Source organism: Callorhinus ursinus, unplaced genomic scaffold (genome assembly GCF_003265705.2).
Source record: "Callorhinus ursinus isolate GAN/ISIS: 27379988/994484 unplaced genomic scaffold, GSC_fseal_2.0 scaffold4, whole genome shotgun sequence".
NCBI lineage: Eukaryota > Metazoa > Chordata > Mammalia > Carnivora > Otariidae > Callorhinus > Callorhinus ursinus.
In genome coordinates, this window is record NW_027397066.1 from 66,315,728 (window position 1) to 66,521,671 (window position 205,944).

At 41.7% G+C, this 205,944-nt stretch overlaps 4 protein-coding genes and 1 pseudogene across 25 annotated transcripts in view; 1 reads left to right on the forward strand and 4 right to left on the reverse strand.

Annotated features, from left to right (window-relative positions):
* HNRNPD (heterogeneous nuclear ribonucleoprotein D) overlaps nt 1-14,488 on the reverse strand; it is a 17,648-nt gene extending 3,160 nt beyond the window's left edge. For 3 of the 6 annotated variants that reach the window (XR_003211247.2, XR_003211246.1, XM_025887003.1), the window contains exons 1-5: nt 13,939-14,488; nt 12,090-12,146; nt 2,456-2,624; nt 1,729-1,890; nt 335-466 (exon numbers count right to left, since the gene is read on the reverse strand). Coding sequence is in view for 4 of the 6 variants with exons in the window: in XM_025887003.1 (XP_025742788.1) it covers nt 335-466; nt 1,729-1,890; nt 2,456-2,624; nt 12,090-12,146; nt 13,939-14,174 (756 nt within the window). In the remaining 2 variants the exon portion in view is untranslated. The remainder of the gene's footprint in view (nt 1-334; nt 467-1,728; nt 1,891-2,455; nt 2,625-12,089; nt 12,147-13,938) is intronic. The other 3 variants (XM_025887006.1, XM_025887004.2, XM_025887005.1) reach the window with 2 other exon arrangements.
* Nucleotides 14,489-54,223: 39,735 nt separating this feature from the next.
* Nucleotides 54,224-54,832, reverse strand: LOC112835526 (mediator of RNA polymerase II transcription subunit 20 pseudogene; annotated as a pseudogene).
* Nucleotides 54,833-60,187: 5,355 nt separating this feature from the next.
* HNRNPDL (heterogeneous nuclear ribonucleoprotein D like) lies at nt 60,188-67,222 on the reverse strand. Of its 5 annotated transcripts, XR_003211268.2 has the most exons (9): nt 66,325-67,222; nt 65,358-65,526; nt 65,097-65,258; nt 64,484-64,615; nt 64,231-64,345; nt 63,523-63,693; nt 63,077-63,169; nt 62,601-62,705; nt 60,188-61,917 (listed from the first exon to the last, which is right to left on the reverse strand). XR_003211268.2 is itself a non-coding variant. In XM_025887122.2 (8 exons), the coding sequence occupies exons 1-7, from the start codon at nt 66,765-66,767 to the stop codon at nt 63,099-63,101; spliced, it is 1,263 nt and encodes a 420-aa protein (XP_025742907.1). In that variant the 5' UTR covers nt 66,768-67,222; the 3' UTR covers nt 60,188-61,917; nt 63,077-63,098. The 5 variants fall into 5 exon arrangements, 3 of the variants coding, with proteins under 3 accessions (XP_025742907.1, XP_025742906.1, XP_073747959.1); XR_003211267.2 differs by having other exon boundaries at nt 62,601-63,169; XM_025887122.2 differs by lacking the exon at nt 62,601-62,705.
* A 117-nt stretch (nt 67,223-67,339) lies between these two features.
* ENOPH1 (enolase-phosphatase 1) lies at nt 67,340-107,294 on the forward strand. Of its 6 annotated transcripts, none has more exons than XM_073891863.1 (6): nt 67,340-67,358; nt 94,153-94,254; nt 95,897-96,099; nt 98,631-98,763; nt 100,706-100,829; nt 106,192-107,294. In XM_073891863.1, the coding sequence occupies exons 3-6, from the start codon at nt 95,975-95,977 to the stop codon at nt 106,329-106,331; spliced, it is 522 nt and encodes a 173-aa protein (XP_073747964.1). In that variant the 5' UTR covers nt 67,340-67,358; nt 94,153-94,254; nt 95,897-95,974; the 3' UTR covers nt 106,332-107,294. The 6 variants fall into 6 exon arrangements, with proteins under 6 accessions (XP_073747964.1, XP_073747962.1, XP_073747963.1 ...); XM_073891861.1 differs by having other exon boundaries at nt 67,341-67,358; nt 94,153-94,366; XM_073891862.1 differs by having other exon boundaries at nt 67,346-67,364.
* Nucleotides 107,295-119,267: 11,973 nt separating this feature from the next.
* On the reverse strand, nt 119,268-187,710 carry TMEM150C (transmembrane protein 150C). 8 transcript variants are annotated; one of them, XM_073891836.1, is made up of 10 exons: nt 187,079-187,177; nt 141,517-141,910; nt 135,388-135,477; nt 134,521-134,574; nt 134,369-134,401; nt 133,868-133,935; nt 127,390-127,517; nt 123,974-124,151; nt 121,476-121,710; nt 119,268-121,222 (listed from the first exon to the last, which is right to left on the reverse strand). In XM_073891836.1, exons 2-9 carry the CDS (start codon nt 141,576-141,578, stop codon nt 121,502-121,504), a joined length of 822 nt encoding a protein of 273 aa, XP_073747937.1. In that variant the 5' UTR covers nt 141,579-141,910; nt 187,079-187,177; the 3' UTR covers nt 119,268-121,222; nt 121,476-121,501. The 8 variants fall into 8 exon arrangements, with proteins under 8 accessions (XP_073747937.1, XP_073747938.1, XP_073747935.1 ...); XM_073891837.1 differs by adding an exon at nt 138,877-138,935 and having other exon boundaries at nt 119,268-121,710; XM_073891834.1 differs by adding an exon at nt 142,307-142,450 and having other exon boundaries at nt 119,268-121,710; nt 187,079-187,121.
* Between the last annotated feature and the right edge of the window lie 18,234 nt (nt 187,711-205,944).

The window sequence follows — 205,944 nt, forward strand, 5'->3', positions numbered from 1 at the left end:
ACTTTCCTCAAAGTGAGTTTATCAATTAAACCAATCATCAGTACTTAAATAATCTTCAAGAATGAATTGCTTAAGATAGGCTGCGACATCCTACTCATCAGGCCCTCAAACAATATCTTCTGGTAAAACCTAGACAAAAATTCACTTAACTACAATGTTTTCCTCCTGCTCCCCAGTAAAAGCCGAAACTAGTAATCGGTGACTTTGATAAATAAGAAGCCAATGAGGTGTCTTAAAGCACAAGCATGCAAACTGAAACCTTTACAGAAAGCTAGATGATACAACTCTCTACAAAAGCTAGTTTTCCCTACGAGTAAATGGATACTTAACTTACTTTACTAAGACCAACATTGTGGTATTTCTTTTCCATTATCTTCTTCACTGGTTCCTCTTCCTTAAAGGTAATAAAGCAGAATCCACGCCTCTTATTGGTCTTGTTGTCCATAGGGAGCTCTATGGATTCCACCTGATATAAAAAAAAAAGTTTTAATGCCTTAATTTGCATGTGATTGATAATAAAAGCACAAGTTTAGTGGGAAAAACGAACAAAGAAAACATATTTGGCCCCCAAATCCTATTCTGCTCTATTTATTCTAATCTTTTGAAAGAATTCTTCAAATTAGAACATCCATTCCAGACGAACCATGAGATGATGGACTCACAAACTGCAGGTTCTAGAGGGGAGGTGGGGGTAGGGGGATAGGTTAGCCTGGTGATGGGTATTAAAGAGGGCACGTTCTGCGTGGAGCACTGGGTGTTATGAACAATGAATCATGGAACACTACATCAAAAACTAATGATGGAATGTATGGTGATTAACATAACAATAAAAATTTAAAGAAAAAAAAATCCATTCCATCTAAAAAGTCTTCAAACCTATTTATAAAAGCAAGCTTTACAGGGTACTGACATTTGCTACCTAATTGAAGGGTCACAAACTCAAATGCCGACCAAGAACAGAAGGCAACAATTTTAAGGAAAAAAAAAAGGATAAAGATGACTGCATTTGGGAAAAAACTGGGAGTGGTGAGGACCACTGAAAACTGGAGAACATATAACTAATCAAAGGTAGAGGCTGCTACTCCCGTCTTAGATGGCTACTGAGCCATGCAAGAAGGCAGTTCCAATGTTGCTTACTCTTGCAACTATTTAAGAAAAAGCTAGATATCCAGATACCTATGGGAAATAACCTAAATACAAACAAAACATGCTCTGCTTAAATCAAGCAAAAGAGATCTACAGGCTGTATCTGGCATGCAAAGCCACAAATTTCTCATCTTAGTTTTAAATCATTAAATCACAAAAGGAACTTTGGTTTCACTAAATCTATAATTAGACTCATAAAATTTGCACATACACATTATTTTTTTCTGAGAAGGCACTACATCCTATTCTTAATTCATTCTTTTCCTATTCTCAACTGAATGATTTCCTTCTATATCTCAGGTAATCCAATCTGTGTTTCTTCCTCACGTATCTCTTTTTATTTCTTCTACTAATCTGGTAAATCCCTCAAGGTAACAATGTCTATTTCATCTTTGTGTACCTGTACCTTCAATAAATGAGAAAAATGCAATCATCAAACCTTCAAAGATCTGCCAATGATTTACAATATTCGTCTTTCAAAACAAATCACATAATTAGTCCAAACTTCACAAGTTTGAAAATATAATGTGACAATTATATTCACACTAATTTTGACAAAAACTGGGTCAAAACATCACATACCTCACCAAAACCACCAAAGTACTCCCTTATTTTCTCTTCAGGTGTATCTGGAGAAAGGCCACCAACAAAAATTTTTTTAACAGGCTCTTTTGTTTTCATGGCTTTGGCCCTCTTAGGATCAATCACCTTCCCATTCAATTTATGTTCTTTCTGATCCATGACCTAAAGAAATTGAAGTTTTTCATTTTAAGTATGTATCTTAATTAAGTTCAGATTATTAACTTACTTAATAATTGTAAATATAGCTAATGCCAGGTATATGCTGACTTGCTTATAACTAAACTGTCAAACTGTGGTGATGTGACATCAGCTAATAAAAAACAGTGTTGAAACCTAAGTGTCAATGAGAATGGGAATGGGAGACACAAATCTAATTACTAAAAAACCATCTCACCTTTAACTGTCACCAACATAAACATAACTGCTACTTCCCCTTAGCCCAAGAAATTCCAAAATCTATACTTCTGTGAACTTGTTACAGATCATCCTTTTAATAAGGTGTCTTTAAGTCTCAGTATTTTTAAAGTTAATTTTTTTTTCAAGTACAGCCTGGCATAAAGAAGATATTCAGTAAACAATTAAAGAAGACTCCTCATAAAATGTACTGGTTAAGAACTATAGCTCTTCCTTTGTTTATTGCAAAAGGGGGAACCATGAGCAGGCAAATTAGTGTATCAAACTATCCACATCTTATATTATTAACTGATCAGAACACGTAACACACTACCTTATCTACACTCTCCGACTCTTTAAATAGCACAAAGCCAAAACCCCTTGATCGCCCTGTGATAGGATCTAACTTCAGAGTGCAGTCTACAACTTCACCAAATTTGGAGAAGTAGTCCTTCAGATCTTTCTTTGTAGTGTCCCAGCTAAGGCCTCCTATAAACATTTTCCTGTAAAGACAAAAAGTAGTATTAAAATGCTAAAAACAAATAAATAAACTTTGCCTTAAGTATCCATAACAATAATACCTTTTCCAAACTGCACCAATTTACTGGGCAGTTTAATAATGTCACTCTTCCTATATTACCATGTATCAAGAACACCCCATTCCAGTTTTGTCAAGTTTTGCTTATTACTGCTGCATCTGCGTAACTATAAAATAGTGAGGAAGCAGCAAATTCTTTTTGACTTGCCAAAATGATAAAGTAACCCTAAAGTAAAAATACTACATGTGTAAGTCTTAAGTCACAAGTTATCAGTAACAGCGAAACACAAATTTTAGCTTCATCTGTTCCAAATCTTCATTAAACTTGTAAAAGAGCTATGCAGTCCCCACTGATCACAGCAACCAGCATGTCTATGCTGAAGCTTTCTATTTAACGGTTCTCATTAACAAAACTCTTAGCACATAAAATGGGAAACTCTAAGTCTCACAATTAAGTTGTAAGCTAAGTTTTTTGATGTGCTAAGAGTCCTTAATAAAGACAAAATTAAACAACTTAGCAAAAATTAGCCATTGAAGCATAATCCACTAATTAACTTCTATGATTTATTTACAGTAGAACCTCAGTTAACCAGCAATAAAATATTTAAACCTTGAAGATGCTAAAAGTGACAGGTGGTAAGTGGAAACCACCAGAACACTTTAAGACCAAATATATATACTCAAAAAAAAAAAAAAAAAATCTCAGGTTAAGTATTATTTTTACTACAGCAAAATGCTATAAAGCTCAGACTTGGCAGCTCTGAATGCTTTTACATCTGCCCCCTTTGCTATCCCTTAGCCCGCCCCGAAGAGCTTACACACCCCTCCTACCCTTTAAAGAGACAGGACTGGAGATTTTTATTTTAAGGGTAAACTGTCAGAATTTGTTATGTGAAGGCTAACAATTTTACGGGAATAAAATCACACTTGCTCAATGATTTCTCATCTTTGTAACTGGGGTAGGGATAGGGATGTGGTACTAATTTTCAGCTCCAGATAAATTAAAGCAAGAAACATCTCCATCTTGTGGGCTTTTAGGATAGTGCCACTAAATCCAATTCTTCAAACAAGAGGCCAATTGTGTTCCTAGAATGAGATCTCATTCTGCTTCTCCCCTAAAGATGCCAGATTAACTGAGGTGTTACTGATCTTACTATTTTACCACAGACTTGTTTTCAGTTCTAACGACAAAATTAACTTACAATGCCAAAGAAGTCTTACTTTCAGTATATACTGTGCTTCCCGTTTCAGGTTAAGTTTTCAATTTGTACATGTATTGTAACGTAAAGCTGGGTTATTTATATGCTTAACTTTCAGGACTTCTTCTAATAAAATCTCCATGCTTGAAGTAACCCTTATTAACCCTTTTGTATTTTATAATCAAATGAACAGAAAACACCCATAAAGTTGTATAGCTGGTTTTTAATGTTTATTGCCAATTTCATGGAAAAATGTTCTTCTCAATTACCTTTTTTCATTCAAATAATGCACCTTCTAAAATCCAATCCTTGACACTTAAATATATGCCTTAAAAACACTTTACTTTTATAACCTAAAAATCCAGAGCACTTCCTTCATAGATGAAAGTTCATTAGCAACATTTACCCTTTCAAGGTAAGAAGGACACTGCTATATTTTTAAAGATGAGAAAGAACAAACTATAAAGCAATGACCTCTTACTAAGGTATGGCAATTCTAGAACAGAAACAACTTCAAGTTGAAATTTAACTACTGAATTACCACCTTCTGTGATTACAAAAATTTTCCATCAGTAATTTAACAGTCGGAAATTATTTCAGCCTGAAGAGAATACAGTAACAAAAGCCTTGTTTTAAAAAGCTAAAGTTGAAAGGCAAGAATATTCTGCCTGATCAGTTCCCTCAGATATTAAGAATTAGTTTTGATTTTATTTAACCAAGGCGAAGTTTATACTGCATTAAGTGTCCTTGATTTAAAATTATTTAAAAAACGATTACAAAAAAATAAATTATAAGCCACGAATGAGGCATGTCCTATTATTAGTCACAAGCCCCAAATGTTTTTCACGGCATCGGAAGTCAGTTTTCTTAAATACTGGATAAGCATACTAACACTTCAACTGGCCCAATAAAGAACTCTCTATAAGAAACTTCCCACCTTTAATACAGTCGTTAGTACAGAAGTTGTTAAATGTGCCTACTACCTTAAAGCTAAAAGGTCATCTTTGCTGCTTTTCCTAACAATCAAATCCCCTTTGGACAGAATATTAAAAAGTCTGGTGAACTATAATTTATACGTTATTTCACAGAATGATTACTGTTTCTCAAAAAACTAGAGCAAATACATAGTAAAACTTCAGCTATCCAGCACCTTTAGAGAATGAGCCAAATATTCCACCTTTTTTAAAAACACTGCCTGCCTTCCAATCTCTCCCCAGTTGCTTTTTAACATTCAATTATTTGGGATGAATTTTGTTTTCTGCATCACACACTTCTGCCTTCTTAAATACAGTAATCATGATTTAAACACTGTATGGGTCATTCACCACTAATTTCTATTAAGCTACTGTGGCATGCCCAAAGGCTCTTCTGAAATGAGATAACTATTAATAATACACTAAGTGCATCTCATTTCTTAGTTCTTTTAACAAGTTTTATTTTTCATTTTTGCCAGGTTAATCACTGGTTGCTGTTAAATCCACCCCACCCCTTCCATTCTGTACGGTGGGTAGCCAGCACTTGAACTTGAGCAAATTTTGTGTAAAGTAAGAAGGGTAAAACAACGTCTGAGCAAAGCCTAAGTGGCTCTTTGAGACAAATGCCACTGCCATTGTGGCAGCCCAAGAGTGCTATATAGCTTTAGCTGCTCTAACAAGGAAGACTGCTGCACAACTGAAAGCCAGACAGGTAAATCCTACGATGAACACAAACTGTTCCAAATCATTCCATCCTTAACAAAAAGGAACACGTTAAATCCATCAAATCTTTATTCAGTAGACACACCAAGATATAATGGTAGAGAGTACAGTAAGAAAAGGCCTCTTATCTTAATTTTTGGATAAATGCAATTATCTTAGCCTCACTAGCATTCTGACATGCTCTTTCTCAAATTATGAGATGGCATAGACACACTTAACTCTCTTTTATTACTGTATTTTGCTTAAAGTACAGTACCTATTGTCCATCCATATTACCTCTGCTGCCTTGAATACCAAAAGTGAATTTCAAGTTGCTGTCACTCCTGTAGAGATGGGCTAACACTTACAATGAGGTAGAAACAGAACTTCAGAAAATCCTAAGCAGCCAAGTTAAAACTATGTCACAAGACTTGTTCAAGTAGCAACAGAATTGGGCCCCTAATCCTGCAATGCAAGTTTAAAATTTCATCTTTAGTTGTAAGTGAATCAACAATCCTAATGAAAACACAGGACTTAATGGTTAGCACTCTGGACTCTGATAGTTTAACTTCTTAATCCTACTAAGCTTTTTAGCACCCCAGAGGCAATATGGTATTCAATTTAAAACACCTACTCAACAACTGAAATCTCCTTGCTTTTACAGATATTAATATTACACTATATTATAGTATTAAACGATACGCATAAAATTATACAACTCGGTGCAGATGACTTTCCAAATGCTATGCAATGTCATTTAGGAATTTAGACTGTTTAGTGGGACATTCTCTTCACAAGTAAGTAAATTTAGAGGCAGTAAGCCAAACCACCTGAGTGTAAATCCTACCTCCACCACGTATTAACTCTATGACCCTCAGAAAAACAAAAACCCAAGATCGTCACCATATCTGTAAATGAGAGGACGAAGAGCCTATTTCATGAATCTTCAGTAAGGATTAAATGAGCAAACCCAGGGATGCCTGGGGGCTCAGTCCATAGAGCATGAGACTCCTGAAATCAGAATTGAGTTCAAGCCCCACGTTGGGCATAGACCTTACTTTAAAAAAATAATAAAAAAATAAATAAAGGAGCAAATACACTTAAAAAGGCACAGAACATACTCTGAAGTATCCCAAGTGCTCAATAAAAAATTATTTAGAAGGAGTAGAGCACAATTTAAATATAATTTAATCGAGCAATGTTTTCATTTCCCTATCACCTTACTTTTTTAAAATCTGCATGGGCTATATGAAGTCCTCAACATTAAGAGGAAAAACCCAGAATGAGGCCTTATATAAATAGATCCAAAGATTATTTTCAATACTACAGACTTACCCAAAATGTTTAAATATCCCATGTAAAAAATACAGACTAGAAATTAGGCTGCCTAAAGAACTCTTAAATAAAATGTAGTTAAAAAACTATCTCGGTGACTTGTCTGTACTCCACATAAACGCCAGTATTTAGTAAAGAATTTCAAAATATAAAAAGTAATACATATGGAGCAGTGCTGATGAAAGTATTTATTTAATACTGTTTTTCACACCCAAAAAAACTTAATTCTCTTTATCATTGGGATCACTAGGTTTAACACTCCAGAAGTCAATAGTTTGGTTTTTTTTTTTTTAAGATTTATTTGACAGATAAACAAACATAGCGACAGAGGGAACACAAGCAGGGGGGAGGGGGAGAGGGAGAAGGCGGCTCCCCGCTGAGCAGGGAGCCCGATGTGGAGCTCAATCCCAGGACCCTGGGATCATGACCTGAGCTGAAGGCAGACGTTTAACTGACTGAGCTACCCAGGCGCCCCAATAGTATTTTATTTAAAGATACTTCTAAGGCTTTACTGTTTACCTTATTCAAGGTAAAATGATAAATAAACACCATTTACACTCCCTTCCAATTTTGAAATAGGGCCAAAAAAATATCCTGTAACTTTCAAACACTTCCTGACAACTCATGATTTTCCGTATGTGGTTTCATAACAAGTTCTGACAGTTTAAAAAACAGAACAGAAGTCAATCTGATATATATTTCAGTATATAACATGACTGGCCAATCACTGTCACCTTTCAGAGTAACAGTCAAGCATACCACTAATTTGTTTTAAATTTTCAGTATTTTATCGTTAAAATTATTCCTCTAAAATCCTATGACAGAATGTAAGGAAAATCCCACCAACATATATAAAATCAACATTTTTCCTTAGAAAGTATTGATTATTGGGATTTTTTTTTGGTACAAAAAGGTGGTTTTATTAAAGCACGGGACAGGACCTGCGGGCAGAAAGAGCTGCCAGAAAGTATAGAATCTGTTTAAAGTTAACTACCAATAATAGGGGGCAGGGGTTACTTTTTCCAACTGGACAGTATCACATGGTAGGGTAATCATTTTAGAATCTGTATAAAAAAATACCTCTGGAAATAGACTGACAAACTTTTAACAAGTCAATAAAGATTAACTCCTCTAGCCTAGCTTATTAAATCTCATTACTACTTCATACTTTAGAATGAACCTAAATGACTAAAAACAATAATTAGGTTAAAAACATAACTAATAAAGATGACAGGTTTTAAGTAAACTTTACATGTTTAACCCAAAAATCTTTTCCTTTCATTCCAAGGAAAGAATGACTTCCTGTATTTTCACTTTTTAAAATAAACTCTCAATCAGCTTTACAAGGTTAACTCCCATCTACCTGAAGGTTAAGGAATGGGGTTTCCTTAACCTAGAGGTTAAGATTCTGGTTAACTGAGATTACTACACACTCACAATTCTGTAGTTTTCTATTGGAAATCAATTTAGATATGAACACTCAACTCAGAAAATGATTTTTACCTTTCTTGATGAACTTTTAGATTCTTGCAATGCTTTAAAATCACACTGCTTTTTAACAATAAAAAGGAAAAATTATGGAAGATTGATTCCATGACACTGCCTATTGGTTGCTTTCTCAGTATATTTGCTGATAGTTTTTCATCTTTCTTTCTTACAAAACTAAAGGGAGAGAGGGAAAACTTCCTAGTAGTTTGAACTGTGTGGCAGTTTCAAGTCTAGAATAAGCAGGAGTTTACAGGACATGACCCAATACTTATCACTCTGATTACTGGCCAAACACTACCAGCAATACGAGTCTCCCCACCCCCAAATAATCTTAAATGTCTAAAGCTCCAATATACAATTTAATACTCCAGAAACTAAAACATGCTTACCTTTACTCCACAGGAGTAAATCACTGGCAGTATCAACTATTAAGGCACTGGATAAACACACACAAGCTATGAAAGCAGGCTATGTAGTCAATCTTCCTGTGGTGAGCACTGTTTCCAACACATAGATCAGCAAACCAAGTAACAAACGTGTTGTATTACCTGAGACCACACTGTTGGAAGTGAAGTAACAGAAACAGATCCCACGCTTCCAGCATCCAGTTCAGTGCCCTATCTACTAAAACGTTGAAGCAGAACTAAAGTCAAATAAATCTTGGACTAACAGAAGTTATGTTTCACTCCATTTGTCAATCTGCACACACACTTGAGGTGCACAGCTTTAAGTGGAACAGGAAAAAGGTTATTATTCTATTCCTTTTTAAATGCTTTCAAGCATAGCATGTATCACTTGAAGACTACAACTAACCATCCTCCATACTGGCCACAAATCACATACCCCAATAGAAGATTCAAAACTTTCTTAAATTAGAGCAGCCTTACAAAGGACAGAATACCCAGGCAATATTAAAAATACACATTAAATATACTTAGTTTATAGAAGTCACAGGACTTGGGAGAAAAAAACCCAGGCTAAGGCCAAGTAGATTTATCTCAAAAGGCAGCACTGAAAAAAACCACAATGAATTTCTCCAATTACAAACCCTAAAGGTCAGGTGATTTAGTGTCTTCCATAATTTGAAATGAAAAGAATTTAATACTCCTCCCTCCCTTATAGGTTCATCATCTTGAGACTTTAGAGCATCAGTTTCTGCAATTTTAACACTAGAAACTTGTTAAAGGTTCCAAAGAACACTAAAATTCAGACCATCTACTCAGGGTCTCAACTTTACAGTAAACCCAACTTTACTGAATTAAAAACCAGTAAATTAGGTATGAGGCTGCTCTAGAAGTAACTGTTTTATAAAGCAACGTTCAGAATGCCCCAAAAGCACTAGGGTATAGATTATAATCTCAAATATTTAAAACAAAAACATGTGTATGCCCATTTCTTAAAAATTAGAGAGCAGTCAACCCACAGCAAAATTCACAAAATTCCCAAACAGGAAGAAATCACACGAGATTATACACTAACGGTTACAGGTCTAGATCTACTGCCCTGTTATTAGACAAGTAGCCCTGTACTTTGGCTGATAAGTGAACTGAATTATTTTGCATCCTGCCCAATCCAATGCAGGCAAGTCAATGTACCTACCTTATAAAACTATCTGAAAGCTAACACAGTATTATAGTTTTCCACTCATCTTGATATTTAAAAAACTCTCCTCCAGGTAGCTCTGCTACATGGCATGTATATTTTGCCCCACATGAAGTAACTTTAAATTACCTACCCTAAAAGAACTGCAGCCCTGTAAAGAACATGAACCCATACAAAAAAAATGGGAAATTCCAGTGCAGTTGCTTATAAGTAAAAACCAGGGATATTAAAGTTGAAAGGATTAAAATGAGATGATCTCAGGAAAGTATTTTATTATGGAAATGAACAAATTATTCCAAAAGTCTGACTTGTGGAAACATCCACAGAGATATATAACAGGCATGCCCTCCTAAGAATAGCTGTTTATTCTTATATTCAACATAAAAAAAAAACTGAGTGCACAACAAACTCATTTTTAAAATTTTAAGGAACATGTTGTAATAACTTTATTCTCAAGTTAAAATTGTAGAAAGGAATGCACACAGAAATGTTTAAGAAACTCAATTTGGATGATTTTATATCTAGTAAAGCCAGTCTTCTCCTCATTCCTGAGACTATTATGAAACTGCTGCACAATCTTTCTCAAACTGGGAGTCAGGGAAAGGAACAGATAGAGTGACAAGTGCACACAACAAAAAGAAAAACAAGAGTATCTGTAACAGGACGAGGCTGGGTGATTAAGCAGTAATTTTATAAAATCAAATATTACGCCTTAAAAACAAAAACATTATTTGTTTTAACGTAAACCTGCTTAACTTAAAATGAACCTCAGTTAAATCTTATTTTCAGAAAATGAAAATAGGTCATAGTCTAAAATGTTCACTATATATATTTAATTGTCCACTTTTCCTAAGAGGTCATTCAAAAAACTTGTAAGCTTACATTATTGGGTAGCAGGGCAAAAATAATTCTTACAAGAATCATTAATAGTGATCTCAAACATAAGTTTATGGTCCTTTCTAATCACTGAAAATGACTGGTTACATAAGATTTGAAACATGTAATAGAGCAAAAAAGTCAGGTATAGTGACGGTTTAATCTTAGTTTGCCGCGATTGGCTGGCAGTGAAAATGAACTATCACAGTGCCAGATGGACTAATTTTCATCAAAAACATTTTATTCCATATGTCAAACTCTGACCCCAGTCTTCTTTTTACTTTCCCCTTTTGCCTATTTCCAGTCTGCTTTATCTGCAATATAAAACCGGACAGATTTCAATGGATGAGAATACAGTATTAAATAAAGCTCGTGTAAAATTTAAATGCTACCCCACTGGGCTCTTAAAATAGAATGTACTTTGTATAGCTAAGTCAACTTTCTACAAATTACTGGCCCTCTAAACTCCAGTGGTGGTGGACAAACTCCTGGAAAACTCAAAATAAAATCAATCCTAAAAGCAGAAAGATTGACATTTACGGGAAGGGGAAGGATAAAAAGAATAATCTACCATCCATCCATGGAGAAGTCATGCAATTTCAGAGACATGTGAACCAACCGTAATTAACATTCCAAGCAAATCACACTGAAAATAAAAAATCTGGTAAGAGCTGTAGCGAAAAGCCCCATCAGCCCACCTCTGAATAGTACATATCCAATTGTTAATAAAGTTCTACTTACAAATATGGCTGGAGATAAAATACATTTTTGCATAATACACATACGTGACACTACTTTAAAAATTGTTTTACTTTTCACATATCCAGAATATTTCGGTATAGCATGCAAGACATTTCAAACACACAAGATTTTATATCAAGTAACCTTCACACTTAACATTAAACTTAGAATTCCAACAAAAATATTTGTCTTAACAAAACGAAATCAAATATGAAATTATGGTAATATTTTATCTTGTTCAAACGTATCAATACTGCTAATTATACTGTTATTTTGATTAACCAAACCACAATTACATGCATTAGCACAAACCAAAAAACATGTAATGGCATTAATTCTGCCCAAAGATCACACACGATGCCTAAAAAGATTTTATATCCCAGGCACAAGATATCCTATTGTACTATGTCTAGAATTTCCTGGGGATCAATGGGCAACTAATCAATACACAGCCTCTGCATGTTATGACTATTGAAACCTTTATAATACAGAAATAAAATTTAAAAGTTTTACCATTCTTCCCGCTGTGCCGTCGCTGCTTCAGAGTGTCGTGGGGAGGAGTTTGAATGGCTAGGGAATTAACAACCGGTACAGCAACCAATCAAAATTCTAGTTTTAGTTTTTGACATTGTTAGGGCTAAAAACTTTAATTCATTTACACTTCAGTTCAACAGTAGGTAACTATAAGGGTAGCAGCTTTGTGATTTGAAAAATCAGGGCTAAAGCCTGCCCCAAACAGCAAGTTATACAATTAATCATTTTGGTGCCTCTGTCCAAAGAACAGAATTCAGGAAATAAAAACCAAAATGTTAAAGGCTTAAGTTTCCAAATATTTAACTTACTCCTTTTTTAAACTATATGTTAAAAATTAAGTAAATTTAGTTTCCCATCCCACCTCCATTCTCCCAAAACCAGCACAATCAGCCTGACATGTCTGCCTGGGCTAAGATTAAACTCGACATTCTGAAGTGCTTCTCTTTCCCACCCTCCAAATCTTGTGCTTTTTCCCAATAAAGGAAATCATGTTTTCAAATACTGGATTAAAGTGACATTTTATTGCTTTCATTTTCCACACCTTTCTCCTTGTTATAGTGAAATAAAAATCACACACACATCACCCCATAACAAAAGGGAATAGATGCGTTAACCCACGATCAGCGGTCAATAACGGGAGTAAGAAAACCTAACCAAGAGCCCCGATTTAGTCCCTCCTGGTAACTCCTGTATTATGCTCCCGCTCCCAAATACTGCATTCTAATATATCAAATGCAGCTTAATAATATATACAACTTATTCTGACTGGAGGGAACAAGTCAGTACTTTAAAACCTGCAAAAAACAAAAATCATGCCACAGCACAATAAAGGATTTGTTCATTTTATAAAAGAAGGCTGGTAGGCCTCCTTTAACAGTGGGTAAGAGAGCGGGAAGAAATCAAGAGAGACCAAAAAAGGATACTGCGCATGGGGGTGGTGTGTAAAAAAAATGAAAACTGCACATAAAAAGTAAGGTTACAATCTGTATGAACAGTTGAGGAACCCAATAGCTGAGGGCGCGAAAAGGGTGCGCGGTTAGAATAACTCCGCGAGTGGGGGAAGGGCAGCCAACAAGCTGGAGGTAGACACAGCTCCACAGTCAAGTGCAGGCCCCGCCGACAAGGAACTTAACGAAAGCCCATGGAGCAAAACGAACGTACCAACAAGAGATTCAAGGAATTTCACCAGGCCCAGTATGTTCCGTAGGCTGAAAAGTAGGGCCTAAGTACGCAAACCGTTGTTCGATAAGGTATTATGGAAAAAAGAGATTGAGACCAAACTTATCCGAAATACAAAACACAGTCGGCCTGAAGCCGAGGGGGGAGGAGCAGAGTGGGGAGCTTACAGGTTCCCCAAAGCATGTGCTTATAAAGAATCGCATCGTATCGGGATGCTAAAGTGGACGCACCAAGTAAACCTTAGCTGTCCCAGCATAAAACCTTCTGTGTCTATCTTTATGCCTGGAACTTTTAATAAAACGAGGAAGGGAGTGGACAGCGGAACAAGAAAAAAGTACCCCTAGACAGGCGGGAAAAAATCCTGGCGGCTAAGTCGGTGGGAGGAGACCCAAGGCGAGGGAGGGAAGGAGGGCGGGCCAGGGAGCAGCATGGTGACGGCTAAAGGTGGAAACGTGTGTGATGGGGGAGGGGGCGATAAGCAGACAGGGGGAGAAGGAAATGAAAGCCCAGCATAGAAAAGGGGAGAACTGTGCAAGGAGACTGCATGGGGGCCTGGAGGGCGGGCAGAGAGCGGGAACGAGGCCTAATGGCGGGGGAGGGGGAGGGGGAACTAGTTGGGCCTGACTATCCCGGGTCGCCCCTTACTCACCCTTCATCCTCCTCGTTCTTACTGGCATCGATCTTCGCCCCTTCCGACTCGGCGGTGCCCCCTTCGGTGCCTCCAGCCGCGGTTCCGCCCCCGGTCCCGGCTCCACTTCCCGCCGCCGCCGCTGCCCCCTGCGCCGCCGCCACCATGGCTCCCTCCTGCTCGCCCGCCGAGCCGCCTACCGCCGCCGTTGTCGCCGCCGCCGCCGCCCCGTCCCCGCCGAACTGCTCCTCCGACATAGTGCTACTGCCTCCGCCGCCGCCGAGACTACACCCGCCGCTGCCGCGAAACGAAACTAGCAGCAAAGTAATCCCCGCCGCTGCCGCGCGCCCACTCTACCGCGCGAAGCACACAAGACAGAGAAGGCGCGCGCGGCTGCAAAGGCTTCTGTGCCTCTCCCTGGCCTGCCCCCCTCGCCTCCCACAGTCGCGTAGCGCGCACTCCCGCTCTCCCCAGCTGCACTAAAAAAGAATAAGCAGCAGCGGCGGCCGCTCTTGCCTCCTCCTCGCTTTAATGGCGCCGCCGCGGACCACCTAAAATGGCCGACGGAAGAACGGCGCGTCCCGGTCACGTGACGCGAGAGCGCGCCCTTTGCGCCTCCCCGCCCCCTCTACCGCTAGCTTTTTTCCTCTTCCTCCTTGGTCCCGCCCTCTCGTTCCTTTTCATACCTTCCTCTCACGCGCCGCGGCGTACAGCTTGGGGCCTTTAAAAGGAACCGGAAATTGCGTTCGATAAGACGGCCGCGCGGGGACCATCGAGAACAAGGAACGCTGTTCCGAAGACACAGCTAGAGGGGCCCCTTCCTTCGCCCCCGCCCTTCCGAGGATTCCTGGAGTCGGCCCGCCCACCCGCCAGCCGCCGGCGGGAGCCCAGGCGTCGGGCTGGGGTGTGGTAGCACCTCCCAGAGGGCGACTGTGCCCGGTGCGCCGGCGGCGTAGGGGTGGGGAAGGGGAGGTGCACAGCCAGCGGCTCCTTCGGTCTAGTAGTGCCCAACCTGGGAAAGGAGGCTACCCTGGGGTGGTAGCCGCGTGACACTGGCTCTGTCCAGCGCGGCACCTGGAGACGCCAGGCTCGCGGTCAGCCGAGCGGTGCGCGTGCACGGAGTGCCGCAACTCCTTCGAGCGCGGTAGTCGCCGCGACCGGGTGACATTGAGGTTTTCCCCGCTGCCGTCGCCAGACTTCCCGACCCCAGGCCGGCAGGCTGAGGCTACTGACGATGAGGGCTTTTTTTTTTTTTTTAATTTGCTCTCCAAGTAAGAGTTTTGCTTGTCTGCTTTTTTCCTGAAAATTTTCGTCAAAAGCAGCAGGTAATTGGCGTATTTTAAAGATCAGGGATTGTTTTGCTTTGCCTGATTCCTTTGAAGAGCCTAAAACCTACCACAGTTCTTTGAAAATACTGAATTGGGAAATGTGTTAGGTCAACAAGAGGTTCATTTAATTTCATGTTTTTTAGTCTGGATATTAAGTAGAATATATACATGCTGTGAATCATCTTTACAAAGTTTCTGAGCTTGTTGTGTTACGGGTTTGGTTTTTTAAAAGAACCGCTAAGCGTTTCATGCAGGGTAACAGTAAACTTCTTTAATAGACCTATTAAAAATCCCGAATGTCGTGGCTGAGAACTGGCTTATTCCGGCTTTGAGATTTGCAGCTTCCTGCAGTACATCTCGAAGAAAGTGAAGGTATTTCACTTTAGGTACTTCCTTAGTCAAGAAGTAATTATTTGCTGGTTTAGTACGTACAGGCACCGGGGAAACAAAGACTAGTGCAAAATATAGCAAAGAACTCTGAGGAATAAATATTTTTTCACTATGTAATTAAATAAATGTATTAATTGGACGTTATCAAAAAATCTCGATGATTAAAAATACCTAATTTTTTATTAAGCTAGCAGAATTTGCATTAGAGAATAATTAAAATTCAAGAATACTGATCAGATTCTGAAAATGTTTTAAAATCTTAACCGAGCTCTGGGGCGCATGGGTGGCTCGGTTGGTTAAGCGTCTGTCTTCCGCTCAGGTCAAGATCCCAGAGTCCTGGGATCAAGCCCTGCATAGGACTCTGCTCAGCGGGGAGCCTGCTTCTCCCTCTCCCTCTCCCTCTCCCTCTGCCTGCTGCTCCCCCTGCTTGTGCTCTCTTGTTCTTTCTGTCGAATAAATCTTTAAAAAAAAAAAAAATCTTAGCCGGGCTCTTAACACAGGCAATGCCAAGAACATATCTTAGATCAAGCGGTAGTGACTTAGGTATGTGTCCACCTGTCAAAACAGTAGCCTAGGAGAAAGTGTGTATTGGGATCAAACCAGTATTCCAATTTAGAGGCAACTAGGAGGTCTCAAATATTTTATGTCTTCAAGAGAGCATTCTTGGGGCACCTGGTGGCTCAGTCCCTTGAGTGTGGGACTCTTGGTTTCTGCTCAGGTCACAATCTCAGGGTCTTGAGATCTACCCCAGCATGAGGCTCTGGGCTCAGCGGGGAGCCTGCTTAAGATTCACTTTCTCTCCCTCTGCCCGTCCCCTGACGCCCCCCGCCAAACAAATCTTAAAGAGAGTGAGCATTATTTTGCTTTTAAGATGGCTTTAGGGACGCCTGGGTGGCTCAGTTAAGCGTCTGCCTTCAGCTCAGGTCATGCTCTCAGGGTCCTGGGATCAAGTCCCACATCTAACTCTCTGCTCAGCGGGGAGCCTGCTTCTCCCTCTCTGTCTACCCCTCTGCCTACTCATGCTCACTCGCTCTCTGTCAAAGAAGTAAATAAAATCTTTAAAAAAAAAAAGACAGCTTTAGACATGCCCACCTTTGGGTATTGGGCTTTCCCCAAAGGTTCATTTTAATTCACATGTAGCCCAGTAACTTCTGGATTTCTTGGAATTTATATTGAAAATTCCAGAAAACCTAGGAATGATTTTAAAGCTAGCACCGTTACGATATGCTATGTGAGCATGTATAATACCTATCACTTATATCCTTACTTATGGTCCTAATGTCTGCATTCTATGCTCCTACATTGACCCAGCATTCCTCTTAGAACTCACTTAACTTCAACCTTAATTCTTTTCACATTGCTCATCTACCTAGTAAACTTCTATTCATCGTTCGAAAACCCAATCAAATGTTACTACTTCTGTGAAGCCTTCCCAGACTCTCTGAGGCAGATTTAATTAGCCAGTCTCATAGCCTTTTATGCATGCTTCTGTTATTTTTTTTAATTTTTATTTATTTGGGGGGGGAGCACCAGCAGGAGGAGGGGAAGAGGGAGAGAGAGAAGCAGACTCCCTGGTGAGCGGGGAGGCTGACACAGGGCTCTGTCCCAGGATCCCGAGATCATGACCTGAGCTTAAGTCAGACACTTAACTGACTGGTCCACCCAGGTGCCCCCTTACTTCTGTTATCCTAAATAGCAGTTGTGGGACGCCTGGGTGGCTCAGTCGGTTAAGCATCTGCCTATGGCTCAGGTCATGATCCCAGGGTCCTGGGATCAAGTCCCGCATCGGGCTCCTTGCTCTGTAGGGAGCCTGCTTCTCCCGCTCCCACTCCCCCTGCTTGTGGTCCCTCTCTCGCTGTGTCTCTCTACGTCAAATAAATAAATAAATAAAATCTTAAAAAAAAAAAAAACACTTGCCAATGCATGAAATTCCTTTAAAAGGAAAAAAACTTACTGCACGTTCCTAAGAATGTAGTGTTTAGGGCGCCTGGGTGGCTCAGTTTGTTAGGCGTCTGCCTTCGGCTCAGGTCATGATCTCAGAGTCCTGGGATCGAGTCAGGCATACGGCTCCTGGCTCAGCAGGGAGTCTGCTTCTCCCTCTGCCCCTCACCCTACTCTCATGCTCGCTCTCTCACTCTCTCAAATAAATAAATCTTTTTAAAAAAATGTAGTGTTTAAGTGGCTGAAGACTATATTGAAGCCTGGCTCCAACCATTGTAAGGAATCAGTATTTCCTCTCACTGTCCGTGACATCAAATATTCCATTGCCTCAGGTTCCCAGTGCATTTCAGATAACACACTGAAATACTGGATCCTCCTTGAATTCCACCTTTGTGAAGCAATAACTGCAGAAAAAAAAAGTACTTGTAAAAGGGCAAACGAGTTTGTTTGAATTTTAAACTGGAATCACTTTTACCCAGAACAAGATGTACGCAAATAAGACTCACAGTTTTAATCTGCTAAATACACCCTATAGATGGGGCAAGCATATCCTATGCTCACATTTTTATGGAACATGCATTCCATTCAGCAACCTAGAATAAACTATCCAGAAGAAACAGGAAGAACCCATTTCCTATCCAACGTACGCATACTTGTGCTTCTTCTACACTATGTTAAACAGCCATTTACTCGCAAAACACCCTCAGTAAGATTCAAGCATTTTGTTGAAGAATTAGCTTGTGATTTTAGGTGAAGTAACCAGTTCTGAAAATCCTCTATCGCCAGTCGTGGTTGTCAGGAAGCTCTCCCTTCACCTAGAGAAAACAGAGGCCCCACCACTGTGAACTTTCAGATTTTACTTCAGCAAATCTATTGTAGACTCTTGAGTTATGCTTATCCACAAGAGATGTCAACAGGGTGCCTTTAGACTCAGTTAAAGGAAACCTAGCTCAAGGATTTCAACAATAAGTAAATTTAGTCATCTCACTCCAGACATACATATCCAACTGCTACATAATGTCTCCACTTGGATAACCCACAAGTATCTCAACCTTTAAATGTCCAAAACTGAACTCCACCTTCCCTACATACCAACTTCTTTAGTCTTCCTCTTCTCAGTAAATGACATCTCCACTCACCCATGTGCTCCTGGCAAAAGTCAGGGAGTCCTTTGTATCACCCCCTCCCAAACCCCTCACATCCAATAAATTACCAACTCCTACTTCCAAAATACGTCTTGACTCATCTAAATGCTTCGGAGAACATAAATAGTGGTGTTATTCCTAGTTAGATATATTCACATTCAACCATGCAACACATGGCACAGGTACATTTCTGGTGCTGGGAATATAACTGACCAAAACAGTAAGGTCTTTAATCTCAAGGAGCTGACATTCTAGTAGGAGAAACAATAGACTAAATGTGTGATAGATCGTGATTGTAATAAAAATAATGAGTAAGGTGCTAGAGCTAGAATATGTGCTATTTTAGGTAGCGTAGTCTGAGAAGCTCTTCAAGGAGGTAAGTTTTGGAGTAGAACCCTCAAGGCGTTCTACACATAGCTTAGGGAAGACTACACAAAATACAAGGGTGTCTTGACACTTTTATGAATGATGGAGGCCAGTGTAGCTGAATAGAGTGAAGGGGAGAAAATGTAATAGGTAATACCTGTGAGGTATCCAGTAACGAGTTCACCCAGGGCCTTGTAAGCTGCTGTTAGCATTTTGCTTTTATCTTCTTTTTTAAGATTTTATTTATTTATTTGTCAGAGAAAATAAGCAGGGGGAGTGGCAGGCAGAGGGAGAAGCAGACTCTCCAACTGAGCAGGAATCCCAATACGGGGCTCGATTCCAGGACCCTGGGATCATACCCGAGCTGAAGGGAGATGCTTAATGGACTGAGCCACCCTGGCGTCCCGCATTTTGCTTTTATTTTAAATGTGAGGAGAAACTATTGGAGGTTTTGAGCCAGGGGAAAACATGACCTGATTTAAATGTTAAGTGGCCAGAATAATCCACATCATTCTGGATGTTGTATAGACAGTGGACTGAGGGAGGGTATCAGGGAGATGAATTAGAAGGCTTCTGTCATGAGGTCTCTCATGGTTGATTTCTTCTGGCAAGAGGCAAATCTACAAACGGTGTTATTTACATGTGATCATATGACTTTTTTTGGGGGGGAATGATGTTTTCAAAAAAGAAAAACATGCTCTAAAAGTGTTCAACATCACTTATTGGCAGGGAAATGCAAATCAAAACCACGATGAGGTATCACCTCATACCTATCAGAAGGGCTAAAATAAAAAACACAAGCAACAAGTGTTGGTGAGGATGTGGAGAAAAAGTAGTCCTTGTGCACTGTTGGTGGGAATGCAAACTGGTGCAGCCCTTGTAGGAAACATTATGGAGTTCCTTAAAAAGTTAAAAATAGAACTACCATGGGATTTGGTAATTCCACTACTGAGTATTTACCCAAAGAATATGAAAACACTAATTTGAAAAGATAAATACACCCCTATGTTTATAGCAGCATTATTTTCATTACTTACAATAGCCAAAATATGGAAGCAGCCCAAGTGTCTATCAACTGACAGATGAATGGATAAAGAATATGTGATATATATATATTTTTATAAATATATTTTTAATATATGTGGAATATTAGCCATAAAAAAGTGTGAAAGCTTGTCATTTCTAACAACATGGATGGAGCTAGAGAGTATAATGCTAAGCAAAATAAGTCAGAGAAAGACCCATACCATATGATTTTCACTCATGTGCAATTTAAGAAACAAATGAACAAAGGGGAAAAAAAGAGACAAACCAAGAAACAGACTCGTAACTATAGAGAACAAAGTGATGGTTACCAGAAGGGAGGTGGCGGGGGGGAATTGGTGACATAGATGAAGGGGATTAAGAGTACATTTATTGTGATGAGCACTGAGTAATGTATAGAATTGTTGAATCACTGTATTGTACACCTGAAACTAATAAAACACTGTGTGTTAACTCTACTAGATTTAAAATAAAGTTTAAAAAACAAAAGAAAGAAAAACATGCTCTAACAATAAGAGATCATTAAAAATAAGAATTGGATTATTACTGATAACATTCACAATAAAGAATAAGACCAGCATTTTCATTAAATTCAGTATTTTTTTCTTCTTTTTCTCCCCCTTTCTGCAGCTCTGGGATGAAATTCTGGTTAGTTGCTGCCGTTAGGTTTTATCCAGAGCCTTTTCATAATCCTGCATCAGGCACTGCAATAAGTACAATATTCTTTTCAGGTTTTTTTTGTTTTTTTGTTTTTTGTTTTTTGTTTTTGGTAATCGCTACACCCAACATGGGGCCTGAACTCACAACCCTGGGAGGAAGAGTCACATGCTCTTCCAACTGAGCCTACCAGATGCCCCAATAAGTAACAATATTTTGACTTGAACTGAGTTCTGGCATTTTGGATACTCCAGACTTCTCTCTTTTCCCAGGCACCAAGGCTGAAGCTTGAAGGTTGTTTTAGCTGCTAATTTTATAATTGCCCTACTTAGTTTGTAGAAGTTACAGTTCAAGAGAATACTGAAAAAGAACATAATTGGAAAAATTCAAGTTTTCAGATTAAGGTTCAACTAAGAACTATTGAAAACCTCAAAAAAAGAAAAAGTTGAACATATCTCTTGTTTGGGGGCTATTTGGGGCCTTATCCTTTGTTGCAGTGGCTCTGAGTTATTTGATATTCCTCATCCCATACAAGCTGCATGAGACTAATTGCTTCTTTACACCAGGGCTGAGAGTTCTCAGGTGCTCAGGTTCAGTACAATTGCTCAAAAGTCCCACTTTTTAAAAGTAGTAACACATAGGGCACCTGGGTGGCTCAGTTGTTAAGCGTCTGCCTTCAGCTCAGGTCATGATCCCAGAGTCCTGGGATCGAGCCCCGCATCAGGCTCCCTGCTTAGCAGGAAGCCTGCTTCTCCCCCTTCCGCTTTCCTTGCTTGTGCTCTCTCTCTCAAATAAATAAATAAATAAATAAAATCTTAAAAAAAAAAAGTAGTGACACATAATCAAAAGTCCCTCTGGCCATAAGAGGAGGGGTTTATTCTATTTCACTGGTTCATGTCCTTGATGTTTTGGCTACTGTAGTAGACATTTGGGGTTGGAGCTCCCTAACATCGGTTTTCCCTTCTCAAGTCAGCTAATCAGAATGAATCCATCATCCCCATTATCCTTGGTCACATCACTGGTTTGGGAAGGGCATAGAGCCTAAGTCATCCAATTATTTTTAAGAACTTCCTTTTGACATTTGAGGGAAGAAATACTCTCCTCCCCACTACTCATTCATAATCGGAAAAGTATGTAGCTGAGGTAATAACCACTGACCTCCATTCTCCAACAAAAAGATGCCTGTAAAGATAGGTATCAAAGAGCAATGAAGAGTTGACAAGGATCGGGGGACTGGATACCAGGTCCTGCTCATGTGCTTTGTGCTGCCAGATCAATTTCTACTGACAGCTATCCCTACCTCTAGACTTAGTTACCTGACTCAATAAATTCACGTTATCATTTAAGTCAGTTTAACTTGCCAGTTTATTTCTCAAAATCAAAAGTATTCTAACTATGCTGGATTGTTTGTTGTCAACTTTGCCTTACTACCACCCCCTTGTACTATCTGCATTGCAAAAGAGAAGCTAGGCACATCTCCCAGAATCCCCTGTCCTTTATGGTTCTGAGTTAGAGTTGGCCAAAGAGAGGTACTCACAGTAGATGGGAAAGGCAGAGAAAAGAAGCTTTCACTCTCAGAAGGTTGTGGCAGCTTCACAGACTTCTCTTCTCCCAGGACACTGGCAGTTTCCACCCTCTCATATCTCACCACAAGCTCTTGCTTTGCACTGATGGCGGCAAAACACAATGGCTTCTCAGACTTCTGTGCAAGCTCCTCCCTTGTAGTCAAGGGGGCCATAAATGGCAGCTTCTCCAAGTCCTCTACAAGTTCTGGCATCTTGTATTTCTCCATGGATTCTGGTTTCTTCATCTGCTCCAACGCTTCAATCGATCAGTGAATGTTCTCTAATCCTTCACCTGCAGCGCCCAGCCCTTCACGCCTCCAGCTTCTGCTACAGTCAACTAACCCTCGGTTCCTACATTAAATCTCTTTGTTCCAGAATACTTGCACTGGCTTTGCTCTCCTCACTACAGTCAGTGATTAGTAATAGAAAGGGTTTCCAAGACTTGCAGAACTTTAGGGCTCAGAATTGCTTCTCTGATCCCATTAGATTTAAAGGACTCCATTGCCAATGATAATAGCATTGGTAGCTTACAGCATACAGTGGCAAATGGCTAATTTATTATCACCTTGGATGACCAAGAAATTGCTGCAATAAGATAACGTAGAAGAAATAAAGGGTACAAGGACTGTGGAGTGGTTTGGCTATATCAAATTATACTGGAGAACTTACAGAAAGAAAATGATAAGCTCAAGGTTTGGAATTCCCACTTCAAAGTCTGGGTAAGAAACAGAAAGTTTCTTACCTGCCTGGGGAAAAAAATAATCCTTACTTGATATAGCCACAGGGTCAACATTTCTGAAACAAACAAAATCTGATCATGAAAGTGGATGAATTACAAAGCAAATTGAATTAAATTGCATGTTCTCTTATGTTCGAGTTAAGGTATTGGTGGAAAGAGTGGAACTGAAAATTAGGTGGGGAACATCTACTGTTTGGAGAGTAGCCTCTCCTCTTGCCTGAAGACCTTGTAATGACCTATCCTGAAATGGTTGCTTTGCAGAGGAATACTGATTCTCCTCAAGACTCATTTCATTGCTTGTAGACTAACAACTAGACTCAAATCTTGGAAGACCCCAATGGACAAGTACATTACATAACATTCTTTTGTGTTGACCATAGTTTAACAAATTTGGAAAGCTATTTGTAAGGTTACTAAAACATTTCTCAAAGTAGATAACAGTATTTGCTCAAGAGGACTAAAACAAGAGTTTTTTGATCTGCTGATAGTTTATGGCCACCTGGCAGACTAAGTGACATATAGCTCTATGTGTGAGGGCTGATTTTTTTCTTTAGTATCACACCATGGTTGTATGATGATGGTAATGATCCAGTAGAAAGATAAAAACTGGTGATGTAGGTGGAAGGGGGGAGATAATTGCAGAAAATAAGTTCTTTTTCTATATTATTCCAATATAGATAACATACAGTGTTATGTTAGTGTCAGGATGCAGTATAGTGATTCAACATTTTCATGCAGTACCCAGTGTTCATCACAACAAGTGCACTCCTTAACCCCCATCACCTATTTTACCCATCTCCCCACCACTCTCCCCTCTGGTAATCATCACTTTGTTCTCTATCGTTAAGAGTCTGTTTCTTGGTTTGTCTCCCTCTTTTTTTTCCTTTGCTCATTTGTTTTGTTTCTTCAATTGCATATATAAGTGAAATCATATGGTATTTGTCTTTCTCTGAATGATTTATTTTACTTAGAATTTATACTCTCTAGCTCCATCCGTGTTGTTGTGAATGGCAAGAGTTCATTCTTTTTTCTGGCTGAATAATATCCATTGGGTATATATATATATATATATATATATATATATATATATATCACATTTTCTTTATCCATTCATCTATCGATGGACACTTGGGCTACTTCCATACTTTGGCTCTTGTAATTAATGCTGCTATAAACACAGTGGTGCATTTATCCCTTTTAATTAGTGCTTTTGTATTTTGGGGGTAAATACCCAGGAGTGTGATTACTGGATCATAGGGTTGTTCTATTTTTAATTTTTTGAGGACCCTCCATACTGTTTCCCACAGGGCTATACCAATTTGCATTCCCACCAACAGTGCACAAAGATTCCTTTTTCTCCACATGCTCACCAGCACTTGTTGTTTCTTGTGTTTTTTATTTTAGCCCTCCTACAGTAGCTTACTGTAGTCTTGATTTGCATTTCCCTGATGATGAGTGCTATTGAGCATCTTTTCATGTGTCTGTTGACCATGTGGGTGTCTTTGGAGAAATGTCTGCGTATTTCTTCTGCCCACTTTAAACTGGATTATTTGGTTTTGGGGTGTTGAGTAGTATCAGTTCTTTATATATTTTGGACACTAACCTTTTATCAGGTATGTCATTTGCAAATATCTTCTCCCATTCAGTAGGTTGTCTTTTGGTTTTGTTGACTCTTTCCTTCACTGTGCAAAAGCTTTTTATTTTGCTGGGGTCCCAGTGGGTTATTTTTGCTTTTATTCCCCTCACCTCAGGAGACGTATCTAGAAAAACTTTGCTACAGCCAATGTCAGGGACATTACTAGCTGTGCTCTTTTCTAGGGTTTTTATGGTCTCAGGTCTCCCATTTAGGTCTTTAATCCATTTTGAATTTATTTTTGTGTATGGTGTAAGAAAGTGGGCCAGTTTCATTTGTTTGAATGTAGCTGACCAGTTTTTCCAACACTATTTCTTGAAGAGACTGTCTTTTTCCCATTGGTTTTTCTTTCCTGCTCTGTCAAAGATTAATTGACCATATAATTGTGGGTTTATTTCTGAGTTTTCTATTCTGTTCCATTGATCTATATGTGTCTATTTTTGTGCCAGTTCCATATGGTTTTGATGACTACAGCTTTGTAATATAACTTGAAGTCAGGAATTGTGGAACCTCCAGCTTTGCTTTTCTTTTTCAAGATTACTTTGGCTATTTGAGGTCTTTTAGGGTTCCATACACATTTTAGGATTGTTTGTTCTAGTTCTGTGAAAAATGCTTTGGTATTTTCATAAGGATTGCATTAAATCTGTAGAATGGTTTGGGTAGTATAGACATTTTGACAATATTTGTTCTCCCAATCCATGAGCATGGAATGTCTTTCCATTTCTTTGTGTCATCAGAAGGCAAGTTCTTAAGTAAATGAGAAGAAATGGGATCCAATGCACAATATCAAGTAGAGACAGTTCATCTGCTATATAAGAGGGAAAGAAGAGGGATGTCTGGGTGGCTCAGTTGGTTGAGTGTTTGCCTTCTGCTCGGGTCATGATCTCAGGATCCTGGGATCAAGCCCTGCACTGGGCTCCCTGCTCAGCGGCGAGTTTGCTTCTCCCTCTCCCACTCCCCCACCATGTTCTCTCTCTCTAATAAATAAGTAGAATCTTAAAAAAAAAAAAAAAAAGAGGGAAAGAAGATTATAAGAGTCAGATATAGGCCAGTAGATAGGTTTGGTGATAAACAGATAATTAGTTCTAAATCCTTTTTTTCTCAGCCAGTTAAGATGTCTGTCATCAGCTGACAGCGTGGACGGGGTGGAGATAGAGAAGACTTAGGATATTAGGGAAAGTGGAAGCACAGATTCACTAGGCCCAGAGAAACCAAGACTTTGATAAAAAGTGTTGATCAGGACAGAGCCGCCACAGAGACTTACTGGATGCTAATGGAGATCCACTTGTGAGATCTGAAAGCCACTCCCTCCAGAAACTTCTGGCAGGATGTCACTGATTTATCATTTGTGGGTCATTTAACCAGTTGCGATCTATCTTCTTCCAACCAACTCCTGTTGGTTAGAAATCTATCTATTCAACCAACTTCTGTTTTTCTACCTTGACTCTGAGGACTTACGAGAAACCTAGGTAATAAATACCTTTTGAATTGTTTGCCAAGCCACAACCCCCTTCTCTGAACTCTCCCCACTATCAAGGGTGGCCCCTTTGCAGCCAAATTTACATTACATGACCCCACCTCCATTGCCATGACCAAGTCCAGGGTGGACACGTGACCCAAGCTGATCAATTGGACTTTTTCTCCTGGGAACGGAAATTGGAACACTGGGTCTGTAAGAGGTTGGCCAGAGGGCTGGAGCTATGGGGAAATTTGGTTATAGGATGGAGCAGCCTTTTTGCACCATGTAGATCAGAGAAGATGAGAACATGGGCTTGAGTGTGAAGGGGGAGACAGAGAAGGAAGCAGATGTATAGAAAGAACCAGGGACCAGAGACCACATGGTCTTGACAAGCTGCAGATGGTATCTGCCTCGGTTCTTGATGATAAAGCAGTAAGGACTTCTGTCCTCAGCTGAACTTCCTCCCTTGGGTTATACACAATGCTCTTGGTTCCCCTAGATGCACATTTTATGTGAGCAAATCTGAGAAGACTTCTGTTACTGTATAATCCAAACAATCATGATCAAGAGCAAAGATATATCAAATGCTGTGCTGAAATCAGGATATACTGTGTCTATATCATTTTGCTAATCTAGTATAATAACCAGATCTATCAGAAGAAAAAAAAAGTGCCATGAGCCTGGATGATTATTTACTGACTCCAAGCAGATTCTTGGGAGACTTGGAAAGAGAAAAGCAGTAGTCACTATATACAATCCAGCTATATTTTTTTAAATAATTATAAAAACGTATTCAATTTGAAAAGCAATGAAAATAAAGACAAATTATTCATTAAGACAACCTTCTAATACAACCACTGTGAGTATTTTGATATGTTTCATTTATATCAGTTTTACCCCTTATGTTGTTTGTTTTTAAACAATGAAATTAGAGTATAAAATATAATTGCATTTCCTACTTTTTTCATCAGATACTATGCCATAACATTTCCTGTGTTGCATAATCTTCACAGCTAAACTTGTAATGGCTGCCTAATAATCTACTGATTAGATATACCATGAAAATAACAAGGCAGTGATTCTCTAGCATCCTCCAGTCTGAAATTCCAGAAAGAAATTCTTAACTTAGTGAATATAGTTATAGAAATTCTTTTTTGTAGGGTCACAAATTGTTAATCAGACTTTATGATTTCCTGCATCCCTCAAGATTAATGTTTACCTTTTTCTTGGACCTATTCTAGGTCGATCACCCTTTGATTAATAATTCAGCCTCCTACTTACCAAGGATAGTTATATGAGGAAGGTGTTATCTTTTATGGCACTTATAAATGTTCAGGCCACTGGAAAGGAAAATTTCCCCTGTTCCCCAAATTTTGCATTAGTAAATTAATAAATTGGTGTTTGGGGTTTTGCAGTGGCATCTTATGTGTTTGATTGTACCAGTGGCATAATCTATACCTAGAACCTGAGAACAGGTTTCTGTGGCGGTCATACTTAAGTACTGCCACCCTCTGGGCCCTTTTTGGGAAGCTTGCCAGCCGCCTTCATTCCCAGCTCTGACTTCTGAGCTTTGCCTCATTGACTATGGAAGACCTCAAGCCTGAAGCCACAAAAATCAGCTAAGCAATTGCAGAGTGATTTGCAAGAAGTAGCCAAGAAGAGGATAGAGTGATGTCATCTACGTTCATATACCATCTTGTTTTGATAACTTGAAGACTTTGGATTTCTGTTTTGTTATTCAGTGTTAATTTAGGTGCCTTTCATCATAGACAGATTTAACGTTATCTGGGTTTTCACCCCCGTCCTTCAGTATTTCACTTACAGCCCTCTTGATCAATTTGGCATATTTCTGGGAAAATTTGTGTTCCTCTAGTCCTTTAGAGATATGCTCTACCCCTAGCCTACATACCAATTTGCATTATCCAAAGATATGATTAATTCTGTGCACCAAAGCATCTTCATACCATATCATTCTTCTTCCTTCCCATTGACAACCTTATACTGAAAACACTGGTGAGAATGCTGTTTTTATTCCTAAGTACTTCATCTTTTGGCCTAACACTTCAAAACATATATCCTAAGTCTCTTCTGCAAGGGATAGATGATCTTCTCCACAAATCAGAAAAGCAGACAGTGACTGTCAAGTTTGGTGAGACTGTAGACCATATATCATTTTTCAGCAAGATACTCCAGGAAGACAGACTCCACGTGGGCCACAGAAGGGACCAAGGTTGCCTCCGCCCTTTTAGGAAGTTGCCAAACACCATTCAGTTAACAAACAGTTCATTGTGGGCTCTTGGGTGGCAAGCAGCCTGACAGGCTTAGCACAGAGTCATCTCACAGTTTAACAACCTCTCAGGGTCTAGTAACCATATCCTTACATTCTCTACAACTTGTGAAGTTTCATTATTTCATTTTGTCCTATATTCTCATTTTTACCTTAAAGTAATATTAAAGTACACAAATAATATATAGATGCAGTTTTACTAAACATCTGGACAAACAGAAATTTATAAAGAAAAAAGTCCTCGGGGCACCTGGCTGGCTCAGTCGGTAAAGCATACAACTCTTGATCTCTCAAGATCTTAAGTTGGAGTCCCATGTTGGGAGTGGAGACTACTTAAAAAAAAAAGGAAGTCCTCTTCTCTCCTAACCCACTACCACGCTCCAAAAATAGACACATAATCTTTTTTTTTAATTTTATTTAGTTATTTGAGAGAGAGAGAGAGCACACGGGTAGGGGGGGTGCATGGACAGAGGGAGAAGCAGACTCCCCACTGAGCAGGGAGCCTGACGCAGGGACCCTGAGATCACGACCTGAGCCAAAGGCAGTCACTTAAATGACTGAGCCACCCAGGCACCACAGAAACATAAACTTTAGAGTGATACCACCATTCTTGAATTCTACCATTAAGATCTTTTGATCTGGGGCATCTGGGTGGCTCAGTTGGTTAAGCGTTGGATTCTTGATTTCGGCTCAGGTCATGATCTCAGGGTTTTGAGATTCAGCCCTTTGTCAGGCTCTGAGCTAAGTGTGGCGCCTGCCTGAGATTCTCTCTCTCCTCTCCCTCGGCCCTTCCTCCGACTCTCTAGAAATAAAAAAAAAAAAAGATTTTCTGATCTACCCTCTGCTTAAACTGTATTATTCTCCAAGATTTTGTCCTTGGTCCTCTTCTTACTACAAACTCTTTCTGAGTGACTTCCTCTATAGATGAAGTATACTCATAACTTTAAACACTATCTCATTTTGATAAATTTAAAAAAAATCAACATGGTTTATAATCATCTTAGTACAGTATATAATCAGAATTTCACAGTGGTCTACTAACTGCCAGACTGTTAGCCTCTAGAAGCAAACATCTAAATTGATCGGTAAAGAAATACTGGTTTTAATTTCTAAAAATTATATCCTTACACGTTTTTCAGTTTTCAGTCTTCTTATACAGGGAAAGTTTCTTCAGTGACTTCTTAATCTCTCTGACAGATAATGTTCTAGGATATTTTGTAAATTTTCCCATAATTACAGCTCTGAGCTCAGATGATTGAATGTCTAATATCACATAAAGAATTAAAAGCTGAGAGGCTGATTGTATAACATAAATGTATCTATTTGCCACATAAGAGTACTAGATTTATTAAAGATTTTTTATTGGTTTTCAACAACACAACTAGGAAGGTTGAAGTCAAAGTGGAGGCCCCCATCTAAATTATTTTAGGCAGCTAAAGGAGAGGTAAAAAGATCTTCCTGTCTACAGGGCCTTGTTTGTCCTCAGCTCAAAATAATCCATGTGCCAAAGTGGCATATTTTGGGGTGGGCAGCCCTGAACCCCACCATACTGTTCTTTTTTTATCTTCTAAACTCTACTCTTCAGATATTAACATGGTTAACTCAGCTTAATGAAGAAGAAAATTGAACACCAAAAATATATGATATTTATTGATAAAGTTCGTGTTTCCAATTATTGAATCAGCTGTTTCTTTTAAGGAATGTGTATCACAACTGCTAATTGACTGGAGTTACATCTGTGCTAGAGGAGAGAAATGCACATATATATCTGTGCTAATGTTTTTTATGCATGCTTCTGTCCCTTTTTCTCTACATTATACCACTATCTGAGATCAAAGGTCCTCCTTAAGAGTAAAACGTTGCACATTAAGAAGCCCCAGAGGCTTAGGTGATATTAAGCACATCACTCTTCTAAAACTCAAAATAATAGTAGAAATTTGAGGGGCTCCTGGTTCACTCAGTCGGTGGAGCATGCGACTCTTGATCTTGGGGTTGTGAATTCAAGCCCCACATTGGGCATAGAGCCTACTTAAAAAAAAAAAAAAAAGTGGAAATTTGATTTCTGAAAGGTAAAATGATCTGCTGGCATTTCCAGCCCAGATTCTCACTCTTCACTTCATGAAGAAAGACCTAGCCAGCCCTGGTGAGCACTCCCAGAAAAACTGCTGGGTAAGTTATCTTAGGCACCAACCCCCAGACATTCTTCTTTTCTTCCCTTGCATCCCAGAAATGCTGTATTGTTCACTTGCTCTGCGCTGTATCCGGAGCATTTTTTCCCGATTCACTTGCCTATGAAAATTTGAGTGTCCCATCTTTTATTTTCCTAACATCCTCTACCTTCCACAGCCTAGAGTCCCCTTTACAAAAACAGATTCCCACACCCCCACCTTGCACCAGCCATTTCTCCACAATCCAAATATTATCCCTACCAACTGACTCTCATTTTCTTATCGGGTGTCTCCCAACTGTTGGCTTAGCAAGACAGACTTAGACAAAGCAATTTAAATTAAATATGTGTTTGACTCATATTCTTTTTAACTTTCTAATTGAAAAGGTAATACCTCTTTTAAGATTACTTCTTTTTAAAATAAAAATAATATGTATACATTATAGAAAATTGAGAGTATGTGGAATATATATACAATGGAATATTACTCACCCATAAAAAGAATGAAACCTTGTCATTGGCAATGACCTGGATGGAACTAGAGAGTATCATACTAAGTGAAATATATCAGTCAGAGAAAAACAAATACCATATGATTTCACCCATATGTGGAATTTAAGAAACAAAGCAAACAAACAAATGGGGTAAAAAAAGAGAGAGAGGGAGAGACAAGCCAAGAAACAGACTCTTAACTATGAGAAAACAAACTGATGGTTATCAAGGAGGAGGTGGGTGGGGGAATGGGTGATGTAGGTAATGGGATTAAGGAGTGTACTTGTGATGAGCACAGGGTGATGTATGGAAATGCTGAATTACTATACTGTACATCTGAAACTAATATAAGACTATATGTTAACTAACTGGAATTTAAATAAAAACTTTAAAAAAAGGAGCACCTGGGTGGCTCTCTCTCTCTTGCTCTCTCTCTCTCTCTCTCTCTCAGGTAAATAAATAAAATCTTAAAAAAAAAAGGCAGAAACAGCCTATAAATACAGAGATCAAACTGATGGTTGCCAGAAAGACGGGCAAAATTGGTGAAGAGGAGTAGGGGGATACAGGCTTCTGGTTGTGGACTGAGTAAGTCATGGGGATGAAAGACACAGCATAGGGAATATAGTCAATAGTATTGTAACAGTGTTGTATGTGACAGGTGGTAGCTCCACTTGTGAGCATAGTAGAGTGTAGACTTGTCCAATCACTATGTTGTACACCTAAAACTAATGTTTTAACATTGTGTGTCAACTATAATTTTTTTAAAAAAAGAAATATCATCCATGTAACAATTTGTAGTAAAGAAATTGTAGCAAGATGACATCACAAGAAGTTCTTGAACTCCCTTCCTCTTGTGGACACACCAAATCTATAGCTACATATGAAATAATTCCCTCTGAAAAAGACCTGAAAACTAGCTAAATAGCTTATTTACAGCAAACAGTAAAAAGGCCACATTGAGAAGGGTAGGAGAGGCAAGAATGCAGTTTTGCCGAAATCCCCACCTCCACAATCAGAACAGATCTCACAAACCTGGAGCTTCTCCCTGAGACACACGGGGTTTATGTCCCACATCAGGCACCCCAACCCTTGAGGCTTGCAACAGAGAGACAAATTCCCAAGATGTCTGGCTTTGAAAATCAATGCAGTTTAGGTCCAGAAGACTCAAAGGCCTATAGGGAACTGAGATACTTCTCTTAAAGGGCTTGTGCTCAAGGACAAGCACAAAAACAGCAGTTTGAAAAGCACTTAGACTATGTGTGAAGGAGATTGATTTGTTAATCTTAAAGCATCTGCCAGAGGAGCAGAGTTCGGTTGGGACTCTCTCTGGGGCCTTACATGCTGACAGGCACCATTTTTGTACTCTCCCTGTCTTGATAATGCTTGTGGTCATGCCCCAACCATATGCTCTCCCAGTTCCCTCTGAAAACTGGCAGGCACATGCAGTCCACACTGGGGATGCTCCTTATCATCTGGCTCTGGTGGCTGTGGTGGTGGGGGCACATGCATTCCTGGATCCCATGGGACTATAACAGTCAAAGAGACAATTCTTGGGGCACCTGGGTGGTGCAGTTAGTTAAGTGTTTGACTCTTGGTTTCAGCTCAGGTCATGATCTCAGGGTCGTGAGATAGGGCCCCATATCAGGCTCCATGCTCAGCACGGAGTCTACTTCAGATTCTCTCTCCCTCTCCCTCTGCCCCTCCTGCTCATGCTCTCCCTCAATCTCTCTCTCTCTCTAAAATAAATAAATCAATCTTTTAAAAAAAAAGAGAGAGAGAGAGAGACAATTCTTGACATGATGCCACCCCTTGGGTACTACACATAGCAGACTGAAACACATCCCCAGTCTTTCTGTTAAAAAGGCCTATTTACAGGGTGCCTGGCTGGCTCAATTGGTGGAGCAAGTGACTCTTGATCTCAGGGTTGTGACTTCAAGCCCCACACCGGGTGTAGAAATTACTTAAAAAATAAAATGTTTTTTTTTTTAAAGGCCTAGTTACTTGATTGGAGCTTTAGCTTGGGGGGTAGAATTCAGGTTTGCCACATATCTAGATGCTAGGGAGGAGCTCTCAGGAAAGATAGGCCAGGGAACGCCATATGTGTGTTCTCCTCAGCCCTGCTATAGTTTGCTGGTACCTCCCAGAAAGGAACTTATAAACTTGTCTGAAGCCCCAATTCTTGCAACTCTCAACTCCAGATCCCTGGTCTGGAGGCCGGCAGGCTTTATGATTGGGGTCCCACAGGACTGTACATATTTGCATGGTTTAAACCTGCTGCCTAAGGCTCCGGTTTCCAATCAACCTGAAACTAGATGTTGACTGAAATCCCTTCTTTTAGAACACCCTCAACAACTGGGACCGATTGAGAATAAATCAGGTTCAAGAGACAACCAAGAGCTAAGGTGAGGTTGAACAATAAGGTTCACCTGCTATATAAGGCCATCCTTCAAAATTGGGGGCGGTAGCTGTTTTGCCTAATACATTGAAACAAACACAGAGTGGGGGCTCCTGGATGGCTCAGTTGGTTGAGCATCCAACTCTTGATTTCGGCTCAGGTTGTGGTCTCAGGGTCATGGGATTGAGCCCTGCATCAGGCTCCACGCTCAGCACACAGAGTCTGCTTGTCCCTCTCCCTCTTCTCCTCCCCCTGCTTGAACTTGCTCTCTCTCTCATATAGAATAGTCAAATAAATAAAATCTTTAAAAAAAAAAGAGAGAGAGTCAAACAAAATGAGGAAACAAAGGAATATGTTCCAAACAAAAGAACAAGATGAAACCTCAGGGAAAAAAAAAAAAAAAAACCTTAATGAAATGGAGACAAGAAATTTACCTGATAGGGATACCTGGGCGGCTCAGTCAGTTAAGTGTCTGCCTTTGGCTCAGGTCATGATCTCAGAGCCTTGGGATTGGGTCCCACACTGGGCTCCTTGCTCAGTGGGGAGCCTGCTTCTCCATCTGCCTGCCACTCCCCCTGTTTGTGCTCACTCTCTCTCCAACAAATAAATACATAAATAAATAAAATCTTAAAAAAAAAGAAATTTACCTGATAAAGAGTTCAAAGTAATTGTCATAAAGATGCTACTGAACTTATGAGAAGAATGGATGAAATAGAGATAACTTCAACAAAGAGATAGAACACATAAGAAAGTATCAAACAGAAATCACAGAGCTGAAGAATACAATAACTGACCTGAAAAATACACTAGAGGAGTTCTACAGCAGACTAGATGAAGCAGAAAGTGATCAGGGCAGTGGAAATTCAGGACAGTGGAACAGGGCAGTGGAACTCACCTAAACAGAGCAGAAAAAAAAAATTTTTTTTAAGTGACGATAGCTTAAGGGACCTATGGGACAACATCAAGCAAAATAACATTCACATTATGGGATTCCCAGAAGGAGAAGAGAAACAGACATACAGATCCAAGAAGTCCAGAGAGTTTCGAAGAAGATGAACCCAAAAAGATCCACACCCAGACACATTATAATGAAAATATCAAAAGTTAAAGAGAGAATCATAAAAGCAGCAAGAGAAAAATAAATTGTTACATATAAGGGAACCCCTATAAGTCTACCAGCAAATTTTTCAGCAGAAACTTTGCAGGTCAGAAGGGAATGCCACAATAAATTCAAAGTTCTGAAAGGAAAAAAATGCCCAACCAAGAACACTTTCCTGGCAAGGTAATCATTCAGAATTGAAGGAGCAATGAAAAGTTTTCTAACAAGCAATAGCTAAAGGTGTTTATCACCACCAAACCAGCCTTACAAGAAATATTAAAGGGACTTCATTAAGCTGAAAAAGAAGGGCGTTAATTATTAACAAGAAAACTTAGGAAGGTATAAATCTCACTGGCAAAAGAAAAGATATAGTAAAGGTAGTGGATTAATCACTTATGAAGCTAGTATGAAGGTTAAAAGAAAAAAAGTAGTAAAAATACTATAACTGCAATAATCAATTAAGGAATACACAAAATAAAAAGATGTAAAATGTGACATCAGAAACATAAAATTAAGGGAGTGGTAGTAAAAGTGCAGAGTTTTAGTATGCATTCAAACTTAGTTATCAACTTAAAATAGACTGACATATATAAGCTGTTATATGTGAGCCCCTTGGTAACCACAAAGCAAAAACCTATAGTAGATACACAGAAGATAATAAGAAAGAAATGTAAGCATCACAGTAAAGAAAACCATCAAAACACAAGGGAAGAGAGCAAAAAAAGAAGAAAGAAAGAAAGAAAGAAAGAGGAACTACAAATGAGCCAGAAAACAATTAACAAAATGGTAATAAGTACTTAACTATCAATAATTACTTTAAATGTTAAATGGTCTAAATTCCCAATCAAAAAAACATAAGAGTGCCTGAATGGATAAAAAACAAGAACGACCTATATGCTGCCTACCAGAGACTCACTTCGGGTGTAAGGACACACACAGACTGAAAGTGAAGAGATGGGTGGAAACAAAAAGAAAGTTGGGGGACTTATATCAAATAAAATAGACTTTAAAATAAAGACTGTAATAAAAGACAAAGATAGGCATTACATAATGATAAGTGGGTCAATCCAACAAGAGGACATAACATTTGCAAATATGCACCCAACATAGTAGCACCTAAATATATAAAGCAAATGTGAACAGACCTAAAGGAAGAAATTATCAGCAATAAAATAGTAGCAGGGGACTTTAATACCCCACTTACATCAGTAGATATATCATCCAGATAGAAAAATCAATAAGGAAGTGTGAACCTTAAAAGACACATTAAACTTGGGGCACCTGGGTGGCTTAGTTGGTTAAGTTTCCAACTCTTGATTTTGGCTTGGATCATGATCTCAGGGTGGTGGGACCGGGCCCCAGATCGTTCTCTGCTTTCAGCAGGGAGTCTGCTAGAGATTTTCTCTCCCTCTACTCCTACCCACACTTGCATGTGTGCTCTCTCCCTCAAATAAATAAGTAAATCTTAAAAAAAAAAAGACACGTTAAACCAGACAGACTTAATAGAGACATACAGAACATTCCATCCGAAAGCAGTATAATACACATTCTTCTCAAGTGCACAGGAAACATTCTTCAGGATAGATAATATGTTAACTCACAAAACAAGTCTCAATGAATTGAAGAAGTTTGAAATCATATCAAACATCTTTTCCAACCACAGTGGTACAAAACTTGAAATCAACTACAAGAGAAAAACTGGAAAAATCACGAATAGGTAGAGATTAAACAACATGCTACTGAACAACCAATGGGTCAATGAAGAAATCAAAGGAGAAATCAAAAACTATTTGAAACAGATGAAAATGGAAACACAACAAATACAAAGGCTCATAAGAAACTACTATGAACGGGACGCCTGGGTGGCTCAGTTGGTTGAGTGTCTGCTTTCGGTTGGGGCTGTGATCTCAGGGTCCTGGGATTGAGCCCCAACATTGGGCTCCTTGCTCAGCGGGGAGCCCGCTTCTCCCCCTGCCTGCTGCTCCCCCTGCTTGTGCTCTCTCTCCCTCTGAAAAATAAATAAAATATTTTAAAAAAAGAAACTACTATGAACAATTATACTAGACTACACAAAAATTAACTCAAATTGGATTAAATGCATGAACATAAGACCTAAAGCCATAAAATTTCTAGAAAAAAAGAAAACATAGATAGTAAACTCTTTGGCATTGGTCTTGGCAATAATTTTTGGATCTCACACCAAAATCAAAGGCAACAAAGAAAAAATAAACAAGTGAAACTACATCAAACTTAAAAGCTTCTGCACAGCAAAGGAAACCATTAACAAAACGAAAAGGTGGCCTACTGAATAGAAGAAAACATTTGCAAATCATGTATCTGATAAAGGGTTAATATACAAAATATAGAAGTCATACAATTCAATAGCAAAAATCCCCCTCACAATCTGATTTAAAAATGTGCAGAAGAGGGGCGCCGGGGTGGCTCAGTCATTAAACGACTGCCTTCGGCTCAGGTCATGATCCCAAGGTCCTGGGATCGAGTCCTGCATTGGGCTCCCTGCTCAGTGAGGAGCCTGCTTCTCCCTCTCCCACTCCCCCTGCTTGTGTTCCCTCTCTCGCTGTCTCTCTCTGTCAAATAAATAAATAAAATCTTTTAAAAAAATGTGCAGAAGATCTGAATAAGCATTTTGCCAAAGAAGATACATAGATGGCCAATAGGCATATGAAAAGATACTCAGCATCACTTAAAAAAAAAAAAAGACAAAACAGTGTGCCTGGTTGACTCAGTATGTAGAGCACGAGACTCTAGGCCTCAGGGTCGTGAGTTTAAGCCCCACACTGGGTGTGGAGCCTAGGAAAAGAAAAGAAAAGAGAAAAGAAGGGAAGGGTAGGGAAAGGAAGGGAGGAGAGAAAAGAGAGGAGAGGAGAGAAGAGAAGAGAAGAGCAAATCAAAATCACCATAAGATATCACCTCACACCTGTTAGAATGACGATTATCAAAAAGACAAGAGGGCACCTGGCTGCTTCAGTCAGTAAAGCATAAGACTCTTGATCTCCGGGTCATGAGTTCAAGCCCCATGTTAGGTGTAGAGATTTCTTTAAAAACAAACAAACAAACAAACAAAAACAAAATTTAAGAAATGTGGGGCACCTGGGTGGCTCAGGTCATGATCCCAGAGTCCTGAGATCGAGCCCTGCATTGGGTTACCTGCTCACTGGGGAGTCTGCTTCTCTTTCTCTCTGCCCTTCCCCCCACTTGTGCTCTCTCTGTCTCTCTCTCTCTCAAATAAATAAATAAAATCTTTAAAAAAAATTAAAAGGAGCGCCTGTGTGGCTCAGTCAATTAATTGTCTGACTTCAGTTGGGTCATGATCTCAGGGTCCTGGGATCAAGCCCCATGTCTTGCTCTCCACTCAGCGGGGAGTCTGCTTCTCCCTCTGCCCCTCGCCCTGCCTGTGCTCTCTCTCTCTCTCTAATAAATAAATAAAATCTTTTAAAAAATTTAAAAAATTAAAAAAAAAGTCCCCCAAGGGGCCCCTGGGTGACTCAGTCTGTTACACATCTGTCTTCTGCTCAGGTCATGATCCCAGGGTCCTGGGATGGAACCCAATGAGCACGTAGCCTGATTCTCCCTCTCCTCCTCCTCCCCACTAGCTCTCTCTCTCTCTCTCTCTCTCTCTCTGTCAAATAAATAAATAAATAAATAAAATCTTTAAAAAAAGTCCCTCAAAAAAAATAAAATTTAAGAAGCATTGCTAGTGAAGCCTAATTAAAAAAAAAAAAAAATTGGGGCACCTGACTGGCTGAGTCAACTGAGCAGGCAACTCTTGATCTCCAGGTGGTGAGTTCAAGCCCCACATTGGGCGTAGAGCTTACTTAAAAATTAAAAAAAAGAGAGAGAGAGAGAGAAGACAAAAAGTAACAAGTGTTGGTGAGAATGTAGAGAAAAGGGAACTCTTGTGCACTGTGATGGGACTGTAAATTGCTGCAGCTACTATGGAAAACAATGTGGAGGTTTGGCAAAAAATTAAAAAACAGAACTACCATATGCTCCAGCAATTCTACTTCTGGGTATTTATCCAAAGAAAATGAAAGCATGGATTTGAAATGCTATATGCACCCCTACGTTCACTGCAGCATTATTTATGATGGCCAAGATTTAGAAACAATCTAAGTGTTCATCAATGGATGTGTGGATAAAGAAATTGTGGTACACACATACACACACACACAACGGAGTCCTACTCAGCCATAAAAAAGAATGAAATCTTGCAATGTGGGACAACATGGATGGCGCTTGAGGGTTGTATGCTTAGTGAAATAAGTCAGACAGAGAAAGAGAAGTAATATATGATCTCATTCATATGTGGAATCTAAAAAGCCAATCAAACAAACAAAACTCATGGATACTGAGAACAGAACAGTGGTTGCCAAAGGGGAGGATAGTTAAGAGGTGTGGGAAATAGGTGAAAGGTGTCAAAAGGTAGAAATTTTTAGTTATAAAATCAATAAGTCATGGGGCTATAATGTACAGCATGTGACTACGGTCAATAAATTTATAGTGCATATTTGAAAGTTGCCGAGAGAGTAAATCTTAAAAGTTTTCATCACGAGAAAAAAAACTGTAACTATGGTGATGGATAGTAACTAGACTTATTGTGGTGAACATTTCATAGTGCATACAAATATCAAATCATTATGTTGTACACCTGAAGCTAATATAATGTTATATATCAATTTTACCTCAATTTAAAAATCTCATATTTATTTTCCTTTTTTTTTTTGGATAGTTTTTCAGGATAAAATTCTAATCCAGCCTTCTTTCCACTAATTACCCTGAAGTGTTGGTTACCTTTTAAGTTCTCTTCATGTGACTTTTTCCTAAAAAGAATTTTAAAAGATTTATAATTAAGTGTACTGACATTGATTGCAACTTTAATTTGTTTTTTACCACTTAGATGATTCTTATATTAATCTTTTTTTTTCTAAAGATTCCATCTATTTATTCATGAAAGACAGAGAGAGAGAGAGAGAGAGAGGCAGAGGGAGAAGCAGGCTCCCAAGGAGGCAGGGAGCCCGACGTGGGACTCGATCCCAGGACCCTGGGATCATGACCTGAGCCGAAGGCAGACGCTTAACCATCTGAGCCACCCAGGCGCCCCTCTTATATTAATCCTAAGAATTCATTCATATATATGTACTCAGACAAATAAGTACATGAGTATATAAATATAAAATTGAAGCTTTTAAATTTAGTTTAAGATAAAATTAATCTGATCAGCATAGTAAATCAATGTGCTTATTACTTGAAATTACATTTAAATAAACCAACAATTTAAAAAATAGACAAGGTATATCTATTATCTTCTATACATATTCATACTTCTCTGTAATTATTATAAGTAAAAAAACTATTATTTTATTTATTACTACCTTTAACCAAGTAACCAACTTTTCTGTTGTCCAGATATAAAGAAGCCTAGAAGACAGTAAACTAAGAAATGTCTATCTAATTTTTGAGTATACATTCAGGATAATCTTTACAAATATTTTTAAGATTTTTTTTAAGATTTTATTTATTTATTTGAGACCAAGAGTGAGCACAAGTGGGGAGAAGGATCAGAGGGAGAGGGAGATACAGGCTGCCCCAATCTTTACAAATTTTAAGCTGATAAAACAAACTGGGCGGGAGGGGATGGCACCTGGGTGACTCAGTCAGTTGACATCCAACTCCTGGTTTCCGCTCAGGTCATGATCTCATGGGTCATGAGATGGAGCCTTGAATTGGCTCCACCCTCAGCGGGGAGTACACTTGAAGATTCTCTTCCTCTGCACCTCCCCCCACTTTTTCTCTCTCTCAAAATAAATAAATAAACCTTAAAAAAAAAAACCCACGAAACAATCCAAGGGGTGCCTAACTGGTTCAGTTGGTGTGACTCTTGATCTGTGAGTTTGAGCCCCATGTTGGGTGTAAAGATTACTTTAAAAAAATTTTTTTAGGGGCGCCTAGGTGGCACAGTCATTGAGTGTCTGCCTTTGGCTCGGGTCATGATCCCAGGGTCCTGGGATCGAGCCCCGCATCTGGCTCCCTGCTCGGCGGGAAGCCTGCTTCTCCGTCACCCACTCCCCCTGCTTGTGTTCCCTCTCTCACTATCTCTCTCTGTCAAATAAATAAATTAAAAAAAAATTTTTTTAGTCTTTAAAATATAAAAAAATAAGCACCATTTTATATTTTTAACCTTAAACAATTTTTGAGAAGGATCATTTATTTGACTCATAACACCAAGAGAAAAAATTTAGATAGTTTAAAGCATGAGAATTTTAATTTTAGTCCTATAAAAATTAAAATGTAGTGTTAGCATTAATTTTGTACAATAAAACACAGTTTACTTTTTCTTTCTTTTTATTTCTTTTAGAAATGTTTGATTGTTTTTGTGGACTAGGTATTCCTAGAGTGCACAGATGGCAACAGAACGATTTTTTCCTTATCAATTCACCTTTAAAATCTCTCAAGTGAGGGGAAGAGGGAGAGGACAGAAGAGAATAAGAGATTAGTGGGACCCAGCTTTAGACAAATACAAAATTATCATTGGAGAAAGGCTAATAATCTTTCTGCTGCAAGGCGAGAAAAAAGTTTAGATTTAGAAAAACCCATTTCGGGCGCCTGGGTGGCTCAGTTGGTTAAGCATCTGCCTTCGGCTCAGGTCACGATCCCGGGGTCCTGGGATCGAGCCCCGCATCGGGCTCCCCGCTTCGCGGGAAGCCTGCTTCTCCCTCTCCCACTCCCTCTGCTTGTGTTTCTGCTCTCCCTGTCTCTCTCTCTGTCAAGTAAATAAATTAAATATTTTAAAAAAGAAAAAGAAAAACCCATTTCAACACACACACACACACACACACACACACACCCACACAGTGGATACACTGGTTTAAAGAGTAACTCGGGCTCTTGGCAATTTTATCAAGTCAAAGAATGAAACAGCCAATATTCATTATTCTCCTTAGAATGGAAATGAAGGATGCTTGAGGAGGGAGGGAGTCTTCCATTAAACCAAATGAAATACCTTGTAGACAGGTAAGACAGACAATCCCCTCAAGAGAGGTTCCCCCCACCCCCCTTTTTTCATTCTAAGGCCTCTCCAAAATGGACAATCTTATTCAGGTCAAAATTCTTCTGAGGAGCCCCTACAATTCCAAACCATCCTCTGTGAAGTTATGTCAGCAGCCGTGCAAATTCATTAGCAGGCAACCCATTAGAAGTTGGCTGACAGTTGGTCAAAAATAAAAATATCACCGTTTGGGTCCCTAACCCCAAGGATAAGTTGCCTTCAAGAAATCAGCATGACTCTGAAGAACCAAAGAGATAATAAAAGTGCAGATATAGTACAAAATCATGCAATCAAGGAGAGAGAAAGGTCTCAAGCTGGGGACACGCAAATGGTCTCAGATGTGCACGTTCTTACTGAATGGAGGTCCAAGTTCATAGCAGGGAGGATCTTGGCTATCCGTGGTGGTAATTGTTCCGGTCCAGTCAGCCAAAGACCATCTGGGACAAACCTGTAGTCAAACAAAGTGAGGTTTACATACTTGTTGCAACGAGAGAGGCTGCACCTGGAGAAACTCTGGGGTGTCTCACTAAACAAAGGGAAAGATGAGTCAGAGGTTTTGGGGGAAGGGTGACATTTAGGTGAAATCTAAATGAAGCAGTGTTTTGATAGGATCAAAGCAAAGCAGGGTCTTGTATAAAGGAGGCAATGTCCGATCTGGACCGCAAAATTGAACAGGCTCCTGTTTCCTTGGAAATGGCGAAGTTAAAGTAAGTGTGGAATGTTGTCTTCAGAAACCTCTTCTCTGAAGTTTTGCACCTGGACTGGAAATCAAGATTGCTTCTTTGTGCCTTAAATTCTCTAAGAAAGAGCGGGACATTTCATTCTTGATGTATTTTCAAACAGCGAAGTTTCTAGTCTATGATCTTAAGAATCAATAGCCACTCCACAAAGGGGGTTGTGCGGATGCTTTACCACGGCACCATGTCCTTGGCGGAAATAATACTCCTCATTAAATTTGCAGCTGACTTTATCTGTCCTCCTAGACTGACACATAGCAAGGGTGTATTTTTACTTTGTCAGTTTCAGCCAATTTATTACTTTCTCAGGTTTAAAGCCTGCAGAAAAAGTGGTCCTCTTTCTAGCACTGTTTAGGACAGGACAAAAAAAAAAATAGGATTGAGATGTTATAAATCAATTCTTACTGGTTTGATATACTTAAGACGTATAGACTGGTATATAGATGATCTTGATAAACTTGTCCATGAAGATCCAAGCTAGGGAAAACACCTCTGAACACAGTATTGCCTGCGTCAAAGTGTACATGTTCCTACACATTCATGTTTGAGATCCTGGCTGTGCAAGGATGAGGCATTGGACGAATCAGTTTGTCCTTGCTGAAGTTTTCGTCAGCTTGCACCAAGCAAGTTACTTTGCACTCTCTAAACTGATTTCTCTCAACAGGGTTAGTGTGAGACTTAAAGAGGTTGACAGGTACCTATGATTTAGCATTGTTCACGTCCCCCAAAATATGTTACCCAAGAGCCTTGAAAAGCAAAAGAAAGTCTGCAGGTGGGGACCATGGAGTCACAGATGTATTCCTCCCAGTAGATGGAGGAGGAAGAAGTAACTGAAGTTTGCAAAGGGGAGCAGGGATCTAAAAAGATAGGCTCTGAGAACCAGAGATACAAGGTATGTTGTCTTTTCTAGCATGATCTTTTCCATATTATAACGTTTCTAAAGTTAGGCTACAGCTTAAATCTATATGTACATTTAACACTCTTTCTTTCTTTCCCCTTTTCTTTCTTGCCTTCTTCTTTTCTTCCTCTCTCCCTTCCTTCCTTTCTTTTAAATATGCTCCACACCCAGCATGGAGCCCAATGCAGGGCTTGAACTCACGACCCTGAAATCCAGACCTGAGCTTCAATCAAGAGTCAGACACTTAACTGACAGCCATCCGGGCACCCCAAAACAGTATTTCTTATTTCAACATGTTTGGATCTCTTTATGGCTGTTATTTTCTTTTAATTTTATCGCATTGCCATCAGTGACTATGACTTGATTTCTGTTTTGAATTGTATTGTATTTTGTTTGGTTCCTAAAGGTTCAAAACTAGTATATCTTCCCGGTGTTTTATACTACTATTAATATGAAATGTTTCACATTACCTTTAACTGCTTTTTGCATTAAATTCCATTTTCCCTATTACCAGAATCGTTAGTATTGTAATACTGTATATTTTCCGATGTCAATATTTTTAGCTTTCTTGTATCATTTTCTTTTGGGTATATCTTCTTATAAATTGCATTTCCAACATTTGTCTTTATTTTACCCAGGTTGTCTTTTATCAGTTGAATTTAATTCATTCATGCTGTGGTTTCTGTTATGTTTGGACTTACTCCAGCCACCTGAATTTGTACCTTAAATTTACCATTTTTTCTTAGAAGTATATTGTCTTTCTTTCTTTCCAACTATGTCAGACAAACTCTAAGGTATCACCTTATCCCCTCTTTCTCATATTCACGCCTTTGTGTAATTATCTACCCTTGACTGTGAATGGGACTTCTTAGTTGCTTTTTTTTTTCTTCTTTAAAGATTTTATTTATTTATTTGTCAGAGAGAGCAAGAGCACAAGCACGGGGAGCGGCAGGCAAAACAGGCAGAGGGAGAAGCAGGCTGAGCAGGGAGCCTGATGCAGGGCTTGATCCCAGGACCGTGAGATCATAACCTGAACCGAAAGCAGATGCTTAACCGACCAAGCCACCCAGGTGTCCCTTCTTAGTTGCTTCTAAAGAACAGAATTTGGCAAAGGTGGTGAGGTGTCACTCCCATGATTACCTTACCTTGCACATAAGACTCTGTTTTGGTATTAGACTCACTCACTCCAGAGACTCTTCTTGTTGGCTTAATGAATCTGAATGGATCATTTAGACAAAGCTTATACTAGATTGGATTTTAATAATTTTCTCTCCCAGTAAGTAAGAGGGAGGTCAGAATAATTTTAGGTTAAAAAAAAAACTTGTGTTGGGACACCTGGCTGGCTCAGTCAGTGGAGCATGGGACTCTTGATCTCAGGGTTGTGAGTTTGGGTCCCATGGTGGGTGTGGAGATTACTTAAAAATAATATATTAAACAAACAAACACACACTTGTGTTGTACCATGTAGTGTTATTTCATTGATGGGAAATTGGCCAGACTTAAATATACATCAGAGTAGTAACAAATATGTTAAGGTACAGCCTTATGATGATTTATTTTTAAAAAATTTTTTAAAGAGGGCGCCTGGGTGGCTCAGTCGTTAAGCATCTGCCTTCGGCTCAGGTCATGATCCCAGGGTCCTGGGATCGAGCCCCACATTGGGCTCCCTGCTCTGCGGGAAGCCTGCTTCTCCCTCTCCCACTCCCCCTGCTTGTGTTCCCTCTCTCGCTGTATCTCTCTCTGTCAGATAAATAAATAAAACCTTTTTATTTATTTATCTGACAGAGAAAGAAAGAGAGTGTGGGGTGGAGGGACAGAGGAAGGAAAGAGAGTCCCAAGCAGATGCTGAGCTGAGCGTGGGTCTGATGCAGGGGCTAGATCTCACAACCCTGAGACTATGACCTGAGCCAAAACCAAGAGTCAGTCACTTAACCAACTAAGCCACCCAGGCACCCCTGAAATGTGATTTTTTATTTATTTATTTATTTTTATTTTTTTTAAAGATTTTATTTATTTATTTATTAGAGAGCAAGCGAGCGAGAAACAGCATGAGAGGGGAGAGGGTCAGAGGGAGAAGCAGTCTCCCCGCCGAGCCGGGAGCCCAATGCGGGACTCGATCCCAGGACTCCAGGATCACAACCTGAGCCGAAGGCAGTCGCTCAACCAACTGAGCCACCCAGGCACCCGAAATGTGATTTTTTTTTTTAAATTTTATTTTATTATGTTATGTTAATCACCATACATTACATCATTAATTTTTTTATTTAATTTAATTTATTTATTTATTTGAGAGAGAGAATGAGAGAGAGAGAGAGAGCATGAGAGGGGGGAGGGTCAGAGGGAGAAGAAGACTCCCCGCTGAGCAGGGATTCCCAATGCGGGACTCGATCTTGGGACTCCGGGATCATGACCTGAGCCGAAGGCAGTCGCTTAACCAACTGAGCCACCCAGGCACCCCTACATCATTAGTTTTTGATGTAGTGTTCCATGATTCGTTGTTTGCATATAACACCCAGTGCTCCATGCAGTATGTGCCCTCTTTAATACCCATCACCAGACTAACCCATCCCCCCACCCTTCTCCCCTCTAGAACCCTGTTTGTTTCTCAGAGTCCATAGTCTCTCATGGTTCGTCTGAAATGAGATTTTTTAAAATTAATTTGACTATATGCAGTTTTAGATGAAATCATTTTTATTTTGTCATTCATACAATAATATTCATTTTGAATTTGATAAAAGACTGACAATTTGTATTTCTTTCTCAGAAAATCCATGAGAAAATTATGAACTTTTTGATCATTCAGGATTCTTCCATTATACTAGATGGTCTAATATTTGGCCAGTTTAATTTCTCCACATACTTAGGTCAATTTCTATATAATGTAACAACTGTCCACACTATGGCTAATACAAAGAATAAATAGTGGTATATGAAAATATTCTGAATGTCCAAAATGACAGAATCAAAATATCCTGCTTCAGTAACAAAATTATAAGATAAATAATAAAAATTTCTTTTGCAATTTAGGAACTAACAAACTAGTTCAGTCATATTAAAATATAACAAACGTGAGCTAAAAGAGCTTAAGTTAGTGTTAAATCTCTCTTAAACTAGAAAAAAAAGTAAAGACCACTGTTGGCACACAAAACAAAATAGAATGAATTAGTACAAAAATGTTATAAAAGGCCCTGTAGATTATTTAGGCTTCTTGGAGAGCACAATAAGTATATAATTATACTACTTGGAGAAATGTACAAGAAAGAATTACTCCAATCCAAAGGAATAAAAAATATGGTGCAAAGCTATTTATAGTCTTCTTCATAAAAATGGAATTCTGAAAACCCCACGTTGTAACCATGACCTTCTGAAAACAGTAGAATGTCTATAAGAACATATACTTTTTTATGAATATTTATTTTTTCATAGTCAACATTCATTTACATTTCCCCACATTTACACTAATTTTTTTCATTCCTTTTTGTAACTTGGGCCTTTTCTCTGGGATCACTTATTTTCTACATTTAATCTAAGCTTTAAAATTTCCTTTAGTGAAAACTTCCTCATGTGTTAGTTTTCTTCTTTCAGAAAATATCTTAATTTCATCTCCAATCTTGAAAAATTTTTGGCTGACAGATAATTCTTGGGCTTAGTTATTCTCTTTTGGCATATTGAATATAACATTCTACTGTTGACTGGCTTCCATTTTTTTCCACTCAGAAGTTAGCTCAACACCCTACTGTTGCCCCTTTGGAAACAGTACTTCTCTCCCCAGTTGCTTATCATTTTACTCTCCTATTCGTTATTTTTCATATTTTTAAAGGGAAATTTCAAAACATACACTAGACTAGAAATAATCATAAAATGGACTCATGTACCCATCACCCACTTAAAAAAATTAAGTGTTATTCCTATCTTGTTTTTCTATATTTTTCTTTTTATGCTGTAAATACCATATACCATATCATTTTAGCATAAATATTTTTTGTATGTATCTCTAAGAGGTAAGAACTTTCTTTAAAAGATAACTACATACTACTGTGATGTCCATATTTTAATTTTCCCTAATGTGTGTGTGTGTGTGTGTGTGTGTGTGTGTGTGTTGTTGGTTTTTTGTTTGTTTTAGAGAAGGGAGGGACAGAGGGAGAGGGAAAGAGAGCATCTCAAGCAGTCTCCATGCCCAATGCATGAGCGCAAGGTGGGGCTTTATCTCACAACCCCGAGATCATGACCTGAGCCCAAATCAGCAGTCAGATGCTTAACTGACTGAGCCACCCAGGAGCTCCCTTAATGTGTTTTAAAACTGTCTTGTCATAGCTGATAGTTCAAATCTGTTTCAAATATAGGCATATAATTTGTATTGGATGGATATTTATTTATTTATTTTAAAGATTTTATTTCTTTATTTGACAGAGAGAGACACAGCTAGAGAGGGAACACAAGCAGGGGGAGTGGGAGAGGGAGAAGCAGGCTTCCCGCGGAGCAGGGAGTCCAATGCGGGGCTCGATCCCAGGACCCTGGGATCATGACCTGAGCCGAAGGCAGATGCTTAACGACTGAGCCAGCCAGGTGCCCCGGATTTATCTTTTTTTTTTAGTAACAACTCTAAAGAGATATAATTCATAAAGTTTAAAAATTCATCTTTTAAAATGTACAATTTAATGGTTTGTAATCTGTTCACAGAGTTGTACAATTATCACCACTTTAGAATTTTTTCTTTACTCAAAAAAGGAATCACATACATAATAGCAGCCATGCCCTACATCTTCTCCTAGCCCCTGAATAACTGTTAACCTATTTTGGTCTCTATGGATTTACATATTTTGGACATTTCATATAAATGGAATCATATAATATGTGACCTTGTGTGTCTAGCTACTTTCACTTATCATGATGTTTTCAAGTTTCATCCATGTTGTGGTATGTATTAGTGCTTTACTACATTTTATGGCCAAATAATGTTCTATCATATAGATATTCCACATATTTTTTACCCATTCATAAATTGATGAACATTGGATTGCTTCCACTTTTTGGCTATTATGAACAATGTTACTGTGAATATTTAAGTACAAGTTTTTGTGTGGACATGTTAACATTTTTGGGGTATAAATTTAAGAATGAAATTGCTGGGGGGCACCTGGGTGGCACAGTCAGTTAAGTGTCTGACTCTTGGTTTCGGCTCAGGTCATGGTCTCAGGGTCGTGAGATTGAGCCCCAGGTTGGGCTCCACACTCAGCACGGAGTCTGCTTGAGATTCTCTTTCTCCCTCTCCCTCTGCCCCTCCCCCTGCTTGTGCTCGCTTTCTCTCTCTCTCTTGCTCTCTCTCTCTAAATAAATAAAATATTTAAAAAAAGGAAGAAATTGCTGGGTCATATTGTAACTCTACATTTAGCTTTTTGAGGAAATGGCACATTGTTTCCGAACGTTGCTCCTATTTTATATTCTAACCAATGATATATGAGGGTTCTAATTTCTCCATATTCTCACCAAAACTTGTTATTGTCTGTCTTTTTGATTTAGTTATCCTAGTGTGTGTGAAGCAGTAATTCATTGTGGTTTTGATATTTGCATTTCCCTAATGACTGATGATGTTCAGTATCTTTTCATGTCCTCTTTGACCATTTGTATATCTTCTCTGGAGAAATGTCTGTTTGGACTTTTTGCACATTTAAAAATTGGGCTATTTGTCTTATTTCTGAGTTGTAAGTATTCCTTATATATTCGAGATACAAGTGTTCTATCACCTATATGTTTTGCAGTATTTCTATATATCCTATGTGTTGCCTTTTCACTTACTTGGTGTTGTCCTTTGAAGCACAGAAGTTTTTAATATAATATAAAAAGAATTATATACTACGACTAAGTAGAATTTATCCTAGGAATGCAAGCTTTATATTAATCTTGTACCCTTTAATCTTGCTGAGCTCACTTATTACCTAATAATTTGTGGAGTCTTTAAGATTTTGTCATATACAAGATTATGTCATCTGCAAATAGAGAGTTTTACTTCTTTTCAATCTGGATAGCTTTTGTTTTTCAATCTTGCCTAACTGGCTTGGCTAAAACCTTCAGTACAATGTTGAATGGAAGTGACAGAGTTGACATCCTTGCGTAGTTCCTCATTTTAGGGAGAAAGCATTCAGTCTTAAGTGTGATGTTAGCTGTGGGGTTTTCTAGACAGTCTTTATCAGGTTGAGGAAGTTCCCTTCTATATGTCTGCTCAGGTTGTCATAACAAAATACTACAAACTGGATGGTTTAAACTATAGGCATTTATTTTCTCACAATTCTGGAGGCTAGAAGTCCAAGATCAAGGTGTCAACAGGGTTGGATTCTGGCGAGGCATTTTTCTAGAGATTTATTTATTTATTAGAGAGAGAGAAAGAGAGAGAGAGCATGCGAGTGGGGAGAGGGGCAGAGGGAGAGAGAAAGAATCCTTAAGTAGACTCCCTGTTGAGTGTAGAGCCCAGGCCTGATCCCAGGGACCTGAGATCAGGACCTGAGCTGAAATCAAGAGCCAGCCTCCCAACTGAGTGAGGCACCCACGTGCCCCATGGTGAGGCATTTTTTTCCTGGCTTACAGATGAGTTTCTTCTTGTTGTGTCCTGGCATGGCCTTTTCTGTGTCTGCATGTGTGTATAGGAAGAGATTGATCTCAGGTGTCTCTTCATTTTCTCTTTTTTTTTTTTTTAAAGATTTTATTTATTTATTTGAGAGAGAGAGGGCGAGCACAAGCAGGGGGGATGGGCAGAGGGAGAAAGAGGAGCAGACTCCCCGCTGAGCAGGGTGCCCAGTGCAGAACTCAAACCCAGGACCCAGGGATCATGACCTGAGCTGAAGGCAGATGCTTAACCAACTGAGCCACCCAGGCAGTCCATCTCTTTCTTTTCTTATAAGGGTACCAGGTCTATCTGATTAGGACCCTTGTCCTATGACTTCATTTAACCTTAATTATCTCCTTAAAGGTCCTATTTCCAAATACAGTTAGGGGTTAGGGCCTCAACATATGAATTTCGGTGAGGGAACGCAATTTAGTCCATAACATCTTATATTCCTAGTTTATTGAGTTTTTTGTTGTTGTTGTGTTTTGTTTTTTTTTAGATCATGGAAGGGCATCGGATTTTGTCAGGTGCTTTTCTGCAACTATTGAAGTTATGTAGTTTTTGTTCTTTAGTATATTAATATGTGGTATGTTACATTGGCATTGATTTTTATTTATTTTTAAAGATTTTATTTATTTATTTGAGAGAGAGAGAGACAGTGAGAGAGAGCGTGAGCAGGGAGGAGAGGGAGAAGCAAGTTCCCCGTGAGCAGGGAGCCCAATGCGGGACTCGATCCCAGGACCCTGAGATCATGACCTGAGCTGAAGGCAGATACTTAACCCACCAAGCCACTCAGGTGCCCCAGGCATTGATTTTTAGATGTTAAACCAACCTTGCACTCCTGGGATAAATTCCACTTGGTCATAGTGTATAATTCTTTTTATATGTTGCTGAATTCTCTTTCCTAGGATTTTTTGAGAGTTTGTGTGTGCATATCCATAAGGGATATAGATCTGTAGTGTTTTTGTTATATCTTTATCAGGTTTTGATATCAGAGTAATACTGGCCTCATAGAATAATTCAGGAAGTGTTCTCTCTTCTTTTGTTTCTTGGAAGAGTTTATGAAGGATCAGTGTTAATTCATTTTTTGGGGGGGAGTGTTTATTCTTTAAACATTTTGATAAAATTCACCAATGAAGTAGCTGGTCATGGGTTTTTCTTCATAGAAAGCTTTTCTTTTTTAATTTTTAATTTTTACTTTAAAGTAATCTCTAACCCCCCAATGTGGGGCTTGAACTCACAACCCCAAGATCAAGAGTTGCATGCTCCACCAACTGAGCCAGCCAAGCACCTCTCTTCATAGAAAGTTTTAAAAAATTATTAATTCAATCTCTTGTTCAATTTGTCTGTTTCTTCTTATGTAGTTTCAGTAGTTCTTATCTTTCTAGGAATTTGTTCATTTCATGTAGGTATCTAATTTGTTGGTTTACAATTGCTCATTGCATTCCCTTAAAGGGAAGTTACAACATCATAAAGCTCTCTTTTCTGAGATTCAGTCATTTAAAAAAGTGCACCTTGGATTGTTGCAAGACTATTTCCAGAGTTCTAAAAAAGTGGACTTTGGCAGTTTTTTGCCACTGTTCTCATTGCTTTTACAGTGGAGTGAAATTTTGGAAGCCCTCATTCTGCTGTTCTGGAAGTGCTTCTGATTAATATGTCTGTTGAATATCTACTCATGTATATATTTAGCTAAAAATGAATTTAATAATGTCTATTTTAGTACCTTATACCCTCTAGGAGAGTTGGAAAGCCACATTTGGGAACTCTCCTCCAGCAAGGATTTCCAAATCACACCACAAAACTGGCTCCATAAAGATGCTTCAGTTTCTACTGCTGTTGCTCCTGCTGTACACAGACACCGCTGTTTCAACATCGACCTGAGCCATGCTAGAAACTGGGCGCTGCTGCTAGAGCCTTAGGAACGTAGCTCTGCTAAGTGGTTGCCGCCATGGCTGCCACCTCTCCTAGCACTGACTCCCCTAAATCATCTTGACTCACTAGGTCCTGTCTCCAGGTCTAATGTAGGAGAATTCCGATGGATAGGCCACATATCTATGCTCTGGCTCTAAGGGAGACTGGGAACGTGATTATTAAATTTCGATTTTCAGTGTTACTCCTCACTTCTCACCAAGACTCGTATGAGAATTCTCCAGACACGAGAAGGCTGTCTCCATTTTCCATATAACTCACACATCGTCATAATTAAGGCAAAATGATTTGCATTTAAATGCTTGCTTGCCATAATAAATCTTGCTTTCCATAAATCTTCTTTAATCTTAGAACCACTTCCCCCCCGACACTTTTCTTCACATAATTTATTTGTTGAAGAAATGGAACATTCTAATTGTTGAGTTCTCCATATTCTAGATTTGGATGGTTGCATTCTTTTTTTTAAAGATTTATTTATTTATTTATTTGAGAGAGAGAGAGCATGAGTGAAGGGAGGGACACAGGGAGAGGGAGGGGGGGAGAATCTCAAGCAGACTCCTCACTGAGTGTGGAGCCTGACATGGGGCTTGATCCCATGACCCTGAGATTATAACCTGAGCCAAAATCAAGAGTCGGACGCTCAACCGACTGAGTCACCCAGGCATCCCTGGATGGTTGCATTCTCATGTGCCTCTATTTCTTGTATTTCCTGCTTACTGGTAGTTGGATCTAGATTTAGCTACTTTGAAGGCTTTTCTCTCTCTTTTTTAAGATCGATGCATTTTATTGTGTGTAAATGACATCTAAAGCACACCTCAATTTAAAAAACCAAAAACAAAACAAAGAAACAAAAAAGCCAGGGGAAAAGGAGAACAAAAAAATGCAGATGGCCCATCCTGTAGTTAGAAAATTAAACTGAGCTTTCTGCCAGTGAAAGCTAAAAGAGAAACATGACCACTACCTGATTCTGTTGCACAGGCTTTAGATCTCAAAATAATTTCTCTTAGATACCTTCAGTGAGGGACAGTAACCTTGAGGACAGCTTAAGACCATCCCTGACTGTATACACCAATGTTAGCCCTACCGAGCATTTCTGTAGCAGGCGTTGGGTGGGCAGGCAATATTAAGTCAAATGAGCAGCTTGGAGGCTCAAATGAGAGGAGGACCAAGAGCTCAGGAAGCTGTGAACCCTTAGGCAAGGGTGCAAAATTGACTGCCCACTGTGACTAAGCCAGCGAAACTCACAAGTGGCTTTGGCACCTGCCCTATCCCAGTGCAATTCACAAACAAATGGCTTTGTTACAAGGGTACTCAGCAAAATAACAACCAAGGGCACTCCTGGGCTCATCCATTGAGCTCCATGTAGCAGAGGCTCCTGACTGGGCCCCCACATCCATTTTCTCCTTCATCTTTTAGTTCTAGAAGCCCCTGAGTTTTAACTGGACACATGGTCACCCAAATAAGAGGCTCTATGTCCCAGCGTCCCTTTCAGCAAAGTGTGGCCACACCGATTTGAGTGAATCCAGGTCATATCCTTTAAAAAGAAACTGCTTTGTTCTCTTTCCCCAGTGTATTTTAGACACGGAGCTGACCTTCTGGGCAAGGTCAACACCCCAAGGTTGGCTGAACAACAAGATAGAAGGAAACCGAGGTCTCGGTGACCTTGGACAGTTGAATCTGCCCCAGACCATCTGATTACACCTGTACTATTAGAAGAGAGAAGAAGAAACTTCTACTAGGAGCCACTGTACTTTAGGTTCTCTTTGTTAGAGCGGCTCAGCGTGTGGCTTAACCTCATTCACAACAGAATGGAAAGGTGCCAGAGGGAGACTCCAAAGGACTCCGGCAACACCCTAGAAAAGTCAACTCGCAGTTCACTTCAGCAAACAGGTTAGGAAATGACAGCCATCACACCAAGTGATGCCTCCTACTCCTTCTCCAGGAGAGGCCCAGATGCATCCCTGGAGTAGAGGAAGAGGCCTTTAGTACAGCCCAGCCCAGCCTGTCCACGGCGGACTTAGGCCAAATCCTCAATAGCTGGAGATACAGACTGCTGTCCCCACCAACCCTAGGCAGGGACAGCCCTGTCCTACCTTTTTCCCTCCACACTTCTCCACTCTGCATAGTTACCATTCTTGAGAACAGGCCAGGTCCAGTAAGGCGCAGGGTGATGCCGCTGCTGGGGGGCTGCATGTGAGGGTCAGGGGAGGGGAGTCCAGATCCCCAGAACAAAAGTCACAGCTGGGAAGAGGGAGAGAAATGTCCACGCCTGCCCTGGGTTTCTGGGGTCCAGGGGCCTCAGGGTGCAGCACCTCTCCTCCTGCGTGGCCCCCCTGGTGACAGAGCTCAGCCGGGCAGCTGCCAGTCACTAACAAATCCCAGCCACTGGCACCTGCTGCTGCTTGCCGATCTTACTGAAGAGTTCCATGTGCTGGACCGTGGTCTTTGCTGGGCTGTACGTGGCGTTGCTGTTCCCAGACTCTGTTCCCTGGTGCGTGTTTGCCTAGAAAACTCTGTAGGGACTTGAACAGCAAGCTCCAGCTGCTGCTGGCTACCACGCAGGGGCCATACTCTAGCCATAGAGATGCCTCAGACACTGGGCCCCATGGTGACTGTGTCCACCTTCACTAGGAGGTCACAGTGCTGGTAACAGCTACTCCAGGTCTCAATCTTGCTGGCCTTGGCACTCTGGAAGAAGCCCTTGAGTTTCACCATGAGCTCATCGAAGTTGTTGTCACAAATAAGGCAAGGGCCATTCTCAAAGGGTACTCTGAGTTGTGCATCATGTACATCAGCTTCCCAGCCTGACCTTGGCTGCCAAGAGTAGAGGCAGCTGTGGGGTAGGTCTCACAATCCAGACAAAATGTTCCTTGCTTCGCTGCCTCAAGCATCTCCAGTTTCCGGTGAGGGCCTCCACGGTCTGTGGGACACTCATGCCCTTAGCCACGGGCATCTGGGACACACAAGTCACACCCATGGTATTGAGCCAGTAGGGTGGCAGGTACAAACAGTTGAATCACAGTATTCCCTGGCTGCCCACAGTAAGTGAAGCCCCCTAATGCAAGGTTCTGTCGGGAAGGTTTTTCTCTTTGTTGTTAAACATTTTAGTTTCACCAAGATGTATCTCTGCATAGATTTCTCTATATTTTTCCTACTCGCAATTTGTTGGTATATTGAATCTGTAGATTGTATTTCATCACTTCTGGAAAAATTTCAGCCATTTTCTCTTCATATACTGACTCATTCTGTCTCTTTTACTTTTTTGGGGGGGTGCCCCCACCCCACAGGAAGAGTCTAAGTCTCCTCTGCCATCCCTGCCCCGTGCTCACCTTCTCAGTGGGCTGCTGTGGGAGCCTCTGTCTCTTCTAAAACCCCAATTAAACATGTTATGCCTACCTACTATAACCTTTATGTCACTGTTTCTCCATGGCAATTTTCATGCTTTTGTCTTTCCATGCTACATTTTGGGTAGCTTCTGTTCATCTATCCTTCAGTTTACTAATTCTTAACTTGTATCTTCTGTTTTTAGACCCATCCATCTTTGGTTTTTAATTTCATTTATTGTTTTATTTGTATCAGTTCTGTTTCTTTATCAGATCTACTGTATTGCTTTAATAGTTTCCTCTTCCCTGAGGTATTTTCAAGCTTGTATTTTATTTCAATGTAGTAAGCACGGAGACCTGGTATCTTCTGGGTTTGTTCATTGTGTTGATTCTCACTCATGGTGGATTTTAATTTCTTATGTATCGGTCATTATGTTTGAAAAAAACATTCGTGGAAACCATCAGAAATCTAGGGTGAAGAAATGATTTTCATTTGCTTTTTCCAGGCACTTGAGGCCCCTTACATGACTAGAACTATCTTAATCTAAATTCTGAGATTAAGGTTCCCTTAACTACCCAGGTGAGGAAACTGGGTTCTCAGGTCTTTTGGAAGCCCTTAGTTTAATGGGGGTGATTGGGGTATGAGAGTCTCCACCTGGGAGTGGCCTAGGCTTTTGACTTCTGTGCCCTTTGTCTGGTAAGGTCATCAAACCCAACTTTGAATGCCAGGCTTACTCTCTAGGTTTTGACCTTCTCTAAATTTTAGCCAGGTGAGCTTTTCATTATATTTTTAGTTCTTTTAAGAAGACTTAAAAATATATTTCATCCTGCTTGTGTTCAGAAGGATTAATTTGAATTACTTAGGCCATAGTCGGTGAAAACAGAATCAAGTATTAAATACTTTTTGAAAAAATGTCTAATGAAAATTTTATCTAATATAGATGTATATACCTGAGTACATATTCTTACCCTATTATGAGGAACATGCTAATGCATGGAAATATGAATATGTACTGCTAAATTAAAAAACAATATGATCTTAGGAGCATTTTATGGAATAATTTAAGAACTGACATCTTCATGTAAGGCATTTTCTTTTCTCATGGCAACAATTGGAGTTAATAAACTCTGACCATTGTTCTTAACCAAGTTATACTAAGAATTTGCATATCTTTTCCAGAATTGCCAAGAGAACAGTAATTAATGCCTGTGTATTTCCTGGCTGAGTGTCTGCTTGTTACTGTTAAAGGCAGAGGAGTGAAATTTGCCCCCTGGTGGCCTTAGTGAAGAGGATGATTTCATCAAGGGGCAAATATTTATACCCACAAGAATTTAAAAAGATTCAGATTAAACAACACTCGCCTGGTAGTACTGTGGCTCTTGGCTATGGGTCTGTGGCAAATCTCTGCACCTGCCACTAACACCAAGACCCTCCTCTCTTGGGGTTAAAGATAATAAAGAATCCCACTGTCAGCAGAGAACTGGATGTGAGATGATGTCCCCCAATTTGTCATTGTATTGGATGGGGAATAGAAGAAAAATAAAAATCCTTTTGATGTCTTTATCTTAGTGTTCTAAAACATCATGCTAATAGCAATTAAAATAACTTTAATTAAAAGAATAAGGGAAGGGGCGCCTTGGTGGCTCAGTTGGTTAAGCGACTGCCTTCGGCTCAGGTCATGATCCTGGAGTCCCGGGATTGAGTCCCGCATCAGGCTCCCTGCTCAGCAGGGAGTCTGCTTCTCCCTCTGACCCTCTTCCCTCTTGTGCTGTCTCTCATTCTCTCTCTCAAATAAATAAATAAAATCTTTAAAAAAAAAAAAAGAATAAGGGAGGACCTAGGCCAGGGTGAAGTTTTTCTGTTTTGACAGGCTCTAAATCCTAGTTTACATGGAATATAACTAAAGAATACATATATGAAAAACCTAGAAGTATATATTTCAAATGAGATCAAAGGTATAATTTGGAGGTCTTGTTTCTGATTAAGTCATTCAAAAGCAGGATTTAAAAAAATTTACATTGGGGCACCTGGGGGCTCAGTCGATCAAGCGTCTGCCTTCAACTCAGGGGCCTGGAATTGAGCCCCAAAGTGAACTACATCGGGCTCCCTGCTCAGTGGGGGAGCCTGCTTCTCCCTCTCCCTCTGCCACTCTCCCTGCTTGTGCTCTCTCGCTCTGTCAAGTAAAATCTTAAAAAAATTAAAAAAGGAATTTGAATTGTATTCATACTACAGGTACTTTAAAATCACTTTCCCCAAAATATGAAATACTCAAAAATGCATTTTCTTTTTCATTTCCAGTGATGTGGTCAGTGTAAAGTCCTAGGAAGCAGTAATGAAAATTCTTAAGACTTTTCAGTATTTTAGAAGTCTGATAGAAATCACATATTTTTAAAAATCTGCACAAGCTAATGAAAATATTGTTTCTTTGCTTTTAGCTGGTATTGTCGTTGATGGTATAATGCCAATTATCACTGTGGAGAATTCTGACAGCTATATATATATATATATATATATTTTAAGATTTTAAGTAATCTCTACACCCAACGTGGGGCTCGAACTTAGAATCCTAAGATCAAGAGTTGCATGCTCTACCGACTGAGCCAGCCAGATGCCCTATGTACCTTTTAATAGAAACGTCATCACATAATAAGCAATATATTTGGTAAGTATATAGCCATTCATAACACAGTCCAGGGGCGCCTGGGTGGCTCAGTCAGTTAGGCATCCGACTCTTGATTTTGGCTCAGGTCATGATTTCAGAGTTGTGAGATCGAGCCCCCCATTAGGCTCTGGGCAGGGCGTGGACCTTGCTTGAGATTCTCTCTCTCCCTCTGCCCTTCCCCTGCTCTCTCGCTCTCAAAAAAAAAAAAAAAAAAACTCAGAAAAAAATAAAAAAAAAAAAAAACCCCCCCCCCCCCCCCGCCCCAGTCTGTGAAAGAATGTATTTAAAGGATGTCCTGGTAATGAAAAATGTTGGAACTACCCTAAAATGCCATTTAGCCCCCACTATCACTGTTCTTTCATCCATCTATTTGCAACATCTATGGGAAACTTACGTCCTGTTCCAACTGTCTCATGGTTTAAGACAATTTAAATAATCCCATAGGACAGATCTCTCATGAGAATGGTTTGCTGCAGACTATCAAGACTCGTTTCATTAGAGGAAAAACAGTCAATTGTAACAAAAATCTTACTTTCCAACGAAGATCTCAGCACTTACAAATCAATTGTATTAAAGATTGCTGACCAATCTTCCTGGTGACAAAAGCTTCTGTTCAAAATCTAAGATTCAAGAGATGCTTAAGGTGCTAGAAATTGAAGATTCCAAAATGTTGTGAGTTGGTATTTCCAATTAGCTAATTTCTCCGATCGGAAAAACCAGGAGATTGATCAAAATTTTGCCCTAGGGCCTTTTGTGGGGTTGGTTACTCCTGTCTTTTAAAGCAATCACTCTGAGCGTTGACCAGCCAATACCCAAGTAGAGGACATCTGAAGAAACCCCTACCTGCAACTTCATCAAGAATAGCAAATTCAGTAAATTTTAGGCAGTTACCATAAAAGCCAACAACCTCAAGAGCCTTTTAAACTAGATGGCTTTCAAAGATATCACTTCTCTGAAACTACACTTAAAATATTTATGTATAGACATGCATCTTTTTTTTTTTTTTGGTCAGAATTCATTTTTGGTTAGATTCTCGAGAGATAACCACTACAGTAGCATAAGGAAACTTGTCTGCAAGATAGTGTTTCTTACATACTTCTAATTTGTGTTGGCCTTTGACAAACCCAAACCTTAAAACATTTGAAATTTCTGTATTTTAAGTAACAAATCCGAGTACACTGAATACCCTTTTCAAACTACAAAGCAGTCCCAACACCCTCTGAGATGGGAGATATACCTCCCCCCAAATGGAGGTACATCTTTTTTTGAATTTTCCAAAAGTAATCTCTATACCCAACATTGGGCTCAAACTTAAAACTCCGAGATCAAGGCACATGCTCCAGTAAGCCAACCAGGTGCCCAAGGGGTACACCTCTTAAATGAGTACTGAAAGAATAAAACCAGATTAAGCTGCCACTTAAACATAAATCAAGTCTTCAGAATGTACATTACTCTGTAATCCCAGAAAAGCACTATGCTCTACCCTAGTTTATAAAAAGCAGTGGTTGAGAAGTCAAAGGTGAATTTTTATTTCTTGCCATTCAACCAAAATTCGTTGAAATTCCACATCCAATTTTTAAACTATTTCAAGACAAAAATACAAAACCCCAACTAACCCTAGAAACCATATTTTTATGACAGTATTTTTGAATGACTTCATAGAAAAGGTTAACAAAAAAATTGCAGTACACCTGCAGTGTCCTTGAATCACTTTTAATCAGTGAAACTTAGCATCCTGTGGTTGACATCCTATCAAAAAGTCTTGGTAATGGGTAGTGATTAAATTTTCAGATATTAAAAATTAAGTATTAAAATTTACAATTAGCAAAAATCCAGTCCCTGTCACCATCAGGGAATGGAAGAAAAGCTCTGCTTATCCACGTTATTATCCCAACAGACATCTTAGTCTTAATCTTACAAACGTAACTATGAGACTGCAGAATAAAAGTTTCTATTATGAGTAACACCACACAGAACTCGGTCAAAACCATTCAGGAAACACATTTAACAAGATACACAGGCTCAGATACACAGGACCTCAGAATCTCCACCCTCACGCCTCCAATTAATTTGTCAAATTACTTAGTTCTAAATGAACACTCAGGATGACACCTTGATAACTATCGTTCATCCAAATGAAGTCCTACAGCTTAGCCTTGCTATATTTAAAATTTACATCAGTTGGCATTCATAGAACCTAAAATCTGAATTTAAAGTCCAAAGCCCTTTGGGGGAAAAAAACCCAAACGCATTCTTTCAGTTCTTCATAAATCTCAGACAATAATCTCTAGATGTAGTGTATTTCTTCAAAGTCATATATATCAAGACTTGACTGAAAAGTTTGGATTTTGTTTAAAAAGCCTTTATTCATTTTTGATCAGGGAAAGGACAATCTCAATGTCAACTTCTCACCTAATCATAAATTTGAACAGGATTCACTGCCTTAAAGACACTGCGCCTACAGATTTTGACAACAACTTAAAATGAAAATCTCCCTTGTTCCCTAAGGTTGCATGTTGAAATAATGAACAGTCCCTTGCAATAACCAACATTGGTACTTGGCCTAGGTTTAAGGTCAAATAGCAAAACAGGAGCAAAAGGAGGCCAAGTGCATTGTAACTTGATAGCCAGCAAGTACAAACATCATTGAACAAAGTTGCAGGCACCAAATAAACAAAAGGCAGGTTCATCGGCATAAAAAAATTTACATTTGTTTGAAGGTGAAGTCAACTACTTTGCCTGTGAACATGTATGCCAATCCTAGAGGCTAATGTGGAACCACAGAAAAACTTAAAAACCTTAAATCCAATTGCACTCAATGTAAAATTCAAAACTTGGGTTTACCCAGGAAATTCTCCCAAATCTAGAGCTAAAACTGCTTTTTGATGCACCAGGAAGATGTTTTAATGACTTAGTCACTTAGATTCGCATTGACATACATAAATTTAAAGTATACTTTTCCCTACTACTCCTTCCTATGTCTGAATCTGGGTATGCTTACCTACCTAGCTCATGCACTAATGCATTAAAAATGAAATCTACTACCATGACCTTTTCTAAGAACTCACATCACGTTAACAGTTAACACCCAATATAGCTTCCTAAAAATGCCCCAATAGAAAACATTTTGTTCAGTTTGGTGCTTGCTGTGACAATACTAGCAAAATACAACTAATCCCCTCAGCCACTACTTCAAATCCCTCAATCTAACTTTTGCTCAAATTTTAACCTCATACCCATCTGCCAAAATGTTTGTTAAAATTTAACTGCTTTTTTCAACTGTAGCTCCTATACAGTTTAACAGGACCTTTTCCCTGGGTATATCTGGACATTTTAATCAAGAAAACAAAGTCGTGGTATTATTAGCCAGAGCTCTTTCTAGCAGACCACTGATTCTGATTTAGCCTATCTTTAATAAATGGCTTCCCAGAGACAGGAACAAAGCACAGTCTTTTCTATTCATGAAAGGAGCTACCAACATGCTTTGTGCCAGAAAGGTGCACTTTCCCAAGACATAGTCCAGAAGATTCATGGTCTGCTAGAAAGCTTCCACTAATGACAACCCTATGACAAGGTCTCCAGATATACAGAAATGTTAAAGGTGTGACAGAAACCTCATTTAGCAGGGAAATGAAGCCTTAGATATTATACATCTAACAAAAATGGGGAACAGGGGGACACTGTAGCTGGCTATTCATAAAGGACCACAGTTTCTCCCTATGGACCAATACTCCCTACAAAATAAACTGTGCCTTAATTATTGCTTATTTTAAATTACACTTTTACAGAGCTATTTAGTACCTGACGCAGAAAAACAATCACATAAGGAAGCATTTATTTGAGGTTTAACATGGAATCATACAAATAAAATTTGTATAAACACAAATCCACATCGAGTCATAACACAGATAGCAAAAGACAAAGTAAAAACAAAGAAAACTAATTGGCGGCTATATACAGTTGGACAGTTGTGTCTTGTACACTAGAAAGTCTTTTACAAAATAATCATCTTAGATCAACAGAAGACCAATCTTCAATGTCGTCCTGCAAGATGGGTTAACTTTAGCAATCTCCTCCTAAAAACAAAAACAAAATAGCAATTAGATTTGTGCAACTCTGAAAGCTTTCAAAGGTCCATTTTCATGAATTGTTTTAAGTCCTCAATTTATTCTTTTCTTCAATAATTAAAGATCACATGCATATTCAGTGGCAAAATGTTAATTTGGGTCATTAATAAATTCACCCTGTAGTTCCCAAATGATACCATATTTAAATTCAGTTAAGGAACTGGGGAATGCAATCTTCCCATATTCACAGGTTGAACTGTGCTAGATTAAGGTCTACTAGAAGTATCTCTAGTAAGCCAAAAAAAACACTCTTACAAAAATGAATTTCTAATAGGCTTATTATATCGTAAGACAACAAATTTCTGTGTGCATATGATCTTTAATTTATATCCCAGATTTTAAAGTTCTTGTTTTGGTTTGTAGATTTCACTATTAGCTATAAAAAGAAAAAGCAAGCATTAAATCTTAAAGAATGAACACTTAAAATGAGGCTCCACAATTGAAATACAACACTAAACAGAAGACCAAAATGATTAAGCTGTAAAAAGGCATTTATGTACTTTAACTCCTGTAAAAAACCATTTAAGTTAAGTTTAGACACTTAATCTTCAAAAAGATTAAAAAAGAAGCCAAAGTCTGAAGTTTTCCACTTTAATCTTTACGCTGGTACATGAAGTTGGAAGAGACCATACCACAGGACAGCGTTTTCTGGTGTATGCCTTGCGCTCTGCCCGCAACGTGCGACCCCCAGAGATAGACGTGGTCAGGGTGACACACGGCCTGCAATGAAGTTCCCGCTGGCGGGTACAAACAAGGTATAATGTCAGAGTTAGAAGACAACATTCTTGTTTTCCTTAAGTTGTACCCATTTCAGTACTTTACCTGTTAATAGTTCTAAAAAAGTTTAATTATTCCTCTAGACCACCTGGTACACAAAGCAAACAGAAAAACTCTTAAGTTTTTCTGTAGTACTAAAGAAAGTGAGATAAGACTTTAAAGTTAAAGATCTATAGACACTTTAGGCAAAAGAGGCTCATAAAGCAATTAAAAAGTTAACAATTTAGTAAAAACAGACTACATAATATTGTTTTTACTTATTTTTCATTTGTCTATTGATCTTTAAATTAAATTAGACATTTCCACTGGTTTCTTGTACTCTTACACACACCTGTTTTCTCCAACATCCTCCTTTAGTATGGCTGGTAATTGTTTTGGTGATTGCCACCCCCTCGAGACGCCTTGCCGTAAGTGCTCTGTTGCCCTAGTTTGGAAACACACAAAAATTTTATTAAAATAGTTTTCTATGAAATGGTTTCATTATAAATACTTTAAAAAGCTATTAAACATGTACAATTCTGCATGCCAAATGTTAAAATTATCAGATTATCTTAGATAGGCATTATAAACTAGTCACGTATCACATATTCTAAAACATTTCTAACCACCAAAGTTTTTACGTTAGTATAATCACCCGGTAACTATCAAATGCCTAAAAGCTTAACTCCAACACTTCAAGAACAGAAAACCCACACACAAACAATTTCAGAACAGGATTGTACTTTAACATGGAATTTTAATACCATTGGTTTATGAAATTAAGTTAAATATTCTTACCACTGTAGTCTGCATATCCCTGTCCATATCCATAGTTCCCATAGTTATACCCAGTATAATCATAGCCGCCATAGCCACTATAGTTTTGATCACCACCATAGGCACTATTGTAATTTCCATATCCTTGATCATAATAGTTATTAAATCCTTGGTTCCAGTTTTGGCCCTGACCTGAAACAATGCACAATGATTGTTAGATTAACAACTTCTGATCCCGATCCTAACACAAAATGTTGTGTTCCTGTCCCTCACTCTGAAAATCTTGAACAGGTGGAATGAACATCTATATAGTCATCTAAGAAAATTATCATTCCAGTTGTCACAAAAGGGGGCAGAAAGTCCAATTGTGCCAATTATCAAGCTTCCTAAATTTAATGGAAAAATCAGAACAAAGGTGAAGACAGGTAGGCTGTTTAGTTTTAAAACAAGAACTCCTGCTCCAAAAAACCCAGCATGCCATGGTGTTATATAACCTTAACTACATTAAATCGGTATTACTTTCTCATTAAAAACGACACTGTCAGAGAGACCATTCTTCGAAGAGGTGAAACCGTAAACTAAGTAACAAAAACCCATCCACTAACTTGAGCATTTTTTATGTTGAAAATCTGGCTTTACTTTCTCATGAGCTTATTCCCATTTTGCAGTTTATAGCTTAAACCAAGAAATCATTTTCAAAGGATTAAATTCCGAAGAATTAAGCCTCACCTCGTCCACGACCCCTAGTACCACCTCGTCCACCAGCTGCAGCACCTCTTCCTCCTTTTTGTTGTTGCTGTTGCTGCCTGTATACCTCTTTGGGTTGTGCAACTTTGATTTCACACTATAAGCACATTAAAACAACTTTTTTACTGTAACGTCAAGCCATTTTATTCTTCTCAAAACAAACAGAAATCTCATCTGAAGAAAACAAAACAAACCACCTTCAAATTTTCATTTAATAGAAACAAAATGGCTTTACCTTCCCAGAACCAATTTGATGATATCTGCTTTCTAACAATTTCTTTACTGGCTCTTCGTCTGTATATGTAATAAAACAAAATCCTCTTCTTTCATTTGTTTTTGTATCCATGGGAAGTTCAATATTTTCAATCTGAAATCAAGAAGCACACTCGAGATCATCCAGCAATGATAAAAGCTACCAGAAGGTATAATAACACCAAAAGTCCCCGGTCCCTTTCAAGTGTCATGTAACATGCTGCACATTACTGTAGTCAGATTGCTTCTGTACAGAAACTCGTATTTTATTATCAACATCGCACCACAAACATTCATCTGTGAAGCAGAGAACAAAACTTAATTTTATTATTTTGTACCTAACAGATGCCACTGGTTAAGTCCAAGCACTGACCACCCCAAAGCACCTGTGTTTTGGCCAAAATAAATTAAGATGTTTGTTTCCATCGTAGGATAGAAAAGACAGCGATTAAGGTACAGTTACTTGAAAGGACCTGAGCAATTAATTTAACCTCTTCCTCACCTGACAAATCAATTTGTTCTGTAAAAAGCTGGGGATTAACATTACATAAACACACCAAGTATGAAACACATATAAATGTAATCATAGAGCGCACCTCTCCAAAGGCTCCAAAATATTCTTTAATTTGTTCTTCAGAAGTATCTGGGCTCAATCCACCCACAAAAACCTTTTTGGGGGGTTCTTTCCCTTTTAAAGCTTTGGCCCTTTTGGGGTCTATCAATTTGCCATCCAATTTGTGTTCTTTCAGTTCCAAGACCTAGAAGACAAATGTATTTAATTTGACAATATACAACCAAACCCCCAATTTGCAAAAAAAGCACACAGAAGCAGCACAATGCAAAGTACCTGCTCCTACCTTATCAACACTAGCAGCATCTTTGAAAAGCACAAATCCAAATCCTCTTGATCTTCCAGTCACTGGATCTGTTTTTATTGTACAGTCTACAACTTCCCCAAATCGAGACAAATATTCAGTCAGATCTTTCTTGCTCGTATCCCAGCTCAAGCCTCCAATAAACATTTTACTAGAAATAAAGTTGTTTTTTTTAAAAAAGATTAGCAGCACCTCAAGGATTACTTCAGTTCTGTAATTACGTTTAACTACGAAATTAACAAGGAGGGAGGCGTTTCACCGTATATCCAAGTAATTCAATACGTGTCTACACATCCCATACAAACAAAAGACCACAAAACCCCCCAAATTCCATCGAGATCACTTATTCGAAACAGTGGACAGCTTGCTCACCATACTGCATAATACGAAATTTAAACGAGGCCAACAAAGTTAGTTCTACATCGATTTAGTTTTAAAAATCCAACTTCCTAACCTGATCCCTCACAACTTCGGTCCGCCCCCTTCCACAGCTGTCAAGGCTATGTTCCACCTAAAGTACTCATAGCGCGTTCTGGGGATCCGGGTACCAGTCACACACTGATTCCCAAACTAAGAATTTCCTAAACTCTCCCCAGTAAAACTGTGCGGGGGCCCTAGCACAGACACAATAAAAAGGCGGCGGCAGCTGCAGCATGTGGCGCAGCGATGCCGGCCCCTCCCCCTCGGGCCCCACGCGGCGCCTGCGCACTCGGGACACAGACGCCGCCGCCCTCCTCCTCCAACTCCCCCGCCCTTCCCCCACCTTCCGCGGGCCTCTCGAGTCACCCCCTCCGTCTCCTACTTTCCTCTTCCCCCCAAGCTATTGCGGCCTAGCGGGCACGCGGGGAATCGACTCGGGGCAAGAACCGGGGCAGCACGCGGCTCCCGAGGGATGAAGGGCGCGTGCGGCGCGCTGGGGGAGGGGGAAGAGAGGAGAAGCGTGCGGTACCCGTCATCCTGCTGATTCTTGCTCGCGTTGATCTTGGATCCCTCTGCGAATTCCTCTATGTTGCTGTACTCGTTCATGTCCTCCATGGTGGCGGAGTTGTCGGCCGGGGGGTGCTGGCGCGCAGTCCGGGTCGCGGCAGCAGCGGCGGCGGAGCGTTGTATGGAGCTGGATTTAAAATGGCGGCGGAAGAGATCCGGGCGCCGCCTGCGCCCTCCCTTTATAGCCGCCCCGCCCGCCAATCGGGAGGGCTGCTGGGCGGTGACGTGGCGCTGGGCCCGGCGCGCCCCCTGCCGGGCGGAGCTGGAAGCGAGCGAAGGGAGGAGCGGGGCGAGCTGCCGCGGCGCCCGCGGCCGCCAATGGGAAAGGCTGCGGGAGGCTAAAGTAGCGGGAGCGGAGGGGAACAATGGCGGCGGCACATGGGAAAGCCGGGGCGGGACCTCCATCGCGGCCCTCCCGGTGAGAAGCGAGGTCGTGGGTGAGGGGACGCGGGCTTAAGATGAGAGAAGCGTCAGAAGAGAAAAACGAAGGGGCGAAAAGTCCTGGGGTCAAAAATCCCGAGCAGCGCCGTCGCAGGGCCACAGTCCCTCTTGTCTTGAGAGCCTTTGTCTCTGGCGTCCGGTCCAGCCCACTCCTAGTAAAGAGCCGTCAACCCCGCCTTTTTCCAAAGCCCTCGGTCCCCCAGTACGGACTGCTGCGGTGGCGGCTGTTGCTATCGATTAGCACCGTGGCCGGGTTGCTCCGGAAAAAAGGCGGACTGCGACCGGCGCCGGCGGCTGAGACAGCAAGCGCGCCCGCCCGCCCGTCTGCCGCGCGCACGCGTGTTTTGTCCTCGAGCTGGCTGGAACCAGCCGAACAGGAAGCGGGCACGCGGCGGCCCCTCCGGGCAGCGGCGCGGCGCGGGTGCCTCTTCCGCTACCGCGGCAGGCCTCCCTAACCGATCGGCCGGAGCCCGGGCCAACGCAGTCAGGCAAACCAGTCCCGGCACGGCCTCTTTTGCTGGCTGAGGACGGGAGGAGGGGCGCGAGCCCGATCAGGTTACTGTAAATATGCAAAAGCGGAGGCAGTGGGCGGGGAGGGGGCTAGGTGCCGTAGAGGGCAAGGGGCACTCACATCCCCGGCGCGCCACTCGCGGGGCTCCTTTCTGCACGTGCCCCGGGCCTCTCCCGCTCGCTCAACCAGTCTGCGAAGAGCGCGCGCGCGCCCGCGCACCCGGCTCCCGCGTTCGCTTCTTTGTTCCCGCCCACGCGAGGCCCATTTTGACGGATCGGGTTCGAGGCTCTCTGGTGGCCAATCGGCGTCGGCGCCTTTACCTCCCCCCACCCCTTCGGAACTCCGCCAGGGCCGCCCCCTTTCCCTGCCCACGTGGTCTCGGCCTCCGGCCCTAGGCAGCTAGGTAGTTCAGGGCCCCTGTGCTGCCGTCTTATCCACCTTCGGGGGAGCGGAGGTGGCCCTGTTCCTCGTGCTTCGGGCCGCACGCGGCTGCCGGGTGGGAGATTTTTGCGGGGCTGTCGGAAGCCCAGGACTGTGCTGGGGGCGCAGTGTGCGCCGCCCTCCGCCCTTTCTTCCAGTAGGCCGATTCCGGTAGTTGCATCCGGTAGGGAAATGGTCGTGCTTTCCGTGCCCGCCGAAGTCACTGTGATCCTGTTAGATATCGAAGGTACCACAACCCCGATTGCTTTCGTGAAGGTGAGGGGCGGAAGGGAGCGGGGAAGTGACTTGTGCTTAAAAGCAATTAAAAAACATTTTTAAAAAAGTGTTGCATACCTTGTACCAGAGACATGAGGCGTAGGAGAGGCGGTGTTGTGGCTTTGAACCCGCTGTGGGGTGGGGGGAAGTAGTGCGGCGGGTTGCGGGGATGCTTTTCGTCACCGTACTCTGTTCGTCCTCCCCAGTCCCTGCCCTTGGTTCATGTAGATGGGTGGGAAAGGGGTGGAGATGGTGGCGAAAAAGGGCGGAGGAGGCAGATCCGCCCGGGTGGGGAGAGGGGACGTGGGCGCCCCCCACCGGCCAGGTGTGCGCCCCGTCGTCCCGCAGGTGAGCGCCTGCTTGGCTCTGGGTTGGGCCCATCTAGGCGGCGGCCGCGATGCAGTGGTCCTGGAGGCTTCTAGTCCCGCAAAACGTAGACTGAAGGGTCAAGATGACTTTTCAGTTAGCCCTGGTATCTTGGGCCGTGGTGGTTACTCTTCGCCGAACCCTCCTACTCCTGCTATTAGTGTGCCGAACTGCACTCTGTGTTATTGGGCTAGACACTGCGGAACGCTGTGCTGATTTATTAAGCTATAAAACAAACATGTCTAGATTCCGTTCATTTTCCTTTTAAAACCACGGAAAGTTGAACCTCTTATCCAGAACCTCTATCGTAGCCTCTGTCACTCATTAACTAATTGTCTACACCTAATTCGTAAACTTATAGCTCTGCATTATAGCAGGGCTTTAAAAAAAAAAAACACCTGTATTCTATCAATGAATATTAAATACTAATATAATTTTAAAAAGAATTTCTCGGGCCTAGTCGACGCTTTATTCGACTTAATAACGGTTTAAGATGAAAGCATTAACTAGGAGGGTTTGCATACAATAATAGATATTGTTTACAATGTAGGGAAAAACCATCTTCCAACAAATTGAGCAGTCTGAGTTTAAAATTTTTTTAAGTTAGTTTTATTTTTTTTTAAGGTTTTGTTTATTTGAGAGAGAGAGAGCACATGAGAAGGGGGAGAGTCAGAGGGAGAAGCAGACTCCCCGCTGAGCAGGGAGCCCGATGCGGGACTCGATCCTGGGACTCCAGGATCGTGACCTGAGCCGAAGGCAGTGGCTTAACCAACTGAGCCACCCAGGCGCCCTAAGTTAGTTTTATTTTTAAAATTGCCTGTGAAGAATGATTTTTTTTGATGTGGATTATAATGTAAAATCAGTGTACACTTTTAGGACTCCAATATAACAACCACTTACACATTTTCGAAAGAATCACAATACCGTATTAGCACAAGTTCTTAAGAAATGTAGTTTGACATTTTTTTCTGTTTTTAATTACACCAGAGGACTCTGCAGAAATAGTCAGGATTGACCAAATGCTGGTAATGGAGTTGACTTTTTTCTTAATGACTGACAGAATAACTGCTTTCTCAGGGTTTTCAGAGAGAAAAGGATTCCTCATCTTTGTGGGTTATAGTTCACAGCTTATTAACTTCACCAGGGATAATAACAGGAGAGGTAGTGATGCGGCATAAGATCATGTACCATTCTTGGAAAGTTGATTAGGGACTAGGATACCTCATGCAGATCAGTTTTGTAACAAAACATAGGTGCCTCTCCCTCCTCTCCAGTCCCAGCCAATCCTTTCTTTTGTCAGATGACATGAGCCACTTCTTGACATCTTCGTTACGGTAGATTTATCCTGACATTTTTCTGAGAGTTAAAATGTCTTCATGGCCTAAATAGATTTTTTTTTTTTTTGAGTTTGACACTGATCTGTAGGTAAAGTCAAGGCAGGCTGCAAAAAATGATTTCGGGGGGGGGTTTGTTTATTTTTTAAATTTTATTTAATTATGTTAATCACTATACATTACATCATTAGTTTTTGATGTAGTGTTCCATGACTCATTGTTTGCGTATAACACTCAGTGCTCCATGCAGAACGTGCCCTCTTTAATACCCATCACCAGGCTAACCCATCCCCCCACCCCCCTCCCCTCTAGAACCCTTTTTGTTTCTCAGAGTCCATAGTCTCTCGTGGTTTGTCTCCCCCTCTGATTTCCCCCCTTCATTTTTCCCTTCCTACTATCTTTTTTGTTTTTTAACATGTAATGTATTATTTGTTTCAGAGGTACAGGTCTGATTCAACAGTCCTACACAGTTCGCAGTGCTCACCATAGCACATACCCTCCCCAGTGTCTATCACCCAGGCACCCCATCCCTCCCACCCCACCCCCACTCCAGCAACCCTCAGTTTGTTTCCTGAGACTAAGAATTCCTCATATCATTGAGGTCATATGATACATGTCTTTCTCTGATTGACTTATTTTGCTTAGCATAATACCCTCTAGTTCCATCCACATCGTTGCAAATGGCAAGATTTATTGTTTTTTTTTTTGATGCCTGCATAATATTTCATTGTATATATATACCACATCTTCTTTATCCATTCATCTGTTGATGGACATCTTGGCTCTTTCCATAGTTTGGCTATTGTGGACATTGCTGCTATAAACATTGGGGTGCACGTACCCCTTCGGGTCCCTACATTTGTATCTTTGGGGTAAATACCCAGTAGTGCAATTACTGGGTCATACGGTAGCTCTATTTTGAACTGTTTGAGGAACCTCCATACTGTTTTCCAGAGTGGCTGCACCAGCTTGCATTCCCACCAACAGTGTAGGAGGGTTCCCCTTTCTCCGCATCCTCGCCAACATCTGTCCTTTCCTGACCTGTTAATTTTAGCCATTCTGACTGGTGTGAGGTGGTATCTCATTGAGGTTTTGATTTGGATGTCCCTGATGCTGAGCATTGTTGAGCACTTTTTCATGTGTCTGTTGGCCATTTGGATGTCTTTGGAAAAATTTCTGTTCATGTCTTCTGCCCATTTCGTGATCGGATTATTTGTTCTTTGGGTGTTGAGTTGGTAAGTTCTTTATAGATTTTGGATACTAGCCCTTTATCTGATAGTCATTTGCAAATATTTTCTCCCATTCTGTCGGTTGTCTTTTGGTTTTGTTGACTGTTTCCTTTGCTGTGCAGAAGCTTTTTATCTTGATGAAGTCCCAATAGTTCATTTTTGCCCTTGCTTCCCTTGCCTTTGGCGATGTTTCTAGGAAGAAGTTGCTGCGGCTGAGGTCGAAGAGGTTGCTGCCTGTGTTCTCCTCTAGGATTTTGATGGACTCCTGTCTCACATTTAGGGCTTCCATCCGTTTTGAGTCTACTTTTGTGTGTGGTGTAAGGAAATGGTCCAGTTTCATTCTTCTGCACATAGCTGTCCAATTTTCCAAATTTTCCATTTCTTGAAGAGACTGTCTTTTTTCCATTGGACATTCTTTCCTGCTTTGTTGAAGATTAGTTGACCATAGAGTTGAGGGTCCATTTCTGGGCTCTCTATTTTGTTCCATTGTTCTATGTGCCTGTTTTTGTGCCAGTACCATGCTGTCTTGATGATTACGGCTTTGTAATAGAGCCTGAAGTCCGGAATTGTGATGCCACCAGCTTTGCTTTTCTTTTTCAACACTCCCCTGTTATTCGGGGTCTTTTCTGGTTCCATACAAATTTTAGGATTATTTGTTCCATTTCTTTGAAAAAAGTGGATGATATTTTGATAGGGATTGCATTAAATGTGTAGATTGTTTATGAGCATGGAACATTTTTCCATTTCTTTGTGTCTTCCTCAATTTCTTTCATGAGTATTTTATAGTTTTCTGAGTATAGATTCTTTGCCTCTTTGGTTAGATTTATTCCTAGGTATCTTACGGTTTTGGGTGCAGTTGTAAATGGGATCGACTCCTTAATTTCTCTTTCTTCTGTCTTGTTGGTGTATAGAAATGCCACTGATTTCTGTGCATTGATTTTATATCCTGCCACTTTACTGAATTCCTGTATGAGTTCTAGCAGTTTTGGGGTGGAGTCTTTTGGGTTTTCCACATAAAGTATCATATCATCTGCAAAGAGTGAGAGTTTGACTTCTTCTTTGCCGATTCGGATGCCTTTCATTTCTTTTTGTTGTCTGATTGCTGAGGCTAGGACTTCTAATACTATGTTGAACAGCAGTGGTGATAGTGGACATCCCTGCCGTGTTCCTGACCTTAGGGGGAAAGCTCTCAGTTTTTCCCCATTGAGAATGATAATTCGCTGTGGGTTTTTCATAGATGGCTTTTATGATATTGAGGTGTGTATCCTCTATCCTACTATACTGTGAAGAGTTTTAATCAAGGAAGGATGCTGTACTTCGTCAAATGCTTTTCTGCATCTATTGAGAGGATTATATGGTTCTTCTTTCTTTTATTAATGTATCACATTAATTGATTTGCAGATGTTGAACCAGCCTTGCAGCCCAGGAATAAATCCCACTTGGTCGTGGTGAATAATCCTTTTAATGTACTGTTGGATCCTATTGGCTAGTATTTTGGTGAGAATTTTTCCATCCATGTTCATCAGGGATATTGGTCTGTAATTCTCCTTTTTGATGGGGTCTTTGTCTGGTTTTGGAATCAAGGTAATGCTGGCCTCATTAAATGAGTTTGGAAGTTTTCCTTCCATTTCTATTTTTTGGAACAGTTTCAGAAGAATAGGTATATTAATTCTTTAAATGTTTGGTAGAATTCCCCTGGGAAGCCATCTGGCCCTGGGCTCTTGCTTGTTGGGAGGTTTTTGATGACTGCTTCAGTTTCCTTCGTGGTTATAGGTCTGTTCAGGTTTTCTATGTTTTCCTGGTTCAGTTTTGGTAGTTTATACATCTCTAGGAATGCATCCATTTCTTCCAGATTATGTAACTTGCTGGCATATAGTTGCTCGTAATATGTTCTTATAGTTGTTTGTATTTCTTTGCTGTTGGTTGTGATCTCTCCTCTTTCATTCATGATTTTATTTATTTGGGTCATTTCTCTTTTCTTTTTGATAAGTCTGGCCAGGGGTTTATCAGTCTTGTTAATCCTTTCAAAGAACCAGCTCCTCGTTTCATTGATCTGTTCTACTGTTCTTTGGGTTTCTATTTCATTGATTTCTGCTCTGATCTTTATTATTTCTCTTCTCCTGCTGGGTTTAGGCTTTATTTGTTGTTTTTTCTCCAGCTCCTTTAGGTGTAGGGTAGGTTGTGTATTTGAGACCTTTCTTGTTTCTTGAGAAAGGCTTATATTGCTATATACTTTCCTCTTAGGACTGCCTTTGCTGCATCCCAAAGATTTTGAACAGTTGTGTTTTCATTTTCATTTGTGTCCATGAATTTTTTTTAATTCTTCTTTAATTTCTTGGTTGACCCATTCATTCTTTAGTAGGATGCTCTTTAGCCTCCATGTATTTGAGTTCTTTCCGACTTTCCTCTTGTGGTTGAGTTCTAGTTTCAAAGCATTGTGGTCTGAAAATATGCAGGGAATGATCCCAATCTTTTGGTACCGGTTGAGACCTGATTTGTGACCTAGGATGTGATCTATTCTGGAGAATGTTCCATGGGCACTAGAGAAGAATGTGTATTCGTTGCTTTGGGATGGAATGTTCTGAACATATCTGTGAAGTCCATTTGGTCCAGTGTTTCATTTAAAGTCTTGATTTCCTTGCTGATCTTTTGCTTAGATAACCTGTCTGTTTCAGTGAGGGGGGTGTTAAAGTCCCCTACTATTATTGTATTGTCGTTGATGGGTTTCTTTGCTTTTGTTATTAATTGGCTTATATAGTTGGCTGCTCCCATGTTAGGGGCATAGATATTTACAATTGTTAGATCTTCTTGTTGGATAGACCCTTTAAGTAGGATATAGTGTCCTTCCTCATCTCTTATTACGGTCTTTGGTTTAAAATCTAATTTGACTGATACAAGGATTGCCACTCCAGCTTTCTTTTGGTGTCCATTAGGATGGTAAATGGTTTTCCACCCCCTCGCTTTCAATTTGGGGGTGTCTTTGGGTCTAAAATGAGTCTCTTGCAGGCAGCATATCGATGGGTCTTGCTTTTTATCCAATCTGATAGCCTGTGTCTTTTGATTGGGGCATTTAGCCCATTTACATTCAGGGTAACTATTGAAAGATACGAATTTAGTGCCATTGTATTGCCTGTAAGGTGACTGTTACTGTATATTTTCTTGTTCCTTTCTGGTCTGTGTTACTTTGAGGCTCTCTCTTTGCTTAGAGGACCCCTTTCAATATTTCTTCTAGGGCTGGTTCCGTGTTTGCAAATTCCTTTAGTTTTTGTTTGTCCTGGAAGCTTTTTATCTCTCCTATTTTCAATGACAGCCTAGCTGGATATAGTATTCTTGGCTGCATATTTTTCCTATTTAGTGCTCTGAATATATCATGCCAGTCCTTTCTGACCTGCCAGGTCTCTGTGGATAGGTCTGTTTCCAGTCTAACGTTTCTACCATTGTAAGTTACAGATCTCTTGTCCCAAGCTGCTTTCAGGATTTTCTCTTTGTCTCTGAGACTCGTAGGTTTTCCTATTAGATGTCGGGGTGTTGACCGATTTTTATTGATTTTGAGGGGGGTTGTCTGTGCCTCCTGGATTTTGATGCCTGTTTCCTTCCCCATATTAGGGAAGTTCTCTGCTATAATTTGCTCCAATATACCTTCTGCCCCTCTTTCTCTTTCTTCTTCTTCTGGGATCCCACTTATTCTAATATTGTTTCGTCTTATGGTATCACTTATCTCTCGAATTCTGCCCTCGTGATCCAGTAGTTGTTTATCTCTCTTTTTCTCAGCTTCTTTATTCTCCATCATTTGGTCTTCTATATCACTAATTCTCTCTTCTGCCTCATTTATCCTAGCAGTTAGAGCCTCCATTTTTGATTTCACCTCATTGATAGCCTTTTTGATTTCGACTCGGTTAGATTTTAGTTCTTTTATTTCTCCAGAAAGGGTTTCTCTAGTATCTTCCATGCTTTTTTCAAGCGCAGCTATAATCTTTATGATCGTCATTCTAACCTCTAGTTCCGACATGTTACTAATGTCCATATTGATTAGGTCCCTGGCAGATGGTACTGCCTCTTGTTCTTTTTTTTGAGGTGATTTTTTCCATCTTGTCATTTTGCCCAGAGGAGAATAGATGAATGAGAGAACAAAATGCTAACAGGGTAACAATGACCCCAGAAAAATATACACTAAACTGATCAGAAGAGACCTGAAACCGGGGGAAAAGAAAGGGAAAGAAAGAAAAAAGAAAAAAAAAAGAAAAAGATAAAAAAAAAGAATATGATCAGATATGATCAGGCTGGTGAATAGATCAGTGCCACACACTAGATTTTGGGCTTATTTTGGTCTGTTAGAAGAAACTGCCTCCCAAAATTTTAAAGAAAGAAAAACTTATATATATTCAAAAATAAAGGTAAATACGATGAAGGGATGAAATATGAATGTAATGATGAAATTATAAAAGATTTTATAAAAGGAATTGATAATATAAGAAGTTGGTTGAAAAAAGAATGAAGAGAAAAAAAAACAAAGGGAGAGAATGTGATGAGGCAGGAGACTAGAACAAAGCCATTCATTAGAGATTTAGGGTATATTTTGGTCTGTTAGAAGCAACTGTATTCCAAAATTTTAAAGAGAGAACAACTTATATATATATACCAAAAATAAGGATTGACTACCATGAAGGGATAGAATATCACTCTAAAAATGAAAAATAAAAAAATTTTTTAAAAAAGCGATTGATAAGATGTTGGTTGAAAATGGGAAAAAGGAAAATTCAAAAAAAATAGAAAAAGAAAAAATAAAGAAAATTTAAAAAATTAACTTTGAAAGACTAAAGAATCGGGGGGGAAAGGCGTGAATTCTTTGTGCAGTATTCCCCTAGAGCTGGAGTTCTGCCGTTCTCATTGATCGGTAAGCTTGGTCTTGGCTGGCTGTTCTTGCGGATCTTCTGGGGGAGGGGCCTGTTGCCATGGTTCCCAAATGTCTTTGCCAGAGGTGGAATTGCCCCGCCCTTGCCGGATCCGGGCTAAGGAATCTGCTCGGGTTTGCTCTCGGGAGCTTTTGTTCCCTGCAAGCTTTCCATACAGCTTTGGAGGACGAGAGTGAAAATGGTGGCCTCCCAATCTCCGCCCTGGAGGAGCCGAGAACTTGGGGCCCCACTCCTCAGTGCACCCCCAGAGAAAAGCAGTCAGTCACTCCTGTCTCCCCAGTCTCCGGCCGCACTCCGTGCTCACCCCGCCTGTGACTGAGCATTTCTATCTCTGGCACCCGACTTGATGAGGAGTCTCCAAACCCAGCAGATCCCTGCAGTGCACTCCCGCGCCGCTCCTCCCTGGGGAGGAAGGGGAGTCTTCCCGGATCTGCCACTTGTTGGGTCCCTGCTGGAAGAGCAGTGGCCCAACTGTGCCACGGATCACAGTTTATGACAACCCCGAGCTGAGAGCCCACTTCTCGGCTCTGTCTCTGCAGCTGGCTTCCCTGCTTCGATCTCTGGGAGCTCTGCTGCACTCAGGCACCCCCGGTCTTTTTGTGACCCTGAGGGTCCTGAAACCACACTGTTCCAGTGTGAGGATTCCACCCCCCGCTTAGCCACTGGAGCGACGTCCCTCAGCAGAGCCAACTTCTAAAAGTTATGATTTTGTGCTCCGCTGTTCTTATCACTTGCCGGTAGTGGCCGACAGAGGCCCCTTCCCCCGCCATCTGTCCTCCCGAATATCGCCTCGGATTCACTTCTCTGCACGTCCTACCTTCCAGAAAATGGTCGCTTTTCTGTTCAGAGAGTTGCTACTATTCTTCAATCTCCTGTTGAGTTTGTAGGTGTTCAGAATGGTTTGATCCCTATCCAGCTGAATTCCTGGGCCCAGATGAAATTTAGGTCTCCTACTCCTCTGCCATCTTGCTCCTCAAGATTTGGTTTTGTTTATTTTTTAAAATTTATTTTTTTTAATTTAAATTCAAGTTAGGGTATTATTAGTTTCAGGGTAGAGTTTAGTGATTCATCAGTTGCATATAACACCCAGTGTTCATTTCATGGTTTTTTTTTTTAAAGTTTAGTTTCTTGTGCTTTGTCTTGTAGTCTTTTTATTTTATTCACAGTAATTATTAATCTGTTATAATCTAATAAGCTATTAATTTGTTACATGAGTTTATCAAAACTGATGTTTCCACAAGTATATTAAGAATGTTAAGTCTGTGTGGATATTTATAGTAATTTTGCAAAGAGGATTCCATTATTAAATGCACTTTTGGGAGATGTCAGGCTATACATATTCAACTGGTTTCTTTATTGCACAACTTCTCAGAGCCTTTATATCATGCACATACATGCACACATAATGCTTAATGAGTCTTCAAGAGAGTGACATTTCAGAAATTTACTTGAACAAAAAACTTTAGCAGAGTATGTCGAGGACTAATCTTTTTTAAAAAACACGTTTAAAGAGATACTAAATCATATCCTTCTTGAATCTCTGAGCATGGAGGTGGGAATTGGGAGATGTTTGTTCTACTTTGGACTTTATTAGTCACATGAGGTGTGTGGAATATATAGCCCTACTTCCTGTGTTAACAAACATCAAGTACTATATATATATATATGCGACTTGTATACTTGACTCATTCTCAAAAACTCTGTGAGGTGTGTGCATTGTCCACGGTTTACTCATAGGAAACTAAGATTCTTAAAAATTGAACAATATGCCTGGAATTTGCACCCAAATTGCCTGCCTCAAAAGCTCTTACTCTTTACATTATTACACTTGACCTCTAAAGTGGAAACCACAGTGCTTGTTCCCTGTCTTTGCTTGGTTTCTGTATATGTTAAATGACCCAGTTGATATGAGAGCACTTTAATCAACATGAAGTACCTTAAAAGGATATAGTAACAAATTTCAGTTTATATATATATGTGTATATATATATATATATATATGCATATATATATTTAAAGATTTTACTTATTTATTTGGCAGAGAGAGAGACAGCGAGAGAGGGAACACATCCAGGGGAGTGGGAGAGGGAGAAGCAGGCCTCCCGCAGAGCAGGGAGCCCAATGTGGGGCTCGATCCCAGGACCCTGGGATCATGACCTGAGCCGAAGCCAGGCACTTAACCAACTGAGCCACCCAGGCGCTCCCAAATTTCAGTTTATACTACCTCTTGGTGATAGGTTTAGGAGTGAACCCTTGAGCCACAGTAACTATATTTGAGTCTTTATTTGGAGATTTGGTTCTATAGTCAGTGTATACTGTGAAAATTGAATATTGTCAGAAATTGCCCTTGAAAGACTCTTAGGAAGTTGTTCCTCTTTGGAGACTGATATCTATTTTTCAGTAAGTCATGCATTAATTTTTCCTTTAGGGTAGAAACACATCCCTGCTTCTTCCCTGGGACATCAGAGGAAGTAGTTGGTTTGGGATTTGGTGATATAAATGAAAAAATATGTTGTGTCAAACATTACCCTCATACTGTGCCACTCACTGTAAGAGACACTGGAGAACTGAAACAATTCCACTGGGGAATAGAACACCCCATTGAGTGCAATAACACAGATTGCCAGTACTGACTATGGTTATTTTTTCCTTTCCTCCTTTTTTTTTTTTGGTCTGAGCACTTACAGTTAAATGTGTATATGATGCCCCTTAACTATACAACACGAACAGTCTGGGATATCTCATGGGATCCCCTAGAACCCTCTCAATCTGGGAAGTGGTCTCTGGACAGCTTGCTACTCTTTCGCAACGTGCCTCAGCCCTTCTGAGTCAGACAACAAGAAAAAACAATGGTTTTATTTACCAACTGTTATATCTTATTTTCTCTGAGTCATAGAATTGTCAAATTTCTAGAACAGGAAAGGCTCCTCGTTAGGATCTTGCAGTGAATGTTGCAACCGGCTAATTAATTTCTCATGAATTGATGCCTGGAGGGAGGTCCTATATGAGGTCATCCCAACCTGTTGGGAGCACAGCCGCTCTAGAGCCCAGCTTTCCTTAGATGTTCCCCGTGCATCTGAATCCTCAGCCTCCAGCACTGCCCCTCACTGCAGGACACATGCCTCTGGAGTTGGTTTTCTTTTCACGTGCTGATTCTGATCCTTTTACAGTGCTGATCTCCCAACATTTTTTGGTCATGTATACCATCAACAGAATTGGAGCAGGCAATAGAATTTATAAATTGTGGGGGTGCCAAATGTAAATATGTTTACCTCAGTGTGGTTCAGTCAGTTGAGTGTCTGACTCTTGATTTCGGCTCAGGTCATGATCTCAGGGTCATGGGATCAAGCCCCACATCAGGCTCTGAGCTCAGCAGGGAGTTGGTTGGGATTCTCTCCCTCTGCCCCTCTTCTCTCTCTCTCTCTCATAAATAAGTATTTTTTAAAAAGAATTTATAGGGTGCCTGGGTGACTCAGTTGTTAAGTATCTGCCTTCGGCTCAGGTAATGATCCCGGTGTCCTGGGATTGAGCCCCACATCAGGCTCCCTGCTCGGCAGGAAGTCTGCTTCTCCCTCTCCCACTCACCTGCTTGTGTTCCTGCTCTCGCTATCTCTCTGTCAAATAAATAAAATCTTAAAAAAAAAGAATTTATAAATTGTGTATACATACTATTATTATTATGTTACATTGCAATTTGAAGATGAGATTAGAATAATAAATGTGAACAAATGTTATACTCTCTTCCCTTACCCCGTTGAATCATCTTGCATGCCCCATGGAGCCACCACTTGAATTTTGTCCGTGGTGTTGTAATATTCATTTTCTAACTTTGTGCCTTGTATTATTCTGTTAGCCTATGAAATAACACCATCACTGGTTATCCTGTCAGGAACCTTCAACTATTGTTTCTGGGTTTGGAGAAAATTATCCTCTTGTTTCTGAAAATACTCTTTAATTTGGTGGCTTTCCTGTTATGTGTTGACATGTACATGTAACATGTACATGCAACAACAGTTGAGGTAGTTCTGTTCTACAGAGTCACTGAGAACCCCATAGTAGCAAGAAATGACTCATTGGCCCTAAAGAAGATACAGGGCTTGGTTCCTTTGAGCCTCTGGTCACAACATTTTTGTGAACTGATCAATATGTAACCTTGTCTTATGTGTGTTTCTGTTTCCCTTATTTAATATATATTGTTGATTGATTAACATTGAACTCACAGCCAGTGGTACTGTAACTCCTGCTTTAATGAAGCCTATCTAAACACATGTATTTTCTCCCTAAGGCCCAGCACAGTTTCTTGTGCTCAGGACCACTAGGCAGCATTTCAGCATTTTGCTTGGGGGCCATTTTGAACTGCAAAATCATCTGTAGGCACAAAATGCAAAAAATATGGCACTAAATAGATTCTGAAAAGGATGTTTGTTTAAACTACAAGAGGTGAAATAAGGCAAATTGTCACTTTGTGCTGGGAATGTGTACAATGAAGTGTTTACAGATTTTTACCACTTATTTCTGAATGATGAGGAAAGTGCAGCAAGTATTTTGGGGTTACAAATAAGTTTTAGTGAGTAGGAGAATTTGCAAGTATGGAATCTACCAATAATGAGGGTTGACAGTATAGAGTAGTAGTGACACGTATGGGCTTGGACACTGTACAGGTCTGGATTAGCATCCTGGCTCCTCTCTATGTCTTTTATGGCAAGTTAATGTCTCTGAGGGTAGGTACATATTTCCTCAGCTGTATTATGGGGATATCTACCTCATAAGGTTATTACGGACATTTAATGGGTGCTTAGCCCTTAAAAAAAAGCTTTGTAAAATGAATGAATATGTTTATGTCAATATTTCATCTACCATCCCAATAAATCTTGCTAGGGAATAGTGGGCGGGGGGACATGTTTTTCATCTAGGCCTTAGGAAAACTTTGTGCTTGAGAATAAAATCTTGGTAATAATTAAGAAGATCCCGTTCACTGAAAATATGAATCTGATTGGGATTTTTGCCCCTAAAATATTTTACGTGGGGGCATGGTGGGCCCCCTAGCCAAAGGCTCTTTATAGCTGTGCTCAGACTTGAGTGTATATACAAATCATCTAGGGATCTTGCTAAAATGCAGTTTCTGATTGAGAAGATCTGGGATGGGACTTGATGAACTTTTCACTCAGATGCTGCTACTGCCCCCCGTACCATACTTCAAGTATTTAGGCTTCATACACATTTGTAAGTCCTACCTCTGTGTAGGCCTGTTAGCCCTGCTCTTTTCTAACGGCTCATTTGATAAAGTAGACCAAGCAAGAGGGTATAGATGAATTAGAGGCGGCCTCCAACATGAACAGAACCACGACTTCTCAGAGGTTAAGTTAGTTGGTTATGGAGAGACAAGGTGATGCAGTAAGCCTGGTAGACAACAAAGCATTATAAGAGTGGCCACTTACCAGCTTTAGCAAATCATCTTCCAGAACTGAAGTGTAAAGAAAGAAGCACTGTTCCTTCTTCAAGGACAAATAGAATGTTAGCAAGGAGTTATGTGTACTTACAGGACCAACTAGATAGTACACTTAAATGTTTATTTAATTGAATGTGTATGTATGATAGGGACCTGCGTGATAAGCTTTTGGGATAGTATCCTGGCAGATGGGCAGGTAAATAGTGCTTTGCTGAACCTGTTGTATTAGTTTCTCATGGTTGCTGTAACAAAATTACCACAGACTTAGTGGTTTAAGACAATACAGACTTACTGTGTTACACTTCTGGAGGGTCAACTCTGAAATGGATCTTTCTGAGTTAAAATCAAGGTGTTGGTGGGGTTGTGTCCCTTCTGAAAATTTTAGAAAATTCTAGAAAAATTTCCCTGCCTTTCCCTCTTTCTAGAGGCTGCCCACATTTCCTGGTTCATGGGCCTTTCCTCTGTCTTCAGAGCCAGCAGCATAGCATCTTCAGACCAGTCTCACTCTCTGAGTTTCCTACTTCTCTTTACCTTTGAGGATCCTTGTGATTGTATCAGGCCCAACCACATAATCCAAGGATAATCTTCCCATCTTGATTCTTACTTTAATCACGCCCACAGTACTTTTGCCATATAAAGTAACATTCACAGGTTTTGGGATTTAGGACACGGCTATCTGAGAGTGGGGGAATTTTCCCTTCTACCATACTTAATTAGCACAAACATTTCTAATAGATGCCTTTATAGGTTCTGGGCTACATAGGAATTAGAATTTATAATGGTTCCACTTTTGTTTTGTCAGTAATGGTGTTGGATGCAATCTGTGATATTTTCTTTAAGATTTATAATATTTTCTTTAGGATTTGATGGAATTTTAAATATATTATTAATATATATAAATATAAATTGTATATTATGTAAAAATATATTTTTATATATATCTGCTTATATACTTTTCCTGGGGTTTAATATTTTTTGAGATATATTTTGTGTTAAAACACTTTTAGAAATGAATAATGTATTCTTGATTGTTTAACGATGGTTGTAATGTACTCTTTTATGTTCTTTTATAGTTCAGCAGTATATTTTAGGGGATAATAATTGAGAAATGTTGAAGTTGACATTTCTTTCTCATGAAAACTGCTATGTTAATTTTGTGGTCTTTCTAGGAAGAGAGCTTGTGCTGTCTGATAGTATATCCCAACTCGGCTAAACATCCATTTGATAAGTATTGCTTCTAATGTTTTCAGCACCGAAAGGTATATTATGCTCATTCTGCCCTCAATAGGAAACTGCTAGAAGACAACCCTCAAGGGACAGCAAACTTCCTTCTACCTGTGCTGTTTGTTATTGACACCTGCAATTGAGTCATGTTCCCAGTCTTCATTCATTCTATGAACTTACTAGGCTTTTTCACCTGCAAGGATGAGGTTATAGGATCTGTTGTGCTTATAAAGTGGTGATGAAGATTGAATGAAGTGAATGCAAAAGCCTCTGAAAATTATAAAGCTCTGTAGAAACACTGATTATAATGCAAGAAGTACCAGACTAATACAGAAAGTGCTTGTGAAGGGTCAATAAAGAAAAGGGGGAACTAACATTTAGTGAAACCCACCTGCTCCACATTTTTTCCCACCACAATTACCTCCACCTCTGCTCCTTATGACCCTAGTCAAAAATATGGTAAGAATGAGACCCAGAACATGTCTGATCTCAAAGAATCTGTGGAAGCATTGGAATGGCAGAACTGTCTTGATAAATTGCTATTGGTGATTTGCTTCACATTCCCCCAAACCTTCCCCATTGCTTAATACTATTTCCCAAAGGGAGATAGACCCGTGGTGGTATGTGAGCGGATTTTTGTTGATTCAACCAGAAACAAAGAGCCTTTGGAGAATCACTATATTGGGACTGAGTATATCAAGTGGATGGAAAGCACCACCCTCCTATAATTCTGGTCTCTTATTCTAGAACCTTTTGTGTCATGGCACTCGCATGATCTTTCCTTCCCTTCTGTCACATCTGTTTGAATACCTATCATGTGCCAGGTTCTGCTAGGGATCCCAAATCCTTAAGACCCAGCCATCACCCTCATGGAACCTGGTAAGAAGGACAGGTACATAAATAAGTTGTCTTTGCACCGTGGAACTCCTTTGTGGTTTCCTGTTGCCTAAGAGATTAAGTTTCAACTCCTGAACTTCAGTGAACCGGGTTTTCCAGTTCCCTATCCCTGTATTCCGTTGCACTTCTTAGAGCTGAACATGCCTGTCCAGGTCATGCTCTTTCATGCCTCCGTGTTCCTCTAGCCTGGAATGTAATACATTTTTTTTTCCCTCCGAGTGCAGTTTGGTTCCATGTAGTCATTACCGTAAAAAATATTGATTGGGCTAGGCTGTGGGCATATAGAGGTGAAACTTGCTTCTGCTCTCAGAGGACTTTGTTTAAGCAGGAATTTTCGAGTCCTCTCCCCTTTTTGCATTACCATGCATTTGCCACTGCAGCACTTGATGCCTTTGGGGTTGTATTTGTGTCCCGCCTTCCAGCAATGCTGACAGCTCCTTGTGGACAGAGACTGAAGCCTTTAAAAAATATATATATTATATATATAATATTTATTTTTATTTATTTTTTTAAAGACTTTATTTGGGGGAGAGAGCACGAGCAGGGAGTGGGAGAGGGAGAAGCAGGCTCCCGCCAAGCAGGGAGCCTAACATGGGACTCGATCCCAAGACCCTGGGATCATGACCTGAGCCAAAGGCAGATGCTTAACTGACTGAGCCACCCAGGTGCCCCTATTTATTTATTTTTTTAAAGGCTTTATTTATTTACTTGAGAGAGAGCATGTGCGTGCCTGTGCATGGGCGGGGGGTGGGGGTTGCGGACAGAGGGAGAGAGGGAGAAGGAGAGGGAGAAGCAGGCTCCCCACTGAGCAGGGAGCCTGACAAGGGACTCCATCCCAGGACTCTGGGATCATGACCTGAGCTGAAGGCAGACGCTTAACTAACTGTACCACACAGGCACCCCTTTTTAAAATTTTAATAGCAACTGTTTAATTTCCTTATAAGATGGAAAGCCTGGTAGGTTATTAGGGTAATGACCTACAAGTATATAGCTTAACTTTGTACATATGAATTGATTGGGACCCAATACAATCTAAAACATAGACGTTCAGAACCACATAAGGCACATAAGGCATTCAGCCAATGTTTGGTGATGGTGATATGATGCATTCCAGAATGGGCATGGGCAGGGCTGGGATTAAGTTTCTCCTAGCCTCTGCTGTCGTTGCTATTTCAAATTTCTTCAAGGTGCTGCTTTATCTTATTAGAACAGCATGCAACTTAGCTGAAGTGTTTCCAGAGTGACATTAGAATTTTCATTGAGCCAACATTTCTAAAACCTAGAGGTCCAAAGGAAGAAATCAGCTAAAAATGGACATTAAAAACTATGAAAGAAGGATACCTTGGCTGGCTCAGTTGGAAGAGCATGCAACTCTTGATCTCGGGGTTGTGAGTTTGAGCCCCATGTTGGGGGTAGAGTTTACTTAAAAAAAAAAAATCATGAAAGATAGAAATTTTATTCACAAGTTAAAAAGCTAAATATATCATGCTATGGAAACTTGTATCTGTTATTTTGTGGATAGAGGAAAGTGTTTTTTTCCTCCAGATTTTTCCTTAAAATAATTCATGCTTGTTATAAATTGCAAACATTACAGAAGAATATAATATAGAGAGTAAATGTCTTCTTTTGCTCCTGCCACCCAGAGATGACCATTAAGAATTTGGTGAATATTCCTTCTGATTTTTTCCTATGCATGCAGTAATTGAGATTATTAAAAGAAATGTAGTCCAGTCTACTCCCCAAAAGGCACCAATTGTAATATGTAACCCTCACTTTTTTAAATGTAGGTAGGCCTCTGTCTTGCTCAGATAAGCTTGTTTTTTGTTGTTTTTTTGTTTTTGTTTTGTTTTTGCTCAAACTTTTTTTTTTTAATATTTTATTTATTTATTTGACAGAGAGATAGAGCAGGAACACAAGCAGGGGGAGTCGGAGAGGGAGAAGCAGGCTTCCCACAGAGCAGGGAGCCCGATGTGGGGCTCGATCCCAGGACACTGGGATCATGACCTGAGCCAAAGGCAGACGCTTAATGACTGAGCCACCCAGGCGCCCCTGCTGAGATAAACTTTTTAAGGACATCCTGTATTTAGCTCTGTGAAGTCCTTCCTTGTCTGATGATTCTTAAAATTTTCCATTCTTACAACTTACCCCCGTGTTTCCCCTTCACTAAAGGAAAAAAAGGCATTCTTTTTATAGTAAAAGCTTATTTTTATGTAATACTTTTGATTTTCGTATTTATTAACTCTTTTAGTTTTCAAAATTCGTTTTGGTGGAGGTAGGAGTCAGGGGAGAAGCCAACCCCCTGTGAGCCTGTTGTACCTGGTTCTCCATCACCCCTCTAAAGAATGTTTGGATAGTCAGTAGCCCTGACCTCAGAGGCCCTCATGGGGCCCTCTTCGCAAGGGACTCCATTTCAGAAACACAGATTTCTTTCCAAAGACAGAAGTTTTTGATACCAAAAAGGGTTCTTTGTCCTCTGGATATGTACATGAGGGGTTCATTAACTTGATTTTGTTTTCAATGATTCGTTATGCGACTTTCTAACAAGTTCCTTTTCTTAAGTATAAAAAGTGTGGCGCTGACACCCTTCCCTGAGTAAAGAGAGACTAAGACACGTAGTTTGGACACTAGTAATCACGGCAGTGGGTCCTGGGTGGGACTTCGGAGAAGAGCCACAGTCAGGCCAGTGTTCAGCAGTTCACCGGTATGCTCCAAGAGGCTGGCTGACTCCTGGACTGGGTGTGGGTCTAAGTCATTGTAGGTTCATTTAAACTCATTAGATCCCTGAAGCAGGATGATGAAGCCCTGGGATCTGGCTCTTCAAACTAAAAAAAACAAAAAAAAAACTGATTGATAAACTGGTACCATAATCTATTAATTTGTACTTAACCTTTATGTGCTTATGTAAGATGGAATAATAGCACTTGTTTCATAAGGTTATTATGAGAATTGAAATGAGATCATTAAGACCATTCATTAATCAATTCATTGCATAAATTTGGAGTGCTTGGTAGTTGAGGGAGAAGGTCCATGCTAAAGCTATGGATTTGAGGATCATCAGCAATAGATGGTATTTAAAATCTTGAGATTAGATGAAGTCACTAAAGATTGACTATAGATAGAGATGTGCCTGGAATAGTAAGGGCTCAGTAAATCTTGGCAGTTACCCCCACTATTATTACAACTACTTGTATTATTACTATTTATTAGAAATGTTACAGAACTGCAAGGTGAACCGAAATCTCTCATTTTCTTAGTGCAAATGTACTTGAGAAACCAAAGCTTTATTAGAAATTTCTGTAGGGACTATCAGGATCCAGGGCCTTGGGTGATCCCAATGAGTAGTGCTCCCCAAAGTCATCCATCTACAGAGCTGGATAGGCTTAGGCATTGGGATTTGATAGGCCTGGATTTGAGTCCTGCCTTTACTTTGTACCAGCAATGAAACCTTTTAGAACCTCAGCTTCTTCATGTGTTTAGAGGGATTACCTTGCAGGGATGGCAGGTGGATTCAGAAAGGTAATTATCAGGGCACCTGGGTGGTTTAGTCAGTTAAGCCTCTGACTCTTGATCTCAGCTCAGGTCATGATTTCAGGGTTATGAGGTCGAGCCCTGCGTCGGGCTCCAAGCTGGGCATGGAGCCTACTTAAGATTCTTTCCTCCCCGGGGGCGCCTGGGTGGCTCAGTCGTTGGGCGTCTGCCTTTGGCTCAGGTCATGATCCCAGAGTCCTGGGATCTAGCCCTCCATCGGGCTCCCTGCTCAGCGGGAGGCCTGCTTCTCCCTCTCCCTCTCCCTCTCCCTCTGCCTGCTGCTTGTGTTCCCTCTCTTGCTGTGTCTCTTTGTCAAATAAATAAGTAAAATCTTTAAAAATATATATATATATATATTCTTTCCCCCTCTCTCTGCCCCTCCTTCCCCGCTCTCTAAAAAAATTAAAAAAAAAATTGTCAATTCCTTCCCTTTCCCTTCCACTGCTAGGGGCTAGGACTTCAGGCCAATCAGGTTTCCTTTTCTGAAACTCCAGAGATACTGGTATTCTGTCCCTGTGCCTCTTTTTAATTTTTTTTTTAAAGATTTTATTTACTTATTTAATTGACAGAGAGAGAGCGAGAGAAGGAACACAGGCAGGGGAAGTGGGAGAGGGAAGCAGGCTTCCCACTGAGCAGGGAGCCCGATGCGGGGCTCGATCCCAGGACCCTGGGATCATGACCTGAGCCGAAGGCAGTCCTTAACCAGCTGAGCCACCCAGGCACCCCCATGCCTCTTTTTAAAACCTTATCACAACTACTGGCCCCTTTCCGTTTCCTTTCAAAGGAACGATAACCTTTCCTTGTGTGATATGATTCATTGCAATTAATTAGATTATTGTTTATCTTTCTTTAATTAGTTTAATAACCTTAATGGGATTTAGAAGACACTTTTTTCTTATCTGGTAATGCATTTATTAATTCATTTTGAATGTAGATGATGAAATCTAATGTTCATTCCTAAAGGCTTCTGCTTTCAGAGGGGAATGGTTACGTCCTTGCTTACCCCACTGAAGAGAGGGACACCAAAATTATAATCTCTGAGCCTCTGTGGCCCATGTAGCAGTGAGAGCACCGAACTTTTGGTAGTTCCTAGTATGGTCTTCAGGAAGGATATTTAAGGAGCAATTTTAATCCCACAACTGCTGAAGCTGTCTAACAGATGGCAGGGATCACTCCCATGAAGTAGTACATTCCCATCATTGGAAGTGTTCAAGCAGGGACAAACTTCCAGTTATAAAATAAGTAAGTTCTGGGATGTAATGTACAGCATGGTGACTATAGTTATTTTATTGAATATTTGAAAGTTGCTAAGAAAGTAGATCTTAAAAGTTCTCATCACAAGAAAATATTTGTGTGGTGATGGATGTTAACTAGGCTTATTATGGTGATCATTCCATAATATATTTTTTTAAAGATTTTATTTATTTGAGAGAGAGACAGTGACAGAGATAGCAAGAGAGAGCACAAATGGGGAGGAGAGGGAGAAGCAGGCTCCTGCTAAGCAGGGAGCCCGACGTTGTGCTTGATCCCAGGACCCTAAGATTATGACCTGAGCCGAAGGTAGACGCTTAACTACCTGAGCCACCCAAGCGCCCCTCATTCCACAATATTATATGCATCTATCAAATCACTATGTTATACATCTAAAACTAATATATGTCAATTATATCTCAATTAAAAAAGACATTATACACTGTCATTGCAGAAAATAGGTAAGCAAAAAAACAAAAAACCTTTGTAAATGGCCATGTTCCCCTTGATTTTGTTTTATGCATTAGATATTCCCCAGAATGGAATCAGGCTGTATATTTGAAACCTGTTTTCTTATTTAGATAATGTGATTTCTTTCTTTCTTTCTTTTTTTAAGATTTTATTTACTTGACAGAGAGAGAGCACAAGTAGGCAGAGTGGCAGGCAGAGGGAGAGGGAGAAGCAGGCTCCCCGCTGAGCAGGGAGCCCGATGTGGGGCTCAATCCCAGGACCCTAGGATCATGACCTGAGCTGAAGGCAGCTGCTTAACCGACTGAGCCACCCAGGTACCCCGAGAATGTGATTTGTTTCTAAGACCCATCAACTCACTTAATTTTCCTTTGCTTTTTATCTTCTGAGATTAATAGAAAAATAGTAGTCCACCAGTATTGCCTTTGTGTTGTTTAATTTTCTGGCTGAAAAAAATTTATTTTTATTTAAAAAAAATTTTATTTTATTTTTAAAGATTTTATTTATTTGCCAGAGAGTGAGAGTGAGAGCATAAGCAGGGGGAGCAGCCGAGACAGAGAAGCAGACTCCCCGCTGAGCAGGGAGCCCGACGTGGGGCTCGATCCCAGGACCCTGGGATCATGACCTGAGCCAAAGGCAGATGCTTAACCGATTGAGCCACCCAGGCACTCCTTATTTTTAAGTAGGTTCCATGCCCAATGTGGGGCTTGAACTCACAACCCTGAGATTAAGGGTCGCATGCTCTACCGACTGAGCCAGCCAGGCATCCCCGGCTGAAAAAGTTTTAAGTTCTCAAATACTTTAAATCATTTGTTGTACTGTGTGGTTCATTGGAAGTCTTTTAAAATAGTTCCTTTAAATAGCTATACTCTAAGTATTACCCATTACCTTTTTATTATCCATTTTCCTCAAAGGAGACTTGAGTAAACATTATAGCGACTATTTAATTTTTATTGATTCTGTGACCTTTTTATTAAAACAACCACTTGACCATAAAGCAAATCCATATTTGGACTTCTAAACATTAATGAGGCAACTTGTTTAATTAGATGTTCAGAAATGTTGTGACCCTTAAGGAGACTTAATGGAGTTCTTTCAGAAAGCTACCATTGAGTTGCATGCAGTAATATAAATTGCTGCTTGCATAGTATCCCCTCCAGCAGTTATAGTGGAACTTAATCATAGTCCCCTGAAAGACAAATACTCTTATTTAGTTCTATGGCCTTTTGTTATGTGTACTACTAAACCGTAACAGCCCCTTAGGTGCCTGGTGGACTAAACATATTTCACATGTTTATAGAACCCTGGGTTTATTGCAGCATTTTTTTCATACTATAGTATTCTGAAATTACCCATAAATGGATTATGACTGAAATTAAAACATTTGTCATCACACTTATTTCTGGAATTACTTTTAAAGCCTGAAAATGTTCAGTGGGCAGTGTTGGGCAATAAGCACTAGCTTTACCAACTCTTTTTTTAGAGCATTCTTATATGATATCGTAACACATGTAATTCATATAATTACTGGCTTTTTAAAAAATAAGCAACTTGAAGGCATTTCATTTATTTTATAAAATAGGTTACTCAAAAAGTGTGTTGAAAGGATAGGATAAAATCTTCATAATTTAGTTATTTGCCCCATGTACCTTTATATGATGCAATAACACTGCACTAAAATAGAAGTCTGCTAATATGTCTACCCCAGGTAGTCTTGATAGTCCACATGTTATATACTAAGTTCTGCCTTCGTGGCCTAGCTTGTGTGTTTACTCGGTGTGCAGGGGAGTTTTATGGCTAGAGGAAAGGGGCAAATTAGATGATCAGGAATTCTGAAGTAATCTCTAACTTTTAAAGCTTTTCTTAAAAGTTCAAAGTTGTTTGAAACCTTGCAGCTTTTATTTCTGTGAGTCCTCTGAGGAGAGAGGCTGTGGTTCATAACTCTGTTATCAGAAGTATCTGGCACTCAGTAGGTCCTCAGTAAAAGTTGAATGTGAGTTCATTGTGCTTGTGATTTATCCTCTGGGAACTTCTCTGCTATTTGTCACTAAATTTGGGTCAAAGGTGATCCTTGCCCCGTTTAAATGTTTTCTGTGCTGGAGAATATAAGTGATAAGGTTTAGGTCCTATCTATCTATCTATCTATCTATCTATCTATCTATCTATCTGTTTATCTATCTGTCTATTTATCTATCTATCTCTAATTACTACAATGACCTTGCTCGGTATTATCATTCCCATTTAGCAGATGAGAAAACCGAGGCTCAGAGAGGGTAAGTTGAACATAGCAGTAAAAGGCAGAGGTAGGACCCCGGCCTGGCATACTGCCCAGAGTCATTTCTTCTCCCACAGAAGTGCAGGACTTGGGCTCCTGGGATTCACAGGCTCTTCATAAATTGTTCTTGGGACCAGTAAAGCTGGATTAGGAAATTGGGCTTTGTGAAGCACGAAGTAGTATAGCACAGCATCCGTTTTTATACGTTTTGAGTACTTCAGCTTTTCAGTTATTGGGAGGCCCTGAATCTACCAACAGTTTTCCCCCAGGAATGTTTCCAGTTTGAGAATTGGGGGATAATGGAGATGGGACATTAGAGGAGGACGGCCAAGGGGAAAGAAGCAGGTAGAGGATGAGGGATCAAAGTTGACTTGTTTTTTAATTGTCAAACATTTTAAATAAGGAAGAATAAGGATTAAGATAATTACCATGCACCTCCCACAAAGCTTATTAGATTTTATACTATTTTGTCTCAGATCTTAAAGAAATAAAACATTACGGATATAACTGAGACTCTTGAGTACCTCTCATTTTGTGTTAGAGTTTTATTTATATGTTAGCGTTTATATTCATGTTTATAATTTAAGTGCACTGATTTTTAACTATATATTTTATTTTTTTATTTTTTAAAGATTTTATTTATTTGTCAGAGAGAGAGAGATAGCGAGAGCAGGAACACAAGCAGGGGGAGTGGGAGAGGGAGAAGCAGGCTCCTCGCTGAGCAGGGAGCCCGATGCGGGGCTCGATCCCAGGACCCTGGGATCATGGCCTGAGCCGAAGGCAGACACTTAAAGACTGAGCCACCCAGGCGCCCCTAACTGCTGTATATTGTTTTAGAGTATGAAGGAATATACCCGAGCTTGTTCTCTAGCTGATGAAGATCTAGGTTGCTTCCATTGATTTTGTTGTAAAATATAGTATTTTAGTAGTATTGCAGTATTGCAATAAACATTTTTTTTACTTTCCTCTTTGTGCACATGTATTAGAGTTTGTCTATGGTACATGTCTAGGGGAGGACTGGATGTGTGTGCACAAAACCTTCAGGTTTTCTCTGTCTTCTCCAACAGCCTTCTTGAGTGGGGAGGCCAGCTTGCCGTCTACCACAGTGTGTGAGTGGGGGGGGTGGGTAGATGGAAGGAAGGACAAGGAGGGGCACGATGGGAAGACCTAGTCTTTAAAGGAAAGCAGAAGTATAGCAGTATGGTAAAAGGAATCTTGCACAGAAAGCAAGCTGTCAGTCTCAGCTCTTCATTTTCTTTCTTTGAGATCAGGAATGAGTTTTTATTGAGCTCGAACAAGGCTGTTCTGTCAAGTACGCTGAACAGTTTGCTTGATTACACTGTATGGCTTTTGAGTCTGCTGAATGATCCATTACTTACCGGAATGCCACATGAGAACAAGCAAAATTGAATGACTTCTTTATTTTTACTAGGGCAGGTGAAACTTGGATAATGTGTTACGAGGAGAGGTAAATGCTTCAGCCCTACTATTTATTGATCTATCTTTTTTTGTTGAAATACAGTTGACACACAGTATTATATTAGTTGCAGGTGTGCAGCATAGTTATTGGACATTTATATACATTAGGAAATGATCGCCACAATAAGCTTAATTACCATCCATAACCATACGAAGTTATTACAGTGTTCTTGACTGTATTCCCTATGCTGTACTTTATATCCCCGTGACTTCTTTACCTTCTAACTGGAAATTACAAAGGGCGTTCAGTAAATATTTGAATAAATAAATGAGTGAATGAGTTTAAATAAACAGACTTCTTGAGTTCAACTTGATTGTAGAATTTTCCTTAAGATATAAGACCACCTCTGAGTTGTATACTTGGGGTCTACGCTCCTAGCATATATTCATTTTCTGGCTTTTTTAGACAGGTAATTGCTGAGACTGTTGCAGGGTCGTCACTCTCTGGATTTGTACAGCATTCTGCTCCAACTCTGCTTGTCTCACCCCTTGCACCATGTTGCAAGTCTTGGTTTGCCTGCCAGCCTCCTGTCTCCCCACTAAATTCTTAAGCTTATTGAGAAAGGAACTCTGATATATTTTGTCTTTTCAATTCCCTTTTGCATGCCCCACTAGTAAATGCTAAAAAAATTATTGAATGTGCCACATTTGATTTGAAAAGATACATATGCTCAATTGTAAGTAAATACAAATTTTGACCTAAGAGAAATCACCTTGCCAATGTATGGATTATTGACAGGGTATTTATCTTTGAATTGTCTTGCCCATCACTGTCTTATAGGGTGTTCTATGGGGAGTCTGATTACCAAGAAAGAATCACGGTGATCAAAAAAATTTTTTTCTTTTTTTTTTTTTTAAAGATTTTATTTATTTGTTTGACAGAGAGAGACATAGTGAGAGAGGGAACACAAGTAGGGGGAGCAGCAGACAGAGGGAGAAGCAGGCTTCCCCGCGGAGCAGGAAGCCCGATGTGAGGCTCAATCCCAGGACCCTGGGATCACGACCTGAGCCGAAGGCAGACGCTTAACGACTGAGCCACCCAGGCGCCCCATCAAAAAATTTTTTTAAGCATTTGTCATGCATGGACACCACTCTTTCAGCCGATATTTGAGTTGTGTACAAGTCCCAAGTACTGTGTGTGTATCAGCGATACAGCTGTGAGCAAGATATACTTGATCCCTGCCCTCACGGACCTTGGTCTAGCAATCTGGTTTAGGAGTCAGCAGACTCTCTGTAAAGAGCCGAACAGATGTTTAGACTTTGTAGACCATATGATTTTGGTTACAAATACTCTGCCATTGTGGCCCAAAAGTAGCCTCTGACGCTATAATCAAATGAGTGTGGCCATTTCCAGTAAAACTTCATTTACAGGGAGCACCTGGCTGGCTCAGTTGGTAGAGCGTGTGACTCTTGATCTCCGGGTGGTGAGTTCAAGCCCCACATTGGGTGTAGAGCTTACTTAAAAAACAAAAACAAAAAATCTTCATTTACAAAAACAGGAGATGTCAATCTGGCTTTGGCCCATGGGCCATAGTTGGCTGACTCTTGACCTAGTTCATTTGTTTCTTGGTCTTTGTTTCTGTAGCCACAACAGAAATTTTCATATTTTCCATGTAGGTTTCATTGGCTTACTTGCTACAGTTCACAGAGGTAAGATTGTTGAAGAACTTGATCTCAGGCAAATGACAAGCTAATTCTTGTTTGTTTGTTTTTTAACTTGTTTATCCAGGACATTTTATTTCCTTACATCAGAGAAAATGTTAAAGAGTATCTTCAGACACATTGGGAAGAAGAGGAGTGCCAGCAGGACGTCAGTCTTTTGAGGAAACAGGTTGGGACATTGCTCTTCCATTGCTTCCACACTCCCAAGTGTCTGAGAATTGAGGATGCCCGGAGACAGATATGCTCTGAACGTACTGCAAAATAAGCGCTCTGGATTCACGGTGCTTGGACTTTGCGGTGACTTGCTTAGGAATTCACAGAACATAATTAAATGGCCAGATCATGGCAGTTTATTGTCTCTACAGTTGCCTCTTGCTGGAGCTGTTTCGATTGCATAAAAATGTCATGTATTTTTTCTTATTTTTTTAAGTTTATTATTATTTTTTTAAGATTTTATTTATTTATTTGACATTGAGAGAGACAGCGAGAGAGGGAACACACTCAGGGGGGAGTGGGGGAGGGAGAAGCAGACACTTCACTGAGCAGGGAGCCTGATGCTGGCTCAATCCCAGTACACTGGGGTCATGACCTGAGCCAAAGGCAGACGCTTAACAACTGAGCCACCCAGGTGTCCCGTCATGTATTTTTAAAAGTAAGCTTTTTCTGGGTAGTGTGCAAGAGATTTTGGTGCCATCTCGCCACATTTTTCATTAATGTCTTCCAGTGATTCTCTTGTCTCTCCTGCCCCCTGCACAGCGCTCCTGGGGCCTCACCTCCACACAGCCCTGTAGACCTTGCACCCCGCTCACACTAGGCCCATCTTTGTCTCCTGTGCTACTCTGCTCTGTTCTCTGCCCGGTTTACGGTCCGGTTTTCCTTCCACATTCTGTGCTGTAGAACTATTTGTTTTCTTCTTCAAATTGCTTCAGTGGCAAAGATCTTACACACTGTGCAGGGTGAACTCTATGACAGTTATTTTCTAGTTTGTTTTCTACATTGGACGATGTGGAATGCTCTAGAAATGTTTTTTGGTTGGGAGTTGGGATCGGAAATATAGCCTTTGGGCCATGGGGTATTTGGGTTTGTTAAATGTTCTAGATAACTCTGGGTTAGTCTGAAACACTCCCCTCCCTTAGCTTTCTGTTGTCTCAACTCTTATTGAAATTACATATTCCCCCACTATAGTTTGTATATCATTGGTCTTTAGAAATTGGACATATGCATCATCACAGAGTCATTGTTTTAGGTAGCTGTTAGGTTTTGGTGGGCAAGATGAGGAAAACTGCAAGATACTGAAAAAGAACCAACCCCAGGCATTGCTTTGCTAGCTTGGGTTTTTTTTTTTTTTTTTTTTTTTTTTGCTAGCTTGTTTTTATTGAATTCCAGGCATTAACAGATTTTGTTGACATTTTCTTTGTTTCTTCCTCGGTTCATTATAGCGCCGAGAAAATTATCAGATTTAACTGAAGTCCTGGTTTGTTGATCCCTGTAAGTGAATCAACACACTGGGTCCTACTATATCAGTTTATCATTATATGCTGTCTCTCTCATGTACACCGTGTCTCTCCATTTAAATTTCAGCTTTAGCAATATATGAAAGGTGATGCGAATTTATTAATTATAATCCACTTTCCTTTAGGAATCATTCATATCAGCACCAAAGTGTAAGATACTTGAATTTGTAACAGTGCTGGGTGCCAGTGATAGTTGGAGAAAAGTTGGTCCGCTGGGTTTTCGGGTCTCATTTTAAGTGATCTTTTTTAAAATTAGAATAAGTAAGAAACAAACTTCATGTTGTTTATGACTTAAAGGCTGAAGAGGATGCCCACCTGGATGGGGCTGTTCCCATCCCTGCCTCATCTGGGAATGGAGGAGATGACCTGCAGCAGATGATCCAGGCCGTGGTGGATAACGTGTGCTGGCAGATGTCTCTGGACCGGAAGACCACGGCGCTGAAACAGCTGCAGGGCCACATGTGGAGGGCGGCATTCGCAGCTGGGCGCATGAAAGCCGAGTATGTCGCTGCTCAAGGAGCTCTAAACATTTCACCAGCCCCGAAACCCAGTACATTTTCCACTGGTCCTCTCTCTGTGTGATTTTTGTTAGTTGTGTGATTAGTCAAATAGATAAAATCAACATTCCTTTTATTTTATTTTATATTTTTAAAGAATTTATTTATCTGTTTGAGAGAGAGCATGATGAGAGAGAACGAGGGGTGGGCAGAGGCAGAGAGAGAAGCAGGCTCTCTGCCGAGCAGGGAGCCCGATGTGGGGCTTGACCCCAGGACTCCGGAATCATGACCTGAGCCGAAGGGAGACACAACCAACTGAGCCACTCAGGTGCCCCACATTCTTTTTATTTTAACAAGCAAGTGTGTGTTTTGTTTTTTCAAAGCCGGGATAAAGCATTCCACCCAGCTAAGTTCCCCAGAGCAGTATGCCTGGCTTTGTGGGATGGTTGAGGACTTTGATCCCAGTTTAAAACAGCTTCCCAGAAAATGGTGACTTCTTTGAGCTCAGTCATATTTGATCTTTAGCAGACAGTCCTGTCGGGCTGCTTCTCAGAGCTGTTAGGTTACCGGCTTTCTGCTCTGCTAGAGAAGGAAGAATGCTTTGAGATTATTTACATACCATTTTGGGGTTACTCAGAGTGTCAGCAGTACTGCTCAGTCCTGTGTTGTTACCACACCTTCCACAGACCATCTGAGTCTGGGTTGTGGTGTTCCTGAAAGCCTTCCTGCCGAAGGAAGACTCGTGAGTCTTCTATTGCTGGGGAATTTTTTTTTTTTAAAGATTCTATTTTTAAGTAATCTACACCCAACGTGGGGCTCAAATTTACAACCCTGAGATCAAGAGTCACATGCTCTACTGACTGAGCCAGCCAGGCGCCCTGCTAAGAAATTCTTTTTTTTTTTTTTTAGATTTTTATTTATTTGTCAGAGAGAGGGAGCACAAGCAGGGGGAGCAGCAGAGGGAGAGGGAGAAGCAGGTTCCTCACTGAGCAGGGAGCCCGATGTGGGACTCGATCCCAGGAGCCTGGGATCATGACCCGAGCCAAAGGCAGACGCTTAACGACTGAGCCACCCAGGCGTCTACCTGCTAAGAAATTCTTAATAAGACACTGCCACTAAGGATTTTGGGTCATTGCCTGACGTACACCCTAAGATCTAAGACTACTTCTAGTTGCTATATTTCTTTTGTTTTTCTATCGAATGAAATGCCATTCCTTTATTTATGTACTTTACAAGGGGCTTCCACTTTTTCATATTTTTTTTTAAGATTTTATTTATTTCTTAGCGTGCGCAGGGCAAAGGGAGAAGAGAAGCTGACTCCCCGCTGAGCGAGGAGCCTGATTCCTGGGCTCAAGCCCAGGGCCCTAAGATCATCACCTGAGCCGAAGTCAGATGCTTCACCTTAACTGACTGAGCCACCCAAGCACCCCAGGGGGCTTCCACTTTTTAAAGGATGCATTAGAATATCCACTAGTTCACTATATAAAACACTAAAGAGTGGAGCCGAGAGAGGATGCTCGAACTAGTTATAGTTAGTCCTTCCTTGTCTCGGACTGGTTTCCTTAATTATAAAACCAGAGACTTGAAATAAATTACTTTAGACTTCTAAGCCCTGAGTTGGAACAATAACAATCTGCAGATTCAACGTGGAAAAATCCTGTCTCTATGATTGCAAATAACGGCACAAAGTAACCCACAATTATGTGTGCTGGTTTCAAACTAGTTCATCTCTTTCTTTCAATTAGTGTAATCCATTAGGCTGTTTTATCCAGTAGGAGATTTCCCTGACATTTTCCAGTTAATCTTTTAAAAATGGTTCCACATTCCAAGTTCCTTGTGCTTCTCTTTTCACCTATTTCTGCGATAATTCCACCACCGAATATGGAAGACGGTGAAGGGGGAAGCAGGACTTTGTGTCAGGAATCAGAAAAACTAGGCACTGTTTGCCGATTAGCTAATGTGAGATGGTACAAGTCTCTTAACTGTTTTGTTAGGTAATTTTTTTCTATATTTTAAAACCTTTAGGTTTTCTTAGTTCTCAAGAAATGGAGTTCCATTTTCTAGCTAGTCACATATGAGTAGCTTTGAACCCGCAAATGTTTTTCTTGTAACTGTTTGGGAGCAAATCTTTTTAAAGGCATTTCCATGCTTTCTGAAGGCCCACTGGACATCATGTAACCTCTTGTCATAATTACATCGAAGATTACATAATTGTTATTTTTTTTTAGTTCCTTGGGAATTTAAAAAAGCACTTTATTTCATCCCTTATTTGTAATCACTTTTTACTGTCGTTAGTGTGGCTGTCTGTCAAAAACTTGTCTCTCCACCTACATTGTTGCTTCTAATCTGCTGTGGTTCTGGAGTCCCAGTGACAAGCTTGTTAGGTCAGCAGGAGTTCGCAGTCTCTTGGAAGGTGCTTCTCATGGTGACTTAATTGGGCTCAAATAAAAGAAACTTGTTAAAGCTATTTTGACTGGTTTTCATCAGGCTAGATACCATGTTCCTGCATTTGAACTTGATGGTCTTTCCTCTAGGTTCTTCGAAGATGTAGTTCCAGCAGTCCGGAAATGGAGAGAGGCTGGAATGAAAGTGTATATCTATTCTTCAGGGAGTGTAGAGGCCCAGAAGCTATTATTTGGGCATTCTACAGAGGGAGATATTCTTGAGGTAGGTTACCCGATTACTCTGTTTCTCTGACGCTATCAAAGCATGAAATAATGAATCTTAAAGGAATATCCTACAGTTATAAGCTAAGTCAGCATTCAGATCACCGCATGTATATATGCTAAGCAGGTGGTAAAGAAAAGTGGATAGACTGGTGAATGCATTCGAGGGAAGGGTGAAATGTTTCTGTCGTACTGGTCTTGGCATCGGAGGTTCTTAAGCTGTTGTTAGTAACGATCACCAGGGGAGTTTGTTCAAAGTGTAGATCCCTGGGCCGTGCTTCCTAGCACATCTGCATTGGCAGGTCTGGGATGGGGGGGTCAAGAATATATATATGTATATGTAATACAGCTAATAAGATACGAGCTGGCTTGTAAATCAGCTTTCTTGCCAACATTAGAAAATTGTCCACGCAGATGAAACTAATGGCCCACTTCTGGTTGTTTCAAGTAGCTGGTGAGCAGCAGTACAATAGTGGCACGTGCCCCATCCAAACACATGCACACATACACTTCTTTAACGAAACGAGTGCAAGGTAGATTCATTTGTTTCTGGCACCTTGGAGAGAAAACAGATTTTATTTTAGCAGAAACCTCATTCTTCTGTAAGAGAACTGGGTGTGTTATCAAATGGTGATATGTTAAGGCCACCTGTTACCTTTCTTGTAGATGAGAAAATTCCTGCCAGCTCCTCTGTCCCACCATCCTTGCGCCCTCTGGGGACAGGGTGGGCACTGGGAAAAGGGAAGGCATTTAGGACTTTTTTTTTTTAAGATTTTATTTATTTTTTTGACAGAGAGATAACACAAGCAGGAGTGGGAGAGGGAGAAGCAGGCGTCCCGCTGAGCAGGGAGCCCGATGCGGGGCTCGATCCTAGGACCCTGGGATCATGACCTGAGCCGAAGGCAGGCGCTTAATGACTGAGTCACCCAGGTGCCTCGCATTTAGGACTTTAAAAAGAAAGCCAACTAACCGAATACAGGCTGAGCTTAGTGAAATGCAGTAGGTCACTCAGCCACCTATCTTTTAAATAAATACTTATTGAGCCTCTACCATGCACAGAGAACACTTTGTCTTTGGAGATGTCGTATTCTCATTTTAGTACTTCCCTGCGTTTTATCTTAGTTTAAATCAAATATTAAATCAGGAATAAGACCCTTTAATACGTGTATCTCCTCTGAATACAGATGTAAGCTACTCTTTTGTGCTCTCTGATGGAACAGACAGTAAGGTGATAGTAGATAATACACAATAGTTACTTACTGAATTCAGTGATAAAAATGTACTTGCTTATATACCTCTAACTCTTGCCTAACACAATAGACCAAAAGCTCAAAGGTCAGCAGCAGAGAAAGAAAGTTAAGTAGCAGCTTAATAATGAGGCAGGTTAGAGAAATCTGTTCATTCTGGGATCAAAAGGACAATGTTCAGGACCTGTCATCAGGAGTGAAACCGAGTCCAATAAGTAATTTGAGTGCAAATAGGGTTTTAAGGATAGCCGAAGGCAGTCGCTTAACCAACTGAGCCACCCAGGCGCCCAGGGTTTTAAGGATAGAAAGTCGGGCATGTATGTATTTTTTTTAACAGTTTTGATATTATTTCATTCAAGTACTTCCCCAAGTATCTATCAAATATTTCTTCAAAGGAACATGGGCATGTATATTTTAAAAGATTTTGGATATAAAATTCATGCTAATCAAAGAAAACCAAGTAAATTGTAACATGATTTTATATACATTGAATTGGTAGTTTTCGTCCAAATGTTTATTTCTATAAGATCTTACTTTATTTTCTGTAGCCTGCATAAAGTTCTCTATTAAGGAATTATTTATTGAAGGGACAAAATCACTATGATTGTTAACGTATTTCAGAGCAAATGGAGGAGAGACAAAGGGTTGGGTTGCAAGTGTATTTATAACATTAGTCTTTTCTTTCCCTGTGTGCAGCTTGTTGATGGGCACTTTGATACCAAGATTGGACACAAAGTGGAGAGTGAGAGTTACCGAAAGATTGCAAGCAGCATTGGGTGCTCAACCAACAACATCTTGTTTCTAACGGACGTTACTCTAGGTGAGTAATGTGACTCCTTATATTGTATACTCCAGGGTAGGTGCTGAGCCTGGCTCTGCAGACACATGGCCTCTGTAAAGAAAATTTGTGTGGACCCTTGAAAAATGAAACAGGTTTATAAAAAGAAGCCATGAACCAACTGATCCATGTTTCTCTCCATTTCCCCATCCTTGGGGGTTGTGTGTGGGCAAGGGGCACTGGAAAGACTGGATCTTCTCAATGTAACTCTTATCCATGGTTCCCCACCCATCCTTCTGTACGTGTACACACACACACACACACACACACACACACACACACACACACACGAAATGGTAAAATAACAAAGGAGAGTTTAAGGGATGTCATTGTGGGAAGGAGCATGCAGGCAAGGGTATGAGGGTAGGTGCATGGTTAGTTAGAGACATAAAGTATATGTTATACACATAATGGACCTGATCATGTGAATTTAACAGCAGTGACATAAGCTAAAAACAAAAAAAGAAACAAAAAGCTATAGGAAAAGAGAACTCATTTTTGCCTCTTTGTTCCAGTTGATGAGCACTGCCCCACAGTGAGTAGGAGCCTCCTCTCTACCTTCCCTCAGGGGATCTCAGGCCCCAAGCACCCCTCATGCTCTGAACCTCTGGCCTTGTTGCTCGTGATTCACCTGTTTAAAGACAGGCATCTTTTTTAGCCACCATGGCCCTCTTGTTATATATAGTATGTTATTACTTTAAAGAGTGAATGCAAGTAACAGTATATACTGTACTGTATTGGTAATTTCAGTGAGTTCAAGAGTACTTTGGACCAAATGTAAAACTCACACTCCAGCTCCTGTGTGAGAATGGAGACCCTCTAGAGAATTACAGCAGGAAACTGTAGTGAATGAGGAAACAAGCAGCTGCAGGTGAAGTGGTAGTGGCTGCCGGCCGAAGGTTGGGCTCTGGTTCTCCTCTGGAAGCCTCTGCTGGGTAAGGCTTTCCCACCCTCCCCCACCTGGCTCCAGCTTTGGATTGTGCACTCATTGTCCTTAGAGTTTGTGCATCTCCCAGGGGGCCCACTTTTGGTGTGTTTATAATTGCACCTGTATTTGAGGGCAGTTCTTTATATTTGTGTTCCTTCTGCTCACTTTGGATTGTAAGTTTCACCTCCCATCTACCCCAGAGCAGGAGTTTGTGTACCGTGCAGCCGCCCTGACATTCTGTCTGGGTCAGCAGGATGGGGAAGGGCATTTAGGGAAAGAGGCCAAGGGCTGGGTGCTCTCTTGCCAGGTTGGCTTTTTGTGACTCCTGGGGCCCTTGGAGTCGGTAGGCCGTCTCCCTCTCTCTGGTCTTTCCTATCTTGTCATGGAACTAGAGTCACCCCTACCCCCTGGGACTTTTAGAGATAGGGCCCAGAGGCAAATCCAAGCTGCTGACAAAGATATCTTACCAGAGGTAGTGTGTATGAACAGTATTCTTTCTCTGCTGCTGACCTTTGAGCTTTTGGTCTGTTGTGTTAGGCAAGAGTTAGAGGTATATATCAAGTATTGCTAAGTTTAAACCACTTTGCTAAGTGGTTTAAAAAAAAAAATCTTAAGCAGCATAGATCATGTAATGCCTTCAAAAAGTTATAATGTTTTCTAGAGAAGGAAAGACTTAATTTTACCTGACATACAGTAGACGTTCAGTAATTGTTAAATTTCAGGCCTTGGTGAATGTAGACTGAAAGCTTTGATCCAGGTACATGGTACCAGATCACAGCCATTTGTTATCTTGAGTTTTAAAAACTCAGCAGATTGCATGTCTTACATGTCCTGGCTTGGGTCAGCTTCAGAGTCCAAGGGTTTCTACAAAACTGTTTTCTGCATCCTGGAGAACTTTACATCTACTTTTGGACCGCACTGAAGGAGAGGAACAGACAGACGCACGGACACACTGCTTCAGGGTTCCCTGTGTAACTAGGTCGCCAGGCCGCATAAATGTACCATCGGTGAGCATCAGCCTTGACAAAGCCATTTCACCTGGCCTCTACCCTGGATTGTAAATATTTGCCTATCTAATTTCTCTATAGAAACTTTTGCCAATTCAAAGCTATGATATACCCTCCCTTGTGAATGGCTTTTGGGCGCTTAGAGTAGTGGGGTGAGGAGGTTGCTTTACTGTCTCCATAGGTTCAGGGTGTGGAACACAGTCTCTGTGAGGAAGGGTAATTTGAAGACCTTTTACTTTATTTTGTTCCTTATGGAAAGGAGATAGCTAGGCCTTGCTCTGCTGAGGTTAGCTGCTTTAATCTGTGAATTGCTTTTCTGTCATCATTCATATGAAAGAGGCTGTTGGAGAGGCAGATCCGTGGTTTGCCCTCTGTTTTATTTCCTAGTCTTTGGATGGTAAGTTTCTGCAGGCTTAGAATTAGAGAGCTGCTTTGTGGCTGGAGCTCCCCATGTAGTCAACCTGTCCTGATTATTCTGGGATTGAATGTGTTGTGATCCCCAGATCTTCGCCCCATTCCTCACTTTTTGGCTACTATTAATAATTATCATCCCTGCTCTAGTAAGATCGCATACAGGTTCTTCATATTCCTGTCTTTAGCCACATTTTCTTTTCTAGTTGTTATCATAGTACATCTATAATTTTATGTCTTTCTCTTTTAAGCCATTTCCTTGGGCTGCAGTCCCAGAAACTATTCTTAACTTTAGCGAATAGAGATAATCCCCAGATTGGCCTCAAAACAAAATTAGCTTTCTCCAAGGTCTCTGCACGGAGGTTTTGTTCTTGTCCCTCATCTTTTGCCAGCTCCACACCCATTTAGGCAGTGGGGCCAGAACTGGGCTCATGTGTAGCTGGGATGGGGCCAGGCAGCTGGCCGCTTGCCTTGTTCTTTTCTATTATTTCTGATCCTGTGTTTTTGGTACCACATGCCCAGACTCCATTGCCAAGGCAGAATGGAAGACTAAGTTGATATCCCAGATAACATCCAAGTATGAAAGAGAGATCCGAAAGACTTTTTCCTCTCGGAGGAAAGGAGGGCGGTCCAGGGTTTTAAGTCAGTATTATGCCAGCAAGGCGAATAGATGCTTAGGGACAACACTTGCCTGGTGGTGGTCTGGGTAAGAGGGTGAATGTGCAACAGCCACTAGCTAGTGTCAGGTCCCACGTGCATCATGATAGCTCAACTCAGTTGGGATCGTGGGTTGCTAGTCAAGAGGAGAGCTGTGCTTGAGGCAGTCAGGCTGAGGACTGGGATGAGTAGAATGACCCCTGCAGAGTTTACCTGGAGGAAGGGATTTCCACATGAAGAGGGGATGGTTTAGCACTTTGTTTGCTCTGGGAAGCTGACAGCCCTTTCACAGGAAGAGAAGCTAGACCCTTGAGGTGGGTCGATGGAAGAGAGAGCTCTGCCCCACTTACTCTCTCCGGGAACTTCTCATCTCTTTCAGCACTGCTGCCCTTTAGCCCGTTCGGATGATGTGACTGTTTTCCAAAGGTTTGGAAGCCACTGAGATTTCTTATTACACCAGATCTAAACTCCATAGAACGTGGTTCAGATTCTTTGCCAGTTTTGCTCCGTCTGTTCAGATATGCCCCACCTGACCCGTGTCCTGTCTCCCACACTCTCTCGCTCCATTCTTCCGATATTTATACGTGTATTTTATGTCTGCCCGGAATGCCTCCTCTCTTGGCAGTTTTTTTTTCCTCGAAACTTCTGATCAAAACTTACCTTCTGTGCTGAGAAATCATGTGTTAAATTGCAGATCGTAATTCAGTAGTTCCATGTTGGGGAGTTGAGATTCTGCATTTCTTTTCTTTTTTTTTTTTAATTTTTTAAAAAGATTGTATTTATTTAGAGAGTGAGCGAGTGGGGGAGGGGCAGAGGGAGAGAGAGAATCTCCAGCTGACTCCCTGCTGAGTGCGGAGCCTGATGCAGGGCTTGGTCCTACGACCCTGAGATCATGACCTGAGCCGAAATCAAGAGTCGGATGCTTAACCCACTGAGCCACCCAGGCACCCCAGAGATTCTGCATTTCTAACAAGCTTGCACGTGATTCTCCTGCTACAGGTCCACAGGTCACATTTGGAATAGTATTGCTCTAGAGCAGGAGTTGGCAAGCTCGTTCTGCAAAGGGCCGGGTAGTGTATTTTAGGCTCTGCAGGCCCTACTGTCTCTGTTACAACTCTTAAACTCTGTCCTGGTAGTGGAAAAGCAGCCATAGACAATACACAGATGAACGGGCATGACTGTGTTTTCATAAAACTTTATTTACAAAAGTACGTGGCAGGTCATCATTTGCTCGCCCTTGTTCTAGAGCACAGACCAGAGAGTCGGGCTCACACTTTCAAACTTTAGCTCTGCCACTCACTAGCTCTCACTTTCCATGTCTCTAAAATGGGGATAGTAATACTAACTACCTCAGGGTTGTTGTGAAGATTTAGATGAGAATGGGAGCTCCACAAAGGCAGGAGCTTTGTTTTGTTCATATATGTCTGTTCCTAGAAGAATACCTGGTACATCGTAGGTGCTAAACTAATATAAGGTATTAGCTGTTATTTTTCACACGTACGCAGGATGGAGAGAGGAATGTAACCCAAGGCATGTTAGAGATATCCCCTGCTGTACCTGGCTTACCTAGTTTTATTTTACTAGTACTATTTTTCTTTCACCCACCATGCAGTCACTGATCTTAAGGCGCTCACAGTCTAATGAGAAGAGACCACAGGTAATAACGTGTCCGTTCATAGAGTGGTGATAGAGCTAAACACAAAGCGCTAAAGGAGCACACGGGCTGCTCTAATACCTTCCAGTCATTCTGGAAGGTAAGATACTTGAGCTGAACTTTGAGGAGTAGAAGTTTGCCAGGCAAAAAGCATGGGCAGGCTGGCCAGGGAGTAGGGCATATTTGGGCTCCTGATGTGACAGCCGGGACTTTGGCCTGATTGGGTCTTGGGCTTCCATTGGTCCCATCTCTCCCCGACTGGTATTATTACTGACAGCCTGACTTTTGGGAAACACTCAGTTTTCTGTGCGGCTGATGAGAGGGAATGGAGGAAAGTCGTGGCCAGAATGTGGCTCTTTCCTTCTGCGTTCATAACTACTTAATAAAAGCTCAGACATCTAGGATATGCTCTTCACTATACACCAGGCCGGGGAAGTCTAGCCCATTCTAGTCTGCCAGGTACAGTCATGTATTTCTAAACATTTTTTATTATAGAAGTATTACAATTACATAAAAGAAAGAATAATGTGCTTAGACCCCGCCCCCCGTATGCCCATCTTCTAGCTTCAACAATGATCAGATAGGAGCCCGACTTGTTTCTTCCTCCCCCACATGCCCCTGATTACCTTGAAGCGAATCTCAGACGTCACATGTTGATGTTTCTGACATATACTTTGATTCTCACAGAGGCCAGCGCTGCCGAGGAAGCGGATGTGCACGTCGCTGTGGTGGTGAGACCTGGCAACGCGGGGCTGACAGACGATGAGAAGACTTACTACAGCCTCATCACATCCTTCAGCGAACTGTACCTGCCCTCCTCAGCGTAGAGCAGGAGCCGTAAGGAACACCAGCCTGGCCTCACAGACTTCTCCCTGTAGTCTAGTTTTATTCTAATTGTCAAAGTAACTTACTTAAAAAGCCATATATACACACACATGGGTATGCAAGTGTATATATGTGTATGTGTAAATTGCCTTCCACAGGCACAGAAGTGGGGAAAAAAAAATCTCTGTTCAGTGAAAAGGAACCTTATTTAAAGATGCTTTCTATGTAGAAATTGTTTGAAACCACAACTCTAACCCTTACTGAGGGCAAAATGTAGCCGTTAGAAGAATTACCACAGTGCAGATCACACGTGTTATGTTTATCAAGTCATGTTACCGACATGGAAAGGTAGGTTCGAGAAGTTATTCAGAAGCCTTGTTATTTTAAAAACTGGAAGTAATTCACAGACTTATTATAATTCATTCCCCTTTTAAATTATGAGTTAGAAGATTGTGACAGCTGAATTTCAAAATATTAGCCTCCCTCATACAAAAGACAGAGCCATTTGTTTCTGCTCCAAAAGAGAGCAAAAATGGGAGAGGAAGCTCATTTGAATCTTGATGAAGCAAGCATCTCTTACTGAAGAAACTTGAGCTAATCGTTGTGGCGCCCCCAGCAAGCGGTTGCCTTACCAATGAAAACGGTGCATTGATACAACTTAATGTTTAAGAGAATAGTCCTAATCCTGCCAGTTGTTATCATTATGGATTTTATAGTTGCCTTTCTAACTACTTTTTAGCAGTTTGAGAATATAGGTTGCTATTTACTATTGAAAAACAAAAGGTTTACTGAAATCATTCCATAAGACCCTTCTAGAAGAGCCCTAATAATGTAATATTTTCCTCAGAAATGGATGTGAAGAGTGTAAATTTTATAACAGCATTATTTATCCTGGTTCAATCCTAATGGGATGTCATGTCAAATTTCATGTTGGTTATTAATAAAAACATTTTCTTCTCCATTCAGTTTTATGTAGGTTCCTGAACCGTACTAAGCAAAAGACAAACTGAAGAGAGACTGAGAAAATAAGAACTTTATTTTAGTTTTTGCCTTAATCTTGTGTGTGTGTGTGTGTGTGTGTGTGTGTGTGTGTATGTGTTTTATGCAATGCCAGTGGAAAATTATTGACTATTATTTGAGTTATATATACATATATGATCTCATGGGTTATTATTTCATTTGGATAGTAGCATTCCTCTTATGAGTGGGGTCTCTTAGATTTTTGAGAATCTTACATTTGAGATATATAAAACAATGTTTGAAGGAGGCGTGTTTCCTTAAGAAAAGCTGTAATGAATCCTGGAGGAATAATTTTGGGGATGCCTTGAATACAAAAAAGTTTTGCAAATTTGAGAGGACAGGGAATATAAAAGACTTTATGTTGATGATTTTTATCTCCTAGTAACTAATTAAGAAGTCTGAGGACTATGAAAATGTAGAAGGATAGTAAAAGGGAAATGAGTTTAAGTAAATCTTGGAAATGGTAGTGATTTGTAAATGATAAAGCCATAAATGGCAATAAAGTGATGAACTTCCTATGATTTTCAAAAAAGCTCATCAGAAGATGATAGGAAAGCTGTCTCTTAATGCCAATAAAGGAATAATAGGAAAAGTAAGGAAGAAATTAGAGAAAATTATGCACCAGAGTCTTGATTAGAAAGGAATTAAGTGTGCCTGGATGGCTAAGTCAAGTAAGCTTCTGACTCTTGGTTTCGGCTCAGGCCATGATCTCACTCAAGGTTGTGAGATTGAGCTCCACATTGGGCTCCACGCTGGAGCCTACTTAACAAAAAAGAAAAAAGAAAGGAAGGAATTAAAGAAAAAGGAGGGTGATCAGTATGTAGTCCAAAGAGAATTGAGGTAGAGGTGTTGTTATTCTGGGCCGCTCTGACAAAATCCCAGAGACCTGGGTGGCTTATAAACAACAAAATTTTATTTCTCATGGTTCTGGAGGCTGGGAAGTCTGAGATCATGGTGCGGGCAAATTCACTGGTGAGAGCCCATTTCCTCACAGACCAAAGTCGTCTTTCTATAACCTCACATAGTGGAAGGGGCAAAGGAGCGTTCTTTGGGTGACTTTTATAAGGGCACTAATCCGGGGTGCTTGACCAGCTCAGTTGATAGAGCAGAGACTCTTGATCTTGGGGTCCTGGGTTTGAGCCCCATGTTGGGCATAGAGATCACATAAAAAATATATACATGTGTGTATGTGTATGTGTGTGTATAGAATATATATACACATACATACATATATAGCCCTGATCCCATTTATGAGGGTTCCACCAAAGGCCCCACCTCCAAATACCATCACCTTGGGGGTTAGATTTCAACATACAGATTTTGAGGGGGACATAGGAATTGAGTGTACAGCAAGAGGCATTTCCTGTCCGTGAAGAAAAGGGTAGCAGAAAAACTTACTTATTTACTTATTGAGGGGAAGAGAGAGAAGGGGGGGAGGGGCAAAGGGAGAGGGAGAGAGAGAATCTATCCCCTGAGCTCGGAGCCCAGTGGGGGCTCGATCTCACAATCCTGAGATCAGACCTGAGCCAAAATCAAGAGACAGACCGGGCACCCCAAGACTAATTTATTTTAAGTAATTGAGAATAGATTCAGGAATAAAGAAAACGTTCCAATATCAAATTTCAGTTTGTCAGAGTGGGAGGTGAAAGGAAGGGAAAAAAGTTGAATATTTCTTAGACCCTAAGAAACTCATTCACAATTAAATGTTATGGAAAAGGATCTTAGGAAGAACTTGAGGTATAGATTGGTGAAGAGGAAGGAAAAATGCCTAGAAAGCAAGTAGTGAGCTAGGTGGTAAATTGAGAAAAATTCATGGTCCTTAGTAAGGGAAGGAGGAAAAAGTCTCACCTCTGGAATTTCCAAAAAGAGATCAAAGGCATTAAATTTTCTCAGCATTTTGTTTGCAGAGAATATAGGGAAGAAAGACTTCTTAAAACTGTGGCCTTTTTTATTCCTGTTTGTTAATCCACATCTTCTACCTCGGTTGTGCTCTTTCTTACAATGCCACTGATTTCCAATCTTGGATCAAAACCCAAGTTGATTTCTTAAAGGTTTTCTTTTTTTAAAAGATTTCTTTTAAAAAATTTATTTACGAGAGCGCGCGCGCACACACACACACACACACACACACACACAGGGGGGGGGTCGGGGCGGGGGGGGGGGGAGCGCGGAGGGAGAGGGACAAGCAGGTTCCCCGCTGAGCAGGGAGCCTGACCCTGGGATCATGACCTGAGTGAAGGCAGATGCTTAACTGAATGAGCCACCCAGGTGCCTTAAAGGTTTTATTTTTAAGTAATTTCTGCAGTAATATGAGGCTCAAACAAGCCCCAAGATCAAGAGTTGTGAGCCCTACCAACTGAACCAACGAAGCACCCCCAAAACCCAAATTGATTTCTTAGAAGGGGAGCCTCAGACAAAGGGGCTTCTCTGATCTTATCAGCATTTCTAGAGTAACAGGGTTTCCTGTTTGGCCTTCTGGAAGACAAGCCTTAGTTGCTAACCTGAGCTGCTGTCCAGTTTGGAGTCGCACAAGGAAAGGTAAAGATTGAGAGCCGCTGGCGATTTGCTGAGATGGGTGTACAGCAGTCTTTGCCCAGCAGATGGTGCTGTTGCTCCAGAGACCTTATCAAGTGTGCGGCCACCAGATACAGCAGATGTAGCTAAGAGGTGGCCTTAGGAGAGAAAAATGAGTAAAGTTCATTATCCTTAAAAGTCTGTAGCATGATGTTGCAAGAGTCAGAGCAGTTTGGAAAAAATGGCAACAATCCTGAATAAAATCCACCCATTAATATTCCTCTTCTCCTTTATTCCCTAAGTCACATAAAAAAAACAAACAAAACCCCAAAACAGTCATTTTTGGATAGCCAGTTTTTCCAACTGCAGTATGAAAAAGGACTTGTTTTCAGGTTTAAAATCCCCATCGGGGGGCGCCTGGGGTGGCTCAGTCGTTAAGCGTCTGCCTTCGGCTCAGGTCATGGTCCCAGGGTCCTGGGATCAAGCCCCACATTGGGCTCCCTGCTCGGCGGGAAGCCTGCTTCTCCCTCCCCCACTCCCCCTGCTTGTGTTCCCTCTCTCGCTGTGTCTCTCTGTCAAATAAATACATAAAATCTTAAAAAAAAAAATTCCCATCAGAGTACAAAGTTGAATATAATATGTACCCAATTTACTATCCCACTGCTTGAGCCCCAGAGGGCACAATGTTATCTTTCACCTAATATTTAAGAATCATTTTCAGTTTTTGCTAACACATTGGAGTAACCAGCAGGAGTAGAATTCACCTTCCTTGCCCAAGTCATTTAGATTTAGCCCAAGTCATTCATTCAAATATTGGTGTTGAGGTATGTGTTTAAAACAAACAAACAAACCATGCAATATGTCTTGTGTGTCTGTGTGTGCATGTGTACATGCATAAAAGAAATAGGGGCAGCTGGGAGAAATCCTGGGGGGAAAATGTACGAACTGTTAACATTTGTTCTATTTAAGGGCATCTGTAATGAATTTGCTGTAAGGGGTCGAAGTCCAATCCTACTCTCCAGGTGCATACGTTCTTGGGGGAGGCAGTCAATAAACAGTGAACAACAACAACAAAGCCATGAGCTGTGGCCAAATAAGAAAAGTTCGTTGATAGAGAGCCTGGACAGAGCTCTTAGTTTCCGACAGTAGGGAATAGCAAGGAGAGAAGCCAGCAAAGGAGCTAGAAATGGTTTGGGCACTGAGGGACGAAAACCAAGAGAGTGGGCAGGAGAGCCCAGTAAAGAAGGCGGTGCTCGGGTGTGTCTGACGCCGCCAAGAATTCAAGTAAGTTGTGAATGGCCGTGGCGCTTGGATGAGACAAGGGCAGTGTCTGGAGTGCTAGGAACAAAAGTTGAGGGAAGGTGAGGCTAAAGGTTTATCAGTTTTGTTTGTATCCATTTTGTTTACAAAGAACCAACTTGTAGTTTCATGGACTCTCTATTTTTACTTACCTCCACTCTCTTCTCTCTTTCCTTCTGCTTGTTTTGCATTTAGTTTGTTCATCTAGTTCCTTCAGGAGGAAAGTTAGGTTATTGCTTTGAGATCTTTCTTTTTCAGTGCAGTCATAGCTTTAAATTTACCTCCCAGCCCTGCTCTCACGGCATCCTGTAGGTTTGGTATGGTGCGTTTTGTTTTCATCGTCTCAGAATATTTTCTTATTTCCCTTGTGATTTCTTTTTTGACCCTTGGTTGTTTAAGAGGGTGTTGTTTAGGTGCCACATATTTGTGAACTTTCTAAATTTCCTTCTGTTCATTGATTTCTCATTTCATGCCATTTACTTCGTGAACATACTTTGTATGATCTTTTAAGATGTATCAAGAGTTGTTTTGTGGCCTGACATATGGTCTGTACTGGAGAATGTTCTTTGTGCACTGAAGAAAAATGCGTATTTGGCTGCTGTCGGGTAGAGGTCTGGAGGTGTTTGTTAAGGTCTGGTTGGTGGACAGTGTTGCTTCAGTCTTTTGTTGCCTCATTTCATCTTCTCTCCAATTGTTTAGTCCATTATTGAGTGCAGAATACTGAGTGCTCCATCTATTATTGTTGAACCATTTGTCGCTTCAATTTTGTCTGGTAATAAGATACACATCCAGCTTACTCCCAGCCAACTTTCCCCTCCCCCTGCTTATGTCGTGGCCCAAGTGACATCTTTGTACATTGCGTGCCCATCACCCGATTTAGAATTACTGCTCCGTGTCGTGTCTTTTAAATCAGGAGGAAAAAAAAGGAGTTACAAACAAATATACCTTCTTTTAACACTGACCTATTTGTATTAGTTTCCCAGGGCTTCAAAGAACAATTAATAGGGTGGCTTAAAGAAACAAATCTGTTATCTCAGTTCTGGATGCCGAAAGTCTGAAATCAGGGTGTTGGCAGGGTCGGTTCCTTCTGGAAGCACTGAAGGAGAGTCTGCCATGCCTCTGAGCTTCTCCTGACAGCCGACAGGCCTTAGCATTCCTCGGCTCGGAGACACATTGCGTAGCCCCACCTCCCATCTTCGTGCGGCATTCACCGCCTTCCTCTCCGTCTTCACGTGGCCGGCTCACAAGCACTGGGGTACTGTTGGATTAGGGGCCCACCCAACTCCAGCTCGACCTCATCCTAACTAAGTACATCTGCAGGGAGCCTATTTCCAATTAAGGTCACATTCAGAAGTATTGCGGGTTAGGACTTCAATATATTTTTGGGGGGTGACAGTTCAACCCCTAACACCCGGGAAATGTCAGTGCTTTCCAAAGCCCTTACTTGCCAAAGCATCTCATTCTCTACTCTTTCCTCTCAAGCTTTTCCGTTCCTGGATTGTTCGCCCCAGCTGTTACCCATTCCTCCAGGTAGCTGTGACTAACACATTTGCCTTTAAATGGTTTCGACACGTGCCCGTCGGTAGCTCCCTTGGCACGGGCAGAATTCTTAGTTACCTAAGATAAAGATGAACCCTTCGAGCCAGTCCTCCAAGGAGCCACTGAACAGGTTGCTATGGACTGAATTGGGTTTCTCGTGCCCCCCCACCGCCACCTCTCTCAAATTCGTATGTTGGGAAGCCCTCACCTCCCATGTGACTCTTTGGAGATTTGGGCTTTTAGGAGGTAAAGTTAAGTGAGGTTATAAGGGTGGGGTCCTAATCCAATCAGATTGATACCTGTGTAAGAGGAAGAAGAGACCCACCAGGGAGCCCTCACCAAAAATCAAATCAGCCAGAACCTTGTTCCTGGACTTCTCAGCCTTCCGGAAGGGTGAGAAAACAAACTTCTGTTGTTTAAAACCCCTTGTCTGTGGTATTTTGTTATAGCAGCCCAGGCTGATGGATACATAGTTCAAAAGCATAATTCCTAGTGAATGAGGCCCGTTGTTCTCCTTCTGGTAGTCTTTCCTGCACCAGAAATACAGGCTGTTACTTTCAAGGCCTCCACTGAGCTGGGGGCCTGGCGTGGGACCAGGATAAGCTGAAACACCCCAAAGCTCTCTGTTCTTACTGAGAGTCAGCTAGATTTTCTTGATTAAGCATCCCCCTGGTTGCTGCGAGCTTTTACTTAGTTTCCAGAATGCTGAAAGAGTTGATTTTGGCGGGTTTTGCCAGTGTGTATGTTGGTGTTTTGGAGGGAGGGACTTTGGTGTTCCTTACTCCTCCGTTTTCACTGCTGTCCTCCCACCTGCGCTTTTCACGCTAGGACTTCGACTCTCCAGGCTAGGTTATAAAAAGGCCAGCATCCCTGTCCTTTATGCAGGAGCTGGGGTCGGGGTACTTGCTCTGGGGAAGCCAGCTTCCATGCTGTGAGGGAGCCCAAATTCGCTCAGGTGGAGAGACCAGGACGAGAGGAACGAGGGCCCCCAACTGACGGCCAGCCCCCAAGTCTGCCTGCTGAGACCCAGACCTCGAGGAGCAGAAACAGGCTGTCTCTGCCATGCCCTGTCTGAATTTCTGACCCCCAGCCTCCACAAGCATAGTAAATGGTGATTTTATGCTGCTGAGTTTTCTGGTGATTGGTTGGGCAGCCACAGTAATTGGAACAGTCACTGGTGAATTTAAATGGTGCCGAGTGGGGGACACACTTTTTCCTCCCTTCCAGTATAGCTGGGCTGTGAAAGGGCTATGCTGAAGCAGCAGTTAGGAGCATCCAGATGATGGCATTCCTCACCCCTCCCTCCCTCCCTCCAGACAGTGGCATCTCTTGTTCTGCTAGACGTTGCAAGTGTCCCCATCTTCCCAAACGCCCAGACCTGGAACCACAGAGTGTCTGATTTTTCCTTTCCCTTCACCCTCCTGACAGAGAGGAAACAAGTGATGCCCATTATCTTTTTCCTCGTGCCTCCACCAGTTTTGTTCCTTCCTGCCCATCCCTAATAGAACTAGAGATATGATCTGGAAGTCCCCTGTAATTTGAGACCACTGTCTCCTACCAGGGCAATGCAAGAGGTGAGTCACCCAGTCTGTCTCTGGGGTACTTTTAGTCCCTCACCCGACTTTGTTCCTGTGTTGGGTCCAAGCCCTTTTCCTCCAGCTCCTCTTAACTGTCCCTGGCTACAAAGCTAAATTTGGCTTACAGAAGTCTAGTGGTATTAGATATTATTCTAATATTGACTGTTAAATAAATCCCTTCGTGCTGCTTTCTCTGGAAATACTCATGCAACAACTTACAGCTTTTTCTTTGTCCTGGCCCAAACAGCATTTGTAGGGAGAGTTTTTGATGAGTTAAATTAAAAAATCTGAATATAGCCTACAGGGTCAGCTCAGCTTCTTACCATAAAAACATGAAAAAATGCAGTTTTCATCAGGTAAGAACCCAGTTATCCCTACTATTTTATTTTTGAAGCTACACGAGAAGAAAGTCTGGTATGGACAGAGTTTGTAGAGGATTATTTCAGGCCCTATTTAGAATGTGGGTCTTTAACATGTGCTAGTTACAGCAGACATTATAAGAAATAACCCTTTTTATAATCTAGAACTTCCTCAAGACGCGGAAAGCCGTTTGCTATGGGAAGCAGGAGAATGATGGCATCCTCTGAAATCTCACCATATTACCATTGTTTCCTAAATAACTTGAATGTTGAGCAGCTCACATTTTTTTTGAGAGAGAGACTGTGTGAGCAGGGGGGTGGCAGAGGGAGAGGGAGAGAGAGAAACCTCGGCATTACACCCAGTGCAGAGCCGATGCGGGGCTCCGTCTCCGAGCCCTGAGATCATGACCTGATTCGAAATCAAGAGTTAGACGCTTAACAAACTGAGCCACCCAGGTGCCCCAAGCAGCTCATATATAAGAGATTAAATCTTGAAAAAAGAAAAAAGGAAAAGGGGGCAGCTACCAGTCATTTATTGTGAAAGTATTTATGAACCACTAAACTCTGTGCCGCTGGGCACTGTTTAGTTGCCAGGTATGTGACAGACGTGGGTCCTTGGGCTCTCTAAGTAATGGAAATTGACAGGAGGCCAAAAGGGAATTCCAGGCAAGGCTTTTGTGAGGGCTTATGCACAAGGGAGACAGCATAAGGGGGAAGTGTCCTGCAGGCTGGCTCTCAGACCAAAGGCCAGGGAAAGTTTGCAGGGGGGTTGGTGGGAGAGGGGGGACATCTGAGCATGTTGGGGCAGGGAGAGACAGGAGGTGGGCATGCAGGCACAGTGGACAGAACATGCTTCTACATGTATTGCCTGTCTCTCTTAACATGTCACCTGTCCACCCTGGGCATGATTTTTAGTAGTATAATGAGGAAGTAGGTGGAGGAAATTCAGCACTGGGGTCCATCTTGGCACAGACTGGTTTGGTCCAGTCTTCCCCAGTCTTTGTAGTCCCTCATTTCAGTGGGCATCCTCCCTTTGCATTCCTGCAAGATAATACTATTCAAGGGGCAGAGAGTTTTAGCTATCGTAGAAGGTGTACTACTCAAAGGGCAGAGCTCTGTGGGTAATGCTGGGTTTGGGTTAGGATTGAGGGGATCGGAGTCCAAGCCTTCCTCTGCCTCAGGTACAGAGCAGGCAAAAATCTCTGCCCTAAAAAAGGAAAAAAATCCCTGCCCTCATGGAGCTTGCATTTTTGGGGTAGAGAGAATGAGATACTGAACTAAGTAAAACGTGTAAGACAGTGTTATGCATGTTAGAACTTTAATCACAGGACCATGTTTAGAAAATGCTGTCGAACAAAATAAAGCTGGAAGGAGTAGTCGTGCTGGGTTGTGCTTGAGGGGGTTGAGTTTTAGAGGTCAGGTAGGCCTCGGTAAGAAGGTAACTTTGGAGGAGGTAAAGAAGGTGCAATGTAAATATCTGGGGGAAGATCGTCCAGGGTGGAGGTTTCAGCAAGTGCAAAAGTCCTGAGGTCAGAGCATGCTGGCTACTGGAGGAACCTAAAGAGGCAGAGAGAATGGAATAAAGAGAATGAAAGGTGGAGAGACAGGTCTTCTTGGCCTTTGCAGGGCATTTTAGTGCTTGGGGTTTTTAGTCTAAGTACAAGAGAAGCCATTGGAGGGTTTTAAGTAGGGGAGTGTTGATGATCTCATTTAGCTTTTAACAAGACCATTTGGCTGTGTTGAGGACAGTCTGAAGGGAGCAGATGATGGAAGCGAGAGACCAGTTTTTGTAGGCTATTATGTAAGTCCATGAGAGGTGGAAGTTGCCTGGACCAGGGGGTAGCGGTGGATGAATTCTAGAATAATTTGAAGATAGAGCAGCCTGGGTTTGCTGGCAGATGTGGGTGTGAGAGGAAGAGAACATACTTTAAGATTACTTCAAGGTTTCAGTCTGAGCATCCGAAAGATGAGTTGTCCTTAACTTAGATGGGAAGACTGTGGGAGGAATGAGTCTGAAGATTAGGACTTAACTGTACTTGACATGACAAGTGGAGATGTCACAAGTTAGTTGAATATCCAAGAGAAAAGTCTGAGCCGGTGAATTGGGAGAGGTCTGCATGTGGCAGCATTTAAAAGAAGAAGACTGGATGAAGCCACCATCAGAGTGGATGTAGAGAGGAAGGGAAGAGTTCCAAGGACGGAGGCATGGGACACTCCAGTGTGAAGATGTCAGGAAGAAGGCCCAGCAAAGGATGCAGAGGCATGGACAGTGAAGCAGGAAGCGAATTAAGAGGGCATGATCTCTGAAAAGTGAAGAAAACGTTTTAAGCAGAGAAGGGGGAGGGATTGATCAAATTGCGAAGTAGTGCTTATGGGTCTAGATAAGGTTGTAAAAGAACTAACCATCGTATATACTATCATGATGTCTCTGGAGAATGAGTAAAGCAGTTCCACAAAGTGGCGGAAGTAAGAGCTCCAATGATTAGACTGGGTTCAAGAGAGAATTAGAGAGGGACTGGAGACCGCAAATAGGGACTTTTTAAAAATCTTTTCAAAGTAATCTCTACATCCACCATGGGGCTTGAACTCATGACCCTGAGATCAAGAGTCGTATGCTCTACTGACTGAGCCAGTGAGGCGCCTGGGGACTTTTTTTTTCTAAGATAGGAGAAATAAAAGCATATTTTATGCTGATGAAAAGACCTTTGCTTTTCCAGTGAGGGACCTAGCCTTGTCACGCACGCTCCCTTTTTTGGACTTCATATTTGGGTATTTGCTGTTTGTTGGGGCCCTCATAATAGGGAATCCGAACTGATAGGAAGCTGAGGATTGTGAAATCCAGCTTCTTTCATAGGCAGAATGCTTCTCTTCCCCCAAACTGTTGATCCCCATTGCTCTGGGGAAACAATGTAGATGTGGTCAAGATGTTCCATGGAATTGCATTTCTCTCATTTATTATTTGCATGGTTCCTTATATTTGTGATTTGGTGCTCTATCTCAACTCCATGGATCACACCTTTCCCCTATTTCTGTAGGATGATGGTTCTTCACGGATTCTTCATTACTCCTGCTTCAAAGGAATGACAGTGACCAAAGAAGTCTTAAAAATTTAGTGTGAACCCTGTGGCAGTCATAGGCTGTTCACAGAAATGTTCCTCCCATCTGGCCACATGGTGGGAGCGTGGCTCTCAGATAAGACTGTGCAATGTGTCCTAACCAATGAAATGTAAGCTACGTGATGTTTGTCACTTCCTAGTAGAATCGTCGAGAACCAGGCCTCTGTCGGCAACGGCGGCGAAGCATGTGTGGGGATGAAGCCTCTGTCAGCCAGGGTCCGAGTCATAGCACCGAGCACGACCCCCTTGCCAACCCTGGATAGACCTCTCGTATGAGAAGTGAACTTAAGTTTTATTCCTTTTATTTTGGGACAGCAAAACCCAATGTACCCCAAATGACACAATGCCTAAGCAAAAATGAACTGATGTTTCAGTCTCCATTATAACCAGCAGATGACCAAGTCTAGGATATGAAAGTTTCACTTTCCCACACCAGGGGCAAAGAAGACCCGGTAACAGGTGGTCAAACTTCACCCACAGTCAGTTCTCCATTCAGTAGAAAAATGATGGAACCTTTAAAATGTTAACGTTGTTTTAGAGATACTGCTCTCCTAACTAGGAGGAGAACTTTTCTTCAAGAGACCTAGTGGGATTACCAAAACGAAGTTTAGTTCATTTCAAACTTTGTTCTCTGGGCCATCTGCATTAGATCCTCCAGGCATGCTCATTCCAAACACAGAGTCCCTGGTTTTGGCCTCCAAGAAGAATCCTGTGTTTCTTAACTCCTAGGAAGTACTATAATCTTGATCTTGATTTATATGTGTGGCCTAAAACAAAAATATATTTGGTCTTTGTCCTAGGTTCCTGCCACAGAGCTGCTAAAACTTCAAATTTCCTGAGTTAGTGACTTGTGTTATTCATAATAAGCCCGATTTTATGCTAATGAGGTCACTTAGGGAGGGGGCTCCCAGATAGCCTCAGGATTGAGCTGGTCACCGGAAAGACCAAGGGATTGGACCTCTTGACCAACCTCCAGAAGCAGATGTCGGGGAGGGTGCTGGAAATTGAGCTCTGTAAACTCTGGCACAGAGAGATTCAGAGAACTGGGTTGGTGAACACATGGAATTGTTGGGAGGATGGCATGCCCCTGCATCCCTCCCCTTCCTTGCCCTATCTGACTCTTTCATTTGGTTGTTCCTGAGTTACATCCTTTATAATAAGCAGGCGCATGGAAGTAGTGTTTTCTGGAGTTCCTGGAGCCATTCTAGCAAATTATCTAACTTAAAAGAGAAGGGAGTTGTGGGACTCCCCCTTCCCTACCAATTTTATAAACAAGTTGGAAAGAAGTGTGGGTAACCTGGGACTCAGTACTTGGGACTGGCATCTGAAGTGAGTGACGGCAGTCTTGTGGGACTGACAGTAACTCTGGGTAGTGTTAGAATTGAACTGAACTGTAGGACATCCAGTTGGTGTCCAGAGAATCAGAGAATTGCCTATAGGTATTGGAAAACATGCTAGAAATATGCTACCAATATAACACTGAGGTATATTTTTTGGTTTTTTTTTTTTTAATATTTTATTTATTTATTTATTTATTTATTTGAAAGAGAGCGAGAGAGCACGAGGGTGGGGAGGGGCAGAAGGGGAGGGAGAAGCAGACTCCCCGCTGAGCAGGGAGCCTGACACGGGACTCGATCCTGGGACCCTGCAATGATGACCTGAGCCGAAGGCAGATGCTTAACTGACTGAGCCACCTGGGCGCCCCACTGAAGTACATTTTCAACAGAGTGTCTGATGGACTTTATACATGCTTCAGTATCACAGAAGAAATGTTAGTGTAAGAGACAAATCATAATTCTGCATAAAAGAATTTTATTTAGTTGTCAGATCCCAATGCCAGTCATTGCTTGATTCTGCTAAACTGTGCTATTTAGATATACTCTTAAGAAAGTGTAGAGTGCATCACCAAAAGCTGTTTAATTTGGATTGCGTAGAGTAAAAGAAAACTCCATAAATCTTTGTTTTCTGATAAAATTTTTTAAAATATAAAAATGAAAAAACAAACCCAAAAACAGTATTCAAAAATAATAAATGTCACCTTGGACTATTTACAGTAAGATGCCTTTTTCCTAGGAGAATGCTCTCTGCTTGATTCTTTTCCTCACATTTCACCTATCACTCATAGGTGTTCTCACCCCGATCTGATCCTTCTCTAGGATTTTTTCCATTCCTGTCTTGCTTGAAACAGTCACCTCTTCTCTCATCTTTGAATCTTTCTCTGATACTCCTTTCTCCTACGCTTAAATTACCAGTAACTCTATTTAACAACATTTGTTGAGCACCTCTATGTGCCAGGCACTGTGCTGGGAGGCAGAGAGAAATACAGAGATGAAAAGTCATGGACCCGTTCCTCAAGAATCTGAGTTTGGGTTGAATTAAAAAACAATCTTTTTCACATTATATTCCATGAGATCCCAGGCTCCTGTGAAGTACATTTGGGGACTTCTTGAAACAAAGTGCACTCATGGAGGGTCTGTCAATGTGGCCCACTCCAGGGCATTTTGAACTCAGAATTCTGCTCTTTATGAAGCACAGCCTCAAAAGCCTAGGTCTATGGTTTGCGTTCTAAACTCTTAGCGGGTGAAACGTGTATGTTGGGCGGTGGGGGATCAGCCGTGCCAGTTTGTTTGGGGGAAAGGTGATTTGGTTTCTACAAATTCCAAGTATGAAAAAGCCCTTAAACCCTCCCCCCCCAAATACTAAATTTGAGCTATAGATATATATTAAGTAGCTCTGCCTTGATCTGGACTTATAACAAGATGCTCTAAGACTCCTTTTGTAAATGTCCAGCAGGAGCTCTTCCTATTACCTCCACAAATATTTCTTTGTGCTTTTCTGTGAACATTTTCTTAGCTTTGAACATAAAAGCAGCAAATGAAGCCTGCAGGTCACCTTTTTTTTTTTTTTTTTTTTTTGCTTTTATCATGGTTGAACCCAAAACAAGCTCAGCTCTTTCATTTGGCCTACATCTTCTTTGTCCATGAGGTCTTGAGAGACCCACGGTAGTTACTTAAAAAAAGAAGGCAAACTATGAAATATAAAACAAAAGCTGTACATAGCATACTATGGAAGCAAAAACGAAACCATACCCTCACTGCCCCCATCTTGTTCCATGCCTGGCAGACCACGTCCCTACGAATATTCACATTTGGAAATATTTCTCAGTCACAGTAAAGTCCAAATCACGGTGGTGGGCTTGTAGCATATTCCTCTCATTGACTCCACACAGCTGACCACTGAACAGTGATGAAGGGAGTTTTTATGGGGAAGTTCTTGATGATACTCAGTCCATTCAAGAGTATTAGTGCCAGATTCAGAACTTCCTCATGAGCTGGTTCCAAGCCCTTTGGATCTGAAGGCAACTTTGGGAGTTGGCATTATTCCCATGTTACATCGGGCCTGCCCTGCTCTGTGGCAGGGTGATCACAATGTCTGAAATACGGGAAGAGAATGAGAAGAGCAGGGAGTACTGGGGGAGAGAGGGAAAAGAGAAGTGATCACGCACAAGCTTCTTGCTCTGTCGTGCATATATTTTCAATGTAACAGCAGGTATTCCGACACATAAGGGCTTGTGCTTTTTCGTTAAAGAAGTAACTTGCCCTGAAAAGCTCATTTGGCAAATGTGGCCATGAACGTGTGTGTGTGTGTGTAAAATGTGTGATGAGGTTATGGACCAAGTCCTGTGGGTGTGGCCTTCTGGCTCCTTCCCCCAGCACACCCACCTCACAGGCAAGGAAAAGCTGATAGGTTACACCTGGTCGGTTTGATACTCAGAAGCTTCGGACAGGCTTTCCGAAAAGCTTAGGAAATTCTCCTGGTACTCAGAGCAAACAATCTCGTAACGGTAATGCCGGAACTCCACAGCAAAAGTGCCAAAATAAGACAGGAAGCACATGACCAGACCCCACTGGACCCTGGCTGCGTACATGTGGATGCCTTGGGCCATGAGTATGAAATCTGAGGAGCAGCAGTCAAGGGAGGTACCACCATCAGCCGCATTAAAACTGGGCTCTTTTCTGGACAGGGACAGGCCACAAGAAAAGGCTCATTCCCCGCCCCCCCCCCATCAGCAGAACTTAGCTTGACAGCTTGCTGAACACACCACTTGCATGAATAATACGAAGTAACGTTACTGAGCTCTTTGTGCCAGACATGTGTCTAGGTGCTTGCATGGAAAATCTAACTTAATCCTCACAGCAATCCTATTATCATCAGTTCATTTTAAAAAATAGGGAAACTGAGTCCAGATGGTTAAGTAACTTGCCTGAGGTCACCGAGGTGTTAACTGGTAGAGCCGGAATTCAAATACAAGGACTCGGACTCCCGGGCCAGGCATGCAGCTCTTACCGCTGCCTAATAATCTGTGAGATTAGCAAGAGGATTAAAACTCCCCCGAAAAATTAGATGGCCAGAAAAAGAAATTTATCTTTAAAAAATTATTGCAAGTGACTGGATTCATAGTCATCTTTCTATCTGCAGAAACAATTTTGAACATATCAAATCACTAATTACCTACATCGAAGCTTTGTCTCTACCGTGCTAATAATGTGTAATTGGCCCCTCCTTTTCTGCTAGTTTTCACTATTAAAACAACAAATGAGACTCCTACACCTGAATCTATATGGAGTGTACACGTTCACACACCAGTATACATGAGGTAGGAGCTGGGAAGGAGAATATTTCAAAGCATGCTTTAGTAAGAAGCCAAGAGGCCACGGTCTAAATACATTTTTAAAGAAAAATCAGAAATGCTCCCTTGGAATTAGCTCTATCTTCAGAACTTACACTTAAAATCTTGGGAAATTTTCAGAGGGCAAAAGAATACGGTGAAACTACTTCAGCCAGACTCTGCTGTCCTGAGAAGGCCTGGATCTGTTCACCTGGGAACCAAGACAGGGTTCCAAATGTTCAGAAACAACACGGCTCAGGATTGTTTGGTATAAGCTGAAAATGCAAAATAAAGTCTGTACGTCCTCTTCTGACTGAGGGCTCAAAATATTGGCAAAGCAATATTATTACTTAAGTTAGTGGGGAAGGGATAAATCTTCAAATCTCATACCAGAATTCTGACCTTTTTACTCATAAAATATTCTATCAAGTGGCTAGCCATAAGCACGAGTTTTGGCTTGATTCTCCAGTCCTCAATTGTTCTCTAAGGTGCTGCAGAACTTCAAAAAACCAGTCACATGGTTGGCAATTAGGAAAGAAGAAATAAAGACCCCAAAGACTCCAGTACCTACAGGACATCTCTGAACCACAAACGTTTTCATATTTTAAAGCCACTTTCCCTAAGGCGAGAGGGTGTGGTGATGAAGAGTTCAAACTGTGCCTGAGTTTAAGTCGAGATCACTGCATACAGAGTGTGATCTTGGGTAAATTATCTCTGTCCTTACTATTCTTGTTAAAGGAGGATTAAAAGAGTTGATCCATTTAAAGTGCTTAGAATAACGCCTAGCACATGATAACAGCCTAATAAATGTTGGCGATTACGTGCCCGAAGATGTAATCGGGTTAGCTATACATTCTACCACCTAGGAACCTTATTCCCTTCCTCTCTGGTTTCCGAGGAGAACCTATTGGAGTGAACACTTAAGATCACTCTGCCCCACAGAACGAGTGGCTGATCTGATTGGTCGCACTGGAACTGGCCGGCTTCTTCTATTGGGCCACGCTACCGGTAGGTGGGGTCACCGTGCTCCCTCCTGGGCTAGTCTCGTGGGATGTGTTTGGGGTTAAGCTTTCCTTGGTTTCTCTGCTTGTTACCTACTGGATAAGTTGAAGTCCAGGGTGTGACACAGGAGGCCTGCCCCGTTCTCCTTTGAAAATTAAACGAAATAACAGGGCCATTAATAAAGTCACAAATTAACTTTTTTTTTAAGATGTAAGGGAAAAACAATCCCCATTTTCGTTATGCATCTTCGTTATGCTTTTCATCAAGGGAAACTTTTACATCGTTAATGATAAGGAACACCCGTCCTACGGATAGAAACAATTTTGAGAAGGCAGAGCTTGTTTTATTTTTAGTTCTCCATCTCCTCTTTGGCATAAAAAAATAGGCCTGAGAGTTTTTGTTTTTATATCCATTCCTGTTGTCTTTTGTCTAAGATTCTGAGATAATCTGACCAATATCCTAACGAATTGGAAATGGCGATTTTCTCATCTACATATCTGTGTTTTACTCTCACTGTCAGAGAACCTTCTTTTCACATTCAAAGGATACAGAGGACCACACAGAGAGTGATAGATGCTGAGAGAATAACTCGTGGAATTCCAACTTTCCGGCCTTCATTCTTGATGTTGACTTTGAGTGTCAGTGCAGCCTGGATCCAGCAGGTCAATGTGCCAAATCCAAAGGTCAAGGAAGTTCCGACATTGTGGATTTCTTCATCATTGGTGAGCTAAGGGAGGAACAGATAATGACAAGGAGGCCCATTTAGAAAAGACATGATGGCCAATGGAACACCTGAGGGAGAAAAAAATAGGTAAAATGATGTCTCAATAATGGGATGATAGATTTTGGAAAGAGTAGAGTCCTTCATCTTCACTGGCTCTTTGTGTCTGTTCTCAAATGGTCTGAACTCTGAGGGGGAAAAGGGAAATAAATAGTACTCCCAGACCTCAAAATATTTGTTTAGAATAACCCACTCAGGCAGTGGTAATCTATTCTTTGAATTTATTTTCCAGAAAAGTGTAGAAAAGCAAAAGAAAAACAGTTACACCAAAAAGAGAAATGTCAGTTTCTACAAACATACACCCCAAACTTTGTTTTCCAGACTAAGAAATGAGACCCGGGATCTGGCTGTGTTTTTAGTGATCAAAGAGGACATACTCTAAGCGGGTCAAGATTTTACTGACATAGACAGCTAACAACACTTACTCCTACAAAACTGGCCTGTGTAATGTGACCAATTCATTGTTAATGGGATTTTGTTGAATTTTCCTTTTATAATAATAAGAAAATTGTCACCTAAAAGCTTTTTCCATATTTGTAGATCCATTAAAGGACATTAGTGTTTCAAGATTTCTGGTCAAGGCTTTTATAGGGTTAATAGGTTACAGGAGACCCATTTGGGTTATTTCATTTGAGGGTTAAAGACGTAAACTCTCCAAACCATTGCCTACTGATGTCAAAAATATACTGGTCACTTTTTTTTAATATAGTGGTCACGGGGCGCCCGGGTGCCTCAGTCGGTTGAATGTCTGCCTTCCACTCAGGTCATGATCTCAGGATCCTGGGACTGAGCCCCGTGTAAGGCCCCCTGCTTGTGCTCGCTCGCTCACTCTCTGTCTCAAATAAATAATCTTTAAAAAAAATAATATACTGGTCCCTTAAAACATCTTTAGCAATTATATATTTTTTAATTACACATATAAGAAAATAAAATCTATAGTTGAAGAGACGGCTCTTACAACATAGTAAAATATTTTTTGAATTGCTATTGTCTTCAGATATTTTATTGTTTGACATTGCTGTGAGAATAATGGTTGCATCAAATCAATATTGCTTTCCTTTTACAATTTTTTCTATTGTTTTTGGCTGTAGTATTTTTTCCTCTTTGGAAGAAGCCACTTTTTTCCTCTCTTAGCTCAAAAGACATATTTTCAAATCTTTATTTATTTACGTATTTTTTTAATGCGGAGGACACCTGTATTTATTTATTTATTCATTTATTTTTGAAGATTTTATTTATTTGTCAGAGAGAGAGCAAGAGCACGAGGGGCAGGTGGGGGTAGAGGGAGAAGCAGACTCTCCCCCCCTGCCCCCCAAGCAAGGACCCCGATTCAGGACTCCATCCCAGGACCCTGAGATCATGACCTGAGCTGAAGGCAGATGCTTAATCCACTGAGCCACCCAGGCGCCCCAAATCTTACTTTAAATAACAATTCCTCAAATACAATTTTACTTCTAGGCAATTGGTTTTCCATGTTATATACACAGTCCATTCATTTATTATTTTAAACTTAATTTTAAAAATAGATTATATAATTACATGGTTCAAACTTTAAAAAATTATAGAGTATGGATGGAAAAGTCTGTCTCACACCCCATACGCTAGCCACTTGGTTTCTTCACAGGCAACTAATTTGTTGTTTCCTTTGTATTCTCTGTAGATATTCCAGAAAGTGTTCTTCGTATGTCGTGTCATCATTCATGGTTTTGAGTATTTGTGGTTCATCGAAACAACCCAATCTCTGGACTTTAGGAAAGACTAAAAGGTCTACCCAGTAACTTTCATCCAGGCCCTGGTTTTTATAGAGTTAATAGGTTAATAGGTTTATAAACAGCCCCTACAGCACAGCCAGGCAGCAGCCACTCAGTAAGTCTGGCTTGATAGGGGATGGGCCCTAGAGTAGTAAAAGAGCGAGTGGGACTGCCGATCTGTCAAACGACCCATCGATTCAAAAGTAACTATTCCGTTGCTCCTCTGTGCCAGGCGAAGTGCTGGGGAATGAGTTTTCCTGGTGTAATGAATTACCAGGACTGAGTGGTGGAACGAGACACAGTTTTAGAAAATCCACTACTCTATATTTTTAAATGCCTCTGCCATTTGGACTTCACTCCACAGATGGGGAGAGGTGTCAGGATGGAGGAAGTTTCTCACCAGGGTGTAAAGCAGAGGTTGGAGGACACTGGGAAGGGAACGAGCCATGGGCAATCAGACAACCACTGTTCCCGTGTGGGGGCTCCTCGTCTGTCTTACAAATGGAGTCGTTTGAGTCTAGAGGTGGATGATGGTCTTGGCAAGGGAAATTTTTTTTTTTTTTTTTTAAGTAGGCTCCATACCCAGCGTGGAGCCCAGCACAGGGCTCAAATTCATGACCCTGAGATCAACACCTGAGCTGAGATTGAGAGCCAGATGCTCAACCAACTGAGCCACCCCTAGGGAAATGATTCTTAAATGTTGTGATCTCGGGCTTCTAAATGTCTGGGCAGAAGAGTTAGTGTTAGTAGACCTTTATACAAGTCCTAGGTGTTCTAGAGAAATTCTGTGTTTGCAAACTTGAGTCCCACGTGAGCTTGCTTATATGAAATGCAAGCTTTTATCCAAAAAGGATATTCAGTGTTTAATTTAATTTAATTTTTAAAAGATTTTATTATTTATTTGACAGAGAGACACAGCAAGAGAGGGAACACAAGCATGGGGAGTGGGAGAGGGAGAAGCAGGCCTCCCGCCAAGCAGGGAGCCCAATGCGGGGCTCGATCCCTGGACCCTGAGATCATGACCTGAGCCGAAGGCAGACGCTTAACGCCTGAGCCACCCAGCGGCCCCTTCAGTGTTTAATTTTAGAAAGGCCATGATCATATTAGTTTTCTAGAAAGTTACATTAGGAGACAATTTTTCTATGAGAAAAAGTACAGAGCACTTTGAAATCCTCTGTGGAAGATACACAGCGATTGTAGAGGCTACTTTTCCCCATAGCGGTGCTGTACTTCCAGTGCAGAGTGAGCGCCCTCACACGTGCAGTGCCAACATCAGCAGATGGGGCCGAGGACCAGAAGCACTGACTGCTGGAGGACCTGTGCTTAATAGGAACCACCACTAGCATTACTTAAAAGATTTGTGCAGAATCAGTGGCTATGACCACCCTCTAGGCGAAGGGGGAGAAGGAGGTGAAAAAGGCCAAATGAAGTACCTGAAAATTACCGAGTAAGGTCATCCCAAAGGAGGCCAGACACAGCGCCACCAATCCACTAATATTCAGCCATGGATTTAAAACCTTGGGTTTCAGCTGTATGAAGCGCAGAACAGCTACCACGAGAGCTGGGGAATAAAACAAAATGTTAACATTTAAAAATCTAAATCATGCAGCTAGATTCTGAGGCAGAGTTCTAAAGCCCCAATGTGCAAGATTAAACTTTGCGCCATGGTGCACTTTTAAATCTCTGAAATGGCAGATAATTTCTAAAAGAAATTTTTCACGTGATGCTCATGATCATTTGGATGTTTTACTATGCCTACTTTGGGGGAGGCAGAGAGGAGTTGAAACAGCAGTGCTATATGTTATTTGAGTGGTGCAAGGGTTGTTCACAGAGTTTTCAAAAAACAAGGTCAGCCCAGGACACGTTGGCTTGGGAGAACATTGCAGAGGCCTCACACAACAATTAAGACAGGAATAAAGACAATCCATGGCTCAAGAGTTCACTAATTCACCTCCCCCCCTTTAGTTTCACAGTGTTAGAGCAGACACAGGGAAGAAGATGGGTCCACCTCCAGACACACCCGCTGGTCCCTGTGCCAGAAATCATTCCCGGAGACAGGAAGAAGACAGGCAAGTGTACAAATCCCTTGATTACTGGTTTATTCCCACTTCCCTCTAATTCTATCTGAAGGTGTCCACTGTCAAAGGACAAGGATAGTCGATCTAAATTACAGCAGTTATAGTAATCAAATTATGAAATCTGAATTTTAACATAGCCCTGGGGGTTTGGTATGTACTGAAAATCACGCTGATTATATGATGAAAGCTCAAGACTTCTATGATGTTACTCACTTTGAAAACCCACTCCATCTTTCGAAGCACATTGTTATGGGAGAATCAGAAAGAATGAAGGAATTTACCTAGATTTAAACCTCACTTCTTTTTTTTAAGGTTTTATTTATTTAGGTAATCTCTATACCCCATGTGGGGCTCGAACTCACAACCCTGAGATCAAGAATCACATGCTCTTCAACTGAGCCAGCCAGGCACACCTCAAACCTGTCTTCTAATAGCAACCTTGAGGATGGTCCATACTCAAGCCATGAATATAAGAATCCCCTTTTAGTAATTGCTTAGTGCAGGGGTATTTTCATATTTATACAAAAAGCTGGGAGAGGTTAGTCTACAAATAAGTGAAAAAAAAGTGCTTGCTGTTAATATAAGTTATATCTACATATAAGGAAATGCACTTTCTACTTCCTAAGACAATTTATTTTGACACTAAGTTTTAACAGGGAAGACAATTAGAAATTCAAGAATTATCCTATTTATACAGCAATTAAGTAGGTAATTATTTGCTAAAGGTTTGTATCTTCATTATAGGCCCTTATTAGTAGTCATTAATAAAGAAAACCCTTCCATAAATTTGCATTTCCTAAATTTGCTGAATGTCATAGTGGGAAACTACAAAGTTAAGCTCAGCAAGTTGATTTTCAGTTCCAAGTACCTCTGATCAAAGAGTGGTGTATACAACTTGGTTAAGATTTGGATTTTAGAAACAAAATAGTAGTAAACCGTAATTTATAAAATCTCAAATTGTTCAGCTCTGACTTAGCTTTTAGTATATTTACGCTTCATCTAACTCTCACTAGAAGTCATAGAATTTATAAATGATACTTGAGTTGAAAGAATCCAAACCTAATGGTTTGAGGGACCTAGTTAGAAATTATAATACATCAGAGTCTATTAATAATGACAACAAGTATCCTAGAGGATGAAAAAATCAGCACAACTTCTTCCTACTTTTTAAAATGGGAATAGGAGGAGGAAGTGAAGGAGAAATTCCACATAAGCCCTAAGTGATCATCAGATAAAGAGGTCTCTAGATTAAGACCAGAATCCTCAACACAGGACACCACAGGAGACACTTGCTATTAACTGTGTATGGATATTAGGACATAATGACCAAATACCAAGACAGCACATTTCATTTCTTTTAAAAATGACTAGTGAGGGCGCCTGGGTGGCTCAGTCGGTTAAGAGTCTGCCTTCGGCTCAGGTCCTGATCTCAGGGTCCTGGGATTGAGCCCCTGCTTTGGGCTCCCTGCTCAGTGGGGGCCTGCTTCTCCCTCGGCCACTCCCCCTGCTTGTATTCAATCCCCTCTGTCAAATAAATAAATAAAAATCTTTAAAAACACTTAAATTAAAATGACTAGCGGAAAGTATTACTCTAGCAGCTCTGGATGTCATTTTAATTTGGGGGAATAGGATCGTACTAGAACTTCGGCTTAAGCCCTAAAGCACTGCTGAAGCAGACACAGATGGCTCTCCTTTTTACCTGTCGGGTCAGTTTGTTCCCTTGTGCCCAGAGCAAGAGGGTCAGTGGCCATATTCTGTGTTACTCATTTCTCCCTGGTAAACACAGGACATGTATCATCTTCTGGTCCCAGCCCTGCTAGCCTTCCCACTTGTAATATGATGAGAAATAATTTTATCATGAACAGATGATGAAATTAAGCAGGAAACAGAAACCTACTTGGAGACATGAATTCAACCCAACACTCCTAACTTCCAGAACGGCATTCCAAACACCACACTCTGCCCTCTTTACCTATTAACACCATTATTAATCAGCTCAGACTAGGCAAATTTTCCTTCAAAAACAGATTCTATGGGCAACTGGCTGGCTCAGTCAGTAGAGCGTGTGACTCCTGATCTCAGGGTTGTGAGTTCACCACGTTGGTCATAGAGGCTACACTAAAAAAAAAAAAAAAAAAAGAAAGAAAGAAAAAGATTCTAGTTGAAATTTTAAGGTGGTGGAAATTACAAGCTTCTGGTCCTTTAACAGTTTTATTAACAGGTTTAATAGAGGCAGATTCAGATTATCGGTTATTAAGTCCTTTTCAACCCAGTAGTGATTTAATTATACATGCTTGAGAAAGACTTCTGGGCAGTGGAGTGATTTCAAAGCTGTCTTTATATATGCTGAACAATTTTTTACTACATTAATGTTCTGATCAGAAGATATGTCTTTTAGTTTCATTAAAAATTTTAGATTTTAGGGGCGCCTGGGTGGCTCAGTAGGTTAAGTGTCTGCTTTCGGCTCAGGTCATGATCCCAGGGTGCTGGGACCAAGCTCTGCATGGGGCTCCCTGCTCATCAGGGAGTCTGCTTCTCCCTCTCCCACTCCCCCTGCTTGCTCTCTCTCTCTTTCTCTGTCAAATAAATAAATAAAATCTTTAAAAAAATTTTTAGATTTTATTAACAGTTTTAGAAAAGATTTTTAAAACCCACCCTTCTGTTGTTTATGGTATTTGGAATAGTCCTTTGCTATATAAGTATCCCCTATTTATCTATTTTAAAAGAACACAAAGAGTAGAATAAATGCCTATTTTCTTTACTAAATATTGTGAGGCTGACTGGGCCTTTATTTTTATTTATTTATTTATTTATTTATTTATTTATTTATTTTTAAAGTGGGCTCCACACCCCACGTGAGGCTTGAACTCACAACCCTGAGATCAAGAGTCGCATGCTCTACCGACTGAGCCAGCCAGGCACCCCTGGTTGGGTTTTTAAAGTTCAAACTCAAAACGGCAGCTCTTCATTGCAGTTCTAAATTGGTGCCTGGCCAAATTCTTTGTTCATTTGTTTAGTTTTATTGTTTATGCATCAATAATTCCTATTTATGACTGCAGGAGAACCCAGCAATCAGTGTGTTTTGGCTGAAGGAGGGAGAGCAGCTGCTATTAAGTGACTGAGATCATTCAGCCTATCAGCTTTATCCTCACAACCTGTTCAGGGCAGAAAAGAATATTCCTTTCAAGAAATTTGTCTTAGGTCTCTTTCCCCGCCGCCCTGGGGAAATAAAAGTGCGGATTTGGGACAAAGTGTATAACTAATTCGGTAAAGAAAATACTTGAGTTCGATCTTTGATTAGTACATCAAAAAGACAGAAGATCTTTGCTGATTTTAATAAATGCTACACTAACCTGTAGATTGTAAATTAGAATCTAGATTTCTGCCAAAAAGCAGTGATTTCCAGGCAGTCCATGTTGTTCCTTAAAGTCAATGATGCCATGTAAAGTAAAAGTCCGAGGTCTAACAGGGACTGGCCTGGGGAGATGAAAGCCTCCTCCACTTGGAGCAAGAATCATTAGTAAATGGATTCTTTTTCACTCCCAGAGTTGATAAATAAATAATTGTTGGTTTCCTCCCACTGAACACTAATCTTCATCAGTTTCGTGTCTACCAGATGGCACCGAAATGCCGGAAGACAATAAAGAATAAACACTGGATACTGCAATACCTCAGAGCGAGCGCTAGTAAAGGCTTAAGTGCTTCTTGCGGGAACAGGGGAGGGCCGGAGAATAAGATGATGACGAATGTCCTCTGGAAGAGGGGAGCTAGTTTTCATTACTTTGTTTTTGGAAATGCTTTTATAATTAGTTAATCATCAGCTTTATACCTGGATACATTTGTGAGCTGTGCAAATTGGCATTTTGAAGATTATACACTAAAGACTATGGGGAAATATCAAATTATCTTAAGAATGTGAAGGAAGCAATATGTGGCTTCCACCATGTTCACTGGTGTCTTTAAAGCCCAAGTGGAGGACAAACAGCTTGTGACAGCTTTTTAATAAGGGCAGTCTCCTGTGTCTCGTGATTAGATGAGGTGGTATTTGCAAAGCACTTAGCATCATGCCTGGAATATAAATGACTGCTATTAATTATTGCTATTATTGCACCCCATGGGGAAGATCATATGAGTAGGTACCGACCTGCAGGCCTACGTGGTGTGACTGCAGGCCGACTGGGAAAGGTCCCTGACCTTGCGATTCAAGATTCTCTCCTGGGGCGGGGGGGGGGGGGGGGGGGGGGGGGGGGGGGGGGGACTCTGTGTTCTCTTAAATGCAAATAGCTCCTTAGCAGTCATTTATGCCTTGATGTCAAGAGTAGGAAAAAAAAAAAAGTGAGAATTAAAGCCCATGATAGCTGAGGCTGATGGCAGGGAAGACAGAACCCGAGTGGCCAGGACTGACACTGGTGCCCAAGTGTGCGTCAGCTGCAGTAGGTACCGCCTTTTCCAGAACCGGGGAATAGCCGAGACATGAAAATCCTGCCTACCAAGGACATGACGAGGAGAGTGCTTCAAAGACTCGGCAACTTCGGCATTAGGGTTGTATCTGACCTCCTCCTTAGCGGTGGCGTGGCAGTCCATGCCTTTCAGACACCTCCTGCTCAGGCAAAATGGACTATGTTTTGGGGACGCCTGGGTGGTGAAAGGTTTTGACCCACATAGAGTTAGCTCCAGGGAGGAACTTTAGTAACTGGAGACAAGTCCCCCAGTGTACTTTTCATTGAACTCCACGGGTTCAAGAGAGGCCTCCTAGGCCTCCCTGGGAACGCTCTCCACATTTCTCATGTTCTGAGCCTTCTATACCAAGATTGTGCCTATGTTGCATGTTGGACCAACCATCTCCCTTGATTTTCCAGTGAGTTCTATAGGTCTTTCCTTTTCCTACCGCAAATGTTAAAAAAATAACATCTTAAAAACGAGTAGAACTTTTTTGGGGTGGAGTTCTACATAGATGAAATAATAGGTCACCTCTTTGGGGGACAGGTGCCACCAAGGCTGAAATTCTCACCATCCAAAAGAACCATTTCCAGAAAGCAGTTGTTGAAAAACTGAGCTGTCACCGGCCCAATCCCCTACAGCATGCCAGCGATGATATTAGCCGACCCTTTGAAAGACACCGAGGACACTGGCCTTGGGGAGATGGTATCCAAGGGGGACGTGGGAAAGGACAGAGGGAATGGCTGGTTCCCTCAATCCTCGGAAGGAAATGCTCGCAGAACAAAGGCGACAGGATGTGAAATGATGGTCTTGGGCCCTGAAGGAAAAGAACGGAACGGGGACCAGACCTGAGCACCAAAGGTCTCTTCTTTTTTTTTTTTTTTTTTTAACCTACACCTCCACTTGCCATCTTAGTTATGTGTATACATGTACAGGAGACAGCATCACCCATGTTAATGCTGACCTTTAGCTCTAAAGACAGTGTCTCCACACATCAGTATTTATCACAAAGCCCATGCATTTGTCATCCTTGCCAGTGAAGAAATAAATAAGGCATTCTTCTTGACACAAATGTATTGCACCATTACTACACTGTCATGCAGGAATTTTTTGGCACGTGAAATACAGTATTTCACGTGGCAACAGAAATAAAGTCAAGAAAACACTGAAGTGATAAAGATGATAAGGGGAAGAGAAGATGTAAGGTAAGCAGGGTGAACATGAAAGTGCGAGAAAAAAGACCCTCAAAACAAAAAGCCAGCTTCGGCATATTGACATGATATGATACCAGATTGTCAGCTAAGCCCACCGTGCTTTTGATGTGGGTTTGGGAAGATTTAAAATAAAAAAGAAAAGTACCAAAGCACATCAAGTGTTCTTTCACCCTTCTTACCTAGGAATGCTGCCATGTTCATGACTTGACTAAACACACAGCTTGCAGGAGGCTCGTCACCTGCAATACTTGAAAAATAATGACATGCTTTATTACTACTATCTTAAAATCTGCAACCTTCAATGGTCTGTGTCCCTTCAAAACTCGTATGTCGAGATCCTAACCCCCAATGTGATGCTATGAGGAGGTGGGGGCTTTGGGAGATACTCAGGTCATGACGGTCGAGCCCTTCTGAGTGGGATTCGTGCCCTTATAAAAGAGACCCCAGAGAGCTGTCTCGTCCCATTTCTGCCGTGGGAGGACACAATCAGAGGACGGCCATCTACAGCCCAGAAGAGGGCCCTCATCAAGACCCGACGGCTGGCGCCCTGATCTTGGACCTCCAGCCTCCCAAGAAGCTGTGAGACATAAATTTTTGTTTATTAGCCACCCAGTAGCCCAAACTAAGTCATCTCCCAACTTCTCCTAGGATCCAACAGATCAGAAGAGCTATCGAGTTACCTTATATAGGGTGCGTGCTTCACGCCCGGTTTCCTGGAAAAGAAAAAGCACAAGTTAAAGTACAGTCATTTGTGCACAGTTTAACCTCACCAGTGGCAAGAGTTTTATTAAGTCTACTGATAAACAGTGAATTACCCAGAGATCGGCTTTACCTTTCAGCTGAATTTAATGGGAAAATTTTGTCATCTTCCACAGCTATAAAGTATCTACGAAGAAAGAACAAGTAAAGTTTATAAAACAAAGAAAAATTTTTAAAAAGACTCATTTGTTTCCCAGTTTTACTAGATTAGTCACATTAAATCATATTCATTGTTTTTCCCAGCTGGGAAAAATTTCTTTTGCTATAATGTTTACCTACAGATCACTTACAAGGCTCTTTACAATTCAAATGTGATTAATACTATTTCTTGAATTTTCAAAACACCCTCCAAATTGATGGTAATCATTATAATCTGGAAACTGGGAAAACAAAGAAATAAGACCTTATATAACTTTGAGGAAACTAAAATTAGAATTCAAATTTTCTAATTTCTCAGGAGTGTGTCCACCTCTCTCAGTGAACTGCAAGGGAACTAAAATAATTTGCTGGAAGTGAAATAGTACTTGAAATAAGCAAGTGTGGGAGCATTTTGTGATAAGCTGAGTACCAAACCCAGTCATACCGGACTATGCACTGGACTGTGAATGGAATCTTTAGCATGTGAGAATAATGAGCAAATCTTGAAAACAGTGAATCCCTATCACCAGTTTATAGAACGTTCATTACCGAAAGAACACGGGAACACAAAATAAAACCAGTATTCTTCACTACCTGCTTTGCATAATTTATTACTCACTCTTGCTCTTTACTTTGGGTAATAGAAGGGAAGACAAATGGGGACTTTAGCAAGGTCGAATTAGTAAACACTATTTTAAAGTATTTATAAATACACTTATATAGCTATGCCATATACTATCAAAACTACATTTTGATCTATACTGCGCCAAGTCCTTAAATAATTAAATAAGAGAATACTCACACTATCCATAATCCAGCTGAAGTAAACAAAGTAAATACAAGAGGTAAAAACATCCATACGCTGCACTTCTTCCCATCCATGCCTGTACCACTGAAATAAAATCAACAGGCATTAATAACTAAGGCAAAAATTCACCTTACTCTTTCAGAGCGGAAAGGGAGTTTACTTTAACTGAAAAGGAGTGTATTTTATGAAACCAGGATTCAAATCAATCTATTACTGCCACTTATGCTCGTGGAAATCCCTTGAACAGTTAACAAGGATGATAGTTGTCCAGCATTAGCTTAAATATTCCAGAGCCTTAGTTGAGAACTAAATGGGAAACTTCTCATAAACACAGTTATCCTTATATGAGCATCAATATTTTTAAGCAAGGACAAAAGGGTTGGGGTGAGGACTTTCAGAAGAGCTAGGTACCAAAGTTTATTCCAACCTACTTTTAGTGCGATTATTAACAGTTTTGGATTTATGGCTCTATGGATCTGGCATGTACATATGTCTACAGCTTGGCAGATAAGAATGCTAGAAACAAATGCTTACTAAATAAATTAGCAATGCAGGAGGAAATGACAAATTCTTTGCAAATCTGAACTTTTCTCGTGACACGTTATTGAGCAACTATCTCCAAAGACTCTAAAGATGAATTTTGGGAAAACAATGCATTGTGAATAATTTTAAATTAACTCCAATGAACACAATGGGGAACAAGAACAGATGTCAGGCATTTTGGGTGTTATATTTGAAAGCAAAAATAAATGAATAAAAAGATTCCCCACATAAATGGAAGTGAAAAAGAAGCTGCAGGGGTGTCTATGAGAAATTGACCTCCACAGGTGACCTGCCAAACAGAAGAATAATGTAATTAATAGGTATCTCTAAGGAGCTAGCACTGCTCATTATTTTGAGTTTCCCATGAACCACCAGTTGCTTACGAGTTTGAACCAGCACTGCTATGTATCTGAGCACCTCCATGATATCTGCTTTTGCACACTGACACTCCCTGGACCTCCCAAGTCCTGCGATCAGAGAACTAACATGGCCCTCCCTGGAGGCTGGCGACCGGTAAGGTGTCAGGAAGGTCTTGGTTACCAGAAGTGACCTGCCTGATAAAGTAGATCTTTCAGGTGAGGGGACACACACCCGAAACTAATAATGTATCTGTGACCAGTTGTGGTGTGGTCTAAACAGCCATCTGGGTAGGGATGTTAAATAAATGACAGTAGCTAAGAGTTGAAAGACATTAGAACTGGGGCGCCTGGGTGGCTCAGTCGTTAAGTGTCTGCCTTCAGCTCAGGTCATGATCCCAGCGTCCTGGGATCGAGCCCCACATCGGGCTCCTTGCTCCACGGGAAGCCTGCTTCTGCCTCTCCCACTCCCTCTGCTTGTGTTCCCTCTCTCGCTGTGTCTCTCTGTCAAATAAATAAATAAAATCTTTAAAAAAAAAAAAAGACATTAGAACCACTTTCAATCAATTTAATCCAGTCTACTCCGATCCAATCCAATCCACAAAGATTGACATCCTGCTTGTGGCACATACCATACCAGGTGGTGGAAATAATTGAGGTGAAGTCTCATGAATACAACTATTTATATGTAAAAGTCTATTCAATATAGAAAAGCTACTGTAGGAACCAGCGGTGCCTACCCAGTTTCTGTAATATGGAAGGATGGTGAACATTTGAAGCACACCCACTATGGCTAGTCAGTGTCCATGCATTTATTTATGTCCAGAAAATTGTGGGCTTATAATAAAGCTATCAGTTTTGCTAACAAAAAATAATTTCATCATTGGCCAAAGATGTAGCATGAGTACAGAAAACTGGAATGTGGACTGAGCATGCAAACCCATTATTCCACATCTGGCCCTGAAATCGGATGCTTGGACAGCATGAGCACAGATGAAATGGTTACACTGGAAGAAGAGTTCAGAGACCTAGTTCTCAACCTTAACGTTGCCAGTAATCAACTCTCTGGGTCTAGGCCAGTTACTTACATCTGTAACACCATTTCCCCAACTTGCTGCATGAGGACTGAATTTTAAATGAGGGAGGACATCAAAGACTGTGCCCTCACATGGGAGTAGGACCCTAGAGGTTAACCTAAGCACGGTATCTTCTCTGTCTGCAGGAACAGCATGCTCCAGCACACAAGAATCATCAGCCTGCGGGGAACACATGCCTCTTAACCATTTTTACAATAGAGCGGTGAACAAATCAATGCCAGCGTGTTCATGTACAGGGGGGAATACAGCTGCCAAATGGACAGATACTCACACTGGTTCCCCTTTCGGAAGCTCTATCTGGGCAATCAAAATGTGGAAGCAGGAAAGTAGAATGAAGAGAGTTGATGAGCTAATTCTAAGACCACGGCATCAAGCTACAATAGTTTTATGTGCTTGCTGCCTCTAAAGAGCAGTATGGTGGAATGGAAATGGTATGGTGGTTCATAGGCCTGAAATCTACCTCTGTCACTCACCACGTGTGTGATCTCTGGCTTGTTATTTCATCTCTTAAGCCTTAATAAGTATGCTGATAACTTCATATTTGGGAGGATTGTGCTGAGAATTAATGACAATGCAGGTAGAGCACCTCACCCATAATACATGCTCCGGAAGTGGCAGCCATCCCAAGCAGATCAATGCTGGTGTGAGGCTGAGGTACTTGCCCTCCAGGGCAAGGCTCAGGACAGCTTAATATGATCTTCCTCTCTGGGCTCCTGCTTTTCTAGAAGAATGCAGATATCCTCCCTGACATCCTTTGATATTCTTCAGTATGCATTGCTCTTCTTATCTTATTGTAAAAGCATCTAAGATAGCTAATGGCTACTGTCCTAAGTTATTTTATTTTTACTAGTTTAATTCTTTTTTATTTTTAAAGATTTTTATTTATTTGATAGAGAAGAGAAAGAGAAAGCACAAGCAAGGGGAGTGGGAGAGGGAGAAGCAGACTCCCCACTGAGCAGGGAGCCTGACGTGGGTCTTGATCCCAGGACCCTGGGATCATGACCTGAGCTGAAGGCAGATGCTTAACCGACTGAGCCACCCAGGCGCCCCTACTAGTTTCATTCTCATAGGGCAAACTAATACCAAATTCTGGGAAAACCATACGGTAAGGCTTGCCTAATGATAGATGAAATTGCCCTTTCTTAACCTAAAGGGATGCCTTGGGAGGTAAAAAGAGTAAGTCTATGGATAATGGTATTGTTAGCTTCCAAGGGAACTACTGTGGAGCTTCTTCAGAATTTTACGTTGGTCACGCTGTTCTTGCCAGGGTGGTGATAATGGCAAATTCACATGCTGTTGTAAGAAATAAGACACAGAGATCCTGTATATCCTTCTATCTCCTCGATGGTAACATCCTGTCCAACCATATAGTACAATATCAACAACCAAGATATTGACATTGATACAATCCTTGACTTCATCCAGATTTCACCAGTTTTATATGTACTTCTTTCTGTGTGTGTGTATTTAGTTTTATGCAATTTTACCACATGTGTAGATTTGTATGATCACCACCACAGTCCAGAAGTAGAACATACAGTTGCTCCTAAAAGGGGAACCAATATGACATGAGTTACAGGACCTCAAGAATTTCTTCTGTTGCTCTTTTATAATCACACCCACCTTCCTTCCCCACACCCTCCTTTCTAATCCCTGGCAACCACGAATCCTGTCTCCATGTCTATAATTTTATCATTTCAAAATGTTATAAAAATGGAATCGTATAGTATGCGACCTTTGGGATTGACTTTTTTCTACTCAACGTAATTCCCTGGAGATTCATCTACAGTTTGTGTTTATCAGTAGTTTGGTACCTTTTATTGCTGGGTAGCATTCTATGGTATGTATCTACAAATTTACTTATTCATCCATTACAAGACATCTGGGTTGTTTCAAGTTTTTGGTTATTGCAAGTAAAGAAGCTATAGAAAATTAGCATATGGGTGTTGGTGTCAATGTAAGTTTTTATTTCTCTGGACTAAATGCCCACAACTGCAAGTACTGGGTTGTATGATAATTGCATGTTTAGTTTTTTTTTTTAAGATTTTATTTATTTATTTGACAGAGAGAGAGAGATCACAAGCAGGGAGAGGGGCGGAGGGAGAGGGAGAAGCAGACTCCCAGCCAAGCAGGGAGCCTGATGCAGGGTTCGATCCCAGGACCCTGGGATCATGACCTGAGCTGAAGGCCGACACTTAACTGACTGAGTCACCCAGGCACCCCTGCATGTTTAAAGAATCCATCAACCTTTTTCCAGAGTAGTTGTATCATTTTACATTCCTACCAGCAGTGTAGGAAGGGCTGTAATTTCTCCACATCCTCACCAATGTTATTTTCTGTAGCCATTTGATTTGCATTTCCCTAATGATCAGTGATGTTGATTGAGTGTCTTTTCATGTGCGTATTGGCCATTTATATATCTTTGGTGTTTTAGAGCTTTAGCTCTTCCCTTTTAGGTCTTTGATACATTTTCAGTTAATTTTTGCCAATGGTGTAAGGTAACTTCATTCATTTGCATATCCAGAACAATTTGTTTAAAAGACTGTCTTTTCCTCCATTGAATTGTCTTGGCACTTAACAGGGTCTTTTGCAGAGCAAAAGTTTAATTTTTTTTTTAAGTAAGCTCTGTACCCAATGTGGGGCTTGAACTCATGACTCCAAGATCAATAGTCACATGCTCTACTAACTAAGCCAGCCAGGCACCCCTAGTTATATCTCTGTATGTATGTGTGTATGTATGTATGTATGTATCTACTTGAGAGTACGAGCTGGGGAGAGGGGAAAGGGGCAGAAGGAAAGCAAGAGAGAGAATCTTAAGCAGGCAACACTCTCAGCGCAGAGCCTACCGTGAGGCTCAATCTCAGGACCCTGGGATCATGTCCTGAGCTGAAATCAAGAGTCCAATGCTTAACCAGCTGAGCCACCCAGGCACCCCGTGTTTATGTCTTTTTAAACTATAGATCTCTATTGTCTTATTGAAGTGGGTTAGACCCTAGACAGTTTAGAAATCACTTTGACAAGGATCAGGGAATATGTGATGATCTAAATCAGTTTTCTGAAATAGTAAAGGAAGAGTCTTGTAATGGAGAACATATACTTTAGTCATAATACACCCTACCATGCCAGGTTGTTCTGGCAACTGATAAGCATGAGCTTAAGAAGAGAACAACGAAGTGTGTGTGTGTGTGTGTGTGTGTGTGTGTGTGTGTGTGTGTGTATGGGGAAGGCTCCCTTACCTACATCACCTCCTAGCCATCTTTGAGTTATTTGGTATTGTTTCCGGTATCGTTAACCTATCAGTGCCCCATCTGACATATCTCGGTCCTGTTACTTCTTTCTCCCTCCCTGGTGGGACTGTATTACAACCGCAGTAGAGGACTCTGTTACATATACTTTTTTCTCTTCTTGTCCAAAATAATCTATTTGTCCTTCTTTAGCCCATAAGCAGCTTATAATGTGACCAAAGAAACCTGCAGTAAAGAAACAACACCGATGCATTCTCTACTCTCTGCACTGGAGGAGGATTCTGGAGGTGGCAGGAAATAACGTTTCATAATCCTCTCTGAGCTGTTCTGGCTTAATAAGTTTAGATATTTGACTGGAAGTACCTCTGCAAAGAATAAATGAATAGGTCTATTAAATTAACTCTCTTCACTGCCTCAGTGTTATCTGAGAATTAAAAGTTGAAACGGAGAGGGTTCTCTTTCTTCTATCCTTCCAGACACCAGTAAAATAAACTGGCCCATTGCTTCCAGTCACATTAGAAAGTATCACCCAGATTTTACTTACATTTCCTAGCAAGGACACCTTCTACCCTTTCCCTGAGCTATAGCAACACCGTATCTACCAGCTAAGAGGACATTTTTCCTTGCCTTTTTAAGGAAAAGAGGGGGCGTGGGGAAGGAGCACTCCATACTCCTAAGATACTTTCATCTTTGCATTCTGAATTATACTTCTTTTTTTTTATTCTGTGTAATATTTACTCCATTGATATTAATCTTCCAATAATACCTCAGAGTAAAGAAACTTAGGATCGTTCCTGTGTCCCAAATGGTAAACTCTATCTGGAACAATGGCACCTCATGAGTTTCTGACAACAGGAGGAAAAGAGCCAAAATTGCACAAACCTTCTTGAAGGGGTTCTGGCATTTAGATTTAGTTTGGAAGGCTCTCCTCCAAATGGTATCATTTATCCAAATGATTTCCAAAGCTGTTATCCAGATGGTCAAATCCTCCTAGAGAGCCAATACGAGCTCTCTGTACTCTGCACGTCTATTGTGTGTCCTTTTCTTGCAATAAATATTCCCAAAGTTTGAGTGAGCTTCACTCTCTTTCACCCCATCTGTGGCATGAGTGAGACTGTATCGTGGAGACTCGTCAGCACAGAGTCACAGGCTGAAAATGCTGCTCTGTCCCCTGCTTCTCTGAAGCTTTCCTTCTTCCTCAGAGAGAACCTGACCTGTCGCAAACATTTGTGGTGCTCCCGCTGGTGACACTTCGGTTCTTCTGTAAGTCCTCCAGCTGTAAATCATTAAGAGAAGACCTGGCCATTTGAAAATTTACAATCTCATGGAAGCAAACAAAGTGTTACTTTAAAAAAAAAAGATTTTATTTATTTGTCAGAGAGAGAGAGAGAGAGAGAGAGAATGGACACAAGCAGGGGGAGCGGCAGGCGGAGGGAGAGGGAGAAGCAGACTCCCCGCTGAGCAGGGAGCCCGATGCGGGGCTCAATCCCAGGACCCTGGGATCATGACCTGAGCCGAAGGGAGACACTTAACCTTAACCAACCGGGCCACTCAGGCGCCCCAACAAAGTGTTACTTTAAGCACACTTTACCTGTGCACCCAAGACTCCAACTACTTTAACTGACTCGAAAAAGGGGTCTTGATAAAGTTGAGGTCATATAATTATTTATACCTTTATCATCAAATTTCCAAACAGATGTTCTTACGGTATAACCTCATGAAGCTACTGAGGTCAAAGAATACAGCATACTGTTACCAATGATAATCCTTGAAGACAAACCTTCTAGTCTATCAGCGATGGTAAAACTCCGCCAATCTACAAATGGAAAAGTAAAGCCCACTGGATCATCTGCATTTACAGATTTTACAAATTTATTGGTGAGAAACCACTTATAATAAAGTGTCCCCAAGTTAAGATAATCTTTTCTGGGGCTGGAAAGGATTTACCTGTTATGAGTCAGAAGGATTTTGCACAAGCTAAGGTCATAGTGAGGAGGCAGCTATAGCTCAAGGACTCTGGAGCCAGATGACCATGTCTTCGGGTTTCAGCTCTGCCACTACTGCTTGGGCGAGCCTGGTTGTTAATCCCTCTCTCTGCCTCAGTTTCTTCGTCAGTCAAGTGGGAATAATAATGGCACTTACTCAGAAGGTTTTTATGATGGTTGGAAATACATTGAAAGCACTGATAACTGCCTAGCATTTGATGGCTTTTCAATAAATGTTAACCATATTCCATTGCAAGTGACGTTCGGGATCTTTCTCTGTTTTTTGTTTTTTTTAATTTTGTAATTTATCAGGAAATGAGCTCCCTGCCAAAGCAATTTTTCTTTCTGCTCTCAGGGCCAGCTGGAATGGAACAGGAAAGATTAACGAGTCACCCACTAATAACTGGGATTGTCACAGTGTCTATGAACCAAGAGCATCCTTGATTTTTTTTTTTAACCTTTTGGGAATCTTAAGTTATTTTCCGGTCGTGTCATGAGCAAATGTGAAAGCCTTGTGTTATTTTGTAATTCATTTACAATAATAAGGGGTGATAACAAGGACTACTTGTTTTGTTTTGCTAAAATGTTTATAGGCTCTCAGATACAAATCTGCAATACAACCGGCTCATTATGCTGACAGTAAAAATTTGCTTTTGCTGAATCCTAAGTTTGGGAAAGCATAATTTGGGTGACCTGGTGTCACCCTAAAACATATGATGTTCTTTAATTGGATGTGAACAATATTTTTCAATCAATGAGGTCAAGTTTGCCTCATGAAATGATTTTCGTGAGTACTGGCAAGAGACAATATATTAATTAGTAAAAGATTTCCGTAAAATATTACCATCTCCAAAAGAACATGATGATTTCTAAGTAGAACCATGGTGACTGGTTTCTCCCCAGTGCTCTCTTGATTTCTAAAAGCAGTTACCATCATTCCATTGACAGATCACTGCAGGGACCCTCTCATGCTAGTGGCCCAGAGAACTCTTTCTCTCAGAAACAGATGGTAGACACTGTCCCCACACCATTCATGGAATAATCCCAGAAAGAAGCCCCTCCTACCAGGTTTTCAATTTGATATTTTCTTAGAATTTCTAAGAATTTCCCCAGAGTCCATTTCTAGCTTTAACAATATTTAAAAATGTTGCCTGTGTGGCAGATTTATTGCCAACCCACCAGTCATTTCTCGTCTTTTTCTTAGGTGACTGTCTAGTTTTAATCAGGACTGGGATGCGTTCAGCCCTGACTGATGTAAGTCCTTACTGGTCTAAGCCAATCATAGCTATGTCAGTCCTGCAATGCGTATCTTTCCAGACCCCTTGAACCTGGCCCATGAGAGTCAAGGGGAATTCTACTTGCTGAAGAGCAAATGAGAAGGGTTTGCATCCTTCTTTCACTGGATGCAAATGTAATGGAAAGCTTCTTTCACTCTTCTCCCTTCCCACTTGGGATGCTGTTGTGAAAATATGATATCTAGTGCCGTGTTAGTCATCGTGTAACCAGGAGACAACAAAAATGAGGATCCAAAGACAACATACTGAGGGTGGCAGGGCAGAAGATGGAACGAACGGACGCCTCGATAACATCACTGAGACACTGCACCAAACTCCCAGGATCACCAGCCACCAAAATTCGTTTAATGTGAATCAGTGAAGCCTTTAGTGCATTATTGCTGTAGGTTGGTAAAGCACCAGAATCCATTCTCCCTGGGCAAGTGGATGCTCAACTCCACTAAAATTAGCAGCCTCCTTTTTCAAGGAAGTGTGGCCCTATTTGTAAGTTCTCTCCAGGGGAATGTGAGTGACTAGTGTTCATAACACAATAGTAGAGTATCATATGGTAATAATATTGTATTATAGAGGAAAAGGTCTCTATTTTCTAGAGACACATACTGAAGCATTTAGGGATCAATTGTCATAATGTCTAAAATTGACTCTTAAACACTTCACCAATGGGATGATGAAAAAGTTTTGGAGGGGGCACCCGGCTGGCTCAGTCAGTGGAGCATGTGACTCTTGATCACAGGGTTGTGGGTTCAAGCCCCACGACAGGTGGAGAGATTACTTAAAAATAAAATCTTAAAAAAAGGAAAAGAAAAAGTTTTGGAAATTGAGTGGTGATGGTTGTACTACTTTGTGAATGTAATTAATGCCACTGAATCGTATACTTAAAAATGGTTAAAATGGCAAAATTTATGTTATATATATTTCACCATAATAAAAAAAGTAAAAGAAACAATAGCACATCAAAAAAAGACACCCATTAGGATGTCTATTATCAAACACACACACACACAAAAACCCAGAAAATAGCAAGTGTTGGCGAAGATGTAGAGAAACTGGAACCCTTGTGCACCGCTGCTGGGAATAGAAAATGGTGCAGCTGCTGTGAAAAACAGTGTGGAGGGTCCTGAAAACATTATACCAGGTATTAACATATGATCCAGTACTTCCATTTCAGGCTATGAAGCCATACGGATTGAAGGCAGAGACTTGAAGAAATATTTGCACATAAATGTTCCCAGCAGCATTTTTCACAATAGCCAAAAGGTGGAAGCAACCTAAATGCCCATCAATGGGGAAAGGAATAAACAAAATGTGAGACATACATACATACAAACGGAATATTACTCAGCCTTAAAGAGGAGAGAGATTCCGACCCATGCTACAAAACGGATGACCCTTGAGGACATCATATAAAATGAAATAAGCCAGTGACGGAAGGACACATAGTGTATGATTGCAGTTTTAGGGGACTTCTTTGGTAGTCAAATTCATAGAGACAAAGTAGAATGGCTTGCCAGGGGCTGGGGAAAAAGGGGCAATGGGGAATTAATGTTTAATGGGGACAGAGTTTCAGTTTTGCAAGACGAAAAGAGTTCTGGAGATGGGTGGTGGTGACGGTTGCACAGCAGTGGGAATGTACTGAATGCCACTGAATCACACACTTAATTGGTTAACATGGTAAATTTTGTGTTACGATATTTTACCACAGTTAAAAGAAACCGACGTAGGGACAATGTCTTAGGAAAATCTGGTCTGTGTGAACAAAGTTTCTTGATTCGTTAAAAAAAAAAAAAGAAAAGAAAAGAAAGAAAACAAAACTGTCCCCTGATATGTCTGACTTGGAAAGCAGATCACATTCCGATTGCACTTATAACTTTACGAGAAATGATTGAAAAGAGGCTGCATATTAGTATGAATTAGCTGTTCTCGTTCTTAGTATGAATTATAAGAAAGAGACGAGCCTAGGGCAGGATAGAAGGCTTTGCAAAGAGACAGATGCCAAAAGACTGGGAAGAGTGTAGAAATCTGGGGCCCTGAAGGGTTGGAAAGGCCCGTGGCTTCTACACCTCATACAGCATGGGATTAGAGATGAGAGAAAAGCATGTTGCCCTCCTTCCAAAGTCTTTTGTTTCCGAGGCCCCAATACGGCTGCCATTAATTTGAGAGAGGAAAGCATGGAAGCAAAGAAATAAAGCAGGCCCAAGAGCCATGACTTGGAAAGAACTTGGGGTGAGACTGCTGGTATGTGAACTGCCTGGAAATTAACAGATCCGAAGCCAATGGAGTTTCCGAGGGAACTGTGGGTTTTGTGAAGGTACTGCAGCCAAGCCCATAAAACCTTGTGACCGCTGTACTCGCAGACCTCTAAATTTGCACCGGCAGGCAAGGTGCCGCAAAAGCTGGACAGCCACCAAGGAGGGCAGATCCCAACACCCACTTCAGATTCGGATAATGAGGATAGGAAGATGCCCCCCCAGGGGCAGGGCCAAGGAACACACAGAGCCAGGAACAAGGGGGTCCTCCCGAAGAGCAGAATCAGGGTCCCATCGGGGAATCTCCCCCTGTAGGGCAGGGAGCCTTCCCGCTGCCTGCTCTGGGATTCCAGCATGGCTGTGGGCAGGGGGCAGCTGTGTGCATTTCCTTCTCCTCTTTTTCGGATGGCAATTTTAATTGTGGTTTTCCACCCCCTGCTCTACCATTGTACACTGAGTGTGAGTATGACTGTAGAGGGACGATCACATGCCTTTCAGTTCACAGGCTGCCAGACCATGAAGGAATCACATCCAAGCTTGATGGGAAGGACTGTGCATTACCCAGAGACCGAGAACTTTCAGGTGGTGCATTAATGGATGGGTTTTGTTTGTCTCGCTTGGGATGAAGAGAGAGTGTTTTACCTGTTGGAAACAGGGTGTTCAATGATATCTGGTGGCCAGAGGGACCGACTGTGCCCGGAATGTTAGCTGTCTATGAAGGCCCATTCTTCCATGTTCGAAGAATAGCTAGGCCTTTGACTGCTCTAACCCCTGTGGGCTGTGAAGTCACCATGTGACTAAATTCCTGCCAGTGGGATCTTCCTGGCCTGGCACACACAGCTCTCAAACACTCATTTCCCATGGGCTGAGATGGTGATGAGCAGAAGAAAGAAGCTATGCTGAGCATGGCCTGGCTCTCATAAACCTCTCCTCCTCCGATGATAAGGGACCGTCACCCTGGACTCTTATGTGAGAAAAAAAATAAACTTCATTTTTAAGCCACATTATTGTTGGGTTTCTTGTTACAACAGCTGAATCTTTTATTCTAGCTGACATTCAGATACTCTAAATGCATTCACATGCTCTGTTTACAGGCCAAATATCTTATCCAATACCTCACATTATTCCATATAAAAATTACAAAGTCCCTCTGTCCATGAGCTCTTTGAGAGGTACATGGATTCTTAGGCAAGAATAATTGCACAGAATTCTGCCCTGCTGAATCAGATGTTCCAAGCAAACAGGTGGTTTCTCTAACGAGGTGGAAGAATTAAGGCCGGGGAATGGCTTCCTTACTTTTTAGCAGTGACTACCCTTTCATATATAATTTTTATGAAGGTTTTACAAATACACACCCATACCTCCCCCTAAAGAGCTAGCTGCATTTTATAGACCCGGAATCAAATGATTACTCACGGTATCCTGGGAGGTCTGAAAAAGGCTAGGTAACATTATTAATTTTATTTTATAGATGACAATGAAGTGTTTACTCTCGACAGGCCTGATTCAGCAGCTCTAAAGAACCTTTTCTAGAGCCTCCGCCATATGCAATTACTTCATATGCCTTCCCATCCCTAAGGCAAAACACAAACACACAACAACTCGGTAAAGCAGTCTGACCACAGCTAATTGAAAATGAAATCCTCGTGCCTAAAAGTCCCTAGCCTACAGCTTTTGAAAGAGCGTCACGGCAGCCTCTTCTGACCCAGAGTCCCAGCCCCAAGTGCCAAGACAAACTGTGACTCCTCAGGATGCTGATTCCCTCTTGCAACTCAGGCCTGGTGCAGTGAAAAGAAACAACCAAGCACAAAACAAACCAGAGCAAACAAGAAATCCCCAAAGGACAGAGAAGTCCACTAAGTCCAAGAGATGGGGACCCTGAGAAGGAGACTCCAGCAGAATCTTACACGGCTAGCGGTAGAACGCTAAGACTTAGAAATGCTAGGCTACTGCACATGACCATCAAACGCCAAACCCCGAACTTGAATGTCCTGGGCCAGCAGACTAGCAGCTGCTCGGTGGATGCCTTATACCAAAGGTGATGGCCCTAATGATAATTCGTCCCGCCTCCATTAGAGTGGGAATGCAGACCACAGCCAGAACCATGAACATGTGTCCTGGATCCAGGTTCTCTGGTTTCAAGTCCAGGCTTTGCCACTTAGTGGCGGGGTGATGTTGTGCAAATCGCTTAACCTCCCTAAGCCTCAGTCTTCTCATCTAAAGAATGGGATCATAATAGTACCTATTTCCTAGGGCTACCACGAGGATTAAGGGAGTTAACACATATAATAAGGCTCTTTGGTAACCACATGGCAAGCACTCAATAATTAGAAGTCTATTATTATAAGTAGCTGTCCTAAATCTCACTGATGCCCTGCCCATTTGTGATCCAAGAGAAACAAGAATTACAGATTTATTCCAGCTTAACGGTGACTACTTAGGAATTCGGTGAGAAACTTAAAAGACAATGTAGGCTAGGCTTTTAATATTCTGTCAGTGAAGCAGGGTATGACCTCGTACAAAAATCCTCCCAGCAGTCTCTTAGAAATTATACTGATGACTTCTTTGGAAAGACAAAAACCACATGAAAGAGATGGGAGCAGAGGTTGCTTTGGAGGGTTCAGACCAGTGCTGAAGAAGGTCGTACATCATCTTGCATCCTTCCCACGGCCAGAAGAATGAATCAACAACTCAGAACCCAAACTCCCCCAAACACTCAGAACCACCACATCCCCAGAATGAGAACTATGGAAACCAGGGCCTCGTAAGACGTAAACTGCCTGATGCCTGTTCTTCCACAGCCGGGCTGCCTGCCACACACACCTTGTGCAGGGTGACCTAATACAGTTTCTCATTCCGTACAGTTCCCTGTCCAGAAAACCCCCTGAAATAGACCTCACAAATTATCAACCTTCTCGGTTTTCCCCAACCCCTCATGCCCACAGACGGGGTCACTTCATGTTAATCGGAAGCATTACAAGGTTTCAGGGTATAAATAAGTGTGTGTCTCAGGATTAGGAGCAAAATGAGGAAAGTCACCAATAAAGGTGGCCCCACAGTTAACCAAGGACATGAAGTGTGTAGAGCTGCGACACAGCCCAACAAGGACTTGCAAGTGTGCCGCTAAGAGGACCGGCATGTTTCTATTTTAAAAATTTTTTTCATTTAATTTTTAATTTTTATTTTTTAAAGATTTTATTTATTTATTTGAGAGAGAGCGAGAGTGAGAGCGAGAGCCAGAGAGAGAACGAGCGAGAGAACACAAGCAGGGAGAGGGGCAGAGGGAGAAGCAGACTCCCCGCTGAGCAGGGAGCCCAATGTGGGACTCAATCCCAGCACCTTGGGATCATGACCTGAGCCAAAGGCAGACGCTTAACCGACTAAGCCACCCGGGCGCCCCTATAATACGGTTGTCTGAATGGAGTTACTGACAAGAAAGGATTTTTCTAAGCAAATAATGTTACTTTAAGCCCACCGTGAACACATGTCTATACTGATTGTTATTGTGAGTTGGCCTCCAAGGTTTGAACTTTCTGGTGAGTGAAGAAAGAAACGTGCAAAGCTGTGAGCTGAGGCCTGGGATGTGGGCAGACTTATGAGGTACGATCACCCTACCTCACCTGCTCTGCGCTCTGCCCTCTTCCTACACACACCAAGGCCCGGGCCACATCTCACACATCTTGTTGTTCTCAAATCACCTCGATTTAGGGATTGCATGCACGTGGAATTAAAAGTTAGGAAATGGGAAGTGAAAGCCCCCAGCAATGCCATGCCCGAAACAGTTAACTGTTAACAGTTAAACGTCCATCCTCCAGGTTTTTCTCCCCATACGTGTACATGTGAAATCTTGTACTTAATGAACTGTGGGCACCTTTAAACGTCAGTAGATGCCGATGTCCTCTTGATCTCGTTCCCCTAAACCTGTAGTCTCTACCTCTCCATTAGCGGGCGGCTTCATCCTTCCTATTTCTCAGACCAAAAGCCTCAGGGTTGCCTTAAACACTTCAGTTTCTCCAACACCCACATTCAACGTGCCAGGAAAACCTGATCTAAAAATGGTCCTGATCCTGGCTAAGTCTCACCACAGCGGCCAGGGAGATCCTTTTAAAACACAAATCAGATCATGGTATTCTTTAGCTCAAACACCCTGCTAAGGCTAAACACCCAGGCTCCCACCTCGGAGGGCACTCCCCTCTGACTTGGTCCCTACCTCCCCCTGGCTTGGGCCACTCTGGCCTCCATGAGGGCCTTGGATATTGCCGGCACCCTCCCTGTGCTTCCCCCCACAAATGTACACGACTGTTCCCTCACGCCCACAAATCTTCACCAAGATGGTACCTTCGTGGGGCGGGCTTCCCTGAAAACCGATTTTAATCACCCTTACCCCTTACCTCCTGAACTCCCTGCACCAGTCTGCTCCCTTATTCTCCATGGCACCTTGTACTATATTTTGTCCATTTATTTTATTTTTTTTAAAGATTTTATTTATTTATTTGACAGAGAGAGACACAGCGAGAGAGGGAACACAAGCAGGGGGAGTGGGAGAGGGAGAAGCAGGCTTCCCGCCGAGCAGGGAGCCCGATGTGGGACTCGATCCCAGGACCCTGGGATCATGACCTGAGCCGAAGGCAGACGCTTAACGATTGAGCCACCCAGGTGCCCCTATCCATTTATTTTATAATCAGACCTTCTTCTTTCACTAAATGTAAGCTCTATGAGGGAAGAAATTTTATCTTCTGTTCCTGTTTTATCCCCAGAGTCTAGAACAAGGCCTGGCCCATAGTAGGGTGCTCAATGAGTATCTGGTGAAGAATGAATGAAAGATGCTATATTTGGAAATGGGAAATATAGGAATTAAAAGAGTAAAACAAAAGCAGGAACCTTGGCTCAAGGGAACATAAATGTGGACACAAATAACTACGGCATAAGCAGTAAGCTGATGACTGCTGTGCATACATTGAAAACGAAGATCTATGTCTACACAGTAAGAGTGATTGACTATGGGGGTGAGGACAGGGTCTGTGGAGAGGGTGACATTTGAGCTGCGCCTTGGAGGATGAATATAATTGCAACATACTGAGAGGGAACACAAGGCTATTAGCAGAGAAACTGCAAAGGGAGTAGAAAATATTTGTGGAGAAGAATCTGTGGGGCAGCGGGGCTGATGGTGAGGAGCATTTGGTTGGGGAGATGTGAAGTGGGAGGCAAGGCAGGGGAGGCATCTGCAGCCAGGCTGTAAGGAGCCCGCCACCCTCGCTTGGGGAGGGGGATGAGGGGAAATACATTCTTGGGTAACGGGGGGGGGGGGGGGGGGGGGGGGGGGGGGGAGTACATCACCTTATTGAGCAATAAGGTGAAGGCAGTGCTTTCGGAGGATTAAATTCACTATGTGTTTACAGTATTCTCCAGAAACATAAAGACATGGGAGGTAGAGAAAGAGGCGAGGAGGCCACAGGAAGCACATGCCCATGTTCTATTCACACCTCTCTTTGGGAGTTCTCTGGTTGGGAACAGTGAGCTAGCCAGGGTGTGCCCTGTCCTTGCTACCTCACCAAAATCCACACCTGACCAAGGCGAGACAACGTGGAGAGACCACAACAGTGAATGTTCTTGAAGGGGCTGACGCGATGGGAATAAGCTCCAATAAAACACCCCAGAACATATTCTGGCAATCAGTTAGAGGTCACGAGCACTCACAGTTTTATTTCCTGATGAGTATTAAATGATAGATTTATAAAGATAAAGAGATGCTTTACACTGATTTGGGAGACAAAGAAATTTTGGCATCTTAACGCATAGAATCACAATGGGTACTGTCCTGACAGGCCATCCAGATAAGCCAGCTGCATGATCCTGATGCATTCTAGATGATGTTAAAAGAATGAGAGGAAAGAGCATGTTGGGTCAAAATGACCTGCTTTATTAAAACATTTTAACTAGGGGCGCCTGGGTGGCTCAGTCGTTAAGCGGCTGCCTTCGGCTGGGTCATGATCCCGGGATCCTGGGATCAAGCCCCACCTTGGGCTCCCTGCTCCTCGGAAAGCCTCTCCCACTCCCCCTGCTTGTGTTCCTGCTTTCGCTGTGTCTCTCTGTCAAATAAATAAATAAAATCTTACACACACACAAAAAAAAACCCCCCAAAACTTTAAACCATGACTGTAATTCAAAATTAGGTTGCACAAGCTAAGTTTTTCTCAGAAGTACCATTTTGTTCTTTGGTTTTCTTTTTTGGGGACAGCAAAAAAAAAAAAAAAAAAAAAGTTTTGTTTTTTTTTTTTTTTTCTCCAAGACATGCATTGTACATTAGGCACTATGCATTTCGAAAGAGAGAGAAGTGTGTGTTGGGAGCCCAGAATTTCATCCTCTAGCAGTGAATGAATAGCCCATTTCTTTTAAATTGCAAACCAGTTACTTGCAGCTTTCTCTAGTTTCTTCAGAAAAATATCCAAGTAATTGTCTTCTTTATTATGTCTTCCTTTCTTATATACCCAGCTAAAAAAACAAGATCGTATTTACATTCATTCAACAAGTATTAACCAAGTGCCTCCCTGCCTCAGGTACTGCACTGGGTAGTGAGTGGGTTAGGTACAATTATGAAGGATTCTGCCCCCAGGGCATCTAGAGAAGACAAACACAATGAAATAATTACAAATGCAAATGTAACAGTTTTTGTAATACCAGCAAGCTCTACCCAGCCCAAAATAAAGCATGCATAATCCCAATTGAGGGAGCTGGGAAGAGATTAAAGGAGGAGTTAACATTTAAAATGGTCCTGAAGGAATTCGCCAGCAAACAAAGCTTCAAAGGGCATTCTGGGCGGAGGGAGAGCTTGAACAAAGCCTTGGAAACATGATTCAGTTTGGAACCTATTTTGCCAGTGAAGAGGATTTCAGTGGGGCTGCAGTATGGAAATATCGGGGGGGGGCGTGGGAGCTACTGCAGTGTTCCTGGAGAGAGACACCCACATCCTGAACCGAAGCAGGAGCTGTGGAGAGATCATGAAAGAGATGGATTCAAGAAATACTTTGGGGGTCTGGAGGCGAAAGCAGAAAGAATGCTTGATGGCGTTTCATTCTTAGAAACATCTCCGAGGTAGTACCTGCAGGACACACCTTTCAATAAATAGAAACCCTTTAATTTATTTCCACTGAGGGAATTTTTGCATTTGGAGTAATGTGAGTTTGGGCTCAGTAAAGGAGAAAAGGTTAGCGCATTGATGGGATCCATAGATTTTGTTCTAAAAGAGAGGTATGTAAATGAAAGTACATTCTGGGGATCCAATCAATACTGGAATTGAGTAGTTAAAACTAGAAGGGACTATCATTTCCAAATTATACTTCAGTGATTTTTCTCCAGTTAAAATGGCCACAAACCAGAAAACCTAATTAAGATGGGGGGCGGGGGAAAGAAAATGAGACTGCAGATTTAGAGGAGATAAGGATTTATGGAAACTCAGTGATAATCAGGATAAAGAAAGAGGTTAGAGTAGCTCTTTAATTAAAGGATAACATTCCATTCTTTGTTTATAATTGTTCAACAAAGATCAAGAGATACCCAGTTCTCTCTCTCAGGCCGACGAAGGCTTACCAGCTCCTGTTAATGGTTATAGGAGGACACCCGTGGCTGAGGTGGACAGCAGTCTGTTTTTCTGTGGCCTCATAAAACAAGTCCCTAGCCCCTGCTTCGGGAAGGCCATCAGTCACTTTAACCTCACCTCACTCCTCCCTGTGGAGGACCATTGCTGCCCACATCACTGACCGGGAGGGTGCCTGTGTCTCCAGCCGTTTGCACCCTGGGTTCTCAAACCATCCTCACCCAACGTCTGGTAGAGCAGGGGATCAGAAAAGCGGCAAGGCCCATTTCTTAGAGGAAAGAGATCTTTTACTGGGAAGTGGAGGAATGCATTTTGGGGTTGGGGTTGAGAAGACAAGAGCAACTAAAGGAAGCATTAAAAATAACTAGAGGGGCGCCTGGGTGGCTCAGTCGTTAAGCGTCTGCCTTCGGCTCAGGTCATGATCCCGGGGTCCTGGGATCGAGCCCCGCATCGGGCTCCCTGCTCCGCAGGAAGCCTGCTTCTCCCTCCCTCACCCCCCTGCTTGTGTTCCCTCTCTCGCTGTGTCTCTGTCAAATAAATAAATAAAATCTTAAAAAAAATAATAATAACTAGAGCAAATTTCTTCTGACAGTCAACGTTGGCCCCATTTGCTAAATTGGCCTGCCGCTTTGAGTGGACAAAGGTATTACTGAGACTCTGGAAATCAACATGCGTGGAAAGCATTTCCTAGATCAATAATAAAATAAGAGCGACCACAACGATGATGATAAGATATTGGCAGCAGTTAATATACTATGCACCTAATATTCTGCAAAGCACTTTATATGAATTCTCAAGTCCTCATAAGAACCCGGTGGGGTAGAGACCATTACTACTGCCATTTTACAAACGAGTATACAGAGGCTTACAAAGGTTTAACATCTTGCTGAGGGTCACACAGCTAGTAAGTGGTTGAGTCCCCGCTCTTGCCCACTACATTTCTACTAAACTCTATTATCCTTTATTACACTCACCACTTCCTAAAAAAACCTCAATGAACTATAATGCGCGGATGATGGTCTAATTAAATTTAGATGGCTTTGCTTTGAAATCTTACTGATAATCTTTCTCAAATCTATCTCACCCCAGGAAAGACAATAAACTCAGCATAATTATGCCTTTTACTGGCGACTGAGGGTCTTCTGTTGTAAATCGTGATTGTCTCCCATGGGATGTCTTAGCCTTCCCCCATGGAGTTCTTAACCCATCTTTCTGGAACCAATTCCATTGCCAGCCAATCTATGAAGGGTTTTCCCTCACCACCAGCCCACAGTGGCTTTTTTGGCAAAATATTGCCCATATTTCAGATTTTTCGGTTCACAGAGTAAACCTCAGGTATTTCGGAATCAGACACATGGATATTGTGCTGGCTTTGTTAAGTTTTCCAGAATTACCTTCCCTGTAGGTTTCTGGCTAAGAGTGGGCTACAAGAAATATTTTCACATGAGAATTGGAGGTAAGGGGCGCCTGGGTGGCTCAGTTGTTAAGCGTCTGCCTTCGGCTCAGGTCATGGTCCCAGGGTCCAGGGATCGAGCCAGGGATCCAGCCCCGCATCGAGCCCCACATCGAGCCCCACATCGGGCGCCCTGCTCCGCAGGAAGCCTGCTTCTCCCTCTCCCACTCCCCCTGCTTGTGTTCCCTCTCTCGCTGTGTCTCTCTCTGTCAAATAAATAAATAAAATCTTTAAAAAAGAGAGAGAGAGATTTGGAAGTGAAAGTGAAGCAGGAGCCATTAAAAAAAACACAAAACAAACAAGCTTTATTTGGGAATGATTTTTAGGTGCACAGAGCCTTTCTGCTTTTATGTCGGAGGGTTGGGGCAGGTGCTTTTGTAGCTCCCACACATGGCGGGTCATCTGCGGGCTCCCTCCTGCTGCAGGGCAGCTCTGGGTCTGCAGCTGCTCGCCTCCGCCCAGATCCCCCTCAGCTTCTCCAACTGCTGGGTCAGGAGTGTGTTCGTTCCATGAGGGAGGCACCGGCTTCTCGGGTGGGACATCCACTTCATCACGGTTGGAGTCAGGAGCATGGACTCGGTCCCCGTCTGTTCTCGTGGGTTCCAGTTCATGCTCATGAGTTCCACTGTGTGCTCATGGGATTCAGTCTGCCTTCACTTTCCCTCACGCCCCTTTCTCATGCATCTGTTCCTTCCCAGTGTCTACCCAGTGGACTTCAAGCATGGAAGGGAAACAGCTATGCACAGTTTAACCGGTTCTACAGTTGTGTTCAATTCAAATCCCTGTAATCAATCATGTATATATTATATCTCTCTCTCTCTCTATCTCTGTCTATCTCCATTTGTGGTTTTGCTTCTCTCTTTGAGCCCTGTCGGATAGATATGAAGAGGCTGAAACCGTGAATCCAATGAAAACAATGCTTTTGGGTGGTAAGATCTCATGCTGATGATTTAGTCACACCCAGAAGCCAGGACCCAGGAAGATAAAGAAAGGGTGAGAGAGAGTGAAAAGGGCTCATGGAAGCAGAGGAAATTAAAGTAATTTGTGATGCTATGACACAGATCTCCTTCATGCCAGACACTGTGCCTGGTGCTGGAAACTGTAAAGAGCAACAATAACCCTAGACCTTATGATCTACGGAGGAGGAAGTACTCTTAGTTAACTATAATACAACAAGTGTGATGTAATTGGCATGAATGAAGTGCTATGGGCAAACGGAGGAGGAAGTCATGAATTTTGTCTGAGAGGGCCGGGAGGGTTCTGCACATGAGGTAGTTTACAACTGTAAATTCTAAGTAACCGAGAGCAAGACAAAATCATTCTTATCTACGGACATGCAGATTCTATTCTGCCTGGTGGGAGTTCAACTGATTCCCCTGTGAAAAACCCACTTCTGCTTCCACTTGCTCACTTATTCATTCATTTCAATACTGCTAATCTATAATTCAACACTGTTGATCTATAAATTTTTTAAAAAATTCTCTTTGAACTGGTTATAACATCTGCCTGGTTCCCTCACTGATTAATGCCTACAATAAAGTCTGTAACACATGTTCATTTTTATATCTGCAGGAGAGTCACGAATTTGCCAAATTCTAAATATTATCCTTTAACAGTTTCAAACTTCTAAGGAAAAGCCCATTTTAAAGCTAAATATATTATACTCTAGTTCCAACTCATATTATAACATGGAAAACTATGGGAAGCTACCCAAATTCTTTTGAAAGTAGGGTATTTCTGATACCAAAAACTGATGAGTATATCTCCAAAAAACATATAGACTAATTTTATTTCTGAATAAAAAGATATCATCTCTCACATTTTTGAATAAGGATTTGAATATTTGAATAAATATATTTAAAGATTTATTTATGTTAGAGAGAGAGAGAAAACACGTGTGTGAGCAGGGGGAGGGACAGAGAGAAAATGAGACAAGCTGACTTCCCACTGAGCGGGGAGGCCCCTGTGCGGATCAATTCCAGGACCTGACCTGAAACCAAGAGCTGGGCGCTTAACCGACTGAGCCATCCAGGCGCCCCAGAATAAATATTTTTGATATAAAACTTCATCAAGTTTTATAATTCTTTACCAAAAATTACAAATTCTTGATTTTTTTTTTACATATCCATAGCTTATGCCCTTAAACAAACAAATAAGACAACAATTATTGCTGTCTTTAGATCTTACAGGTACATCTATTGAGTGGATCAGAAAGATCTCTTGGCTTCTGCCTTCCCTATATGTGGATCAATCATCAGGAAGCCTCTTCAAAACATGCCAGTAGGTACTTCAATAATTTTCTTAAATGACCATAGTTTAAGGAATATTTAGCCAAATTTGTAAAAACAAACAAGGGAGATTTCAAAGCATATTCAGTCTCTCAGTGAATTATGAAACCCCAAAAATGTTTTCTGATCAATTAGAGAATGTGAATCAGGAAAAAAGTTACCTATCCACAGGTTTTATTATTTTTTTAAAAGATTTATTTTAGAGAGAGGGAGAGAGAGAGAAAGAGAGAGAGCACACACGGGCAGGGGCAGGGACAAAGAGAGAGACAGAAGCCTCAAGCAGACTCCCCCAGCTGAGTGTGGAGCCCAACTCAGGGTTCGATCCCACCACCCACGAGATCATGACCTGAGCCGAAATCAAGTCGGACGCTTAACTGACTGAAACACTCACGTGCCCCTCTGCATGGGTTTTAATATCAACAAATTTGGTTTGTTTTGGAAGAGCTTACCTCCTAGAACTTTCCCTTTACTGAATTTAGTTCATATTCAAAACTGAAGTCAGTGCCTTACCCTAATCTTTAAAACCTTGGTTTTGACAACTGTGGTTTGGCAGGCAAGCTACTTTTTAGAACGAAAATATCTCACAGTTAGAGACTGCAACTGTAGGGAATAAAATTCAGAATAAATGAATAAGAAGAATAAGCCACAACTAAGTATGAGTTATTTCAGAAGGGTAAAGATGGGGTAGAAACTTTTTAAAAAGATTTATTTATTTTTAGAGAGGCGGGGAGTAGAGGGGAAGGGAGAGAATCTCAAGCACACTCCCTGTTGAGGGCAGAGCCCAATGTGGGGCTCGATCCCAGCACCCTGAGATCATGACCTGAGCCAAAATCAAGAGTTGGATGCTTAACCAACTGAGCCACCCAGGAGCCTCGACGGGTTAGAAATTTTATATCCTTTAAAAAAAAAAAAAAAGGAAAAACAATTTTACTCCTTAAATAGACACTGAAAGGCACTAAGATTTGAAGGGGATCAGGCAGGATGTGCCACCCCAAAGCATACCTCTTTGACATAAGAATTGTTTTGGGGCAAAGGCACTGGAGTTCCTGAAATTCCTTATCTATCTATAAGAAGAGCCTCCCCAAAGAAATCAATTGTCATAAATCCCCCACCAGGAGTGACTCTACACCCAGACACTCACTCACACACTAGCATGTCTCCTGTCTATTCTCCCAAGGGCCCACAAGTCTTCCCAAAAAGTTGTCTGCTTTTCCAGAAGTGCCCCTTCTTCTCCTCCCCTGGGAAGTTAGATATACGGACCCCTAATTTGTTTTTCTTTTGAGTTACTCAACCCTGGGTGCTCCGGTGTAAGTGGGAATTCACATGCTACTAAACTTTGTTTTCCTTTGTTCATCTGCCTTTCGTCAACCCAATTTACAGGGTCCCAGGTGAAGAATTTAAGAGGGCGTAAGAACAAAGCCTTTTTCCTCCCTACAGTTCCTACGCCCGTTCCTTATTTAAAAACGTCCCGGCAGCAGCAGCATTAAGAAGACCAGGAACAGCAAGCTATTTCCCTTTTCTTTTTCTTTTTTTTAGTAAACTAGTCCCTTAAATTTTAATTCCATAAATTTAGAAAGATCTTTCTAAAATCAATAGCCAGAACCGGGGCGCCTGGGTGGCTCAGTCAGTTGGGTGTCCAACTCTTGGTTTTGGCCCGGGTCATGATTTTGGGGTCCTGGGATCGAGCCCTGCAGCAGGCTCCCTGCTGTGCAGGGAGTCTGCTTATCTCCCTCTTTCTCTGTCCCTCCCTGGCCTCATACCCACTCTCTCTCTAAAGTAAATAAATAAATCTTTAAAAAAATAATACAAATAAAACCAATAGCCAGAACCATTTTTTTTTTAAGATTTTATTTATTTATTTGAGAGAGAGAATGAGAGATAGAGAGCATGAGAGGGAAGAGGGTCAGAGGGAGAAGCAGACTCCCCGCTGAGCAGGGAGCCCGATGCGGGACTCGATCCCGGGACTCCAGGATCATGACCTGAGCCGAAGGGAGTCGCTTAACCAACTGAGTCACCCAGGTGCCCTAGCCAGAACCATTCTTAACCGTGAAACCATAATAAGGCATTCCCTTAAAGTCAGGAACAAATTAAGGGGGGGGGGGCTCTTTGAGTGTTTATTTAGCAATGTTCTGGAAGCTTTGGGCAATGCAGTGACACATAAACTAGATATGATAGGTATAATGGTCGGAAGGAGGCAAAATCAAGTGTGCCCTGGTGCTGAGCTGATGTGCCAATCTCCCCCTCGCCTCACCAATGCACAGAGTTTAACTGAAAAACTATTACATTTAATGAGAGAAGTTAGCCAAGTGGCTGGATAAAAAACAAACATCTAAAAATCAATAGCCTTTCTGTGTACTAGCAATAACAATTACAAGATATAATAGGAAAAAAAAATTCACAGTGTGCAAGATGTAACATCTGAAGGAAGGACTTTGCTAAAAGGTAAAAAGAAGATCCAAATAAATGAAGAGACTGTAAGAAGTTGTCAATTCTGTGCAAATTGCTCACAGCAGTGTGTCTCTAAATGGAGTCTAAGGATGACTGCCTTACCATCCCTTGATGATTATTAAAATGCAGATTCTTGGGCTGAACCCAGACTTAACAGAATCACGAGAGAGGGAGGGGGAAGTTTTCAAGAAAACTGTCTTCTTACCAAGCTCCCCAAGTGATTCTAATACACATTAAAATTTAGCAACCCCAGCTTTATGTAGGTTTCATAAAATTTCAGTAAAATTCCAACTTCATCTAGAATGGGAGTCAATAAGGGGGCTGTCCTAACATATGTCAAAGTAGATCATAGACTTAAAGGATATACATAAGGTACATCATAAACTTCAGTAATAAAAATGTGTTTTTTTTACAAAAAGCAACAAACAAATTAACTGAAGAGTCCCAAGACAGATTCCTGCATTAAGTTACAAAAGTAAAATTGTTTCCATGTGTCAATTATTGCATCATCAGAAACCGGCTGCATCTTTTAAAACCCAATATGGAGGCTATGTTTGGAATGATTTGACACTAACATGCAAGGAAAGCAACTTGACTAGGGAAGCCACAGGTACATGTGTGTAAGGAGTAATTATATTACTTAAAATGGGGTTTTTAAAAATTTATTTATTTATTTATTTATTTTATTTTATTTTTATGGGGGCACGGTGGGGCAGAGGGAGAGAGAGAATCCTAAGCAGGCTCCATGGCCAGCAGAGAACCCAATGCGGGGCTCAGTCTCACAACCCTGAGATCATGACCTGAGCCAAAATCAAGAGTCGGATGCTCACCGACTGAGCCACCCAGGCGCCCCAAAATGATTTTTTGTTTGGTTTGGTTTGGTTTGGTCAGTCAGGTGTGGACCCAGAATAACACCATGGAGAGAAGTACGGAAGAGAAAGAAACTGTATGCACAGGTCCTCGAAGAGGGAGGTATGGCATTCCACTCAGGGGCTACATGGGAGGATGCCCACTCCAGCCACGAGAGGGGAGTGGAGCGAGAGGGAGAACCCATGTGCAAGTGCTTTAATCGGGGGTCAGAAGGGAGGGCACAAATAAAAGAAGGGAAGGCATTTCACTGGTGCGTTTGAAGGTCACTTTGTCACAGTCAGGGAAGGGTGAGAAGGCGTACTCGTGGCAGGGACCAGCTTTATCACACTGGTGCACCTGGCTGCCAGGGCAAGGGTACTCATAGCCTGGTAGTAGGGATGCGGGGGCATCGGAAAAGTATGAAGTTTTTATTTTTTTTATTTTTTTAGTATGAAGTTTTTAAAAGCTATAATGCAATCGATCCTACGGTGCCTCAACATCATTAACAATACTAACTGGGAGGGCTAACACTTGCATCTGGGTTGTGGAGATGTTAAGGGTGAGTGGGACAGCTTGACTTAGCCACTGGAAGGCAAACTTTGATAAGGGTGACAGCTCAGAAAAGTCCTATTGGGCATCTGATGAGAATAAGTGCAACCAGGCACCCTACTCTGTGGGCAACAGCCAACAGAAGAGACCAGGTATCTCCGATTTTAAGGGAATCTGTTGGAAGATGTTGGTTACATTATGAGAAATCTTTACCTCTGGGCCCATTCCTTGTAGTCTGGCCTGTACCTGCCCAGAGTTAATAATGTCATATAGCAGGAAGTACCCTGAATGGACAAAGCCCTCCTTCCCTGGCTAGTAAATAGTCGAGGGCCAGTCTGTTACCATTTGGGTTAGAGACTCATGGATTGTTGCCTCAGGGACAATGTTTCGTGCAGCCTTGGAAGGATGTGAAAGGGCTGCTGAAAGGTGCTGGTTGGCAGTTACGATTGGATTTTGTTTGAGAAAGGCTTCCTCACCGGTGCCGACGCTGGCTGCTTCTGTGGGGTGTGGCTGAAGTGGGGAACATGCGGGGGAGGCAACATGGACACATACATAAAGTTCTGGGTCTCTGAGTTTGGGCCACAGTAGTACCTGAAGGTGTCATCGTTTAGAGCATAATGTACCTGAGAAAGAGGTGTTGTGCTCAACCAAGGGGAAAGAGTGGTTGTGGTGGTCATGGTCGGAGACACAAGGCAAGAGATTATGGTGGAAATCTGGGGGAGGGGTGAGTAGGAAAAGGAAAAGGCATCAGGGAGTGGGTGATCCTCTCCCCAGGGGGTGGGGGTGACAGATATCTGGCAGGTGCCTCCTGAGGAAAGCAAGAATCTCCATTAGTTTTAGTAACCTATACCAAATTTCCTTTGAGGCATGGAAGTGTTGGGTGTACGTTTTAGCAGAGAGTAAGGAGTTTACGAGAATCATGGGCTAAAGCAGACAGCAAACTCAGGCAGAAAAGCACAAAATAGCCTGTGTCCACTTTGTGCCATAGGAGAGGTGGGCCATGGGTGTTCCTGGGGTGGAGATTTTAGCGTAAGAAGTGAAGTCACCTCCAATTTGGTGAGGTCTTGGATTGGAGCAACATCATCCGGGGCCATGTCATCTCTAGCTGTGAGATTCTGGGCCAGGGCAATGTTGTCTGGGATGTGGGATTGGGTATCCGCTTGAGTGAGTCTCCAGATTATAAACCAGTGAAAGCACCCGGACCAGCAGTAACCAGACCGACAGTCAACAGCCACACCTGACAGGGTTTTGTTTTAGTTTTTGGTGGAAGTTTAAGTTCAAACTGGTCCCCCATCAGAGAAGCAAGCTTTCTGGCTGGTGGGACAATCTATGGTTAATGAGTCCCGGGAGAGTATGTGCCCCTCCTCTGGCCTCCAGCCCTATGAGATGGGGATAAGATTGAACTTTTATAAAAATAAGTTAAGGGGGTTAAATGTCTGCCTTCAGCTTAGGTCATGAGCCCAGGGTCCTGGGATTGAGCCCCAAGTCGGGCTCCCTGCTCAGTGGAGAGCATGATTCTCCTTCTCCCTCTGCCCCTTCTCCCGCTCATGCTGTCTCTCTCTCTAATGGATAAATAAAATCTTTATAAAAAAAATAAGTTAAGGCCTGGGGCAAGATGGAGAACTTTAATTTGTTGCACTAGTGTTTGCAAAGGAGTTGTCTGAGAAGACCTTATGTCTCTCCATTAAGCCAATTACCTGGAACCTATCATGAAAGTTCCATTGACTACCTTCTTTCAAGAGTCCAGCATTATGTATTTTGAAAAGTGAAAATGTGTGTCTTGTTACTACCAGTAATGTCTGTAACTCTGAAAGAAACAAGGAGTGTCCTGGCAAAGCCGTGTATTGCGGCCTTAATACATGCAGAGGCATGTGTGATTTCGATTTATATTTTGGCTATCTGTGAGGCAAGAGATTTCTAAAATATTTTCTCTGACAGAGATAATTTTTAGGCAATGGCCCAACAGCTTATAATAAATGTGAGGACGGGGCCATAACTGGCCAGGATATGTGGCACTAAGATGACAGCCTGGTGTTTGGCCAAGTATGTTGTTTCTCGGGCCCCATTCTTTATCAGGGACATTCTGGCTGAGGGATAGAAAGCAACAACATCCTACTGACCTCCAGCCTGTGTGATGGCTAGTAGTGCCATTCGCACAGGCCATGAACCCCCACTGCTATTTACTCGGTTAATCCCAGGAGGTTCTCCAGGTAGCCAAGGGGTCTGGAGGAGTGGTAACCTCCTTTAGCACCCTGGTGTCTGGCAAGAAACTGAGGACAGGGGAAGTCCTGCAGGGGGAATATGCCAGAGGGTCCAGGTTTGGCTCCATCTTGTCTTTAGGAGGCCTCAGTAGACATAGCAAGCTTGTGGAGTGTTGTTTTAATCCAAAGCATAACGTGCAGCTGGGTATGGAGGGTCCCAGGCTCAGGATCTGTGAGAATCTCTATTTCCAGGACAGCCCAGTAGGTAGCCAGTCATTTGAGGTTTCAATGGAGTGTAACATGAGATGGAGAGGGGCAGTTTTCTTTCATCAGAAGCCCAGGGGCAACCAGTGACCATCATAAATGGTCCAGAGATTTCCAGGAGGCATGAGAAGAGGTTGCCAAAACCTCTACAGTGAAGTTTTCATTTGAAGACACCAACAGGAGTGCCTGTTGATTTTTTTTTTTAAGTTTTTCCAGTTTATTTATCTAAGTAATCTCTACGCCCAACGTGAGGCTCGAACTCACGACGCCCAGATCAAGAGTCACATGCTCTTCTGACTGAGCCAGCCAGGCACCTCCCCTGTTGAATTTAATTAAGTAAAATTGGTAAATGAGGAGTATGTAGTTACCAGAACCCAAAAAGCACTAAATGATACAGATTTTTGGTTGCCTACCTGACAAGTTCGTGGTGGTCAAGAGTGGCCCCTGCTGTGAGGTGACTCCCTCTCTAGGGGGTCCCAATCAATTCTGAGGGGCTAGGATCTACAAGTAGGAGAGCAATCTCCGCCTCAACTTTGTCTTTTAAATGCTTTGTTTTGTGACAATTTAATTCTAAGGACACTCTCAACATGTCAGTAGGTAGCAGCCCTTGAAAATGCCCAGGCACTGACTGGGAGATCTGTAGCCTCAAAGGAGCTGAGAAACCTCCTCGTGTTTTGGGGGGTCAGGATGAAAGCGCTCCCCTCCCCCCATCCCACCCCTTCTGTTTTTCACATGGAGCCACCAGTTTGCATGGATGCGATCCATGATACCCCTATGGGGTTGGCACGGGAAAGGGCCAGCTGCAAGGGATGCAGCAGAGAAGGGGTCACCAACCCCGGGAGCAGGGACCCCTACAGGGCCCCACGGTGGACTCTCCGATGGCGGGCGCGGTGGGGGGCGTCTGACACAGAATGGGAATGGAGCCGTACTCTCCCTTCTTGAGTGTCACTCAAAGGCACACTGGACGGTGAGGACGGGGTTAGGGCACACTAACACTCCGCAGTGTCCTAGCCAAGACACCGGCAGGGGCTCTTCCCTCCGGAGCACAAGCTCGGGACAGCCTGGGAAATGACGCCCGGGAGCCGCAAGACGCCTTTCCCTCCACTGCCAGGATCGGGCTGGGAGGCGGGGTCCTGGGAGGTCCCACGGGGCTGGGACAGGACCCGCACCTTCGGATGGGGGCTCCGGGCAGCGTTGTCCCGGGCAAGACGAGGCAGCGCAAGTGAGTCCAAAAAGGTGGGGCCCCATCGCCACAGCCACGTCGTCAGCCCGTGAGCATCCAAGGGCATCTCCGTGGGGTTTTCCGTCCTTATTTAGAGCAGCCCAACCTCCTCGCCAAGTGTAAGGAGTAATTGTTACTGATTTTTTTTTTTTTTTGGGGGGGGGGGGGGGGGGCTGATGAATCTGGTGCGGGCGTGGAACAACACCGCGAAGGGGCGTATGAAAGTGAAAGAGACTGACAACTTCCACAAGTCCTAGAGGAGGGAGGCGGCAGGACAGGCGGGGGACCACGTGGGTGGGGATCCCCGGGCGCCGCGCCACCACACAGGGGGGCGCAGAGGGAGTGAGCCCTTGCCGGCCGGCCGCGCTACTAGCGGTTGGAGGGGAGGGCACACGCGAAGGGCGGGAGGGGGCTTCGTGGTGCGCCTGAATGTCACTAGGTCACAGTCAAGGGAGGGCCGGAGAGAGAGGAACGTGTAGCGGGCGCCAGCCTACCACACTGCGCAGCTGGCCTCTGCAGGGTGCCTACTGCCTGCCAGTGGGAATGCTGAGGCATCAGGAAAACCGATCGCACCATCGACAGCAGAGTACACACGAAAACCAGAACGCGGAGAGGCCATGAAACCTCCAGTCAGGAGATGCGTTGTATATGTAGAAAGAGTAATCAAAAATGGCCTCCTCCTTGGAAAAACGAAAGAACGGCCCCAGGAGAGGTAGGCACTAACCTGGGACTGAGTTGTTTCTCACACCGGAAACTCTGCGTAGTAGGTTCTGGAGTGAGTAGCAGCTATGGTTTCCATATTTAAGGACAACTAATATCTAATACGGTGAAGGCCCACTAGTCTAAAATAAACTGTAAAATAGGGGTTTCTCAACAGCAGCGCTGTTGACATTTTGAGCTGGATAATTCTTTCTTGTGGGGGGCGAGGGATGCATTGTACAATGGTCAGCACCATCCCCACCTCTAGCCCCTAGCTGCCCATAACACTCCTATCCCTGTTATGACAACCAAAAAGGTCTCCCGACATTGTCAGATCTCCCTGAGAGGCAAAATCACTTCTGCTTGAGAACCACTGCTTTAAAGGAATTAATGAGGAATACAGGAATTATTGAATAAATGTGCTGGGAAAAACCAATTTTAAAATGGGGGGAAACCCCATCTCTTTAGATCCTTATATCATACACATAGATAAAGAGTAAAATATAAAACTTGAAACTCTAACATGGCTGGGAAACTTAGGTAAATATTTTAGATAATGTCTGGATAGGGAGGCATTTTCTGAACTTTAGAAACGAAGAAATCACAAGAGAAATACTGATATCCTTGACCACGTACGGCTAAACTTTTGTAAAATTAAAAGGTAAATGACAAACTGGGAAAATATTTACAAGCAATATGACAAAGGGCTAATATTCTTCGTGTATAATGACAGTATCAATAAGAAAACAACTAATGTATCAAAAGAAAAATGGGCAAAAGGCTTGAACAAAGATTTTATAGATTTACAAATGTCCGTAAGTACATAAAAATGTCGTCAACTTTCCCAACAATTGATGGAATGAAATTTAAAAATAATGAGTTTCCTTTTTTACCCTATCCGAGAGGCAAATATATATATATATATAATATATTACCATTTATATATATATATATATATAAATGGTAATGCTTAATGCAGGTGAAGATGTAGATAAATGGGTACTCTCTATACCACGGATGATAAATAAGCCAGGCCCTCTTAACACATTCTGGAAAACAATATGGTCCTAAGTATGAAGAGGCTTAAGAAAGCTCCTATCCTTTCACTTTGTATTTCTACTCACGGAAAGTATACTGAGTTAACTGTGTCCCCTTCAAGACATGTCCAAGTCCTAACCCTCGACCTTATCTGGAAATAGGACCTTGGTAGATGTAATGAAGTACCATGAGAAGATGCCATCGTGGATTTAGGTGGGCCCTAAGTCCAATGACTAGTGTTCTTATAAGGAAAGGCGAGGACACAGAGACACACACAGGAAAGAAGGCCATGTGAAGACAGAGGAAGACACTGGAGTGCTGCTCCACAGTCCAAGGAGCTCCAGCAGCCACCAGAAACCGGAAGAGGCAAGGGAAGATTCTCTTCCTAGAGCCTTCAAAGGGAGCATGGCCTCGCTGACACCTGGTTTTGGGCTTTTGGCCTCGAACAGTGAGAGAATAAATTTCTGCTGTTTTAAGGCACTAAGATTGGTGTAGTGCTTAGAAACTAATACACTATGGAAATAACCACTGATAGGAGTGAAGGTTTATATGTAGAGATGTTCATCTCTGCATTATTTGCAACAGCAAAAATTAGGAAGAACTTAAAGCAATGAAATCAGGAGGAAGGGTTAAATAGCTGGAGGAATAGAGGAAGGGTTAAATAAGCTATAATATATCTATAATATATTGTACAGCCATTAAAAATATGTTTTGAAGAATTTCTAATGCCATAGGAAAATGTTTAGAGTACATAAATAGAAAATTCAGAATACAAAAAGTGTACGTACTGGGCGCCTGGGTGGCTCAGTTGGTTACGCGACTGCCTTCGGCTCAGGTCATGATCCTGGAGTCCCGGAATCGAGTCCCACATCGGGCTCCCTGCTCAGCAGGGAGTCTACTTCTCCCTCTGACCCTCCCCCCTCTCATGTGCTCTCTCTCTCTCATTCTCGCTCTCTCAAATAAAATAAAATCTTTGAAAAAAAAAAGTGTACATACAATGTGACCCCCAAATGCACATGTATATAATATGCATGCTTATATGTATGAATAACCCTGAGGGATAACAGCAGTAAAAAGACCCAGATGGAAAATATCACATAAAGTCAGCAGTATACTAAGAGAAAAATAAACCATGACCTAGGAGAGTTTATCCCAGGATATATATAATTATTATTATCGAGTAATGCAATATGTTAATAAATCAATATTATCAATAGGATATTGAAAAGACATCTGACAAAACTCAGTGCCCATCCCTTACAAAATATCTAGGCAAATTAGGAATAGAAGGATTCTATGAGGGGCGCCCGGAGGGCTCAGTTGGTTAAGCGTCTGCCTTCGGGTTCTGGTCATGATTCCCGGGTCCTGGGATCGAAAGTCTACTTTTGCCTCTCCTTCAGCCCCTCCCCACCACTCGTGTTCTCTCTCTTGCTCTGCTCTCTCTCTCAAATAAATAAATAAATAATTTTTTTAAAGAATTCTATGAGTATCTCTCACAAACCATCAGCCAGTGTCATTCTCTGGTGTTAAGCAAAACTAGCAGGAATGACCACTGTTACCATGATTATTAACACGGTTTTGGCAGTTTTTACCAATTCAGTAAGACAAGAAAGAGAAGTAAGGGGTCCTAGTTGTAAGAGATAGAGAAATAGAATTATTTTCTGCAATAATAGGACCAGAGAATTAATTAAAATATTATTGGAATTAATGAATGTTCACATAAAGGGTTGGATAAAAGATGAAAATTCAAACAGCTTTTAATTATACAGAAAAAAATGGAAACAATAGATTTATAATACCATTAAAAAACCATAAAATATCTAAGACTATCTATAATAAGAGATGCACATGAAAAAATCCCCGCAAAACTCTGAGACACACAAAAACTTAAATAAATGTCCCTGGAGGGTTAATTAGAGTACTGTGAAGAAAGCCACTCTTGCCACATTAATTTAGAGATATCCAGAGTTCAATTAAAAACAAAACAAAAAAAAAACTCAAGGGGATTAATTTGGAATTTGACAGTGTTTCTATAGTTCATCTGGAATGAAACACATTGTGGTTGAAACACAACTACATGTAAGAATTTGTGTTTAAGTCCCTTTTTAAAACCTACTTAATAATCCTGAAGGAAGTTAGTTTTATTTGGAGATTCGCAAAATAAGTCATTCAATGTCTCTGCCTGTTCTTTTGGCTATTAATAAAGAAGAGATTAGCATTCATTACTTTAGAGGCTTCAAAACTGAAGGATATTTTCTTTAAAAAAGTTGTTTTTTTCTGCCTGTTATTTTTTTGCATTTTATTCCTTTTTACCCTGGCTAATTTCTGCTAGGGGAATGTGAGCCCCTGCAAAGCTTTGTGGCTATTTAAAAGTACCCCCTTGAAACCTTTTAATTTACTGATTAAACTTTTATAGTGGCATAAAAACAGGTTGGTATAGTAAAAGAGCGGTTTAGAATTCAATCCCAGCTCTGCCTCTTCCGCCGTGTGTTCCAGCTTATTTTTGAAAAGTAGACTAATACACCTACCTACCTCCTATCCTTGCTCTGAGGATACAGTCACATAATTATTACCTAGCACAGAGCTTGGCACATACTAGAAACTTAGTATGATTTATTGTAAATTATATACTTTTCAAGCTTCCCTTTCTTTCTCTTTCTTTTCCCTGGTTTGCTTATGTAACCATTTACCTTTTTTTTTTTTTTTTTTAAGATTTATTTATTTATTTTAGGGGAGGTTAGGGGCAGAGGGCTAGGGAGAGAATCCTCAAGCCTAACTCCCCGTGGAGCGTGAAGGCTAGGTGGGGCTATATCCCAGGATCCTAAGGTCATGACCTAAGCTGAAATCAAGAGTCGAACCCTTAACCGACCAAGCCACCCAGGCACCCCATGACCATTTACTTTTATTTAATTCAATCTCATATTCTAGTTAGAACACAGTTGTTCACACGTGTGTCTCCCATGCTAGGCTGCGATTTCTTAGCGAGAGAGAGGGTACCGTTTACTCCTCTACACATCCGCACAGCTCCGAGCCCAAAGCTCTCTCTGCGTTTCAGATGCCATCCACAAGAATGGGAAGAAAAAGAAAAGAGGGAGGGAGAAAGGAAACGGAGATGTTGATGCTCATGATACACGTAATATGTTTGTACTCTAACAACACACTTTTATTTCATTACATCTCAAGTTGGATGAAATCTTGGTATTGTAGAAGACGTACTAAATGAGTACAGAGAAGTGAACTGACATGTATAAATCAGTCTCCATCAGCGAGGGAGCCAAAAATAAGCCACAGGCTAATATGTTCACAATATTTACCGAATTCCCACTATGTACTTAAATGATTTCAGGGTTCCGGCTCTTAATTCTATACTCTAACCATGATGTCTCCTGTATTCTAACAGTCAAGAAGCAGTGACTGATGAGTCCCATCATAGCAATAGCAGCCCTGCCTGCTCAACAATATTATTTTGTTTTACCACATTTGGTCTGGGCTCTAGGGCTTTATTTATGTGCAGTGGCATGGAATTACAGCTGCCAAGAGGAAAATGTTCATTTTTATTTATTTTTTTTTACCTATACGTATAAAACAAGTACAGTTTTCCTCAATGCCTAACTGGTAAGCTTATAATATCATCAAGTGAACAATGAGTCTGCAGTGAGCATTTTTAAATAGCACCTAACAAAGCTCTAAATTAAACATAAGGAAATGCAAACATACAGGGCGAAGCTGATCAGTGTTCAACAAGAGGTAGGACTGACAAAGCAGGTGGGCCCTTACTAAAGCAGTGGGCAAATGTAAATAAATAGCACAGACCTGGCAGGGCATTTTGGTGTGAGAACCAGGAAAATGAGAGTAAGAAGCCAAGACTGTGTTCAGGTGAGTGGGCAGAAAAAGTCTACATTAGAGAGGAACTGGAAGAATAGATAAAATAAGTAGATAAAGCAATAGACAGAATAGGTTCCAATTATGCATGGCCTTGAATGTTGCTAGTACTTGGGTTTGGTCCCATAAATAAGATACTTTCTCGGGGGGGTTCCTGGGTTGGGGAGACCTTATGAAAGTGAGATGCTGGGAAGATGAGCAGACAGCACTGCACACGAGAGACTCAAGTGGCCAAGAGGCAGGAAGCAGGGAAATCAGCGTGGGGACTACTAAGTGTTGTCACATATGAAATCATTATTATTTAACATGATCTTACAAATCTGTAATGCCTGGGACTTGACCAGAGTTATTTCTGTACAGCAAACAGTGGGAAAGGGGCAGGCAGCAGGTCTAGGCCTGGGCAGTCCAAGGTTGGGCCTTCTCTGAACCTTATATTTTATATCAGGGTGAGCATGAGTGTCTTGATTAAAGGGCCCACGTGAAAGGCACCCTACCTGGGCTTTAGAGAACGTGAAACAGAGTGGAATCACCACTCGATACGATAGGGAAAGACACACTACTGAGAGTATTTCAGAGCATCCAATACTTGGCAAGACCTCACTGAAGAAAAGGTCACCTTCACCTGAGCAGCAATTTGAAGAGCTTTTCACACGTCATACCAAGAGCTGGTATGTGTAGAGTCCTGACCCTCTGACTGCCAGGCCCAGCTAGTACTCAACAACCCTAGGAGGAAGGCCCCTGCACGTGCTTTCACAGACGCACACAGGATAGTAAGCTGCCTGACGTCACGCTGCTGGGAATGCTGGGAATGCTGGGAATGCTGGGGCCAGGACCGGGACCCAGGGGGCTGACTCCAGAGGCTTTGCTCTCAACACTACACTCTACTGCTGCACGTCCCACCTGCTCTTCGAAACAACCTATGAGGTGAGTAAGTAAGAGGAATCTGATTTGCTCGACAAATATTTGCAGAATTCCTGCCTGCCAGGCCTCGTCCCATGTACTGAGCTTCTAAGGATGGCTGAGCCACAACCCCTACTGTGCAGAAGCTTGCAGTCTAGTCAGCAAGGCAGACAAATACTAAATCCACATTTTACTAATGAACAACAGAAACTCGAAGCTTCCATAAATTAAGTAACTCATCCAAGCATTCAGCCAGTAGAGAGGGAGGTTCGGACTTGAAGACAATTAACATCTCCAAGTCTAATGCTTATTCTGCATAATGCGCTAACTTCCTTTTGGTGGCCCACTGAGCAAAAATAAAAGGAAACAAGACAACAGGGCTATCCAGTCTGGCCAAGCTTTCAGCAGAACCTGGTCTTGGTAAGAAGGAAACGTTAAAGGAAGCCACTGTGATTCTGATGCAAACAGGCCAATGAACAAAACATTGGTTCAACAGTTGAAAAATGTATCATTTCAAACACTAAGTGTCCTACTGTTAATAATTTTTGCTAAAATTATTTCAGGTGCTTTGGGTGAATCACTCACACTGGGCCACTTTCCTTAAGAAAAACCAATATAAATCCCTGTGGGTGGAGAAGCTGAAGATGGCACCAACTGATTAAGTTCCCCGGTAATTAAAACTACTTTTCATTTTCCCTTCTGCCCCTTTCACGTCCCCTAAAGGAGACCTAGAATCCTCCATTAAATGGAAGGGAACCATCCAAAACTACCTAACTGTACGAGCCTATGAAATGTGTGTGTGTGTGTGTGTGTGTGTGTGTGTGTGTGTGTTTAAAGATTTTATTTATTTATTTGACAGAGAGAGACACAGCGAGAGAGGGAACACAAGTAAGGGGAGTGGGAGAGGGAGAAGCAGGCTTCCCGTGGAGCAGCGGGCCGGATGCCAGGCTCGATCCCAGGACCCTGGGATGATGACCTGAGCGGAAGGCAGATGTTTAACGACTGAGCCACCCAGGTGCCCCTGAAATGGGTTTTACCAACTGTGTGTGGCCCATGATGGCTCCTCCGTGTGAACAACTATTACTCACATTATGATGTTAGCTGCCAGTCCAGTGTAGCTGGCAGGATCAAGGGCAGCAAGCAAGCATTCATTAGCTGTTTCTACTCACCAGGGTGCTCAAAGCCATGCCAGTAGTACATCTTTTTACTTCTTTATTTCTCCAAAGGGTCTTGATCAGGATCAATCATACACGTAGCGTAGGCTGCTAGTCACTATCCTATGACGTGTGGGGGGTGATAATAAAGGCCTCCCATGCCTCTAAATAACTCCTGTTCCAGCTTGTCAAAACAGCTGAATTGAAGGAAGAGAGGTTTGGTCATAGGGAGCTAGTAGGGTTATCAAGGAGATTAACAGGGATTTACCAAACATGCATTATGAGCCCAACACCATAGGAGACCGGGCACTGTCAGTGTGACCAAGGACACGGGCTAGAGTTCACCAGTGTTATTAAGATAAAAATGTAGTGTCTTTCAGTGATTTTAAAAATCAAATGTAGGGGCGCCTGGGTGGCTCAGTTGGTTAAGCATCTGCCTTTGGCTCAGGTCATGATCCCAGGGTCCTGGGATCGAGCCCCAAATCGGGTTCCCTGCTCAGCGGGGAGTCTACTTCTCTCTCTCCTCCCTGCTGTCTCTTGCTATCTCTCTCTCTCCAATAAATACATAAAATCTTTTAGAAAATCAAATTTATTTTTAGTAAAATGTAAAGTATTTTTAAATCTTTACATTGTTCATGCCAGGGGCAGCAGCGGGTAGTGGAAAAAGGGCCTCAGGGCAAGTCTTCCATCTACTTTTCCAACCTCATTTCTCAGCATCCTGTGATCCAGCCCCTCTGAGTGACCAGAGGCTCCCCACGCTGCTCAGCTTGTTTGCCAGGCTCTGTGCTAACTGCTGAGAATACACAGAGAAAGGCAGAGTCCCTGCCCCCAAGCAGCTCATAGTTAATCAGGAAAGAAGTGCAGCACCAGAGACTGGTATGGGGAATTAGGGAGCTCCTCAGGGAGGAACTGACCTGGCACTGAGGGCAGAGGGTGGGCAAGCAAGGAGGAAATGACCGTGGGCTGAGTCTGCAGGGATGTGGAGGCCTAGGGGCTCCAAGGCATCCAACCACTGTGTATACAGGAAGCAGGGCTTTGTGGTGCTCAGAGCAGAGTGATGACAGATGAGCTGGGGGATGGGGGGAGGGCAGGTGCCAATCATGGGCGTGACTCCACTGTAGCTGATGAAGAGCCACTGAAGGCCGGTCTCCTCTGGCTTTTACTGCAGGGAAGTGTGCTCACTGTAAATACTTTAGAAGGTACAGATCAGGAAAAAGATGAAAAGTATTCAGAATTCCACAATTGAGAGAGAACCACTGTTAACATTTTGATATACAATCTTTTCTACGTGTGTGTGTGTGTTTATACTAATAATAACTTCAAGAATGGAATCATTTAAAAATGGGGTATATACATACAAGGTAATAATACTCAACCTTAAGAAAGGAAGGAAATTCCACCACATCCTACATGGTGAAACCTTCAGGACATTATGCTAAGTGAAATAAGCCAATCATAAAAAGACAAATACTGCAGGATCCCACTTACATGAGGTACCTAGACTAGTCAAATTCACAGAGAAGGCAGAATGGTGGTTGCAGGGACTGGGGAAGGAGGGGGAAAGGGGAAGTTGTTTAATGGTACAGTTTCAGTTTTGCAAGATAAAAAGTTTTGGAGATTGGGTGCACAACACTGTGAATAAATGTAACACCACTGACTGTATACTTAAAATTGGTTAAGATGATAATTTTATATTATGTGTATTCTACTACAAAAATTAAAATATAGAGAAATAAATTTTAAAAAGAAAATCAGTTAATAAATCTGTCTTAATGCCTTTGAACTTATTTTTGTGATCATCTTTCCATGTGAGATATATCTCACATGAAATCTCATATCAGTATATCTCCCATCAATATTCCAGATTACTGTATAGTGTTCTTGGAGTGACCTATCTTAATTTACTTAACGTAAGAAAGTTATTTTTATGGAAGTAACCTGCGAGTGCTTGGCTAATGGGAGGGGCCGGTAAAGGGCAGAGATATAGTGCCACAGAGGAGAGAGGAATATTAACAGAGCAAAGGTCCTGAAACAAGCAAGAGGAGATGGCATTCGGGGTTCAGGTAATAGGCTGGCCTTAAATATGGGGAAAAATGGATACCACATCCTCTGAGGAAAGGACATGAAGATGGACACGACTGTATTTGCCTATATAAGGAAGAGCTGGGGCAGTTGAAGGAAGTCAAGGGACTGGACACCTCAATGAAGTCAATGAGGTGGAGGGAGTAGGGAATGGGGCAGCTGGAAGGATATATAGTGATGCTAGAGAATGGTACACCAAAGGTTAAAATTTCTGAGGTGAAAAAGTACCAACTGGACAAGAATTTGGGTGGAGGGGTGGGAGCAAACAGCTACGGTTTAGTTGGAGGTGAACTTATTAAAAAGGTCCAGTGGATTTTGAGGCCAGATTTATGGTCAGATGATCCAGGATGGTGCCATTGCCAAGGGTTATGACGAGAGTTGGGGAGACAGAGGAGATGTGGAGTCAGGTCCTCAGCTCCTCAAGAAATGAATGAAGTGACGGGAGCTGGATAGAGAGCAGTGCTGAGAAAGGGTGCAAGGTGATTTACCACATTTGGCCTTAAAGTGGGTGATGACACACGCCTTCCAATGCAGTGTCCCATACAGAAGAGCGAGAGAGCGGTCAGCCAAAAGGTCAAGGGGTTTATTAACCATGGATTCCCTGGGGTGCAGAGGAAAAGAATGGGGGGAATCAACAGAGGACCAGAAGTGAAAACATTAAGAAGGCATGAAAACACAAGACACAATATATGGGGATAAGGGAGGTGGGTGCAAGAGGTCTTGTTGACACAGTTAGATGGTAGAAGAGGTAGGAGGTCACAGGGTTATGGACATCGGTGGATGGCCAGGCTTGAACAAAGGAAAGAGAATGACTGCAGGACCCAGGTCCAGTTTCAGAAAGGTGGTGAGAAATGCTATTAAGTTTGCAGAGAGATAGCATGCTATGAGACTTCTAGTTCTCAGAGCACCTTCTCCAAATTCTTTACCACGATTTCTTTTCCTCCATAACACATTTGCCACACACTATACTATTTCCTTATTTATCTGTTTCTAGTTGGTCTCCTCCAATAGAATATAAAGCTCCCTGAGGGCAGGAATGCTGTCTGTTTTGTTCACTGCTCTATCACCGACATCTAGATGATATCTGCATATAGTAACACCTCAATAAATCACACTTGTTGTTTTTTTCTAAGATTTTATTTATTTGACAGAGACACAGCAAGAGAGGAAACACAAGCAAGGGGAGTGGCAGAGGGAAAAGCAGGCTTCCTGCTGAGCAGGGAGCCTGATGTGGACCTTGATCGCAGGACCCTGGGATCACGACCTGAGCTGAAGGCAGACGCTTAACGACTGAGCCACCCAGGGGCCCCAATAAATCACACTTGTTGAATGAATGTATAAATGAGTGAATGAATAAATGATAAAGCCCAGTTAGGATAAGGATATCCCAGGAGGTTTGCTACAACTGCAGTGAGGGTCTCCCTCAGGAAGGAGCCCTCTTATGGGGTTCAGTCTTGGAGGGATAGAAAATGTACGCCAGGGCCTCCTCCCAGGCTGTATCTGTTCTTTTGTTCATTTTCCCCTTCTTCATATGACTACTCCTTCTGATCCTACAAGACTCAACTTGCGTGTTAGTGTCTTTTGGAAACCCCCTGACGTCTCCCCTCTTCTATCCAGGATAGCTACCCCCTCGTGGGTGCTCTCAAGGCACCCAGTGGTTTTTCTCTTCATATTATGCTTACTCTACTGTATGATAACGATTTATATGTCGGTCTCCCCTACTAGACTGAGCAAGCATGGCTTATCTCAAACACACAGGAGGGCGTCTATAAACGTTTGCTGGATATATAAATGGAAAAGTACTGCACACGTGAATCAGGTCAGTAAGAGCCTGTATTTTTCCTTCTTTGAAGCTCAATTTTGTCATACACAAATTTGCACTTTGGCTCACTGAGCAAGGGGACTTCTGCTGCAAGGGCAACCAGGTAGGAAACAGCTCAGCTCTCAACACCAAAGATAAGTTGGAGTCTTTATGTTTAAGATAAGAGAGGGGTCCACTGTCTTTCATGTGCCCATTCTCCTGCCCATCCGACTATGGTCAAGCCTGTCTTGCCAGCCGGTGATGCTGCCCAGCCGGCAAAATGAAAAAGCACCCCGGGAACATTTTAAAAATGTCTGCTTTGGTCTGAAGTGCAGCCTGGATTTTTACAGCTCTTCAGAGGACTCTACTGCACAGCCAGGGTTGAGAATCTCTACTCCCAGCAACCTGACATTTTCTCCTGGCCCGTGGCGCTGTCCAAGGTAGCTGCTCCTCCAGCATGTCTTCACCCCAATGTCCGCCCAGGCTGGCCATGGGCAAGGGTCAGTGGTTGTTTGAACCACCCAGTGGAAGGGAGCTGCACCTTGGGGCAGTACCCGAAGCCAAACCACACAGTTAACTGTACTGGAGGAAAGCACAACTTTGTGTTCAATCTAAATAAAATGGCGCTGTCCAAGAGCCCCCACGTGGCTATTGAAATTTAAATTAATCCAAATTTTTTAAATTTTAATTAAAAATTCAGTTCCTCAGTTGCACATTCAAGTGCTCAATAGAGACTGGCTACTGTATTGCACCTTGCGGAAACAGAACATTTCCATTACCGTAGAAAGTTCTACTGGCAAATGCGAACAACAACAAAGCCCTTTCTTCTGAAAATAACCTGTGGCTATATTCATTTTCTGCTAATCATGGGCAAAAGGTTTGTAAAAACAAACTGAACTTCCGGTCATTCCTTCTCAGCAGCCACACCTTGATGAGTGAGAGTGGCCCTTTATACCCCTTTTCCAGAATAAGAATGAAGACAGGAATTCTATGTTCTCATCAACAACAGTTCTTCTGAATAGTTCCATATATGTATTAGGGCAGGAGTGGCTTTCCAACTTTTTTGACTGTGACTGACAGTAAACAAAAATACTTTATTTCACAATCCAGGGGCACCTGGGTGACTCAGGTAAGTGTCTGCCTTCAGCTCAGGTCGTGGTCCCGGGGTCCTGGGATTGAGCCCCGCATCGCATCGGGCTCCCTGCTCAGTGGGAAGCCGGCTTCTCCCTCTCCCACTCCCCCCGCTTGTGTTCCCTCTCTTGCTGTGTCTCTCTCTGTCAAGTAAATAAATAAAATCTTAAAAAAAATACTTTATATCACAATCAAATATACATATACATATGTATATAATTGAAATGAAATGTTTTACAAATCAATATTTATCCTTACTATAAATTCTGCACTTGGATATTTTCTTTATTATTCCATTATATTGTAATTTCTGTTTCATTAGAAAAATTAATCTACTTCACTGTTTTCATAGCCCTGGTGACCTACAATTTGAAAAACCACTATCTTAAGATATAAGTTGGACACACAAAACTGGGACTCCCCTTCACACATCAGAGTCAATAGCCAGCTAGATAATAATTAATAGCTAACATTTACTGGGTACTTACTGTCTGCCAGGCACTGTGTTAAATGTCTTCTATTCATTACCTTATTCAAGTTTCATAAAAACCCCACAGAATAGGTGTCTGAGAACTGGAAAAGTCTGGGATTTTATGCTATTTGCACAAGTCATCCTGCCACAGTTTCATGGATGCTGGCAGAAGACCCAGGGCTCCTGGGACAGGGAAAAGAACTTTATTACTCTCGGCAATAGCAGTAGCCAGAGTATTAGCATTTTCTTATAGCAGTCCTCCAGCTCCAATGCCTGGAGGGTGTCACAAAGAGGGCCACGTGACAACTGCACACACAGGAGCATTCCTGGAGAGGGGCTCCGACCTGGGGCAACTCACATCTGTTATACTAGATGGAAGCATGCCTGACCCTTGCTTCTGAGGACAACACTACCTCTATCATCCAAGACTGTATACTACACAAACATGCTTGAAAAGACAACCCAGGACAAAAGTGCAGCCAGTGCCTCTCTTTGTAAAGACCGGTCAAACTGCATGGGATGCACGGAGAATTGCCTCCCAACAATAGGTACCACAGTACCTATAACAGCTGGAAAAGGATTAAGTGACTTATTCAAGGTTACACAGCTAGTGAGCCAGGTCTGTAAGATACCTAAGCCTATGCTGATGACACCTTCTTTCACAGCCAATGGATAGTGCAATAGGAAGAGAGAAGATATTAGTCACTCATTTAGTCATTCAGATGTTGAAATCTGCTCTTACAGGGAGCAATTCACTATATATAATTTGTAATAGGCCATTTTTCCCCACATTTTCTTCAAGGATGCCATAAGAAGAGTATCACATGAACAGGGGTTGATAAACTTTCCCTATACAGAACCGGATAGTAGAGATTTTCAGTGTCATGGGCCAGATGGGCTGTTTGAACTACTTGACCCTGTGGTGGTAGTGTAGAAGCAGTCACAGGGAATATGCAACCAATGGACAGGGCTGTGTTCCAATAAGACTTTATTTACAAAATAGTTTGCCAACCTTCCTCCCCAGACAACCCCGTGGGATACAAAAAAATTTACATAATATAATTTCTACATGCAAAGAAACAATGATTTAATTGGAAAGACAAGGTAAATGTGCCACAAGCAAGCAAACCAGGAGATACTTGAAACTGAAGTGAGCCTAGGTTCAACATCAGAGTCCTGTGAAGTCAGCCTGGATAGACAGTATGTCAAGAACTGGTGTAAAATATTCATAGGCTAAAAGTAGAATGGAGTCTACACATCATCTTTCTGTGATGACTGTGGTCATGCCAAGACTCTAAGAAATAAATTATCTAACTTCCTAAGGCTTTTTTTAGCTCTTAGAAACGCTCAGCAGTTATCATCCAGAACAATCCTCTTTCATTTCCCATGTGATGAAATGAGTTAAAACCCGTGTAATGAATAAGGAGGAAGTAACAGTGAAGAAAAAAAAGTTACTCTGGGTGAGTGACCATGCTAAGGATGGCACAAATATTGTCCAATAGCTAATAAAGAACACCATTGCTGAACTGCCAAATTTATGGCCCTGTAAGTAAACACTCACTTTGTTCAACGGCCTGATCTTAAAAGATCACCATGTGCCACTATTTGATCACAACGGTATTCTTTCCCCAAATCAGTTAATGGAAAAACTTTGTCTTTATTTTTACATGCATACATAGAAAATCAAAATTTTGGTATACAAATGGCAACCCACCCCTTTTCATATACATCAATTTTTATGTCACATATAAGCTCAAATTAAAATGGAAAAACACCAATCAAATGTCACAGAAAAAAGAATCAGCTTATTCAGGAACAATTCTATTAGCTGTTAAAATTACAGGGTGACAAATATTGTTCTTGTGAACACTGTGCTGTCACTGACAAGACTGGAAAATTTTTCAAAATGACATAAGTCTAGGACATGTGGGAACATAATACCACAAGAAAGAAAAACTGTCACCCATAAGTTAATATTCCTGCCACTGCATGTAGGTATATTTTAGTTACTAGTGTTTCTATGTAAATACCCTTCAAGTTTTTGTGAAAAGTAGAATTTAGGAATTCCAGGAGATATATTTCCACTAGAAATACCAGGACAATTACATTACAGAATTCTAATTCTAATTTATACACACTCCAAGTGCAGTAAAAAATATTTCTATAAATGCTTTATAGTGGTATCAATATTTCTTAATTTTAACACTTTTCACTCATGAATCAATAGAATGAAAGATAATTTGAAAGACTTGTTTTATTAATCAGACCAGTTTAAATACTATAATGTCCATTTTGGCTATGTACAGTTTTTTTCTTTTTTTTTTGTTTTTGTTTGTCTTTTGCTTTTGTTTTTTGTTTTTAAAGACTGTATTTATTTATTTGAGAGAGAGAAAGAGCATGAGTGGGGGTGGGGGAGGAGCAGAAGGAGAGGGAGAAGCAGACTCCCCACTGAGCAGGAAGCCTAACGTGGGGCTCCATCTCAAGACCCCGAGGATCATGACATGAGCCAAAGGCAGACGCTTAACCGACTGAGCCACCCATGTGCCTCTGTTTTTTTTGTTTTTAAACTGGGCTCCATACCCGGTGTGGAGCCCAACACAGGGCTTGAACTCATGACCCTGAGATCAAGACCTGAGCTGAGACCAAGAGCCGGACGCTTAACCAACTGAGCCACCCAGAAGCCCCCCCCTTTTTTTAAGGTAATCTCTACCCCCAACATGGGGCTTGAACTCACAATCCCCAGATGAACCATTACATGCTCTACCAACTGAGCCATCCAGGTGCCCCTCGGCTATATACAGTTTTAATTTATGCTTTAAAACTTCCAATTATTACCATTTAAAATATTTCTTTGGCAGCTAAGTCATTATAAGTGTAAAAAAAAACAGGAAAAAGTCTACTTTGTTAATAAATGAAATGTTTGATGAACAGTAAGGCTATGCTATTTTTGGAGACATTTATGTTTACATTCAGTTGAAAACTATAATTCATTATAATTACTGCAGAGTTAAATAACACCATTTAAACTACAGGCTAATTTCCTCTACTGTCATAGTTAATCACAGTTGCTTCTTAAGCTTTGTCTACACTTGCCTAAAAGTATTACACGACTTTCAACGCTTTTTCAAAGACACTTCACCGGACTCCTTTGTACTCCACAGGTAGAGTCTGTATCACTGTCTCCAGAGGTGGAGGCCTCTGCAGCCTTGAACGAAATCTGAATGTCTCAAGGACATACTGTAGTTTTTAAAGAAGAAAAGTAACCATGATGACAAGCTGTTGCCTCTTCTATTCTACCTGACGAAGTCTATGGACGTGTGATCACTCATATTTAGTTTGACCTTTAGGGAAAACTGAAATCTACTTCCAAAATGAATTTGGTTTTACTTTCTATATTGCACTGGGGGGGGGGGGGGAAGAGTTCCAGCCTCAATTTTAAGACCCTCCTTGTACATAAAATTCTTTTTTTTTTTTTTAAAGGATTTTATTTATTTATTTGACACAGAGAGAGAGCACAAGCAGGGGGAGCGGCAGACAGAGGGAGAGGGAGAAGCAGACTCTCGGCTGAGCAGGGAGCCTGATGCGGGACTTGATCCCAGGGTCCTGGGATCATGACCTGAGCTGAAGCCAGACACTTAACCTACTAAGCCATCCAGGAGCCCCTGTACATAAAATTCTTAAAACAACATTGTTTTCCATTTATTATATTAAAAATTAAATCAAAAGGTACAAACTTCCAGTTATGAAAAAGTCTTGGGGATATAATGTAGCATGGTGACTATAGTTAATAATACTGTATTGTGTATTTGAAGGTTGCTAAGAGAGTGGATCTCGAAAGTTCTCATCACAAGAAAAAAATCTGGAACCAAATGTGAGGGATGTTAAATGGACTGACTTAGTCCTTTTGCAATATATGCAAATATCTAATTATTATGTTGTACATCTGGAACCAATACAATGTTATATGTCAATTACATATAAAAATACATACATATCATGAAGCACTTACAGGCAAAGAGTGATTGTGAAAGACAATTTAGAATGTAGTAAAAAGTGGGAGATTTATGGGATGGACCTTATCTATTTAGACCATTTGTGATGATTTGCTACAAAGCAGTGTGCAGAAGTTAGCAAGTGGTTAGGAGGGAAGGAAGCCTGTACAATTTGTAGTCAGTCTCAGGGTCATTTGGGTTTCTTTGGTCCCCAGGCTTCCTGACCCAGGGCGTTCACTTTCAGAGGCCAGAGGCTGGCAGCTGCGAGGTCTCTGCTAGCCTAAATATAATGCAGTGACTCCCCTCTCAACCCACCAGGATTCATCTTACACAGAAAACAGCTGTGGTCTGCTCGTTTCTACACTTGTGCAAGGCTATACAATGAGCCTCACAGGTCTGCAGAGATCCCTCTGTGTATCACTGTCACACTGCAATGTGGAAGGTGAGGTGGCTGAACTCGTGGGATCTGGCACCAGACTGCCTGGAGCTCAGATCCTGCCACTCTGACTTCCTGGGATGGAGGTACTGTGGGATTGTGGCAGGGCTCACAGGACTGTCGAGAGAAACAATATAATCCATGTAAAGCATTCAGTGGGGAGCCCTTGGGAAGTACTCAATGATTTGCTGGTTATTATTTGTGATTACACAGGTCTTAGATCAGTGTTTCCCCAAAGTGGGTCCCAAGCCGTCTCAGAGGCAGTATTTTATATCATGATCTAAGAGACACATATACACTTATATAATAATACTACAAATAATGACCCTGATTATAAAGTCCTCACTATCTATGGACTGGGCAGTGCAGAGTCAGGATGTGAACCCAAGGGTCCTGTTAATGTAGTGCTTTTAATCACCACCCTCCCTGTGGCCTTGTATTTGCCATACATGGGAGAACCAAAAATTTCATCAATCACTAGCAGCCCCCACTAAGAGGGATGCATAGTGAGAATTCCTATTCTACTATATATTCCACTTCATTAAACAAACAAACAAACAAAAAAACGCTGACCCTAACCTTTTAAATCAATTCCATGACTCAGGACACATGGTTTGAAAAGCACTGTAAGGGTTGTATGAAAAATTTTTGGAAACAATAAAAAAGTTAAACAAGTATATGTATCTCCTCTTAGAGGCTTTACCATGTTACTGTGTAAATCTCAAAAAAAAAAAAAAGGATTATATGGAACATTTCTTAAATTTATGCAAGCATCCCCAAGTGGCTTCAGCCACTCCTTGAGGCAGTTTCTGTAACTGTTAGAGAGGAATGGGGATTGGAAGGGGGAATGATTGTGTATCACCCCCACCTTCTACCTCTCTTCAAATATCCCTCCCCCTGAAAAATTTAAAAGTGCAGAAGCTGACTTTAAGAGTAAATGATTCTATAATGTGCAAGAGAGCCAAATTCAAGGAAGTTCAAGAACAGACTCATGGGGCCAAGCATCTAAACAACTCTGGGCAATGTTTATTTTTGTGGCTAGCAAATATATATAAATTAAAAAGGGAAACTTTATTTTTAGAGTGGAATGGAACTTCAGCTTTAGAGTAAATGCTAGTGGTTTTTTGTAACAACAGGATGACAGAGTGAAATCTGAATTCCTGGTTCTATCAATGCCTATTTCCACTTTCTTCTAAAGAATAATTGCCATCAGGGGCACCTGGGTGGCTCAGTCACTTAAGCATCCAACTCTTGATTTTGGCTCAGGTCATGATCTCAGGGTTGTGAGATCAAGCCCCAAGTCGGGCTCTGTGCTTAGTGCAGAGTCTGCTTGGGATTCTCTCTCTCCTTCTACCACTGCGCCCCCCCCCCCAACTCATGCTCTATAAATAAATAAATAAATAAATAAAATCTTAAAATAAAAAAAGAATTGCCATCAAATGTTATCTCTACAGGAAACAGGTAAAGACAATTTAGAGCCACACTGTCCAGCATGATAGCCCCTAGTCCCATGTGGCTATTTAAATTAATTTAAATTACATAAAAATTAAAATTGAATCTCTCAGTTGTAGCAGGCATATTTCAAGTGCTCAAAAGCCACATTTGGCTTGTGGCTAGCACCTTGGACAAATTATGGAACTATAGAAAGTTTTAATGGACAGCACTAATATAGAGAAAGGCCATTTACAGATACTAAAAGAAAAATGCTAATTTCTTACTTGGTAAAAGAGTTCCAAACCCAACTCAGCAGAGCTGGCTTGACTTTAACTGCAGTGAGGTTGATATTTGAAGGCTAGTACCCAAAGATTCCATTATTATCTCAAACTACCATTCCAACTGGCTTGTCTAAAATCTCTTTGCATTAAGACCTTCCATTGCCACAAGCCATCTTTCAAAATCCAACCATGCCAGGAAGTGATATTTGGTGATAACAACAACTTGTTAAAGTTCTATGAACTTATAAGCTAGTTTGAAAGTACTTAGAACAATCTATGAAAAACCATCAGGACACAAGGCACCATCAGATCCAGGAAGAAAAGTCTGCAGTTAAAATAAGTAGGGATGCATTTCTGTTGTTAACCTTAGGATAAGGAAAACATTTATTACCCACCCGACTGTGTTCCTAGCCTTGTCATGAATGTAGACCCAGATTCAGTAACACTTGGTGTTTGTATCACATTTTTGAGAACTTTAGCACAAATCTTATTTGAGCCTCACAGAACCTAATTAGCACTGTAGTGTGGATTCTGAGGGCTGCATATTCTTCTGGTGGAGGGGAAAACTGAGAGGTAATACATTATCCTGTCAGTGTCTGTCTTGCTTAATTGGTTACTTGAAATGATCCCTAGTGGCCAGATTATAGTGAAAGCAAATGGCTAAAATTGCAGGGGCCAGCTAGCTTTTCCTCTTTCATGGCTGCAGGCTGCCCTGCTAATCTAGCCATTGTACTGCAGAGGTGTGCTTAGGTCACTGGGGAAACAAAGCAGGGGCACAGACAAGAGTGTAAAACAAAGTGCTGTCCCTGATGATGATCACACAGCAGGTAAAGTAAGCACAGAAACCCCTGCAAGGTCATTGTACGCATGATTGTGGTAATTTTAGAACAAAGCCTAAACATTAGGCATTATTGTGTTCATACAAAAAATTATTCCATAGAGCAAACTATTTCCTCCACAAAGCAATCTGTAAAAGGCATTTGATGAGAAATACGTGAATTAAGCAATTGCTATAAAGGCACTTTAACATCAATTTAAATAATCCAAACAGATTGCCTTCTGCTAATGGCAGACTTAATAAACATGCACTTTCCAAATCCTTTAATATGTTCGTTCAATGTCATAACATCTACCAAGTAGTTATCATTGTTAGCAAAATTTCTTTATCCTTTTATTTACCACGTCCAGTTTTTGAGCTTCCAACTTGGGGAGCTCGCAAAACATTTACCAAATAATGTATAAATGAAGGACACACCATTAAAATTCCTATGCTATGCTTTGAAGATTAAACTCACATTTCTAGTTAAGAGATGACAGCTATAGCTAATCTTAGAAACATGGTATCTCTAGGACACATAGAAAAAAAAGTTTGGGATTTAATGCATGAGAGCTGAGACTAAAATTCTTTGATCTGCAAATATCACATATATGAGCCTAACAATTTTTTCTCGAAAACTTTAAGTAGGTCAACTTATTAACTGCTATCACGGAGTTTATATATTCACATTCGCCTATCTTTTTGACGAACTGCAGCCCAGGATGGTGTTACAGCCCTGCATTATAAAAAACTTGCCTTTGATTCAAGCAGAGAAATGAAGAAGCAGAAACTTATTAATATTACCGTCTGGCTCGTTACTGTAATGGATCCAATACCCTTTTTTTTTTTTTAAACATATCATTAGTATATTTAGTTCCCAAACAAGACCTCGCAAGTAGTAAGTCAGAATGGGTTCACTCAAGGAAAGGCTTCCACCCCAACTGGCTATGTTCTCACATTTGCAGTCAAAATCCTGGCTCAGCTGTGACAGTCTGACCGGAATAAACCTGACAAAATCAGCGAAGTGTTCGGGATATAATAAAGTGCTCTGGAGGTAGGGGTGAACGGACAAGAGGGATGAGTAGAGAGAAAAGGAACATGAATTTAAAATGGGAAAAACATTCTCGATTTGATTCATTAAAGGAGGAGAAAACCACTAAACGAGGTCTTTCTCCATAATCCAAAGCTAATCACTTTTTTATTGCAATGGATGACCAAACGGCCTCGGTAACCGCCGCCCCCTCCCGCCCCCCACCACTGCCTCCGCGGAGAAACAGAAAACCCCACGTCTTTCTCAGCGTGCCCCCAGGAGAGAAAAGCAAGACTGTTCATTTAGAGTGGAGGGCGATGCACAGGGCCAGGCAAGTTGGTGCCTCCTTCCCGGATCCCTCCTTTCCCGAGCCAGCCTGACTTGGCTAACGGTAAAGTGAACAGCGAGTGGCAGAGAGACCGGGAGGCCAAATTTGGGGTCGCTTCCGACCAGAGTCCACCCGACAACAGAAGGCCGGGGTATCCGGATGGGGCGGCGGGTGGGGACACCTGTCAAAGGGCCGGACGGAGCCGCAGCCGGCGGGCGGCGCAGGGGCTCGGCGGACAGCACTGCGGCGGCGGCGGCGGGGACCGAGGCGCGGCGGCTCGGCGCTCACGCGCGGGGGAGAGCCGGCGGGGACCACTGGGCGCTGCCAGACCCCCGCGCCTCGCTCGCGGGGGCTCGGGCGGGTGGATCCGCGCCCGGGGCGCTCCGGGGCTGGGGCAGCGCGGAGCATGCCCCCCCCGCCCCACAGCCGGGAGGACCCCGCCGCCCCGAGTCCCGCTGCAGCGCCCGCCGCCTCAGGTCTCCGCCTCCGGTCTGGGCGCGGAGCCGGGCCCGACGCCCCCTGGCTGCCCGGCGGCCCGGGCGGAGGAGGGGGCGCCGCGGACGCCGCGCCTACCTGCTCCGGTGCGGCTGGGCCGCGGTCGCCTCGCGGGGCCGTGACCTGCGGCAGCGGCGGCGGCGGCGGCAGCGGCGGCGAGGAGGGCGCTTCCTTCAGGAAGGGGTGGGATCTGCTCGCTCGCCCGCCCCCGCCCGCCGCACCGCGGCCCGCCCCCGACTTATTCTGGGGTCCCCGCCGCGAGGCCCTGAGAGCTGAGCCCCCCGGCACCCCCCCCGAGACTCCAGCTGCTGGCACCCCTCGGGGCCCCTAATAGTTACCCGGGACTGGAGCCGCGTGGGGACTGCCGAACCGCTTCTTTCCAAAGCCTTTGTGGACGCGTGTGCCTGGCGCTCCTCACCCAACAAAAGGAAGGACAGAATCTGGGATCCTCCGCCTGGTGGTTATTTATTCTTGACCTGTTGTAACCTTCTGGCTGGCTCCCTTCTGTCCACACACCTAGGGTTTTTGCACATAGCCTCTAAAAGTCATTTTCATGCCCACTGGCTGAATGTAGTTCTCCGCCACTCAGCGCTCTCCCGCGGTTTTCTTTCCTCGGGCAGAACAAACACCGGGCCAACTTCTGACCCTGGCGGGGCGCAGCGGACTCCAAGGCCGCCCTCCCAGCGCCAGCCTGCTCTCTTCCCCGTGTCTCGTCGGAGTCTGTGATAAAACTGTACTCATCACATTTTAATAGCTATACCCCCCGCCCCCTACCTCAGCCTACCAGTGGCACCACGTCAGTGACCTGGGGCAGCAGCGTGGAGCGATGCCATTTTTACCGCACGCGCCCTATGGCCTTCTACTCCAACCGCAGCCTTGCGGGGCTCCCACAGTAGCACCTCCTTTATCAACCCGCCTTAGGACGACCGACCGCAGTTCCTTTGGGGGGCCTCCGTACCACGCCCATCTCTTTTCATCCGTTGCAACATTCCAGAATGCTCCCTTCCCCCACAACTCTTGCAATCCTGCTTACCTATGTGTATATTGATTTATTGTTACTGTTTTCTCTTGGCTACTAGACGGTGAGCTTCTTGAGACCAGGGACCTTACCTGAACGAATGCGAGCGTCGTCTATCTAGTTAAAACAACAAAAACTTAATTGTAATCTAGAATCTCTTCAGAGTATGTGCTAAATGTTCTGGGGTTAGCCGGTGGTGTATGTTTCTGAAGAGAGTAACTTTATCTTTCATCACACTCTCAAAGTGATCTGTGAGTCCCTCAAGGTTAAGACTTGCTTGAGTCCCATCCATGAAGGAACCCCAGCTCCGATGTGAGGACCTCCTCACTCTACCCCCCTCCATGCCATACATTTCTCTCTGCAATACCTGAAGGAACCCTCTAGCTAGACCTTCTTCCAGTCCATTCTTTTAAAAGTTCTGGATCCATCCAAACAGTCTGTGATCCCTCTGGACATTGTCTGCACACCAGAATCACCAGTGAAGGCTTTAAGAAAAAGACAAATGCCTGGTTCCCCCTCAGATCCCTGAGTCAGAACCCCGCGGCGGGGGGGGGGGGGGGCGCTGGAAGAGGAGAGGTGGCATTCTGACTTGCCCATGACTAAGTTACTGCCTTTCTTGGAAAAAGGGTCCCCAATTTATAGAATGTCCTTACTTGTCCTTTTCTCCATGAAAAGATTGAGAACCCCTTGTACTATGTTTAATTTATGTGAACATTTTCATTTTCACTTAGAGCCAGGCCCACTTTTGCTTAAGAAACCAACTTGAATTTGTAAGGCTAGCAGGCTCAGCGCCATTTATCAGCAGCATTAAATCACTGCCACTTCATCTCCAAAATGTCCATCCAAATAAACCCAAAGTGTGAAATAAATTGTATTCCTGACAGTGATATTGACAGCTAAAATATTACGTTAAAATAGGGCCATGAAGGAGAGCTGGTTGCTGTAAGCAGATCTGTTAGATCTGTTAATGTCATGAGAGTTCTAGTGAAGCTTCAAGAGAACTGATGACAAACAAAACAAGTTTATATTCAGTCAGTTGAGCATCTGCCTTCGGCTTAGGTCATGATCCCAGAGTCCTGGGATCGAGACCCACGTGAGGCTCCCTGCTCGGTGGAGAGCCTGCTTCTCCCTCTCCCTCTGCCTGCCGCTCTGCCTACTTGTGCTCTCTCTCTCTGTCAAATAAATAAATAAAATCTTAAAAAAACAAACAAAAAAAAACACACATAAGTTTATCTATGCTTTTATCTTTCTTTTATTGCTCTTGGAATCACACCCGTTAAAATGTGTTCCCTGTGTACCCAACACGACCTTGGATATTTTAAATCATATATGGGTGCAAGATCGAAATACTTTCCTAGAACTGGTTGTCTTTTTAAAAAATGTACATAAAGAGTCGTCCTGTAGTCTTAAATGATGTGTTGACAGTGTTCCAAAAACGCTTCAGGCTTTGAGGAAAAGGCTAAGTACAGAAAGAACAGGGTTTAAGGCCTGGCAATAGATGCCAACCGCAGACGTCATGGGGCAGGATGGAGATCAATACTCAGAGACGTAATCACGCCCCAGGACCACGATGAGGCACCATGATTTGGACACCGTGCTGCTCTACCAAATCTGCTGACCAATGTCCAGTGAAGAGCACAGGTGTCCATCTATGAGTAGGGGCCATGGTTCTTCTGATGAGACCTTGTTATCTAATGGAAACCACAACAAAACATATAGAATTATAAAGAAAGTCTATATTTTGCTCGTTTCCTTTCTCTTAGGCAGCCAATTTGTTGTTGTTTATGATTCAGATCACTTCCCTTGTTCAGCTGGAAAAATAGATGGGAAGCACAACTTATAAATAACACTCCCAGGATTCTGGGATCCTTGCTTCGGGTTGAGCTGCAGTATATCTTGTTATAATAAAAATCTCTGTATCACAGAGTTATTGCCAACCCTTCTCCAACCACCGATAATTCAAATAATCTCTGATAAACAGCACAACTATGCAAAGTTTGTTGAAACGGCATTTGATCTTTTCCAACATCTACCTATTTAGGAACCTTTATAGGGGCAATTGGAAAGAGAAAGAGAATATATTTTGTAACAGGTTGTTAAAATGGGAGCTATTATTTTATTTCCACTTTGACAGAGGACCCAGATACTAGTCGTCAGCCCCTCTCACCTTCCAAGCAAGACACAGGACCGTGATGTGGGACTTGCACAGGGGTGTCCCCTTAACGTCTCACTTACCTGGAAGATGTGCAAAGGTGGAGGTGGAGGCTGGTGAGGCCGCTTGGATCAGAGAAGGGTTTCTGTAGAGGAACTGAAGGTGTTCTAAGAGGTCCCTCCTATGCACCCCCAGGGGCAGGTCAGAGGGGGATTTTCTCTCACCTTAGGTCCAGTCGAGAGCTTGGGATGCGTCCCCTGCCGTTTGGGGAATGCCATGGGCTGGTGTCTGCCTCATGTTTGAGAAATCTAAAGGGCCAGAGTTGGCAAAAGTGGTCTGAACATGGGGTAGAGACCACGGTAGGGGAAGTAATTTACTCCCACGAAAGACGAGTCTAAAGAGAGTGAGACAGACAGTGTGGGCTTGACTTTGATCCTACCCAAGAGGCTTGCCTGGAAAGGCAGATACCTTGGCAGAAAGAAGCCAGAGGCTTGCCTCCAGATGGCTCGGGGCCCAGAGGAAAACTCTGAGGCAACCAGTCAGAGGCAAAATGACCTTGCTCGTGCTGGGGAAACGCGTGGCGAGAGATTCCTCAGCAGGGTGGTAGGGGTGAGGGGTGGCTTTGGCAAACCTATAAAACTGCCCATGAGAGAAAGCGTCAGTTGGAAACATCTACTAGGGCCAGAGAAGCTGTGGCTGCTAGAGCCCCCCAAAGCCTTTCTGCCTCCTTGGCTCTCTCTCTTCCCCACGTCAACCCTAGAAGATTGGGCAGCCTCATGAGTGAGAAGGAGGGGAGAACCTGCAGGCTGTGAGAAACACAGAAGAAGCCAACTATTACTCCCCTTTGCCACGGAAGTATGGAGTTTTTTTTATAATGACACATTCAGTACTGATCTAAGACTGTATTTTTGACTAAAAGTAACCAGAGACCCTTTTGGTTATTTGAGAGTGACCCCCAAGAGTCATAAGGCCCACACATTAATTCCTCTGAGGGGCAGGAAACAAAGTAGCCCCACAGAGCAGTTCACACAGGCACGATGGAGGAGACTAAGGCTGTTTTCTTTTGTTTGTTTGTGGTTTTGTTTTTGTTTTGTTTTCTGACTATACCATGAGTCCTGCTGCGTCAACATAGCAATGATACATTCAGAAATAATGCATTCCACCCTACACCTTATACCTCAAAACTTCTGAGGATGTCTCATTTTGGCATCTTACTTGAATCACAAATAAGTGATATGTGTCCAGAAATCCCTTCACGTGCATAGACATTATAACTGAAGCTTACCAACCAGAAAGTTAGAAGTGAAGATCCTGGAGTAAAACATCCAAGTGGATCTAAATGTTGGTTTAACCTTCTATTAAAGAGCGGGTTGCCACATTTTCCTCATCTCTAAATGGTTAGGATTAGATAAAAGGTATCTCTCAGTCAGAAAATGCTATGTTTTGAAAGGCTACGACCACATACAGCATGTCCTAGATCAAGGACATATTAATTTTTCAGAGTCTGCTTTACCAGACCAGCAGCTCTGCAGTGCTTTGGAGTGGTAAAGGAGAAGGATTTCCAACACGTCGACAAACACAGGGGTGCCTTCCTGTGGAGGCTGACATGTGACTGAGGTTGATATGATCACCTTGGTGACGGTTGCCATATTATGTACTTGGCAACTGGGATGCGGGAATCCCCAAGCACTTGTCTGTATTCTCTTGAGTGCTAGGTGGCATCGTCTCGTTCTCTTCCTCCAGTGGGAGAGCAGGGTTGCAAAGAGGTCTATGACTGGTGCTCAGAGGGGAAACCTTGAACATACACCATATTCTGTATTTTGAAATTCACTGTGACCCCATTTCCCCTATTTGAACTAAGAGACTGTTGTTTGCTGTGAGACCATAAGCCAGAAAGTGTGACCATTTTGATTTCAATCAATCCCTTCTTTTTTAGACCTTTTGCCAGCATGCACTGAGTTTATGGAAGCCATCCATTATTTATCTGATAAAAAAATTCTACATCAGAGAGCTAAAGATTAATCATTTTATAGTATGATATTCTTTTGTTACAAATGACTGTTTTTTGAGGAATTTAGATCATTCTTTTTTTTAAAGATTTATTTATTCATTTTAGAAAGAGAGAGCACGAGTGAGCGCAAGCATGGGGAAGGGGAGAGGGAGAGAATCTTAAACAGACTCCCCACGGAGCATGGAGCCTGACTTGGGGCTCGATCCCACGACCCTGAGATCATGACCTGTGGCCAAATCAGGAGTCAGATGCCCAACCAACTGAGCCACCCAGGTGCCCTGGAATTTAGATCATTCTCATTCAGTCTTCTAAAGTTCTAGCCGAGAGATGTTGCTTCAAGCCCTATAGTTTTGTTGCCCCACACTGCTGCCTGCCCCTCGGCTGCCCCAGCCTCTACCCCAGACCTCGCCAGGACCAGCAACTAGAGTTAACATGGAAGAGAGTTGGGGGCCTACTGGTTCGTCCTCAGCGCAACACTCTGCACTGGTTGTTAACTATTTTAATTATCACCCCTGCATGGGGGCTCAATTTCTCTTCACCAAAACAGAACAAAACAAAACAAAAAAATAAAAACAAAAACAAAAAATCACCAAACCAAAAACAAAAAAAACCACCACCTTTTTATTTTTAATAATTCTCTCTCACTCTCTCCCCACTCTTAGAATATGAAAGTCCTTGTTCTATTTCCAAGCTTAACGCGGTATACCAGTTGTTATTCTTATTTCCGTCCTCTCCCAAGACTCTCTTAAAGGTGTCTAAACCTTCCCTCTCAAATGCCTATAAACATGGGCATATTTCCTCTATCCTAAAAATGCCTTCCATACAAACTGCTTTCTCAGTCAAATTCCTATTTCATTACTTCCCTTCCCCTCGATAAGAAGTTTTTCAAAAGCATAGTGTTCTCCTGCTATTTCCTCTTTAGTCTGGTCTTTGATTAACTCTCAGCCCCCCAGAATCTGGATTCCACACCCACTCTGTTGAAAATGCTCCCTTATAGATGCACGAGGAATGACCTTCCAGGCACTCAGTTCCACTGACTGCTTTGTGGTCTCCTGCTTCACCAACCTATCTTCTTTGAAACTGGCCGCTCCTTCCCTTCCTGGCATATCATCACAATGCCCTGGATGGCCCCCCCTTTTTCCTCTGACTACTTACATATTCCTTCACAGGAATTCCAGCATGGGAATGTGGTCTTCAATACCCTGCCCTTGGTCTTCTCTCTTCTAACACTTTGGTCTCTCCCTCTGTATAATGTTATCTCTTTCCAGATGACTCCTCAAAGCACTCATCTATCATGGGTCTCTGTCTGATGAGCCAACCAACACCTCCAGCTCAAAGCCAAATTCTAGGACCATCTCCTTATTTGTAGACCAGCCTGGAATCTTGAATTAGCAACAACTCCTTTTCTCTTTGAGTGACCTCATCTTCACCTGCTAACAAAGTCCTATTTCTTGCTCTACTTACACAAAGTCTTAGGAATCTGTCTCCTTTTAATTTGTATTGCTTTTGGGAAAGCCCTCATCGCCTCCAGCAAGCCCGATTGCCTTATTTCCTCTTTCTGCCTCCACTCTCTCCCCTCCTCCAATTCCCTTTCTTGCTGTTCCCCAAGATCTTTTAAAATAATTTTTATTTTCTTCCTTTATTTCACTTTTTTTGGATACATGGTCCTATATGCCCATTTAAAAAAATGAAAACAATCCACTTTTGTGTAAAGTAAAAATTAATAGTCTCCCATTGTCTTCACACCCTTCCTTCCTACCTCACAATGTTAACAGCCCAGTATGTATCCTTTGGCAATTTTTTCATGCTCATACAAACATATATTCATATTTTTAACAGAAAAGTGGAATCATAGTATATATTACTTCAGAACTCTCTTCTCACTTAAAAGTGTACCATGGTCATCTCTCCAAGTCTATAGATATAAAGCTAACTCACTTTAAAAAAAAAAAAAATCACAACTTTATTGTGATGTCATTCACAATACCATACAATTCATCCATTTAAAGTGTACAATTCAATGATTTTTAGTATATTCACGGAGTTATACAACCATTACCATAATCAACTGTAGAACATTTCATCACTTCAAAGAGAAACCTCATACCTATTATCAGTCATTCCTTACTTTCCCCCACACCTCTGCCAGCCCCTTACCACTACTAATCTACTTTCTGTTTCCATGGATTTGTCCATTCTGGATATTTCATATAAATGGAATTATATAAAATGTGGTGTTTGGTGTCTGAATTCTTTCACTGAGCATGGTTTCAAAGGTCATCCAAGTAACATCTATCAGTACTTAGTTCCCGTTTTTAGTCAAATAATATTCCACTGAATGGATATACCATATTTTATTTATTCATTCATCTGTGGATAGACATTTTGGATTGTTTCTACCTTTTGACTGTTATGAATGAATAATGCTGCTATGAACATTCGTGTATAAGTTTTTTTTTTTAAAGATTTTATTTATTTATTTATTTGAGAGAGAGAGAATGAGAGATAGAGAGCACGAGAGGGAAGAGGGTCACAGGGAGAAGCAGACTCCCTGCTGAGCAGGGAGCCCGATGTGGGAGTCGATCCCGGGACTCCAGGATCATGACCTGAGCCGAAGGCAGTCGCCTAACCAACTGAGCCACCCAGGCGCCCTCATGTATAAGTCTTTAAAATGTAGATATATTTTTAAATTTCTCTTGGGGATACACTTAGGAGTGAAATTTTGGGTCATGGTGACTATATTTAACCTTTTGAGGGACTGCCAGACTGTTTTTTTTAAAGTGACTGTACCATTTTACATTACTACCAGTGATTTGAGAAGGTCCCCATTTCTTCACATTTCCTCCAATGATTGTTATTGTTTTATTTTAGAAATTGGTTTTAAGGGGTGCCTGGGTGGCTCAGTCGTTAAGCGTCTGCCTTCGGCTCAGGTCATGATCCCAGGATCCTGGGATCAAGCCCCGCATCGGGCTCCCTGCTCAGTGGGGAGCCTGCTTCTCCCTCTCTCTCTGCTGCTCTCCCTGCTTGTGCTCTCTCTCTCTGTGTCAAATAAATAAATAAAATCTTAACAAAAAAGAAATTGGTTTTAAAATTATAGCCACCCTAATGTCTAATTGCCTTGATTGGACCTACAGTGGAAACTGAATAGAAGTGGCAAGAGCAGACATCCTCATTGTGCTCCGATCTTAGGGGGAGAGCATTCAGTCTTTTACCATTGAACATGATGTTGGCTGTGAGTTTTGTAGATAGCTGCTATCAGGTTGAGAATGTTGCCTTCTATTCCTAGTTTGTTGAGTGCTTTTGTCATGAAGGGGTACTGGATTTAGTTCAATTTTCTCTATTGAGATAATCATATAATTTTTGTCCCTTATTCTATTAATATGATATATTATATTAATTGAGTTCTTGGGTGTTAAACCTTGCATTGTTGACAGAAATCCCACTTGGTCATGATGCATAATGCTTTGAATATGTTACTGGATTCAGTTTGCTAGAATGTTGTCAAAGATTTTGGTATATATTCATAACAGATATTCGTTTGTAGTTATCTTTTTTTGTGATGTCTTCTCTTGTTACGTCTGGTTTTGGTATCAAGGTAATACTGGCCTCAAACACTGAGTTATTTTTTAACAGTTTATGAAATATTAGTAAGTATTTCATAATTTGGATGTATCACCATTTAATACATATGAAGCCCTATTTATAAATATTTAGTTTCTTTCCATTTTTTTTTGCCACTATTAACAATGTGTTGGGTGTCTGGCTGACTCAGTCTGAAGAGCATGTGACTCTTGATCTCAGGGTTGTGAGTTCAAGCCCCACATTGGGTATAGAGATTATGTAAATAAATTAAAAAAAAAACCCAAATAATGTGTTGGATATATATGCTTATGTTTTTGGAAAATATTCATATATATGGATATATATGCTTTTATTTCTGAAAGAAAACCCTAAATGTGAGATTTCTGATTCAAAATGTATATATATTTTAGTTTTTATAGATATTTCCAGGTATCTTGCCAAAAAGATTGTAACAATTTAGAGCATTGCCATCAATGTATGAGAATATCAGCTTCTCTACACTCCACCAATACTGAATGTTATCACTGTTTTTAAATATTTTTTTAAAGATTTTATTTGTTTATTTGACAGAGAGAGAGCACGCAAACAGAGGGAGCAGCAGAAGGAGAAACAGAAGCAGGCTCACCGCTGAGCAGAGAGCCCAACATGGGGCTCCATCCCAGGGCCCTGGGATCATGACCTGAGCCGTGAGCCGAAGGCAGATGCTCAACTGACTGAGCCACACAGGTGCCCCTTAAATATTTTTTTAAAGATTTATTCTTTCATTTTAGAGAGAGAGAGTATGAGCGGGAGGGATAGAGGAAGAGTGAGAGAGAACACCAAGCAGACTCCACTCTGAGAATGGAGCCTGACACAGGGCTCCATCCCACGACTCCGAGATCTTGACCTGAGCCAAAACCAAGAGTTGGACACTCGACTGCTCCACCTAGGCGCCCCTGTTTTTAAATATTTTAAAGTTGCCAATTTGACGCTTTCTTTTCATTTTCCTCACTTCTATTTTTCGTCACATAATTTTTTTTTAAGATTTATTTATTTGAGAGAGAGAGAGAAAGAGAGAGGGAGAATGTTGGGGGAGAAGCAGCAGGGGAGGGAGAGGGACAAACACATTCCGGGCTGAGTGCAGAGTCTTACACAAGACCCATGAGATCATGACCTGAGCTGAAACCAAGAGTCAGGAGCTCAACCGACTGAGCCACCCTGGCACCCCAGTCTATTACATAATTTTTAAGAAGTCTTCGTATATTAGAGATAATAATTCTTTTTCTGTTATATATCTAACATTTTTTTTCTGTTTATCACTTTTTTGACTTTGGTTTTGGTGTTTTTGACATAAAAATATTTTTAATTAGCTTATTTATTTATTTTTTTAAAGATTTTTATTTATGTATTTGACAGAGCGAGAGAGGGAACACAAGCAGGGGGAGTGGGAGAGGGAGAAGCAGGCTTCCCCAGGAGCAGGGAGCCTGATGTGGGGCTTGATCCCAGGACCCTGGGATCATGATCTGAGCCGAAGGCAGATGCTTAACGACTGAGCCACCCAGGTGCCCTAATTTTTTTAAAGTCAAATATTTCTCTTCTTTCCTTCCTAAGGTCGAAGAAAAATATTCGACCCTAAAAAAAAAAAATTCCTTCCTTTCCTTCCTTCCTTCTTTCTTTTTCTTATAGCTTCTTATAGTTTATAGGTCTCCAGTCTTACTGGGGAAGGTCTCTTCCAATCCAAGTTTACGCAGACATTTTCCCAGTTTTCTTTTAATGTTTTTACTGTTTTGTTGTCTTTTAGTTTTAATTCTCTGATACATTTGAAATTTTTTATTTATGTGGCAAGGTAGGGATCAAACTTGGTCTCCTTTCAGTTTGATTGATAATTATGACTGTATTTTAATTAAATAAACCATCATCAAATTACCACCTTTGTCATGGACTAATTTTAATGTCAACTTAGATTTATTTCTGGGTTCTTCAGGCCAACACCATTCCATTTTGGTAATTTTAATAAAGTAAGGCAAATTGTCCCTTGCTGTTCTTTTTCACAAATTTCTTCCCTATCCTTACACATCTATTTTGTTATTTTGCTGTGAACGTTATTTCTTGCCTTCTCAGCTTTCCAAATACCCCTTTCCTACCAGGCAGTCACCGTGCAGTTTGGGTGGACTGATCCACTCTTGGCCATGGGGGTGGCCTCCATTGGCCTAAGCCAATCAGTTTAATCCTATTTCTCTGGCTCTGGCTCAAGAATTTGTTCATGGCGGGGAGGGGCGGCGCCTGGGTGGCTCAGTTGGTTAAGTGGCTGCCTTCCGGTCAGGTCATGATCCCAGGGTCCTGGGATCAAGCTCCACATCAGGCTCCTTGCTCAGTGGGGAGTCTGCTTCTCCCTCTCCCTCTGCCTGCCAATGCCCCTGCTTGTGTTCTCTCTCTCTGTCAAATAAATAAATATAATCTTAAAAAAAAAAAGAATTTGTTCATGGGGGGTGAGACCTAAATTGGTCTAATCAGAATGAAACTTTGGATTTTTCTTTAAAGGTTGAGAGAAATAGCAAATAGCCCAGGTGGCAGCAATCTTGCAACCAGGAGAGAAGCCAGTCTGAGGATGATGACAACACACCCACCAAATTCCCTTTTTTAAGTTCATTGGAATCAGGTTTACTGTTACTTGCAATGGAAAGCCCCTTAACTGATACACATGTGGGCTTTTCAAAACTTTTCCTTCTAAAAACTAACATGAAAATGATCTTTCATTGTCCCCAGACCCTTCCATTTCTCCACTGGATACAAAACTAGATTATAGCCATTTAGCATGGCCTTTTGGGGCTTGTTACTGTCTGACTATTCCACTCCCCAGCCTTATTTCCCATTACATTGTCCCTCCCCACAACGTACCACCAAAGTCCACCTCAAATGAGATCCCCATCCCCATGCTTCTACTAGATTCTTGCATGTTCAGCCTTATATTAAAGTTGTGTACAGATTTTGACATACGATTCCCCAAACATGTATCGGATGCCTATTCTTATGCGAATGGCCTGTGCAAAGTGCTGGGGACACAAGCATGAGTGAGAGACAAATGCTGCCTTAAAGGACCAACCGTGGGGTGGGGGAGTTGACTCATAACGAGAGGGCTTCAACGTGATGTGATGAATGTTCTCATGGTCAGCTGTGCGATGCCTTGTAGATGGTGATGATGAATCAGTATTTGTTAAGGAAAATGGGGTTTAGGGCCACATTAACACAAACATGGATTCTAGATCCTTATAGTTGCATATATGCAAAGATAAATTAGTGCGTTTGAAGGAACAGAACTATCCTGCAGGAAAATAAACATATGAAATGAGTAAGAACTTTTAGCAAAGTATCGTCATTTACAACTCTTTCCTTGTGATGTTTTTGGTTTTGGTATCAAGGTAATACTGGCCTGATAAAAGATGAGTTGAGCTAAATTATTACTTTTTAAAATACCCATCTTCCCCCCCTTAATAAGCTGGGACTACCCCATTGCTAACAAAGCCCTATCTTATCTCCAGGCTATTTATTACCTTCTCCCACATCTCTTCCTGACCTTTTTTTCCTTAAAGGCTGCCTCCACCTTCATTTGAACCACAGTGACCTGTGAAAGAAGGTGAGCGGGTCCTATTAGCACAGCGTCTGATCCACCCTGGAATTCCAAACTCTCCTGGGGCCTGTCTCCACAAAGTTAATAACAAATCTTGGACTGTTTATTTCTGAATAGGTCCCTGAGAACCAGGCCCTGAGTCTCAGACCACAGCTTGCACTGCGTGAGTCTGTCCAATCTTTATATGCGGCTCGGCACTGCATAGACACACTTAATTATCTTCCTCACCTTTTGCTCCTTCAAATCCATTAATTGAAAGCTAGGCATCCAACACTACAGCCTGGCAATCTCAGGCCCTGGCCTCTGCAGATCCTATCTCTCCCCAGTGCCAGTTGCCCGGTCCCCCGTCAGGCAGCACTTTCAAACCCACAGACCTCTGAGCCTCCAAGAGGCAGGCTGGCCAGATCCTCCCCCCCCCCCCCCCCCCGCCCTCCTGGGGTGCTGGCCGGACCTCTCCTTGGCTGCCCTTTGTTAACAGTTTCTGTCACTCCAGATACAGTATTTGAAAGTAACAGAACTCTCCTTGCTTTACATCGTCTTCAATGTTGCCCTGGCTCAGTTGGCTCTCCCCCTAATTGTGAGTTAGTGAGACCAAGTTTAAGTTCAGGATTCACAAGCACAACTTTGCAAGAGGCCATCTTGCATTATAAATAGGCATGACAGGCCCCCAAGTGCTGGGTGAGAAGGAAGCCCCTGAGGGAGTCAAGTCGAGTCACTTCAGTTAAACTCCACCCAGCAACCTCCTGTCAGGGAACATACAAATCAGGGAACAGTACAAGTCGGTTCTTATGCCATCATCTGGTCGTGTCACCTTGGCCTAGCCAAATTCCCTGGGTCTTGGCTCTAAATTAAAGTCTTGGACCTTAGATGATCTAGTTCTCACAGATTTTGACTTTAGACGTAGGGTCACACATGTAGTATGGAGCTGAGGTAAGGCACTGTGGGACCCCCTGTCCTTCCCCATTAATAGATTTACACAGATGAAACCTGGTTACAAAATCACATCAAGAGCAGTCTTGGTTGATTAATTAAAGCTTCTAACACCAAAAGGGGAGGAAGCATCACAGGTTGCCAAACAACTATCAACTGTCCTTGTTGGCAGAAGAGTGGGTCTGGCTTGGCCTTGGTTTAGCTGCAAGGGGTCGGGCCGCTCTGGCCTTTTTCCCAACCAACCATTGCCATCCCGTGGAGCTACATCCAAACCATCCTCACGGGAGTTTAGGGAGACTCCTGCCCCCTCCCCATTCTCAAAGTTTACAGACTGGAGCAATGGAACCAGTTTCTTATTCTATAAGGGCAGCTCTACCTACCTTTCTGTTGTACACACACGTGTCTGCTTAATACTTGAAGGAAAATATTAATTAATGCAATCTCCCCCCTTATCAAATGGAATTCTTCCTCATTTGCTCCATTTAAGACAGATGCTCCTTCTGTGCTCTATCTCATCACCTGATTTCTTTCCTTCACAGCACTTACCACAATCTGTAATGCTTATTTATTTATTAACTTATTTATTAACTTTTTAAATTAACTTATTTATTGTTGGTTTTTCCCATCCGAATCTAAGCAAGGTCATGAAACAGTCTATCTTGTTCATAGTTTTATCCAAGTGTCTAGCTTATTGCCTGGCACATATTAATTATTCAATAAATATTTGTGGAATATGAGACATGCCAAGATAACACATTTTCATATAACCACACACATACATAAGAAAATCACTCATTAGTGCTTACTACATGCCAGGCATTGTTCTAGGCACTTTACATGGGTTAACTCATTTAGTTCTCACATGAGAACTGTGTGAAGTGGGTGTCATCATCATCCCCAGTGTACAGAGAAGTAAACAGAGGCACAAAGTGGATAATGAACTCACCTAAGGTCACACAGTGAGCTGGGTGGGGCTGGAATCGAATGCCAGCAATCTCTCTCCAGAGTCTGTGCTCTTAACCATTATGCTATAAAAACTCTGAACAAATAATAATGTATTTAGCACATTTTGAGTCTCCTGGTGTGGGAGATGCTCTTGGCCACTCACCCGATATCTATCTCTGCCTTCCCCACCTTCTTGGGGACCTTCTTCTTCCCAACAGAACCTCTCTGGCTCAGAAAGGCCATGTGGCCCAACACACCACTAGGCCAATCTTGATAACTCCATGCTCCGTTGCTATTTACTCACATCTTCAGCCTTTTTTTGCATATAGGGGGCATGTGCCCTGGTTCTGGTCAATGAGAAACCAGAAGTCCATTGACGAACCTCCTCTTCAAAGGAGATCCGCAGGAGCTAAGAACTCACTGATGCCATTTTTCTTCTTGCTGTGTATGTGGAGTTGCAAAGGCTGTCTTGGGATCATGAAAGGATGAACATGAGCACAAAATGCCAACACACTTAGGATGGTAAACTAAAAACACAAGCCTGGTGACATTGTGGAGCTGCTGAACCAAGCTGGGAATCACCTTCTTTCCGACTTCTTATTATAAGAGGTAATTAAATATCTGTATGTAACTTTTTTTTTTAAAGAGCTTTATGGAGGTACAATTTAATTTAGGCACCATAAAATGCTCCCGTGTTAAGCATACACTTTTAGTAAATTTACAGAGTTGTGCAATCACCACTACAATCCAGTTTTAGAACATTTCCAACTTGTGCCACTTTGCAGCTGGTCCCCATTCTTACGACTCTAAGTAACCACTAATTTGCTTTCTGTCTCTATAGGTTTGCCTTTTCTGGACATTTCATAAACAAGTTTTTTTTTTTTAGTTGAAAGTATTCCTTTTAAAAAAAATTTTATTTATTTATTTGACAGAGAGTACAAGCAGGGGGAGCAGCGGGGAGAGGGAAAAGCAGGCTCCCGCTGAGCAGAGAGCCCAATGTAGGGCTCGATCCCAGCACCCCGGTATCATGACTTGAGCCGAAGGCAGATGCTTAACCAACTGAGCCACCCAAGCACCCCACTAAAAGTATTCCTAATTGCTATTCATAGTACATGGCTATGCAACTGGTAATGGAACCCACACTCAGGTGACAACAAAATGAAGGAAACAGGATGGCCAATAATATGGTGTCAAGGAAAGAGCCCTCAAGACCAGGAGACTACATTCTGGAGCTAGCTCTTTTCCTAACCAGCTGTATACCTTCGATAAGCTTTTAAACTTCTCTGAGTTGATTTTTCTCAATCATGAAATGGGAAAATTGAAGTGAATGGCTTTTAAGTTCCCTTCTGGATCTCAAATTCTAAACTGTTTTCTTAAGAAATAAAGGCAGTGTTTGAATTATTTCATAAAAAAAACCTTTGTTTCATTCAACAAAAAGGGATTAAGACAATCCCATTCTTCTATACATCTAAACAGTCATGTTAAGGAAGATAATTCTACTAAATGGGAGAACTGAGGATGTTATGAAATATCTTTCAAAGAAAGGGATCTGTATTGGGCAGGAGGGTTGTATACAAAAGGAAGTGAATGAGTTGTTGCAAAAGAGTCATGTTTGTTTGGACCTCTTGTCAGAAACAAGGGTGAAGGATGCTTAAAACATGTTCTATGTATGGCACATATGAGTGCCTAGACATGAACATTTCTTTTGTGAAAGGGACACTATGAATTAGAGTGTGTTATCTCATGATTATAGAGAAATAAGATCATATTTACCCTTAAAAGTGTATATGTTATTGCTAATTTTTTTTAAGAAGCTCTACACCCAGCGTGGGGCTTGAACTGACAAGAGGTCCAAACAAACATGATTCTTTTGTCAAGATCAAGAGTCACATGATTTACCGACTGAGCCAGCCGGGTGCCTCTGTTATTGTCAATTTTTTTAAAGGTGTGATAATGTTATTGTGGTTGCAGATTTTTTTTAAAGATTTTATTTATTTATTTGAGAGAGAGAGAATGAGAGATAGAGAGCATGAGAGGGAAGAGGGTCAGAGGGAGAAGCAGACTCCCTGCTGAGCAGGGAGCCCGATGCGGGACTCGATCCCGGAACTCCAGGATCATGACCTGAGCCGAAGGCAGTCGCTTAACCAACTGAGCCACCCAGGTGCCCGCAGATTTTTTTTTAAAAGAGTCCTCTAGGGGTGATGGGACTATTCTATATCCTGACTGTAATGATGGTTATATGAATCTATCCATGTGTTAAAATTTATGGAACTATCCACACCGCAAAGGGGAAGTTTTACTGTATGTAAATTCAAAAATTAAAGTTAAAAAAGAGTCCTTGGCTTTTAGAGATACATGTTGAAATATTCATGGGTGAAATGATACAAAGTCTAGTATTTGCTTCAAATGATATGGGAGGGAGGGAAATGGTGGGGTGTAGATGAAACAAGATTGGTCATGAGTTGATAATTGTTGAAACTGGGTTCATTATACTCTCCAGGGGTTCATTACGCTCTCTTTTCTCTTTCTGTTTATGTTCAAAGACTTTCATTGTAAAAAGTGAAAAATAAAAAGCATTGGTTGGCAAGAATAAAGTTCTTCCTTCTTGCATGCTTAAAAGAAGCTTATTTCTGATTTCCAGACTGATGGCTCTCTCACTACACAGGTGAAGTGACAGGAAAAATATATCATTTTTCTATATAATTTATGCACATTTCATGATATGGGAAAAGATTTTTTCATGTATATGACCCAGCTGAGTTGACTACATTTTAAAAGTTATCTTTATATCAAATCGGAAACTAATAGCTACCATATTGAGCACCTGCCTATGGTGGTCGTCAGCAAAATAATCCTTCAAATAAAATATCTTAAACCTTTACATCTCCCCCAAAAGATATTATTCCCATTTTACAAAGGAGAAAACCAAGGCTTAGTGAGGATAGGCTATATATCTAGCATAGTGCAATTAGAATGCAAATCCAGATCTAATTCCAGAGACTGCCTCTTACCCACTGGACAGTAGGACTTCTTCTGAGTGGGATGGCTTTTTGGGTTCCGTGCCACTTCTGCCTGCTTCTCTTCTAGCATCTAGTACCTGTAACCTTCTTCAGAGGACTCCCGAGGGCTACTGGGTCAGCTTTGCCTCAGCCCAGAAAGCCAAAAGTGCACAGAGCTTACATCCCCACAAAAGGGTGCAAAGTCAGTGATTCACTGCTCAGGGGTACCAAAGTCAAAGTCCCTTGCTCTGATGGAGACAAATTCTGAGGTGTAACGAGCACTCCAGAGACCCCCTGGGGATCAGGTAGAAGCAGAACCCGCACCTGAAATTGCATCCTCGCTCAACGCCTCCTACTTCCCTATCTTGCTTCCCCCAGTCCCTCACTGGCTTCCTCCTGGGAATATTTGCTTAATATATCACTTGCTCATGAACCCCTGTCTCAAGGACAGCTTCTTGGGAGTCCAACCAAAGAACTGCTTTCACCTATTTAGATGCAGTTTCATTGCGAATAATTCCTTACCTAGGAAGTATTTATAAGAATGTTGATGTGTTTGTACATAGGTAAAGTCATAGATACTTAAATATTTGTGTATGCAATTACAGCAGTAACTGGAAACAGAGATGTCAAAGAAGCAGGGACAGGTATTACTTCTATAAAGATCACACTGACACACTGACCTGTAATAAGAAGCTAAGGAATGGGCTCTCCTCTGTCACAGTGCCCACACAAGGACTCTAGTAACAGAGCTGTATGAGAACGGGCTTCCAAATGATGAGCCAAATACCATCTGATGAACCAACACTGCTTTAACCCATAAAGGCGGAGATGAGTGTTGGGAAGAGAGTCTGATGGTGTCGGTTGAAGAGGAAAGAGAAGATGCTTTGAAAAGACTTAAAACTGGGTCCTAACACCAGGCTTTCCTGTAAGCCCCTTGCTGGAGAGCAGGCATCGCATTTATAGGGAAGAGAACCTAACTGTGTTGCATCCCTGGAGAGAAGAGGCTTTCAGTTTGGGAAGGATTCTCCTAGCCACAGCATTGCGTTATCCACAGGAGATGTGTTTCCATATCTAAACTGGAGGAATTAGTAGTCTGGCTCCATGACTTTCCAGTTGTGTGAGACTGGCAAGTTACTTCACATCTTGGAACTTCTATTTCCTATTCTGTAAAATGGGACAATAACAACCAGCCCATATTGTTCTCGTGGGAATTGTATTAAATCCATGAACCACTGGAACATGATACGAATTCAATAAATGATCATTATTACAATTAGGAGAGCTGCAAATATTTTCCTTGGAATGTTTTTAGTAATGACATGGGGCTGGAGAGATTGCAAAGTGTGCTCATGCACTGCTAGGGGCACTGCTAGGGGCACCTTCTTTAGAAAGAAATATGGCAGGGTGCCTGGGTGGCTCAGTCGTTATGCGTCTGCCTTTGGCTGGGGTCATGATCCCAGGGTCCTGGGATTGAGCCCAGCGTGGGGCTCTCTGCTCATCAGGAAGCCTGATTCTCCCTCTCCCACTGACCCTGCTTGTATTCCCTCTCTCATTGTCACTCTCTGCCAAATAAATAAAGTCTTTTTTAAAAAAAGAAGAAAGAAAGAAGAAAGAAAGAGAGAAAGAAGAAAGAAAGAAAGAAAGAAAGAAAGAAAGAAAGAAAGAAAGAAAGAAAGAAAGAAAGAAAGAAAGAAAGAAAG

What these genes read in the sequence shown, in the direction of transcription:
- HNRNPDL (XM_025887122.2), bottom strand. Translation starts at nt 66,767, where the DNA reads ATGGAGGTCCCGCCCCGGCTTTCCCATGTGCCGCCGCCATTGTTCCCC. An exon ending in AAGAATCAGCAGGATGACGG is followed by an intron (nt 65,527 to 66,324) that starts GTACCGCACGCT and finishes CTTTATTTCTAG; the next exon opens with TAAAATGTTTATTGGAGGCT. An exon ending in TACTAGGGGTCGTGGACGAG is followed by an intron (nt 63,694 to 64,230) that starts GTGAGGCTTAAT and finishes GCATTGTTTCAG; the next exon opens with GTCAGGGCCAAAACTGGAAC.
- ENOPH1 (XM_025887123.2), top strand. Translation starts at nt 67,927, where the DNA reads ATGGTCGTGCTTTCCGTGCCCGCCGAAGTCACTGTGATCCTGTTAGAT. An exon ending in GCTGGGCGCATGAAAGCCGA is followed by an intron (nt 96,100 to 98,630) that starts GTATGTCGCTGC and finishes TCTTTCCTCTAG; the next exon opens with GTTCTTCGAAGATGTAGTTC. An exon ending in TCTAACGGACGTTACTCTAG is followed by an intron (nt 100,830 to 106,191) that starts GTGAGTAATGTG and finishes TGATTCTCACAG; the next exon opens with AGGCCAGCGCTGCCGAGGAA.
- TMEM150C (XM_073891835.1), bottom strand. Translation starts at nt 141,578, where the DNA reads ATGATACCATTTGGAGGAGAGCCTTCCAAACTAAATCTAAATGCCAGA. An exon ending in GCCAGAACCCCTTCAAGAAG is followed by an intron (nt 135,478 to 141,516) that starts GTTTGTGCAATT and finishes ATTTTATTTCAG; the next exon opens with TGGTACAGGCATGGATGGGA. An exon ending in AAGCACGCACCCTATATAAG is followed by an intron (nt 133,936 to 134,368) that starts GTAACTCGATAG and finishes TTATTTTTCAAG; the next exon opens with TATTGCAGGTGACGAGCCTC.